The sequence below is a fragment of the Pogona vitticeps genome, chromosome 2 (genome assembly GCF_051106095.1).
Source record: "Pogona vitticeps strain Pit_001003342236 chromosome 2, PviZW2.1, whole genome shotgun sequence".
In the NCBI taxonomy this organism is placed as follows: Eukaryota; Metazoa; Chordata; class Lepidosauria; order Squamata; family Agamidae; genus Pogona; species Pogona vitticeps.
The window spans coordinates 283416324-283664151 of NC_135784.1; the positions used below are offsets into that span (position 1 = coordinate 283416324).

Genomic DNA, 247828 nt, shown 5'->3' on the forward strand with positions numbered 1-247828 from the left:
GTCAAAGGCATGTCATGTGTTCAAGAAAAGCCAGGTAGCCTCCTGGAAACTAAGCACCTCTCTCAAATTTTATATCTTATCTCATAGGAATACTGCACAACAATCCTATTAGTTCATCATGTTCGATAACAACAACAAAAATTGTACTGAGTGACTCTTGAGGCATTCTCTGAAACCATGGAATTTCTGATGTACTGCAGAGTATGAAAATGTCTCATGTAGAGCATTTGTTTTTAAATATCTAACAGCCCTCCCCTTTTTTGGAAAATGTGTAACTAATACTGTTATTTCAATTCAAAATAGTAAAACCTTTTCCTAAGAATGAACATCCTAAAATTCAAGCCGTAAAAAGCCATGTCATTTGCACCTCCCTATTGCCAGGATGGTGATATTATCAACACCTTGAGTGTTCACTCTCTGTGTTAACAATGTGATTGTCACCTTGGAATTTCATTACCAGGTGCTAATATGTAATTGTCCATCTACTTGTTAATATACTACTAGGTCCCATTCCCATGCTTAGTTCCACTTCTATCCCTATACAGCGGTGCCTCGACTTACGTACATCCCTACCTACAAACATTTTGACTTACAAACACCATTCCGGAATGGATTCAGTTCGTAAGACAAGGCACCACTGTACCATGCACAAGGTATATATTGTGCTCCTTGTGCCCAAAGAAGCAGCTTGTGAGCCACAAAAGCTCACACTGAAATAAATCTTCTAGTCATAATTCTGCTTCAATCAATTGAGAACTGAAGACAGTCCAGTCCCTCTCATAAATTCTGTTCACTTCCACCAGGCTACAGAACCTGGGAGGAGAAGCTCTCTTAAAACATCCTCCGAGTCTCCAGAAACTACACTTTTATCTCTAATCACCAATTGGAAATAATGGCTAGTATCCTATTAGGCAGTTCTGCCTCCACAATGGGAATGATATCATAAGTGACAAATTGCTTCTGATTAAAGATTTCTTTTGAATTCCTGAGTAGGTGTGATTTGTACATAATAAGATGAACTCGTACACATTCCCAAACTGAAAAAGGAAGCCTTTTTCAACTTACTGCTGAAATAATGCCATTCTTATTATGCAGGCAGAACTGCACAATATGATCTGGCCAATGGTAGCCTTTCCATGCCATCCAGTATCCCACCTGAGATGTTCTTTCACAGGGTAGGACCTGAAATAATGGATTGAAGTTACACGCAAATAGATTCTAGGTAAGCATTAAGAAACTCATAATGGTAAGGGGTTGTTCAGCAGTATAATGGACTGCTTCAGAAAGTGGTGGGCCCTCTTTCAGTGGATTTTTTTAACAGAGATTGGATGGGCATCTGTTTGGGATGCTTTAACTGTGTATTCCTGGCATTGGCAGGGAATGGGCTAGAAGACTCTTGGGCTAGAGTTCTTCTAAATCTAAGTTATCCGATTCCTTGATGGCACACAAAGGAGATGCCTAACTCAGGCTGTGATCACTGGGGAAAAGAGATCACATTTTGGAACACTTATGGGGCAGTCTAGTTGATTTAGTTCCCAAAGATAACATGACATATTGGGAAATACATTTCAACCCTACTCCAATCCATGCTCAAGCTGGACTGTTTTGGGTCAGCTGTAGAGCCACTACTTTGGGAGGCTAAGCTGGACAATTCCCTGTCAGATGAAAGGGTGACTTTACAAGAGATTGCTCCATGCAAAGCAACCCATTCCAGTGTGATCAAACACGTGCTTTTCCCATAATCTAATTGCACCCTAAGCCATCACTTAGACAAGCCCTTCTAGGTGAAGAGAAATGCCAAGGCCTCTTCTGGATGAAGAGACAGCTTTCTTGAAAGCATTTCATAATTCTCTCTTGTATGATAAAGCCAAAGCCCATATGATGGGATGAATCTTATTTCAGAAGAAAGCAATGAAGTAAGTCCAGAGGTTTTTCCACTCTAGCGAGATTCTAATAGGAATTAATTCTGGAAACCCTTCATTTTGTCACCATGAATGCAGGGGCTGACACCTGCCCTAAGTTACAGTCTTGGATAACACTACTTTTCCAATGTCATTTGCTCATTTCTGCTAGTTAGTCTGTTTCGGGTATGTACACCATTTTGAAAACTTTTCAAGCCGTATGCTTGAGAATGTGTCAACTCCACCAACAACAAATAGTCAGAGAAAAAAAGAAATAGTTCCAAAGAATCATGGAATTATTTGGTTAGATCCAGGATCAACTTTACACGGGTATCTAATTTTTGAGTCCAGCACACTCAGAATTGCCACTAGCTATCCTGATCAAGGAATTTCCTGTCTCTGGTCTGAAGATGTGTGTGTGTGTTAAATAAATCTATGGAAATATGTGAATAGATTTTAATATATGTGAATAATTTCCTTCTTTGAATCCCCAGACAAGCTCAGGGTGTATGGAAATGCTCAGGTAATAGTTCAGTTTATTATGTGACATAATAAATGGAATAACAGCCAAGAGTGATGATTTGGGAATAGCATCCCAGAAACCTTAATAAAGAAGATGAAATGCATTATGATCTAGACTATTTTTAAGATATCTGGAATACCACCAGAGGCAGAAGATCATTGTGTATATGTAATCTTGAGAGCATCAACAACATATGACACAAACATTAGCAATGAAAGCTGTTGCTGACATCTTGGGCCAGCTGGCTTATATGTTGAATGATGGCCTGACCAAGGATGCAACTACATTGACAAATAATGTGGGAAATGCTCCAGAACTGGGACAGTCTGATTAACATTATTTTCCATTGCCTACATCATGTAAAGGTCAATGTGAATTGGCTTGGAGTTCCCACACCCCAATCTATTTTTTTTCCTCTGCCACCAAGGCTTCTGCTTTTTTTTTGGAATCAAATGCATCCACATCAGTTCATCTTGTTTGGTCACTTGAGCTCACGCGGAGGGGTTTGCAGCCATTATATTTAAAACGATTCCAGCCAGCTACAGCAGCAGTGAGAGAGGCAGAGCAGTGGGAAAATGGGCTGCCATTTAAATCCTCTCCTCCCCACACCTGGAAATAGTTTGGAACATATAGCAGCGTTATTTAAATCAATTTTAAATCATGTGATATTTGAATCGCTGCACATGTTCCCTAGGGTAACTTTTAATCTGTTTTATTTAAAGGAGTCATCACTTGCTTACTCTAACTGACTTAACAGCCAATAAATGCTTAGCTAGCAGTAGTGGCAATAGTTGTACCAGCTTAGCTAGCACCAGTTCTGCCACTACCACTACCACCATTGTCATTGTCAGGACACCTCCTCCACACAAAATTGGCCTAAAGCCTCTGGTAAAAGCTGGGCTGAACCAGCCCTTCCAGTTCCTCTCCACTTGGCATTCAGAGCAATATGCAGATAGGTTGCTGAAGCTTGCCTTTTGGAAGTAAGACTGTTTTGCCAGAGCACTTCCTCCTGCTATTTGCAGGGTCTCCCAAGACAGCCTGTTTTCTGATGCGTGATTCTGAGGAGGAGGAAGAGAACTGCTATAGACAACTGGCAAATGGCCTGCATGCCAGATGAACAGCTGATCGGTGTGAGCTGAACAACTGAACAGCTAGCCCTCCCTATGGAGAGTAGAGCACAGCACTGTTTCAATATTCACTTTTTCAAAATTACTTCTATCTAGTATAGCACTATACCAGGTAGCAAGAGTTTTTAAACCATTAAAAATAACACCACAATAGCAGTGGCCGTGGCTGTGAGTGTTGGCCAGCAGCAGGGCTCCTTAAAAATTAACACAGACTGAGGTGTTCACATACAGTGAAGCAATTTAAATGAATTGATTCTACATCTGAGGTAAAATAAATAGTTCTCTGGAAGAATAGTTAAAAAAAACCTTGCTGCCACTCAAAAAAAAAACAATTTCCTGTCAAATTAATTCACATTTCCACATTTATTCTTCTGGCTGAACCCTCACCAAATTCACCTGGTAAAAACAGAAATAAATTGATTTGCTGAAAGAATGCAGGTGGAGAGCCAATAAAGAGAGAGCTTGGAAGATATAAAAAGGGAGAGGAGAAGAGGAAGAAAAGAGTGTTAACTTGTATAGTGAGAAGGGAAGTCATGTTTAAGAGTTGGCATTAACTAGAGGAAGAATTATTTTGTATGAGGGAGAAGGAGGTCAGATGTGTGATAGCTAGCATGTATGTCAATGCAGCGATAAGTTGAACTCGGTGTAGATTCACCAGTTGTTATGTTTCAATAAAGATCATATTTTTATGTTTCAAACTTAAAACCACTTGGGCTCTTCTATTTTGGGTTTAAGGCAAGCCCAAACGTAAGGGCAGTTCAAATGTGATTCACCAGGTAAAGGTAGTCACTCACAATTATGTATTCACTCTTTTTTACATTGATTTAAAACATGCTAAACCCTGTTTAAATTTGTTAGTAATGTAACCACGCACTCAGTTTTCTCTAGACAACCACCTCTTACTTTTTCAAAGGTTAAAAAAAAATTCAGACAACACAGGTTGCTAGTTTTACTTATCTAGTTGCCTCTATGTTCCATATGCAAAACAAACAAACAAACAAACAAATAAATAAACAAAAAGCAAAAAATCCAGAACTGTAACTTGGAAGTTAAAGCGTTGTTTATTTCATCTTATAAAAATCATTCTTACAGCTATGAAAAAAATCCTGTTGGTACAAACGCTTAAATCATGTAGAAGTCATCCAACTATGGAAATTTGCAAACAGAAGTACATTTAAAATATTTGAAACAAAACTCACTCAAGCTGCAGGCAAAAACGTAAATCAGGTGTCAATTCAGAAAACTGAAAAGCTCATCTTGTATGTGTCCTTTTAATCATCCCAATAAAGATGTTATCCAACCTTGAAATTTGTTGTTATGAATGCATACTTTTTCTTCAGGCAAGATAAGCTTCTTCTCTTGCTTTGTTGGGGAAAATGTATTTTTTTTTATTTATTTATTTATTTATTTATTTATTTATTTATTTATTTATTTATTTATTTATTTATTTATTAGATTTCTATACCACCCATCTAGAACGTGTTTACTCTGGGCAGTTTACATATAACATAAAAATAAACTAAGGTAAAATCCAGATTAATCACAGAGTCCAAGATGGGAAAGGAAGAAAAGAAGAAAAAGAAAAAGAGAGAGAGAGAAAAAGAAAAAGGGGAGATAGGCTAGGTAATGGCTGTAGGGAAGGCCTGCCTGTATAGCCATGTCTTCAAGTTAATCTTGAAGGCCTTCAGCAAGGGAGCCAGGCGGACCTCTACAGGTATGTTGTTCCAGAGGCGAGGGGCCACTGCCGAGAAGACCCGGTTTATAGGTTAGGCCCCTCAGCCACCCAACCTGACTAGAGTGGGTGATACAGGTAGAACTAGGTGGAAGAAGGCGCTCTGCCAGGTATTGAGGGCCTAAACCATTAAGGGCTTTGTATGTAATGGTTAGCACCTTGAAATCAATGCGGAAGCAGATAAGTAGCCAGTGTAAGGTGACCAAGGTGGGGAAAATATGGTGAAATCTTTTTTCCCCTGTTAATAGCCTGGCTGCCGTGTTCTGGACCATCTGGAGCTTCCGCATCAGTAGCAAAAGAAGCCCCAGGGTCTATTCTTGAGACTACGAGTGTGTGGATCTCATGGTGAGTGCCCGTGTCTAGATAGGGGTGCAGCTGGGTGATCCACTGAAGATGTAAATGGGCAGACCGAACCATGGACGCTACCTGTGTCTTTATGGTAAGCGCCAGGTCAAGGTGGACCCCCAGACTGCGAACCGAATTCTTTGTGGCTAGAGTCACCCACTCAAAAGAGAGGGAGTTCCCCAAACCACTGACATCGGGGCCACTCACCCACAGGACCACCATCTTGTCAGGTTCAACCTTAGTTCATTTGACTGCATCAATTGCAGAACGGCCTCCAGGCAGTGCCCAAGGGACAAAATGGCATCCACTGCATATATATGTTGGAATCCAATTGTAAACCCCAATTAGAATTGATCCATTGAATCAAATAACTCTCTCTTTCCCTCCGTTATTTCCCATTTCTTCCCATTGTCCATCTCACAGCCCCCTGCCATGCAATCCCAGTACTAAGGATCTGTTCACTCAAGAGTCTCCTCTATGAGGACAGAGGTGAAAAGGCAGAATTAGGCTGTAGATCTGCTATCCATGACATTGTGCAGGTGGTCACCTTTGATGAATCTGAGCTTCCTGTTCCATTCATAATTAATACCAGGGGAAATGGTCAGGGTATAATACAGGGAACTGCTTAGAGCACACTTTTCAACTGCTTGAAAAACCCAGATCACCAGGATTGTAGAAACGTTGAAATCCCTATTGGCTGAAATCCTGTTGCTTTGTGTAGTAAGTTGCACTAGAGAAGGCCCATTGAATCAGTGGGGATTTACTGAGTCAACTCCTCCATAAGTTTCATTGAGTCATATGAGCCTACTGTAATTGCAGCTTACTACACTAAATACAACAGGGCTTACTCCTAAAGCAACATTAAAAACTGGACAAACTATGATTAATTCACTCAGCTTTATCAAACTCAGTTTGGGCCCTTTAAAGGTTAATGCATTTTATTCTGCTTTTGATTGGAATGGAAACCTCAGGGGACAAAGCATCCTCAAAACCCTTGCAAGCCAGACAGCAATCACTTGAAGGCCAAATCAGGCCCATAGGCTAGAGGTTCTCTGACCTTGTTTTACAGAATACCATCCATAGCCTATGCAAAAGCCAGATCTGCTCCTAGGACCTTCCAGTCCAGAACATATGCTCTAGTTCCTGTATCTTACCTGCTCAACTTGAAAGTATCAGTATATCCACAAATGGTCAGTATACCTGGGAATGCATTACCAGACAGCATTTCTCCTTCTAAACTTAATTCTTGACAATGGCTAGTATCCTGTTCAACGTTCATGAATGCACACAGAGCTACATCTGTGAAACCTGCCATAACAATGTGACAAACCTGTCATCTTGTGCAACCAGGCACACAATCAGCATTTTGTCAGAGTGATGGGTTTCTGCAGTTGGAGTTCTGTGTATGTAAACACTGAACAGGACACCGGCCAATGTAAAAAACAAACAAACAGGTGGACAAAGCAGTTAGATCCCCCCCCCCTTCTGTGCAGATTGTGACCCCATGCTGGATTCACATTTAATCATGGTGTCAAGAGGACCAGAAGGAAAAAAATGAGGATCAGACATGGATCGAGTTTCTGGTATATCTCACACACCCTTGTTACCTGGACCCTTCAAAAAGCATTTTTCTAAACACACTGCAAAGGTTTGGGTTGTTTTTTTCAAAATCCCCTGATGATGATATGTTCAACAACAACCCTGCATTTGCAGGGAAGCAGCAGAAGGTTCCTACTTAAATGAACATATAAATACAACGATTCTTCTACTACGCCTTATTCCCCTTGAATTCAGTCCTTCAGTTGCATTCCTCCAGCCCCAGCAAACACATCAGAGCACCTGGCTGGTTTGCATAAGAAAATGGTGGTTGGAGGGAAAGTTTCTTAACTCCTCCTCCACCCCTTGGGACATCTGTGGTGACAACAGGAGTGGGCACCCCGAGTCTTCCACAGCTATGTTGAACTCCCCGAGTCACTCCATTTTACTCTCAAATGGACCATTACTTAATGATGCTGTAGCCTACACCTCCTAATTAGCTTTCTATTATTTCCCTTAAAAGTTAAGAGCCTACGTAACCTCATATTCCTCCTTGATAAAGTTTAACTGGAAAGCAAGAGCAATTAATATTTTTTTAAACCAACACACTAGAACTAAGCATTATTTATGTCCCTAATTATCTCATTCTAGTGGGTATTTTAGTCCCTGTCTGGTCAAGACATTAATTATTTTCGTAACTACAGCAAAAGTTAAATAATAAGCACTCAGGGCTACAGAAACACTGCAATGCTCCTGTTTAAACGAACATATAATTTTTATTAATGGATGCTTTGTACAACCCCATACATTATAAATCAAACAAGGAACCTATTTCCATCTTTTAAGGATGCTGTGAAAAAGCTGTAACATTATTGAGGATAATTTTTATTAAGTTTAAAATTCCTCTCCCTTTTTTTGCAGTAATGAGACTGTTATGAGGATAATTTAATCTGGTTTGTCATGAAGCACCTCAGCTTGTTAAATAAGTTAATAAATGACTATGCATTAATCAAAGTGACAAAGCTATGAAGAGCTGGGGATGGGAGACAATTCTGGTGATAGTATTAATTAGTATTTAATTAGAAACTTAGGGGCCATAAATAAAAAAATCACAGTATTAGACACTTATGCAAATTTGTCTGAAAGTGCAGCAGAGTTAAATTTGCTTTTAAAGAAACATCGCTCTCATTTTATAATGTGTGTTTTATGTAACAGAATGCAGCTGTACCATACAGGTCAGAGTAAGCTACTGTAGTTTTTTCCATTTCTTTATATATTTGAAATTCCAAGGACAAATTGTGCTTTCAAACATGCTGATCAGAACAGAGAGGTTTCAGGTTTGGTGTTCCCATACAGGACTTTGTAAAAAATTAGGAAGAATGTTGGATTTTGCTTTCTTAATTAAGATCCAACCTGTAATTATACCTCTTTCAAAGGATATACAGTCATGGCCAAAAATGTTGGCACCCTTGCAATTACCGGTATGTCAGAACATGCAACCCTTCTCTCAGAAAATCATTGTGGTTGCAAATGTTTTGGTACTCACATGTTCATTTCTTTGGTTTGCATTGGAACAACACACACAAAAAGAGAAGAAAAGTCAAATTGATACAATTCCATACAGAAACCAAAAAATGCACTGACCAAAATTTTTGGTACCCTCAACTTAATATTTGGTAGCACCCCCTTTGGGAAAAAAAATAACTGAAATCAGTCACTTCGTGTAACCATGAATGATTTTCTTACACCTCTCTACTGGAATTTTGGACCACTCTTCTTTTGCAAACTGCTCCAGGGCCTTCAGATTTGAAGGGTGCCTTCTCCCAACTGCTGTTTTGAGATCTCTCCACAGGTGATCTATGAGATTCAGATCTGGACTCATTGCTGGCCATTTCAGAACTCTCCAGTGCTTTGTTTGTAACCATTTCTGAGTGCTTTAAGTGTGTTTCACATCATTTTCCTGCTGGAAGACCCATGACCTCTGGTGGAGACGCAGCTTTCTGACACTGGCCACTACGCTGCGTCCCAAAATTCTTTGTTAATCATCAGATTTCATGATACCATTCACACAGTCAAGGCATCCAGTTCCAGAAGCAGCAACCCCAAAACATCTTTGAACTTCCACCATGTTTGACTGTAGGGACCGTGTTCTTTTCTTTGAATGCCTCATTTCTTTTTCTGTAAATAGTGCCATGATGTCCTTGACCAAAAAGCTCTACTTTTGTCTCATCTGTCCACAGTATGTCCTCCCAGAAGGTTTATGGTTTTGTCACAAACGTTTTGGCATACTCAGTCTTGCTTTTTTATGCCTTTGTGTCAGCAGTAGTGTCCTCTTGGGTCTCCTACCATAGCGTACTTTTTCATTCAGAAGTCGACGGATAGTGTGAGCTGACACTGTTGTATCCTGTGTCTGCAGATCAGCTTGTTTGGAAGTTAATCTGGGTTCTGTATCCACCGTTCAAACAACCCTTCATTGTAATTTTTCAGTAATTTTGCTCTTCCGTCCATGTCCAGGGAGGTTAGCTACAGTGCCATGGGCTGTAAACCTCTTGACAATATTGTGCACAGTAGACACAGGAACATTAAGATCTCTGAAGATGGACTTGTAGCCTTGAGATTGTTGATGTTTTTCCACAATTTTTTTCTCTTAAATCCACAAACAACTCTTTACACTTCATTCTTTTCTCCATGCTCAGTGTCACACACAACACAACGGTTGAGTCAACTTTTCTCCATCTTAACTGGTTGTAAGTGTGATTACTATATTGCCCACACCTCTTACTTGCGACAGGTGTGTCTAAATACAAATTAAAGGAGCATCACATGCTTGAAAAGCAATTATTTCTTACAATTTAGACAAGGTGCCAAAACATTTGCAACTGCAACAATTTTCTGAGAGAAGGGTTGCATTTTCCGACGGAATTGCAAGGGTGCCAATATTTTTGGCCATGGCTGTATTTGTCAAAGAATGAAGCATTTAAACTTCTTTACGCAGCAGTATCTTCAACTAGCTTGTTGAGTTTTACAGGATCCTAAATATTCTATAGGCAACAAAACAGTGAAATGTGTGTGGTGTGATCCATTTTTCTAATTATAATCCATTTTGCCTTTGCACTCAACAAGAGGCTCCTTCTTAACCAGGCAATTTTTGATAGCCAAAGAGATAATACATCATCCTGTTATATACTTCAGAGTGTTCTTTCTAAGGAACACAACCCATTTTCAGGCCTTATTATTGGCTGCGTTTAGCCAAGGAAAGGTTACCCATAGTAAAACTGCTTTTTCTATTCAACAGTCTATCTCTGTCACTGCTCATTTATGTGTGAACATGACAGACTGAAACTTGCATTATCCACAACTGACAAGTGTCAGGCCCACAGTTCAATCAGCCTCTTCCTTAAGATAATGCCAAGGGCCTAGTGTTTGAAGTAGATGGACAATAAAGCAAAGAGAGACAATCAGGGTCAAATTGATCCAATTCCCTATATAAAGAAGGGATTCTCCCCACTAAGGGGAGTTTTTTTTTATTGCTCTCCAAACACATTAGCCCATAAACAGGGACATGGCCCTCCAGAAAATCTGGGAGTGACACAAATATGTGGACATTTTAAGGTCATTTGTCTAGAAATTTCTTCCTTAGGCCTTTGTCTTCTTGTCTCTAAGCACGTAGCTGTATATTTTAAACCTGAGGTGTGGAGGAGAGAATGCTGCTTTTGACATCTAGTGATTTCTGTGAGTGTAATGAGAAAATAAAGGAATAAACTGCTTCCCCACAGAATATGCTCTTTTGCATCATAAAGAATTTGTTTCCACTGCATCTGAGGAATGAATCGGACTCATTCTCTAACAAGATGTCCATTTCTCAGTTCTAATATTGGAATGACAAACTTTCTTGTCCGTGCTAATAACCTGATCCACAATGCTGGCACAAGAAGACCTTGAACCAACACAAGGTCCTCACAAACCATGAGCCTAACATAGCAGATTTCTTTGGACAAGTATGCCTGAAGTGTTGCCGAGTTTTGAATTTCTGGTTAAAATTCTCCTTTTGATGCATAGCAGAAGTACAGAGGTCTACAGAGGAAAATAGCCTCAAGTTCCCTTAATAGTCCATCTTTTTCTCATTAACTGGCACTTACAGTCTCCATAGCTCAGAGAAAGAAATAATAGCAGAAACAATTTAAAAATTATTGCATTATTCACTGTTGTGAATAGATAAAAAGCAAACAAGCACTTCGCTTCCAATAGACTAAACAGATTTCAACAGACAAAGAGAGGGAAAAAGAACACTCAGCAGAAAGGCTGAGGAGGGCAAATGTTGTCCCTATATTCAAAAAAGGGAAAAAAAGAAGACCCAAATAATTATCACCCAGTCAGCCTGACATCAATTCCTGGAAAGTTTTTAGAGCAGATCATTAAACAGTTTGTTATTACTTAGAAAGCAATGCTGTCGTCACTAAAAGTCAACACGGGTTTCTCAAAAACCAGTCATGCCAAACTAATCTGACCTCTTTTTTTGATAGATGCTTGATAGATGAAGGGAATGCTGTGGATGTAGCATATCTTATTTTTAGTAAGGCCTTTGACAAAGTTCCCCATGATATTCTTGCAGGGAAGCTAGTAAACTGTGGCCTAGACAGTGCTACTGTTTGGTGGATTTGTAATTGGTTGACTGACCGAACCCAGAGGGTGCTCACCAATGGCTTCTCTTCATCCTGGAGAGAGGTAACTAACTAGTGGGGTGCCTCAGGGTTCTGTTCTGGGCCCTGTGCTATTCAACATCTTTATCAATGATTTGGATGAAGGAATAGAGAGTATGCTGATTAAATTTGCAGATGAAACCAAATTGGGCGGGGTTGCTAATTCCTCAGAGGCCAGGATTAAAATTCAAAATGACCTTGACAGAGTCATGGGCCAAAACTAACAAAATGAATTTCAACAGGGAGAAATGTAAGGTCCTACACCTCGGCAGAAAAAATGAACTGCACAGATATAGGATGGAAGACACCTAGCTAGACACCAGTACCTGTGAAAGGGATCTAGGAGTCTTGGTAGAACACAAGCTGAACATGAGTCTGCAGTGTGATGCGGCTGCCAAGAAAGCCAATGCAATTCTTGGTTGCGTCAATAGGAGTACAGTGTCTAGAAGGGAAGTGATAGTACCACTCTATTCTGTTTTGGTCAGACCTTAACTGGAGTATTGTGTCTAGTTCTGGGCACCTCCATTCAAGAAGGATATTGACAACCTGGAACGTGTCCAGAGGAGGGACATCATGACCTATGACGTCATGACCTATGAGGAGCAGCTTAGGGAGCTGGGAATGTTTAGCCTTAGAAAAAGAAGGTTAAGAGGGGACATGATAGTCATGTTTAAATATTTGAAGGGATGTCATGTCAAGGAAGGGACAAGTTTGTTTTCCACAGCTCCAGACACTAGGACAAGGAGCAATGGTTTCAAACTACAGGAAGAGAGATTCCACCTGAATCAAAGCTGGTCAGCAGTGGAATATGCTGCCTTGGAGTGTGGCGGAGTCTTCTCCTTTGGAGGTTTTTAAGCAGAGGCTTGATGGCCCTCTGTCAAGAGTGCTTTGATGGAGTTCCTGCATGGCAGGGGGTTGGACTCGATGGCCCCTGTGGTCTCTTCCAACTCTGTGATTCTATGATTCTATAAGGCAAGTTCTCATTGAATTCTGAGGCAGGAAGGAACAATTGGTCAATGCTGGATAGTCTGACAGTGTCTCCCAGCCAAACAAACTACAGTGGTGCCCTGCATAGCGACGTTAATCCGTTCCGGATTAATCGTCGCTATGAGGAAACATCGCTAAACGGATCAAAAAAACCCATAGGAACGCATTAAACTTGGTTTAATGAGTTTCTATGGGGCCCAAACTCACAGTTGAGCGAAGTTCCTCCATAGCACCGCCATTTTCGTGCCCTCGGTAAGCGAGGGCAGGGTGCAAAAACACTTGCGGTGGCCATTTTGGGTGTCCAGTGGCCATTTTGGAACTGCTGATCAGCTGTTCTAGGAACATCGCAATGCGAAGATCAGTAAGTGAAACGCTTACCGATCATCGCAATGCGATTTTCGCCCTATCTAACCATCACAATGCGGTCGCATTAGCGATCTAAAAAAATAGATCGCTATGCGAATTCGTCATTAAACGGTGCACCCGTTATGCAAGGCACCACTGTACAGGCAGCACACAAAGCTGTAAAAGCTCCAACACAAGGTAATCCACAACTACTTGAATAAAGGTTGCCACTTGCCGGACACTGGGGGGGGGAGATTACATTTCAATGGCAAATCTGCTTCCCAAGGCTTGTATCAAGGTCAAATTATGACAACTGAACAAAGTCTTTAGAGCACTATAAGATTTACAACTCTACTTGGTAGTTTGAGTCTGTGGTGGCCTATCAGAGCTGATCTTTTCCCCTTACAAAGTTAATTTCCCTGAGAGATCAGATAGCCATGTCAGTCATATCAAAGTTAAAATGGGTATCGAACTATGTTTCGTTGCTTCTATGCATCATTTCTCTTCAGAGCATGAGAATAGCCCATCGCTTCACTCAAGATGAATTAAGTCTTTTCTAGACTTGTTCATTCATATCCTCTTCATTTTTATTTCATCCTACTTTTCCAAATAGAAAATGATTCTAGGCAACATCGGTTTGAACATTTCTACAAGCTTTATTCATTTAATTACTTCTATGTTCCATGTTCATAAAATATATTCCAAATCTGAAAACATGTACACTTTTGAGAAGTTACATGCACATTCCTTCCACTTACAAAAATCAGTCTTACAGTTATGAAGGGAAAAACCCTGTAGGTGAAAACGCTTAAATCATGTAAAGGTCACCAAAATTCTAACAGCTATGGAGAGTTGCAAACAAGAAGTAGCCCAAAGGATTAAAAGGCAAATCTTAAGCTGCAGGTAAAATGCTTAAGTCATGTTTCCATTCAAAAACGCAGAAGTATAAAAGTGCTGTAGAAATACACTTTTAAGAATCAAAAAGAAGGAGACCATTTTAATTATACAGTATTCTAAAAATGCAGGAGCTTATGGTCTTTAAAGGCATAATCAACATGCAGAGAGTACATCTCTTCAAATGCCAGTTCTTAAAAGTAAAAAGTAGAGCCTTTAGCATGTTACATGGACACGCATGAGAAATGTGTTCACCCAATATCTTCTAGAAGCCCTGAGCTTTTGTGCCCTTCACTCTGCTAGCTCAGCATCTGTGCTGATGGTGTCTGCCATTGCTGACATGTTGCCTGTTTCAATGTGATGTAGTATACTACCTAGGTAAAGGTAAAGGTTCCCCTTGACAATTTTTGTCCAGTCATGTTTGACTCTAGGGGGCGGTGCTCATCCCCCTTTCCAAGCCATAGAGCGTTTTGTCCGAAGACAATCTTCCGTGGTCACATGGCCAGTGCGACTTAGACACGGAACACTGTTACCTTCCCACCGAGGTGGTTCCTATGTATCTACTTGCATTTGCATGCTTTCGAACCGCTCGGTTGGCGGGAGCTGGGACAAAGCAATGGGAGCTCACTCCATCGCGTGGATTCGATCTTACGACTGCTGGCCTTCTGACCCTGCAGCACAGGCTTCTGCAGTTTAGCCCGCAGCGCCACCACGTCCCTTAGTATACTATCTACCTGACATTTATTAAAGTCTCTGGTTTGTTTTGCTTCATTTAGGCGAACACGCAGTTATCCACACACTCAGCTGACAGCCACAGCACTAGTTAAAATGGAAATTCCAGGGGAACCGGTTGGTACTGCAGAAAATGTTGATAGGGTTGTTTTGTAAACAAGAAGACTAGTTTTGCCATTGAAGGTGGGATACAGTTCTTTTCTATAGGTGTATGCTCTTTATAATGGGTTGCAAGCCCCTATTAAATTACAATGTGCTTTGCTAGTCTTGTGGAGCCAATATTTTATTAAGCTGGTGAAACAAGCTGCATTCAGTAAAAACAGCAACCACACACAAACATGTGGATTTCATTTTATTCTACTTTTCAGACTGGTTGTGTGTACAACACCCTCACCTTTCTTTCTACAGAATCTTCAATATTCATTGAGTTCCTTTCCTCTTTTCATATCACACAAGTATGGCTATTATAGTGGTTGGGAATTTATATTTTTCTGCTGTAATCAACATCCAATCTCACAGTAAAACATTAAGAGCACACAATATCACTAGAATAATAAAGAAATTTCTCTCAAATATGCATCTATTCCCTTCTCTGTTCACTCCTCTTTTGATAAAAGCAAGGCCAACCCTGGCGATAGAGGGTCCTTCATAGATTTGACTGTATTTTTACCTTAAAGTAAATGTCCGAGATTAATACTCATTGGATGTATTAAACCAATTCATCACTCACTCACAAAGCAGATTTTTGAAAAAAGAAAGATACATACTGTAGATGGTATCTGAGGTTGGAGTGAAGGGGTAAGAAGAACTCAAACTTCCTCTGCCACCAAGTGGCTAACCCTCCACCTGCCCACTCAGTGCTGGATGTCTGTAGAAATAATAATTAAAACCTATTTGTAATTAAAGTTAGGCAGCTGCAATCTTAGGCATCCTTATTTAAAATGTAACCATTAAAACCAATAGGGCTTCAAATAGGGCTGCAATGTATTTAGTTATTTCTCCTTCAAAACCCTAACTTGTGGGGCAAAATTCATTCAGCTATAACACATATTGCCCTTACTGTGTCCAGTGGGGTTTTTTAAATTTAATTTTATTTTATTACAGGTACAGCCACTGCCCAGATTGAAGACTGAATAACAGGGGCACCCTGGGCAAAAGGGACTTAAATCCATTTATCATGTGTCATTTTATGAAGAAAGCAGACTACTGAATCTGTCCAAACAGTATTGCGGAGCAATGTGGTGCTTTAGATACCACACCTCACACGGCCATGGGAAACATCTGTAGACTTTGGGACAATGACAATGTGCCTTTAGACTAATTACTGGTTGCACAGGCTGCTTTGCTTTCCTTTCCAGCCATGCATACCCATACCCACACACACACACACACACACACACACACACACAGAGACTCTTATTTACTCAGATAATCTCTCCCCACACAATAGCCCTCCTTCAGTTCCATTATAAAGTAACTGGGTCTGTAGCATGTAGGAATGAGAAGAATAAAAAGAGCCATGCTAGATCACACCAAGAACTTATCTAATGCAACATTATGTTTACAGAGCAGCCAATCACTTCCCTGTGGGAGTCTAGGAAACGAGCGCAACCTCACTCTCTACATTCTCCATTAGCTGGCATACAAAGGTGATACATGAGGTGATATATACCCATCTTGACTACTAGCCATTGATGGCTGTCCATGAATTCATCTAATTTCCCTTTAAAACCTCCCAATCTGGAAGAAATTATCACATCACAAGATCTTTATAGTAAATGTAGCAGTAAATTCTGTAGTTTAACAATGTGCTGTGCGAAGACCCTACATATCACTTTCCATGGTCCATGTGGAGTCATCATGGCCCACAAAGTTAGTGCTTTGATATGTGATACTAAGCTGCATTTGACCCCCTCCCTGTTCCCCTTAGATGAAAGTATGAGCAGTCTTAAAATGGAACAATAAAGTAGAGGAGAGGCTTGATGGTCTCAACATGCGTTGTGTCTGATACAAGCCCAGCAACCAAACTGGAGCATCAGCTGAGATAGACCTCCCAGCCAGGGCCAGCTCTATCACTTGCCAGAGTGAGGCAAGCACCTACTGTGTGGCAGATGCTGGGGAACCCATTGTTCCTCCTGGCCTTTCTCATCTGTTGGAAAACAGAGTGGTGCTGCATGCCACACAGCCTGTCCTGCATCATCTAAACTGGCCTGCTGCCTGCAGATGTGGCACACCATCCTATTCCATTGCCAGTGAAGAAGATTCAGCTACCACTCTAGGCGGCTTCCGTACACACCATGGAGAGAGATGCAGCCTTATCTTTTGCTTCAGGAAGCAAAACATTTTGGCTCGCCCTGTCCATAACTCAGGGGCTGTGCACTTGCTCTGCATACTGAAAGTGTTGCTGGTATTGATCCTTAGCATTTCCATGTACGACCAGGAATGTTTCCCACCTGAGACCTTGCCTGGTGAAGTTTGTAATGGAGCCATGAACTCTTTAGCTCTATCTTACAAATTCTGTGAGGCAACTTTCTCCGAAAGCAAGAACTGCTGAAAGGGTCAAATATGAAAAGCCTTTAAGATAACCACTAGACTTATCAGGAAACAGCCCTGTTACCAAAAAGGTATGCAACAAGTTTGCATCCTCCCACACACATGTTTTGAGCAACAGAAATGCCACCACAAACAGGATCTCACAAAACAACACCAGTGAACAGACCTTGTTATTTATCACCTATCAAGGACAGAAACGATCATGTAGCCATGAGAAACAACGAAGGTCAGACTGGAAACTGACAAATGGTAAGGCCTGGGTCCAAGGCAGGAAGGACTCCTGAGTTATTTCAGAAGCTGCAATTCAATACGCAAGTCAATACAGCCTGTAAATCCTGTACCACATCCAGGAGATCAATGTCTTGCCTACCTTCTTACCCAGCAGTTGGAATCTACTAACTCGTCAAGTCGTGTTTATCCAGTGATGCCCTTGAGATGAAATACTCCATAACCGCAGAACATGCCTGGGTGACCTACAGACACAACTTGTGGCTAGTATATTTCAAATTGCTTTTGCACTAAATATTAGGCACAAAAGAGGTACTTCTAAATCCTGACTTTTTGGGACTTAAGTCCACAAAAAGGGCCGTTGGAGCATCTTCTTGTTTTTCTCATCCACATAGAAAAGTATTTACTGATCGTTGGGGTGTACATTCTCTGAGTAGTGACAAAACCAAACACAAGATTATTGGCCTTGTGTATGCTTGGCACGCAAAAGGTTTATTCCCTGGTGTCCCCAGTTCAAAGAATCAGGATCCATGTAACAGGAAAGACTTGTCAGAGCCCCTAGAGACCTGCTACTATTGAACAAGACTGTCTTGAAACAGCCTGTCCTAGTACAAGGTCCCTTCCTGTGTCCCCCACTCCCTCCCATGGAAGCATTTGGTAGACTTGCTTACTAAAATGTCCACTTGATAAATTTGTACTGACCACATATTCAGATCCTTAATCCCTATGACAAAAAGAAGACCACTTCACAAGTGACTGAGCTGCTGAAGTTTATGGAAATTGGATAAAAATCCTCCCCCACATCAGGCCTTAAAATAGTCAAAAACAGATTATGTACTAATAAAGGGGAAAGGTTGAATACCATTCAAGGATCAATACAGTTCTGCAAGAGGTAGGGGACTCTGAACAGGGGAAAATTGATTATATTTGTATCTCTAAATGTTCCTGGTGGGGGAGCACATTATCCAGCATTATCCACATTGAGCTGCTGGATAGCTCCGTGGTTTAGGGGAAGTTCAATTCCCCACTGTGCCTCCTTGACGGGCTGGACTCAGTGATCCATAGGGTCTCTTCCAGCTCTTCAGTTCTTAGATTATATTACATATTGTTTTATAATGTATGTTATATATGTTATGTTGTTAGTGAATAATTCTTTTAAAGTTTTGTTTGTTGTATATTTTTGGTTGTTATTTGTCTGTGTGTGTGTTTTATTTTTTAATTTTTAAAATGTAATTAAACATTGCCAAAAATAACTAATGTTATGTTCATGTTGTTGCTAGTGTCCAAAAAGCATTCTGTTGCCGGGAATATGTCATTATCCATCACCACCAGGATGGGTTCAACCATTAGACAAAGCAAGGGACCCATCTCAAGGAGCAGAACACATTTCCGTGGCCTGTCTTGCACCTTCTAAGTCATCCTGTTGCTCACAGGAGCAGTGGAAGATGCTGGCACATTGCTAGTGTCAGAATAAGAGTCAACTGCTATTTCAGTTGTCTTTTGTACTTATAACAGGAGGTACAGCATCTTGTCCTTTACCTTAAGCAGATACATGTCAGCCCTGATCATTTTCATTTGCCTCTTGCCATAGGGATACCAGGGAGAGGAGTGAGTGGCAGGACAACGGAAATCAAGGGGTTCAACTTGCACAAGAATAATGTTGTGCAGAATGGACTCTGGTACAAAAATGATCATGTTCTGTATATGATTTGAACCACTCAAAACATGTTCCAGGTCAAACTATCCTTTTTCAGAGCTTCAAAGTTATTATACAAAACAAACAAATAAACAGTGGACAGTTTCTTTGAGAGATGTGCCAAACTCAGTGAATTCAGTTTTCAAACTCAGTTCATACTTAGTAAACTCACTTCCTACAGCCCACTTTGTTTCTGTTACTGAGAACACAAGTTTCTCATTAGGAAACCTCAGGAAGTCATGTCACAATATGTGCCCTGCCCTCAATGGATGGGGCAAAGCTAGCCGAAAAAATTCATTCAGTTCTATCCCACTCACTGCCCTTGGATTTTTACTTTAAGCAATTATAAGGGGGCTTACATTGTTGCAGGTTTTTGAGTTTCTGGTGAAATTCCTTTTTGCTATGCAGTAAAAGTACAGAGGAAAATGGCTACAAATTTCCCAGAACTGACCCCTTTCTCATTGACTGGCACTTAAAGTCTTAATAACTCACTCTGACACATTTTGGTAGAACGGATAAAAAGCATTTCTTTCCTTCACTTGCTTGATATTAAAGACATGGGCATGCTACTTTCCTTACTGTACCTATACAGTACTTAGCAACCAACTGAACAGTTCAACAGCAAACAACTGCCTGCAACAGATGAAAGACAGGAAAAGAGCACTCAGCAGAGAGGCATAATTCTCTTTGAATTCAAAGGCTAGAAGAAACTATTGGTTAGTGCTGGATACATAGGCACTCACCTCAGCCCAGAAAAATCACTTCCAGTCACATAAACTACAGACAGCATGTGAGGCTGCAAACAAAATTCCAACATATATAGACTTCATTATCTCAAACACGGGCATGTGTCTATTACCTTTAGAATGACAATATCCAGTCACCTAAGACATAGCAACGCAACAACTATAAATCTATTTGTCTATTGTACTCTATGGGACTCATGTGAAATACAGCATGCCAGCACAACAGGATAACGTTTTGGAATGGGATTCCTGAAATCTAGAATTATGTTGAACTTAACTTAGTGCATATTCATTGCCTATTGAAATAATGTTCTTGGAAAAGACAGATCGCAGCATATTTTAGAAGAGTATTTCAAAATCCACATATGCACTTATGCACAATAGCAAGAGCACCTACCTGTGTTCAGGTCTCAAAGAGATATGCTGCATATTCTGTAGAGCTCTGTGTTCCACCGTGCAAACATTTACTTCTCAATACACAGAATTGCAGACCTTGGAAAATGACTGCTGAGAAGGTCTATAACGACATGCTTATGCTATTCATAATTTGTTTGTTTTATAAGCTACCTTTCTCCCAATAAGAGGATACACGGCAGCTCACAATATCCAAGAGTACTGAAGAAACTGGCTAAAGAACTCTCAGAACCACTGTCCATTATTTTCTTGAAATCACGGGAAATGGGTGAGGTGCCAGATAATTGGAAGAAGGCTAATGTTGTCCCCATCTACAAAAAGGGGCAAAAAAGGAGGAACCTGGGAGCTACAAACCAGTCAGCCTGACATAAATTCCAGTGAAAATTCTGAAACAGATTTGCAAAGAAGGAGTAATAACTAGAAGCCAACACAGATTTGTCAAGAACAAATCCTGCCAAACTAATCTGATCTCATTTCTGATCAGATAATCTTCCTGATAGACAGAAGGAATGCTGTAAACATAGTATATCTTGATTTCAGCAAAGCTTTTGACAAAGTGCCCCATGATATTCTGATTAGCAAATTAACTAGGTATGAGCTGGATAGAACATCTGTCAGGTGGATACATGGTCAGCTACAGAATCGTAATCAGAGGGTGATGATTAATGGCTGCTTCTCAAACTCGGAGGAGGTAACAAGTGGGGTACTCTAGGGCTCAGTTCTGGGCCCTGTGCTCTTCAACCTTTTTCTTAATGATCTGAATCAGGGGCTGCAGAGAATACTAATCAAAACTGCAGATTACTCAAAATTGGGTGGAATACGTAACTAACATCCTGGAAGACAGAAACAAAATTCAAAATGATCTGGATAGGCTTGAGCACTGGGCTGAAAATAACAGAATTAAATTCAACAAGGATAAGTGCAAAGTACTGCAATTAGGAAAAAGAAAAGAAAACCACAGTTACAAGATGATGGATGCTTGACACAGCATTACTACAAGCAAAAAGGATATTGGAGTCATTGTAGATCAGAATCTGAATATGAGCCAACAGTGTGATGTGGCTGCAAAATAGGCAAATGCTATTTTAGGCTGCATTAAGAGAAGTATAGTCTCTAAATCTCATGAAGTAATAGTTCCCTTCTATTCAGCACTTGTTAGGCCTCATCTTGAGTATTATATTCTGGACATCGCACTTCAAGAAGGACACCAACATATTTGAAAAAGTTTAGAAGAGGGCAACAAGGATGATCAGAGGGCTGGAAACCAAGCCCTCTAAGGAAAGATTGAAAGAACTGGGCATGTTTAGCCTTGAAAAAAGAAGACTGAAGGAAGAAATGGGGGCACTTTTCAAATATTTGAAAGGCTGTCATACAAAGGAGGGGCAGGATCTGATCTCAGTCATTGTAGACTGCAGGACACACAACTACAGGAAGCCAGACTTTGGTTGAATATCAGGGAAAATGTCCTAACTTTTAGAGCAGTACAGAATGGAACCAATTACCTCAAGTGGTGGTGAGTGCTCCTACACTGGAGGCATTCAAGAGAAATTTAGACAACCACCTGGCAGATATCCTTTGATTTGTATTCCAGCACTGAGCAGGGAGTTGGGCTTGATGGCCTTATAGGCCCTTTCCAACTTCTTTATTCTATCCAACTTCTTTATTCTATGATTCTGGACTAAATAGTTAATATTTTATACAAAATCTTTTAAACCTGAGAAGAACCAGATCGAGTCTACTGAGATTGACCTTTATAGCCACTTGCCAGGTGTGTCAACACCATAAAGTGCAGACATCTGGCTTTCAGGCCAACCTGTGAAAAAGATTTCATTTACATTTGCCATTAAATGTGCATCTCTCTCTTCCGCAGCTGACTTGAAATGTTCATCGTATGAGTCCTGCTCTCATCTTCTGTTCCAGGCAAAGATGAACATATAGGAAGACAGTACAATTGCATGAACTATGCATGCCATCAAACTCCGTGCATCAGCTGGTCTCACCTTTCAATCCTCCTTGTGTCCAGTGAAAGGCGAAAATATGTCTATGCATATACGGTAGAATGCATAGAGACTAGGGATGTGCAAAGCATCCCTGAATGCCTTCTGTGCCTGGATAAGGGCACACAGATTGCCCAACCCACCCACTGCCCTTTTCACGACACTCTGATCCTTATTTGGGTCCTTTAAAATATTCCTCTGTTTCCATATCTGGGTGGAAAACTCTTATCACCACAAATGGAAAAATGCAAACAACTCTGACCTGTTCTGGATGTGCTACCTCCTCATCAGCTTTGGGAACACAATAGGCCTTAAATATAGGATTCAGTCTGTTCCATTGCAGACATACACTTTTTCAGGTGTAGGTTCCAGCCACCTCTAAAGCAATGTCTGTGCTTGGACCAAGAAAGGAGTAATTTGTTAGTGTCATTTAAGGCAAAAGGGCGACAGAGCTCAGCAGAGATGGGATGGCTGTATGATTGTCTTTTTCAGTCTCCTGTGGATCCCATGCCAGCAAATCTGCAGATAAGGCCACTTCCTCTCCACCCCTTGAGAACTGTGCCTTCGGTTCCTGGGACCAGCAAAAGTAAAGCTCTAACCTCTTACTAACAAAACCATTCACCTCTCGGCAGTTGAGCAACATTCCCAAGCTGTCATCTTGTACACGGCTGTTGTGCAATTAAAACTATTGCCAAGGCCATTTCCTGCCTCCCATGAGCCAGGCTGCTTGCTGTTGCCCTGCTGCCACATAGACCAATAGATCCTCTGAAAGGAATGCTGCAGTCAACTTCCCTTCTCCTCACCACCACCACCTCCCACTCACCCCATGCCACCATAGGCAGGGTGCTGTTGATGAACTCCTATGATTTCATGGATCTTAGGGGTAAACCAAGTTGTCTTATTGGCAGGTCCCTTCCCTCTCCCACATCATCCAGGCACACTTTGCCCTCCTACCAGCTCCCTGAGTTGAGCACCACTGCCTCGCTCCCTTACTTCGTGGAATAAGCTGGCCACACTTCGGCCAGCTGCCACCCATCACTGGATCGTCCGAAAGAAAGTTGCTGCCGTAGTTAACTAACTACACCACTTCCTGCACCGTTCTGAGTAGGAGCCAGGCGACATTGCCCAGCTCTCACTAGTTCATGCTCTGAAAGAAAAGCAACTTCCTCCTGATGTAGCCACTGTTTCTTTACACTTCTCCAGGGAGCCATGCCTGTATTGCCTGGCAATCATCTTTCTCTGGTCATACAATCTCCTATGAGTATGGTCACTCAACATCTCCCTCCATGACACCCATGCCTCCTGCACACAGAGGAGGCCACTGCAGACCAACAAGAGAGACAGGCTGAGTGTTTCTCCTGTCCCTCCAACCCCCAATGAACCAGAATGGGCACCAGAGCTCCACTGGGGTGCAAGGGACACACGTTTTGCACACCAGGTTTTAATCCCCATTTGAAAGCATGGCATCTCCTGATGAGATCCCATCTCCCAGTTCATTGGAAGTTCATCTTCCACCAGCACACAGTCCACACAGGCCACAGCAGGCCTTCCCATCTGTGCTTGCGGAGACTATACCTGGGGACTGGATTGCTGAGGAGCTTACCTGATCTTCCCTGATGTAGCCAGGAATGTACTTTGCACATTGCACAAACCGGCTGAACAAGGAATGAAGGGAGGAGATAAGCCAGGAAAGGGGGCTGGGGAAGGAACTCCACAATGCACTGAAGTCTCATCTTGCCTCATGTCAGGCACAGGAAGGTTGTACTAATCCAGCCTATGCTACATGAGGTCCAAGAAAGCATACAAAGCCTGTATTAAAGTTAAATGCCTGCAGATTAGAGGCAGCAGCATCATACAGACAAAATTAACTCAGAGATAGAAAACAATCTTAGTCGCAAGAATACAGAAAAGGCAGCACATGGTCTGGGAGTTTTGATTTAGGACAGGATCCCAGAAAAACAGGCAGGAAATGAGCAGGGATACACTGCAAGGGAACAGCTTATCAACATTTCCAAATTTAAAAAAAAGCTTCTTGCAGATCTGTCATTCTTCCCCCACCCGCCCCTGAAGTTGTGAAAAGCCATGACCATGCAAAATCTGAGAAGATGAAAGTAATGAAGATGAAATGGAAGGCTTGACACCCAGAGGAGGGCACTCAGGCCAGGAGCCAAGGTTTTCCCTATCAACATTTCCAAGGTCAAGATCTTTCTATCATCACTGCCGTTTGTCTGTCATCATTTCCCCTTCTTCATAACATGTGGCAGAGTGCCTCACCAACATGGCCTACGCAACATAGAAGGACATTGTAGAGAGAAACCGTGTAAGCCATTTCTTAGGAACCATCAGAAGGAGGAGGCGATACCTTATTTTTGGCCTGCAAAAAATAATAATAATAATCACTGCAAGCTTTTGGAATTCAAATCCACTTCTTCAGGTATGCACCAATATCTTGTGAGCAGTACAGAAAAATTATAAATGAGTATTCTAAAAAATCATGTCTGAAGAAATCCATCAGAAATAAATAATCAGAAGTAGATAACCAGTAAATAATCAGAGGGAAGATGTGCTTTTAACTTAATGTCTGCGCTAAACTTCCTCATAGCATTCTGGCTCACCCCTGCAGGAACACAGCAGTCTTCTATTATGATGCAGCATTGCAGATTGGTTCTTCTCATCCTATGTGTCCTTTGCACGATGTGATCCTATTCCTAACTTTGCAGGGGACTTAATGCCTAACCCTGTAAAGGTTAAGGGGCTCAGTTACTACTAAGAAACAAAAGCACAATGGCCAGGACAGACACATGCAGAAGCAGATAGTTGGGCAGACAGGTGGGCAAAGATTCAGGTAGACAGGGAGGTGAGCAGGCAGGCTGACTCATTAGCTCCAAAGATAGCATGCAAACACGCCTTCTTCTGGATTCTATCATCTAGTTTCACAGTGGGATGGGGTGTTGCATTGGCAAGGATATGCCAATAAAATGGGTAGCAGGGCAAGAGGCTAAAGCTAGCAGACAAGTTGCAGACAGACACATAGGAGAAGAAGCTGGCTCGCAGGCAAACAGGCTCATAGGCACAGAAAATGGCACCCAGACATTGTTCCAGCTTTTGTCCTTTACCTTCGTAGTGGCCTGGTATAGCAGGCATTAAAAAATGTGTTGACAGCAGAAGTGCACTGGTTAAAGGAGAGGCAAGGCAGGAGAAGCTTGCCTTGCCAATCTCCTTCCCTGGGGTGGGACGAGTGGTCCAACTCCAGGAAACCACTGAAGCTGGAAAGTGGACAGCAAGCTGGTATTGAACAAGCTTTCCTCAGAGCATCAGCCAAGGCTGGTGGGTGTTGAGGCAGTGTTAATCTCGAGTTATGCAAGCAAAGGGGGACTGAGTTTCAGGACAACCAACTGTTCCACCAAATCAAGTTCCTGACAGGATGGGTGGGGTGTCATTATACCACATGCCATGAGGGAGATACACTTGCTGGGATCACTAGCATTTTGTTTGCTTCCTGAGCCAGATCCGGGAAGATGTGGCTGCATGCCTGGATGTCTCTATGGTCAGTGCAGGTGCCTTCTACTGAATCAGACAGGTGCCACGTAACCCTCCATGACACAGTCATCCTGGCTATTGTATTGGCCCTGGACAGCCCACTGTTTCTGCCAAACAATGCTGTCACTCTGAGGAATCCCCCGAACCATTGTGAGATGATAAAGCAGCCGTTGGTTGGTTGCTGGTTGTTTGGTGACTGGGAGGCCTTACTGGAGGGACGGGAGGGAGCAGGGCCATTTGGCCTAAGTCTCATCCCATAGAGGGCTTTATCTCAGCCAAGGGTGCTTGGCTGCTATGCATTCTATGAATTTAAAAACATACATGCCATTTTTTTTACATTGAATTTTTTTTAACCCCTCTTCCTAAACAACAAGTGGGCTTAGCAATGTGAAATAGCCTGAGCCTCAACTGAGCTCTCAGAGAGCCCGGTGAATGTTGATGGTTGACCTCACCTGACCTGGTTAATACCTGGCCTGCCTGGCCTGCTCACGTTTTTCCCTCCCACTTTTGTTAATGTCTTTTTCAACCTCGCATGCTGCCTTTAGCAGGTGTAGCTGAGAAGTACCTTTCTGGGCTGGGGCAGGGAAGGAGCAATGGTTCCTTTGCTGCCACAGAATTCAAAGAAAGCCCAACCTCTCAGCTAAGGACTTTTTTCCTTCTCTGGAATCTGTTAAGGTCAGTTGCTGAAAAGCAGTCATGCTTTCCAGTTTGCTGTTTGATCTGTTAAATGGTAAAAAAATGAAACCTTTTTTCCCCCTTTCTCTTATTTAAAAAGCAAAGTGTGCTCCTTATATACTGCCCCATAGTGCTTAAAGCACTCTCCGAGTGGTTTACAGTAAAATTAGGCAAGCTGCACATGTCCCCCACCCACCCAGGAAGCTGGAAACTCAATTTACCAACCTCAGAAGGATGGAAGTGAACCTTGAAATGACTACAGTGGGGTCTTGACTTGAGAACTTACCGTAATCCGTATTGGAAGGCGGTTCTCAAGTCAAAAAGTTCTCAGGTCAAATCTGCATTTCCCATAGGAATGCATTGAGAACCATTTGATCCGTATCTGCTCTTTTCCGTCCATAGAAACTAATAGGAAGCTGCTATTCCGCCTTCGACCACTAGAGGGGGATATTTTGTTTCTTTTTTTCTTAGGTCAAGAAAGGTTCAGGGAAGGCAGGGAAAACACAGTCCAGGCAGTACCAGGCAGTCTGAAGACTCCCAATCCACTCTCTAAACGCTGGGAGGAGTGAGGAAGCAGACAGGCACCCTTTTCACTGGCCAACAGTTAACTGAAAGTTCAAATTTTGCACTTTCCCTGCCTCCCACGTGGTTTTTTTTCAGTTCTTAACTCAAATCTAAGTATGTAAGTCAAGTCAATATTTTCCTATAAGAGTGGTTCTTAAGTCAAAAAGTTCTTAACTCAAGCCGTTCTTAAGTCAAGACCCCCACTGTATCTGGAATTAAACCCAGCTCATGAGCAAGGGTTTGGCTGCAGTACTGCAGTTTAACCACTGTGCCTCAAGGCTCCTGTTAATGTCTCAGACTGAGTTACTGAGACTGCAAGTGTTGGTTAATAAGGAAAGGGTAGACTACACTGGTGAACTTGAAGCTGTTCTGCTCTGTGGATCCCTGCACTTCTGTTGCACTGCTAGAGGAATGTAACAAAAAATCTAGAACACGGCAACGATTTTTCCACTCATAATCCCCTCCCTCCATGGGGAAAAAAATGGGGCCATGTGAACTAAGAAAGTACTTAATAGCACTTCCTATTCTTATGTTTCCTCTATAACTCATAATCACACACACAAACAAACAGGCTTTCCATTTTTAAGGAGAGGAAAGGAGAGGGAAACATGTTAGGAGGCAATTACAACTGCATCTGCCATAGAATGACGAGGTTGGCCTTGAGTCATTATCTACTGTTTATTCAATAGCAGCAGTTAATTTCTTTGCTCTCCCTGCTTTTCTTTCTCAGACTACTTGTTTTGCTTTCTTAAAAGGTCACTGTGTAGATGTATGAACTTTGAGAAATGTACTTAAAATGTGATTAGGCGAAAAGTGTTTGATAACAGATGGTTTAAAAAAGAAATAAGCACCATTAGCACATCTCTTGTTGGTGTACATCCTAAAAGTAATTGCAAGTACATGTTGTAACCTGGCACTTTGCTGAGCCAAGACACCAGCAGATCTCTTATGAAACGTAAGTTAGCAAATTTACACTGCATTTTTATATATTTTTTATATTTAAAGAAGAAGCCTTTAAGATGCGAAGCTGGCTGGTTTTAGGGAAGTGTGATGGATTTTTTTAAAATAGTAAGAGTAGGAAAAAGGAAGTCATAAGGTCTATGCTGCTATATATGATTCAGACTAAGATTTAAGCAGGAATGGCCCCACCATTAGGCAAGGTACGTAATGGATAAAGGGTGCCCCATTGGCAGGTTTTTCAGCCTAGCACATTTTTCAAGCTAGATCGTATTGAACTCGGGTGACATGAAAAATCTCCACCCAATTTATATGTTGGCCTATGATTGAGCAGACCTGATCCACAGGGGAAAAAAACACACTACACACACTAACGTGGAAGAAAGAGGCCACAACTTGATTGACTGCAGCAGCAACTTCACTGGCTCAGCTTTGGGGGTGCATCCAGTTCATCGGCCTTGACCCTGGGTCCTTCAAGAGGATTCTGCTTCCATACAGGACATGCAGGTCGCTGCCTGCTGGCCCCACAACCACTTGGATCCACCTGAATGCTCCAAAGCACCAACAAAATGATGTCAGATAAAAATCAATACAATAAGAAAACCAGAAGATTTGCAATATTGCCCACCACCAGATGCAATTAACAACTACTAGAACAAGAGAGCAGGTTGGGGAGAGTAAAGGTGCCACGAGCAATAGATACCAGACCGGAGCAAATTCTTCTCCCTCTCAGGTCCACCAGCCTGACGTCCATGAATCATGCTGCGTATTAGTTTTGCACCAACACAATCAGTGCCTGGACTCCCCCTCCCCAGCCTCTGCGCTGCCACACAGAAGCCATCAAGCATGGAGGCTGTCATGCCACAGCTGATGGACCAGGGCACTGCTCCAGCCACAAACTGGGGTCTGCCCATACTATGGATTGCATGTGTGTGCAATCCATGGTATGGATCAACACTGCTGATCACATGCTTCTGCAACACCGCTGCTGTTACATACTCACAAATCTCTAGATGCCAAGACTGCTTGTATAGGAAGGAAAGTCCTTGCATGAACTCCAAAGGAGCACCACGAGTGCCGCTGCTAGATTCTGGCCGTAGTTGTTTCATTCATCATAATGGTATCTTTACTGCTAGAAAAGAGGAGGGACTTGTGACAGTTTCTGCTTCCAGTGGCCAAATTACTTGGTTAATAATGAACCTTAACTTGGGGAAGGGGCAGCATTTGTTGTTATGTCCTTGGCAGCAAGGTATCTTGGGCTTTCAATACCGAAGGATCTGCTATACGTTTTTCATAGAATCATAGAATAAAGGAGCTGGAAGGGGCCTATAAGGCCATTAAGTCTAAACCCCTGCTCAGCGGAGGAATCCAATTCAAAGCAGATGTGACAGATGGTTGTTTGTATTTATAAGCAACCATTTATCATAAATATGGGGCTCAATCCAGTTCTTAAAATAGTTAATTCCAACTAGAGTAGACCCACCAAATGAAGGGTATTCATGGACACTTTTTAAAGCCCCATTCATTCAGTAGGTCAGCTATAGCTGGGACTAAGAATTGGGTTTAGATCACCGTTTACATTTTAATTGCATATTTCGTACCTGCTATTCAAGAGAGCACGCAGGAACATGTTTGTCCATTTTACCCTGAAAATATTTCTGCCTGGTAAGTTTACAGTCCAGAGATTCTTTCTCCAAGGTTACTTTGACAACTTCGTGAGGGAGGCAAAATTTAATGTACAGTGTCTCAGTTTGACACTCTATATACACTGACCTTGCCTACAACCTTTCAGAAACATGAATACTGCACCAGATGAACCTACAAAGTGTTAAATGCTAGGGTGTTTTTGTTTTTTGTTTTTTGAGAGAGAGAGAGAGATGAGATAACAAATAATGGCTAAAACCCACATAGGGTTAAGTGCATTGATTTCAATTACCTTTCACATGCTTAACTTTGTGTAGGATTGTGGTCAATCTGTTTTCACTGCTATGATAGGGAGAAAAATATCACATTTTGTACAGAAAGATATGTACCTGTGAAAAGGTAGTGAAGCTAATCCTGTCATGATTGCCTGCAGGTAATAAACCTCGAAGTTGGTGGAAAATTTCAAATTGAGTTTGAAGGTTCATTCCCACCCAGGACTTAAATGTACACAGCCTAAAGGGAGTGTTGCTTGAAATTTCAAATCATACCAAACCTAATGAAGGGCTACACATGATCCATGGGAAAAGGTCAGAAAAGCTGTAAATGTTTATTTCAATGAGATCAAGAGAAAGCTCTCAATGCCTGTTTTACAGTACCATGTATATATCCTATTTCACGCAAGGCACTGGGAACCTTTCTAATTCGGTTATGTTCCAGAAAGAACAGCAACTGTATACAGATAATTGAACAAAAGGGTACACAGCAAAGTGGGCTATAAGGAGGCCTAGATGGGAGTGAACGTCCAAGGCAACACAGAATAAACTGTTAACTCTTTCACATCTATGCCATAATGGTTAGTCAGTAGCTTTTTAAAGTAATGGAGTAGTGCCATGGATGTTTACTTAGAAATATGCTACATCCATGCTTGCAAGAAAATTGTCTCCTGATGAGTGTTAGCTATGTTGAACCTAAGAGACTGCTAGGAGAGCCTCATGTCCTGTCTTGAGTTCTTTGGAGGAAGGAATGATATGGATATATATAGGAATATAGGAAGCTGACTAACACTAGAAGAGATTGTGGGTCCAGCAAGCCCTGTATTGCCGCCGGTTCCAACTAACAATCTCATTTGATTGTTACAACAACACCACTATGAGACAGGTTAAGTTACAAGATAGCAGTATATCAGGATCATGATGGCTGGGGATGAACTTCAACTCAGGTCACTGTGATCAAAGCCTGATGGTCTAAACACCGTGAGTAATAGGGAAAAACTGTGTGGGAAAGGTCTAAGAGGACAGTTTGGAGGTCTGATTAAATTGTAATCAGGAATATGCAAAAGGAAAGGAAAGGAAAGGAAAAGGAAAAATAAACCCTTGTTCAATCTATATTTCATATTGTGAACCAATACACATATTGTACTTAGTTTATAAGCGAACTTATAAATTATAAATATAATTTATAAATTTAGAAATATTTATAAATTCCATCTGGAACGAGCTGGAATGTTTAGCATGTATACATTACTGAAACAGTGACGTCTGCATTGGCTAGGGCATGTCGTGAGAATGTCTGGCGGTTGGATTCCAAAAGATCTCCTGTATGGAGAATTAGTGCAGGGAAAGCACCCCAGAGGGAGGCCACAGTTGCGATACAAGGATATCTGCAAGTGGGACCTGAAGGCCTTAGGAATGGACCTCAACAGATGGCCTTAGGGATGGACCTCAACAACCTTGACATCTGAGCATTCAGCCTGGAGGCAGGCAGTGCATCATGGCCTCTCCCATTTTGAAGAGACCCTTGTCCAGCAGGCCAAGGCAAAGAGGCAGTCCCAAAACCAGCAAAATCAGGGAGCTGGACAGGGGACAGACTGTATTTGTCTTCAGTGAGGAAGGGATTGTCACTTTCGAATTGGCCTTATCAGCCACACAAAATGCTGTTCCAAGATCTCTATTCAGAGCATGTTACCATAGTCTCTTGAGACTAAAGGATGCCTACAACTTAGTTTATATTTTGATATCTGCACTTTTTCAGGTTTTTTCTACTCTTTAAAAAAGTGATCAGAAATGCATATACTAAGCTATGCACATAAATGTTTATGAGTGAAATGCACATATATACAAACATCTATTTACATTAGGGGACATGGCCTACAAAAATGTGTATATTGGCAGAAATGTGCTAAAATGCATACACTGTCTCATATTAGCTATCTGGATTCTATATTAGACTTCTCAAAACATGCATCTCTGAACTAGGTTTTGAGTGTCGACGATTGAGATGAGAAAGAGTGAGATTTGCCTCAGTCTAACAAGGAGTTCACTCCATTAGCTGTAATGGAACAGAGGGCTATTCCAGAAGGGACACTCATTCTCCTTAAAGCACCAGGTCCTGCTCTGATGATAATGGTGTTTCTCATGCCATCTACATGATGTTCTTCTTATCTCTCTTCTGTACTTTTTTCTGTGACTTTGCACTCCTTTTTTCTTCCTGAAATCATAGTTAATTTTAGCTTCAATTTGCAACAGAGGGAGCGTTAACACTTACTGTTTGCAGCTGATGTCAGCAGTGAGAATTTCCCCTCACTTAGCACTCACACACACACTCAAAGGTCCAGCAAAGGTCTAGCAGAGAGATGAAATTCTTAAACAAAAATCTGCCTTTGAAATTTATCCCTGAATGCTGTTAATATTAATTTTCTTTCTTTCTTGCATTGATTTTAGATCTGGATCAGTGAACCCCCCTATTAATAGTACCGTTTTATGGCCCACGTGGGATTCTGAGTTTTATTTGTAAACCACCCAGAGTAGTGTGTTCGCTAAAGAGGCAGTATAAAAATCTAATAAATAAATGAATATTTTCAATATTTCTTTAAGAGAAGTGGATTTCTCAGAGAATAGATTTTTTAAAAATAAGTTTTGACACAAATCTCAGCAAACCACATGCTCTTTCAGCACTAAGTGAGACGGAAGACAATGGAATAAATGCTTTCTAGAATAGTCCTTGGACATGTATAACTGTGAACTGGATGTGGGCCATAAAATGTTCTCATAAAATACTGCAACTATGATGAGAAATTTTAATTAAACCTTTGTAGTCAGTTAAACAATATGCGTTTGTGAAGGGTAAGCCAGTGAAATTTGAAGAATATTCCTCATTATTCCCACTCCCAAACTCTTTCACTTAAAACCATAGTGATGATCTTTTCAGCTCTCTGTTTTAAGCTTCTGTAAACTTTTCTACTCAATTTTTTTTTTAAATGGAGGCATGTTTTCTATACTTGAGAACAGAACATGATTATGGTCTCTTGACGCCAAACAACAAAGAATACCATTTTTCAAAAAATATAAATAAAAATCCGGGCTCAACATTTGCCTCTCTGGGTGTTTTATCTAAGTCCAACTGTTTGCAGAGAGAAGAATAAGCCTTCCTTCGGGGATTATGTTGCTATTTGGCTTTGTATTTCTCTCAGTGCTTCCAATAAATCATGAGCTTCTTGGGAGATGTCAGAGGGCATCCCTTTTCTTCAACTGCAAATGACACACTATCAATAATAAACACTGCCAGTCTCTCTCCCTCACCTGCTTCCCCCCACCCCAAAAGAAACATAACAAATCAAGTTCATGTTCAACACCTCATGCTGTATTTTAGATCCCTTCTTTGGCAAGATATCAACCCGGTTTCTCCTCACCACCACCATCTCTCAGGACTAAAGGTTTTCAATTCAGAATGACAGGAGTTACAAGGGCTCACTTCCTAAATAAAAGAACTTGTTCTTTGGAAGTAACCTGGACCTCTGAGATGTCACCACCAGAAGGCCAGACAGAAGGTTGTGGCAGTCAATTTGGGAGATGATGAGGGTGTGAACCAGAGGTTTTAGATGAGAACAGGAAGAGCAGATTTTCACAACACAATACAGCCCCCCACCTAAAAAGAAAAAAGAAAAAAAACTTTGTGGCAAATTAAATATGGGGAACAAAAAAGGGGTGTGTGAAAATTGTTGTGGCGTTCGCCCTCGTGGCCCCTGTTTGTCTCCCCAAACTCAGAGCTCACAAAGGCAAACCAAAACCTCTGGACACGCTGCCACCAGGTGATCTCCTTATCAACGTACTTTACTCAGAAAAGATGAAAGTCCATTCAGTACTGACTTTTTAACAGAACAGGTTTATTGATTACAGATGGTTTCTAGGATAATTCATAAGCATATTCTTTCAGTTTCACCAAGCATCAATACTAATGTTCTATATTAAATATCCCAGGTTACTAATCACACCTCAGACTAATCACTCTTCAGATCTCCCTCTCTCTCTCTGATTCCAAACTCTGACCCAACTCAACGTAACTGACTGACTCCTCTCTCAGGCTCCGCCTTTTTAACATCTCTATCGGCTCTGCCTCTCAACCACATTAGCATAGAACATGAATAATACATGACTTATTACCTAACAGGGTGAACGCTACAATTGTGTAGTTGGAAATGTGGGATTTGCTGAATTTTACATTCAAAAGAAGAGAACAGTGTGGGGGGAGGTCTGTGAGAAGAAAATTGGAGGTAGCATCTAAGGAAAAAGAGAAAGATGCCTCTCTCAGTAAAATAGCTGCAATCTCTCTCTCTCTCTCTCTCTCTAAATTGCACTTGAAGAACTGAAAGATTAGAAGAGTTAGTTTTCGAACTACAAGCCCCAGTTCGGGGGCAGATTCCAGACCTTGAAGTCTAAAAAGTAACTTTTCCAAGCAATGGTAGAGCAGTTCCATTTGAGAAGCACAAATGGTTTACCAGAGTTATGGCTTGCTTCAGCATCTGTTATGAGCTTTTCTCAGGCTGTGTTGCGCTTTTTCCTGGGATGTGAACAAGGCTATGAGGGTATATTTTGCAAAGGGAAGGTTTCAGTCAATACCTACATTTGAAGAATCATGGATGGCACAAACTGTATTTAGAAGATGAGAAACATATGCTTATACTGGCGAAGATTGGACGGCTCCTTGAAGATCAGTGTGTCTTGTATGGTGGTAGAACTCAGAAGACTTATGTTTCCTTACCAAGCTCTGGACGAAGAAAGCAAGTTTCGTTGCAAGGACAGACCACAGCCATTGAAATCAAAGGTTGTAAGGAAGAATTGGCTACTGCTGGATAAAGAGACAACAACCCCAGCCCAGAAAAGGTCCTCCGAGTCAAATTGCAGGCAGCATGAGAAGTTGCAAACAAAACTCCAGGAGTTTTTATATTTACAGAAGGGGAAAGTCTCTCTCTCTCTCTCTCTCTCTCTCTCTCTCTCTCTCTCTCTCTCTCTCTCTCTCTCTCTGTGTGTGTGTGTGTGTGTGTGTGTGTGTGTGTGTGTGTGTGCGTGCGTGCGTGTGTGTGTGTGCGTGTGCGTGTGAGAACTGAATTTTTCTCACTGTAAGAAAAATACTCAAATGCAGTGAGATAAAGCAGAGAAATCTGCCCATCAGTGCAGTTACAGTATTGATAGGGTTGTGCTGTATCTTGTGTAGGTTGATGGAGATTGGATGGTATTAAAAAGATAGTCCAAACTGGCTGTGACCTACAGATTACTGCAGTCACGCAGTAAAAGATGTATTCTGGGCAGCTGCAACTGGAAAAGGAGGCCGGGAGGTGCTCATTTGAGCTATAATTCTCCTGTGTTTTCATGCTACAGAATGGGGTTGGGGGGGTTGGTTAAGTTGGGGTTTTGTCAAGGAGCTGTTTTAAGATTTAATCTCCCTCCCTCCCTCTCATTCTCTCTGTGTGTGTGCGTGTGTGCGCGCACACACACACACACACACAAATGCACATGCACACACATGCATGTGTGTGCGCCTCTGCTTCCAAGAGTCTTTTCTGGAGAGACACAATGGAAGTGACAGGCATTTTGAACTCTTAGAGGAAATATTTTGACAGAAATTCAATAGAGAAAACCTCAAGAGCTTCATCCAAAGTCATGACGTTGCTCTAGCTGAGCTTAGATGACTGGGTATTCATTCAGTCCACACATTAAAAAAAAAACCCTCAGAACACAGTCATGTTGGCCATGGATTGTTTAAAACAGAACCTTCAGCAAAACTTGTCAGCTTACCCGTCCTATGTTTTCCAATCTGTCAAGAGTTCTTCATGGATCTGTTCCTTAAGAGTCTGTTGGAGATTCTTACCACTGCCACTACATAAATCTCTCTCTCTCTCTCTCTCTCTCTCTCTCTCACACACACACACACACACACACACACACACACACACACACACACACACACATACACACACACACACACACACAAATAAAACTATAAAACAAGTAAGGCATTCAGTCTATGGGTCCCATATGGCATTTCCAAGCCCATCTTTGTCCCTTCCCATCTTACTCTACAGCAGGCCCCAAGGGCAGAATCAAGGTGACCAAGCCACAGACCAAGTATTTTTCCAGGTAAAAGCAGAATCACAAGCTAGACCAGTACTCTGTTTATACATTCCCAGAACCCTATCCTGGCATAAGCTGCAGACTTGTTGGCATAAATCTCCTGAAGAAAGGGCCTTGCTTGCAATGAAGACTTTGCTTATGGGAGATGAGCACTCCGTTGAGCAGGATGTTTCTCCATGCCATCTGGCCCAGGGAGGACTAGTTCTTATTCACAAGTGTGAGTCAGCCACTCGCATTTAGCACTAGCAACACAAGAACAGCCACCATTGAAAGGACTGGGAAGCCAAATATCATCTTCCTTTGCGAAGCAGAACAAGCATGCAACAAACACACAACAACTGACTTGTGGTTTTTAAAAAGCACCCCCCTCTGTGTTCTAAATCCTTAAAAATCCAAACAACAAAGGAGAAGTCACTTTTTTCTGCATTGTGTGTTATTTGTGCTAACACATTATTTACACAAAGAAGGTTTTATTCTATTTTATCTTTAGTGAAATGGGCAGAATGACGCAATTCTGTTTTTCTTTTTTTCTTTTTTTTTGCATATGAGGATGAAACAAGCTGATATATATACAGTATCCCTAACTAAAATACATTTGCTTCAGAATGGGGTAAATTAATACAAATAAGTGCACTTGCAGAGGCTGAGAGGATATTCATTCATTCATTCATTCATTCATTCATTCATTCATTCATTCATTCATTCATTCATTCATACCACGCCCATCTAGACCAATATAATAAAATATTAAGATCCAAGCTGTAATTGGAAGATGTGAGTTAGGCTACAGAGGATAAAATTCAGATTTTAGGAGGCGCCAGGCGTTGACAAGTCCGAAATGAACAAAATGATTTCCATTAGGAATAAATGTAAAGTTCTGCATTAAGATGGTGAGAAAACAGATGCCAGAATGAGTGGCAAAATGGTTTGGGAGTTGGATACACTTGGCCTGGAGAAGAGAAGGCAGATATGTGAGGTGCTAATAACCATCTTCAAATATTGGAAATACCTGACACATGGAAGATGGGGCAAGCTTGTTTTCTGCAGCTTAAGAGGGCAGAACTGAAACCAAGGGATTGAAATTACAAGAAAGGAGACTAATGATTAAACATTAATAAGAATTTCCTCACATTCAGAGTAGATCAACAATGGAATGGCCTACCTCAGAATATGATGGACTCTCCTTTGTTGGAGGTTTTTCAACATGGGCCATTAAACTGTGATGTTTTAACTGTCAACCTCCTGCTTTGGCAATGGATTGGAGTTGGTGGCTCTTGGGATTCTTTCCATCTATATAATTCTGATATTCTAATTCAGAGAAGAGAGAAATAACAAGGTTCCAGAAAAGTCAGTAGTAACAGTTTTTGTCTTAGAAAGAACACAAGCCAAAGAAAAGGGGGAGGGGAGAGTGTATATGAGAAGGGGGTTCACCAATTTTTTAGAGAAATACCCTCCAAAGATGAATCATGGATTACCTCCTCCTGGTCCAGTTGATCCTTCATGAAAAGATACTGGAGAGCCTGTAATTCTAGTTGCAAATGAAGACAGATATTTCAGCAGAAAGGACCAGTTATGGATACCCTTGGAACCAGAAGCAAATCTTAGAAAAGATAATAGGCTGACAAGGTCCTCTTGCCAAAACCCTGGGTTCAGTGGGCTCAGACTGTGACTTCAAGTTGACCACATTGAAAAGAGGCTTCAAGGTGTAAGATTTCAGCAAAGCAAAAAGAAGCAGAGCTTTTTCAGTACAGAAACAGCAGGCAGACAGTACAGTAAATCAGAATAGGAACAGTAAATTAGAATTTTGAGTCACATGAATTATGGGTGGAAAATCTGCACTACACTCTTAAGAGAACTGCTGCTCCCATCTCTCTCCTCCAATAAGCAACAAAAGAAGGACTGAGGGGTCAGAGTCATGGAACTTGGCTAACAAAAGGCTAACTGATGTAGGGACCTAAGGTGATTCTCTTATCCGTAGGGCATTCTCCTTGGTTCCACTATGAATCATCAACTTTTATACAGGAAGCTATAAATAAAATAAAAGTATCCGGAATGGGGATTTATTGTAGGATTTCTTGGATAAACAAAAAGGCCAACAAGGAAGTGATAAAGAAAATGAATAAAGACCAAGAAATGGGAAACAAAAAGTACCTATTGTTACAGGTAATCGTTTTATGTGAAACAAACAGGAAAAGAGAAGGTCTTATTGGCTGAAGAACTTTGTAGGTTGGTTTTGATGAAACATCATTGTTTAGACCGGTCATGTCCAAAGTCAGGACAGCCAGAATCTCATCCAGCCTCCAAGAGGGGAAGCAGAAGGATGAGAAGGTGAACAAGAAGGGCAGCGTTTCTTGGGTACAGGATACCTGGCTACAGATCAGGCTCTATGTCTGAGGGTCTTAATGGCTAATATCACATCGATTGTTCCCTGTATCTTGAGATCACTTTGTAAAATAGAGATTATTTGGAAGTGATATTTATTATTTCCTTCCCATCAGTGCTCACTATGCAATAGGGACAGGATTTGGCAAACCTCCGTCGGCCCTTAGAGACTCTCTCATTTCCGGATGGATTCCAGTTCAGCTAGCATTATTATGTAACATTTTCACACACACATACAAGTCTTTGGAGAGAGGTTGTAAAAATACACTTGCAGAAGGTGCCGAATCTGACCTATGTTTCTGGGCCACAGGCCAACTGATAAGGCCCGGACTAACACAGATAGCTAACACATGATTATGCTGAGGAGAGGAAATAATCTTGCTTTCTACCAGTAATATATACCCCACAGTTGTATACACAATCCTAAAACAGCACCAAAATCACAGCTCCCTCATCCATTGCTGAATTCAGCACTTTTGGAACTGCAGGAAAAAAAAAGTCTTAAAGGAGACTCTAATCTCCCATTAGACAAAGGAATAAGAGAAAGGGAAGAAGATAAGAGTGATTGAAAATACTAACATTGTGAACAAAATCTAGCGGTAAGATTACAGTATCAGAGAGCAAGAGGAAAGAAGCTTTATGACAAGGTAGAGCTAAATGGCGTGATTGGAAAGACAAGAGGAAAGTGAAACAACTAAGTGTTCTGGGAGAGAGCTGCAATTATAAAAATTGCACCAGGGGAGAATAGGTGAAGTTGCTGAAGGCAATATTAGAGTTGGAAGTGAATTAAAGTTGATTGAGTTAAGGGAGTGGAGACAAAGATAGCAAGAAAAAAGGTGGCAGCATATTACTTAAATTTCCAGTCCACTCTGTCCTAGAAGCAAAAGGCAAGTAACTGACATTTGAAACAGTTACATAGTCCAGTTGAGGCAAGAGGCGGTAATGGTCTCTGAAACCAAAAGGAAGAATGAAGGAAAATGTGACAACAGACTATAAAGCTGCATTCCCACTAAAAGTCCCTTTAGAATTTATTTATTTATTTATTTATTTATTTATTTATTTATTTATTTATTTATTTATTTATTTATTTATTTATTTATTTATTTATTTATTTATTTATTTAATCTAGTCTTATTTATAGGCTGCCTTTCTCTCAATAAGGGGACTCAATCTTTTAATAATGATGATGATGCCAGTAAAAGTCGCTCAGATGGCTTAGGAGGTGGTTCAGAGCCAAGACAACGCCTGCAAGAAAAGACAGTAAATTGCTCATCAACATTTACACTGAGAGATCCTTGCTGCAGTGTTGGCCCATACTAGACCCTGGTATTATGTTTCAATTTTATCCTACCTTATCTCGAAGGGACTGATGGAGATGTACACAGTCATCCTCCATCCTGACAACTACTCCTGAGGGAAGCTGGACTGAGAGATTGCAACACCTCAAAGATCTATAGTTGACTTTTCCTGTACTCATTGACATCCTCTGGTAGCTCTGCAGGATCCCCTAGATAACCTGAGATACTGATAGCAGATCGGCAGGATTAAGAGTCCATGGAGGGTGGTTCTGCACCCTAGACAGTATGGGCTCAGAGCTAAGTCTGCTGGACCGGCAGTCTACAGAGGTGCTCATGCAAGGGTTAAGTTCCAGACTCCAACTAAGAATGTCTGCTCTCCAGAATCCAATCATGGAAGATGTCCAGAGATATATCCTGTTTTCTTGGCCCTTGTATAGCAATCTTTGAACAATTTTATTTATTTATGTCTATTATTTATATTCACCTTTGAATTGGTATGCTCAAGCTGGATAACAAAATTAAAATTTCATAAAGCAATTACAACAAATCAAGCAGAAATCTCTCCATCAGGAAATTCACAACAGCCTCCATCTATGTTGCACAGCACTGTTTTACCATTTAAATTTTAATCAAATGTTAACTACAATATCAAGTAGTTTCCTCCATCACCTCTCCTTCAGCATCCTCTCAACAATAAGGTATTTTAAAAAGAACTGATGTTATCACCACATACATGTGTATATACAGAGGAATATGCAGCTCCATTCTACCTGCTGTCCTTCTGCTTTACCCACACTATGTGCCCTTTCACATACATTATCTATCTATCTATCTATCTATCTATCTATCTATCTATCTATCTATCTATCTATCTATCTATCTATCTATCTATCTATCTATCTATCTATCTATCTATCTATCTATCTATCTATCTATCTATCTATCTATCTATCTATCTATCTATCTATCTATCTATCTATCTATCTATCTGTCTGTCTATCTATCTGTCTGTCTATCTATCTATCTATCTATCTATCACACCTTTCTCCTTGAAAAGGACTCAAGGCAGCTTATAACATCAAAAGACAATATTTAAGTATACTAACGTGGTTAACCTCATTTAAGGCTAAAAACAATGAGTACAAAGAGGCATCCTATATCATTAAAAGGCAATATTAAAAGTAAGAACAATAAGTATTCTTTTTTTTCAAAATGCCACTCTGAGAAATGGAAAACACACAAATGGAAAACACAAGTAGTACTTATTCAATCAAAGCAGGAACGCATAGCAATTCCTCCAGAAATCACACCCAAGTAGCTGGTTACTGAGGGGAGGCTTGCCTGAAGAGAAAGGTCTTTGCCTGCTTACAGAAGGACAGCAAAGATGGGGCCAGCCTGGCCTCCTGTGGTAGGGAGTTCCAGAGTCTGGGAACAGCAACAGAAAAGTCCCTCTCCTGATAATCTTAACACCTGAGAGATGCGGTCTTTGAGATAGCTTGGACCCAGGCCATGTAGGGCTTTATAGAATAAAACCAGCATTCTGAATTATATCTGGAAATTGATTGGCAGCCAGTGGAGCTGCTGTAACAGAGGATCCCTGTAACCCACCCAGTGAGCAATCTGGCTGCTGCTTTTGGGCCCATGGAAGATTCCTGACACTTTCCATCAGCAGCTCCACATAGATCATGTCACAGTAATCCAACCAAGAAGTAACCAGGGCATGTGGCCAGATCAGATCTCTCAAGAAACAATGTAGTTGGCGCACCAGTTTTAATTGTGAAAATGCACTCTTGGCCACTGCTGAGATCTTGACTACTTCTCCCTTACCTTCCCCCCACCCACCCAAGGTAAACTGACCCAAATAGTGTATACTTGCCAGTGGAGGAATTGCTCCAGCTCCTTTGATCATTTGGGTTGTCTTTTCCTTTTTCCAGTTCTACAGTCCTTCTCACTTTAAGCAAGCTATTAGCAGGTAAACTGAATATTGGCTGAAGTCCTGTTGTCCACTGATGTGATTTGTAGGTGTGAATTGTCAGAAGTTAATAAATCTCCGTAGGCGATGTCTGTTGCATGCCAAGTAAGCGACTCGGTACACAACAGTTACTGTCTACAGAGGCTTCCTAACATACAGCAATTTGCCTCCAAAAGTTACTCCATTTGAATAACTGTTCAACAGGTTTTTAGCCATTATCATTTTTGTGATTTTTAAAAAGTGCTTTAAAATTATTTTAATTTACCAGTATTTTTAATTTGAGAATATGTTTGATCTTTTGATTTATTTATTGTCTGTCTATTTGCACATGTTTACAATCCATTTGTAAGCTGCTTTGGGAGCCTACTGTGGCATAAAAATAAAGGAAAATTACGGTACCTTTTTCTTAGATGCTATGACCAGAAGAGTATTCCAGGTATACTTGCATGACAGATTTCTATAAGGGCAGTATGACATTGAAAGTTTTATTTTCTGTTTCTTTCATGGGAATGTGTACGAGTTTTTAAAAACTATCCACTGCAGTCTCAGGTTTTCAATCAATGACTGCCAGATTTTACGCACCACCTTAATTTAGTCTTTTAGTGTTATCAGCAGTAATTTAGTGTAGTCAGCAGCTCACCCAAAACATCTGAACCAATTTATGATCAAGTGTAAAAAAACCTCTAGTCTCAATACAGATCCTCAAGGAACTCTGCTGATTATTATTAAATATATATTTACTAAAAGATTTGTAATTAGTTATGTAATGTCAAGTCAGAATGAATTTACAGTGACCCTAACAGGACTTTCAAGATAATATGCTTAAGGAATGGTTTTACCAGTTCTGCTCCTCCAGTGAGGAGGCTAAGTGGGGATTCAGACCCAGGTCTGCAGAGGCCGAGTTGGTCACCCTATCCACTACACTGCACTGAGTTCATGAAATATTTCTAACGCACCCTATAGAAACAAATCTCCTTTTTCTTTTAGGTGAACTGTTCATGCCTATGCTTTGCTTCCAATTTAACCACTTATAAGTTACACATTTTCTTATTTGTTCCAGAGAGTAGGCACACACTTGCACACATACACTGAAATTACTTGTAAGTGCCCTTCACGATTAAAGTAATCTGTTACTGCAACATGCTTGCACTGTATGCCCTATTCTAGTACATATCTTGACTTCTTGATCCTTGCGTTTTCCAAGAATGAAGGCACATAGACTCTCTGTGCTTATTAATTTTAATGGCACATTGAGACAAATTAATAATAAAATCCAAGTCAGTTGGGGGACAATTTGCATAGCTGAGAAGCCAAGTGTTACTAGCAGAATCTCTCAGGCAGAAAGCAACACTTGCTCAGCTGTGACAAAATAAATGTTACCAAGTCTTCGTTCACCTTCTTTGGAATATGATTCTAATGCATGGGGGAGAAACAAGGAAAGGTTCATGGTAAGCTTAATCATCAGGGAGAGAAAAACAAACAATAACAACAACAATGAACTTATTATCATATATACCATATTTTTCCATGTATAAGACGCCCCACACTTTTCTAATCCAAAATTAAGAAATCTAAGTGGGGCTTAGCAAGTGTAGGGGGAAAGGGATAAAAGTGCTGCAGAATCGCTTTGATCCCTGATTTTCCCTCCACTTGTTTTTGTTTCTCTCTGCAGCTTACTTCCATGTATAAGACGACCCTCAATTTTAGTCTAAAGATTTTAGACAAAAGTATAGTCCTATACATGGAAAAATATGGTACCTGAGACTATACAAGCAGTCACAAAACTATCATTACCAAAGCATGGGAGATGGATACATGAAGTTGCTTATAGGACCCATAGCTGGATAGTTGGGAAAACAAACTAAGACTGAAGTAAGATGTGTGGTAGAAAGAGCTTGCCTTTAAATCTGAACAGTCAAGTTGACCCAGGTGGGCTGGGTAAGAATATACAGTAATTTCAGTTTGTTTAGTACAAGAATTTACGAAAGTTTGCATCCTTGGGATGGAGCTTGATATTTACAAAGTCTGATCACTGGAAAATTGAAACTAGCAGATTTATACACCAGGCTCAAAGTTTATTTCCTTTCCTTTCTGAGCATTTAATTCTTAATAGTTTGGAATAGAGATGGGCACAAACCAATTCGGTGGTTCATGCCAGTTTGTTTACCCGCCAAACAGATGTTCAGGCATTTCCTGCCATGCCCCTGCTGGCCAGAGCCCACTCAGAGGTACTGGCTTGGTTTCCCTGCCCCACCTCTTCTGGGTGCTGCCTCTAAAGCGGGGCAGGAAACTGCCAAACACTTGCTTGGCCAGTAAATGAATCAGCACAAACTCTACTCTGGAATTAAAATCACATGTATTCAGTTATGTTATTGTACTTGATCAGGATTGCTACCTGTTTTTCTCTCTGAAAAATTCCTCATCTTTAATATCTGCATAGCAGGTAAATACTATGTTATCTTTTTTACACAATGAACAGGCTGAATTTGAACAGTACAGGTGGAAGATAATTTCATTATAATTCATTTGTCATATTCATAATCAAGATGGAAAGAACTTGGGGTTTACAAAAGATAAATGCAGGAGAACCAGATTAATCTCCCTTCTTCCTAATGTCAGCAAATAAAATTCTATCTAGTTCTATTACTTCTTTTTGCTGATGCCACCTTTTGGCTGTATGCACGTTGTTGTCTTTTCCAAGTCAGATGAAGAAGAGTCAACAGGGAGTTTTTGACGGAGGTATTAGTAGTGTAGAGGCATCCTATTTTGTACCTTTGTTGTACCAGTGCATTCCTTACTGGGATTACCTGTGTGCATGACCTTTCCTGCTTCTTTTCATTATCAAAGCCAGGTGGCCGCCTTTACTGCAGCACACTTTAAAAAATCATGTTGGATACATCGATACATTGGCAGAAGTATGCTATGGGGGGTAGCCTCCACCATTACGTTACTGCTGAGTAATATTTTTAAAAAATTCTATGGGAAGATACATTGAAACGTGGATATGCCAATGTCATCAGGTGAGTGGGTGATCGCCAGTATTGCTGCTCATATATCTCAAGTCTATTGTGTGCAATGCATTTCTGCAGGAGCAGCCCGTGCAACTAAGAACATTTCCCTAAACAGAACCCCTTTCCCAATCAATGTTTCCTCTAATTTCCACCCCCACCCCCCCATATGTTAGTCCCCACACACACATGGGGTTCCATTGCAAGCAGAACAAAAGAAGTGGAAACGATTGCTGTGGGTGCACAGGGAAGGAGGAAAGTCATCTGGAGGTGGGGTGGAGTCAAGAGCACTTGCACAGTCATGCACCTTAGAGGGAGCTGTGTTTCTGATATATTGATGTGTTGATAAATATTATGTTAAAGAAAAATAAATCAAGGGGCTGAATTGCCCCTTGAAGCTAGAGAGAAAATAAGCTGGAACCATGGTGTAGCTATGATTCAATAATGATTCAAATAGGCAGAAATAAATCGTTACTGATAAACGTTCTTGGGAAGTTTGTCCAGGGATATAAACCATGTGACCACAATTCAGTATAACAAAAGTATGGAGAGTATTGGAAGAACGAGAAAATATTTCCCTCGTGTGACCAGGGTCTGAGTTAATGCTTTCTCAGATCTGCAGCTTGGATGCACTCCTGGATTTCACCCTGAGCCTGGTTGCCCAGCTTCCATTGGATGGGAGTGTATTTTCACAGTTAAATTTCATGTGCAAGCTGTGTCCATTCCTTGAAGATGTCTGATCCGGTAATGGTGACACCTACCATAGTCAAAAACATCTGCAGAAATAATTCAGAGATGGGTAAAGTCTGCTAGTGGCATGGATTGTTGAACTGACTGTAGTTTTGGATCACTTGGGTCACTTTAATGTGCTTTACTTGAAAAACATCCAGAAAGTTCAGCAGGTCCAAGATGCTGTGATTAGACAGTAGACCACAGCTAGTTACAGGGAGAACAGAAATATATTTTGCAACCACTTCCCTGGCTACTGATTCATTCCCAGCCATAAATCAAAGCGGTTGCAGCCTATAAAACTGAAACCGTTTGGGCCCAGGCTAGCTGAAATCCATACATCCCTCTTTCATCCCACCTGGCCCTTAAGATCTCAGAGAGAGACCATTCTTTTCCATCCCACCAACCTAATAGAAATATTTCATGAAGACGCAAGAAAGACCCTTTCACAGACTGTTTCTGGGCCATGGATTTCCCCTTCCAGGGGGGATGAGATCAGCACCTCTCCTGTTCTTTCCCCAGCAGGCAAAGACATTTCAGTTTAGGGAGGCCTTACACCTCTGGTTGATTATTCAGGATGGGTCTGCAGTGCTCCCCAACCTTGGGCCTCCAGATGTTCTTGGACTTCAACTCCCAGAAATCCTGGCCAGCAGAGGTGGTGGTGAAGGCTTCTAGGAACTGTAGTCCAAGAACATGTGGAGGCCCAAGTTTGGGGACCACTGTTTTAATGGCAAGAGTTGCACTTTTTCTTTTGTGCCTTTAATCATTTTTAAATTGGGTTGATTCAGTGAGTTTGTTTAAAATATGAAAACTCACTGTATTCTGTTTAAATACTGTAATATACTGTGTTTAGCTATGTATGCTTTCAATATGTCTTGTGGACTGCTCTGAGTCACTGGGAGTAAGCTAAATTTAAAATAAAATAAAATGGCAGGCAGATACAAAACTATTTTCTTTATATATGGGGAAGTCAATCCAGCCAGCAGAGATGAGTAAAAAGTTTGCTTCCATTTTAGCAATTTAGCAAAATTTCCAAATCTCAAAGTTGAGATAGGAATGAGATTTTAAAAAATGAGAGTGGAGGAAATTCTGAGGTAGTGAACTGATATTTACCTACACATTGTAATTTGAACATGAGAGTGAGAGCCAAAATTTCAAAAGCAGTAGTGAAACCTGAAGTTAGAATTGTTCACACTAAATAATTTATCTAGAAAAAAAAATCTGGTCCTTTTTAATGAATTAGCCCATTAAGTTCCAAGTAGATTGCCAGTCCTCCATAACTTGACCTGGGGGCATCATTATACCTACGGTTGCCTCAAGACAGGACTCCCCTGAGGCTGAATTTGTCTTGAAAAATTGGATCCTATCTGCTGAGGCTTGGGACTTCCAGCAAGAGCCTATGGGAATGGGGCTGGGAGGCCAATGAGGTGAGTATCCTAAGGCCAGACCAATCAAAATCTACATGCTGATTATTTCCAGGACAGTATGAACTGGCATACTGATTTATTCATGATAGCTTGTTCTCTATCCTCTCTTATTACTGGCTAGTCTTCACAAGTTCATGGCCTTTTATTTCCAGACCCCAAAGTTTCATGCTTTGGGTATATATCCAGCCAAATTAATTTGGATCTTTGGTGTGGTTAAAGCTGTGGACATTTACAGTGAGGATGTTCACGTGAGGGGTAAGCCCAGCTGCACACACTTAAATTTATGACAGAGTATGGCAACTGCACAATAGTTCAAATCATTCTGAACTATATGGATGCTTCTTCGGAGAAATTTTCCTATATGGAAAAGTAATACTAAAAAAATTCAGTGGACTAGGAAAAATGAACAAGCTGGGCTGTAAACAAACAACCAAACAAAGTTAAAATGTCAAGAAAATAAAAAGAGGGTTGCTCAACATCAAAAGCACATCAGAGTCATTACCTAGTGGGTCCCTCTGAGGACAGCATTCCATAGATGGGAATTTACAGCTAAGGATAACTTTCCTTTCATTTTCTCCTAGCCTCACCTCTGATCAAGAGTGCCAGTATGCCCTACTGTACAAAGGACACTCTTCTGTTTGAAGGCTTCCTTTCTTTTGAAGGCTGTTCAGTCCGACTTTAAATGTAAAGCATAAGAAAGGATGTTGTAAATGTGGGACATTGTCCTTTGTATCCAAGATTCAGAACAACAGGAAATGGCCCAACCGTTCACAAAAAGAGACCAAAGGAAAATCCCAGAAGCTCATCTTTCATCAGTAAGCCACTTCTCACTCAAATGCAAAACATTTGTCAGGAGATTTCGGTAAGTGTGAATGGTAATGGTGGTATCCTGTAGACCATATTGACTGCTGCCATTGATGTTGTCAACATCAGTTCCCAGAAGCCTTCACCACTTGCTGTGCTGGCCAGGATTTCTGGGAGTCACAGTCTAAGAGGACCCAAGGTTGAGAGCCACTAGTGTAGTGCAGTGGTCCCCAACCTTGGGCCTCCAGATGTTCTTGGACTACAGTTCCCAGAAGCCTTCACCCCCACCTCAGCTGGCCAGGATTTCTGGGAGTTGAAGTTCAGGAACCTCTGGAGGCCCAAGGTTGGGGACCAATGGTGTAGTGGATAGAATGACAGACTAGGACTCTGGAGAGTTCAAATCCCACTTTGGCGATGGAAACTCACTGGGGGAGTAGATCTGGTAAAACCACTTCTTAAATATCTCACTTACCTTGAAAGCTCTATTAGGGTGGTTATAAGCCAGATCCTTGTGCACACACACAAGGATCCCAGAAGATAAGCATATGCTCTGTTCTATGGTTGCTAGAAGAGGCAAGAAGCGAAAACAGTTGGGATATGGCTGTAGTCCCTCTGTGCCAAAATATTTTGAAGGGCTGTTTTGGACTTAATGAAATGGTGAAGCAAAGGAGTGAGTAAGTGCAACACATACTATAGAGAAACATACATACCTGTTAACCTCTCAAGTAAACTAACGTTGCCATGCCTACTCTGCAGTCTTCCACTTTTCAAATCCTTTCTTTGGTATAGGCAAGCTGCAGAAGAAAAACTATATAGGACAAAAAGTTCTATTTACAAGTTGTGTGCATGTTTTCCAAAAAAAAGTCCCCTTGCCTTTTGATACTAAAAAAAAGAGTGGGAGAGAGTTTGAAGTTAGCAAAGATTGTCACTGAAAACCAAAAATATCCATACTATATGAAAGAAAATGAAGACAGAATAAATAATCAACTCATTTGAAATGTGGCAGTGGAAGAGAACCTTACATATACCAGAGACAACTAGAAAGGCAGAAAAGTGTATTATCAGTCAAGTCAATCTGAACTCTCACTAGAGCAAAAAATGAGTAAACTGAGATTATCTTTGCATACATATATAATGAGAATACAGAAGTGACATAAAAAACAATATTGCTGAGAAAGGGGGGAGCAATAGGAAGAGAGGAACACCTAACATGAAACAGACTGTTTCAATAAAGGAAGCCACTGGTGTTAGTTTGCGAGACCTGAGCACAACTTACTGGAAAAGACAATATTGCTAAGAAGGGGAGGCAGTAAAGAAGAGAGAGAAAAATATGTTGGAGGCCATTAAGTCATATCATCATCATACACCAGGAGTGATTTGGTGGTTCATTACATCTTTGGAGGGTTTTTTTATTACCAAAAAATTATATAGTGACAGTACGGGTGGAACAAATGAATCTTTGAAAGAATATAGGCACCAAAGCTCTGTTAACATGAAGACCATTTCCAGCCACAAAACAAAAAAAAAGTAATTTCATAGTTGAAATGAGTGAGCTTCTGAATTCTCTATTCTTTTTCTCTATTATTTTTAAAAGATCTCTAAAAATATTTTTACAACCAGACACAGAATACTTTTGCAAGCACAAATACCTGTTTGGCCAGAAAGGAGTTAAAATTTCAGTTGAATCCTGATTGACAGGTTCTAAAATCCATTTTGTCTCAGACCTGGAGCTGATGGCCCCTTTGAAAACCTATTTCATAAATCTGTCCCCAAAGGCCTAGGAGAATGTCTACTGAAAGCTCTCAAGGCTGGGACAAACATAACTGCTCTGTAGTTTTGTATTGAAGAAATGCTTTGAATATTCCTTACAAAATAGTATGCTAATTCCCTGGAGATACATGGAAAACTCTCCCCCTTTCTGGAGGATGGTCACTCCATTACTTCCTTTAAAGCAAGCTTGTTTTCTCGACTCTTCAAAGAAAACCTGCCTTTTGACTCTTTTTTCTGTGGCCTTTAATAGCCCTAAGCTCTCCAAATCTCTCCCTTCCCTGCCCATGAAGCTGCAAAAATGTATCTACTTTACAAAATTCTTCCTGCTCCATACATGCTCAGTGTGATAAGAATTCAGTCTTTCTTCCTTTTGAAAGGCTTTTTTGAGGACCAATATTTCAGGCCATACAGCCTGGTTTCTTTCCAAATAAAAAAAAGCAGATGCAGCATTCTAATAATAACATTGCACGGCACTGCTTCAAGAAATAGGGTATCCAGCTGTGTAGGTGTGCAGGTCTGTTTGGAACAGCATTCCACAGACTGGTGTGAGAACAGTCTTGTCCTTTTCTTCTTCACAATGAAGAAGAATTTTTTTCTGATGCATAAACAGCTATCCTAACTTAAGTATACAAATACTGTAAACTCATGTCAAAGCTATGAGGGACCCCCATATCATCATGCTAGTGTTTAATGGTAATCAAAGCAGAGCAGTAGAATAGAAATCTGTGGAGTTCAGCTCCCATAAGCCCTAGCTCACAGAACACAAGATCAGGATTGAAGGAAGCTGCAATCCTGTAAACAAAGTTGCGGCCTAGGTCACAAATTTCTTTGCCACCATACTTTAAAGTGTGCCCAGGAATGTCCTGGGAAACGGTATAGTTGTTTTAACATTGTTTTAAGAATTGGCAAGATATGTTCCTTTCACTTCAGAGACAGTTAAGAGTTCCAGTTGCTTAGATTATAAATTTATATCTGTCATTTCATACCTCCATGCTTTCCCCCCTCTTTCTGGTACCAATTTCTCTTTGGAAGTTACTGACTCCTACTATTCAACAGATTCATTCCTTTCCATTCTTTATAAAGCATGTTTCCCCCATAACCTTACTATGTTTTTTTAACCTTCCGAAGAAATGGTTTAGCTTATTCCAGAGTTCATTCTGTGGGGTATGGTTTAGCGCTATGGCACTTGCTATGAAATTCATTTCCACGTAAGAACCTCATGCCTATTTAAAAGCTCAACATGAGAATCTTTAGCAGGGAAATTGATTTCAAACATACATTTGAAGGATTTCAAAGCTATCCTGAAGAGGAATGTTTTTCAGAGATATGGGTTTTTACAGTCCAGTTTGGATGGAAATTCAAGTAAGCCCTGTGCTCCATCATGACCAGCTAGAATAAAACCAGGATCAAGGGGAACTGAATGTTTGCCTTGTTTAAAAGAGTTCTCTCTTTCCCCCTTCGTTATGTTTCTCTAGACCTCTTCCTTTCTTTTCCCTCTTTAAGTATCAGCTTATTTACATTTTAAGTCTGTAGGCAGGGTTGTGTTATAGTGCCTTATTTTTAGGTGCCTGAGAAGCACTGTTGATCATTAGAGGTGCTAAGGCCAAGCACTTGCCTCAGACAAAACCACATGGATTATAATATCTATGCTTTTTTTTTCCTGACACTCTCCTCCATTTCTAAATCTCTCCTCCATTTCCAAATGTACAATGTGCACTGAGGAACTGGGCTTACCAAATGCCTGTCAGAGCCTTCTCTCTAAAGTCTAGTCATTTCTCGTTGACATCATTGGGTATGGGTGTGAAGACCCAGAAAGAACATGAGCTAAGATTTTTTTCCCCCATTCCAACAAGAACCCTCCCAAGTTCTTGCTGCATCAAGTTCCATGATATCCAAACTGGAGGTGATGTTTTGAGGTTGAGATTTGTCGTTTGAAACTTTCGCCAGAGCTCCGGTGATCTCAAGCCAGTGATTTCTTTCTCTGTCTTTGATCTCAGAAATGATATCTCATTCACTCATTCCTTTAACCCATACAATTATCTTGTGAACCAAGTTAGATATACAACAGAGATGTGAAACCTTCACCCATGTTTTCGGAACAACACAACACAACACACAGTCCCATCACTTTCACAGGCTCATTTGGTGAGGGTGCGAGAGAGTTTCTTCTCAGTACCGGTTCCTAGGCAGTGGAATGTGTTGCCTTAAAATGACACTTTTGCCCCTTCCTTCTTGTTCTTCCATCATCAGTCATGGAAGGCCAGCTTTTAAGCAATAAATGAGGCTTTTGGGAATGCTGCCTCTCTTTTTAAAATGTCTTAAAGATGTTTTTAAAATTGCTTCTGTGCCAAGTTCTGGTACGTTGGGTCCATCCTCACCAGAGGACTCCTCCAACAGACACATGACATCTACTTTCAAACAGGGGTGCTGGCAGAATATGAATGTTCTAACTTCCATTGTAAAATGACTTACTCTATAACTCATGGAAGATTGTGCATATTGGATTTTAGGCATTCTAGTATGCACATTTAATATGTATATTTCAAGGGGGAGTACATTTGGAAATATATACAGCAGTTAAATTTTGATTTTCATGTAGATATAAAAATATTTTTGCAGAAAAATGCAGAACAGGAACTAGTAGACTTATGGACAGCAGCCTCATGGCACTGTGGTTAAACCACAATACTGCAGTGAAGACTCTACTCATGACACAGGGCTCATGTAGCCGGCTCAAGGCTAACTCAGCCATCCGTCCTTCTGAGATTGGTAAATTGAGTATCCAGGTTATTGCATGGAGCAGAGCAATGTGTAGCTTGCATAATTAAAATTGCAAACCATTCAGAGAGTGTTTTAAGCACTATGGGGTGGTATACAAGCAGGATACTTTGCTTTTTGCTTTGTGGACAGCACATGCAAAAATAGCCCAATCCAGAAGTGAGTCAGTTCTTCCATCCGGGCCTGTGAGTTTGCAAACAAGCATATATTACTCTAAGACTCTATCATTGTCTCCTGACCCTGTAAAAGTTCGAACTATGCATATTGTTTTTGCTTCTGAACGGCTACTTACTATACGTTGGCGTTTTCAACAATGTATCAGTCTATCAAGAAAGACACTTATGAGTCACCAAAGACTAAAATGGCATGAAGAACTGAAGTGACACACTTCACTAGAGGCACTAGCCAATATATCTATCTACCAAAGTAACACATACGTCTTTTAAAGCCTCAGTGAGATTTATTATTGTTGTGCCCCATTTGCATCAATATATTTAGAAGATGTGTCATCCTCTATATTTATAGGCCTGTATTTCTTAAATACAGTAGTTGCCAACACGAGCTGTAAAGATACAGCATCAACATGCAGAGGTTATACATTGTTATTGTCATGGCTGTTGTTGAGTTTCTAGAACAGCACATAGAAGAACAATGTGCTGTTATAGTTCTTATGTGCCAGTTCTCAGCCATGATTCAAAACAAACAAAACAGATATGAACCTCTCTGCCCACCCTCCCCTGTAAGCCTAGGTTCAGTAATCATCTGAACTGAGAATATTTCAAAGAGCAAAGGAAAACATTGCTAGGACAATTGCTAGGATAATTAGGCACTGTTATTTTAGAATGGGCTGGCCACATGATCTTTCAGATGTTGTGGATTTCCAGTCCCATGTTGTTGTTTAGTCGTTAAGTTGTGTCCAACTCTTCATGACCCCCATGTGCCAGAGCATGCCAGGCCCTCCTGTCTTCCACTGCCTAACGGAGTTTGGTCAAATTCATGTTGGTAGCTTTGATGACACTGTCCAACTGTCTCGTTCTCTGTCGTCCCCTTCTCCTCTTGCCTTCACACTTTCCCAACATTATGGTCTTTTCCAGGGAGTCTTCTCTTCTCGTGAGATGGCCAAAGTATTGGAGCCTCAGCTTCAGGATCTGCCCTTCCAGTGAGCACTCAGGGTTGATTTCCTTCAAAATTGATAGGTTTCTTCTCCTTGCAGTCCAGGGGACTCTCAAGAGTCTCCTCCAGCACCACAACTCCCATGAGTTTTGGCTATCTTTCCTAACAGCAATAGATCATGGGAGTTGCAGTCCAACAGCATGAAAAGAACTATAAGTTGCACATTTGTAAACTAGTCTAGAATTTGGAAAAGTTTGGGAGATTACCATGATCAGTAACAGACCAACATTCTATTAAAAACATGGCACATATAATGTCGGAAATCAACTTAAAACCAACCCTACTAACACTCAAATACTGTATGTGCTTTCCATTTGAGAAGTAAGCAGGCATCTTGGAAACATCAGGCTACCTGGAAGGGCATCAAGATGGATATCTAGTTTTGCCCCCAGATACCCAAGTGTTTCTTTGGATTGAACACTTTTCTGTCAAAAACATTACCAAAATACAAAACACAACCATCAGGAAGCAATATTCCTTGAAACTACCAAAAAGACTAGGAAGTACAGTCTTGGCCCTATGCTACTCCACAGGTGAAAATGGCAGCCTGGTGTATAGTTCAACCCATGCTGTCAACTCAGGTAGTCATACAGAGGAGGGGCAAGATCTGATCATCCCAGAGTGAGGACACAAAAATAATAGGCTCAAGTTATAGGAAACCAGATTTAGACTGAATATCAGGAAAACATCTTAACTGTTAGAGCAGAACGACAACTAAACTAATTCCCATGTGAGGTGGTGACACTCCAATGCTGTAGGCATTCAAGAGAAAATTGGACAACCATCTGTCAGTTCTGCTTTGATTTGGATCCTGCATTGTGCAGGGGGTTGGACTCAATGGCCCCTTCCAACTCAATTATTGTATGATTCTTTGAACTCATTTGAAACAGATAGTCGTGTGACTGAATTAAAGTTGTAGAATTATCACTGGATGCCTGAAGCCGATCCCAATTGGTAAAATAAGTTACCTAACTAGAACTGCACATAGTGACATATGGGGAGAGATAGCTGCTAAATAATGAAGACTCAACACATCCATCTCATATGTGCATCCACTCTCCCGTTACCATTCCACACCTCCCAGTTTAAGATCAAAGAAAAGTTTTTTCAGATTATTTGTGAATCTTGAAGTGGTAGTAGAGAATGACTGAACTCTAATGTAGAACAAAAGAACTGCCTATCTCTTAAAATCAATGGAACCCCAGGAAAATTGGGACCTAGTCAATTTTGTTACTAGAAGTCACTTAATAAGTTATGGGCTGGGGTTGGCACTTCAGTCAGATAATAATTACAAATTAATTCCTAATAATAAATAATGTAGAACATATAATACATAAACCCCTTCCCAAAAAAAGAAAAGAACCAGTAAGCCTGCCTATCTAAATTTCAGGAAATGCTTGTTCATTGTTGCTGCTTTGATTCATTTATTAGAACTGATGGCTGCAACATAAATATTTCATATCGCTCTGACTAGATTTCACAAATACCTGTAGAGACTCCTACATAAAACTAAAGCACAAATATTACAAATGCTTTAGAAGAGGATTTGTTTGACAGCCTAACAATTCATGGGGAAAAAACAACAACAATAGGATTCTTTCAACATGTTCTGCAAACTGTTTTTGTAAGGAGTGTTGATTGCCATATACTGTGAAGCAGCAGGAACTCTGTTTTGCAGTCTGGAAAGGTTTTACATTGAAAGGGAGCTCTACTTTCCAACTCAGGAAAGTTTTCATGGAACTCAGCTTTACTTTGCAGCCCAGGAAATATTGGCTTGGCCAACTCATGGGGAGAAAAACGTGCATAGAACTGATATGTGCTCTAGTATCCTTTGTCCAAATTGATAAGGTAGGTGGCCCCATCTACCTCAATTTCAGCTCCCCCTTAATGCCCTTAGTCCCACCCATTAGAGGAATGCGGACACACACACACACTGAGACCTTTCTATAGTTGTATTTGGCCCCATGGACTGAAAACACATCCTTATCCCTGTCATATAGAAACATGAAGGCAGAACATGAACACATATATAACTCAAGAAACAATCTGGCAGACGTCTGCCACAAATTCTGGAACATTCATTTATTTTATTTTATTTTATTACATACTCCACAAGATATTGCAGTATGCCTCAGGAAGTGATTTTTAATCATGAAAGCTCACACTGAATGTTTGATTTTTTTTTGTGGGGGCTAAAATGAGGTATCAATAAAGGTAATTTCATATTATGTTTAATTCAGTCCATGATTTACTTTGGGGGATGAGCAAAGGAATATCTCAGTGTGACACCACCCAAAATACAAGATTATTATTAGCCAGGTTATATAAAGCTTGCCTGCACTTTGAAAGAGGGAAATCCTATGCCAAGGCTAATAATTCTGTATCATCTTCTTGTTTGTCTCCTACATGAGAATTAATGTCATTATAGCTATGCTGAGTCTGGATGCATCAATTGTAAATGGGGGTGATGTGTCGTATCTGAACAGGTCTTCCAGATTTGTCAGACAAGACGTTTTTCTTCTTTCTTTGCTTTTTTGGACCAAGTATAATTCATCTGAATCTGTTGCATGTGGATATAATGTGATTTTTATACACATAAGTGTTCATTTGATAGCTGTATGTGGAGCAAAGAATGACAGTAATACAAGAATAAAAGAGCTACAGATTCACATCTTAATTTTTTCTTACATGTTTTGAGATTTCAGTAGACATTAATCCATATACCCATCTATGTATCTGGTAAATAACAGAAACATTATTTTAAAAACACACCCACTACAAAGTTCTGAGGGAGCTGGATTCCTTAGTCCTGCATCTAGTCAGTGGGTTTCTGCACTCTGGCAAAATCACAAAGTTAATACACCCTGCTTGTGAGCAACACCGCTGGGAGTTGTTGAGGGTTTCCAAATCTGCAATCCTTGGTGAGTCACCATGATCAATTTCACCAACTTCCTTTTTACAAGGGTTGCTCACAAAGTTAAAACAGACATTGAGCAAATGCTTGGTGTTCTACTGCCAGTTGCTATATTCTCACAGGGTGGGGGAAGGCAGACAAGCAATTTTGTGCTGACAAATTAAGATTTCTGAAACTTTCCTCACTTGGTGTGACAATCAAAGTTCCTGGTTCATCCATCAAGCAGGCTGTGCAGATATATGATACAATATTCTGGTTAAATGTCTGGATGTTAGTCGGACTACTGATCCTATTTGCCCTGACCATTGACCATCGGACAGGAATCGGATATCAAACAAAATCGAAGACCACAAGTCCTCACCTCTGGTGCAATGGGACTCAACAGAAGATGACACAATTATCTTCTGGTAGATGAAGCTGATAGCTTCATCGTGTAACTGGGCTTTATGGATCAGGTGCATATGCACTAAATTGAGCGATGGTGATAATGAATCTTAAAATGTTATAACTATAATGTACAAACTGGAGAAATCAGTCAACATTTTAAATGTTAAAAAAAATTATCTGTGTGACCTATAAGTAATGTGGTCTAGAACAGGGCTAGGGAGCATGTGTCTCGTATTTTCATTAGAACTACTAAAATGTTAAGGAATTGCACGAAAGCAGCATGAACTTTGCCAGAGCAGGAGTTGCTTGGAGAACAAGGAAGAATACAAATGTCTCTTGGAAGGAAATAAGAACAAAGTTCCAAATATATCTATTGGCCGAGGTAAGAGATCCACAGCATAAAGTGAACAGCTCCAAATATAGAGTCTTTAAACCCCTAAAATAAAAGACAAATTCAGATGCAAATGCAGAATCTCACAATGCGTATGCACCCTTCCAGTGCTCCTCCTGCACGAATATATTGAGATTCTATTACCTAAACCCAGCTGGCAAAGGCCTTGTTCTGCTGCTTCAACTCTCCCTCTCTTTCCAAACTGGAATTGAACTGCAGGCCTTTCCTGAGATATTCCTATCCATTGGGTTGAACCAACAGTCCACTTAACAGCTTTCTTAGATGCACAGTTAATGGTTCATCTCCATTCCATACTGAGCAGAAGGCCGGCTAAGATTCAGATTACTGTCCAATGTCTTATTTGAAGTCAATAAGCAGTGCTTGATTTTATTTAGACCAGAGACACATTGAAGCATGAAATGTTATTCTGTTGTCAATAGAAATGGGCATGAACCAAACCACGAACCAAAACACACCACTGCAAGGAGCCCAGGCATTGCCACTGCACATGCACCTGACCCTCAGCTGATCACCCTGATTAGCTGGGAGGCCGGCACATGTGCAGAGGCAGCAACCAGATTCCTGCACTCGGGCACCTGGGGAGGTGTTGTCAGCATCATGATGGTGCCATGGCAGGAGCAAGTAGATCTGCCCCACCGCATATGAAGTGAAAACCAAATGCTGGCTGGGGAATCCTGGTTGTTCAAAAAATGAACTTTCCAAATCCTAGGGCCTATTCAGAGCAGTTTCTAAATTTTAAAAAATATGAATTCCCTGCACATGGGAAACAAGTCCCCAGTGTGACCTGTGTGGGTTCCTAGGTGCTAACCATGTTTTCCGCCACAGACTTACAGTGCTGAGTTTGAACTATAAAGCTATAACGGAGGCCCTGCTTATTGTGTTACTTTTTACCTTTGTTGTAGCAGTGCATTCCTTACTGGGATTGCCTGTGTTCATGCCCTGCTCTGCTTCTTTTCAAAATTGAAGCCAGGAAGATGGCTGCTATTATTGCAGCACACACATTTTTTAAAAAATAATGGGCCCAATATATTGGTACATTGGTAAAAGCATGTCACGGGGGGGGGGGGGGCTTCTGCCGTTACATTACTGGCAAGTAATAACTTTTTTTATTCTGTGAGAAGATACATTGAAACGTTGGCATGCCAATGTCACCGGGAGGGGGGCTGATTGCCAGTACTGTTGCATGGATATCCCAAGTCCGTTCTATGCAATGTTTTGTATAGGTGTGTCGTATTAATGATTTTTATATGCTTATAATTCCACTTGCTCCAGCAAGAATTAAAGATAATTATTATTAAATACCAGACAGTCAATCAAAATTATAAAATTATGAAAACATCGACTGATATGCTATTGTGTTAAGAGGTATTATACAACAGATATAAGTTTTAACCCAAAATTTGTATCTGTTAAGTACAAATGTAGTATACATGCTGTTCCTAATAGAGTTAATTTTAGTAGCTCTTTTGATGTTACTTCTGGAATCTGCAACTGCTTATAATACTGTGTGAGATTTCTTGATATTGTTCCCAAACCCCAATGAGGATGGGGACACTGAGGTATGTTTCATCCACAAGCAAGATGTTTTGATTGCCAGATCTCTGTATTTTCTTAATTTTTCCAATTCTTTGTTTTCAACTCTGTCATCCACTGGCATCACAATGTCAATGATCCAGATATTTCTTCTTTGTATTACTACTGTGTCTGGTGTGTTAAGTTCAAGATGTCTATCAGTTTGGATCCAGAAATTCCACAATTTTTTGACTTCCTCATTTTCTGACCCCTTTTCTACCTGATGTTCCCATGGGTTTTTGTAGGCCGGCAAGTTGTATTTTTTGCATAATGACCAATACACCAATTTTGGCACTCTATCATATCTAATTTTGTAATCTGTTTATGCAATCTTTGGCAGATGAGGTGTGACAGTTTCATCGTTTTCTTGGCAAAGTCAACAGTTGCTGCTACCACTAATTCCGAACCAATGTGTTTCATCACATTGGTTTGGAATGCTTGCTCTTGTGCAGCAAAAATTAAGACTTCAGTTTATTATTCTAAATTTGTATGGAATCATTCCAATAAAAATATTATAATAGGAGCGTGTGCATTATCAAATTAATTTATTTCTCCCGTCTCTCCAATTTGAAGATGCCTCATGAGAAACTTTAAATATTTGATGCACTTTGACTTTAGGGTTTTAAATTGTAAGCTAAGTCATGGATCTATAGAAATCATCTAGGGGTGCCCTGGAGGGGGAAAACATGCATTAGGAGGAGTTTATAGTTTTTTAAAAAGTTGCAAGCAACAAAACGTTTACAGAATCATATTGAAGTTAATGGGATGATAAATATTAAAATATTTGCTACTTTACCTGATACGAAGTATTTCATCAGATGAAAAGTGAAGTTGCTTTTCAATTTATTTTTTCCCAGCAGCTGTCCACATACCAAGCAGAAATATCTTCTGCATTTTTGATATGCTACCCCCCCAACTTTCAGATGCCCTATTTGTCACTTTGGGAAACACATTGTCATCATGAGCTCATAATGAACCATGAGCAACATGGCAACACTCTATTCCCAATTTTGCCTTGGTGATTTGCAAGAAATCAATTTTTAAAAATTCTTTTCATAGAGAAACAATCTTATATTTCCATGTATAGAAGTATTTTGGTGAATAAGAAGTGTACCAGTTCTTTGCTGAATCTTTCATGTTGGTAGATTCCTAACAGCTGTTGAGGGGGGAAAAAAACCTGGTCAGACTGTGTGTGAAAATACTGTCACTAATTTTGGAGTGACAGGTGATGGTAGGATTGACATTTTCCTTTTCTTATGAATGCCATCTGATATCCCTTTCTCATGCCAACATACACAGGAATCCAGGACAATTTAATTCAGTTTGCATTTTGATACAAACTTATCAAAATTACCTTTCCCAGTCAATGCACAGACTAGAAGAGCATTAACCGGTAATATTTGTGATTCTATGAATTTAGCCATGCAGCTGTCTGAACAATGAAAGCTTTCAGGCACAGAAAAAAGGTACAACTTTCAATTTAAAGAAAAGTATATTTTTGGGAAGTGCCCACAAAAATTAGCATATTAGTCCAAAAACTGCTGACTATAATACACATATTCGCAAAAAATTTAAAGCAATGCATATCAGAAGTCATGAACATTGAAGGCATATAAATTTTATGCATCTCTTCAAAAGGAAGTCATTGTTACACAGAAATGGAATGGAATAAAGTATGGATTAAAAAAATTAGAAACAGACCTGTTTTTCTATCTCACATATAAAACACAAAGTCCATCAAGATCAAATTTAATGCCAGATCAAATAACCCACAAAGTCCATTACGAGAGACAACAATCTCATTTGGCATTATTTCCAACTTTTGCTTATATCTATATATGTCACTGTCATGAGTATCACAGGTATGTACTTTGTGGTATTGTCACAACTACTTTCCACTTCTAGAAGGTTAACACGTTAAGATCATTATTTTTAAAATCACTGGTATGGTGCAAACATCAGTTAACGTAAATCTCATGCTTCTGGCATTTTCTATATAGACTGTTAGGCTGGCTATGTAATGACAAGAAATGCTGCAATTGTATTGCATTTTAATAAGAATACAGATGAGTAAAGTCATGTGTCTATGCACTGTACTTAAGGCAATATCAGAAAGCCCAGGAGCCAACTTTCTGTGTCTGGTCCATCATGAGCTATCTAACTTTCTTCTTCTGAAACTTGGACATGACTGGAAGTCTTCTATTTAATTTTTTAAAAAACACACACAGACATATAAACAAATTATTTTACAAACCTTTTTCCAATTTAAAGAATTGCACTCCCTGGAAAACTCTCTATGTTTAACAATTCCTTTTTCAAGGGAAGCCTTGGGAATTCCATGGACCTAAAAAATGATGAGGGACTGCAGGTAGCCGATGTGCCATATCCCAGCAAGCTCTGACTTGGAGGGACATGATTCTTATACAGTACTTGAAATGTAATTTTTAACTAGGCAGCCAATAAAAACAAACATAACCACATGGAACAGCATATGTTTGGGTGAGTTGATACTCATGATGGACAACTTATGCATCCAAGGAGAATTCAAGAACAGGGTTGTCCTCATGTTAAGGTCTGGTTGACCTAATAATGGCTACACACTAGAACTCTGGAAATGGTCAACTGTGGTGCCTCAATGTGAGGATTGTACACTCGGCTAGAAACTGAACCATCCTAACATTACTCTTTATCATTTCTAGAACATCCTGGGACATTTTCAATCTTGGATCTTGATCCAGCCACAGCTTTAAGTGAATCCCGTGGTAACACTGCACTAACGCAAGTGCTGTTGCATTAGGAGATATGGATGTAAAATTAGACCATGATTTTTATTACCCATGCTAGGGATTTGGCAAGTACTCTGTTCTTGATGATTTTCTGAGTGTTGCCATGCTGAGACCTCGCACGAATTTTTCCCCTGCCATCAAAAAGTCTTCCTGGCTTCCTGAAAAAAGGAGACCTGTTCTTTCCCCCCCACCCACCCATTTTTTGCTTGCACAGGAAACTACCGAGTTCTAATGCCATTTCTAATTAATCCTGCGCAGGAGTGGTGCCATTCTACAGAGGAATTATACCACTCTTGTGGAGCATAGTGTTTCTTCCACTTTCTTTTATTGGTAAACTCTGAAATACAACAATGCCATTTGGCATAAGAATTAAAACAATCCTGCATCTTGGTGTTTCTTTGGCCTTTCCAGATGAGTCTTGTGCAGTAAAGATTCAATTTTGTGCAAGAATTATAATAATCCTGTGTAGCTTTTCATTTATGTCAGGGAAAAAAAGACCACTAAGCTTCCACGATACCCAGCAAAATTTCCAGTGAGTCTTTTTGGACAAAGACATTTCACATATAGAAGTACTTTTGTGACATGAGAATAGTGTTCCCCCACCCCACCCTCAGTTGCTCTCTGAGATTAAGAGACTGTGAGATTCATACTGACAGCAAGAACAATTGTGAAGTCTGTCATTTCTCTGTAGTGCCACTTGTGCTACTGCTAGTGCAAGGGATTTTCAGTCCAGTTGCCCCAGTTCAACAGTTCTTGGGTAAACCAAGATTATTCAACACTGAAATGTTTCATTACAGTCATTAAGAATGTTTCAGTTTGAAGAAGCATTTTTACTGCCCATTCAGGTGACAGATATCATAAAGGAGTTCAAAATCAACTTTCAAAAAACTAATTTTAATTGAAACAAAAAAAATTGTTGATCATTAACAAGTTTATAAAACAGTGATTTAGTTACATAAATAAATTGATATCAGTGTATCAAATCTTAATTACTTTCAACTTCATGAGCATGTTTACATGAGTGATGAAGTACAACCTTTTTCCCTAGTATAATAAATAAAATGGAGAGCATGGAACAAGTTTTTTTTCCTCTAAACAAATAAAAAGAAGTCTACAAACATACCTCTAGCATGTTTTCTAACAAAAGGAACAAGAGACACAGGACGACTTTTGCACCAAAATGTTAAAAAAAAAGCTTTAAAAAGCACAAGGGTACAGAACCATCAGCTAAAGTAAAAGACACTACACTGTAACCAAAGTTGGTAATAATAATTATAACAACAATAATAATAATGAACAGTTTGGTAGTTAGATCTCCAGTTTGGTTATTTTAAAGCATTAAGACAAGGCAAGATAGAAGGCTGCTTTCTTTTGAAGTCATTCTAAAGGAAATAAAAATATTTTAAAAACAAACAAACTGAGAAGTAGAACAGTCATACCTACACAACTTTCTGTCCTGCACAAAGTCAAATACCTATGCAGAATATATTTATATATATAATATATATATATATGTTATTTGTGCACAGAGGTTAGCTTATTATTAGCTCACTGCAAAGGCATAATGCATTTATGTCAATTGTTTTGGAAAACATTGCAGGTACAGACAGAACAGCAACTACCCCATGGTCACCACTTGTGAGCTAAGTGCAATGCACATGAACAGCAGAGCAAACAGGTTGCTTGCAGTGACTGGCCGCACGGCAAGGTGTTTTCTACCAAATTGCTGTTTCTGCAATTTGGTTGCTGCTAGACCAGTGGTTACAACAAAACAAAATAAAGCAAGGGAAAAAAATTCACCTCCTCAAATGGCCGGGAGCGACAGGCGATCAGGATGCAATATAGTTTGAATGCATCCCAACACAGTTACAAGTGGTGACAATGTGGTACATTATTATCTGTAGCCACCCTGTGAGTGTGTGTGTGGGGAAAAAAAAGAGAGAGGATATTTTAAGTTTTCTAGGCTAGGAGGCACAAACCCCAAATCTGGCATACTGTATTCTTAATGCTAAGGCTTGCTGCTCTGGCTGTGTTGTCCCCTCTTTACTAGAGTGCCTGTTTCAAGCGCATGAGTGTGTATACATATATATATATGCATACACTCATCCGTATAAATATATATATATATGTATAATTTTCCCCATATGTCCATCCAATAACGCAATCCAAAAGGTGGCTCTGCATAGATGCCCAGCATATTAAGTTCATCACCTGAGCCAGCCCTGAAGCTAGGAGCACTTGCGTCTTTTCAGTATGTTTTCTTTTCGTTTGTTTGTTTCAAACCAAGCTACTGCAGCTTCAAGTATTTCGCATTATAGATTTTTTTTTATAAATTAGCTAATGTTATATTTTTCTCAATATTCCGACATAGACTATAATATATATATACAGTACAATAAATGCTCTCATTCGTTATTTTTTTTTTCAGATAAATCCCTGAGAATGTATGTTGACAGTCGCTAAGTTTCCACATGCACAAGCATCGTGTGCCATGCTTCTGGATGAACAAGCACTGCAAAGCCACATGGGTCAGCCTTTGAAACTATTTCTTCTTGGTGTGGTTGGTTCATTTAAATAAGCTGAAATGTCGGGATGAGTTACAAAAGAGTAAAGCTGGAGCCATTCGAGGTACTTAATCAGAGGATGGAGGTGTTTTTGTTTGGTTTTTTTTTTAAAGCCATTGCAATATATTTCTCTTTTTTTCTTTTCATTTTTTTTTTCTTGAGGCTGTGAACATATACAGAAAGAAGAGGAGAGCTGTGTGGACTTTTGCCACCTGACAACATATACTCAGTGTAAACCAATCATTTTTTTAAAGCCTCTCAATCTCTCATACATAACAGAAAAGGAAAGGGAAGAGAAAAAAACCCCGCACACACAAACTTTCACAACGTGACATTTTAGTCTTGCAAACTCAGTATATAACTATACACATATAATACCGGCGTGGCTCTGTTTAAGTTAAAAAGGATAGAAAGGCAGGCTCAAGTAAAAACATATCACCCTCCCACTCTTCCTCCCCACCCCCACCCCATTCACACATATTTGTGTCAACCAAACCGTTCGCGAACCAACATCATCAGTTTCTTTTTGCCTTTGTAGATTTGTTTTAGGTTGTCAATGAACTGTGTAAACTGAATGTGTCCATCGTGAGCCATTAAGAAAGTCTCCCGGGCCTTACTCAGAAACTCTATAAACTCGCTGTAATGTCTTGGACTGATGTGCGTGAGTCGCGAGTGCGTGGTATTAATATATGCTCCAATTGTGGCATCCAGCAGTTGCCTTAGCGGGGCTTTGTCCAATGACATGAGCTTCCCCGAGTTCCTCCTTCCATGCAGTCCCACCATTCCAGGAGTGGTCAAAGTACATCTGCGTAAGATGTCCGACAGTACTGTTGCACATTTGACACTTTTGACCACCAGAGGTATTATAGCCGCTAGTTCATTTTTGCCAAGGGAGTGACTAAGTGCGCATGCCCATAAAACATCATTAATGGCAGGGTGCGTGTCCTGATTGTAACTCAGGTTGAGATGTGTCATGGCCAAGGTTGCCAGTTTGTAGGCCCGCATAGGGTAACCACGATGTTCCATGTATCGTGCTATCGTGAAAAGCTGCGTGTAACTCATGCCGGTTGCAGCAGCATCGAGAACAATTTGGTAAGCAGTCTCAAAAGCTATATGATCCTTTTCACATAAGGTAAGTGCAGAGAGGGCACAGTTTTGAGGATCCTTCATGGCACACTGTAGAGCAAGCGTCCTAGCACTGCTGGCCAGCTTCTCCTGCTGATGGCAGTCCAGGTGCAAGCGGACGATAGTGCTGTTGGACATCACCGTGGTGGCAACAATACTAGTGGCTTCCGTTGGAGTGAAAAGTGTAAACCAGCTGTGCATGATGCTATCCAGTGCATAAACACCTGTGAGGCACATAAAAATGTTCGTAAGCAAACATTGTCAGTTTGTTCTCTGGATCTAGAGAAAGAACTCAGTCCTGAAGGCAACTGAACATAACAGTTTGCAAAAATCCTCATCAGTGCCCACACATTCCACATGTGTGGCAACGAAAGTGGTTAATTCACTGTCCAGATAACTCAGCTGCTTAAAATAAATAAATAAGGGGCTAGTCCCTATGTTCATAAAGATACATTTGAAAGTGTGCTGACAACACCTGTTAAGATTTTGAGTTAACAGAATTTCTAGTTTTTCTAAATGATTGCCTCAAGCCGTGACACACTGTTCTCCAGAATGTGTAAGAGTAGGATCCATGAAAATTAAACAAGCCAATACAAAGGTGAAAGGCTGAACACTTGATTCCCCACTGTGCCTTCTGGGGGAAGAGCCAGCCTGTGTGGCCTTGGGCCTGTTGCACAGCACCAGAGCATCCCCAGAAGACGAGAATGGTAGACCACTTCTAAATATAACTAGAAAACCATGGAAGGGATTTCCATACTTCAGAACTGACATCAGCACAAAGTTACTGTTATATAATGGGGCAGATAACGTGTAGCCTGTATCCCACCCAGATTACCCCCAATAAAAAGAAAACTGATGTGAAAATGGTCAGTCACACTCTTAAAAGTATGTGGAGACACAACTCATAAATTAACTGATATATCAGCATCCCACCCCCCAGCTTTTAAAAGGCTTAAAATAACCATTTTTGGTCAATCTCTCTTTTAAAGAAAAGGTTATTTGAGGAACAAAAAAGAGTCTAGAATGATGAAATAGCCTTTAAGTGGCTAAAACACAGCATATCCCACAAGACTCTGGCAGCACGAACAGCCACTGTCACAATGAAATAAATGATTCCTGCCTGGAGCAATGTGTAGGTCGCAGTATGGCAGTAGTTTGCTGTGAACTGAGGAAAGGCAGAATTGGCCCCTAGACCTCTGCTACTGATAGTTATGTTAGTCATGCAGGTCAAACAATTTGGGTTGCCTTGAAGAAGAGCAATGCACACATCCCTGCTTCAAATAAATGGATCCATGGTGGGGCAAGCACAGCAATGTCTTCTGGAAAGGATGAAATTTCGAGAAAGTAATGGGGAGGCCAATCATTCTGTGGCAGACTCATCCTGCTGTTGCCCCCCATGTTGTTGCCTTTCCATTGCAAACAACAACCTAGACCTTCTGAAAGAATGTTGGAATATCTTTGAAATATCAGTTAGGCCCAGTCTCATCAAGGGTAGAGTGTTTCAGATGCACAATCTGTGGCATGTTTCAATTAAAGGTTACAGTCAAGGATCTCAGGCTTATTCCCTACCTCTATGGAGTGTAACCAAAGTTATTTGTGACAGACTGAATTTAGCAAGGTAGTCCACTTTTCCCTGCCCACCAAACAGCCTCAAGGGGATTTAACTTGAAGCCACTTTTTCAGTTCACACCTCAATTGAAGTTTTCTGCAAGCTTCTCATGGGTATCATGAATGATGTGGGGGGGGGAACCTTGCAATAACTGCCAACATTATTATTATTATTATTATTATTATTTATTTTATTTATATCCCGCCTATCTAGTCAATAGACCACTCTAGGCGGCTCACAACAGGGGTACAACAATGACTAAAAACGAATTTACAAAGAAGAAAACTTTCAACCATAAAATTATAAACTAAGAAAAAGAAAAAAGGAAAATCAGGATTAGCTAAGGGGGGGTGGTATTTTTTAAAAATACATTTATTATATGTACACTCGTTTTCCCACTACTAAGTAGTGCTCAAGGGGACTTACATTCTTCATAAAAGAATAAAAAGTAAAATCTGCAAAAATCTCTTGCATATTTTATACTGGCAGAGGGGAAATGACATAATCACATTAGTAGGATGTCCTTAATTCGAGTCTTAACTGCAATTCCTCATTGTGTACAAGTTAGGTTGCTTAGTATGTAACCCAGAAACTGAGTGGGGACTCTTTCATTAGGGCAGCCACTAATTAAAGATTCCCCACGTGGATTCCAAGTCATGTGCAAATCCACCCAATTTATGCACAGTGAGGAATCATACTGCTGTTTCCATTTACTGATGATCTGCCACTGTGGTATGTGTATTTGCCCTACACCATTATCAATTATGCTCAAGAATTTTGGCCATATGCTTGCATATCAGCACAAAACATCCGGTGATGTTTACGTGAACTACCCTGCTCCACAAATTTGAGTGGCTCAAACAAGGGAGATTGCCCATCCCAAACAAACCACTAAAGCAAACACAGTGCTTTTCAAGAGCTAACATCCTTTCAGAAAAGACATCTACACTGCATTGGATATAACCCCATTTCTATCCTTAAGGAAACATACTCATCTATAGTCACTACCAGCTTTCCTATTGGAAATATGCTGGTTTCTTTAGTACCCTTTTGTTGCTCATGCGAGGGTGAACAATGACTGATCGACTCCATAAATTGATGCTTAGAGGCATCTTGAGTGTCTTATTATTGCTTAAAGTAATCTGCACACATCTGTGCACTCATCTAACCACACCCAGAGGTCCTTCTTTTGCTCAGTTGAGCCCTGCTGTACAATGCATGCATGCATATACATATGCCCCTTTACCCTGAATGAGTTACTAAGGCCAGCCACTCAATGCCTGGTATTCATTTACATAAACAAACATATCCCCCATTTAAAACCTTGCTTGAGTCTCCGAGGTGATTTTTGCATGACATTACAGCTTCCTTATGGAAGCTATACATATATATGCAAATATACTGCTGAATAAATCTCCTTGCCAATAATCAACTGAGCAGAACAACATACTTGCCCTCTAATATCTAGAATACAATTTGGTTTAAATTAGCAAGGGAAGTGTTTTGAAAAAGAGGGTGAGAATGTGTTGGTGACAGTTAGTTGATGAAAACGTATGGAACAATGCTCCTATTAAATATTAATGAAAACACAAATACAGTTTTTGTAGGGCAAACTGATCTATAAGATCTGTTCTAACAATAGCATTCATCTTAACAGAAGAAAAAAAGAAACAAAATATAAAGAACATTATTTTCAAACACTGCCCTCCAAAAAATTAACAACAGACTATACTTCATAGTTATGATAGTGAGCAAATTTGAAAGCTACAAACAAAAGCAACTTGAAGTAATAACGTCTTGATATTATGGACCAAGATCCTAATGAATAATCAATTTAGGGTGGTTTAGGAGACATACAAAAAGGTCCTTGCAGAAACTATGCAAAGACTGCATTTTTATTACAAAAAGGTATACATGATTCAACCAGCATGTAAGGGAACACATAGTTTCTCATAACAGAGCTATTCTGACTGACCTAGCAGAAGACATACCTAAACTGTCAATAAAGATAACACTGCAGATATTTACTGAGTTCTTCTACAATGGCAGATACCCCCAGTTCCTTGTGATAATCTGTGGAAGGTAGCTTTTCGCAACTCAGAATATGTTGTTACCCACCCAGAGTAGTCTGCATGACTAGATGGGCGGGCTATAAATGTAATAAATAAATAAATATATATATATATATATTCCAGAGGGTTGAACTAGAACTTTCATTGTTACGATAATGATGGCCAGTGGTGACAGACATTGTGGGCGAACATATACAGAGGGTATCAAGTTGGAGAAGGGGGATGTTTTCGACTAAAGAAATGTTTTAATCTGTTGAACATTTACAGATTATTGCAATGTGCAATTTGTACTTGCTATGTCAAAGTTACATTCTCTGTATTGCTGCACTCATGGGACTGAAATGAATCACCTACATGGAGCATGGGCTCCTTCACAATAGACGCTGCCCATTTCCTAAAACTGAAATTCAAAATAGCAACACAAGTATTTAATATGGATGTGTTCCACTTGTGTCTGGGAAAGCAACATGGTAAGAGATCTAGTAAATATTATGTGAAATGTTACACCTAAAGTGATAGGTTATTGTCCACAGCCAGTTATTAAAATGTTTTTCTGAGACCAAGCGACACACTTACCTACTTCTGTTGCACATGTTACCAACCACCTCACCATTTCCCGTCGCCGCCAATTCAGTGTTGATAAAGTCATGCGCATCACCTATAAAGAAAAAGGAGCATTTATTGTTACCTAAAGTATTTAATGTAACCTAAAGCACTTCAAGGGACGTAGTGGCGCTGCGGGCTAAACAGCCGAAGCCTCTGTGCTGCAGGGTCAGAAGACCAGCAGTCGTAAGATTGAATCGACGTGACGGAGTGAGCTCCCGTCGCTTGTCCCAGCTCCTGCCAACCTAGCAGTTCGAAAGCACATAAAAATGCAAGTAGATAAATAGGTACCACCTCGGTGGGAAGGTAACAGCATTCTGTGCCTAAGTTGCGCTGGTCGCGTGACCACACAAGATTGTCTTCGGACAAAACGCTGGCTCTATGGCTTGGGAACGGGGATGAGCACTGCCCCCTAGAGTCGGACACGACTGACTAAATGTCAAGGGGAATCTTTACCTTTACCTAAAGCACTTCAAGTACAGTGGTGCCTCGCATAGCGAACGCTTCGCTATGCGATGAATCCGCACAACGATGGGTCCCGGGCCATCGCTGGAGCGTTCGCTCAGCGATGGCCCCTATGGGCTTTTTTCGCTATGCAATGATCGCGCGGACGCGATCAAAGCATAGCGAACAGCTGATCGGCGGTTCCAAAATGGCCGCCGCTAAAACAAAATGGCGACCGCTGTTTTGCCTCGCTAACAAGGCATCCAAAATGGCCACCGCAATGGAGAAAACTCACAGAACGGTGAGTTTTAAGTCCATAGGAACGTATTAAATCAGTTTTAATACGTTCCTATGGACTTTTTTGTTTCACTTAACGATGGATTCGCTGAGCGAGGGTTAATCCGGAACGGATTAACCTCGCTAAGCGAGGCACCACTGTAGCCAAGAACTTATAGTTTCTAAAACTTTTAATCAGGATTTTAAAGAAATGGTTAGAAACATTTATACGCATACCAATATGTCCCAAACAAGTAACAAGTAAAGTGTGCTGCTTATATACCGCCCCATAGTGCTTCAAGCACTCTCTGGGCGGTTTACAAGTTAAATATGCAGGCTACACATTGCCCCCCCCCAGCAAGCTGGGTACTCATTTTGCCAACCTCGGAAGGATAGAAGGCTGAGTCAACCTTGAGCCGGCTACCTGGGATTGAATCCCAGGTCGTGAGCACAGTTTTGGCTGCAGTACAGCGATTTAACCACTGTGCCACGAGGTTCCTCAGTATTTATGGTAACAGTAACAGTATTTATGGCAAGTAACAACATTACAATGGAATATAGAATTAATCTTTTAAACTATATCTCTTCAATTTATTTCAGTTCCGTTGCTTTGAGTTCTTCTTTACACTCCCCTCATTACTTTCCCCAGATGTTTCTCTAGCTTGACCTTAATAATTTCAGCCTATGCTAATACCCTTATAATTTCCACCATTCAAATCAGGAGAAAAACAAACACTATGATTGAACTGCTGGGTAAAAAATGTGGATATTGAACTAGTAGTACTACATGATACAACTACTGCCACAGCAGCCATGATAACTAGCCAGCATGAATTGTTTAGATAGTAGTTCCCAACCTTGAGTCCCCAAATGTTCTTGTCTCAGAAGCCTTCACCACTAGCTATGCTGGCCAGGATTTCTGGAAGTTGCAGTCCAATAACATCTGGGGACCCAAGGTTGGGAACCACTGGTTTAGATATTTGCATGCTGGGAAGATGGATGAAATGTTTCTCTAATAGTCAGACCACAACACTGCCAGCTGAAATGCCCACAAAGCCAGCCAACCGTAATGAGTACCAACCTACCCCAACGTGTTGAGATGCAACACATCCAAAAGGCCAAAACTATAGAGAGCAGTGGCAACATTCCATATTTGTTACACTCCAGTTTCAGATTATGCCTTTAAAAAAACAACACACACAACACACACACACACACACACACATTTCCCTTAATGAACCCAAGCTAACTAAATGTGGAAAATAGGGCATTCCAGAAGACAAGCTCTGGACGTGGGCATGTAAAGCAACACTCTTCCTACACCGATGTTTTACAATAAACCTCTGACATCCTTCTCCATGAGCACCTGTCAAACTTCACAAGTACTTTGTGAGACCATGCACTCATTCATCTGCTGTGGCCCACCAACATAATAACAACACCATGACAATACCTCGTTTAGACCGGGAAAACTAAGTCTTCAAACTATCTGTGTCATGAAAAGTATGTTTGAAACTGGTTCACAAATATGTTGTCTCTTACTGGAACCTTAGCACTGGATTAAATAAAAACATACCTGAAGACCCAGCTCCAGAGAGACTTTCAAAAGAGTGATATCTGGCAGAGTATCCATAAGTGTAGCTATTTTAAATGCATCTTGGGCAAGCTTGAAGATGTGCGATGAGGAGTGAATGTTCTTCTGGATAGATTCTAACACTGTTTCAAGCCTTCGAACATCACCTAAAATATGAAACCAACCCTCCCGTTAATTCCACCACTAGTGCCAAGAGCTATGTGTTCTGCCATTATTAGGGCCAGCCAAAATTACATAAATGCACATGTAAGCAAGAGAAAGATTAACAACAGAATTCTTTAGAAGGACCCTGTTTACAAACACACATTACTAATGCACCAAAATAAACTTTCCACACGTGTGAAATGGAAAAAAAACCCTGCAGATATTCTGTTACAGTCACATCGCTAGCAAGTGATTACTTTGTACAGTGGTGCCCCGCATAACAAGCGATTCGTTTAATGAATCCGCTTAGCGATGTGTTTTTTGCGATCCTTTTTTCGATCGCATAGCGATGTTTCTAATGGGAAAACATCGCTTTGCGATGATCGGTAAGCGTTTCGCTTACCAATTTTCGCATAGCGATGTTTTGGGAACTGCTGATCGGTGGTTCCAAAATGGCCGCCGGGTAATTAAAATGGCCGCCCGCAGCATTTTCGCGCCCTTTCCTCACTTACCGGGCAGCGAAAATGGCGGCCGCATGGAGGATTTCCGCATAGCGGTGAGTTTACAGCCCATAGGAACGCATTAAACGTGTTTTAATGCGTTCCTATGGGCTTTTTTGCCCCGCATAGCGACGAATCCACATAGCGACGATTTTTTGGGAATGGATTATCCTTGCTATGTGGGGCACCACTGTACTTCTTCAACGAGTTATGTCAAAAGCCTAACTGTCAGAACAGTCATTAATCTAAACATGCAGCTGTCTGGATCGGGTAGAATACTAGAGTTCAATTTACTTACATGGTTGCAAAACAACCTTTTGCTTCTTCACAGTTTAGCACAATTTCCAACAGGAAACACAACCTAATCTAACCTCAGTTGTCACCCTCTTCCAATGAGTGGTGGTCTTCCAAATGGTTTGAACTCCCATCAGCCCCTGCTAACATGGCCATGAGTAAAAGGATCACAAGAGTCAAGGCCCAAAACACCCAGGGATGGCTAGTTTAGGGAAACAAGGCAAGATTTATAAACATGCTTTAAAAATCACACAGAAAGCATAGTTTAAAGAAGATGCCGGCCACAGAGACTGGCGAAACGTTAGGAAGAACAACCTTCGGAACACAGCCAAAGAGCCCAAATAACTCACAACAACCAGCGTAGTTTAAAAATTTGGTTTATTTCCCTAAATGACACTTAATAACCACCAACCTAGACTAGGTTCAGATGCAGCTACAACATGCAGTTAATTAATGACACTTTTGATCTCATAAGAGTGTTCAGAAGGAGAAGAAAAAGAGAACTGAAAAATCCAAGGAGTATTCATACAACATTAAACCACAATTTAGCATTATAGCTGAAAGAAACCAGTATCAACTCATGTATTCAATGAATCAAATATGAATATTTTACCTTTGGCTGCAGTTAGCATAGTTGATGCTAATTCACACTGCTGAGATTCAATGTGACTTAGAGTGAACCAACGGGGATACCGATTTGGAACAACTGATGCAATATGATGTGGACGAATATCTCCTGATGGAGCTGTAGATTCCAAGACTAGTAACCTGAAAAAAGGACACACAGACTCGAATTGATTGTCTAATTGGAACCAAGAAAAAAAGGTCTGCCTTCTACGATACTCTGAAGTAGACTGGTTGGCTTGCCTGGATATTGAACCCCTTCTCTCCCTCATGTACAGGAGGAGCCCAAAATGTTCCATTTTTGAAGGAAGTACAGATCTTAGTCATGTCAGAGGAAGCCAACATTTCTAAAATTACATCTGCATGCTGGTTACAATAAACAAGGACCAAGCTATAATTTTATAAAGCTGGTCTGTCTCAAATCTACACAGCTAAAGCAAAACTACATTTTAAAATCTCCCCCTCCACTCCATCCCTAAATATGTCTCAAGTAATTGCAGTTTGTTCACAGCAAAATGCTAATTAAATCCTGCTGTTTCTCATGGGAACAAGAATGCCAAGTCCAGGGTTTATTCATAATAGCACATTCATATGCCTTTGAAGATGATAGGCTTTGGAAAAATGTATTTCTTTTATGGGATAAGAGCTTTCTTCAGTTCCTGGCAGATGAAACCCTTTAACATAATCAGGAAAACTGGAAGTACTATAAGACCAATTTTTCCATGGTATGATTTTGAGCAACTGTTTTAAAGGTGTGAACAAAAGAATTAAAGCACAAAAAGTATGAAAAACATTCTTCTATAGTAGAGCTTTTGTGGGCAACTTTTCTAATGGAAAAATATGGGAAAACCTGGACTTTTTATATATTTTCCCTCAAAGAAATGCAAAAACTCTTCAGCAATATTTTTTTTTTCAGAAGGAGGAACACGATTTTTTTTTTAAAAAAAGCACTTTATAATACTGTCACAGCCAACGTAGTAATGGTAATGTTTGTAACTATACTATTGCTAATGAAGATGTTACTTGGCATTTGACAAGACTATCACACCCAACACATGGTGGCTACGTCTCTGGACAACACAACCTTTCAACACTTTTTCTTCTCACCTGCCCCATTTATCTACCATATTGAAAAACAGAGGAATATTTGAGAACAGACAACACATACATACAGAAATGGAGAGAAACACAAAGACAGACATGCATATAGACAGGTGTATGATACATAAACAACAAGCTCACCCATGCACAACACAGAGTAATGCAAGAGATGAGAAATGTACTTCAGTTCTTGAAAACCTTCCATTTTCTAAATCTACGAAACTCAAGGTTAAAGTTTTTTTAAAACCCCAAACTATCATAAGTTATGTCATTATTTCCGGATGGTATATTTGAAATGTAACTTTTTAAAAGTGGTTAACTGGCATTTCCCCTCACATCTACCATACTAGCAAATCATCCAAGAGGAACTCGCTCCAAATTAGGTTTGCTTAAGTCTTGCCTATATAGTTTCCCTGAGACAACTGACTGCTAATATGCAAGTTGACTACCACTCAATATTATTTTAAGAATTCTAAAATGTAAGTTTTCCTTCTTGTATTTACAACATAATACTTATGTTTACACAGTGCTCCCAAGTTCAGATAAAACTGTTTACTGTAACAACAGTTTCTGCCTTCAGCTCAAGTTTTATTTCTTTTCTTGTTTTCCCTACAAACAGAAACAAATATAAATGTTTGGTACCACAGAATTCACAGCTTTGAGATTTGGCTCTGAACATTTGTAGCCAATGTTTGATCAAATAACGGCATTTGTGCATGGAGTTGCACGAGGAACTGTGGACTGCTGATTCTAATGGAAGCAGCAGGATCCAGCACACGTGCGCCACTGCATCCTTGCCCATATTCCTCATTCTTAAATGGAGAAAAGGTAATATATGTAGTATTTTTAAATTGCACCCATTCATTTACTGAAAATCCAGGTATCCTCATATATGTGCAATAAATAAATGCTTTGGTAGCAGCATACAGCTCCATCAAATTGCTCTTGAACTGTTTTGGACACTGTCTGGAGCAGTGGTTCCCAACCTTGCGTAACCCAGGTGTTCTTGGACTGCACTTTCAAGAAGCCTTCACCACCAGTGACTGAAAAGGGTTTCTGGGGTCTGCAATCCAAGAATACCTGGTTATCCAAGGTTGTTAACAACTGGTCTGGAGGATTTCCAAATTCTCAAGTAACGTTAGAGGCTAAAGAAAGAAATAATATAACTGAAACAGCAGATCAGTGTGAATTTTGCTTCAGTTCATTATGGATAAGAAACTTCCAAAATTCACAAATGTATATTTATTCTAGGCAGAAAGAATTTTAGGTTAAATATATCAGAATCTGGGGGAAAAAAAGAAATGGGTACATTCATCCATCCAGACCCAGTGGTGTGTGTTTGTGTGTGTTTGTGTGTGTGTGCGTGCGTGCGTGCGTGCGTGCATGTTCTCATGTGAAACAGCCTGGATGCAAAGTTTAATTATCAGACATATCAATGAGAAATGGGAAAGAATTTGTTTTCAGTTTGTTTTCTGTGAGAATTCACAAAAATGCATGGGATGACACGTAAAAGATCTGCAAAATTTGAACATGGAAAAATGCATTTTCTCAATCAGGATCAAAGGTTTTGGGATTTTTTTTAATGACAACAACGCTTAGAAACCGAGATGCTGAATCACTTTTTAAAAAAATTACTTTGATTTGTCTAAAGGACCGGTCAAGAAATTGCAGCTTCTTGACTGATCCTTTAAAAGAAACCAAAGAAAATATTCCTTTTTCCATATTAAGTGATGCAGCAATATTCTACCAGAGATTTTTTTTTACTTCCTCTGCCCCTCCACCAAGGAGCAGAGGAAGTGTTTAATTTATCCTGCTTCAGGATATCACTTATTAAGCAACTTAATAGCATCACAAATCCCAATGGAAGGAACTTGACAGCTGGGTCCATTCCAAGTGATCACACATGGTGGAAACAGACCAAAGCATAGCAACCCAACCTGTACCAAAAAAAAAATTGAAGCCCCTGACAGGGGCTCAAAAAGGTGTTGGTAGGACTGTGTTGGGATGGTTTGGTGTATTCCAGTGATAGTATCAGATGACTGCAGAAGAAAAGAGGGAAGCGAACCATCCTGGAAGCAGACCAAGCAGCAGCACAAATTCCCATTTGACTGAGCCCTAAGTTCCCCTGTATTTAACCATATTAAGTACAGGGACAGACCTGCCATTTCCCACCACTTGTCCTCTTCAGTAACTAAATGAGAGGCAGGTACAATCTGGTGATGAAAATAGGAGAGATTTTCATTCCAGTATGTTTTTGAGGGGTTTGCCAAAATTGACCCACTTCATATAATGTTTGGAAAAAAGGAATCTGAATGTAAAATAAAGGAAAAGTGATAGATTTTCCTGTCCTTATTTTAACCCCTGGAACATCCCACTGTGCACTCTTGTAAAATAAAAGCTCTTTATGTCAGGGTAACATTACTTATCCCTATGAGATGAGACCAAGTTTGTCTTTGTCCTCTCCCATGATAACTCAGGGATAACTGTTTGGTGATTTGGAGATGGTGGTGGAGAGAAGCCAGAAAAAGTATACCAAATAAAAGAATCCCTTTATAACTTGTTGTGGAGGCAAATTTTATGTCTTCCCTTCAGTGGCAAAGCATCTGTCTAAAATACTCTGCAAATGGAAAGTGACTATGAAAATGCACAGCAGTTGGAAAGGTTACAAAAGCTATAATAGGAATAGTTTACCCTCCACTGATAAGTTACGAAGTTATTTTTCCCGCCTACTACAAACCTATTATTAGAGAGGACTATACTGTAATCTGCTTGAATGAAAATAGGAGGGTGTATTTTTATTTTCGTGCATGAACTCCCTACCATGATGATTCAGGTCAACCTCAGCATCTGAAAGGTCAATGTACTACTGAAGGACAGTTAGAAATGGAATGCTAACAAGCAGAATCCTGTGCAGGGGACATTTTGGTCCCATCATTATATTCCACACAGGCCTGTGAATCTGGCATGAGAAATGTCATGCTCTACCATAAAGCTTTGACAGATATTCAGCCAAAAACAAGTGGAAAGAAAGAGCTAGAACATTTGCAATAGGTTGGTCAACTTCACGTCACGGAAGAGGGTAAATCATGACTGAAAACGGGAAGCAAACGACAGGCAAAGTTTGAAGGTGCCTTGTCTCAAAATTTTTAAGTTAGGACAGCTTCAACCAAAGAACGCCTGTACAGCCTCCCCAACTGTCAGCTGAGATGGTCAGAGAAGCCTTCAAATGGGAAAAGGAATCATCTGGCCCACAGGTACCTGACAGTCCCTCCCAGGTCACTTTTATGGTCCCCAGTCTCTTCCTTGCTCCGTTTTTTGGTCAAAGAAGATAAACTGTGGGGATTTATTTTACTTTTATTGTTGCTGCTGTTGGTACATGAAGGACAACATGGAAAGCCAAATTTAACCATAGAATTATTAAAATCAGGCAAACATGACCATAAAAACCCAATACAACCATATGAATTCACAGTTTAAATTATCACAATACTTTAGGCACTATCAAAGATGTGCCTTCACGCTACTCCTGAAAACAGTGAGAGTGGAAACTGGGGCTCTTGAGAGAAGCACCTTCCGTAGCCACACATGAGAAATTCCTCTCACGTGCCTGAAAAGCGGTTCTCTGCAGCCCCTGCTCTTCTCAAGATTCTCACTCCTGGAGATCTTAATATCCAGACAGGATCATAAAGAGACAGGTAATCCCTTAGATCAATGGTCCCCAACCTTGGGCCTCCAGATGTTCTTGGACTACAACTCCCAGAAGCCTTCACCACCACCTCGTCTGGCCAGGATTTCTGGGATTTGAAGTCCAAGAACATCTGGAGGCCCAAGGTTGGGGACCACTGCCTTAGATAATCAGGCCCCAAACATTTTAAACACATAGCAGGCACCAATGTTTACCATTGTTTTATTTTCAGGTTTCCAGTTTAGCCTTTTGGGTTTGGTGCAACCCCCAAAGGGGATCTGATGAAGGATCGGCCTCTGGGCTCTCTGAAAGTGCCTGGCTCTCCTTCTGTTTTAAAAAGAACAATTTTAGATCTACTCAATTATGTCAATATTTTTTTACATTTAAAGAATAAAAACAGTTTGATTCTCTTTGTCAAGTGGATACGAGCAACATGTCAGTTGGGCTGAAGCTGGCTCTTTCCATCAGGACTACTGGCCCGTGGGTTGTTTGTTTGTATCATCAAACAAATTGAGTTGGAAGGGGCCTATCAGGCCATCGAGTCCAACCCCCTGCTCAATGCAGGATCCAGAAAAAGCAAATCTGACAAATGATTGTCCAGTTTTCTCCTGAATGCATCCAGCATTGGAGTGCTCACCACCTCCTGAGGTAATTGGTTCAATGGCTGTACTGCTCTAACAGTTAAGACTTTTTCCTGATATTCAGCCTAAATCTGGCTTCCTATAGCTTGAACCCATTGGTACGTGTCCTGCACTCTGGGATGACTGAGAACAGATCTTGCCCCTCTGCTGTCTGGCAACCTTTCAAGTATTTGAAAAGTGCTATCATATCTCCCCTAAGTCTTCTTTTCTCAAGGCTAAACATGTCCAGTTCTTCCAGTCTTTCTTCATATGCCTTGGTTTCTAATCTCTTGATCATCCTTGTTGCCCTTACTACTCACTTGCTTACTTAGTTACAATTACTATGACATACGCTGCTTTACTATCAATTGCGGCCACTGACATTTCAGAAATGACCCAAGGAGATTCCAGGTGGAGTTACCAATGAAACAGCATACTGTCCAAGAATGTGAGCTCCGAGATCCTTTAAGTGCTAGGGCCAGGATCGAAGTCTTGAATTGCAGGTAGCCATGCATTATCTGGAAGCTGCATCCCAGAATTCTCTGTGAATTCTATACTACTGTGATTATCTGGACATCAAGATAAACCTGGGCTGGCCAAGGATACTCTTCAACCCAAATCTTATTTCATCAATCTTATCTAATTGTATCAGAATAATCATGAGAAACAACTTCAAGATGTCTCATATGTAGTTCATACAGTTCATATGTATGAACTGTTATGTGCATGACTGAGATTATAATGTATTATTACTAAGTGACTACATGTGAAAGCTTTGCATTGTCCTTTCAGGTTAGTAGGAGTCTTATGTGTGACTTGCACAATAGGGAAGAGGGGCTGAGGTCTCAACTAAATCTTTAGTTCTATCAAGTTTAAAAGAGGGTCTCTGAGCAGTTGTATTATCGGAGATGCACAGAGACAATGAAGTAAATTAAACTATCCCCAAGGCTGCATACATGGTTCAATTCTAAAGCACAGAGGAACACAGGAAGTGGTTTTGGACAGAGTATCTTTATTCCTGAAAATCTCAAGTTTGTTTTTGTTTTTTGTTTTTAAAGGCATGTTTATAGTTTATATGGTTGTGAGGTTTTGGAAAAACTGAGTAGGCATTGCTTCTTGAAGATATCCAGCTTCTACATAAATATCAGAGTGGAGGAGAACTCCAGTCTACCAGATAGCTGATTAAATACATGCATAAGTACAAGTTCGCATATGAAATACTTTTTAAGATATCAGATCATATAATGCAAAATAAAGAGAAATTATACAACATTTGGTTAAGTTCCATAATGTATCAGGTCTGCAAAGCCTCTTGCTTTTCTTGGCACAGAACATGGGTGGCCTGATCAAGTACTCAGCCCTAAGCATTCCAATGCATATGTTCTTGAATTCTTAGAGCACTGATCCATAATGAAGATGACATTCTGATTGCCAGGTGCCCCAGGTCTGGTAGATAATTCTCTAAACCACAGAGAAGGGCACAGCTGAGGTGAACCAGATGGAGCCTTTCCTCCCCCCTCTCCCCAGCTTTTGGTATGTTGGCTATGTTCCTAGGGAGCTTCTTTTGTGATATGTAAGTTGCGCTGGTTGAATTCGCATCTGCCCAAAGGAGCAAGCTCAGTTTAGACTCAATACTCCCTTGGGGGCAGGCCTAGCTTCTTAGCACTGAAAACACAGGGTGACAATCAGCTATTTTTATGCCATGACACACCTCATTTATTTCCAATTTTCTATACTGGCATGCTCAAGGATGGCTGGTAGTGAGGCAGACAAAAGAACTAGACTGGTCCAGGTGGCCATTTAGATCCAACATGAAGCTTACCCCCTCCCCCACACCGCATAAAGAGAAACACAGCTAGGAAAAGACAAAAAGGGCTTCAGGATTAAACAGCCCTACAAAACAGACCAAACAGATTACAGTTCTGGGATTTACTACCAACAACATTAAACACAACAGAGGACTTCAGAGGCCTTAGCACAGAATGCGTAGAGCTGCAGGGACGAGAAAGTTGTCATTGTTTTCCAGACATTTCTGAGTTTCAAGACTGCAGCACAGACTTGAAAAGGAGACCAATCTACAAAGGCAATACTCTTGAAGTGTTATTTATTACTGCATCACAAATCCAGATCTGGCCATTGCTGTCAAGCACATCAAATATTCTTCTTAGAAGGATAGAAGTCAGAGTTGCCTCTGAATTTCACTGTGTATACTGGAGGGTAGGGGAAGATTAAAGTTACAACAGTGAACTGTTTGTGTCAGAAGGTTTAAATATGAATATATACATACCTATGTTAAGTACTGACTCAATTCAGAGGCTTTCTAGTAGTAATCAGAAGAGTTAGGGAAGAACACTTTAACGTGAACTCATCCTATGCATGTATACTCATATGAAAACACTACGGTATTAATCTGATGTCAACTTCTGTTCCAGTTAAACAATAAAGAACACCTTTTTTCTTGAAGCGGTTTTGTTACTTGTTCATTCCTTTATTCAAATTATATCCTACCCAATGGCCAGTTTCCCAGTTTTGCAATTTAAACATAAATATTTCCAATTAAAATATAAATTTCCAAACACACAGATAAACAAAAGTATAATATACATCTTCTATCAGGATCATACCCCACAGAGATCTTCCTAAAAGTAGAAGACATCTGCTGGTCTTCTAAAAGTCTACGGAGCTTACCCGGCAAGCCCCTTTAGAAATGGGAGTTCCACAAAAGAGGGTGTCACCACACACACAAAACAAGGCCTTGCCCCCTGTTCCCATCCTTTTTGCCTCAGAAGGACTACATGTACAGAAAAAGGCCTCATGCACGCCGTTGCCTCGGTTTAGTGCTTTCTTTCTACATGAGTTTTAACAACACATACCGCATAGCTCTCAGTGCAGTTTTGTATGCTAGTTCAGCATCATGAGGTAGGAGAGAGGTGAAAAGATACTTGGCAAATGTGTGCATTGGAACACTCTCTCGATGGATGATTTCACCTAGACCGCTATAGGGCCCAGCTGTGAGGGAAAGGGAATGGAGAAAAAAAGGAAAAAGAAACACAGAAAGCTTTATAAATAGTACTTCAGTTTTAATATACATGAAATCAAAATGTACTAAAAGTTGTCTAGAAATATTGTAATAATCCTTGCAAAAGAAAGCACTCACAGTGAAGAGAAATAAGCTCTCTGGTGAAGGGTCCTCTAAGTAATGTGCAGTACTAAAAGAAAATGGTGGTGATAAATATATCTTATTGGCGCAAATGAGATGGCTTGGCTACAGCTTTTCTTGCTGGATTCAAAAGAAACACCCCAGAGTTAAAGTAACATTTGTTAAATTTTATAAAGTATCTAAAAGCAAGCCGTTTTAAAATGTCAAAACTTTAGGAGCCTTCAATAGTTGGATTATTAGAAAGTGAAGTTTTTCCACACAGGGGTACTGAAGAAATGCCTAGCTCAGAGGTGAACTCCTGGTGGTCCTCTAGATGTTGGACAGCAGCTCCTATGGTATCTTACCCTTCGTTCTGCTGGCTAGGGCTGATGGAAGCTGAAGTAATGACATTGGCAAAGCCACAAGTGTCCACCACCGGGACAGCAGATTTACAATAGAGACCCCATGCAATATTAGGGCTGTAATACTGAAGGAGCACTGCTGTACTGAACATACCCCCACCCCCATTTTTAAAGAAGTTTATTTTGTTTTACTATTTAAATATGACATCTGGGAAAGATGTCAGAAAACATGTTTTGTACACAGCAATGTTTTGTGCAGAGGAGACCTCAAAGACATATGTCTGAAACCTTAGAGAGTCACTGCTAGTCAGTGTGGACTGAGTTAAATGGGGCCCCAGTCTGATTCAGTATAAGGCACCTTCCTATATACCTGATCTTTATTTATTTTTATTTTTTTATGTGGGGATCATGAGCTTCCAAAGTGAATTTTACACAAAAATGGATTTTAGGCAAATGCTAAATGTTCTGTAAGATTTTATAACTGTTAATCTCACTAATGCCATTATTGTTAATCAGATTTTGGAGAATCTGAAAAGCCACTCAACAATAATTGGAACTAGACTAAGGCAGTCTTAAAAAGCAGGTCTAGGGGAGGGAGTGACCCTTCTGAAATCTGGTGGGATGGCAGTTGGGATGAGCATAGCTGAAGGTGAGGGAGGGATCACAGAAGCTGCCTGGACTGTAAAACCATATGTTTCCCATCACCTTTTTAGTGCAAGAAAGCTGATGAGATGGAGCATAGCTGTAAAACTACACTACAGAAAATGAAAGCAGTTGTTCTTTAATGATCCCCTGATGCTAAAAAGAAGCATCATCTTGATGTCAAAAGAAAACCTATTTTTAACACTCTAAGAAAAGCCACGTTTTTCATTAACAGTGACATTTCAAATACCTCTACTCTTAAATAGACTCACATGTACATATTTTGCATTTGGATGATTTCATGGAATTACGGTTTAGCAAATATTTATCTGCTGCTGTTATTTTATAGGTATTTTAATGCAGATTTTGCAGATAATTTACCATAATTTTAATAATTTGGAATGTGTTATTTTAATCATTAATATATTGCAATTAATAATTTGCAACCAATTCTTTCAAATTATTATAATTACAATCTACCAGAAAAATTAAACTTAAAACAGCTATACAAGCAGCAGGTACATATTTGCTAAAACACAGTTTCATAAAAACATCAAAATGTGGGCCAGTATTTAGCTGTTAGCTGGCAATAACTCTATGAGTTGAAGTAACAAGGGGCCAAGAATTTGAATCACCAGCATGCTCCTAGAAGAGGGCCCAGCTGAAATCACCCAGAGCACATGTGGCCAACAGGGTTACATGCTCTGCCAACAATGTGCCCTTAGGCAAGTTGCATGGCTCCAACAGAAACAAGAACTAGCAATCCACTTCTGACTACTGTTTCCAAAATCTAGGAAGGCTCACTATAAGTTGGAAATATTTAGATTGATTATTTGAGTACAATCACCAAAGAATAACTCTCAAAGACATGAATCTGGGACTCGAGGCAAAAGATTGCTAAAGAAGATGATTGGGCCACGTTGGTCTACTTAAGTTAGTAAAGGTAAAGGTAAAGGTTCCCGTTGACAATTTTTGCCCAGTCGTGTTCGACTCTAGGGGGCGGTGCTCATCCCCGTTTCCAAGCCATAGAGCCAGCGTTTTGTCCGAAGACAATCTTCCGTGGTCACATGGCCAGTGCGACTTAGACACAGAACGCTGTTACCTTCCCACCAAAGTTAGCCTCTGCAAAATCAGTACAAACCAGCTCCAATTCTGGATATAGTTTTGAAAAGGTCACAAAAACCTTGGCTGCTAGCATCTCTGTCTAAAAAAAAATCCTACTCTCTAGAGGTTAATAAATGTGCATACTTTTGCATTTGTTTTGTTTGAGTACTTATGATTTACAATTCTAGCCATGATGTGATGATGCACTTCAGATTTCCTCTTGCAAAGGTTCAGGCACAAGTATCAGTACACAGTTTCCAGCTTAGGCAAAAATGACAGTATTGCACATGCAAGTTTATGAATAAAGCCACTTTTGCATCACCCTATACAGGTATGTACAATTCTGTAATAAGTCATGTTAATTAGGTCAGGGTCACAAGAAAGTTTAATTTCTGGGGCCTCAGAAGTTTCACTGGAAAGTGGGAGTAGTGGCAGCAAATTGTATACAGTATTTATAAACATGCAATTCAGCATTCAATGTCTGTGTAGGTTAGCCTGAACTGACCAGAGTACAGTAGGAAATCCCAAATATTTGAAATCACATGTGAGAAGATGCTGCATTTCTAAAGCAATGCAATACTGAAGTATGGTAGACTAGGAGATGATCAACCTATACAGGTATGTAAAACAGAAGTGTTAAGATTCCTAAGAATCTGATAATTATCAACTCTTATGGAAACATCTGTCTTTTCACCTCCCCACCCCTAATTAGAAATTGTTTGTAAAAAGAGGTTACTGTCAATAGGCAACTACCTTCTAATAGGAAGACTGCTTGTTTTTGGAAAATCTTCACCAGTGTGTCATCCAGTTCTATTTCCTGAAGCTTGGAAATTAGCTGTTCCTCATTCCGACAGACTTTCTCCTGTGCGTACAAGCCATCGGGCATTATCCGTTGCTGCCCCAGTCCTATCAATGCCACTTCCACAGCTAGAGTTAAGTAAGATTCCCCTTCTTCGAAGAACTTGTGAGCTGGCAGGTGATAGTACTCCAGAGATTTGCACTGGCCCATGTTCTCTGGAACATTACAAAAGGAACACTTTCAAGCCACTCCAGGTAGTCTACCTATTGCTCCACACCTTATTTGTGCATTTTCTCCTGTGTCATTTGTACGTTTCCCACAAAGTTTCACAATAATAACAGCAGAACATTTTTGATAGCATTAACTGTATGCCAAGTAACAGGACATAAAAAACTGCCCAATCCAAAAGAGGAAATAAGGGTTATCAACAGTATTTCCAGTTGCACTCCTGATGGTATCTATGGAGAGCTGATACAGAATAACGGTGAAGAGATTACGCTAAAATACTGCCTCTGCCATGATTTTATAAGGTAGCTGTAGGAAAATTGCTCTCTTAGCTTCAGCCATCTCCTAAAATCTGCAATATATTCATACTGAACTACCTTTTTTATGGTTGTGGTTAAGTATTATAACTGGATTACTGTTTCAAACTCTTGAAACAGTACAAATGCTGAGCATGACTTAATATGACTAATATCACCAACATTTGAACATACCTCTGCTTGCACATACACAAAAACACACGGCATTTTCAGCTTCTTTATTTCAATGAATATTTAACATGAAAATATTTTAGTTCCACCATGACTTAGTTCTCCAAGTTAAAATTCAACATGCTTTAAAATGATCACACAAACACAGAGAGACACTTGACTTATGATCAAATTTTACCTGAGAGGTCAGAGAACACGTGGAAGCTCTCATCATCTACCCTACAGGCTTCCATAAGGCTACTAAAAAGGGTACCAATTGGATCCAGTGGGTGGCCAACCCAGCCTTCCAAGTTAGTTATAGAAGTGACTCCTTTGTGGAGAAGTTCTTTAACAGGAAAGAAGAAAACAAAACATTACTAACCACACACTGCTCTTAAAATGCAATGTGTATTTCCATTTTTGCACTGTTAAAAATTCATCTTAAACACTCTGATTTTTTAGGTAAATAAACCGAGGCTGGCAGTTTCTACTTCATTTGAATCCAGACTTCCAAGGCAAAAGTAATTCCAAGATTACCCACAGGTTCTGAACCAGGTTCTCACGCAGTAAGAGTTAATAATGCCAACAGCAGAAGCATCTTGATTGAACACTACTTTGTTGAGCAGAGAATATGAACTGTAATCAGTTTTCCCCCTTTCAGAAATGAAGAGGAACACTGAGTCAACTGAACTTTGAGCATCTTTAAGAATAAAGCAGCTTCTCACTGCCTACCCTGCTAAGACATGGATCAAAGCTGCCTGTCCTACTCACTCATAATAAGCTATCTAACTGCCTTTTAGTCAGAGCAGAAGAGTTAATAAAAGGAAGTAAGTTTGTGGCATGCACAGAAAAAAACCTACTTAGCTTCCTCTTCAAGAAAAACAAGAAGCAGTATTTTAACTAAGCTAATCCTGTGAAACTAGAAACAGACAGACAAAAAGACAGACAGCAGAACACGAAAAGCAAAGTAATCAATCTTTAAAGGAGCAGGTTGTTGTGATTACGGATGAAGTTTGTTGTTCATGTTTGCTAAAAGAGAACCTGCTGTGGCGCACAGGACAGAAGGGGGTCCACTACCAACTGAAGTGTCCAGTAAGGCCAAGCCTACTGCCGTGCTCCCCAAATTAAGGCACAGAAGATCCTTCAAAGTATCTTTTCAATTGAAAAATGGGAGGGGACTTCCAAGGCCTGCTTGTCAGCAAAAGGCTCTTTGGCTGAACTGGAATGCAAAACTTTATGCATTTTGTGTCTGCCAGTACCAACTAAAAGGTCTTCTTCTATCACTGCTCCAGAAGGCCTTTTAATCTCTACTCTCCCAGCAGAAGAGCATCATATATGGCATCCCAGGGAAGGCAGCAGAATGCAGAAGTGCAGTAGTGTTAGTGCAACAAAGACAAGGGGCTCTGCAGGTGAAGCTCCTTGGAGCAAGCAGCTCTTCTAGGTTTCTTGCCTACAGAAAAATCTGTGGACAGACTTACTTTCCCATGCTGTATTTTACTTGCCAATAATCATCAACTAAGCACAATTTCTGCAGAGCACAGACGAGTGAAGTACAACTGTATAAACTGCCAGACACAAAGTATTTTCAGATGACAGCATTATCCCCAAAGAATATTTTCTCTTTGTTTATCTCTTAAAGGTTTGGAGTAAAGAAAAGTCTGATTTATTTTTTGTAAATTACTTTGGCAAGAAGTTTAGAGTCAATGTAAGTAAACCTGTCAAACGTCACTGCATATACAGTGGACCCTCGACTTACAGACGGCTCAACTTACAGACTTTTTGAGTTACAGACTTCTCTGGCCACAAAATTTAGATTCGACTTGCAGCCAGAGAATCGACCTACAGACCAGAAAAAAACCAAAATGGAACAAAAATAGAACAAAAACAGCCGGTTATGGGATTAATCAGTTTTCAATGCATTGTAGGTCAATGGAGACTCGACCTACAGACTTTTCGACCTGCAGCCACCATTCCAATACGGATTTATTCCACTGTATCACAAATGCAGAGCACTCTCAAGGTCTTCATCAAGGTTATGTAGTCAAAATCAGTCAAAACATTGGTACAGAAAATAGCAAAATAAGGCAGAAACAACCCCAAAGCAAATTGGAAGAATCATCCCGTGCAGAATTTCTTCACTTACAACATTTTATTTACAGAGAAAAATTAATTCCAGCTGTTTCTGGAAGAAATTTAGCAGCTGGAAGTGAAAAACCTTTAATGCAGAGTATTACAACACAGAAGCTCTCTAACCTCAGATTTGACAGAAATGCCAGAAGCAGCCGATCTCTGCATTAAGGTGCTAGATGCCTTATCTGTTGATTTTTTTAAAATTAGGAAAAAGCTTGAAAAGCTTTATTAAATAGACATTAATGTTCTGTAGAATCAACACTAGTCCAGGTTAGTATCAGTTTGTCTACAGAATGAATAAAGCACAGAAAAGGAGCAGGACTCCAAGCACTGAGTCTACCACTGGATACTTCCCTACTAGCTTCATCCCCTGTCTGCACTGGGAAACTTTAGAATTTTGAATATGCAAGATTTCTAATCATGGGGACAAACTGTACACATTTAGCAGCATTTATGTCTGCAGGCATGTTATCAACAAACATACAACATAGGGCTAGGGTCAGTAGGGGATGGAATAGACAGGAAAGAGCCTTCTCTGTTGCTTCCCCCAGACTTTGGGACTCCCTCCCACAGGAGGCCAGATTGGCCCCATCTTTGCTGAGGGAAGGCTTGCCCAAAGAGAAAGGTCTTGCCTGCTCGCTGCCTGTCTGTGATTTTTAGATAGACTGCTATGTGTTACTGCTTTGATTGGATTTTTGGTACTACTTGTGTTTTCAATTTTTGTACTTTCCATTTCTCAGAGTGACATTTTCTTTAAAAAAATCTATACTTATTGATCTTTGCCTTAATATTGCCTGTTAATGATGTAAGATGTCTCTTTATTAATTGTTTGCAGTTGTAATTTTGTCTTTTAATGATGTTAACCACTGTTGCAAAATCATTGTTTTCAACTTTAAATATTGTTTTTAATTGTTCTAAGCCACCTTGGGTCCCTTTCAAGGTGAAAGACAGGGTAAAATATTTTAAATAAATAAAAATAAATACTAAAACAATTTTTTTTTGCTTTTGTAGGTTTTGCTTCTTAAAAGTGGAAAACCTATAAGGATTTTTTTTCATTCAGCATTGAATGGGAAGCTTGTGGCACAATGCTTAAACTGCAGTACTTCAGTGAAGACTGCTTATTTATTTATATTTATTTATTTATTGGACTTATATACCGCCCCATAGCGCTACAAGCACTCTCCGGGCGGTTTACAATTTAAATTATACAGGCTACACATTGCCCCCCCAGCAAGCTGGGTACTCATTTTACCGACCTCGGAAGGATGGAAGGCTGAGTCAACCTTGAGCCGGCTACCTGGGATTTGAACCTTGAGTTATGACCTTGAGTTAGATCTTGGGCTCAGATTACTGGCTAGAGGTTAACTCAACCTTCTATCCTTCCAAGGTTGGTAAATTGAGTACCCAGCTCATGGGGAGGGGCAATGTGTAGCTTGTATAATTAAACTGCAAATCGCCCAAAGAATGCTTTGAGTTCTTTGGGGTGGTATTCAAACAGCACACTTTGCTTTTTGCTTTGCTTTTAAGAAGGGGGGAGATGACTGCATCTGAAGCACATGTAAAATGTGTAGAGGCCATAGTTGCAAACAAATGCATTGAAGCTTAGTAGTTCCTAACTTTATTTTGGTATTTTCCATCTGTACTTCTAACTCCATTTTTATTTTGTATTAGCACTTCAATTTTTCTACACAGAACATGTATTTTCTACATAGAATACATAGAAACTGTATTTTTGTTTTTATTTTGGCATATTCCACCACTTAAAAAAGGAGAAACACATGAAGAAAATTAGTAATACATAAAAACTTGCTTTTGTACAACAGCAATTTTTTAGTTTCTTTCAACTAAATAACTTCCATTCCACACTACATTAGAAATTTGACCACAGCATTCATTACACAGTTTATACAATATACCTAGATTGAACACTAAGATACACTCAACAGGGACACTCGACCCATCCCACATTTGTGATAAGGATCTAAAGATACATTTGTTTCCAATGCAAAAATTGGTGATACCTTTATAGACTACTAAAAAAAATCATCATGCAATATACAAGGCTTTGGGGATAAAAACACAACTTTATCTACAAAAGCTCATGTACTGTATGATGATTTTTAGTGGTCTTGCCACATTTGTCAAATGATTTTATATTTGGAGCAGCTTACAAATTCCTAAATAATTTCTTGCTTTGAATATAGATGGGCGAAAGAGGGAGGGAAGGAGGGAGAGGGAAAGAGAAGAAACAAAGAGATATAAGAACTCTAAATCAACATGATTTTTTGTTTTGAGTTACCTTGCTTACTGGTAAAGACAAACTGTTTCATTCCAATGCAGAGCTTGGCAACAAACCACTTTTAAATGCCAGCTAGAATCAGTCATGGTGCACCACATCTGCAGTGCTACATTTTCAAATAGCATTTGCTTAATCATCCTCTTAGAACTGCAGAGCTGGAAGGAGCTGTACGGATCATCAAGTCCAGCCCCTGTCAAGGAGGCACAATAGGGGAATTGAACTCTCAACCTGTGGCTCCACAGCCAGATACCTAAACCACTGAGCTATCCAACAGTTCCTAACTTGACACCATTCCAACCTTCCTCTGTTATGCCCATTGCCTCCATTCACCTTTCTTCTGGAACCGGAACATTTCCTGCTGCTTCTGTTGCTGCCTCCTTAGAGTATTGACAATAGCTATTGCTAGCCGCAGCGCTTCTCGTGGGTAGCCATGAGATCTTAGTGCATCCACCCTTGCACAAGCTGTAGGTACATGTTCTAACAGAGAAAAGGGAAAAGGCATTATGGAAGAGTCTATCCACTGTAGTTTCGTTTAAGAATCTATTAACACAAGAAAGAGATTATTTGTTGTCATTGCCAGACCTTTTATTCCTTTCCCTGACACCTAAAAAAAAAAAATAGTGCCACAGGAACAGATGGAAGCTTTGAGTGTATGGAAACGACGTTCCAGTTGAGCCACTTACCATGCCAGAGGGGCCACCCGTGAGAGTCAAACAGCGAATTTTCAGCATCATCATGGTAACAGTAGTTGGTATATAGGTCACTGCTGATAATATGCTGTAAGTGGCTGTCCTGCCAGTGGAGATCGCATGCCTCAATGGCTCGAGTGAACACCGTCCGGTGAGACCTATTTGATGAATCTGTCCAGTCCACAAGTTCAAACAGTTTCACTTTTTATTCCATTACATGACAACACACAACTCCCTCAGCCACCTCCACTTTAATGTCTCTTGATAACCCCATTAGTACATAAATTCTAATGAAGTGAGACTTTCTCTTACACAATTTATTAATTTCTCTATAAAAATACATCAGTCTCCACTACACTAAGTTAAAAGAAGGCTGGTATTGATAAACATTTCATGGGCTCAAATCTAGTGGATAAGTTGCAACTGGAGTAGACACAATGAGTCAGTGCAGATTTGATGAATCAATAACTATGTAAAAAGTTCCACTGATTCAACAGACCTACTCTGGTTGAAACTTATTTTGTGATATTGACACAGACTCAAACAATGGCAATCAAATAAAAGCATAAGAAATTTAGATTTTGGTGGTTGGCGAGAACAGCCAAGGAATCAAAGATTTTTGCCAACAAAAAGTCTGAAATGAAGAGATTTGATGCCTGATTACATGGCTTTGTAAAATTAAACACTGAATTAAACAGTGTTCAACTTGCATCTCAAGAAGTGGGCTGCAGTCCAGGAAAGCTTATGCCAAATAAAATCCTGAAATGTCCCACCTAAGTCTTTGTAGTTCCTGCTGTGACAGACTAACACTGCTACCTCCTTTAAAGGAACTGAACGCTAAAAATCCAAAGACGAGAGTGGGTGATACCTTCATTAAACCATTAATATATCATAGAAAGCAGCTTTTGGCAGCAGGAATGAAAATCTCCTGTTTGCAATATTTTAGTGGTCCAGTAAAAGACCTTATTTGGGTGGGTTTTTTTTTCTTTGCTAGACAACTGCAGAAACTTCCAGTGTATTTCTGAACAGAAGGAAAAGACCTCCTCTTTAGTAGCAAGTTTAACTTTCTAGGGCTCAGCAGAAGGAGTGTTGACATCATGGGGCAGTGGCTGCTAGGTGCCATGAAGTGTCACACAGATGGAAAAATTGGCAAGCAATGAAGCTTTCCATGAGATCTGAGAATAACATGCAGCAGGGAATTATGTACTGAAAGTTCTCATATAACTTGGCTCCTGGTAGAATGACAAAGCATGTTGATCTGAGGAGTTCCATGTTCAAAGAAGTGGACAAGGAGTCCCGATCAGCTAAGTATTCCTTGATAAAGCAAATCCTACTCCATTATTTTCTAAGGTGTGTCTATTAAGAAACAGGCTCACATAAAAATTAGTAATATTTTGGAGAGTAATTTTGGGGTTTTCCGGGGAGGATTTCCAACACAGATATCTGAAGATTATCACATGGATTTTTCCCTATAACATGGTAAAGAAGGTGGCTGATATAGAAGAACATAATAGGTTGTGGCTCATTACCACAAAATGTGTTAAGACACATTCAGCAGCCATGCATGCAAGCAACCAAGTGTAGCTTTAGTGCCTTCTGACTATGTGTTGCACCATCATGAAAAATCAGAGGCAATAAAAAATTAGTCCAAAACAAACAAAGATGATAATGCCTATGTTATTATGATCTCTATCAAAGGGAGCAAATTAAATGAGGACTCACCTTGGATTGCATTTGCACCCTGAGGCAAAGCATTGGTTAGACTGGGCAGGTCATTTCCATGGTTCCCATCTTCCCAGGGGCAAACATCAACACTGTTCCATTTCTTCAGTTGTTTCAGCCAACTGGCCTTTTGTTCTGCTTTGCAATGGGGATTTAAGACTATACACATCCAAAGAGCACCTATTGGGGACACAAAAGCACAGCAGAAAAAGTCACCTTAAATTGTATGAAAAGCACAGGAAATATAAGTTTATAAACTGGTGCTAATGTACGGCAAAACCTCGTTACCTAATCTGCAATCTGTATGAGAAGGCTCTGTAACTGCTGTACGTACATGCATAATGCTGTTTCATAGTCTTGACAGGAGTTAACCAAAATATTCATTTGTCCCTCCCCCCCAAAAAAAGTAGGTATCTTGGTGGGAATAAATTATCACAACAAACCCACAACTGTACAACCAAGCAAAGATTTGCCAAGAAGCAGACATTCTTGCTATGCTAACTGAAACATGTGCTCCCCCTGATTTCAAATGTGAAACTTGCAATAAATCTGATTCCAAGTGATTCAGACAACATATAGGTGTAAATAATCACTGAATTTTAAATGCTTAATAGAATATGAATACTTAACAAAATGTACCACCTACAGTGGTACCTCAACTTACGAATGTCTCCACTTGCAAATGTTTCGAGTTACAAACAGCTCCGGTTGCAAAATGTTGCTTCGACTTGCGAACGGAGCCTCGACATACGAAAGAAAAACCTTTTCTGTCCTTTTTTTTTAACCTAAGTTCATCTTAGGTCAAAAGAAGAACAAATTAAAAATTTTCCCCCCTAGTGGTAGAGTACGGATTAATCAGCACTGCATTAGTTCCTATGGAAACTAATGCCTCTACTTACAAACAGCACCTCGACATATAAACAAAAAACAGCCTGGAAGGATTAAATGGTTTTCAATGCACTCCTATGGGAAATCTTGCCTCAACTTAGTGAACTTTTCAATGTACGAACGCCGTTCCAATAAGAATTAAGTTCGTAAACTGAAGTATCACTGTATTTGCTTTTGTAACTAAATGAATACACTGTACAAAAGATGTGTGACAAAACTACAATGTCTCCTTAAAGGTTAGTTTTGGGGAGATCTCAGAAAGGTGCAAAGAGTAATTGAAAAGCAAAGAAATAGAGTTTATGGAAGTATAGACAATTCCAAGACTCAGAAAATTATCAACAAAAAGCACAAAATTTAATCTACCTTGGTCTTTTCTCTACAAAATGGAAGTTATCCAGCATGTACAAATTAGGTTACTTTCCTGTGCCACATAAAGAGAGAATCTCAAATCTAAATTCCCACCCTGCTGTAATGCTTGCTTTTTTTCTCTGCAGAACAGAAATATGCTTCTTAATTATCCCTGCAATTATATGTGAGATACCCTTTGTGAAAATTTACAGATCTAATTTTCTGCTGACATTTAACTCTGAACCAATGCACGAACTACATCACTGGCACTGCATGCTGGGGTAGGCATGAATAAATCAGGGGCAGACAGAACATTTTTAAACATAAAGATATCACTTTTAAAATCAGCTGTCTCATTGCTGTTGCAGACTCTTGACAAGCACAGTGAAGACATCCACAAGTACTATTTAGCAACACTTCATTTGTTCATCAAGGAAGAGTTTTTACACACTTCAGAGAACTGCAGATTCTGCTAAAAATGAATGACAGCCTTTCGGAGAGGAAGATGCAGCAGTCAAACGTGACTAACAAAGAATGCAAATGTGACTCCACAACAAAAGGTTGCCATATTATGTTGATCCTCCCAGAAGCAATTCAGCCCCCAAAGCAGGTAGTATTTTCTCAACTGTTTAGAAGTGCCTCTTGTTAGGAGATAGTCTGAGCAAAACAAGACAAGCTGGCCAGTTGAAATAGCCTTCCTTATATGCTTTAGTTTGCAAAATGTATACCGTGTGCTTTTCTACAACACAACAATTAACACATTAGAGGTTTAATACTTAAGAGGGACATGGTGGCGCTGTGGGCTAAACCGCAGAAGCCTCTGGGCTGCAATGTCAGAAAACCAGCAGTCCTACGATCGAATCCACGCAACCGAGTGAGCTCCTGTCGTTTGTCCCAGCTCCTGCCAACCTAGATGTTCGAACGCATGTCAAAATGTGAGTAGATAAATAGGTACCACCTTGGTGGGAAGGTAACAGCATTCCGTGTCTAGTCGCGCTGGCCACGTGACCACGGAAACTGTCTTTGGACAAACGCTGGCTCTATGGCTTGGAGACGGAGATGAGCACCAAGCCCTAGAGTTGGACACGACTGGACTAAATGCCAGGGGGAACCTTTACCTTTACCTTACTTAAGATCACCTGCTATCAGAGAACCAGAGTAGCCTTGGATAATGTCCTTGCCTCAAGACATGATGCATTAAACCACCTGAATTTCTAGATACACATTATGGTTACAAGAAGCTTTTCAACAATCATTGCGATGCCAGTTTGAGAATTGCTGAGGCACAAGTCATGGAGATAAAATGCTCAACAAAGCAATTCAACAATGTCTAAATTACTGAATATCTCAAGAGATATACTGAGCCTAAAGTAGTGTCTTTGAAATCTGCCAATAATATAGTCCTCTCCAGTTCTTCCTCATTTGATCTGAAAAAAAATGAGTTTTTTACTGGGGAGCACCTAGTGACAGTAATTGCCACAGTTGGGTACCACACAAAGCCAAATGAATCCATCTCCCTTTCACCTAAGATAGGAGCTGGCAATATTTTGCCCCTAGACTAGTAGTGCCAGCATTTCTTGCCATTCACTGCAATGGCTAAGGTACAAGCTACCAAAAACTGGAGGGCTGCTATCTGTCCCTTTCTGATCAAAGAAATAACAAAGAGTGTTGAACTCCAATGTCTCTGCAGTCTTCTCTAATGATAGGGTGTAGGAGCTGGAATCACACCCTGTCAAGATCTTAAAAGTCTCAACTTTTCTCTCTCTCAACAGAGGAAGAGAATGAGCAGCTGAGTTTGGTAGGATCTGAGCTCAGATTCTAGCTCTTCCTTTTTGTCTCCTGTAGCAGTCGCTGAACTGGGAATATACCAGTGGCTCTGAAGCACAACAATCACCTGAACAAAAAAAAGTACACAGCTCTCTTGAGTGTTTTTGCAGCTTGCATTCAGATGGTTAGCTGGCTGGATAGCTCAGTGATTTAGGTATCTGGCTGGGGAGCCAGATGTTGGTAGTGCCTCCCAGGAGAAGAGCCAACCTGTGTGGCCTTGGGCAAGCTGCACATTCCTACGGTGCCTCCAGAAGAAGGGAAGGGGAAACCACAGTATTCTCTACTTGGAAAACCCTGAAAAAGGTCTTAGTCAGAATTAACTTGACAGCACATCATCATCGTCATCATCATTTTTATTCCGATGGTCAGAACCAAATGATTAATTTTATCTTGAAGCTATCTTCCATTTTAATATAGTCACCCATTCATTATACCAAAAGTAGAATCACAGACATATGACCCAGACTGGAATTTGGAAACAAAAGCTTTCTGCAGGTACACTTCTAGATCCCACACCATCTCACACCACTATGAAATGTTCTGAATGCTGAAGCAAACACACCTCATAAACTAATATGCGAATTTTGTATTTCCCTGAAGATAATTGGAGGACGCATCATGCTGCGACTGCAATTTGGTATTAATTTCACACAAGGGAAAGAATATTAAAAGTGTCACATCTTTGTGAGCTATTGTCAGTTCCACTTGCACAATCATTCGCTTGCCCTCAATAAGAGGTGGCATAGCCAGATAAAACCTCAAGTGCCAATGCAGGCATCGCAAAGACCAGTCAGATGGCAGTGTTTTATCATCCACCGGGCAAAAAGAATGAGACTGAAGATCAGAGACTGAATTTGCCTCTTGTGTCAGCACTGAAACGAATAAATATAAGGTGGCTTTATTAAAATCCTAAGTTACACTAATAGTTCTTCCTTATGCTTCTCTTCTCAGTATGTATCAATCGCATAAGCCACAGAGGAGTAACACTTGCAATTGCTCCTCTGAGGTTAATACATGTTTCCTACATATCTGATGAAATTGATGAAACTTCATTTACAGTGAAAGAAGAGACTATTTTAGTCAATTTATACCCTGCCTTTCTATCCAAGAACTCCCAAGGCAGCGAGCAAGGTTGGATTAAAATGGCACTCAAAAAATAAACAGAGCACTAATAAAAAACAAAGCAAGATCAGAAATTAAAAAAATAATACATATACAATTAAGAAAAAAATAATATTTTGTTACTATCCTACACAAGATGGTAACAAATTGAGGAAGAAAGCGACTAGACAGGTTTGTTAGGATAACGGGTTCTGCAGCCTGGGCACAGCCACCATAACCTCTATGTATCAAGAGGTTAGTTTACCTTGCAGGAATTCAGGGTAGAGAGAGAAAAGAGAAGGGATGCAGGAAAATAAATACAAAACACAATTTTCAGAACAGATTTCATTTTTCCTGTGCACCAAGGAACAGGTCTATTGCCCTTGTATTTGTATAAATATGCTTGCTTGAATGCGAAGAAGAGAAATCTCAGAAGCAGCAGAGGGATATTCAACAAATGTTGCAGGGGCTGCTCATTAACTTCCTGCCCTGCTTCTTGATACTAAAGGCTAAGAAAACCATTCATAGTTCTACAAATCTATTTAGGTTCTACACTCAGATTCAGCGTTTCTTGAAGCATAAAGCATAAAATTGTATACAGAACCTTCTCTATGGAAAGCATTTTTATCCCATTTGCAAATCTTGGGCTTCTACATTTTTAGCTGAAGGGAATCAAAACTGCTTTGCTTCAACTGTACGCCTCATCTACCAACTTCCTTTCATGATACATAACAACAAAAGCCTCCCCACAACCCAACAACAACAAAAAATCATCCAAAAACTAAAGTGCTGTGGCAACTTTAGTGACGTAACATTAATTTCAGTGTGAGGTTTCGTGGATTAAAACTCCTTTCGTTGGACGCGTGTTTACTTTTATTTTTCTTATACATACTGAAAACAGATTAACATGGTTATCTCTCTGAAAAGAGCTACAACTCCATTTTATGTTCCTGACAAAACCAGCCTTTGCCAATAAAAGTCTGGACCACAAAATATTTTTTGGTTGTCACAGGATGTCTATCTCTTTGATAGCAAATTTCAGTCCTTGTAAAATTTAGCTAATATTCCCTGAGAAAAAACAGGTCTGAACAATTTATGACCTGCCATTCCATCAAGGTTCTCACAAAAAATTAGTACTGCATAGTAGGAACTCAAACAACGTATATTAAGTTACACATTAATTCCAAGAAGCATATATTGAGAAAATGTTATTAATTCCTGGTTATGTTAATAGGACATTTTATGCCACTATGTCAGGGGAATTATCAGTTCTTTTCTCCAGCCAGTCTTAAAACTATAGTTCAGTATTAGGTTTGTAGTAAAGTTCATTAAGATTAACTATGATGAGGATTGGCAAACCAGCTGTAAACCAGTTGACAAGAGTGTTACATTTGTAATGAAACCAATATGATAATAATGTACTATGGTTCAATTTAAACAAACAAATGGAGAGGGAGTATCCAATTTGAGATCTCTTAACCATGGTTACGGCACTGGCAGTGCTGCATCTGCAGTGTTCCAAAATCTGATTTTTTAGAAGTCAGCAAATTATTATTTTTTAAATGGCTAGAATGTCGAGTATAATGTGCATTTTATTATCATACTTTAAATTAAAGTTAAGGTAGAAAGTTCAATTAACACAACAGACCCAGACCTCTAATCTTTCTTTCCCACCAAGGAATCCTCCCAGTTCCAAAAACAAGTTCTACTAGACTTCCACACAGTGAGAGGTCTAATAGACCTAAAGGTAAATATGAAGTCCCACTGGAAAATAATCTGATTAAACCAGGGCCCTCATGTAGAGTGAAACATTCTGTACTCAAAGAACTAAAGACCACACTGCAGATTCCTTCTTGCACAAACTAGCTGGAAATTTTCAAAAACAAATTTCACTAAGAGAGCTTGTTTGTATTCCCATATGCAGCCACCACACCTCAACAATACATGCTCCTATCCCTGGGATTCTTATTGTGGTTTGTGCAGCACAGGAGTGCTTACTATGTATTTTGCTCCAATTCATTCTATTACAGAATTAAACTTTGATGTATTGGTCTTGACAAGTGCTTCATGCTGATTGTATTGTGTATGATAGTATAATCACTCCCCATGTTTTTCACACTAGCTGTCTGATTAATGCAATAGATTACCTGCAGCACTGATGGCAAGGGGAATTACAGTCCTTCCACAAGCTACAGTCTGTGCATGGTGGTAGGGGATGGAAGTAACAAAGGGACATGGCCCAAAATGTATCTTTAAGCTTTCCTTCCATAGAGGGAATTATATTTTAAACTTGTCCTCAATGTTGAGGGAGAAAAGGGACTCTGGTCTAGGTCATAGAAACATGTCCCTGATTTTAGACTCAGCTTTGCCAATAGTTCTATTCAGCAATATGAAATGACAATCAGAATGAATATTCAATCTATGCTCTCAACCTCTAAGTGAAGAATGAAGGCATTTATATTTCTGTCTCAGTTGCTCTAATTGCCAACCAATGGTGCTTCAAAATCACAGCTGTGTCAAGATGCACAATAAAAACTATTTCTCAAACCAAGCAGATATTTGGTATTTCAATCTTACCAAATCAATCGTGGTATTTCAATCTTATGAGAGTCCCTCTCATAATACTACTGGCACTAGATAGAGACCTGAAGGCTACAGCAAAAACGTCTTCGAATTACCGTGTTTCTCCGATAATAAGACCTATCCCGAAAGTAAGCCCTCCCCTTAATTTGTAGGATTCCTCTAAAGTAAGCCCTCCCCCGAAAATAAGCCCTGTTGCCCTACTCGCGCCCTGGGTAAGCTTACCGAGGGCGCGAAAAAACATCCCTTCAGCAGAGCAGAATGCAGTAGGGAGAAAGCAGAGCTTCGCCCTTCATGGCAGTGCTTTCGTCTCAGGGCGCGCCGAACGGGATCCCGGGAGCCAACAGCCGCGCAAGCTCCTCCTCCGCCTGGAACTCCCCTGCCCGGCGCGCGAGGGAGGGAGAGAGAGGCACGAGCCCCGCGGGCGCCCCGCGGGCGCTCCTGCCCCCGGACCAGAGAGGAGGAGAACAAAAGCTTCAAGGCGGAGGGGAGGAGGCGACCAAGGCAGCATAGCGAGGAGCATCACCTGCAAGCCGAGCAGGCACGCTCGCTCGCTGTGTTTTCCCCCTTCCCGGCAAAGCCCGCCTTTTTGGCTCCCCTTCCTCCTCGTTTCGCTTCCACAGTGGTGAGGGCTTCGCAGAGAGCCAGAAAGCGAGAGGAGCCAAGCAGGAAAGCAGGAAGGAGAAGCCCAGTTCTTCTCAGCCGCTGCCTTTCCCCAGCCTCCGTCTCCTCCCTGGCCGAGCCCAAGTAGCCGCCGCCGCCGCCGCCGCTGCTGGTGCGGCTGTCGCCAGCTTTCGGGGGGAAAATGCTCTGGTTTCTCTTCAGATCGCATTTTTGGGGGAGGGCTTATTTTAATGACGGGTCATTAAAATAAGCCCTCCCCCAAAAATAAGCCCTCTGCCCTTTTCTTTCCCCCAAAAGATAATAAGACAGTGTCTTATTATCGGAGAAACACAGTATTTATCCTGTATCGCATTGTGTCTATGCAACCTTTTAAAAATACTTACAACATATTTCAATAGTGACAGCGATACCCTGGCAAAGAGGAAATGGGTTTCTGACTTTTTAATCTAGTCAGCAAGGAGTAGGTTCTGTGCACTTCTGGGAGTACTTCAGTTTTGTAAAAAAATCATACACAGACAGGAAATACTTACGGCAACAAGTTCAGACAAGCCAGGAATAGACATCTGCAAATATTTATACGGGGAAAAGGTAATATGAAAAAAAAAACCATCCATGGTGGATCAGAAAAGGTCCATAGCACCCAACTGTCAGAGAAACATCTTTACTAACCCATACTACTGCTGGAACAGATTATTTGTGAGCATCATAAATACTCATTATATTTGTATCCTGCTTTTCAGGATATAATGAATTTATGAAATTCAAGGGTGATGAACACAGGATTCTTAGACAGACCCTGAATCAAGCACAGACCAGATACAGGGTTGCTTAGCTTCAACAATGTTCTGGCCTCATATGCTTTCAAACAATGCCTCAGGCTCTTTTTCATTCAGGAATTTTCACCATTACGAAGCTCAAGCTACTTTCTGAGACCACCGTTTTCAGATAGTTGCTTGTCTGAAAAGCCACTTAAATGGTATTTCAAACATTATATTTTTTTAACAATATAAATCTCTAGGTATAATCTGGTAAGAGCTCTGTTTGTCTTACTAAATAATGTAGACACTGGAACACCAATGTTAACTAAACACTGTGTCTCATGCTACAGCTGTATTAGACAATCATGTTCCTACCATGCATACAACTTTAAATAACTGCACTATGGAAATTCTAAGTCTTAAGAGAGTTATTACAACCTGTAATAAAAAACCAAGGAAAAACCTGTTTAAAAGCTAAGAAGCCACCAAAGAAGGATGTCATAAGGAAATGAGAAAGGCAAAGGATCAAATCTGGCTTAAGGGTCTCAGATTTCCAAACCCTAGAATAAGTATAGCCTTCTCAAGACAGATATGGGTACAAAAAAAGTTCTAAGATTCTCAGTAACAGCTTATTTCTCAAAAGCAGACATTTGCTGAGTTCAGAAGGCCATAACAATATGTTTTCCATTCGTGCGAAGTCTCCTCACGTTTCACCTTTCATGTTGTTTCTATCCTGCTCTTCTATCAATTTAAGAGCCCAAGGTGGCTCACAAAAGGATTTATTTAAAGGTTATACTAAAAACATAATGAATTGTAATAGTACAATACAATTAGACATGCACTTGCCAAAAACCTATTAGTTACAGCTGCTGGCGTAACACAATTGATACAAATCTCATTGAATTGATAAAGTTTGAGAAGTTGATTGTAGGCATTTGCGGTTTTATGCCAAGTTACACAGACTTGACACACAATAGCAAATCCCTACACTTATGTTTAACTAGCATCAATTCTTCAACAAGACTTACACCGGTTACATTACCTGAGTGTAAAAACACAATAGGACTTTGTTCAATAGTGCTAAAGACTACTGCCTTAAACACAATTTAAAACACATAAGAGAGTAAGAGAGAAGTGTAGTGCCCACACGCCCTTGTCTCCTTTCTCTGCAACTGCTTCAGTTGATAAAACTGTTCCTGAAAAGAAAAGAAGGGCAGCAAGGAAGGAGTCAGCATGACATGGAAGTGAATATCAAAACTAGAGATGTGGTTATTCGCAGAAAATGAGATGAGGGTATTCGCAGAAATTGCAGCCTCACGATTTCCGCCACTGCCGCGAGCTCCACAGTGTCTTCCTATCACTCCATTGCTTGTGATGGATTACTCAGTCCTGGCAGAAGGCAGGATGACAAGCCTCTCTGCCAGGTCACAGAGTGGTTAATCCATCGACAGCAACCAAGCTATAGGAAGGCACCGCGGAGCTCGAGGCAGCGGCAGAATTGTGAGCGGAATTATGAGACCCTTGTTTTCTGCACCTGTGGGGGGGGGATATTTATATTCATATACAAATACCCCCATCTCTAGTCAAAACATGAAAGTGTCCTGCAAGAACTTGAAAGAGAAATCAGTGCCCAGTTGTAATCAATTAGCAGTCACTGATGATTTCTAATTTGGGAACACCACTATGGATTATATATCTATCTCAAGAAATCAGTAAACAGGACTCCTTACGAAACTTGAGAAAAGTATGGTAATTTTGGACGATGGAAAGTTAAAATCTTAGTCAAGTCTATGAGGGCAAACAAAACCTACAAATCTTAAGCAGGCTAGTTTCCAGTCTAATGCTGGCCTCAGTTAAGTAGGACCATCATTGTGACGAACCTCCATTTTTGCTTAGATAGCAACGTAATGCCAAATCTACACCTGACTTTTGTTAACGTTCCCTTGTTTATATGTATGTCCAATGCATCAATACATGTATGTTTTGGGACACATATGTTTTGAAATACAAGACTTGTGTAATGTTTCCCCATTCCTAAAGCAAGAATAAGACTAGGAAGAGATAATGAAAACTGGAAATCAGGAAAAAAAACCCACCACATATCTGATCCTGTAATCTACGTGTTGACAAGTTGTTGGGCTCCATCACTCCAGCAAGCACAGATACTCGTCTCACAGATTTTTCTGCTTGACTGCCCTCATCAGATAAAGCATCAGAGATTTAATTTAACAGTTTCAGCTTTATTAAGCTGTCACAAGAGCAGCCCCACTTTGATAACAGTAGCTGTGCCAATTATGGCTTGGTTTAGGGTTGACAAGGATAATGATTTATTCTTGGCACATGAGAAGCAATAAAAGGTTGTTTTGCATTACAGGGCTTTTTTTTTTTAAGTGGACTTTTTCCCATTTAATTTGTCACTTAGCTTTTGCTAAGAGGACATTTAAATTGCAGTTAAAAAGCAAATGGGGCTTTTAGTTTAAAACCATAATCCCCATATTTAAATGATCGGTAATAGCGCAGCATTCGAGCAGGGAGTGCTATTGTCTCTCCCTGGGTCCCGATGGTGTCATGTGACATTTGTATTCAGGCTCTGTATATTATCCATGCGGCTAAAGGGCTTCCAATTTCATATCACAGCCAGGAGCCTGTAGAAAACACCAGTTAACTTGAAGATCCCATTTGCAGACAAAATGCAGCCTCTTCTCTAATTCTGGCAATGGGTAGTGCTCAGCATTTAATTCTGAAGCACAGCCTTGCAGCCATGAGATTCTCTACGCAGGACAACAAAGTCATACTCCCTTCCCCCACGCCACCCCTAACAACACAAAAATGCTTTCTTTTTGCCAGCCTAAAAACTACTTAGATCTAAATTTTCTACACATGGCTGTTATGGAGACATGGCCCATTTCAAGTGCCAGGGATTGACTGAGCTGCAGAGGACATGTACTCCAAAGAAGGGGGAAAACAGCCTGACCTTTTCATGAAATCAGATAACAGCTTGCAGTAGGCACCAGCACACATACTGCTCCCAATTTGCCCCGTTTCATGGAAAGCAAAATTTGGAACAAACCAAATACAGTACATGAAGGATCATCACTTTGGCTCTTCTGCTTTTTACCAGCTGATGGGCGCCCTTGAACAAAATCTGTTTATATTCAATATTTTAAGGGCTGTTTGTACCATGAAGTACTTCTTAAAAGTATATTCAGTCCTAAAATGGTCTTAATCATTTTTAAATCAGTGCAGCTACAACAAAATCTGGGCATATCCTGGGATCATGCATGTGCATAGGGGAGATACTGTTACTAAATTCATTGTCAAAGTAAGAACCAGTTTTAACTGAGACTAGAGTAAGGGGGAGGCAATCAAGGTATTTGAGATTCCAGGTGTTTCTCCAACATACTCCCAACACAAACACTGCCACAATTACACATAAATGAGATTGCTGCAAGGTGCTTTACATGGGGCTGCCTCTCAAAAGATCGGAAGATTCAGATGCTTGTTGTTTAAGGAACCAAAAAAACATATGGCACCAATTTTGCACTGCCTACATTGCTTGCTACGAAACATCTGAGTCCAATTTAATGTGTTCAAAGTAACTGGTAAGTCCCTAAATGATTTGGGATGGCTTGTGCATCTGAAACACCCACACAAGCCTGCTCAATCATTAGTATGAGCCTCTGAGTCACATATAGTGTTGCCCCGCTAGACGCTTACCCAGGTAAACGACAAAATCGTTTGATGATGACTTTTTTGCGATTGCTATCGCAAAACGATGGTTCCTAGGGGGGAAATCCGCTTTATGTTGATTAGGTCCTTGCTTCGCGAACCGTTTGTTTGCAAAACGATGTTTTTTTCAGCTCCGCAAAATGGCTTCCCTTCGCAAAATGGCTGTTTTCCGGACAGAAGTTTTGGAAGACAGCAATTTTAAACAGATGATTGGCGGTTCTCTATGGGAGATCTTTGCTGGACGATGAGGTATTTCCCCATTGGAACGCATTAACCAGTTTTCAATGCATTCCAATGGTTTTTTTTTTCCGCATGAGAACGATTTCGCTGTACAGCGATTTTAACAGAACGGATTATCGTTGTCATGCGGGGCACCACTGTACCATGACACAGGACTGCCAGTAAGTTCTTTCAAAATGACAGGCATTAAGACACAGGCTCTTCTTTGTGGTGGTGCCCCTGAGATTGGCCTAAGCTTTTCACTGGATTGTTACTGTTGCCTTTTGATGTTATAGGCGATTCTATACTGTCCCGTTAAGTGAAATACACTATTCTGGGGGTGGTTTACAATGAAATAAAAACACAACCACCATATATTAAATAAAACAGATAAATAATGTTAATATTTATTTGATTTTAAAAATCACTGTTTAATTGTAAAAATAGATTGATATTATATGATATGATGGCTCAAATCCAATACTATAAAATTATGCCATGCATGCTGGATGAATCAACAGACAAAGCAATATTTTATTAATAAGAAATTCCACAGGTTCCTGGGCTCCATTAGAATCCCTTTGGTCCTATGGAAGCCTTTAGGGACAGTGGGACAGGGGTGGGGGAGCCTTAAATGTTTGAAAATCGCCATCACTGGTGCCAGCAGCTGTGATTTTCAGTCATTTAAGGCTCCCCCCCTCTCTCCAAAGTCTTTCCTTTATTACTGGATTTATTACATTATTCGATTTTACTCACTATTATATAAAGTAAACCTCTTCTTCATCCACTAGACATCTGAGGGATTTTAAATATAGTGCACACAAATTTTAACAAAAACAGAACAATAGCAGCAACAAATATTTAGAGGATGAATAATTATTCAACCATCAAACAATAATTATATCAACCAATTTAGTTCAGTAACGACTGAAGTGAAATAGAATATTTTAAATGCTTGAGCTAAAGAAATGATTTGCTTTGGCATCAAAGAGTATAAGGGTGCCCGTAAAATGAAAGAATAAGGTACTGTCAAACTAAGTTTTTAAGAAGAAAGGAGTATCTCACCATTTCTATCAAAAGGTATTCAAGACAGCTTTGATGGAAAAGGCAGCTTTGATGGTCATTTTTGATAATTCAGTCATCTATAACCTCAGTTTGTATTCCTAGATATTTCTGTGGTCAAGCTGATCAAATTACATTCACAAAGTCTGTTGTGTAGTTGTGCCCTGTGAGTACTAGGAAATGCATTTTTTTTTAAAAAAAAAAGTAACCTTCCCTTTTCTTTTGGTCTGAATATCATTTTTTTTTGTGTGTCTTTCTAACATGCCGTATTTTTCCATGTATAAGATGCCCCCATGTATAAGACAACCCCCACTTTTCTAACCTCAAATTAAGAAATCTAAGTGGGGCTTAGCAAGGGTAGGGTGAAGGGGATCAAAGCACTGCAGGACCGCTTTGATGCCTGCTTTCTCCTTTCGTGCTAAGCCCCATGGGGCTTAGCGCAAAAGGAGGGGCAAAGGATCAAAGCAATCCCACGACTGCATGATCGTTTTGATCCCTTTCCCCCTTATACAGCCATGGGATTGCTTTGATCCTTTCTCCCTACACTTGCTAAGCTCCATGGGACTTGGTAAGCAGAGGGGAATGCAAGGATCAATGCCATGGTTGTTGTGGGGTTTTGGGGCTCTTTGGCCGTGTTCTGAAGGTTGTTCTTCCTAACGTTTCGCCAGTCTCTGTGGCCAGCATCTTCAGAGGACAGCACTCTGTACTCTGGTGTAGTTGGCTTTGGGAGTGCAGTATTTATGGCTGTGAGATATGCTTTTGTCCCAAAGCCAACTACACCAGAGCACAGAGTGCTGTCCTCTGAAGATGCTGGCCACAGAGACTGGTGAAACGTTAGGAAGAACAACCTTCAGAACACAGCCAAAGAGCCCGAAAAACCCACAACAACCATTAGATCCCGGCCGTGAAAGCCTTCACAAATAGATCAAAGCCATCCTGCAGCACTTTGATCCCTGCTTTCCTTTTGCTAAGGCTTAGCAAGTGGAGAGGAAAGTAGGGATCAAAGCCCTGCAGAATCACTTTGATCCCTGCTTTCCCCTCCACTTGTTTTTCTCTCTCCCCAGCTTACTTCTGTGTATAAGACAACCTTCAATTTTTAGTCTAAAGATTTTAGACAAAAGTATAGTCTTATACATGGAAAAATACGGTAATTAAAATAGCTACTTTCTTATCTTGGCTCACACCCATAAGCAAGATATTTTAATCTTATAAAGGAACCTATTTGTGAGTATAAAGGATTCTCAAACTTCACATATTAAGTGAACTGCAGTTTCAAAAATTGCCTACATGATTGTGGGAATCCTGCTAGTACTGGCCAAACTTCAACTAACTTCTTATGTTAGCACAGAAAGCCTTCTTTTTTTAATAAGATAGCTTCTCCCCTTTGGGGAAAAAGGTAGCCAAACCTGTCTGAAGCAAGAGAATTTCTAAGACATGCATAGGAAAGCCTGATGTTTACTTGACTCTAGGGGCAACTAGTGAACAGGTGTCAACCTGTAGATAGAAGTTAGCTTTATTTTAACTTCTGATGTTTGCTGAAATTGCCTATGGTCTTTGGTGGTTTCATTACCTGCAAAAAATACCTTGGTTTTCTGCAGACTGACAGGTACTAGAAGCGTAAAGACTAGCCTAAACTTCTGAGAAGGTACAGCAAATGTCAAGAGGACCCTAGTGTCACAGGTACAGAGGACCAGAGACCTCATAGCAGACAAATACTCCCCAGGTATCTTCTGAAAACAGCTCCTACTTGACACAGAATCATCTTAGTATCAGGAAACTAACACCAGCAAAACTATCTGAAGAGCAGCCTAGGAGGAGTAACTTTCAATCAAGCACTTAGATGAGCTTCTTCACAGCACTGGCTCCTCATTTACCAAAATGCTACTGGATTTCTGTTTTTACATTTAGGATTTGGGTTGTTCCAAGTCCTCCATACAGAGCACATTACCATACATCAACCACCTGGCCTAGGGGGAGAGAGAGCTTTCAGGCCGGAGCTGCTCCTGGGACCGCACCAGACCAGCGTGCCTACACCCAGAAGGAGCCAAAGACCATCTGCCGGCCATAGCTCACTGTGTGAGAGGCAGTGAGTCTGTGGTTGGGCCCCTGCTGGATCTCCCTCTGTGGTTACAGGCCTTGCGGCCTGCTGCTCCTGGCTGCCTCACCCCCTCTCAACATCAACCACCTGGCCTAGGGGGAGAGAGAGCTTTCAGGCCGGAGCTGCCCCTGGGACCGCACCAGACCAGCGTGCCTACACCCAGAAGGAGCCAAAGACCATCTGCCGGCCATTAAGAGCCTCGTGGCGCAGTGGTTAAAATGCTGTATTGCAGCTAAAACTGTGCTCACGACCTGGGGTTCAAATCCCAGGTAGCCGGCTCAAGGTTGACTCAGCCTTCCATCCTTCCGAGGTCGGTAAAATGAGTACCCAGCTTGCTGGGGGGGCAATGTGTAGCCTGTATAATTAAAATTGTAAACCGCCTGGAGAGTGCTTGTAGCGCTATGGGGCGGTATATAAGTCCAATAAATAAATAAATAAATAAATAAATAGTCTCTCGAGACTGAAGGATGCCTATGAGGTTGTGACTATGGCAGCAAATAAGTTCCAGCAAATACGTTTGAGGACCAATGATCAATCCACAAATAACAGCATCATTTGGCAAGCAAACTGGCAAGTGGAATAAAACAAGTTAAGAGTAACTCTTGTCATCAAAATGAGAGGTGGGGACATCACTAAGGTAGGAGACTCAGATGAAAGCTCTGAGAAAAGATACCATATGTAAAAATACGAGAGATATGGCTGCCAACCAATGTTTGTACATCAGTTGTGGAGAAATCCACGTAACCTTTGTATGCAGTATATTCTTTTTGTGTGTGTTAGACTTATCCCTATCCTTGTTCACAGTATTTAATTTTGTATTATAGCAGCCAAAATCCTATTGCTTACTGTAGTAAATGGCACTAGAGTAGGCCCACTGAATCAACAGGGAGTCAGGGAGTCAATTCCGCCATCAGTTCCACTGATTCAAATGGACCTACTCTAACTGTGACTTACTATACAAATCAACAGGATTTCCGCTAACATATAGACTGACATATTACTGTATTTATCTATGGTTATAATTCTATTGCTGTACTTCAACAGATAATTGCTGTTCATCTGATATGCTTTGTGCCACTTTTGGCACAATTATGTAGAATACAAAAATCAACAGATCATGAAAATTATTAAGTACTGATCTGCAGGTAATCTACAAGCTTCCCAGTGAACTTAAGCCAAGTTTCTGCTAGAATCTAAATGAGCAAAATGTGCCCCAATCTGAGTCGCTTCCAAAATGTGCCATTAAAAAATTTGTCAATCTTGGGCTGGCATTTGTCACTTATTCATCTTCTTCCTGGAACCCCAAAGCATGCTCGGCTCAGCTCTTTAATTTTTTTTTATTAATTACATGTTGTCAAGTCAATTCTGACTCATGACATCTCTTTCCAGAATTTTTAGTTTATAGAGCGCTACAAGCAATTTCCTTCTTCTGGAGGTGTCCTGGTACTAGATAGCTTGCCAAAGACTACACCAGCTATCTCTTCTCCTGGGATGCTCACTGAGGAATCAAAATCCAAACCACAAGTGGTGCCCCGCATAGCGATGATAATCCGTTCCAAAAAAATCGTCGCTATGTGGATTTGTTGCTATGTGGGGCAAAAAAGCCCATAGGAACGCATTAAAACACGCTTAATGCATTCCTATGGGCTGTAAACTCACCGATACACGGAAATCCTCCATGTGGCCGCCATTTTTGCTGCTCGGTAAATGAGGAAAGGGCGTGAAAATGCTGCAGGCGGCCATTTTAATTACCCGGCAGCCATTTTGGAACCGCCGATCAAATGTTCCCAAAACATCGCTATGCGAAAATCGGTAAGTGAAACGTTTACCAATCATCGCAAAGTGATGTTTTCCCATTAGAAACATCGCTATGCAATCGCAAAAAGGATCCCAAAAACACATCGCTAAGCAGATTCGTCGTTAAATGAATCGCTCATTATGCGAGGCACCACCGTACTGGCTCCACAGGCAGATATCCAACTCACTCAGCTATTTAGCCAGCCCATTTAGCTCTTGAGGTGGGTGGAACTGGTGCACTACTGTAGCCCAAGAAATGCAGTACCATTTCTCTTCTTCCAGTACTGCATCTGGGAGCCCATGAAGCTCTCACTAATGGCAGCCCTCGTTTAGGATTCAGGAACAGAAAATAATATATGAAAAAAAATACCCCTGTACCCAACAATTATTACTGAACAGGAAATTTAATGTTGTGTGAGTTTCTTTGCATGATGACGATGTCTATTCCTCCCGGTTGCACTCTAGAAAAATCTGCAATGGAGGGTTCCTAAACTTCCAGAACACGTGTTGAGTGGAGGCAATGGGAAGGAAAAATCATCCATTTCTCTTTTGCTGTCAGAAGCACTACTACCAGCAGAGGAAATTGGCTAATACTCTGAGACTATCTAGGCTTTAAGTTGTGGTGACCCACTCACCTGAGCAACTACTGTACTATAACAGCTTAATATATCAATTATGAGTTTAGTGTCCCTGCACCAAGAGCTGCCTTCGGTCACATACCTCAATACTTAAGCTCAGTACAGTAGGATATTATAGGCTTGAGGTCAAAATAGGATGGCACTCTGAGAACATATTTAAAATGGGTCCTTCTCAAATAGTGAAGGGTGCTTGTCACAGGACACAACGTTGCTCATTTATGTATCTTGCATCTAGAGCGCTCTGTTTTGTGATTCAATATCAGAAGATAAATGTGTTTAATTTACAGAATTGATTAATCAAGGCACAACAACCTAAAAATATCCAGCCAGAGGAGAAATGGACTAATAAAGATGAAATATGTATTCTCCTTAATATCAAGTTTGCCTCTTACTTCATCTGGTACCGATCCCTAAAATATTCCTGAATATGGCCCAAAGTGTTACAAGGATTTTGTTAATGATTCTGAAAATAGTTGACACATGTTTAGACACTTAAATGACTTCAACTGGATGTTTCAGGTAGATTTTTAACAAAACTAGAAATTAGATGAACGGCCTCTAAACACTAGCTGTCTGTCTGTCTGTCTGTCTGTCTGTCTGTCTGTCTGTCTGTCTGTCTGTCTGTCTGTCTGTCTGTCTGTCTGTCTGTCTGTCTGTCTGTCAAACCTATATACCACCCATCTAAAATGTGTCTACTCTGGGTGGTTTACATAAACATAAAAAATAAACTAAAGGTAAATATCTGAACTATGTTTTGCCTGGTTGTAATGGAAACACCGCATTCTCCCTGTTTCCACTGGAGCAAGCTACTCAAAATGATAATTTAGTCTAATTCCTTCAAAATCAAATCAAACAATAACAAGTACGGTATGTCAGCAACACAAGAGGAAGAGAAAAAGGAGGAAACAGACAGAAAGAAGAGGAAGAACTTTTAACTCCACCACTACCACCCAGAACCATGCCTTAGAAGAAAAGAGTTATAGCCACTTCTCCCTATATATCTATACAGTATATGCATTCCAGACACCTTTATACAAGTTAAAATTCAGCATTTCTCAATAAAGAATATGTTCATTTGCTGCAAAAGGAGTTAACTCTTCTGATTGTTGAGGGATCAATGAAGCAATCAAAAGGGTTTGTATCGTCCATCTAGAATGTGATTATGATTGATGGTACTGAAAGCCACCATAACTGGATAATCCAATGGATCTGCTCTCTACATCTCTCTCAGTACAGCCCATTCAATGTGAGCAAGGTCATTTCTATCCTGAACGCTATCCAAAATCAGGAATGAAATGGATCCTGGATAACTGTTTTTATCCAAAAGCACTTGGAACATCACTCCAGCCCCACTTGCTAAGAACAGCATGTTTGTGATTAGAACAAAAGAGCTAAGAGAAGACTTCTTTAATAGAAGCTTCATTGCTATCTCCTTCAGAGCAATAACGAAAGGCTAACATTAATATGTCATGGCCTCCCCTGCATTAGGAAGGACAACTGGAATGTAGGGGAGCCAACAACTCCAAATACTTACACCACATATTCAGATATCAACAACTGAAACTCAAATAACACAACAAGCAGCAGCACTGGACATTTCTGCTACAGCTCCTGTTACTAAATCAGAACCCAAGTCAGAACTATAAATTGAATCTTTCCCCCTCCCCATGAAGTACTCTGCAAAGCTGTCTCAGCCTCAATTAAGAATTCTTGTTGTCTCAGAGGGATGGCAGTTAAATGGCAGCAAACTTTTCATCACTGCTGGAAATTGCACAGATAAGTCCATGGCAAAAAGGGACCTTTTGTTACTCCCAGAAGCATGAAACAGGCATCCAAATGGGCCCCAACCCACGCTCAGTTAGTTGACAACTTGTGAGTCTATTTGCATTCTGCAGATTAGTCTTACTGCTTCTTGTCCTTAGTTCCCATGGATGCTTAGTCTGCCAAGACAGAGATTGCATCTAGGAGCTACTGTGGAGCTTCTTAGTCTCGCAGCAAAACAATGTGCACAGACTACCAACTCTGAAGAAGCTACAGGGGCCTGTAATTCTAACCTTAACTGGGGAGTTGTTCTTAAAAAATGAGTCAAAGGCTTCCTGGCCTATTGATCTTGTACATGTTATTTCATACAAAACAGTATATCCACATATTTAATACACACAGCAGATCCTAAATCTAATACACACAAGAACAGAGTCATGATCATTATGGAAACTGTACATCTATTAAGAAGTTCTCAGACAGCGGGGCCCCAAACACTCTTAACCTGGGTCTCTGTAATATCCTACCTGGAATCCATCAGCATAGCCAGGAAGACACTTAAGTAGACAGTTGGACACCAACAAAATCTCTTTTCTGCCCAAACCATTCAGTTTCAAGCACAGAGATTCAAAATGGATTGTATTGGGCACCTGGTAAGGGAGATTAAACCTTTACTACCAAATACCCCCGAGTTCCTCTTGTACAAAATACTCAGCTGGCAGCCACTGGGCCCAAACATACCATTTCTTTTATCCAGCCAGATCCCCGTAGCACACACAAGGTCATTATTAAATATAGTTCATCCAGGAGAATGTTGATGGAATGTGCTGCAAGCATTCCCTTACTGATTGCTTGTCTACATGGAAGATAAACCAAAATGGCTACAGCACCTCTGTAATTTGCACCTCTGGATCTTTCTGAGTTATATTCATTTCATACTGAGCCATGTAAAAATAATTATATTCCAAAATAAATGATACACTAAAAACATTAGGTGTGAATTACACCTGTGGCAGTTATTTCAGTTCTAGTTTCCATTAAGGTGGATTAACATACTTGTAACACACAAGCCCTTCCAAGAAAAAAAAAAATTCAGGCCAGGTCACAGCCTGTAGTTTTCCCCCACATTCTCCCATTTTTCAAGCAAACACTCATATTTGTTCCAGGAAATATTTCAATATGAAGTTCAGCTGCTCCTATCAGCTGAAGCCAAAAATATATTACCATATTCTTCATCTCAAAGATCCTTAAAGTCGTAAGGCTGTGAACTCTTGACTATCAAGCATTTTGTGGTTGATTTTGCAAAAGGACCCACCACGAGTCTGAATCAACAATAGCATTTTCATCTTCCTGTCTTTACCACCCAGAAGCCCAAGTATGGTGCAGACCCATGTGAGTGTGTGCACACAATTATATCATATTCAAACCCATGTAAACATATCTACTTCACTAAAATATGAACTAAGGGGCTCAGGTCAACACTATACCATGTGTGAAGTTTAAATAGAAGGCCACACAATTTTCCACACCAAATGAAAACTGATTACCGAAGCTGTATGTCCTTTCATAGACATTTTTGGAATCAAAAGATAGACAGACCTAAGCACAAAGGTAAACATTTACTATTAATAGCTGCAGACCTCGGTCCTGTTAATACAATGGATTACTTATTACCTAGGAAGTGTTTATATTCCCGCTCTTACTATTAAACATTTCACGTAGTAGTTATTTTTGGCTGCATGTCCTTGGCTTTAGCAAAAATGCACCATTTTTGCCCATGAAAACAAAGTGCCCAGACAACCATATTTCCCCGATGCTGGCAACAGTTTCAGGCTCTGCTGACAAGAGCCAATGCTTCTCTCAAAATGCTTAGTGTTTCCGACATTTCAAAATCTGCACCGAACTACTTTGCATTTACCTAGTTCATCCCAGAGCTGCCTATATTTATCTGTCATTGCAGTTCCTTGTTGTCTCCAAAGAGACAGCCGAGGGTCAGCCATGAACTGCTCTGTTATCAAAGTCAGCATTCGAGCACCGTTGGAATCTCTCATCTTTAACATCTCTCGCACCTAGGATACAAAACAATAGTGCAACAGAAACAAGAGAGTGTTACAAGCAATGTAATCTGCAAACACTGAATATATACACTGAATATATAACAAACACCCCTGTCCTAGGGTGCTTGTTATAAATAATTGTTCATTGTTTAATTTATTTTAATTGTTTAATTTATATACCACTTTCCTCCCAAAACAATTATTTTTAACAAACAGCCTAGAATAGGGTTAGCAAACCTTTGGGACTCCCAATGTTTTGGATTTCAACTTCCACAATTCATAGACTGTACAGATAATGATAAAAACCTGTGGGAGTTGTAGTCTAAAACATCTGGCATGCCAAAGGTTTGCCACTCCTGGGGTAAGAGAACCCTTGAGGATTAATAAGTTTTATTTGACATAGGTTTTGGGGACTTTAGCCCACTACATCAGAAGCATATGTTGTAGTGAGCTGCAAACGATAGGTTATTAATATAAATACAAATTAGTTTCTATTTGTTTGTCCATTTATTATTGCATTAAGTGAAAATGACTCCACAGATCTGCACCAAATTTGGAGGGTGGGTGGGATGGTTTACTTGAGACACAGGCACTATGCAGTACATGCAAATCGTTTTGGGTGCCTCGAGGCCACACCAATTAGCTTCTCATAAATGGGTAGTTCGATTTTTATCTAATTTGGAATGCATGTTTGGGATGGTCTAACTCAAAATAAAAGGTATGTGCTCAAATCAAAAATCAATTTTAGGTAGCCCTTCAGGGGCACCTCAATTATTTTTGTTGCCTATAGATGTTGTCTATGATACATTCTTTTAAAAAGTTTGATAAGGAAAGATCAGAAATTTACGTTTCAAATTATGCCATAGTTTTAATAAGCAGGCTGGATAGTGGTTTAGGACTCAAACCAGAGATTGGGAGTTTGATTCCCCACTGTGTCTCCTGCAAGTAGAATCATCCTGTGTGGCCTTGGGCAAGCTGTACTGTCCCAAGGTACCCACAGAAGAAAGGAATTGTAAACACCTTCTGAGTATTCTTTACCCAGAAAACCCTGAAAAGAGTTGCTGTAAGTCAGAAGTGTCTTGACAGCACACAATTATTGTTACTATTCATAAGCAGCAGGGTTGAAAAGTTCATTGATTGGGAACTAAGCTGGCTGAGGAACCTCATGCATTTTCATACTGCATCAGAAGAAACATGTATTGCAAGTATCATTATTTGCAATTTATAATTTGCAGTTTGCCCTCTTACTGCAGAAGGGGTTCTGTCCACATCAGTTTAGGCATACTGGCAAAGACGTATGTGCACACACTTATACTTAAGAAAGTACCCTTCAAAATGATTATTATTCTCCCTCCATCATTCCATAGGCTCTGGAAATTTTACGGGTAGTTTTGAAAAATAGATTGAAGAAATGTAAGAGCCAAAAAGCAAAGGATTCTGCTTACATATCGTCTCAAGAGCAATGTCATAACTGTCTGAAAATTGCTCGTCAGGTGCACAAAACAATCTCATCCAACATGTGTTACATCACTTTAGTACTAAAGCACTGGATTTTTGCAAGGTCATCAGCTACAGCTATTCGAAGCCTTAGCAGATTGGTTGCTGCTAGTGTGTTCAACGTGACAAGTGCCCTGATTTGGGTTGAAAGGCATTCAACAATCTGCCATACTGTATGTCTTGTCTGACATTACATAATTCTGACACAGCCAACCAGCAGCATAAACGTTGCAACAAAATGGCTCTGAATTCAGATTTTTACTTTGTTACTGATTGCTGTTCTCAACATTCCAGTTTGGTTCACATCAAATAAGACAATACAGTATTACTTCTGATTATAAACATGGGGGCTTCATATTCATATACGAATACGTGGCTGATTCGATTACCCCCGCCCCCACCCCAGAACATGCTGGACTGCTAACTGTGCGGCATGTGCCCGGTGTCATCTCCTGCGACGCAATAGCGGCAGTAGCATGGCTGCTGCAACCCTGCCTCCCTGCTGACTTTGCCACTCTGGCAAGGACAAGTCTCCCTGATCAACCGTGGAGTGGCCAAGTAAGCAGAGAGGTGGGGCTGTGACAACCGAGCTACTGCTGTGATTGGGGTGCAGGAGATGACGCTGGCCATGTGTACCATGTGGTAAGTGGTCCAGTGGGTTCTGGGGGTGGGTGGTAACTGGGCTGGCCACCTCTGCCGGCAGGCTTTGTATTCAAATACGAAGCCCCTATGTCTATCTGACTACAAATATTCCTATTTTTTACTTGAGATTTCTACTTCATTGAGTCTAAATACCATTCTTGTATAAAGCTTATAGCATGGAATTGCATGATCAGATTCACCAGGGGGAATTAATTTCATGCCAAGATTATCACATTATAAACCAATAGTTCCCCATCTTCCAGAAACCTTCACCACTAGTTGTGCTGGCACGGATTTCTGGGAGTTATAGTACAAGAACATCTGGGGAACCAAGGTTGGAAATCACTGCTATAGACTTTTCCCCACAGCTATTGTGTAAACAATAGACACCTTATTTATTTAATTTATATCACACTCTTCTCCCAAGAATGGGACAAATGTCAGCTTATAATAAAATTAAATAAAACAGATAAAAGAGAAACTGAATACAAAAGGTAAAATAGAGTTGAAAAACAAAGCTGCCAAAAGAAAATACAGCATTCATCAGGGCTAAAAGCCCCTATTGCAGCAAGCAAAGTCTGTTACCCAACACCTACTTGAACAGCAAAGTATCTGTCAGAGGATGGAAAGACAATATAGAGCAAGCCAGCATTGCCTCCCTCTGTAAGGTGTTCTGAGGTCTGGGAGCAGCCACAGAGAAAGCAAAGTAATGATCTGGGGAAACTACTTCATCTCATTCTGCTCAAACTTTCCCTTGATGGGACGGATTTAACTCTCAGACGAGCATTGCTTTGACTAAGCCACCACTTTCCAAATGTCCAGAGCAAAAAGCCCAAGCCTAGAGCCATCTCAACAAATTATTCCTTTTTCACACTAGATTTTTTGTCTGAAGAAATATTCCCTTGAATGTACTGGTTTTCTACTGCCAGTTCAAAACATGTGGAAAGTCATGAGTCAGGCTTCAAAGTTGCAAGTTTTTTTTTTTTAAAAAAATGTTTATGGGGTACACTGCATGCCTTTGTTTGAGTCATTAAGGGACGTCACAGCCACACTTTCCATGAAACAAAGGGAACTGGATTTATTTTGGAAAAGCCTTTTAGCTTCCATTTAGCAGATCTGCAGGCTTCCAAGATAACTCACAACAAAATGGTGGCAGACTGAAAAACAACTTAAAGTGACTCTGATGTTATTCTTCTGAGCAAACACCATTTTCTAATAATGCCAAATTGCATTCTAATGACCAGACAGTAACATCATACGGAAGAAGGCGAGCAGTCTGTGGAGACTTTGGAATAAAGGGGAATATTCGTAACAACCACACACATATATATATCTTTCAACCTACCTTTGCAAAAAGCAAGTTGAGCTGCTTCCCTGAACCATGGTATCCGCCCTGGGAGAGAAAGAGTTTAACCTGTTCCTGGACTTGTTCTTCATCTAGATGCCAGCAATTTTCATCATCTATGCTAGCACCAGCTGTTGGATCAGGAGCTCCTACAACAAGGGTAAAAAATAATAATAAGACTGGCTTAGTGGACACATTGGGATAATATTGCTTCTGCCGGAAATATAGTACAGTTATGGATTATTCTTGAAACAACCTACACTGTGGCTGCAGCTACGCAGGCCGAATTCTGAGTGCTGATATTAAGACTGCTACACACAGGCTGAGGGAACATGAAGAATTCAATATGCACTGCTTTTAGAACAGCAAGTGACTTGAAAAATTATGTATGCATTCACAGAATGTCAGAACATAGCATCAGCACCTGAAACTCAATATGAGCAGCAGTCCAATAAGAAGTGACTGGGAGAACCACTGCTCACTATTACAGCACACATTTATCACACAGGAGATACCAGGTTCAGTCCTTGGCACTGCAGTCAGAAGGTTCTTACATGTGAGAAAGACCTCTGTCTGAGACCACAGCTGGCTCCTGTGTGAGTCATGTCGCCAAACACTATGCATGTTAAGCATTATATTCCCAAGGCCAAGTAGATGTACATGGGATGACAGCAAGCAGGACATGAATCTGTGCGAGTGGTATTTAGAAGAATGCTACGACCATCCTTAGAAAGAGTCAGTGATCACTAGGGAAGGAAAAAACAATTGCTGAATTCCTTGTTCTCATTGACTTAGAACGGTGCTTCCCACCCTTGGGTCGCCAGATGTTCTTGGACTGCAACTCCCAGAAATCCTGACCAGCACAGCTAGTGATGAAGGCTTCTGGGAGCTTAGTCCAAGAACATCTGGGGATCCAAGGTTAGGAACCACTGACTTAGAGTCTGTCTCAAAATCATGAGATTTTTTGCTTCTAACATAATGCAAGACAAAATGTTCTTTTCCCACATCTCTGTAATTTGCACATAATTTCTATAGTGCCCTTCCCCTTTGAAAAGCAGAGTAAATAGGCAAACACAGAAGGATTAACTGTTTTAAAACATGCAAAAACCCACACAATGTTTCAAATTCCTGAATCCAGTAATCCTAGTTTGGGACAACTTGCAAAATTATGCAATTTTCCACACAAATGGGCGTATTTTTGCAAAAAAACAAAAACAAAACATTATTCCCACCCATGTGAGAATTGTACAGTACCAAGATACCTGAAAACTGCACACTATCATTGCCAGTAAAGAAAAATGTTGTAATTCTTGTAAACCCCAAGTGAGTGCGAATGCAAACCCCAAATGAGGGTTTACGTCGCCACTCATTACCTTATTGGCAGTCACTTCTACATCTTGTGGCAATGAGCCCATAGCTTAATTATACACAAAGTACTTCCTTTTATCTGTACTGAAACTGTCATCATCCAGCTTAATTTGATGAATCTAGATTCTAGTATTAAAATGAAAAAAAACTTCCCCAATCCATGTCTGCTACACATAATTTTACATGGGAGGCTTCTGTCATATACTCTACTTTCATTTTACTGCTCTTTCTTCTAATGCAAACCACACCATATAATGTAATCTGTCCTCACAAAGATTTATCCTAGTTTCTTGCTTATGTTCTTCACCAGTTTTTGACCTTTTCCAGTTCCTATGAAATACTTTTTTAGAAATGTAGAAACCAGAACTAAACACAGTAATCCAAGTGTGGTTGTACCACAGATTTTGTAGATGCATTATTTTTGCAGCTTTGTTATACATTAGGGCAATTGGGATACTGAAAGAATGTGCAAAAGCCAAATGACATATTTTCTGGCGCTTTTTTTCTTACAGATGTACGTTCAATAATGCTTTATCAGACACATTTATTCTCCAAGGATTTTAAGGAACCCGACACAGCTCTTCCTTTCTCCTCAGAATCACCCTTGAAGTAGAAAAGGCACTACGAACTGGCCAGCAGTCACCCAATAAGCTTTACCACCAGGAAGTAATTTGAATCTGATTTTCCTTGGTTTTTGCCCAATACCCTACAATGGTGAAAAACTGCTTCCAAATATAAACTCCTTATTACCATAGTTTGAAAGAAGATTTAGAAAAAAAACTGAAGTTCTGTATCGTTGTTTCCAACCCAGCACCAAGCAGGTGTGTTAGACTACAACTCAAACCACTCCCGGACAACATGCCCAGACGACAATGGGAGATGTAGTCCAAAATTGGGGAGAGAGGTGGGCTACAGAAGGCTGTTTGAGCAACATATTCCATCTACCTTTCCAGAAAAGCACTTTCTGCTGCAAATCTGTACTCTGGAATGTGGCAAAGATGAACTATCACAAGCCCCATCGGAAAGGACCAAACACTTACGTATTTACAAATATTTATAAACTACTTCTCTCTAAATATTTCAAAGTGGTATTCAACAATAATAAAATATACATTACAGACAATACACATATACATAAAAAAATACAATCAAACCACATGAGACTTTGTTAGGTTCCTGAATTCTTTCATGAATGACACATGGCTAGATATGCTCCAAAACCATAATTTTCTAGATATAGTACTGTGAATTACAACTCCCAGAATCTCTGATCATTTTGTAATTGTGTCTGATATTCTGAGAACTGTAGTTCTAGATCATATAAGAAACCATATAGGGAACTACTTCTCCAACAGATCGTTGCCAAAAACCTGGATTTAGTGTTGTGTGTGGGTCTGTATAAAATATTCTGTGTCTGCTTCCCCCATAATCATGTAAACATGCCTGAAAAACAAGAAGGGTTAATTTTTCCAGCATTAGCACTGGTATAACTGTAAGTCACGCCAATGCAGAATATCAGTATCTACTTGCTATAGTATTCTAGTGCTCCGTTGCCAAAACAAGATTAAGGAAAGTCACTGGAACAAGAACTGAAAGAGAAGACCGCCTGAAAATAACCTGAAAAAAGAGAGTCCAATGGAAGTGAAGATACAGACCAGTGAAAGTATATAACAGCAATCCTAATACGTCTAGAATTATCACAAAATGCTTAGATGGCACTGATCATACTTGGTATAATACAAAAGAAATCTAATTACTTCATTATTATCATTTCTGGTACTTCCATCTAAAGAGCTCTGATTGGTTTACAGAGAAGCCCTCACCCAGCCAAGACGTGCTCAGCTTTTTGACATGGGAATTCATGAAATATCTTCAGAATGCAGTCTAATTATATATACTGCAATAATGCACACAAATTTAAAGAAACAACATTAAAAATAGCATATGAAAATGCTGTGGGATTAAGACAATTGCTGCACTGGGAACTTCATATTAGAAACTGAATGTAACATATACAGGAGAACACTCCCAATTCCTTTTTTTTTTTTTTTTTTTTTATAATCCCCGTACCAGCTGAGAGATTCTGAAAATGATAATCGGAAAACCTAACTTCTCTCTGTTTGGATTGAGTGTGACAAAATGATTTGAACCATACCAGAGTGGCTGCAACGACCAGATAGGTGGGATACAAATAGAATGAATGAATGAATGAATGAATGAATGAATGAATGAATGAATGAATGAATGAATGAATGAATACTGTGTGAAGGAGGCCAGACTGACACAAAGAGACTTCAATTGAAGAACCTGGATAGCGTATAAAAAGGATCCAGCTAGCCAAGCCTTCTGTTCTCAACTGTGGCCACCCAAATGTTTCCAGTAAGCCCAAAGACAGCAGAGAAGCAGTCAGCATTCCTGAAGGTTTCATCTACACACCTCTTTATTTCCCTCCGCTTCTCTAAGCTAGCAATTTTAACCTCAAGGGAGCAAATACTGTACATGTTCTGTAACATCTAGGAACTCACTGTAGTAAGCAGACAACCATGGTTTCTGTCCTGGAGACAGTCAGACTCGCAATGTATTATGGAAAACACTAGCTATGCCCCACACCCTTGCTGGCTTTGGAGTCTGCAGCCCAGTAACACCTTTAAGGTTTTTACATTTTAAGAAGCAGAGCAATGCCCTAAGACATTTCAAGATGCCTATGATGCCTAAAGCTACCTGGTGACTTCACAGCACATTATGTTTTTTTAACTGTGGGGCAAGGGACTTCCAAGTTCATCATGTGTTACTGTAGCTCCAGATGCCATTCCATGATACTCCAGTATTCTTTTTAACGAGGAATATACATATCCTATCACTTTTCTTGGAGGTTCCTAGCCAAGAAATTAGGAAATTAATTTGTGCTTGTTATTTTATGCCAGTTGGTAATTTCTGAAGATCCTATTTCAGTTTCCATAAGAGATTTCAATTTATTTGTTTGGTATGTTCTGCAGAAGCCTTCCTTTCCACCTAAGGCTACCTCATGACTGAATCCAGAGCTGTTCCAGAATCTTTTCTTAGAGCTGTGATTCTCCCTCTGTTCTCCCAAAAGGAAAGTCCAACTTCTGAGGAATTATGTTTAATTTTGGCTGAACAAGAAACACTACATCATGCTAATATGTCTGACAATGATACCCAATCATCAAAAGGTTGGGTTCATTTTCTAGCTGGAAATCCAAGCTAGGAAACTTGGGCAACTCTCAGGGATTCTTTACCTCTGAATTACCCACTTTGGTCTAGAGGAATTACAAGGTCCCCTCTGGCTCTGTACACGCTGAATGCTTAGCACCCACACACAGAGAATTGTAGAATCATAAAATAATGGAGTTGATAGAGGTTTATAAGGCCATCAAATTCAACTTTCTGTTCAATGCAGGAATCCAAATAAAAGTATATCTGACAGATGATTCTCTAATTTTTCTTGAATGCCTCCACTGTTGGATCACTCACCACCTCCTGAGGTAACTGGTTCCATTGTCATAATGCTCTAACAGTTTCAAAGGTTCTTCTGATATTGAATTGAAATCTCTCTTCTTTTAACTTAAACCAATTATTATATGTCCTGTACACTGGGATGACTGAAAACAGAGCCTACCTCTTCTCTATATGACTATCCTTCAAGCATATGAAGAGTGGTACCATATCTATCCTTAGTCTCCTTTACTCAAGGCCAACGATGCCCAGTTCTTTCAGTCTGGCAATTATTCAAGTTGGAATTATCACATGCCTCTTCGTGAAGGATGAGTGAACAATTGTCATGTGTGTCTAGTCAATGTTTTAAAAATTTTTAAGGTTGTGTAGCTTAGGTCTTCTTGGCATGCCAAACTATACATGGCAACTTTATTAAAATAACTAAACAATTATATTTCAAAACTGAAGGCTGAAATGAATAACGCCTTCAATTCATTGATTATGACTCCATGTTTCTGTAAGATACATTAAGGTTGGGAAGCCACCTGGAATACCTTAACTCACCAATGGAAATTCAATGTGGGTCACAATTAAAATTTAACTGATACAAGATACGTTTTAAGTGACAGAATTTATAGTGGATTAGCCTATTAAAAGCATTGCAATGGCATTCTAAAGACAGAAGTATGAGGACTCCTAATGTAAAACACATGCAACATTTTACACTTTCCAGGGCCAGTCAGTGCTATCTTCCCCATAAATGCTACAACATGAGACAATTATCTGACAGAATCTACTCGCCTGACATAGCCAAATTGTGTTTTAAATCCAGATACACAGGTAGCTCTTCATTTTAACTGTCTACTGAAGAGAAGTTCATGCATAGAATTGGAACAGCCATGTCAGACATGTCAGTGTAGCTGCCTCATTGGCTACATAACTGACATTCAAAAGCAACTGTTGTTACTCCTTATACCGTTTTAGGTGGGAAATCTCCTAATATGCTACTGCTACACATCAAACATTACAGCATTCCCTAAAAAGAACTTGCAATTTACAGTACACTTTACAAAATCAAAAACTGAAATATCTATCTCCTTCAGTCTGATTGGCCAAGAAATTAGAGCATCAACATTCCTAGTCACATGATCTATTCAAGTATTGTTGCTTTTTTAAGTAAAATCATAACCTCTACATCTTATATGATTATATGAAAGTCATCTTAATATATATAAAGGCTGCTTCAAATGTTTGCAATTGGCAGCAACCTGTGCACTACTACATCATGTGACTGCACATCATGAACGTGACAACATGGTATCTCATCTTGCAGAATGTAATCATCTCTACAGGATATAACAAGTGCATAGGAGTCTGGTCAGTTCTTTACCTCCATGGTGCTGAAAAAGAGTTGTGGCTCAGTGACAGGGCACATTCTCTGCATGAAGAAGGTTCCAGGATCATTCCCCTATCTTCCAGTAAGGGCTGGAAAAATTCCTACCAGAAAATGGTGGAGTTCTGCCTCCACTCAGTGTCAATAATACTGAACTAGTATTTTTGAGTCAGTATAAGGCAGCTTCCTAATCCAAATGATTTCAAAAGCCAAGTTTGCCATGTATCAAACACCCGAGGGTACAAAACGTTTTCACTAAAACTTACTTGTTTTTATGGCATCAATACTGTTTCTAAATCATGCCTCATCATCCTTTCCCAATGTAAGATCCCACCTATGCAAAAATCCCTCATTTCCTTTGCCAGCTCTACTGTAGCACCAAATGTTTAGTTCCCCATTTCCTGGGCCACAGGATTCCCCTGCCATTCACTGACCAAAGTCTACAGTGTTATTCCTGCATATCACTGTTTAACCCCACCTCACCTCCCAAAATCCTGCACAAATCTGAACATATACATCTTCAGTTTGGAAGAGTCATTTTGTGGAATGAGGCACTTGAATGACATTATTCCAAAAAGTAAACAGTCCAACTTTCCTTACAGTGAGGACCTCACTAAGGGCACATTTTTTGGACAATGTTAATTTAAAGAGATCAGAGACTTGTCAAAAAATCCAGAGGTTTTATTTCTCTGCCATACTGGAGGAATGTAAATTCTTGCTAAATTCCTCATTTTTGTTGATGTAGGGTTCATTGACATGAGACACCTATATGAGAAATGTTCAAACTCTGCAAGATTTCTTACTGCCATTGTGACAGCCAGGCATTACTCATGAAGGTTTCTGAAATTTATGTAACATTGTTCCACAGTAGTTTGCACAAAACAAATGCACACAGATATACAGACAAAGCAAGCAAAAAGGATTAGCTGATTATTAAAAAAATAGGAAAGCAGCCCACCTGATTCTTCAGATTTTTTTAAAGTCCATGAAATAAACTATAGTTTTCATAATTTCTCTGAGATTACTCAGCTTGTTCAAACTGTGCAATTTGTGTAAAATAACTGAGTTGCTATAACCAGAAAATGTTTCACTTTCTTGTCAGTTGATAAGAAAAAATGACTGTAAGGACTGGACAAGCAAGGATTCCTCCTGTATTGTTTACGGTTATGGCATTCTTAACTAAAATTCAAATAGATTTAGGTTCAACTGCTGCTTCTTAAAGTATAAGTATAAGATGTGTCTGGAAGAAACAACTCTTCTCTTCCTTGACAAAATTCTTGATATTCCTAAAAAGTGTTCAACGTGTTTCAGTTTCCGAGAAGGCTTAACAATCTTCAGCACAATAACTAAATGCACCCTATTAAGTCTCATTTTCAGCCATGTCATGCAACTGAAGAATGCTCTGATTACTCATAAATACTCTGAGAACCCTGATTGAGAAAGGCAAAAAAGCCCAATGGGATTTACTGTATATCTTGCTTTCTTCTTTCACTCATCTTACACCTATCAGTTACTCACTAAACATTGCTCTCTCGTTGGCCAATGCTACATATTTCCTTCTTACAGACATAACTAATATAAGAACTCACAGAGAGCCATACTAGACTGCACCAAAAGCCTTCCCAGTCTAACATTCTGCTCATACAGTGCCCAAGCAGTTGCCTCTGGGAAGTCTACCACAAGGATCTAAATGCAACTGCATTTCCCATCTCACATATTTGCTGGCAAATGACCCACAAAGGCATGCTAACTCTGATAACTGAGCCGACATATAACCATCCTGACTAGCAGCCAATGACATGGGCTATAACCCCCATGAATTAATTTAATCCGCTTTTTAAACTATCCAACTTGGCAGCTATCACTACATGCCATGGCAGAGAATTCCACAGTTTAATTATGTGCTATATGAAGAACTACTTCCTTTTATCTATCTGGAATCTCCCACCGTTCAGTTTCAGCATATGACCCCAAGTTCTACTATTGCATGAGACAATTCCACTCTTCTTCTTAAGCTAAACAGTCCTAAACATTCTAACTTTTCTTCATACATACTGCATGTCAAGTTCCCTTGGAGCACATGTCCTGTGTTGTCACTGGAGATCCAAGTGGTCTCCATAACAAGGCACACCTTGTACAAACTATGGCTGGTTCAACCAGCTGATGCCATTTTTGGATTGTGTCTGATGGCTATGAACCATGCTCTAACTACGTCGTCATCGTCATTTAGTCGTGTCCGACTCTTCGTGACCCCATGAACCAGAGCACGCCAGGCCTGGTTCTAACTACATAGTTTACCCAAATACTGTTCTCCATGAAGCATGCCACAGTGATGGCATCAGGCATATCATTGTGGATTTCAAAGTATTGCCTTCCTGCCCCCTAAATATTTAAGTACACTGAATCTACCCTTTTCAATCCTGCTTCTGTCCACTTCAGCTCTGCCAACTCCGCATGCAATCCAATACTTATTTTCTTCCACTATCAGCCTGATCTAACTGTTATCCTTCTTGAAAAGATGAGCATTTTCAACTAGCATTCACCATATAAGAAATTCAAGTATATCTCTGCAGGGAACATCTCAGTAAGCCTGAACTCGAATGCATTCTTGAAAGAAAATGGAAGCTGCAAGACTTCAGGAGGAAACTAACTCACCGTGAACTTGATTGATCTCTGAATTCTGAGAAAGGATTTCATCTGCTAATTTCTGAGCAGTTGGCAAAACTTCTGTATGGTGCACTGTGATCAAATACTGTACAAACTTTTGTAGTTGGTCTCTGTTCATTTGAAAGAGAGTCTCTGAAATGGGAAGATGCAGTTTGACCTGATCTGGCTTGCGGATCCGGTATAAAGAAAGTGCCACGACATGGGCACAATAAAATATGTCTTTGTTTCCACAGCTACAGGTCACTGAGGTAATCTTGCACCGATCAAAGCTGATAGCTACATTGCAAACAGTTTCTGGCTCCAATTGCGTTGCAGGCTCGGTCACTGTGCCACTTAGGTGGAAACCTGTTCATTAAAAAAAGAAGAAAAGGACAGTTCAGTGATGCTTTTACAGCTTCCATTTTAAGTGAGCAAAGCAGCTAAGTTTAACAAGTTGAACGTAGTTTTAAGCAGAGACTGCCATCACAGGCAGCAACTGTGGTCTTCAGCAACAGCCACTAAAAATCACCCAAGACACATTGTGTATATAAATAGTTTCACACACACAAAGTGGTAATTGTGGTAGACGATGACTACAGAAAAAAACAGGAAACAGACTGAACACACCAAGCCTCCACTACTTTAAGACATGCACAGCAGTACATTTTCCAGCTCCGCAGACAGAAAACACTATTTGGAACCTCCCATCAGTGGAATCTGGCAAGATTTTACAGCTGTAAATAAATAAAGATGGAATCCCAAGGTTGTGTTCTCATGAACAAAGTGAACTTTTTGTCTGGGGTAATCAGGAAAACTTTTTGACTGGGGTAATCAGGAAAAAAAAGAGCAGGCCTTAACTTCTATGCTGTACTGTTCATTTATACTGATATACTGTATACTTAACCATTGAGATAACCCTCAACAGGTCATACTCATTTCTAGATGAGCATAAACCTGTATGGTGCATACAGATTTAGATGTATCAAGTGCATACATGTTTTTAAAAGATATTTATGCATGTGAAGTGGTCAGGTTGTAAATATGGATCATTTCCTTGTTATATGCATATGTATCCAAAATTAATAGGTTCCAGCCAGCAGAGCATCTTTTTGCCAAAAAACATATTTATTTCTCACAGGCCTGAATGTGCTTTTTACTGATTTTTATGTACACATACTTGGCCACTGTATTTTTAAATAAAACACCCCTCTCCAGCATCAGAAACACATGGTACACATTTTGCATGGCCATTATTACCACACAGCATATACACCTGTCTCATGTTTGAATGCCCCCATAATTTCACAATAGTGTAGATGTACTCGGAGGCAGACTGTGTATTTGTCATAGGTGGGTAGACAAATATTAAAAGGTGTTTCAGCAAAAAACAAAACAAGCACAGTACCAACAAGACTCCTGCCTGAAAGATAACATTTTATCAATTTTGCGTGCTTAAAGCACTGTACAACACAACAGCAACATGAGTGATTTAGGGTGTGTCCTGATATGAAATATATGCTAACACTATTGCAAGGCAAGGCAAGTTAATATGCAAAGAAAGCAATGAAGAGAAACAGAGCACTTCAATTTGATTCATGAGGCAACGACTCATTTTGGAGTGAAATTAGTTCTCTGGTTGCTGATAAGAGCCCAATCCATTTCCAAAGAGCCAGGAAGTAATTGCCTCCAGACCATAATAGACATTCAATAAAATCAAGACTCTGCAGAAAAAGCATAGACTTTACTGGTCACCATTTGAAATTCATTTTACTACTAAAGTCTACTTCGCACCAAGGAACCATTTGGTACAGTTTTGGTATGACAACAGTGACCAGCACCTTCAATTCCCATTCTACAACAGGAAGGGGGTTGAGAAGTTGTGTAGTGAAAGTGCATATATGTGCAGGGAAACCAGAGGGAGGAGATTTCCCCTTCTCCCTGCAACTTAATGCCACCCGCTGAACGTTATTTCAGAGAACACCATGCCCTGCAGCAGATCTGGGGAGGCTGTGTGGGAGAGGGAACAGTAACTATTGCCTTTTGCCTTCCATCAATAGCATGTCCTGTGAGGAGAGTTTCACTCATGGGGTCACAGGATCCAAGTGAACATCTACTAAAAGACAATTCCAAATCATGATGAATTCCGTTAAGCAGCAAGGCAGACAGGAAGTCCCTGATAACACTAGTTACACATTGGTAATCTTAAGGATTGACTATTGCAAAGTTCTGCAGCTAAAACTGTGTTCACGACCTGGGGTTCAAATCCCAGGTAGCCGGCTCAAGGTTGACTCAGCCTTCTATCCTTCCAAGATCGGTAAAATGAGTACCCAGCTCGCTGGGGGGTGGGCAACGTGTAGCCTGCATAATTAAATTGTAAACCACCCAGAGAATGCTTGAAGCGCTATGGGGCGATATATAAGCAGCACGCTTTGCTTTGCTTTGCTTTGCTTTGCTTCTCTATGTGGTGCTGCCCTTAAGGGCAAAAGCCACAGCAAGCATAAAATGTGGTGGCCAAGCTGATCTCCTGGCTCACCTGCATTGGCTGCCAGTTAGCTTTCCAAGCCAAAGTCAAGGTACTAATACTGACCTACAAAGCCCTGAACGGCTTGGAACCTCACTACGTATCAGAATGCCTAAGATCAATTTCCCATGTCACTTGCACCTCCCAGGCTTTAAGGTTGCAGGTGGCAACCCCGAGGGAGGCCAGAAGTCTATGATTAGGAGCTACTTGGTAGTAGCCACCTTTTTGTGGAATGCTCTGCCTGTGCAGGTATGTCAGGACCCTTTCCTCCTAATATTCATAAGGAACATTAAAACGTTGCTTTTCAGGGAGGCATTTCATGATGACCAAATATTTATATATTTATTTATTTATTTATTTATTTGTTTATTTGTTTGATTGATTTATTTATTTATTTGATTGGTTGGTTGGTTGGTTGATTGATTGATTTATATCCCACCCATCTGGTATAAAAATGAGGGAGGATATTATATTTGTAGTTTGTATCTTATTCATTGCCAGCCATGCTGTTTTTCTCTAATGTATATATTTTTATATTTGTGGGTTGGGTGGTGTCCTTATGTACACACACACACACACACACACACACACACACACACACACACACACACACAGAGACACAGACACACACACACACACAGAGACAGGGGGAGTCAAGGATGCTCAGAAAATATTTGGAGGAGCTTGATGGAGTCTGGTGGGTATATCACCTATTGAGCAGTTCCTGAACCAAAATGTCTGAAGCAGAAAGAAATACAGAGAAATACAAAGAAGCTGTGCGAGAAGAAGGACAAATGCAAAGTGGAGAAGACATCGGCCAGCTTGCTATACATTATGTAAGTGATTTCATATATAGATTTTTACTTCTGGTCATTATTGTCTTTAATTCGGTAAAACTTATCATTTACAGTAATCTCAGGTAATAAGTACATTAGCTTCCAGTCAAGACAGCAGTAAAATGCCCCAGAAAACCACAGCGGAGAACAGCTGCAGGACAGGGAGCTGGGATGGTCACACAACACCAACTCCAACCTCAAGATTCCAACTGTCTGGAAATACAGACATACCCGGCTGCTTGGCTAGCACTGTGGTTAAGCAACTCTTGAACATGATTGAAGGAGCACAAGCAATGGCAATTCTACCACAAACTAGGAGCATCATGATAATGGCTAGACAGCCAGGCATAAAGGAAACAAGTGAAAATGTCTGAGATTGAAATGTGATTTGTTTGAGATGGAATTTTCTGTTCCCATTATAACCAGATGCATCTCTAATCGGGATAAAGAGCCAAGTGGTGATAATGTTTTTGCCAGAACTCCCATAATGTTTTGCTAGTACCCTGTATCCATCTGTTATTCTCTACTTCAACCTGCTAAAATTTCACATCATCAAACTAGCATTATATGTTACTAGGACATCCTGCACACTTGGCTGTCATCTGAAAAAAGCTGCTTAAAACCAGAATGTGCACCGAGGATTTGTCTCTTACCCCTCCAAATCTGAAATTCTCTGAATTTTAAAATTATAATTTTTAAAAGATGGTCCTTTTTAAGACCTTGTACTGACATCCAAATGCATGTGCCAGGCAAGACTACTAAGCATTTCTATTAACAAACAGACAAATAACAAATAAAATATTCACTTTAAACTAAGATGACGTTTTTTAAAAGCAGGACTATCTTCAGCACAATCCAACCTATAGCGATTCTAACAGTTTTCTAGGTATGTGAGAAACATAAGTAGTGGTTTTATGATTGCTACTGAGAAGTATTGGGTGGGGATTTGAACCTAGGTCTCCTGAGTCCTAGTCCATCACTCTATCCACTACACTGCACTGGGTCTCAATTCCATTCTTAAAAGTTTGAAAATATTCACACCAAGCATGCAAATCCCAGTTCAATTTATTGCACATCTGCTGATAAGCAAGACCTCATGCACCAGTTTTAAGGCATGCAAAGCACAGCTCTGTTCTCTGAAAGCATCTATAGCAGTGGTCCTCAACCTTTTTGGGACTGCGAACTGGCTGAGCCTCCGAGGAAGACACCCCCCCCGCAGGTGCCCGCAGGTGCGCACACTCTCACGAGCACATGCTTACAGCGGTGGGGGAGCATCCGCCTGCCCGCTGGCGTGAGCACTCCCCCACCCCTTCGTGCATGTGCAGGGGCGCCTGCATGCCCGCCCGTGCACCCGTCCAACCCTTCACCTCGTGGCACAGCGGTTAAATCGCTGTACTGCAGCCAAAACTGTGCTCACGACCTGGGGTTCAATCCCAGGTAGCGGCTCAAGGTTGACTCAGCCTTCTATCCTTCCGAGGTTGGTAAAATGAGTACCCAGCTTGCTGGGGGGGGCAATGTGTAACCTGCATATTTAATTTGTAAACCACCCAGAGAGTGCTTGAAGCACTATGGGGCGGTATATAAGCAGCCCGCTTTGCTTTGCTTTCACATGGGTATTCAGGCACTTGGGCGCATGCGCGCAACAGTGGGGGAACGCACGCCCGCGCTGGTGTGAGTGCTTCCCCCACCCTTTCGCTTCATGTGAGCGCTCGGGCACTTGGGCGCATGCATGAAGGGGTGGGGGAGCACCGGCACTGGCACATGTACAAAGCAGCTATGGGGAGGGGAGTGTGTGCGGGGGGGCGGGAGGTCTGTCTTGTGGCCTGGTCTGGCCCAGGCCACGGATCGGCACCAGGCCGCAGACTGGCGGTTGATGACCTCTGATCTACAGGACTTAGGCTGTGGAACAACTTTCAAGGCTCAGTTCTATGAATGTATACTCAGAAGGCTAACAGTGGTGCCACAACGCTACTCAAATCAACCCTTGAAAATAAGTGCATATTTTTGCTCACAAAAGGCAACATGAAATACTTTACTAGCCAAACCCTTTCAAATGCTAAGGATAGAGTTAGTTTCTCCATCCAAAAACGAAGAATCTCTGCTCTAATTTTTCTGAAAATGCTGGCAGATGCCTGGAAGTCCATTACAAGAGTTAGATAGCATTCTGGCAGAAAGCAACCAACAGTAATAACAATTTCACCTCATTCTCAGAAGTCATGACAAAATCTCCTCAGTAAGAGAAGACATGAACTGAATGAAATCAAACTTCCAATGGACATACTTCCAAAATACAGTGGTGCCTCGCTTAACGAGCGCCTCGTTTAATGACAAATCTGCATAGCGACTGATTTTTTGCGATTGTTTTTGTGATCGTATAACGATGTTTCTAATGGTAAAAAATCGCTTTGCGATGATCGGTAAGCTTTTTCGCTTACCGATTTTTGCATAGCGATGTTTTAAAAACAGCTGATCAGCAGTTCCAAAATTGCCGCCGGAAAAAATGGCCACCCGCTGTGTTTTTGCCCAGATTCCTCGCTTACCAGGCAGCAAAAATGACCACCGTATGGAGGATTTTCGCATTAAGGTGAGTTTTTTGCCCATAGGAACGCATTAAACGGGTTTTAATGTATTCCTACGTGCTTTTTTATTTCACATAGCGACGAATCCATATAGCGACGATTTTGGCTGCACGAATTATCGTTGCTATGCGGGGCACCAGTGTATGCATATGAGCTGTCAAGGCAAGAGTAAGCCACAAGTTACACCTCTGCACAAAATGGCAAGCTAAATTGTACCTTAAACCAGACAAGGAGGGAGTAAGTCACTGTGCCCCAAACTGATGTCATGCCAAAACTTTATCCTATTCCAGTGGAATACTGAAGGTCTACCGAGGAAAGCAGAACAGAACAATTTCCACTATCACCCAATAATACCAGGCTAGAGGTAGAAAGACAGGGGAGTAGGGTATGCAGACCTATTTACCTATCTCACAAACATTAAATTAAATTAAACTAAAAAAATATCAATCATATGTTAGACAAACCTAAAAGCCACTTAAACCCAGATTTTGAAAATGTTATTTATTTGGCCTACAGTCATGTTGATGGGAGATTCTGGGAGTTGTAGGCCCCCCCCCCAAAAAAGCAGTATGTTTTGCTTCTGGTGTATCCATAAAATCGAAAACTGTTTGCTTTTTGGAGTTTTAGATTTGATAAAGGTAAAGGTTAAGGTTCCCCTTGACAATTTTTGTCCAGTCGTGTTCGATTCTAGGGGGTGGTGCTCATCCCTGTTTCCAAGCCATAGAGCCAGCATCTGTCCGAAGACAATCTTCAGTGGTCACATGGCCAGTGCGACTTAGACACAGAGCGCTGTTACCTTCCCACTGAGGTGGTCCCTATTTATCTACTTGCATTTGCATGCTTTCGAACCGCTAGGTTGGTGGGAGCTGGGACAAGCGACGGGCACTCACTCCGTTGCGTGGATTCGATCTTATGAATGCTGGTCTTCTGACCCTGCAGCACAGGCTTCTGCGGTTTAGCCCACAGCACCACCATGTCCCATTTAGATTAGCTACCCGTATGCTAAAAGTTCTGAAGATTTACATACATACATAGAACAATCCGTTTCTCTCCCCATACATTTATTACTACAAGCACCTTCATCTATTGAAAGGTGCATCAGTCACAAGCAAGGGCATACCTAGCACCTGAAGAACTTCTCTTTGATTGACTACGTTCCAATATGTAGGAAAACTATATGAAGGAGCACTGAGTCTTCTGAATTTCTTACATCATATAGTTCTAAACCAAGTATCTGCAACGCAGTACATTACCTACTACTTACCACTGTTTTAATATAGACAAGTAAACTGAATTATCTTATTTTTTAAAAGGGGGGGGGAGTAGTTAGGGAAGAACACAGAGCCCACTACATTTTCCGGTGCAGGCTTTACCCCCTTGCTGTTTTCTACAGTGCAGTTTCCCTCCCCATTACCCTGCAAAAGCAAATGAAGGATTTTCTCCATTCACTTGCATGGGGTGGCTGATATATGTGGAAGTATGGGACAACATATGTTTTGTGACTGGCCATGTCATCACAACAGTGATCTTCCAGTCATACCTACAACATTTAGAAAGATACCAAAGGTGCAGAAAGTTTCTAAATAAAACTTTTTAAAGTTTAGGTCACCACAATACTTTATCAGGCCTTTCCTGTTTATACAATAGAAGAATGCTGTCTTTGCTGATAAGAATAGGGGCAAGACATTCAAGAGCCTTCAACATTTCCTTTGTTTTCTTCTTCAGACTCACCATTTAGCTGTGAAACTACAACAGATACCTATGTAAAGATTATCTTCAGAAGAATAGGAAATTACTGCCATCAAGTCCATTCTGAATTATAGTGACTTTTCTAGGTAGTGAGCACTCAGAAGTGGTTTATCATTCCCTTCTTCTGGGGCTACCCTGGGATTGTGCAGCTTGCTTGCCCAAGGTCACACAGGGTGGCTCTTCTGGGACGCACAGCGTGAAACTGAGCTGCCAACTTCTGGTTCTGCAGCAAGATACATAACTCACTGAGCTATCCAGCTTTTACTTTTCAAGAAACAGAAAAGAATGTGTGTGAAAGGCTTGTTTGTAACTACAATTTTTTTTCAATTTAATGTTTGTTTTTTAACTGTGATCACATATCAAGTTAGCCTGTCCCCCTGCTCTAGTTACACATATGAACCAAGAAAGAGAATCCAGTTTTTGTGTGTGTTTTTTTAAAAAAAACTTTCACTTTGAAGACATAGAGGAGCAGAAGTCTCCCTCAACAGATGGTTATTCATCTGTGATGAGACAAGTCGTTTGCAATAGCCACTGGCCAGGAAGACAGAAAAGTTGGTTGATTTTCCAACATTAAGTTCCCTTACAGATTTTCTTTTCGCAAAACAGACGGTTCATAACCACCAATGCCTGCCAGCTTCTCTTTCTGCAACATGTACAAATGCCTGTCTGCCCACTTGCAATCATAATCCGAATTTAATAGGAAGTAAAAGATGAGCAATCCTCTTTATAAATCAATTCTGGGGGACCCTGCAAAAGCCGGAAAGAGTTCTTAAATGTGCTTCCATTAAAAGCACATCTTAGTACATCCTGCTGGCTTTGGTTGCCAAAACGCTCCCTCTACTCCACATCTCCCTTCAGTCTCTTGTGGACGATAGAGCATAAATTAGCTATTCATTACATGTGAAGGAGTCAAAGATAACGCTGCACCCTGCTGAGGAAGACTGCTACTTTATATGTCAATTCCAGAATGAAAGCATCTGCTACCGTACTAATATGTATGTTTAAAGCTGCTGCAGATTATATGCTGTTCATTGCCTGTTTGTTCAGATATTATGAACTCCTAAGCAGCACTGCTGAAAATCATTCCTGCAGAGGCCTCAATTTCCTGTTACTTTTTGTAAAACACCCACTTCAACCCCCAAAAGGAATAGCTTCTGCACTTTTAGGATGGCGCATATATATATGGATAAGCAGAAATGCATGACTTGGTCAGCTGATCTAAATATATATACAAAACAATACTTTTTGTAAAAAACCCACTTCAACCCCCAAAAGGAATAGCTTCTACACACACACACACACACACACACACACACACACACACACGTGTGTGTGTGTGTATGTGTGCAGAAGCTTGTACAGTATATATATTTAGATGAGCTGACCAAGTCAGGCATTTCTGCTTATCCACTTCAGTAATAATAACTAAAATATTAACTAAATCTCCTCTAGAATGTAAGAAAAAAAAAAAACACCAGACACTACCTACAACAGCACCTCAGTTTACGAACACCTCATTTTATGTAATTTTAGAAAATAATGCCCTGGTTTACGTTTTTTTCCTCCCCCCCCCCCCACTATACGAAAGGGTTTCCTGAGGATGCAACACGTCTGGAGGTGTCTAGTGCCGCTCCCATTCCTAGTGCAATCTGCATTTTGGTTTATGAAATTTCCACATTATGTAACATCCCGGAGGACGCATTAATTTTGTAAACCGAGGTACGCCTATGTTTCAAATATATATGAGAATGAACAAAAAAATTTCATAAAAATCAAGATAGAAAGATAAGCAATCGCCTGATCACAAGGCAAAAGAAATCGTCATTGTCACCAAATGACTGAGAACACTAAACATTTTAGTGTTAAATTTACTCTAGAATTAAAAATGTGAAGAAACCATCCTTCACATTCTTGGTTTTAGTTTTACTAGCAAAATGTTGCATTATATTGTATGAAAACTGAATAGAAAGGATAGACTCTTAGACATTATGATAAATTGGATAAATAGCTAGCAGAGGCATTGGATTGCTTCAAAAAGTGGTGGGCTTCCTTTTGCTGGAACTATTTTTTAAAACAGAAGTTTGACATCCATCTGTAAAGAATGAACAAACTAGGAAACAATAAACTGGATAGTTTATATTTTGTTGCTTCTAAATTTGTTGGGATAAAATATTTTAAACAGAATAATAAAACAAAGTATGTAATTAGCACCATACAACCTTGAATCCATCAATTCTGTTCAATTTCAGAAGTTAAGTAGGGTTCGGCTTGGTAAATACTTCAATGGGGACTACTTAGTAATACAAGGGTCTTACTCTATAAGACTAGGAAAAAATTCAGCCTGAAACCCTGCAAAACAACGGCCAATCAGACTATTCTATTCAGGCAGATTTTCTTTTAGTGACTGGCTGTCTAAGTTCGATTCTTAACAGGACTGATATATTTTGTTGAGTTTAATGTGTTTTTAGTACTGCTTTTATCTATGATTTTCAAACTATATTTGTTTAATTTTTTAAAAAATATAATAATCTATTGTTTGTAGCTTTTATACTGTTCATTATTAAATAGTGCAAGCCACCTTGGGTCCTTCTTAGGAGAAAGGCATGATAAAAATGTTTTAAATAAATAAATACATTTTTTAAGTTGATGTATTCTCAAAGGCTTTCACGGCCGGGATCCAATGTTTGTTGTAGGTTTTTCAGGCTGTTTGGCCATATTCCGAAGCTTTTTCTTCCTAATGTTTCACCAGTCTCTGTGGCTGGCATCTTCAGAGGACAGGAGTTACGTGTGTATTGTTGTGATAAGGGGGGGGGGGGGAGATGATCTGTCATTGTGAGTATTTAAAAGAAGACTTGGAGATTTGGTGCACTGGATTTAATTTTGGTCAGCAAAAATATGTCACAATTAGTATTATTACCCTTCAACATAACAGAGATGCGAAAAACTTTCAGAGTACTGAAAGTTTGTTGCTGCTCAGTCGTTAAGTCATGTTCGGCTCTTCGTGACCCCATGGATCAGAGCACGCCAGGCCCTCCTGTCTTCCACTGCTTCCTGGAGTTGGGTCAAATTCATGTTGGTAGCTTTGATGACACTGTCCAACCATCTCGTCCTCTGCTGTCCCCTTCTCCTCTTGCCTTCACACTTTCCCAACATCAGGGTCTTTTCCAGGGAGTCTTCTCTTCTCGTGAGATGGCCAAAGTATTGGAGCCTCATCTTCAGGATCTGTCCTTCCAGTGAGCACTCAGGGTAGATTTCCTTTATAATGGATAGGGTTGTTCTCTTTGCAGTCCAGGGGACTCTCAAGAGTCTCCTCCAGCACCACAATTCAAAAGCATCAATTCTTTGGCGGTCATCCTTCTTTATGGTCCAGCTCTCACTTACATAAATACCGTATTTTTCGCTCCATAAGACGCAGCTCTGCATAAGACGCACCTAATTTTTAGGGGAGCAAAACAGGACAAAAATATATTCTGGCGATTTCAGCCTGCTAAGCCCGTGGGGGGCTGGAAGATGGCTGGGAAGGGAAGGGAAGGGAAGGTGGCAATTTCGGCCTGCTAGCCCCGTGGGGGGGCTGGAAGATGGCTGGGAAGGGAAGGGAAGGGAATGTGGCGATTTCGGCCTGCTAGCCCCGTGGTGGGTGGAACATGGCTGGGAAAGGAAGGTGGTGATTTCGGCCTGCTAGGCCCATGAGGGGTGGAAAATGGCTGGGAAGGGTGAAAACTGCCACCTTCCCTTCCCTTCCCAGCCAACCTCCACCCCCACAGGCCTAGCAGGCTGAAATTGCCCCCTTCCCTTTCCTTCCCAGACCCTTCCCAGCCATCTTCCACTACCACCTCCACGGGCCTAGCAGGCCGAAATCGCCACCCCACCCCCACGCAGACCCCCGGGAGCTTACCTGGCCTTCCTCCGCAGCTTTTTCCTAACTGTTGGGGCAAAAGAGCTACCAAGAAGCAGCCTCTTACGCCACCTACAGTTAGAATTTAAATTGCACCCTTTTTTACCGTATTCACTCCATGAGGCGCACACACTTCCCCCCCCACACTTTCTTTGGAGGAAAAAGTGCATCTTATACTCCAAAAAATTACGGTAACTACTGGAAAAACCACAGCTTTGACGATGCAGACCTTTGTCGGCAAGGTGATGTCTCTGCTTTTTAAGATGCTGTCAAGGTTTGTAATCCCAAGAATCAAGCGTCTTTTAATTTTGTGGCTGCTGTCACCATCTGAAGTGATCATGGAGCCCAAAAAAGTAAAATCTGTCACTGCCTCCATATCTTCCCCTTCTATTTGCCAGGAGGTGATGGGACCAGAGGCCATGATCTTAGGGTTTTTTTTTTAAATGTTGAGCTTCAGACCATTTTTGTGCTCTCCTCTTTCACACTCATTAAGAGGTTCTTTAATTCCTCCTCACTTTCTGCCATCAGAGTGGTATCATATGCATATCTGAGGTTGTTGATATTTCTTCCGGCAATCTTAATTTTGGTTTGGGATTCATCCAGTCCAGCTTTTCACATGATGTATTCTGCATATAAGTTAAATAAGCAGGGAGACAATATACAGCCTTGCCGTACTCCTTTCCCAATTTTGAACCAATCAGTTGTTCCATATCCAGTTCTAACTGTTGCTTCCTGTCCCACATACAGATTTCTCAGGAGGCCAAACTTATCTGTTGTTCTTTTTATCTCTTGACTCCCTACTTTAGCATTCCAGTTTCCTATAATGACAAGAACATCTTTCTTTGGTGTCAGTTCTAGAAGGTGTTGTAAGTCTTCATTGAATTGGTCAATTTCAGCCTCTTCAGCATCGGTGGTTGGTGCATAAACTTCGGATTACTGTGATGTTGAAAGGTCTGCCTTGGGTTCATACTGAAATCATTCTATCATTTTTGAGATTGTATCCCAGTACAGCTTTACCCACTCTTTTATTGACTATGAGGGCTACTTCATTTCTTTTATGGGATTCTTGCCCACAATCATAGATATGGTAACTGTCTGAATTGAATTCGCCCATTCCCATCCATTTTAGTTTACTGACGCCCAGGATGTCATTGTTTATTCTTGCCATCTGCTGTTTGACCACATCCAGCTTACCAAGGTTCATAGACCTTACATTCCAGGTTCCTATGCAGTATTTTTCTTGCAGCATCAGACTTTCCTTTCACTTCCAGGCATGTTCGCAGCTGAGCACCCTTTCGGCTTTAGCCCAACCACTTTATTAGTTCTGGAGCTACTTGTACTTGTCCTTCACTCTTCCTCAGTAGCATGTTGGCTGCCTTCTGACCTGAGGGACTCATCTTCCAGTGTCATATTTTTTAGCCTTTTGTTTCTGTCCATGGAGTTTTCTTGGCAAAGATATTGGAGTGGCTTGCCAGTTCCTGCTCCAGGTGGATCGTGTTTAGTCAGAACTCTCCACTATGACCTGCCCGTCTTGGGTGTCCCTGCACGGCATAGCCCAGAGCTTCTCTGAATTACTCAAGCCCCTTTGCCACGACAAGGCAGCAATCCTTGAAGGGGATTAAGTAACTGGAAGTTATTTAACTGTAATGGAGTATCAGTTATCTCAGGCACCTGACACACAAATTACTTGTGTTTACAAATGGCAATGAAGAATTCACTGCATGATTAGCAACCCTTGACCCACCTCTTGTCTACAGAGGTGGAAGAGAACTGAATCTACAGCCCCTGAGGTGAAACCAGATACTGTAATAGTTCAAGGGAGTTTTCAAGTTTGAAGTCTCTGCTTTGGAATTCTGCTTTCTGAACTTTTCTCTGTTTCTCTCTCCACCCTTTGTTATGCAATGGCTAGCCCTTAATGACATTTTAGTAATCCAATAAAAATTATAACCCAACCCTGATTCTGCATGTGGACAAAATGACCATGTTGGCTTTTGTATTATATTTACACAGCGAGCAACTGTAGCGAATTTAGCTACAGAACAAAATTAAGTGACAATAAGAAACTTCTGACAGTGGAAGTTCGAATCCACTCCTGTAGACAAAGGCAGGTCAAGTGAAAAAAAAACCATATGCCTCATATTCACACATTATTAGTGAAAAAGCAGCTGTTCAAAGAGACCTGATACACAGGCACTTACACTTTAGATATGCAATCTGCATATGAGAGAAAATAATTATTAAGAATGGTGGGACACCTTCATTCTTTTTCTTTTTTGATTACTTTTATGGGAACTGTCCTCTCCGGTTTACTTCTATTTGTCAGAATAGGCTACTCTGGCAAAAGATGAAACCCTCAGGGAAGAGCATTTGAGCATCTAATTGAAATACTCAGTGATAACAGTGCATATGGATAGCAAAGTCCCTTCTCTCCCCCCACAAATGTCAATCATATCTGAAAGCTCTTCTTTCATATAGAAATGACATCATATATACAAACAGCATATGATGCTTTAAGGGCTTTCACACAAAAGAGGAACAGGGTGAGAGATGATCTGCTGACAGAGGCAAAGTAGTATCTCATGAAATTGTAAGGAAATGCAACTGCCTTTAATATTGATGAAAGCTGCCATTATTTTGAGAATTGCCCTTGACTCAGGTGGAGGCAATGCTGATGTCCAAGCAAGTGTATGAATACATAATCACTACTCGGCCACATTCATGAGTTGCACTAGACCAGTGATGGTGAACCTTTTGAGCCCAAGTATGTGTGTATGTATATGTGAAGGACAGGAGGACATGAGTGTGCCGTCTCCTCCAGAAAGCAAGGATGTTAAAGGGGAAAAAGAGGAGAGGGAAGCATCAAAGGGGGAGAAAGACCAGGAAGGAGTTAAAATAGAAGTGTGCCTGTCAGAAGAGGGGAAAGGGAAAGAGGAGGAGCAATGGATAGATGTATGGGCGGAGGATATAGAAGCCAGAACGGGAGCGCGGAGTTTTCGAATAGAGGCGGGAAAAAGAGAGAAAGAGGAGAAGCAGCAGGAAGATGTCGGTGACCTGCTGAAGGACTTTCCCAACTTGAAGGTTGGTGTTTTATTGCCAGATACTGTACCGGCCAAAGGAGGAATTACTATAAAAGAGACTACAGAATGGACGGTAGTAGTGTACACGAGGGGACGCAGTCCCTGGAAGAAGGTGGTGAGACCGGACTCCACCTTCAACAAGCCACCCCCAGAGAGGGATTGGGCCCGCCATCCGTGCTGTGGCACTATATGTGTGGTAAGGCATGCACCTCTGAGAAGACCCAACAACAGGGAGAGATTTGGACCGGCACCCCAGTTTTAAAGAGGGACTATGGTTATGATAAACATGCTAGAATAGATGGACAGTTAAATTGTTGGGACTCATTCATTCTCACCGAAGTTATTATTGGCACACCGTTGTTAAATATGAATAAAAATTGTTATGGTTTGAACAACTCAACTCCGCCTGTTTCTGCACCAAATTCAGGGCCGCCTAAGACTCCTACAAATCTTTTGACAATATATTAAAAAACCCCAAACTAGTGGGCGGCAGTGGAAGTGGTGGCGTAAGCGAAAATCCTGGGCACGGAGGTACCTCCAGACTCCACTCTGGATCCAGCGACTTATGGCTCGTGTGCCCATGGAGAGGGCTCTGCGTACCAGCTGTGGCACATGTGCCATAGGTTCGCCACTGCTGCATTAGACCAACCATTCTCAATTTTGTTTGGCCACAGCCATAAACACAATAGCAAATAAATATAGGCCAAATCAGGATTGTATATGTTGCACAACAAATCTTATAAGATGGTGTGTGAAGAACTGTTTCCACTCTGTGGCCCCCTTCCAAAGTCGCCATGGCCCCCATTTAGAATGGCTGCACTAGACATTTTCAATCAACTACTGACTGTGAGTTGTGATTACTTGGGCATATCAATGATCATGGTGTCAAGAATTTATACATCATGTTTCCAGAGTATGTTATGCCAATTCTTTCATTTATCCTTCAGCATTCTATAAAGTAGACTGACACCAGCCCCAGTCTCTTTGTTTGCAAATATATTTATTTTATTTATTTATTTATTTCATTTCTATCCCGCCTATCTGGTCTTATTCGACCACTTTAGGCGGCTTACAAATCAACAGCAGTAAATTCTAAAAGCATTATAAATTAACAAAGATAAAGGTCAAAATAATATAGAAAGAAAGCCAACCTACCATCCTAGGTTGAGTCAAATCTAGTCTTCTAAGCTGATAACTCAGAATTTCAGACTAAATTAGTTTTTACATGGAACCTGTATAACAAATGAAAAGGCCTTCTTCTCACAGGTACAAATGAGTTTGGGAGTAGGGAAGAAATAGCTATTGAGAAGTGACAGAATAGGTGTACTGCATCAGCTGCAATGCTCAGCTAAATAAGTACATGGTGGGAGCACAGAAAGCCTCTCTGAACATGCTACATGTGTGTGATTGCATGCAGTGTTTAGTTGGACCTTAACTCTCATAATAGTTCATGCATCTCCCAAAATGAGTTCATGGAATTGAGTCTTGGTAAAGCAAATTATAGACAAAGAATGTTCTTAAACAACTATGATTTGCAGGTTACTCATTGGGAAAAAACACACCTTGCCACATAAACGTTTATGGGCTCCAGACTACTTCGTCAGATACAGCTCACTCTGTGTGCAAAGAAGTGGACTGCAGTTTACAGAAGCCAAATAAAACATGTTAGTCTTTCAGATGCCACAAAACTCTATGCTTTTGCTATTACAGGCTAACACAGATATTCTTCCACATATAATGGAATGACTACTTCACAAACTGTACCTGTTTTTCATGCTAGCCAACCACAAACCTGCCTACCTTGTGGAAAAAGGCCAATGTGTAAGTTTGTCCATTAAGCCATAGTGATATGAGCATTGTCTTCTGACAGTTTCCTAATCTATACATACATGACCAGGTCGACACTGATTATCTTGATGTTGACTGAAATGACATCTGTTTGTGCATAAACAGATACAGCTTGACAGCAATTTGTTTCCCCTATCATCACAAATCAGCAGCAAGCTTAGTAGGCATTATTTGCATTCTGTAGTATATTATAACAGCCCACTGTAATAATTCAAACACATGTGCCGTGTACTAAAATCAAGGTGTTCAGAGTCTCAAGCACTCCATATTTTATTTGGATAATCCTACATCCAGATCATGTCATGTTATACATTAGTGCACCTAGTCACAGAGCCATTTAGAGTGCATACTTTTCTGTAGCTTTAGTTAAAATCTATAAATGGTTTAATTTGATTAATCTAACACAGTTCAAGGGAAATAAATTTGTTTCACTACCTGAATAGTTTTCAGTTTATGTCAGAATCCTAAGAGAAGTTTTATTATTTTTTTGTTGCATAAGTATTGTGTCGTCCTCATCTGCTTATTACAGAAGAGGTATATGAATTACTATAAGCACTAAGGCACATATCACTGTCTTGCTTTCACTGGAAATTTAACAAACCTATAAGCACTATTTTATTTGTAGCAAATATTCCCAGTAACTTATCCTTACAATGGATCAAAATAAGATCCTGAAATGAAAGACAAGATTTTAAAAAAGAAAAATATTTTAAAATGTCATTGCTAACAAGGTGAGCAATTGTGACCGAATACACCCAAGGATTAGGCACATCTTAGACATTTTACTGAGATTCATTTTAGTATTTGATTTGCAGAAATTTCCAAAATAGTTAAGAGACACACAATATTAATATTTTCCTACAACTAGAATGCTGTTTGTTATCCATGTTAAATATAAAACAAATTCCATGAATGAATGAATGAATGAATGAATGAATGAATGAATGAATGAATGAATGAATGAATGAATAGGATTTTCTGTACAGAGGATTCAGTGTCTGGGAACAGAGTATTTTTTAAAAAGCAACCATGTATTGACAACCTGGCCTAACTACTATTAGTATTATTAAAATGAGTAACAACAACACATTACAAAGCATCTACTAGCCATGCCAACCATCATGCAGGAGACCCAGTGAGATGCTACACTTCCTGTCTTTCCAGAGGAACATCATGGCAAAGGGTTTGTAAACTGATCTGATAAAAGAGCCCCCGCTTCTGGCTTTTCTTCTTGATCTTCTTTCTTTTGATCTCTCTTTGTTCATGTCAGTATAATAAATATTTCAGAATTCTTCCCCCCCCCATAACAGATAACATCAGGAGCATAACATCAGGCCTTCCACAGTATATATCAAGAGGGTCATACAGGGTACACTGACACAGGTGTGAGGACATCTGATCTTCTCTGCCTTGTTGGCACATTATTCTTAGATTCACTTTGGTTCTCCCAACTCAGATCTATTGCCTATTAAGTAACTTCCAAGTAAAACAGTTCTCCATGTGAATGGGGGCTAGACTTTCATAGGGTTCCAACTATTTTCAAAGACAGGTAGATCTTTCTTTCCTACTATATGCATGACATTCCTTGCTGTTCCTTCAACATTCACACGTTCTGAAAAACCGTGTCCTTGATTTTAATCTGAGAGGAATGGAGCAGTGGCCAAACAATACTTTATGTAGATATTTTAAGTCATTTGCCATTAGTTGTTACATTTCTCCATACATCACCGGATGCAATGTCTTCTAGGTAACTTATTTTATCCAATAATGATCCCATATCTTTCTGTCAGTGTTACAGCTACTGGATTGGCATAGGCTGAAAAATACTATACTGGGCTGATTTTATTCTGCCTGTAGAATAGCATAGATCCAGAGCAGTAATTCTTAGTTTTTGTGATTGTATGAGCTGACTGGCTCGCAATAACTTTCAAAGGATATTGTTTTTGTGTTTTGGCAGTATTTCTTATAGGGGTGGGGAGACAGTGACTGTAGTTCAATGTCCTTTAAGTTTCCAAGATGTCTGCTTGTTTCTTAGTTTGAAGGCACATATCTAAGTTTTAGTAGAGTTGAATTTAAGTTGATTTTTATAATAGTATGTGTCAATATCTTTGGAATATATCTGTTAGAAGATGTCCTACCATCTGAAAGCTGTTCTACTTAGCAGCAAGTGTGAGATCATCAGCGTAAATGAAATTTTTGATACTTTCAAGGTAGTATTGTTTGCTGGTATAGAAGTTAAATAAAATAGGAGGCAATATACTGCCCTGGAGTAGATCATTCTTTTGAGTCCTCCATCAACTGTGTTGCCCTTGAATGTTAACAAAAAATCTGCTGGTTTGCAGAAAGTATTATTTTGGTTACATTATAATCCTGCATTAGAGTAGAGAATATCTGCAGTATTACTTCATAATAAACAGGGTCAGGTTGTTGAGAGGTCAACAAAGGTTATCCCTGATCTTCCTAGTTTTGTTCTTCATATGTTGCATTAAATTAAGGATTTGTGTTGTGCTATTTTTCCCAGGCTTAGAACAAACCTGTTGTGGGGTTTGAATCTACTACTACCATTACACGGTTAAGAATCATTCTTTCCAGGAATTTATAAAGATGACAAAATAGTGGAATCAGTCTGAAGGTCTCTGGATCTGTGGATTATTTATCAGATTTCAAAATAGCAATCTCGTGCACTTTTCTCCAAATTTTCAAAATTCTGAGTCAAGGCAATTATTAAAGAAATCAAGAATCCACTTTGTTACTCTGTCAAAATGTTTTATCTGTTCTCTGCAGATGTCATCCAGACCTACTGCCTTGCCATTTTTGCAGCTACAAATAGCTTTTTCCTGTTCAGTTAAGCTGAGTCGTTTTGTAAGGTCATTGGTCTCCAGTTGCTTGTTTTTTCCCCTCCAGATTTAAGTTCTTATTTCCTGCTGTGATGTTCAGATCTGCCATTAATGAAGAAATTATTTATTTGATTTACATACTGTTCCATTACTGCACACGCTACTCTCCGCAGTTTATAGGTTAAAAGTTATGACTCTTGAATACACCATGTGACAATAAATAGAACAATATGGCAATTAAAGAAAAAAGGGAAAAGAGAAAACAAGAAAAGAAAATATTAATACTAACAGCATCTGGAAGACTCAGTTGTTAAAGGAAGCTTTGAACAGTTCTGTTTTTACCAGTTTCCTGAACACATGGAAGGAAGGAGCCTGCTACATCTCTGATGGAAGCCTGTTCCAAAAAATAGGGGACAACACCAAGAAATCTCAATTCCTAGTTTTCTCCTTTCTGGATTCCCTTGGTGGGGCCACATTTAGCATCATGGACTGAGAAGAAATGAGTGAAATGGGCAGCTGATTTCTGGGAGACAGCTGATATGCCGTTTGATTTGCTGAAAAGTATGCATGAATTGGGCCTTTACTGGGGCCATTCTTAAGCCACTTTAATACTGTACTCTCCAGGGCTTTTGACTGTTTCTTGACATTTTTATTTCTTCAATGGATTTCATCCAATTATCTCTTTTAAGTTTCTTAGACTGAAGAATTTTGTGGACATGGAAAGAGCTTCCCTAAAGAATGTGAACACATCTGAGTGCCCTCTGGGCAATAACAGCACCTATCCAATGATCCTTCCATTCCATAAGTACCAAAGTGAGGTGGCACAAACACCATCAGATGAGTTCAATTACCGTATTTTTCGCTCCATAAGACGCACTTTTCCATAAGACGCACCAATTTTTTAGGAGAAGAAAACAGGAAAATATGTTTTCTTCGCTCCATAAGACGCACAGACTTTCCACCCCACTGTTTTGTGGGGAAAAAGTGCATCTTATGGTGTGAAAAATACGGTCTATGACTTTCCTTTGACACAATGCCTGTTATATTGTAGGTCTGGAGGCAGTTACTCTCTTACCTTACAGTATTCCTCAAGTACAGAGAGTGCATGATTCTCCAGATTCTATTGGACTACAACTCCTATCTTCCCTCAATACTGGTCATACTCCCTAGGTATGCTACAGTTATTAGTCCAGCTTCATCTGGAGGACCACATGTTCCCCATCAAATATCCTCCACCAAATTTAGAACAAGGGAAGGGGGTGATAATGAGCAAATTTTAATGGTAAACTTTATGGTAAATTCATCTTGTATAATCCTCATCTTAATTTTTAGAAAGCAATGATATAATTAAAAAGAGAGACCACATAGTAACTAGTCTGCAACAGCATGACACTGCATGTAAATTAACACACTAAGGAACTTTCAACAAAGCCATGCACTGTAACTAAAAAGCATCTTATGTATTACATACATTCTAAGTTCATTTGATAGAGTCACATCCATTATCAGGTTTTCAATCTTTCTAAATTGCAAAATATATGATGCAGTCAGTGAAATACTGGCTGGTACCCACAATGGCAAGCCTTTTTAATGTGCAATAAGGCTACTGAAAATATCTCAAACAGAATTTTTATGGAAACAGGAATTTTTATATTAATGTGAAAAATGCCTGAACCACCAAACAGAGGCTTGTTTTTAGCTCTTCTAAAAGGTCCTGGGAACTAAAAATGCAAGCAGATCAAATAGCGAAAGTATTCCTGTACCCTCTCAGCTCAAACTGCAAGTGGATGAACTGACTTACTTGAATGCTTCCCATTCTCTTAATACTTAATACAATAATATTCTGAAAAAGAGTTCTAACTCTAGCCTTCACCTGCATTTGGCTTTCTTCATACATAATTATTTTTATCCAAACATAAGAAAAAAATGTCCTATTCAGTCTCTGGTTTATATAAACTGCTCTGTACATAAGAGATCTACATCTTATGTTACTAACCTATCCTTTATAGGTTTTCAGGTTGAAGAAATGTCAAGACAGCCTGTTACATGTCTTGCTAGAGATGAATAGACGCAATATTAAACAAAAATAGAAAATAATCTTTTAAAAGTGAGGGTGCCTGGGAGTGCTCACGTGGGTGCATGCGCAAAAGGGCAGGGGGCACTGACAGGAGAGGGAGATCTGTCTCCGTGGCCCAGTCTGGCCCAGGCCATGGACCAGTACCGGGCTGCGGACCGGGGGTTGGGGACCCCTGCTCTAATCAACATACAAATACATTTCATGATTGTGTCACTAAAAGCAAACATTATCTCCAGCCCATCTAAGCAATACCTTTTTGATAAGTTCTTCAGCTGTATACGCGTATCTTGCTACTGAACTTTGATGTTCACAATCTGGGCTTTGGTTGTGTTCTTGAAGATGATGCTATCCTTTAAGTATTTTATTGAGAAGGCAGGAAATAATCAATATTGCCTCAAGGCAGCACATCAACACATCTTTTCAAGAGAGGTTTCTGCTGTGGTCAACTTCTTCAGTTGCTACCTCCGACTTATAATACACATTTTATTTGCCACCTACCTGACCAAACTGACTCTGCAGATTACTTTACCTGTGGAGAGGAGAAAACATCTACTCTGAGCTGCTACTTACAGTGTGATTATGTACCAGGTTGAAGGGGTAGAGGTTCTTCCTTAACATAGCTTTGATACACCTCATTTTGTTATCCATTTGAAACATCAATTCATACCACCCCAAATAACATCAGCTTGGGTGGGCACACGTTGATGCACTATTCAAGACTTCAGGATTGATTAACTTGGATCTTTTGGTTGAATCTGCCCAGCTAATTGGCATTTCATCACCACCTACGAAGCAGTAGTGCATAAACAGCAATCATTTCTGCTCTCAGACTCTAAGAACAGCACAGGCCAAAGTTTCATTTAATGTTGGGAGGGGGGGAGGCAACATTGCCCTGAAATTCTCTCAGAGAAGCAGGCTGTTGTTGCAGAACAAACAGCAGCTTGTTTCTATTGCTCCTTTGTTTGACAAGTTTGAGCCGGCTAGAAAGGTCATTTATGCCTCAAAGCATCAAATTAACATTTGGAGGACATGAATTTTAAAAATGGCTATTTGGTACTGCTTTCTGAATTCCTAATGCAGATTTTAAAAGAAACTACGTTTAGCCACAGCCAAAAAGGAAAAGGGTAGTCTTTCCTCAAGCAAACTACACATTGATTTTATGTCTATGTCAGCATACACTGACTATCACACTGACTGTATCTTAATTACACTTTGTTTTTAAACACAAGATTTAAGTCAGGAAGCTGAAGTGGCATCAAACCTATGGAACTGTGTGGAAGGAAAATTACTGTTTAATTACTGCAGGAGGGGTTCTTTGGTATCTCATAGAGAACATTACTGAAAATTCTCTTATTCTTTCTTTTTACACAGGTACTGTCATTCATGATGGGAAATTGCCATACAGTCAGCTCCTGAGCAATTCAGATTAAAAACTATTTATGTTAGAATATAATTGAACTGGTATCAAAGACGAAGTCAGATCAGTCTACCTGCTCAGATATTGAGTATTAAACAAGGAAATTCTCTTAACGTAAGATCTAAACAATAACTTATTAAGAAGGGCATTTGAAAAAGTTTTATCACTATTCTGGTATATGTGCATTACATGAAACTTATGCTTTTCACATGAAAGACAAACATAATGAAACCTAAAAATCTAAAAGTGACTATTTGTCATGCTACACAAAAGAGCCAAATTAAAATACAGAGATCAATCTGCTGATAGCACTTTTAACAAATGCCAAAATGCTATTGGATTTCCTGTTTGAAACTTAGGACTTGGCATTGGCTATCATGATAACATGATTGCCAATGTTATCCAATGTCACCTTGCTGACAGAGGTCCGCATAGTCAAAGCTATGGTTTTTCCTGAAGTGATGTATGGAACTGAGAGCTGGACCAAAAAGAAGGCTGACCACCAAAGAATTGATGCTTTTGAATTGTGGTGCTGGAGGAGACTCTTGAGAGTCCCCTGGACTGCAAGGAGAACAAATCTATCAATTCTGAAGGAAATCAACCCTGAGTGCTCACTGGAAGGACAGATCCTGAAGCTGAGGCTCCATTATTTTGGCCATCTCACGAGAAGGGAAGACTCCCTGGAAAAGACCCTGATGTTGAGAAAGTGTGAGGGCAAGAGGAGAAGGGGACGACAGAGGACGAGATGGTTGGACAGTGTCATCAAAGTGACCAACATGAATTTGACTCAACTGCAGGAGACAGTGGAAGACAGGAGGGCCTGGTGTGCTCTGGTCCATGGGGTCATGAAGAGTCGGACATGACTTAACGACTAAACAACAAAATCATGATAACAACTGTGAAGGACAAAACTGTCATCTAGCCAACACACTGGCTAATGAACTTTTTAAAAAAATAACAACAGATTAACCCCTCCAAATAACAAAATAAATATAAGCCACACAGGGAAGCAGATAGCCAAATTAACTGGATCCCAATGTTCTTTATTCAGCACCTAGTTTTCACCTAGAAGTTCTGTGTGTTAGAGCAGACACATCATATTTGGGAGTCAGGGTGTTCCATAAAGTTGTCAATACAAATGAAAAGACCGAGTACCTACTATACTAAATAATTCAGGAACAGGTTCAAAATAATTACACCAAAGTTCCAACATTAGTACTCCATGTTTTTTATATTTGTGAAATGTTAGACACATTAGAAAGGAAAGTGTCTCTCTATCAACCAATTCACCAAATCATTACTTGCAGCATGAAAGAATGTGACTATTTAAGCCTGTGAAAGAGAGCTCTCTCTTACTCAAAACTCACTACATTTTCATATTGATAACACTATAACACTCAAAATTTCTAAAATAATAGTCTTTTCCTGCTATATGAGCAGAAAAAGAAGATTATTTTAGGAATTTCCTGCTCGTAAAATACATTCCATATTACCTAACTTAAATCCATCCCAGTTTTGAAAAGAACAGTATTTAGGAGCTTAAGTACATTTGGAACCACATACTACTAATAAAGTAATGAAGTCTCAAACAAGGTAGGCTATGGCAAACAAATATTTGATATCTCTCTAGAGACACAACTCCTCCTGGAAAAGACCACCATTACAATTCAAGAATCTCAGCTCCTCTAAATGAGATCATGTACGAGCATTCGTATGAGCATTCCATGGCGATATAAACAATGAAGTTGTGTGCCAATGCTAGCTTAATTAGTAATATGTGCAGAACTATTTGTACGGGCAAAGAACAAGGTGCACAGACATTTGCTTTTCATTTAATTCTTTTAAATTGCCAGAATTAGCAACTATTTCCTTGAAAGGGAAAAAGTTGTTCAAATACATCCATCTTCGCCTGCTGGTATAGAAAAATGACCACCAGTTTATTGTGGTATACTGTAGTTAAACTGACTGGAAACTACTACAAAGATTCTTCCTTTCATGTACGTGAACAAATAGCTATATTTTACCCACAAGTTTGAGGAACAAAAAGATATTGTTCTTCACTAGCAAGGATTTGAAGAAGGAAACCATCCCTCTAGGCATCCTAATTTGCTGGTGGGCCTCTATTGGGACAATGACACTGCACATTTTATATATCCTCTGTAAGCCACACTTGGGTGCAAAGGCTGTGCCCTTAACATGCTGCTTGGATAGAAAACTTCTAAATTAGCATGCATTTCTGTTCACTCTATTTTAAAGCACATTACTCTATCATTTCTTTCGGAGGCAAAAGAAATGATTGAGAAAAGTGGGGTACGAGGGGGGAAAACGAATGTACATTTCATTTCATTCTGCCTCTTAAAATCTGACACAGTGGACATGTCCATGAAAACTTATATTAAAATATAATGTTTAGTATTTAAGATGTCACATGTTTTTGTCTTTGGTTTGTTTGTTTGGATTTTGCCTGATACGCATTTTGTAAAGTTAAGCATAAACCATACATAATCCACTCAGCAAAGAATTACCATATTTTCACATTCACACTTGAAAGAAAGATGCTCTTAAGAGATAACAGCAATCTAGCAACAGCAGCAGCAGCCCTGGTTGGACAAACTGTTTCATTTACAAAGTTACTTTCTATTTTTTGAAGTTATGAGCAGGTAACTCTGGCAATATAACTACAACATAGTCCTTCCAAACAGCTGTAAAAGGGTATAAGACAATTCAACATGAATGAACTCAAGAGTTTCTTATAATGTACCATTGCATGAAAACCTTTATTAAGATACTTGCTAGCCTAAGCAATTTTTAGTTACACTCTGAAATTTGGGGGCCCATTTAGAAATCTTTGAAACTGTCCAAGCCTATAAAACCATTAACTGCCAACTTACTGGGGCCAGTGCATCTTACCCTTAAATCAAAAAGATGCCCAGTAGGTTCCCACCGTCTCTTCTTTGCATGGGCTACCATAACATCTAACTTATCAAAACCATAGAACAAGCCAGAGAGAATTCTCCCTCTCTTCCATGTATGTCCTCTGCACCTGTCAAGTGAGAAACAGCTTTACTTGTACGTACTTTGGTTCAATACACAAACTCTTGATGTCTCTTCTTTATGCATCTCTGGCAAACAGAGAGGGTTCTCATGCTCAGATTCTGAAAAGGCAAATACTCTTGCAATTTGTTATTATCTCTATACCAACTTTTTTCACAGCACAAATGAGAGAAACCTCTGTCTTCCCACATCTACTACATCCCTTAAAATGGAGAGGAGACATGTTTACAGTAAAGATAGAGGCCTGGCTAGTATGCCAAACCACAATTTTGGGTACTCACTATCCTGTTTTTCTTCATGCCTACTACTGTTCATGTCTAAAAGTAATACATGTTTTCTAGATGTCTTGGATAAACTGTAGCCACATTACTTCTCTTCCTCAGATTCTCAGTCGTTCCTTGTTCTGTAACAGGGATGAATATAAGCAATCTGAAATGTGGAAAGAATGTGCATTCTCCAGATAGAGAGATCATTATGTCAAAGACCAACCTGTCACCACTGCTCAGTTGTCAGAATAGCTTAAGGTACTAGATCTCCTTGGTTTCACTTTACACCAAATTCACCACTTTGCAACCAACCATCTTGTCATTCAGCAAGCAACACAAGCTTTAACTAATTTTGTGTGGCTATGTGTTGCTGCGACACCCGAAACCAGAGACCTAATTTCTTCTATTTATAACACGTGTGTCTGTGATACATGGATCCTCTAAGATTTGAAAACTTAATGGAAGGGAGAGCATCCAAACTCTCTCCCTACTCAACAGTGATCACTGTCTTGGAATAAACAACCGCCAATTCATCTGAGCTAACTTTATGGAAACCTTTCAGATGAAAACACACTGATACTTATATCATTCCAATTCTACCAAACTTGTGGATCAGTCACGCCTACACACTAAGAATGCAGTAACAACCCCAACTTTATGACTGATGTAGCTGTTGAACTATGGGTATCATTTTGAGCAGAGCTAAAACTGAGGCTGTACTACCGTGGGTGCATCACGAGAAGACAAGCTTCTCTGGAAAAGACAATAATGCCAGGAAACGTTGAAGGCAGAGGAAGAAGAAAAAAGGAAGACCAAATATGGGACAGATTGGCTCCCTAAAGGAAGCCACAGTCTTGAGTTTACAAGAGCTGAGCTGTTCAAGACAGGACATTTTGGAGGTCTGTCATTTGTAGGGTTTCCATAAGTCAAAGGTGACTTGACAGCAAAACAGCAAAGATATTTAAGTACTCTTATTCAGGCACATAAGGCAGTAACCCCCATAAACATCTCTCCTTTCCTGACAGCAAGCACATTATAAATTAATAACTAATAATTTCTGGGCTTTTCATGACTCCAAAATATCTGCTGCCTAAAGCAGCCACTTCACCCTCCCAAATGGTCAGGCCTATCCGGTTTCCGACTGTAATCGTTCCAAGGAAATTCCAGGATTATTTTTCCTTACAGCAAGACCTTAAGTAAGCTCTATTAATTACAAAGGTGAAGAACATAGAGCAGTTGTACATGGAAAATGGATTGGTTTATTAGCTATAGTTCACACAGAAATCAAACACTGAATGACTCTGGATACTTGCTGCCTATAAAACTGGTTCTGCCAGGTTTGATGAAATTAAACCACAGAACTTGGGGCATTATCATATTTTATCTTTTAGTGCACAGTTTCCATGTATTTCCTACTGTCATCTAATTTATGTGTATGTGTTTTTCAAAGATGGCTTTATTTAATACATACTGTTGCATAATTTTTAAATTTTGATCTATGGTTGATCCTCTGTCTCTCAAACTATGGGTTGGAACACCTCCAGATTTTCTCCAGTTCTTCTCAAAATGGAGACAGATATTTTCCTCATCATGCCACCCCAAAATACAGACTGCTTCAAGGAGACCATGAGTGCTATTAAATTGTTTTTAATAACTACCTTCACTGGGCTTCAAGCCAGGGTTCCAAGGTTTCAGCACTACATAATAACCTGTGTACCCTACTCACCGTATGTACGAGTTCCACCTCTTCAATTTTCTGCCCTTAAGCTAAATAGTGCAGACAGTGCTGGCTGAACAATGCCATTTTGTCTTACTTTCAGAAAATTTGATTACCTTGCCTGGGGCAGTTTCACTGTGCAAAGATTCAGAGCTTCCCCATATTGGAAAAAAGACTTCGCTATCACTAAGCTCAGCTCAAAATGTTCTGATTGTGTTTCTACAGGCACAGCTGTGATCCTCATTTACCAACATACGAACATTTGTTAAGATCAGTAATCAGTTCCCATTCCCTCCACACATTTTAATGGCCTTAAAAGAGATGTTTTGTTGTGCAGGATTCCCGTGCAAGATTTTATTGGTGCAATGTGCTTTCCCCAGCTTAAAGAAAAAATGAGGCACCTGTTTCCTCAACAGCCTGAAAGATCATCGAGTTTGACTCACTGTGACAAAGAGACTTTGTGTTGCAAGGAAAAGATACTTGACACCACAAGAAATGACTCCCCTCCACATACAAATAACTTTGAAAACTGAGGAATGGAATCTCAAGTCTGCCATCTTATTAACAGCTGGGGAAATATACATCCCAATATTAATTGCTACTGATGGAGACATAAAGGGGAGGGAAGAATGTGACAAAAGTTAGAGATGCTTTACTATAAGCAAAATTAAAACTGAGTTTCATTAAGCAATTCCAAAACATGTCATTTAAAATTTTATTTCTTTGATTTATATACTGCCCCGTTAGTATGATGCACCATTCTGGGCAGATTTTAAAAAGACCTTAGACAACGCAAGAAAGTCTTAATTAAACAATCTCCCCAATGTATGGCTATTCCTCTAAGGTGGGCTATAATTAAATTCTTGAATTTGAAATTCTTAACTTCTGGAAGCCAGTGTGGGCTTGGATGTGTTATGCAAAACAGGTGGATGGTGGATGATGTGTTATGCAAAACAGAAGACTCAGGTTACTCTCAGGGTAGGCTACCAAAAAAGAAATCCTACTTGACCCCCTCAAGACTGAGACCCTGTTTTTTCCTGCAAACACCTTGGGAAATGTGAAGATGTTACTTTTGCTGAGACTGTTGAATCCAACAAAGTACCTCTCCATCTCAAAGATGAGCAGCTAATAGAAGAATTTTCATTAGCAGAGAGATCTAGATTCCTTTTAAGTTGAACTTGAATGCAAAGGGGCAGGGCATGCACTATTATTGTATCTCTGGTGTGGCTATGCAAAACCAAACCATTTCAACTTTTATATTTTTTACACAGATTAAAAAGCCCATTGTTTCTCATGTATTGTGACTGCAATGTGCTTCTATATTCAACTGCCATTCCCAAAGCAGCTTATGGAAAGAATTCAGAGACTAGAGATTTCCTTCACCTCCTGCCTCTACCACAGACTGTAATACTTCTTGACAATGTATTTCCCATGTTCTCCTCCATCTGGGACTATCAGTCCCACAGTCCATGGCCAACTTGTCAAAAGCCAGAGCTTTGTACAAATATCAAATTTTGAGATGTGGTTTAAGACAGTTTCAAAGGATAAAGCTGAAGCACACATATACAGTATGTATTTTTACTGTTGCTCACACAGACTGCCCAAAGAAAAACTTGAACAAGGCTTTTACAAGCTTTCCAAATGATGAAGACACTTTCTTTCTTTGAAGGAGGAAGACTGTTTTTTAATATTATAGTTAGAAGTCCCTGGAAGATATGCATAAATATAACTAACTTGGCATTGGTTATCCAAGGTGAAAATTTCACACAAAACGCAGTTTCTAAACATAGTTGTTCAACATTACAAGCAGACATTCACTAGTCTATGTGTATTCCAATTGGTTACCGTCACTGCTTATAGATATTATTATTATTTGGGTTGATAGGCTGATGGGCATGTTGGCTGGGCAAAACACTGATCCTTGGACTCACTCATTCTGTCTGCATTCCACACTGTAATGCAATGTACCAAGCCCCAAACAGCTCATCAAACACATACTATGCCAGATGCTTTGCAACCCTTCCCTGTTCATATTTTCAGTGCCAGGCAAACCTGTCAAATTTCAAATAGGTAATTATTAGTGATGAAAAAACAGTGCCCCTCAAGCTTGAATACATTTCAGAAAAGTGATTTTCAAAAAGATTAAAATCTATGTAATTTAATTTCTGAGCCCATACCAAATTTTGGGAAGATACCTTGTATTATATATGTCACTGGGAATATGACTAGTTCCAGGCTGGCTCCTTTCAACTCAACTAAGTTTCTGAATTCACCCACCCACCAAAAAACCTTATCTGGTGATAACAGGAGACCCAAGAATCTGGTCTATACTACAGAAAAATGAACTTGAATTGTCTGGGTAAACAACTCCTGGATATTTATCAGAACTCAAAATCACTAGCTCACTACTTACCAGCAAATTAGTTTGATGAGAAAGAGAACTGAACAGTGGGATAGTAAAGGCCTATGACTGTGTGAACCCCTGCAAACTAAAGTAATTTTTTTCAGAATTAGGGACATGATTTTAAAATGGATTCTAGGATTCCAAACTGTGAGAAGTCAGTCTGACCTACCAATTCTGAACTTAGTGACATCACTACCACCAAAAATGATCTGTAGGCCAATTTCAACTCAATGGGCAGCAAACTCAGCTTTTCACTCTATATGTAACTTTCAAGACTACAGTACAGTGAAACATTTTTATAAGCAAACTACATTTCAGGAGACAGGAGCTAGTGAATGCTCACAATGCCTTCAGTCACGTGAATGAGACAGCTGCGCAATCAAACCATGATTCTTTCCATCTAACTTCTAAAAATGTATGTTGCCACCATGCAGAGGTAGCAATGTAGATCACATTGGTCTGATGAGATGACCGATCATTTGATCTGACAATTACTCTTAGAGGGACTCTCCCCTAGTTTACCACATGTGCTTATTTCTTTGTTTGCAGAGGAAGTCTATTTCCTCCTGTCCCTATTCCTTTGATCATTGCATAGTTAAAACCACAGAATATACACAGGTTTTGATTGGCAAGAGTAAATAAAATATGGTTTCAAAAATGTATTTGTCAGGCAGGCTTAGCGAATAAAAACAAAAGTCACAGTAAATCTTGATCATATGAAGAGAGTGAACCCTGATCATATGAAGCACTTATCTTTATTTTTCATCAACTGTCCTTTCCTTCTGAAATTCATGCAATAGAACATGTACACAAATCTGGGTCACAAAGATGAAAGGACCTTGATTAACTATTCATGTTTGCAATTGGCAAACAGAACAGGCGTTGCCTAAACAGTGAAACCAATGCTGATTTTAAAGCTTGCTGTTTTATACAAGTGTCTTGTTTGTACCACCGACTTTCACAATATAATATTCTTCTAATCAAACTGGAAAGGAAGAAGGGAGATCAAACCGTGACAACACAAAAGTCTCTGTTCTTAAGTCTGGCATTCATTTTGTAAGACACATTTCAGAGTTCTGCTCCCCCAAAAAGCTCAACCAACCCTGATCTGGCCCACTGCCTGTCATAAACAATTGCAGGCATCATACTGGGGGTGGGGGTGGAAATGCAAGAAGCCATAGTATCTTTGAAGAAATAAATGACCTCTCAAAACTCATGGAACAAATTATTCCTCCACCACCTTGCACACACGTATCAGAAATAGCCCTTGTCGCCACAGCTCAAGAGCTATGAAGAAATTTCTACTGCTTTCCCAAATAGCTCATCATCCAGCCTCGGTAAAGGGTGGAATAGCTGAAGTCAGGGTTCTAATGTTCTCATTTTCCAAAGTTATTTCAAGAAAACCATGACAGTATGCACACTGATTAAGCTCGTCAGTCTATGTTGCTTCAGCAAGAGAAAATTAAGGTGCATGATACCACAAAAAGCCCGTCTGCAGAAAAGCTTTAGAGAAACTGAAACGCTAACATTTTGTTCAGAAGAAACTGCCATCCTACTCCTCTGCCAGACCTTATTTCTCTCTCTCTCTCTCTCTGTGTGTGTGTGTGTGTGTGTGTGTGTGTGTGTGTGTGTGTGTGTGTGTGTGTGTGTGTGTGTGTGTGTGTGTGTGTGTGTGTGTGTGTGCCGCGCACTGCACAGCACACATACAGCCAGGGAGCCAGCCTACGCAATGCCCCTCCCATCCACACTGTCTGGCTTGGCCCTCAGCTGAACTGCCTGTGCTGACGTCAGCTGGCGACTGAGGCAGCATTCCTAAACAGTTCAGATAAACCCACTGGTGGGAAGCTTAGAAAGCCCTCAGCTGTAGTGAAGAAAGCAAGGTTTGGCTGGAAGCCAGCCTACTGAGCTCAGCATTTTGTAATGCACTTCCTTTTTCTTAACAGCTTGCATAATGCCTCAGCCAATTCCACCTTTAACCCTCTCCTCACCTAATCTAAAATACTAAGTGTAATAAAGAGTTTTTACTGACGTCAGAGAATAATAAACAGTGCCCTAGAGGGGCACAATCCAGAGAGAACTAAGGAACTTCAAAGTCTTCCTGACTTTAAGAGGGAGGCAAGGAGTCCAGCACCTGCCAAACTCATCACTGAAGTAAATGAGATTTTTTTAAAGTTCCTAGGATCCGAACCTTAAAAGATGTGTAAGCAATTCAACTTTTAAGAAAGAAAAGGAATCCACAAGGACAGTTAATTTTACATACAGAAAGTTCTACTCCATAGTTCCTTGTGAAACAAGACACTAGCTACAATCAAAATTACTACTGTCAGGAAAACAACTATACATTAAGGCATAGTCATTCTATTATAAGTCAAAGGATGAGAACTGCAAAGTAAACTCACTACCAAAACCCAACTAATATAGCAAGGTACTGAACCACATCAAGGTTTGTTTACTTCATCCTTCCAAGAAGTTTCCAAGTATCCATCAGCAAAGAAATACAGTTGTCTGTCAAATTCTCAGCTCCTTTCCCTCCCTACAACCTTTGGTCCCAAATGTTGACTGCGCATTCTTCCAGGTACTGCTGAGGACCACGATATGCCTGCTGCTTTCCTTATCTGCTTTCCATCTTACAGCTGTTTATAGATTAGGAACCATTCTTTTAAAATTGCCTAGTCCTAGACTTCCTTATCATATAAACCAGTGGAAGCAAACCTTTTTCAGCATGAGTGCCCAAAATGAGGGGGTGGGGAAGAAACCAGTGGCTGTCGTGCCACTCAGAGGACCAGAACCGGAACAGGAAGTGGCAGTTTCAGGGGGAATCATGGGGAAGGACAGGAAGTTAAAGGGGGAATCATGGGGAAGGACAGGGAGTTAAAGGGAGGGGGGAATCATGGGGACAGACAGGAAGTTAAAGGACCCAGAACAGGAAAAGAAAGGGGGAATCCCAGCTGCAGCCACTTCAAAAGGTTTGTTTCCACAAAGGTGGGTTGGAGGGCTACTCACTTGCATGCCAGAAGAAAGGGCTTCACGTGCCAGCTGTGGCACGCATGCCATAGGTTCATCATCATTGATATAAACCCTATTAGGATTATTATAAGTCAGTTCCAAGTTGATGGCACATAACATAATAAGACTTCATAAAGCAGTGGCCCCCAGCCTTGGGCCTCCAGATGTTCTTGGACTTCAGCTCCCAGAAATCCTGGCCAGCAGAGGTGGTGGTGAAGGCTTCTGGGAGTTGCAGTCCAAGAACATCTGGAGGCCCAAGGTTGGAGACCACTATCATAAAGAACCTATGCTAACTGCATGGAAGCTAGCCTGTTTTCAACTGGAATTAAACTAAGGCTTGGGAAGGAATGTCCCTCCAATGACCATCAGCCTTGGCAAGCCTGGGCAAGGGTGAATAGCAGCGAGTCATTAAAATTTGAAAGGCCAAAGTTCCCCTGCCCTAATCTAAACTTGTATATTTTAAATCATGACATATTTTATAAAGTTGTTTTAAGAATTACAACTAGATAAAACGTGAAGTGTTCTGAATACTTAAAAGTATTATACAAAGTTAAAGAGTTACTGTCTTGTTTATCTGATTATTTTCTTCCTTTATAATTTTTTACTTCCTATTTTTAGCCTGGAGGAAGTCTTTATTCTGAAGGAGTGGGAAGTTTATTGACCTTTATTCCATCCATTCCAAGACAAACGCTCCCAGCATATCACTTACAGATCAACAAATAACAAGAGAGCCCTAGCACACAAGCCTTGGAATATTTTTTAAAAGCCATAACACAAGCAAAAGGAGACAGTAAAAGAAAAGCAAAACAAAAACACTCAGGCATCAGTTCTTAAATCTTATGGGGTTGGACACTGTTGGTATCCTAATTGTGGCCAGCTGGAATGGAAACAGTTCAAAGAACAGAGGAACCAAAGACTGCTCCATTCTCAGCTGAGACAATGAATGGTTGCCATTTCTTGTTCGCCTAGAGCCAACTTTTCAAATTTTACTATTTTAATTGTATTTTAAATCATATATTGTTTAATTTATCTTTTAATATTTAACTTACTGTATTGTGTTTTTTTATTGTGTGAATTTTAATGTTGTGAGATACTTTGCATCCCTTGTTGGAAGGAACATGGCATATGCAGCAGTGCCTTGACTTACGTACATCTCGATTTACGACCATTTCAACTTAAGACCAGCTCCGGCCACAAAATTTTGCTTCGACTTGCGGCCGGAGCTTCCACTTACGTACACAAAAAGGTAGGGGGGAAAGGCAGGAAATTCAAATTGCTAACTGTAGGCGGTGAAGAGACTGCTTCTTGTATAGTAGCTCTTTCGCCCCAATGGTTAGAGCAGGAGTCAGGGAACTTTTTTAGGACTGACATTACCCCCTTGATTTGAAAGAAAGGGAGCGGCCAACACAGCCCGGGGTCAGGCTCAGGCTCTTCTTCTTCTTCTTCTTCTTGCAGCCCCAGTGCATTTCTATGAGTCTTGCAGTGTTTTATTTTTATTTTATTTTTTGTTGTTGTTGATGATGATGATGATGATGATGATGATATTTATTTTTGGGGCTTTAAAGACTAATCGCGTTCCCATGCATTCCTATGGGAAATGGTGCTTCGACTTACAAACATTTCAAGTTACATCCATCTTCTGGAATGGATTATGGTCGTAAGTCAAGGCACCACTGTTAATAATAATAATAATAATAATAATAATAATAATAATAATAATAATAATAATAATAATAATAATAATAATAATAATAATAATAATAATAATAATAATAGTAGTAGTAGTAGTAGTAGTAGTAGTAGTAGTAGTAGTAGTAGTAGTAGTAGTAGTTATTGTTGTTTAGTCGTTAAAGTCGTGTCTGACTCTTCATCACCCCATGGACCAGGGCACGCCAGGCCCTCCTGTCTTCCACTGCCTCCTGGATTTTGGTCAATTTCATGTTGGTAGCTTCGGTGACACTGTCCAACCATCTCGTCCTCTGTCTGCCCCTTCTCCTCTTGCCTTCACACTTTCCCAACATCAGGGTCTTTTCCAGGGAGTCTTCTCTTCTCATCAGATGGCCAAAGGATTGGAGCCTCAGCTTCAGGATCTGTCCTTCCAGTGAGCACTCAGGGCTGATTTCCTTCAAAATGGATAGGGTTGTTCTCCTTGCAGTCCAGGAGACTCTCAAGAGTCTCTTCCTGCACTACAATTCAAAAGCATCAATTCTTTGGCGGTCAGCTTTCTTTATGTTCCAGCTCTCACTTCCATACATCGCTACTGGAAAAGTAATAATTATTATTATAATAATAGTAACTGTCATTCCCGAGCTGGAAGTCAACCCAAACCTCTTGAAATGCTTCTACCCAGAGTATTGTAAACTGAAGTAGCAATTTAACTGAACTTGGAGGACTGAGAAATGTACTGTATCCTTGAGCCAAGCTTCCCCCTTGCCTCAAGCCTAGTCTTCCCCAATCCTCATCAGAAACTAACCACACACCACAGTCAATATAATAATGGCTAAGAATTTGGTGTGTGTGTGTGGGGGGGGAAATCAGGATCTCTTGGATATCTAAACAGCTAATGATCCAAATCCTAGGTGATGAAAATTTTAATTACCATTATACAGTTTTACAAAAAAAAAAGTTTACTACAAAGGTTATATTATATACCATCCAGTCACAGCCAACTTACAAGTGATCCTATTAGGGGTTTTCAAGGTATGTGTGAAATTTAAGAAGTGGTTTGATCTCCAGAGAGCTTCCTCAGACAAACAATGATTGGAACCCAGGTCTTCCAAGTCCTAGTGAACTCTATTCACTTCAGTACTCTGGTTCTTAATATCTCAAAATGGATTTGCTCAATTAGCTCTTCTGAGTACAAAAGAGCAAGTTCCCTAAATATCTGGAAGCCATTTGAATCATTATGACACAAAATCTCAAGGCAAAACTAAGTCAAATCAAGTAATCTACTGAATCCCCTAGGAAGTTTACTTAGCCTACTATAAAGTGTCTTTGAGAAATTGAAGTTATATAGCATTTGTGAAGAATTGGAACAGTTTAATGCTTCCAACTGCTCAGAGCCATTTATCTGAATGTGTTTTCCCCACAGATACTATAGCTATAACAATATACATCTACTATTCCCTGAGATTCAGTATATTCAACATATAATGCATATCAGGCAGAGTTACAGTACCCACAGTAGACATACATTTTGGACTTTGACTTATGGTTCCAACTTACAGTTAGGCAATTCTTTTACATACAAGGAGGCGGAATAGCAACAGTTTTGTGGCTCATTGGCTTCTTCAATACATCACAGCCCAATGAATTAAACCTCAGCTGTCACATAAATCCTATCAGTGAAGGAGGGGAGAGAAGACATTCTCAGACATTTTCCAGCCTTCAGCTACCTGGGCAGCCATTCTTATCCTAGACTTATCATGCAAAGTAAACTGACTGTGGTTCAATAGCATGTCATAATTCTGGTGCTCTTTAGTATTTTAGCTGATTTCTAATGTTGAACTGTATATTCCATTTTCTTAGCTGGCTGGAATTTTGGAAGGGTGGGAAATAAATATTTTAAAGTAAAAGCATCCTGTGGAGAATATATTTAAAACGTGGATCGGTGGAATCCTTCAGCAGCACCAGTTCAAGAGGTCAAGCAAAGAGCACAAACAAACTTAACCCACAGACCTATCAACAAATATTGGGCTGCATTGGGCTCTCTGAGACAGAGAGAAGGAATGGAAGGACACATTCTTCAAACGGTGTGGTTAGGCCTGACCAATTTCACTTAGATACATAGCAATACTAATCCTAGAGCAATCCTACTTTAGGTAATCAAAAAGCAATCAGTAATGTTAGACACACAAAAAAGAAAAGAAAAGAAATCAATAGGAACCATTAGCTGGCAATTTGATATGACTGGTCCACCATACTCCTCTCCATTTTTCTCTTCTTATTGTTATCATAGGTAAAACACTTGACCTCGTGTCTGGTACCTATATTTCTTATAAAAAGCTGATTAATAACAAACGGCTTCTTGTGTCTTAAAAACATTTTTAAATGTTTCAAGGATTTGAAAAACTTATATTTTCTTGTAAAAAAAAAGCACTTATGGTGGTTGAATAATTTAATTGGACAAAACTGAAGAATAGATTTATTCACATTTCTATCTCAATATGGTTTGGGGCAGCAGATAATATTACTGTCAGCAACAATATTAAAATTTGTTTCCAGTTCTTTATCTGCAAAGAACCTCAGAAGAGCACTCCGACAGAAAACTGTATGACTTAAATTTATATGTTGCTGCATGTAAATATCCAACAGAATGTAGATCTCCAACAAACTCAGACATACATGAAGCTATACACCTCATATATAAATATGCATATAAACACATATGGTTCTCCATATTCAAGTCTGATGACCCAAGGAAATTGAGAAAGGAACTCCACAGTAATCTCTGAGACAAGAACAAGTGATACATCCACATGTCGAAGACAATACCTTTTCTCTGTTCAACAAAAATGAGCCTCATATGCTCCAAAGCTTTCTGTTTGTTTGAGGAATACTTATAAATTGCTTAGAAATAGTATATGTGATGTTCCACCCAGTGTTCCCTGTTTGTTTCCCCCAAATCAAGGTTAACTCTGGCGACGTTTTCTCTTTCATTCGCTGCCACCAGTGGATATCCCTTATCCACACTTGCCCAATATTTGAATCAGACACTTGCTGCCAACATAACTTGTTTATTTAGATTGAACTTGAATCACAGATGTTCTATTTAATCATTGTATAGAATCACTCATTAAAACTTCTTATTGTTGGTTACACGTTCAATTCTTCATTTGTTTTATTGATTTATTCACTTTGACCAACTTATTCATAATATGAGTTCTCTAGTTCTCTGACTATCTAACTAACTTGGCTATTCAATCTCTCTCCTCCACACTCACGTTCTCTCTTTCACCTTCACTCTCTCCTAACTCTCTCTCTCTAACTGTCTAACTATCTGTCTAACCGATCCCGCTCCTCCAATCCTCTCATAGGCTCATGCAAATGAGGTTCTACTATGAGTGACAGGAGTGACGTAAGGCATTCGTCACAGTATACAATAAGAAAATTTAATATATACAATAAACAAACAAATAAATATACACAATATGCACATCAATTTATACAGTCCATGAAACAGATGTTAGGTTAACTTAAGGAGGAATAAACAACAATAAATAACAAGTACTTAAACTAAAAACATCCTCATGGTACATAGTTTTGCCATATTTGGCAAGATACAGGACAACTGGCAGTGCTCTGTATATAAAGAAAGCTACTGGCAGGGAGGGACTCACAGGTGCACCCACACCTTCCTAGATGTCTTAGTGCGCCTTAGGAATGTTTCAAATGTTACTCTGGAGTTCACAGTTCCCATTCCTTACTTGTAATTATCTGGTGTTATCATCCACAAATATCTATTGTGCAAAAATGCCAATCCTGATTAAGGAGGACTAACAATTAACAAGAAGAGAGGCATTTGCCAATTCTGGAATTATATATCCTGGGCTTATATGGGGGTATATGAACTATAGAATCTTGTTTAGTTTTGTTTTGTAGAAAAAGGAACTAGGGACTAATTTCAATATTATGAGTTAAACTGGGATGGAGAAAGTGTCCAGCAAAACTGGAACTATCAACCCTCTTCTTTTCTTCACCAAATGATCCTCCAAGAAAAGCAACATGGCAGTACACATGAGAAACAAAGACTGGGGAGTTAAATTAAGGTGGAGGAATGAATCTGCATTGGAGGATGAAAGAGTGGACAGAAATGGGTGAAAAATATACAGCAGATCAGCAGATCAAGTAGATCGTTAAATGACAAGAAATGTTGAAAAACCAGTGAAGGTAGTGTGGGTCTTTGACATTCATGCCATTACATCTGGGTATCTTGCTTCAACTCTATCAATGGGAGAAACCTCAGTCTCCATATAATAACCCACACTTCGGTATTACTAGCTCCTGCTATTCAATACATGAACTTTCCTATTCCTGAGGCTTCAAAATAACCAAAATGGAAACTGTCTTTTAAGAGTTTCTACACAGCAGCAACGTGTTTTTCATGTGATACAGTTTAGAAACTCTGAATACATCTCTTGCAATCTCATACAAATGGCAATCTATACTATGAGGTGTATTAAGTATATTCGCGAAGGCTTTCACAACCTTCAGAACACGGCCAAAGAGCCTGAAAAACCCACAACAACCATGTATTAAGTATGTTAACACAATGTAACAATGGATAAAATGCATGCTTATGCAATTAAGCAACTGAAAATTATCCTGCAGATTTGGCAGGTGTCAACATCTTACATGAAAAAAAAGAGTACCGTACATTATGAAATCATCACTTGTCTGTGTCCTGAATGACCTTACAAAGTTCTCTTTCAAAAATGTATCACTTTACACTTATTTACCTCTGCTGACCTACATGTGCATGGAAACCAAGTTTAGTCATGTTTATAATCTAAAACCTGAAGAAATTCAATCAGAGTTCAGTCAGCTCCACTAGATTCTTCTGCTTGTGAAATAATCCCTTTCCAGGTCAAAGATCTGATGTAAAGGTGGAAAGAGAACTTCCTACTCAGTGATCAGAGTGACCAGCTGCTCTTCTATTCCTGCACTGAGCAGGGGGTTGGAGGCCTCTTCACTTTTCTATGATTCTAGAATGACTTTCTTGTCAGAACTGACCTTGACTTTCCCTAGTATAAACTAAAATTTGCTAGAACAAAACATGGCCACTATAAATGTATAGTTCCTTAGTTTACTTCCTGTGGCAACCACGCTAGGATGAACAATAATTCAAACTTGGCCAAATTTCACCAGCTAAGATACAGTATAAGGCTGGGAGTTCACCTTATGAAAATGATTTCTCAACCTCCAGGGGCTATGGTGATAAGTAGTGAGAACTGCACAATAAACCTTATTTCTCTAAAGACTGTTGCTGTTGAGTTGGATCTAGAGACTCCATAACTTAATCCAACATATTTCAGTAGGCAAAATATAAAGTTAAAGGAGCTGTTTTTTCTAATGCAAAAGTGCTTTTGTTCGTCTTCTTTTCTTCACTATAATTTCCCACACCCACAAAAATATGGAAATTATTAACTGAACTTTTAAAAATAAATTAAAAGTGAACTCCTACATACCATGATGGGGAGCATGTGGCCTTACAGATGTTACTGGATTGCTCCTCTCTTCATTCATCACCATAGCCTGGGCTGGCTAGAGCTGACAGGAGTTGGAAAGGCCTGCTGTTAGAAGCAGTGTTCCATTTTGGTTTACTATTACTTCCATCTGTCTGCTCAAGATTAAATATCTGTATCCTGTTCCACATTCAGAAAGGTGTTATGTCTATTATTATTCAAAAATTATATTCCACCTTTTTATCATCCAGCAACCAAGGAATTTTAAGAAGATAAGTAAAGTGCTTTTCTTGCCTCATTTTCTACAATGGAACCTAATATGATTAAATCCTCACATACCAATTACTAGCTGTCACTGACACATTTTAACAGCTTTGCAAGCAATATTAAAGATAACCTCTTCCACAAATTCAGTGGTCTGTTCGTCCACAAAAACACACCAGCTGCTATCCAGTCATCTGAAACTTTAGTCTTGCCACTTGCTTCAATACAGCTGCTTCATGTATTTTTCCTCCATCTATCTGAGACCTGCTCTCGCTTGTACAAAACTGATGTCCAACTGGCACATCCAACTTGTTGCCTTGAGGTCAAACCTTGCTCTCTGAATTTCAACAACTTAAAAAAATTCTTGTCTCCATAAAAATACAAGCTGTCACCTTCGAGATTCATATTAAAGTAAAAAATTTCAACCTTCCAAATGCTTCCCCCTTCCCGCCTTTTAGAAACTATAAATTCTACCTTAGAACTAGAGATTTGATCTTTTTTTATATATATTCAATTTCCCTTCCCCAAAGAAAACAGTGGCAGATGGAGCAAAAAACAGATCACCCACCTCAAAATCTAATGTACTTAGGCAATACATTTAAACAACTGTCCTGACCAGAGCCAAAATTTACAACATTTAACATTCAGAAAATGACTTTAGAGATTTTACAATACTTATTCAGCATCTTATAAGATGGAGGTAGAGGGAAAAACTGTTCTGGTTTTGGAATGTCTTGAAGTTAGAGGGATAAAAGCTGTGGCAAATTGCCCAACCGGTAAACACCCAAATGTTTTTTTAAAAAACAAAAACTAAACAAAAAAAACTGTTTTGTTGAGATCTTTGGAAGTAGGGAAGAAATGAGAAGGAACCAGGAATGTATTCCTACAAGAGCATTTTTATACTTGTAAGAAAATACAGAGGGGAAAAGAACTGGCATTTCACTTTTCCCTTGAAACTGTTGAATAGAAAAACATGTGAACTAGGAATCATTGCCTGGCTTTTCAGGGGTCTTTTATACATCCTGGCTCTTGCCACAGTGAATAATCAGGGTAAGCCAATGATAAGTGAAACTAAAAAGCTCAATGCCAAACTACAAACTTTCACTTTTTAATCATTCTATAGGGGACAAATAAAACAATTATTGAATATTTGCTATATTCATTTGGACACCCATTTTGCTGACCTGGTATTACAGAATAATGCCAGTTAACAACCTGACCCATAATAATTAGATGTAAACATCAATCAAATGTTAGCTTTCATCTCACTTAGAAAATGACAAGTAAGGAAAGCTATTCACAAAACAGCACATAACTTAACACAAGGTGCTCCCCCACCCATGGGAAATCATCCAACATATCCAAGGTTTTAATTCCTATTCCCTATATCAACAATCACAAGCACATCGACAAAGATTGTGCAGCTGTCCAAGAAGATTCTTGGGTCCTGGAAAGTTGTAATGGTGAATTAAGCAACAATACAAGCCCTATCTGAGCATTCAACAGAGCACCAAAGCAAGCACCTGGCTTGGGCCTCACCTTTGCAGACTACCTTGCTCTATGTCAGATACCAGCTGGAGGTATGACAATCCAGACATTAAGGAAAGGACATCCTCAGTTTTATGCTGCATAAGGTACAGAACAGAATTTCAACCACTATTTATATAATATTTTGTGTTCTTCTGAATCTAGCTCCATTTTGGGTTACAAAGCTAAATTTCTTACAATAACATGAGTAATTTTATAATAATTATTTGAATAGCACATTTCTTTAATTTTTCCTTTACTGTTAACTGATATAAGTATTCTTGACAAACAGCCACAACTTAGAAGACCTAAAGATTAAGCACTGCATTACTATGCTTGGGCCCTGGCTTTACAATATACAACATTATAGAAAGAACATGCAACATCTCTGTACTCAAAAATTCTGTAACGCCTAAAACCAGTAAATTCAAAATGACAATTGATTGGCTCGATTTAAAGAGATAATGGACAACTCCCCTGCCAAGTACTGACATCAGAACTTGCTACTTAGTAATGATGAGCTGAAATCTTAGAAAGTCACTAAGATCAATTAATGGATGTCATCAGCTATTCTAAAAAAAGGACCAAGAAAATTAAATAGAAAATGATTTTATCGAACAGTGGCAACCAAGAACTTGTTTATGTATCTTTCAGATCTTCAGTATAGATGCCCAAGCCACATAACCTTCCCACTATCACTTTACTGCACCTACATAAGCCCATCACACACTTTTGTATATTGGGAGGAGCACCATTTTTAACACAGAAGTGCCCTTGCCCTGCAATGTCCTCCCTACGAAGATTATACTGTCATGTTTGTTGAGCAGATAAAGAATGACTATTATGAGGAAGACTATATATGATGTAGGACAACAATATTCCTCCTCTCCAGACATCCATGAATATAGGTGGGGATAGTGGAGCCTTTAGTCTTATTCTTGTACTGACTCCTAAGAAGCTACTATTGGAGATATAAGATTTTTTCTAGGGAGATTTTGAGGTTGAACGCAATATTTGAGAGACAAAGGATAAAAGTGAAATGGCAGGAAAACATTAAAGATAACAGGGAGCGAAGTACCATATTTTTCTTTGTATGAGACTATATTTTTGTCTAAAATCTTTAGACTAAAAATTGAGGGTAGTCTTATACATGGAAATAAGCTGAGAGAGAAAAACAAGTGGAAGGGAAAGCAGGGATCAAAGTGATCATGCAGGGCTTTGATCCCTGCTTTCCCCTCCACTTGCTAAGCCTTAGCAAAAGGAAAGCAGCGATCAAAGTGCTGCAGGATCGCTTTGATCCCTGCTTTCCTCTCTGCTTGCTAAGTCCCATGGGGCTTAGCAAAAGGAAGGGGAAGGATCAAAGCAATCCCATGGCTGTATAAGAGGGAAAGGGATCAAAATGATTGTGCAGTCGTGGAATTGCTTTGAGCCCTTTCCCCCACCTTTTGCTAAGCCACACGGGGCTTAGCACAAAGGGAGAAAGAAGGGATCAAAGCCATCCTGCAGCACTTTGACCCTTTTTACCCTACATTGCTAAGCACCACTTAGGATTTCTTAATTTTGGGTTAGAAAAGTGGGGGGCTTCTTATACATGGGGTGTCTTATATGGCAAAAGCATTGAGTAGAAAAGATACTAGAAGAGGTAACTGCAGCACCACATAATGTTAGCATAATCACAATGTATTGATTTAGGAATGGTTTCGAGTTAAAGAGGGACAGACTAAGGCCTGCAGCTTCACTCCAACTTAGGTGTGTGTAGCAGCAGACAGGTTTGATTACTAAAGCTTATACACCAGCCTAACCGGCGAAGATGGTCAAAGATCAACTGATCCTTGTCAATGGGCCACCTAAAGGTGTACTGAGACCAAACCCTTCCCAGTCTAGACATGCTGGAAACTTCTTAAATTTCTGGCACAATTGTGACGTTTTCCTTAGGCTGTAGGAATTCTGGTTCTGGTCTAACATGGTCTAGTTTAACCAGACTCCACACAAAACAAAGAAAAACTTCTTCTGTCATTTTTCATTACTAGCAGTATTGTCAATTACATTGCTGCTACAAAACATGGCTGCCAGCATCACCACCCCATCTCGCCCATTGCATGAACCTCCTCATCTTCCACTGCTAAAACCGTTCTACCAGATATAATCAAGGATGAACTCATAGGAGGATTTGTCCAATAATACAATAAAGCTTACACACTTCAGAACATAACATCAAACTGTTACAACAATGGGTGCATTTATTTATTTATTTATTTATTTATTTTATTTCTATCCCGCCTATCTGGACATATTAGCCCACTCTAGGCGGCTTACAATAAAAGAAACAATATAATTTTAAAACATTGCACCTAGACTAAGATAGAAATCAAAGAAAGATATAAGAAAGGAAAAATCGTCAGGAGTTTTCTGTTGGGAAAGCCTGCCTATACATCAATGTTTTTAGTTGTTGCTTAAAAATGTCCAGCGAGGGAGCCGCGCGAATCTCAGGAGGTAAGTTGTTCCAGAGATGAGGAGCCACCGCCGAGAAGGCCCGATTTCTGGTCTTCTCCTTCCGGGCCTCTCTCGGCGTTAGGCTCCTCAGCCTCACCTCCTGGCTCGCACGAGTGACACGGGTAGATCTTGGTGGGAGAAGGCGTTCCACCAAGTATCGAGGTCCTAAACCGTTTAGGGCTTTATAGGTAAGCATCAACACTTTGAAGTCGATGCGGAATCGGATGGGCAGCCAATGCAGTGCGGCCAGAGTGGGCGAGATATGTTGGAATCTTCTCACTCCACTAAGTAATCTGGCCGCAGCATTCTGCACCACCTGTAGTTTCCGCAGCAACCTCAAAGGTAGCCCCACGTAGAGCGCATTACAGTGGTCTAATCTTGAGATTACGAGCGCATGCACCAAGGTAGTAAGCGCCCCCACATCAAGGTAGGGTCGCAGCTGGGCTATCCGCCTAAGATGGAAAAAAGCGGTACGGACCACAGACGCCACCTGAGATTCCATAGTGAGCGCCGGGTCCAGATGGATCCCCAAGCTGCGGACCCCATCCCTGGCGGGCAGAGTCACACCCCCAAAAGTGAGGGAGTTTCCCAAGTCCCCAACTGTGGGAGCGCCCACCCTTAGTACCTCTGTCTTGTCCGGGTTCAGCCTCAGCCCGTTCTCCTGCATCCATTCCAATACGGTCCCCAGGCAACGCTGAAGGGACAGAACGGCATCTCCTGCAGTTGGAAAAAAGGAGATGTAGAGCTGCGTGTCATCCGCATATTGATGGCACATCGCTCCACACCCCCTGATGACCCGCCCCAGCGGCCTCATATAGATGTTAAACAGCATTGGGGAGATGATCGACCCCTGTGGGACCCCACCATTGAGGCTCCACGGGGCCGAGACATTCTCCCCAAGCTGTACTCTCTGGGGGCGGTCCTCCAAGAAGGAACGGAGCCAGGCGAAAGCCTGGCCACCTATTCCCAACTCGGTGAGCCTCCCCAGGAGGATACCGTGGTCAATGGTATCAAAGGCCGCTGAGATATCGAGGAGGACCAGCAGAGACATTTTGCCCCTGTCGGCCTCCCTCAATAGGTCATCACACAGGGCGACCAATGCCGTTTCTGTTCCGTGGCGCGGCCTGAAGTCCGACTGGAATGGATCCAGGGCATCTGTTTCATCCAGGAACGCCTGAAGCTGATCGGCCACCACCCTCTCGACTACCTTGCTTAAGAAAGAAACATTGGCGACGGGCCTATAATTGCCAATTTCGTCCGCCGCCAAACTAGGTTTCTTTCTAATGGGCCTAATGAGTGTTTCCTTGAGGGCAGAGGGAAATCTGCCCTCAAGGAAAGACCGATTAATTATTACAGTAGCCCATTCCGTTGTTGAAGGCCTGGCTGCTTTGATTAGCCAGGCCGGGCAAGGATCCAAGGAGGAGGTGGTGGCATGACAGCGGTCAAGCGTCCTGGCGACAGTATCGGACGAAACAGGCTGAAAGGTATCAAAAATCACCGGACAAGACGGAGCGCTGGACATCTCAACTCGACTCACTGTATTCAAAAAAGGAGCGAGGTCCCGGCGGATGGCCTCCACTTTAGATTTAAAAAATGCTGCAAATTGGTCCGGTGTAAAACTAGGGGGAGGCCTATCACCCGGGCCAATTCCAGATAGGTCACGTACTATACGGAATAATTCCGCCTGCTGGTTAGACGCCTCGCTTATCCGGTTAGCGAGGTAAGTTCGACTGGCAGCCTTTACCTTAGCCTGGTAAAGGTTAGTAGCGACCTTAACAGCTATACGATTGAAACCCGTCGGGTCCTTTCTCCATTTGCGCTCTAGCCGTCTCCTGACCCGCTTCGACGCCCGGAGATCCTGGTTAAACCAGGGCGCCGGGCGATCTCTGCGGCGGAGAGGGTGTTTAGGCGCGATCGTGTCTACGGCACTAGCCGCGGCGGTGAACCAGCCGTCAACCAGTGCCTCGACAGGAGCGCCAGCCAGGTCAGCCGTAACTCCTCTCATGGCATCCTGGAATCCAATCGGATCCAGTAGCCTTCGAGGGCGGACCATGACAATAGGTCCCTGCTCCCTGCGAGGGGGGAGAGCCATCTTGGTGACACATTTTATTAGGTGGTGATCCGACCATGACAAGGGAACCGACTCGAGGTCAGTCACCATCGGACCACTCTCACTCCCGTTGGTGGAAAAAACCAGGTCACGTGTGTAGGGCCGTTGACATGCTGGGACATGTTCAAGAAGGCCATGGTCTCCAGGAACTCAAGAGCTGGTCCAGAAGCCTCTGCCCCCGCATGCATGTTGAAGTCCCCCAGGACCAATAGTCTCGGGGAACCCAGCAATGCCGCGGAGACAAAGTCCACCAGCTCCGGAAGGGAAATGGCTGGGTCGCGGGGAGCACGGTAACCCAGCAAGATCCCAATTCCGTCCCTAGCCCCAATCCACACGTGGAGGGCCTCAAGACCCGGCTTTACCACCGAGGAGCGCCTAACTACCTCTAGGGTAGACTTGTAAACGATAGCTACTCCCCCCCCCCGTCCCTCTAGTCTACCCTGGTGTTGGACAGCATAACCGGGCGGGCAAATGAGGGCTAGGGGGGGACCCCCCTCTCCGCCAATCCATGTTTCGGTTATGCAAGCCAGGTCTGCATCTTCCTCCAGAATAAGATCGTAGATTAGCTGGGTTTTATTAGATACAGACCTGGCATTCAACAACACCAGGCGTAGAGTAGAGGGCTGGCTGGTCTGGCTACCTCGGTACTGGGGGTTGGTCTCCGTCTCAGAACAAGGAACAGCCTTTAAACATCTGTTCATAGTTCTTCTAACACGAGTAGGGACGGAGCCAAAGATTAGTTCTTTCTCCTAATCTCGGGTTGAAATACAAAAGAGTATGGCTATACGGTGGGGATAACTTTTACTCCAGTACAATTTTGGACATTGGACAACATTGTTACTGGTGATGGAGCATGTCTTAATTAAATCTTAGCTTGGTGCAATTTAAATGAACATAAACTTAACTCTGTTTTTAAACCAACTACATTAGCATTTTATTTATCTTTGTATTTGTAAAGCTGAATTCATAAAAAAATTATATTTGCACTATTCAAAAGTAACACTGCACAGGGAAAGAAAAGATTCAAAGAAAGGGCTGGTGTCTGTGGACCTCATTTCCCATACGTTTCAGACAGCATGATTAACAGTGAGAAATGTAGGCTTGTAGATAGTTAAAACTTGCCTGTTCCCAATCTGCAATTTTTCCCATTTTGCTACATTTATTCCCAGTCCCTCCATCAAATGGAAGAAATAAAAAGCCCTGCTGCCCCAAGGCTCAGAATCGGTGAGAGAAACAACGGCTAAAATCCTGTTGCTTAGCACAGTAAGTTGCAACTAGACAGGCCCACTGAGGCAAGTGGAACTTACAAAGAAGTTGACTCGCCAAATGCGGAGTTATTCAACAGACCTCTTCAAGTCACAATGTGGAAGTAACACAATTTCAGCCATTGGGTTTGGTCCAGAATTTGCATCTTGTGACCAGATAATAGGATTTATGGAAGTTTTGTGAAGCCAGAGACTTTCCACTGACAGAATGTGGAAGATAAGACAGTTCCTTCTTCCCAAAGCAGTTGTCTGAAAAAAAAAATCTGCTTCTGTACAAACACTGAATCTGCATGGGGGGGGGCAGTAAGAAAACAGAAGAGCAAGGGGATTTTGAAAAAGTGACAACAGTACCATCTAGCCTCTGTTTAAAAGCAGGTGTAAGTGAGTGAAGGAGGCAGTATAACTTGGTGATTTGCTGGTGGCAAAGCAAGTCACTGAGGAAATTTAACCTGTTCAAGCTCAGTCACTGGAGAATGAGGGGATTATGGTTATATGAAGAACTCATATGGAAAGGTGCACCAGATGTGCTATGGAGTAAGTTGTAAAAATTCCTTGTTTAGTCAGTCATAAATACATAATTACTGCTACCATAATTTATATTGACTTGCCAGTCTATTTAGTCAACCAACTCTATTTTAAGAGTTACCAAGATTTTAATACTACTAACTTGTTTCAGCATATCTGTTTTCCAGTATAACTCATTTATAATAATAGAGCAACTCACCACTACACTCCTTCCAGAGCAGACCTTTGGTCTACTCAAGAGACATGGTTGGGGGGAGGGAAGGCTAAGATGGAGGGAAGGAAAGAAAATTACTTCCAGTCCCTAGGCACCAGACTCAAGTTTCTAGAAGCCTGGAATTTATCCAACCCAGCCCGAAGGACTATATCATTTTACCCTTTGAGCCCGAAACTAGGAAATTTTGTCAGCTGCTCTCAAGTAAACAGCTGACTGGTTTAACAGAAAATCCTTTCATGCTGACTCAAGTGGGAAACACATTTTGTTCAAGCAAATCCGCTGATATCATAGGGAAGTGCAACAATTTAACATATTCTATAAAATGAGTCAGACCTGAAATGATCCACAGTGCAGCAGCCAGCAACATTTGCAACAGTTAAACACTGAGAAGCAGAATTCTGGAGGCCTGAAATGTTCAGAAAAATTAACAGACATCAAGCATGTATTAGTATTCTGTGGGAACCTTGAAAAGGTATTCAAGTATATGCATCTGAACCTTCATTATCAATATTCCCCCATGGTGGCAATAGTCCTGGGTATACGAACTGTCTGTATTAGTCTTTAAAGGTCTGAGCCCACACCACCAGCATTTTGAGTATGTGGTCGGCTCCTCTGTCAGAAACACCTTCTCCAATGACTTCAACACTGCCAATCGCCCCATGTGTAAACACAGAGCTGTCCTCTGTTTGCATTCAGGTCAATCGTCTGATCATCAGTCAACATCAGAACTTGCAAAGGAGTTATGGCCTAACTTTTAATCCAGTCGCTGCTGTCTGCTTTTGCTTTGCTTCAGTCTTCTCTTTCAGGATTTACTTGCTTCACCTAGTCCAGTATAATATAAATCCATCACCTTCAGAGTGCATTTGCTTTGGGGATTTTTTTTAACCAAAGGAAAAAAAGCAGGTTAGAAACCAGGACAGCATTTGAGGGGCTACAGGTTGCAACCATTCCTTGCAAGACAAGTTCTAGAACTGGTTTCAAGACTCAGGCCACCATAGGCAGGTGCTATGAGCTTATGTGTGCTTGCATCCCCATACACAGATACAATCATGCAAAGATGCCAGGTACTGAGAACTAGGAACTTGTCTCTTCTAGCCCCACATAATCAGCAGCAAGAAATCACAGCAATATGCACAATTGCTGATTTCAGGTCTCAAATATGTCATAGAATTGTTAAATACCACCTATTACAGAAAGTGAAAGTGAGAGGAACACCCATGTGGCAGATTTGAATACATTTATACACCCACTCAACCATATGGGGCAGAGTTCTCTAAGTACCACCCCGCCAAAGTTAAGCTTATATTGAAAGAGAATGGTTGGTCCCACTCCTTCAGCATTCTCTTTCAATTTGATGTGCATAATCAAATGCAAGAGTGTGTACTTTTGAGTTCCTAAATTAGGCTATTTTTCTACATAACAATACTCTATTCAGAAACATATTCCAAACGATTCAGAACTATCTTGTTTCAGGATTCCGAACTTTCCAGCACCATGGAAAGGTCGGAATTTTACATCATTTTGCCATGGTATACAACTACTCTGAATAAACTGTGACAGCATCCATTCTAAACTGAAAAGAAAAGCAATCAGATTTATCTTAACTCTTATAAAGGGACCCAGATTAACAACCTTAGATGTACTGGACATGCTTGGAACATCTTTCCTTCTTGAGCTAACATTATTACTATTTTTAAATGACACCAACTAAAAAACAAATAGCAACTCCTATGTGTCTGCATGTATAGCTCTCTTTATCCAGGCATAAATTTGCTGTTTTGATGTTTTGCCCTCCCTCTCTCACCACTGTCCCAAAAATCTGTCCATTCCAGTATTCTGAGAACTCATCTTGCTTTTAAAACAAGCTGAAACATGCTTAACATCTAGAAAGGCATAAAATAGGAAGCCACCAAATATTTAATATGCAAGATTACAAAACTTCTAGTATGACATTTGACTGCGGTATTAACTGCAAAAACAAAAGTCTTGTAAAATTAAAATAAACTTCAAGCCATAAAATTTTATTGCTTTTGACGATAAACAGGATGAAAACCTTTTTCTTGGAGGAAAACCAGAACAATCCTTAACTGGAATCTGTACAACTAATGAAGTACACAGCTTCTGTCTGAAAAAAGCAGACAGAATTACATTAGTGAGAAAAGCCACTAGATGATTTGACATTAAACATGATATCACTGTTTGTTTCTATATTTATCATGTAACAAATACCTATTAAAACAACCCCCGTCCTTTATCAACTAGATACATATTCAATTTTTTTTAAAAAAAACCCTCTGTTTTACAAACAATTCAAATTGCCAGGAAATATCACAATATTGCTGCATAATGTCATGCTTATGTTGCCAGGAGGAAAAAGCCAAGCTTTACATAGCAAAGGGTAGCCTAAATGATGACAACACCAATGGCAGCAATCAAGATTGTCTATAGGATATCCTCTTGTGCTTACTACCATTCACAAAGAGACATCAACATCCCAGAAGCTGACTCCTTTTTTCATCACTTCTCCTCCAAACATAAAGCAATTGTCAAGGCTGTTTTTTTTTTACAAGTGTGAATGATGATGGGGTGGGACCAACCATTCTCTTTCAATATCAGCAAGATTGGTCTTTTTAAGTTATACAAGCTATTTTATATCTGGGAACACTTCAGGTTGCCTATTTTATATCTGGGAACACTTCAGGTTGCCTATTTCTGCAGGGGGGGCAGTTTTACTTTTTAAAAAACCAGAATTCAAAGCTCCTTAGACCAAACTACTCCAAATGTAGCATAAGCAAGAGCAGACTATTTGCTACATCTGTGCCAAATCTGGTGCTGATCTGAAGTCCAGTTTCAAAGTTATAACATTTTGTTTAGGCTGCCTCCATTTTTAGGTTTGCTTTGTAGAATGCTGATTTACTCTGCCATGCAGTAACATCACTGCACAGTTATAGGACAATTCTACACACTTCTACTTGCATGTAAATTTAGTGAAACTTACTGCCTGGCAAATAGGCATAAAGCTGCAGTCTAAATGTTGCTTCCCATTTCTAGTTAATTTCTTGCAAAAGTGGCACATTGATTAGTGGTATAATAAATATACCATATAATAAATATACATACATACATACACACACACACACACATATATATACTGTGTATATATATATATATACATACACATACACACACACACACACACATATATACTGTGTGTGTGTATATATATATATATATATATATACACACACACACACTGTATATATACTGTATATATACATACTCTGTGTGTGTGTGTGTGTGTGTGTGTGTGTGTGTGTGTGTATTCAGACTGTATGAGATCTACTAAAAGGTACAGGAAATCAGTCACAGGAGAACTATGTGATAACAGCAGTACAGGAACTGCTATAAATAGGATTTCTACATTGATTGCTGCAGTTGCATACTCGTACAATATCACAGCATTAGGATGGATGCTCCCCCATTTGCTGCATCACGTCACTGACTTCTTGAATTTTGTTTTTATAAGACAAGGAGATAACATGGACCTTGTCATCAGCCATAACTATTACCATGGATAGAACCATAGGAAAAATTTAAAGTGTTAGAGTTCTACAATGACGTTATTGACTAGAGATCAGCTGGTATTTTGTCATTCAATGTCTCCATACATTCTTTAAGATATTGGATACTGTAGTTCACGGGTTTAGGCATCTGGCAGTGAAGACAGACGTTGGGAGTTCAATTCCTCACTGTGGTCCTTGATAAGGATTGGACTTGATGATACATAGGTTCCCTTCCAGTTCTGAAGTTCTAAGATTCTAAAACTGTGATTGTTTCCCAATTTTTGTTAGGTATCTAGCTCTTCCAAGACTGCATTTATAACCCCCCTCCATCCAGTAAGCAAGCACCTGGAATAGCAAGTGTCTTGTCTGAGAGCTATTGCAATTTGTATATCTTTACAAGGTTGCTCTCAGAGATAATTTTTTTAACAAAAGAAAAAGTAAAAAGGTTCATTTAAAATGACCCCCCAAGGGGTAAATATAGTGACATCTGCTCAAAAGTTTTCCAGCTAGATGTACAAAACAGAGATTTGTCCAAATACCGGCAGTTTCAACCCATGCCTGCTCAGACTGTCCACTAAAGTGCTAATACTGTACATGGAAATCAAGAGCACCTATTTATTAGGAATTATACAAAACGAGAACAGAATGGTCAGTTGGATGAGCAAGAAGCTGCCAGTATGCTTCCAGGCCAAATTCATAGTATGCTATGAATTCATGTACTTCCCAGTCTTTAAGGTTGAGGGTGGCCACTCCAAAAGAGGCTCGTAAGGCATTAGCCAGCAATTGGGCCTTTTCAGTAGTGGCCGCTCTGCTCTGGAACTCTCTTCCTGTGGAGGTGCTACTGGCCCCCCGCCCTCCTGAGCTTCCGCAAGCAAATTAAAACCCGGCTTTTGTAAAATTATCCTGGCCTGTTGTGTGCCATCCTATGCCCCAGACTGGTGATTTTAGGGGGGGGTAGGACTTTGTTTGTTTTCTTTTAATATGTTTTATATGTTTTTAATATTTTTATTTTTCACTAAATGGGTGGGGTAGAAAGAAAGAAAGAAAGAAAGAAAGAAAGAAAGAAAGAAAGAAAGAAAGAAAGAAAGAAAGAAAGAAAGAAAGAAAGAAAGAAAGAAAGAAAGAAAGAAAGAAAGAAAGAAAGAAAGAAAGAAAGAAAGAAAGAAAGAAAGAAAGAAGGTGGGTAAAAGGAGCTTGCTGATTAGACTATTAGTCATCCTTACACCAGTACTGTACTTTTCAAGGGTTATGACCACTGTTGACTGGGGGTGATGAGATCTGTAGTTCCATACAATGTCACAGCTATACTTAGAGAGGATTACAAGTAAAACCACTCCACTATCTCACAGCCCAGATTCGTTTGAGTGACATAATTTTAATAGTCAATCTTTAAAAAATTAAGTATTTAAGAATCCAATCATTTCATAGCAGAATCCCACACTATAACCTATCTTTATGGCACAACAGCCAATATGGCTTCACAACTACTCTATCAGAAAGTAAAGAAGAAGAGAAGGATCCTGAGTCTTTCAAATGCTGAAATTTTCTGCTTCCAGTAGCACTGCAACAAAAAGAGACCTTGGTGAAAGAAGGAAGGACAAAAGATTTTTTTCAGTCCAGGTCCATGTGCAATTCCTCGCTTCCTTCCTCCTTATCCAGCCTTCCATGAAATCCTTTATTAACATCAGTAGATCTGACACCAATTAACAAAAGAAGTAGACTTACAAAAAAAGACAGGCTGCTAAAGCAAGGCAAGAGGTAAATCACCTAGATTTTCAACACATTAATTCAGTAAATGAGCTTCCAATGCATCCGATCAGCTAACTCCAGCAGCGAGAATTTAAACTTCCTGACAGGTTCTACAGCATCTTCCCAATTAACGTCAGACCTCCTCAGCCACTGCCCATGCACAACTTCCACCTATTTCAAAGACTGTCAAACGCACTCACTTGCAACAAGAAAGCAATACATTTTTTTTAAAAAAAATCTCTTTTTACAGGTGTGGTGGTGCAGATCATTTCACAGCATTCCAATGTAGTTTGTAGATTTAAATAACTAGTGCTCTTCATTTTGAGGAAGAAACCTGAACATTAAGAGGCAAGATGTACAATCTTAACAATTACTCTAGAAATGTAGTTCTGAGGCCCATCTCAAAAGACCAGTAAGATCCAGGGAGTGAGGTAAAACTCATTGGATTTAAAAATCCAATCCCTCAACAGACACTGCAGCTGGACAGTGCAGCAGTATTTGCATCATTTTTTTAAAAATTCTCTATGCAATTACAGCTTTATTATCAGGACTGTTCAAACACCTTTCTCTGTCTTACTCACGAATACACATACTCCTACTATCTGGACAAGAGGTATGTATGTCTTTGGTAGGTACACATAACACATAAGCCCAAACAGTTATAAAACACAAACATCCTAATAAACAACTGATACCTAAGCATTTAACTATTTTATTAATCAATTACTGTATTACATTTATGTGCCACACTGAACAATAAATGCCCTAGAGCCAGTTTACTGTTATACAAGTCTCCAACGTTCGATATAGTAAAAAAGAATAGGTAGTAAAATAATTTTCTCCTTGTGCTCTGTAAAATAATGGCCCTGTACATGCTTATAATATAGCTCAGTGAGTTGGTTGTGGAGCTGGAGATATGAATTCAAATCACCACTATGCCTTCTGGGAGATAGTCCCATTCCACCAAGGAACACGTGTGGTAGATAGAATTATGTGCTTGCTTTCTGTGTGGCCTTAGGCAAGCTGCAGCGTCATAAAGAGGAACCAAGGAACTACCTCTGAGCAGAGTATTTGGCTGTGAACCCAGGGATCAGGAGTTTAATTTTCTACTACGCCTCCCAGGAGAAGTTCTATCCTATGTGGTCTTGGACAAGCCATATCAGAAGGAGTGAATGATAACCCACTTCTGAGTACTTTATATTTAGGAAACCCTGGCAAAGGTCATCATAACCCGAATTGATTTGATAACAGAACATTATTGTTGTTGTTATTGATAATAAAATAAATTGTAAATTAGCATTGTGCATCAACAGACTAAAAGTAGATGAGAAACTGAACTTACTGATGCGTATCACAAAAAGGAAGGAAGGAAGGAAGGAAGGAAGGAAGGAAGGAAGGAAGGAAGGAAGGAAGGAAGGCAGGAAGGCAGGAAGGCAGGAAGGCAGGAAAGAAAGAAAGAAAGAAAGAAAGAAAGAAAGAAAGAAAGAAAGAAAGAAAGAAAGAAAGAAAGAAAGAAAGAAAGAAAGAAAGAAAGAAAGAAAGAAAGAAAGAAACCCTTCAGACCCAAATCCCCAGGAGGGGACTAAAGGTTTCAAAAACTCCCCAGGTGTCAAGACCAGAGCATGCAATATACAGTACAGTATCTTGAACACAGAATAGTGGGAGATTCAGCTAACAGACTGCAATCAAATCCTGCCTGATAGCAGGAACCAGCCACGATAAAGAAGAAAGCCAGTAGGCTATGGCAAGTCACATGGTAAACCCTGACCCCATATAAAAGCATGAAGAAATATTTAATGTTGATTTGAGAAAAACAGACTGTGGTACTGTTGAATAGCAATTTTGCCTTCATTTCACAGTATACAATCTCCTCTTGCTTTCAAGATCCTCTCCCTCCCACTCGACTTTGCAGGAGCTGCACTGACAGCAACATGTTGCAATTAAAGAGTCCTTGGTTATTTGCATGTCAATTGTATTTTGTCAAAATCTGCTACCACATTACTGTATTGGAACCTATCACTATTCCAAAATTCAATGGGATGAGGAATCCTAGCTACTGAATGTACCTCAGTGTCACAAATTGTTCAACAAAAGTTTCAGAAAAAAGGGTCGGAGCATGGGCTGAGGATGGGAGCAGGTTCCCTCAGTTATGTCTGAACAAGGCACCCAAGTGTCTTATTGCATTAATGCTCAAGGTTGTCCTGGCATCAAAACTGGATTAACAAGTAGATAGAATTCTAACCAGCCTATCCCCCAGAAGCATTTTAAATTGTGCAACATAAATATTTCACCCATTACCTACAATGTGTTTTACTTTTATTTCATACATATTCAGGGTGGGGTTTACTGAGGTACTGCTCTATGCCAGAAATGTACACAATGTGCATCCAGTCATCATATGGACAGGATGAAACCACAGCAAATGTTACATCAAAATTAATAAATAGTCAAAGTTAAACTTCAATCAACACATCATACAGTGTTTTATTTTAAATAACTGCTCATTTATAGATCTTTAGCAGATGGGAACATCAAGTCAATTGTGTTCACCACAAATGGACCATCTATAGTTCCCAAATCATTGCATAGCACAAAACAATTGTGTTTCAAGACCACATGAGCTTCTGGCTAAAACTGACAGTTACTAAAGCCACAGAGACCTTTTTCAGCCCTCTGTGACTGCATCCTCTGTGGATGCATTCCAGCATCCTGTGACTGCTGCTTGTCTGCTTCTCTTCCCTGAAGATGCCATGCATTTCCAGGCAACAGAGTGGCAACAAACAGTTCTTTTACAAGATGAGGGCCTTCCAGAGAAATGCAACAGCTTACAGAATTCACAAGTGTGAAAACCAAAATTGTGTACATACAAGTACACACTCAAGTTACAATGAGTTGCAAAGAAAAAAAGTTAACCCACTAACAAAGTGTATAGTAATATGCATATGCAGATCAACGCTGGAAAAAGTATAATCTCTCAGATATTTATTGAAATGTTGATACCATCAGTCTTAGCCAGCACAACCAATGACAAAGAATGTCAGGAGTTGTAATATGACAAAATCTGGATGACTACATTTCATCCTGGCTGTAATAGTACCATGTCATTTTGACGGTTTTTCAGAAATAAATGGAATTTAACCAATCTTCTGGCATCAACTACAGTGCAACCATATCACAGCTCTGCAAAGTGTAGCCACCACTGGAGCTACCACAGTATTGGCTATAGCTCTGTAGATGCAAGAAAACTACTTGAAATGTATATAAGTACCAAGGAGCAAAGCCGAAACTCATAACTAAAATAGCAACAATAGCAGGCATGAAATAAAACAGGAAAAGTGAATAGTGACAGTCTCTAAAGCACATGTAAATGGGTAAAAGACAAACTCCCCAAAATGTTATTATAAAATACATAACTAGAACTACCAAGATCCAAATTGGTGGTAAAGTTGATCAGTGCAGGTGAGCTCTTTATGTCAATAAAGGCAAATTTATTAACACTTTTCATCAAGCCTTTCTTCAGAGGAAATAAATAATCTGAAAGTGAACATACACTTGTACCATTTGCAAAGCAGTGGGTGTGTTCCAAACATACTGGATCTTTACAAAGGAATGACAAATTACCTATTACTAAATTTCACTAGCAAAATAGCCAATTTTTCAAACAATACCATCTAAATATTGTGTGTGCAAATCATAAAAATCTCGGTTTCATACCTGCATTGTAGTCTTCAAGACCACTGAACACCTCCTCTGAAAATTAACAAAAACCTTGACTAGTGAAGTCTCAATTTAATCTAAGCGAGACTTCCAGCAGCAAAAAAGATTGCTTAGTTCATTACACCTTTCAGAAAAAGCCTTCAAAAGGAATTTGCTTGTTTGTGTGCATGCATGTGTGTTTGTTAATAAATAATCTTTCTTCTGATTTTTCTTCAAAATTCATACAAAACAGAAAAATCCCAGTGATTCTTTTCAGATAAACATACAATGTGTAATCATACATTTAAAAATTTATCATTCAGTAAGTGGCAGTAATATAAATGCACTCGAGAAATACTTTTATGTGGTCATGGCTCAATGTCCTACAGTACCTCTGAGATGTTAAGCAAGAAAGAATTTTATAGTATCTGTACCTTTATTGTCTGCAGTGACAGTTTAAAACTATTGACCTCAGTGCTCATAAGGATTTGAGAATGATAAGCTTGACATGTTTTACCTTGTCTGACAAAGGTATCAGAATTCTCCATCAAAGGCAAGGGTGGTCCCTGATGTCTTAATTACTATGAAGTTGCATTTGTTGGAGATACTTCTAGAAACTAGAGGAAGACATATTAAAATATTTTTATCAGAATCTGTGGCTTCCTTCAGTACACAAAGGCTTTCCCAAACAGAAACTGAGTAGATTGGTTTAAAATGGCATTTATAATAATACTGTATACAATTGTCTGACAAGACAGTCTCAAGTAAGAGAGGGGATGGAGCTGAGCAATGCAACAGAAGGTGTTGATCAAAAAGGTTTGAATAAATGTAAGAGAGCCTTTTCCTGTATCTATAGTCATGCCTTTGCAAATTTTAGATGAAGGTACAGCATATAATGATTGCATGGCTCATGCACAGCATCACTCTGGCAAGTTCATTGCTACTGGTAAAACACGAAGCAGTTTTAAAGAACATCTGCCTTGTAACCAGACCATTCTGCAGCACATCTGCAGAAATTAACACTATCCAAATTACATTGTGCAGACAGAGAGATACTATAGACACTAAGGATGAATGTTACTAAAAGCTAACAGCTTGTGCTAGCAGGACCACTCATGGCTCAACCATTTTACAACCCACCTATCAGCTGATCAGAGCCCCTCACACTCCCAAAGCTGCTTACAACAGAAAAAGAGAACAAGCATAAAAATCAACACAGTGCAATTTTATTACAAATCCAGCCTGCAAAACCAACGTCTAAAATCCAACGATAAAATGGTAGGTAGTTCACAAACACAGAAGGTCTGTTTACACTGTTCCTTTTTTTTTTTTTTTTTTTTGCAGTTTTCACTCCATGTAAAACCTTCAAAATGCTTAATGAGGCCAGCATTAACCAGGAAAATATTTGTTATTTGGAAAGCTTCAGCATCTGTTACACTCTTCTCTCACCACACCCCAAATAAAGTCACATTTTAACATGACTGTGAAATGCAAAAGTTTCCATACATTAACAGCTTGGAGGGTTTCCAAAAGGATAGAGTAAGGAAAAAAATTAAAATATACTGTTCTTGTGTAGCACTGACTGCATGTTGATTTAAAATTTTCCAGAAGAAGCAAGGGGGGGACGGGTTCTATTTACGCATTATTTTCCTCTATTCATACTGACCTTTGCTGACAGCACTCAAGGCCCCTCCCCTTTTCCAGGCTGCACAACTCTTCCCCCTCCTATCCTTTCAAGAGTTCTCAATGAGGCCCCTTCTAAGTGCTGAAAGCAAGCAAGACTAAGCCCACGCTGAGTGTCTGTCTCCTGGAGAAGATTGCATCTTTTATTTATCACCCCTTGGCTTTATTTTCACAGTGAATTCCTAGCTTAAATGTAATCAGCCAAGAATCCCTCCCTATGTGCACTCCTGTCATTCCTCATCCCTTGCAAGTGGAGTCAAGCAGAGGAAAGGGGGAGAAAATGAAGGGAGAGGAGGATGACAAGAAGCCCTTGGCAATGCCAGCCAAACCAGAAAACATTCAATTCTGCTGGTGCCGCCACAAACAGGAGAGATGCCTCAAACCCTTGCTATAAAGGGGCAGATCTAGAAGTCTTGTGGAATGTTAATTAGAACTTAGAGGAGTGCCCAAAGCTAAATCATTTGCAGGCAGAAGAGGAAAGGCATCATGATGGGAATAAAGTCTACCTCACAATTCAGCAACTCCATTCTAATTCAAGCTGGCTGTGACCCTCAACTTCCTTTTAGTAAGTGAAGAGAGACAGTGATCCCACGCCCACAAAAAGCAAAGGTACAACCACATTAACATTTAAACTGTTATATGTGTCCACATTTTTAAATACTGTACTAAGAAAGCCTAGCACTAGGCTACATCCAGAGAGGGAGCTGCAATATTCAGTTTCGTGGGTTTAAGCTGACTTTTTTTTAAAAAAAAGCCGCTTCATCCATGCTTAAATTTTGACAGATGGGGAAAAGGGGGAGAAAAAAATGAAAGAAAAGCAGCCCACTAAAAACCTGGATTGCATTTGTAGTACATGGCAGAGAGAAACGGGCAAATCTGAGCAGAGGTTAAATGATGTTGTTCAGCTTCAGAATCTCCAGACTGCCTTTCCTTTTGTCAGATCCTTGCTGTTTTGTAGGCAGTGAAAAGCATGGAAAGAGGCTCTTTTGTCTGATGCCTTCTTTTCATGGAGCAACACACCCCATACAACACACACACAAACCTGGAAAGGACACAAACAAATACGACAATGAGAGATGGTGCCAGGTTTTCCTCCAAAGGAAATTTCCTGCAGGCCACTGAGGAATGTGCTGCCGCCAAGACATGACCCTCTTGAAAATGCAACAACAACAAAAAAGAGAGATCCAGCTCCGCTGAGAACCTCACCCTAAGCAGGAAGTTTTAAATAGGAAATAACCACCCATCAGCACATTTTCCCCAAGCAGAGTCTTGAGCAAAAGGGAAACAAGGCAGGCAATCCTCACCTCACACCCCCTTCATTGGCAGCAGCAATCCCTCCCCACCTTTGCCAGGGCTGTTTGGTTTAAAAGGGAGGAGTTGGACAGAATAGGAGTTCCTGCCCCCAGAGAGAATGAGGAGCAGCATAAACATGAAAGGAAAGTATGATTTCATTGAAAAAGCAGCACTTCTCCCTGCTTGCTGTTATTAAGAAAGAGAAAGAGAAAGAGAGAGATCTGCTATGTCCTAAAGCGATTTGGCAGCATTTGTGGCTGGCTCTGCCTTCCTGCACACCAATCCCCTTGGGCAGCCAACTTCCCCCGCCCCATTTCAGACAGACCGCCTTTCAGCCCCCATTTCATAAGCAATCTGACAGCTTTACGACCCAGTGACCTACCCCGGGTGCCACCAATAACAAAACCCAGGATGACAGGGAGATGCTGACTGGACGTGAGAGCACCTAAGGTGTCTCTGCAAAGCCAATGCAAGATTTCACCCCCTGCTCAAGCGCTGCTGTCCTAGAAATGTCTTTGTTTGGAGATTCCAGTCTCTCCTGGCAAATCCTAGAGATGCTTGCTTCCCCCCCCCATCTCCTTCCCTGAAGGGATCCTGCTACTGATTCACTTCCATTTAAACTCTCCGATGTGAAGGGAGGGGGTGAAACAGATACGAGCATCTATTACCGCGGTGAGTGTTTTGATAATAAAAACAGGGAAAGCAGGATAGAAGGCGAGCTGGAAGAGGAAACAAAAACAAGCTACTGGAGTGGGATTAAAATGTTTTGGGATTATCTGGGCTACTAGTCTTGGATTATTATTTTTAAAAAAAAAAAAAGGTGTAAAGGGAGTCAGACAGAATGCAACGGCCTGCATGCATTGTCTGGATGCAAAAGATTATCCTGGGCAATTTAACAGCAGAAGATTTAAAGGAGAAGAGAGACCTAGCTAAGGTTAACTGTGTGTGCCTGCGTTTGCGTCTTGACCTGCCTGAATGGTCTGATTCTGAGAATACTAGTCCGACAAGAGAGAGGAACAAAAATACAGATAAAATTATGTATATAGAAGGGGAGGGCTTTCATCGAGTGGAGTCATAGGTTAGAGCTGGGGGGGGGAGGAGAGAAAATGAGAGAGAAAGAGAGAAAGGTAGACTGTGCAGGTGGATGATGAGACCAGGAGTCAGGTTTGGAGAATGTGGGAGGAGAAGAGACCGCGACCCGTAGCACAGTGACAGGAAAGGGGGGGGGGGTGGAGAGAGAAAAACCAGCCATCAACCTTTCCGCTGTTTCCACCCCACCCACCCCACCCGTATCCCCACCAGGACCGAGTGACTCACCGACTTGCAGGACGTTGTCGACGCAGCCGCCGTCCAGCAAAGCGATGCCCCTCCGGAAGGGCAAGCGGTTCTCGTCGGCCGCGGCGTCCACCGTCCCTCCGCCGCCGGGCACGGCGCTGCCGCCGCCTCCGCCGCTGTTACTCGCTACGGCGCTGGCGGCCGAGGCGATGCCGACGGCGGTGCCCGTCGAGGCGACGGCGTTAGATCCCCCGCCGGGAGCGGCGGCCGAGGCGTTGCTGGCGGCGGCATCCTCGGCGGCGGCGCCGGTGTTGAAGGAAGAGTACATGCAGATCTCCCTTTCGCTCCGGGGAAAGGACCAGTAGACGATACGACGCTGCACCGGCTCCGGGATGCGCTCGAACCTCTCCTCCACCCGCTGGAAGGGCCACTTCTCCGCCACCCGCCGAGCCGCGATGTCCAGCAGCGACTCGGGGCTCTGCGTCTTGCCCAACGGCAACACCCCCAACGCAGCATAGGCGGCGGCGAGGGCAGGGGGGAAAGCGACGGCACCGGAGGAGGCAGCGACGGCCGAGGAAGGTCCCGCCACGCAGAGCGCCCCGCTGCCGCCGCCGCCCAGGCCGCCTCCCTCGCCGCCACCGCTGCCGGCAACGCCGCCGCCGCCGCCCGAACCCGCCCGCTGGCCCGGCCTGCACCCGGCACCGTAGCCAGGTCTGCAGCAGAGGCGCTTGGCGGGGGGAGGGAGCTGTCCGCGCTCCGCCATGATCGCGCCGCTTCTAAGCAGACGGCGGAAGTGCCTGTACTCTATAAACGGCACCAGGAAGCCTGCGAACGCCTGCCGGAGCGGGAGGACACGCCCACCAGGGCCATATTCGGGCAAAAGGGGCGGGGCCCCATCCGCCTAGCGCACAGAGGGAGGGGAGGGGCTGGGCGGGGATATGCAAAAATGAGAGCACAAACATAAATAGAACGGGCCCCGCGATCGTGTGCTCTGCGCGTCAACCGTGACGGGCCGACGGCGGCGTTCTTCAAACGTTGGAGGCGGAGGCGCTGGAGGCCTGGGGTGGGCGGGTCAGAGTCCAGGTAGGGACGGGGCCATACACACACCCTCCATTTGTCTGTTTGTTCTCCTTGTACTCCGCCCTATGCCGCCGCCCCCCCCGCTTTGGTGTCTGGCGTGCGCGCGCATACATATGGCATTCTCAACGACGAGCCTCCGTGGGACGCGCCTGAGGCGAGTTGTTCTCGGGGGGGGCAAAGTGGGCGGAGCCCGGCGGCTCCCTCTGTAGCTCCATATAGGGAATGGAACTTGGAAGGCGGAGGCGGGGCGTGGTCTCTCGCTCGCCCGCTAGCAACCCTCGGTCACCCCGCTCTCTTTCAGGCTCGACAGGAAAGTCGTGGGGAGGGGAACAAAACAAAACAAAAAAAAGGAGGCCGGGCCAAAACGTCACGCTCGCGCGGCTGGGAAATACGGTAGAAGGCAGGCGAGCCGCCGGGTGGGGGGGGGGGGAAGAGAGCGTTGGATCGCCTCGCGCGGCCGCGCGCGCCAGGTCCCACGCTCGCCCGGCCGGCTCCGTTGCCCGTTAGACAGCGCTCCGGGTTCGGCTCTTTCCTGAGGCGAGGCTTCCCCGTCGCCGCCGCCGCCACAAAAGCCGAGCACGCTGCTGAGACTCGTTGCCGGCCCTGAGTCTTGGGGAGGAAAAGAGCAGCAGGCGTTTAATTTTTCTTTTTTCCCCCCCCTGCTCCTCCCGACCCTTGAAAAATGCGTCCGCCGCAGGTTTGACATCCAAACCTACCCTGAAAAAGGGCCAAACGGGAGAAGCTGTCATTCTGACGAGACGTTGTGGTTTGTGCTCGTGAGCGCCTCTCTCAGTTGGGTGAGGGGCGAGCTCGAGTCCCCTGGCGTTGGGGGGGCTCCGGTGAGGTTTGGGGGGTGGGCTGGACAGGATCCCCTTGCAATCCCCGAGTCCAACCTGGGGGCAAGGGACGAAGGGGCTCCCAGGAAGGACAGCTCCGTCCTCTTGCCGGCTCTGCGGCTTCACCATAGCGTAGCTTTGAGGCTAAAGGCTGAAAGGTATCAGACGCGTCTCCTCTCAAGGAAGTGTTGCTCATTTCAGTGGGGTTACTCCTAAGGTAAGTGTAGCGCAACGTCTAGAGGAGGACGGCATACCTAGCGCCTCGCTGCTGCTTTCACACTTACAAAGGAGGGAAGGATAGGGCTTCTCTCACAGAATTCAAGTGAGGAACAAGAGCACCAGCCGGAAATATGGAGGAAAAAAAACCTCCCCCAATTTCCACTCTAAAAGCTGAGTTATTATTCCTCTCTTCTTCTTCCTTTCCTTCCCGGCCCTATTTGCCTGTGCTTAGACTGCAAACGCCTGTGGTGAGTTAGGTATGCTTAGCAGAGCGATTCCATTGAATTCAGCGGGGTTTTCCCCAGAGTAGAGGATTGTGGTCTTCACCCTTCATTATCATCTTAACCCGTCATTGATCACTACTTTGAAAAAGTAGCAAGAATCCAGGCTTGTTTTAAATACTAGTTTGTAATAGTAGGTGACCAGGAATTAACAGGCAAGCAAGCATGTGGCATTTCATGCAGATGAGTTAATGAGAAGGCAAAGGAATGAAAGATTGCTCTATCCCTCCTCTGCACCAAGCATAAAAATATGTCCATTGTCTGCCTTTGGTAGTAGCGAGGCAGGATACTTTTCTCACAAACACTTACTGGCTGTTGATAAGAAGGTTATGTTCAGGATTATGATGGTAGTGGGATGATAGAAAGATTTTTAAAAAGGTCTCTGTAGCGGAATAAACACTTACTTCAAGTATGCCATTAGTCTGGGAGTATGCAATTATCTACAGTATCTTCCTAAGTTAGCATTTTAAAAATGTTTAGCTAACAGGCTCAAGAAGATAAGAACTATGTGATTTTTTTTAAACTTTGCTTCAAGGGCTAAGTAAATTTTCCTCTTTTGCCTAGAGAAAAATTTTGCTCACACATAATCAGAAGCAAGTGTGAGATATTTTAACACCATAGATGATGTCTAACAACATTTCTTACTGGTTTTGCAAGTAAACAGTAGGTAAGTATGGAGGTGATGGGGTTCTGAAAGTCATTCTTTGCAGCACATCTCTGTGTGACTTTCCTGATAAACCAAATACAATGGTGCCTCGCTTAGCGATTGCCTCATTTAACAATGTATTTGCTTAGCGATGAGGTTTTTGAGTGATCTTGCGCTCCGTTTAGCGATGTTTCCAATGGGGAAATTTTGCATAGTGATGTTCAGGACCTTGCTTCGCTTAGCGATGACAGTTTAGGTCCCCTTGTTTCGCTTAGCGATGTCCATTTTCACTATTTTAAGTGTGTCTTAAAATGTTCAAAAACTGTTTAAAATGCTTGGAATTGTTAGTGCACCCTGTAAAACCTTTGCAAACTTAATTTGGCTTTGTTCTGAGTCTTCGTTAATTTTTGGTGAATTCCCCCCCCCCCATTGGAATGCATTGAACTGTAGGTTTGATAGCTGTCAGAAGTCATGATTCAAAACAGTGTCTCGCCTCGTTGCCAGTACTGTATTCTTCTCAACTACCATCATACTCTATCACCAAGTTAAGGTGTGCATCCAAAGGGGGGGGGGGGAAATAATGCTAGAGGATGGCACTTTCAGGTGGGAAAACACACTGCTGAGGAGAGCCAAGTGTAAGTACAAATAGCACTGTTGGTAATGAAGAAGCTGGATTAAAGGTGAAAAGACATCTAATTCTTGGTGTTTGCAGAGACAAAAGGAAAATCAAAGACTGTGAGGAATATAACTGGAATGTGAGAAGGATGATCTTAACAGTACAAAACAAGAAATTGACTGTTTAAACACTGCAATGCTAGGACTTAGTGAACTGAAGTTGGCTGTAAGTCATTTTCTATCAGATAAAGACAAAATGCTGTACTCAGGAAATGACAAACTAAGAAGAATGAATATGACTCTAATAGTGAGATAAGACATCACAAGCAGTTAGGGGCTATAATTCAACAACCAGCTGAACATGAATAATTTGAAAATTATTCAAGACTGTACTCCAACTAGAGATACTGAAAGAGAAATTGAAAATGTTTATGCAGGTGTCCAGGAGGAAAACCAAAACAGGAACAGCTGATAATCATGGATGACTTGAATGCAAAAGTGGGAAATAAAAAAGAACCAAATGTCTTTGGAGAATTTGGAGAAACAAAACAAATGACTCACAGAATTCTTTTCAATCAGTATTTTTATTGTGAATACATGCTTCAGGCAATCTAATAATACACATGGATATTAATGGATGGCCAATATAGAAATCAAATCATCTGTATAGTTGTACAGAATCTCTGGAACTAACCGTGATACAGACTATGTAAGTTAATCTCCAAAAATGAGAGCAAACCCGAAGAACACTGCATAATTTTAGTACCAAAATATAATTCAAATAATATTCCTAAAGAACCCAAAGACCATATAAATAATAGCCTTTTATTACTACACTCAATTGACCATGAAACAGAAGAATTGTGAACTGGAACCGGAGATATTGTCAGAAAAGAAACCAAAACCACTATTCCTGCAGTCAGAAAAAAGTTGTTCCTAAATAATTAAGTTTTGAAAATTGTTAATGACAAAAAGACAGCAGATATAGAATCAATCCTAAATGCAACATTTCAACACCTTGCATAACAGGACAAAGAGAACCATCATAGTAATCATTGAAAATAAATAGAAAAACAATAAAAGAAAAATGTTACATCCATAAAACTCAAAATAAAAATTTTTAAATCCAGATTACCATGAGAATTAGGTACTATCAATCTAATTCCACTTTCAATGTACAGTATTCAAAAGCGCCACTCTAAGACTATACCGCTTGCCTCAGACTGCACATATAGAAAGGCACATTCCCCATTATTCAGATGTGGATGATTTCACCTGCCCCTTCACTTTTCCCCACTTCATACTAGCCTCCCCAACACAGGCCTTCAACTGCCCTTTCTCCACCATTTGACCACATCTTCCATCAGCCCATTATAGTTGATGCACAGCTTGCACAGCTGCAGAGCTTATTTTATTCACATTAGTGACTTCTCATTTTTGCATAAGTCTGCCCTTTCCATCCCCTATGCATAGAATTAAACCAATTTTCTAGAACTGTTTACAGAAAGTTTTTCCAGTTAGAGGTATGCCCCCTTTCCTTTCCTTTAACTGGAAAAGCCTGCTGTGAATAATTTGGGAAAATACAATGACAGTTGCTATCATTCTATGTATATTTAGTCAAAAGCATTTCAAATAGTTCATGGGCTACAGTCTTAACATCATAATCCCTTGCCTGAAGTCAGTTCCACTGTGCTCAGTGAGACTGATTCCACTGTAAGCCTAAAGCTGGGACACACCCCTCTGTTTGGGGGAAATGGGATGGTTCTGTCTTTTGGGAAATGTAAGGAGGAATAAAGGAAGAAATGCTATATTTGTACTCTATTTTCAGAACAGATGCTTGTCATCTTTAAGGATATGGGCTTAAAGGGTTTATTTTATAAGTACATTTAAAAAAATACTCAGGGGGTGTCAACAGACCAGTAAAAATATAAGTTGGTCATGCTTATGCAGCTATGTTGTGTTTTTGTAAGAGATTTCATTATGCATACCTGTTAGTATTGTAGTTCAACTGTTTTGTCTGAATCTGGCAGTGAGATGTTTTCATAGTACAGTACTGTATATAAAATCACAATATTGGAACCCGGGTGACTTTTCTTGTTAAAGCAGTTCCAGAAGGAGAATGATTAAGACAAGAAAACTTCAAGAGGTGCTTAGTCTTTTACAACTCTGTCCAGATCTCATCACTACCTCCAGCTCTATGGCTTTCCATCTAGTTACCCAAAGGCACGGTTATCCTAATATAAACTTACATCACTTTGAGGGTAAAATGTATTGGCAGAAAATATAGAGTGCTAAAGTGGTAAGCAGGGAACCCTTCACTCCTGACTTTCCTTGCTTTTCATAGTCTTTCTCTGAGGTGGCTTCTTTTGAACATTTAAAAAAATTATATTGGATTCTAAAGTATATCTATTGTATACAAGCTTTACCTACAATAAACTAAGAGAACTTTATAGTTTCTGGACCTTGTTTTGATTGACAGCTTTGTAACCTAGGGATAGCTCAGTTCAAGTGTCCCATGCTTTTCTTCTGGCAAATAGACCTTAACATGTTAGAGGTAGTATACTAGTAACTAGAGTGAACATTTAGGGCACAGGTTCCCAATCTGGGGCCCATGACCCTCAAGGGAGTTGTGAAGTGTTTTCAGGAGGGTCACCACAACTATTTTTAGTTGCAATTATTTTTATATTTATTATATTAAATATGGCATACACAATCCTATTTTATTTTAATCCTCTTGGCCCACAGATAAATTTAATCTGAAACAGAATTTCAGGCAATTTAGAGTTCTTAGTTATTTCTGTACCCCTTTGGGCAGATTTTCCTTTTATGCCCATCACTCCTACCCCCTCTAAAAGAGCTGCTCTCACTCGTTTCACTCTGCTCCACCACATCAACCTTTGGAGGACTGATGTCAGCCCTTCAGACCCGAGCATTAGCCCATCTCAAAGAGGCCTAAATGAGGCAAGAATATGGTGCCTTGCAGGAATACTGATGCCCAAGATGGCAGCAGGATTGAAAAGTTGTTGCTGTCCTGGCAATGGCACCTCTTGCTGTGTCTGGCAGCATAGTGGAGAGGGGACCTGGGGCGGGCAATACCTCCAGGTCCTGCCTGAGTCATGGAGGAGGAAGGCAAGAGGGACAAAAAGATGAGGGAGGAAAATCAGGGAGAGCATGTGTGGGGGCTGTGGGTGAGATAGTCATTTGGGCTTGAGGGGGAGGGGCTCTTCACTGAGGGGGCTTTTTTTGGAGTGAAGAGATAGAAACTCAAAGTTTATTGAAAAAAGTTTTCCTTCTCAGATTTTATCTGGTAGAAGCAGATTTACAGGCCCATTAATACAGTACATTAACATTAATAGATTAGAAATAAATTATAGGAACAAAATCTGTTTATTTACCATATTAAAATTCCTTTTTATACAAGTTGGAAGGGGTTCACAGGTTACATGACTATTATAAAAGGGGTATGCAAATTGAAAAGGGTTGGAAAACAGATTTAGGATAACTTGATAGTAAAAGCAAGCACTTTTGTAGATAACTAAAGACTGACAGTGTAACTTTATTTCTGAAATCTGATATAACTGACATTCATGTGAAGGGTACAGTATCAGCTTTGTTAACATATGGTCCAACATAAACAAACACAGGCACCCAAAGGGAAAAGCTCTATCTTTATGATAGTGTGTTGTGAACAAATTCTATGCAATTAAAACCTTTAGTATTTGAAGGGATGTATACAGATAGTTGTATTAACCATCTGCTCTAGTTAATTATTAGCAAGCAGTTTAATGTGTAATGTTGTATTTATTGTAGTCAATAATGAGCAGGATCTAGGGAGCCCCATGTGTGAAGAGAAGATACTTCAGCTCATGAAAGAGAAGGGCCCATGTTGCTGATAATTCCCTGTCTCTGTAGCAGCAGGGAGGGAGTTTCCCTCTTTTGCTGAAAAGGGATACTGTGTAGACCCAGTCTGAACTATTACTATAGTAAATTATGACTACTGTATTATATTCTTTATCAGATTTGAAATCCATGTACCACCACCTCTGCTTGAGAAACTGTAGATCAGAAATAACAAAGAGAAGTGAGGTATAATAGGTGTTTTACATATTAATCTGAATTAACGGCAAATTTTAAGTTTGCAGTCTTCCAATATTCATTAACAGAAAAGTGATATGTTTGTGTCCCCCCTCAATTTATACTTTGATAGCTTTGATTTTGCACAGAGCTACTGAGCAACATATGCAGTTACTTAACAATATTTATATTCATATAATACTTCAGCATTCTCAAACTACTACTTCACAATAATACATGCATTCTCAAACTACTTCTTCACAATAATACAATCAGATGTATAGCTAGATCATACTGACCTCATAATGATAGACGTGAAAAAACTAAGTGCTGTTTAGAATGATGCCACATTTCTCTTAATATACTGTGCCCAAAATCTTGGTGGCTTACTGTGAGGATTCGTTGTTTGGGGTTTCCCGCTCTTCCCAAGAAGGAGTCGACACTGCTTTTTCTGCTGTTAACTTTTCTTTATTAACTGGAATAAACGGAACGTCATTCTTAACTGGCAATTCTGGTTTGTTCTCTTGCCCCGCAACCGGCTCAGGCAAGGGTATCCATGAGGTATCAAAAACAGATTTAACAGGTTCAGAGTCCCAAGATCCAACAGGGACCTCCCCCAACAACTTGTCCTTTTCTTCTCGGTCAAACGGACTCAACAATGGGAGGGTTTCTTCATCTCCAGTCCACCCCCATGAGAGGTCTCCTTCTCTTGGCGAGGCACTCCAGGGACCAGGTAGCAGCCCATCTTCCTCAGTTCTTCTATATGCCATGCCTGCCTGGCCGCCCTCTCCCTCTCCCTCGCCTCCTTCGCCTCGGCCAGCTTCTTACACCAGAGCTTGGCCTCAGTCTCCCCCCAGTAAGGGGGGAGACCCCTTGCATCAGACCCCTCTTACGTCTCCTTTCGGCCTCCTCCCGAGGCACACGCACCTGCTCCCAACGCTTGGTCCACGGATCCTCTATCCAGACCATCTCCCAACCACCCGGGATATCATCCTGCTTCACCGTTATATATCCTCCCTGTTTAACCCCTCCTCCTTCCTTCCCTCCAATTCTTCCTTATACGGACCGGGTGTCATTAACCCCTTGAGTGCTTCCTCCAAGTCACTGGTATCCACCGCACATGACACCTTCCCTTCTGGTGGTGCTCCTCCTGACTCCTGTCCGACGTCCCCTTGTTCTTTCTTACTACCAGGGGAGGTGGGAGGGCTAGTCTGGGTCATTTTGGAAGTCTTTAAGAGAGTCGGCTCTACCAGAAAGACCCGGAGCTTCTGGTCTTTCCCTTCACACTTACCTGTGCGTAGATTAAATTATGTAAGACCCTGCAGCTAGTTGCTGCTGACATAATGCCAGTCTCATTATGAACATGCACTTGGTGGCACCAAATTATACAATGTAATTTATGTACATGTAAATCACCAACAAGATTCTGGTCTATGAACATATGTAGTGTTAGTGGGGGAGGAAGAGTTTCAGGTTCTTTACATTTTTTGTATATGTACTGTACATCATATAAATGGAATTGCTCCGTCTATTTGCAGAAGGAATTGGGATCCAACAGCAACTCCCTAGTGGAAAGAGATAGGGTAGCAATTTTACCAGGTTTATCTTATCCCATGATGCAAGAGAAGATAATCTCAGCCCTCTCAAATAGATCAAACATCAGTACAGAGAGGAATAAGCAGGAAACATGCCACTTAATCCCCTTCGTGACAAAAGTTATCCAATCAAAAGACTGTATTACTATATTCTGTTGTTGACACTATGTAGCTAAATTTACATTGTTCAGGTTGCAGTTTTGCTCATAAGACATTTTAAGCACATCCTCCTGAACTTACCTTCTTTGGGTCCTAATGAAAACTGACAATCACTGATGCAGTTGTTTGATGTGTCAGGCAGTAAGGGCTAGAGCTGCATCATCTTAAGCCAGTCCTTATTCACAAAAAGGAGGTCAGTACTGTCTAAGTGACAAGCCATCAGTTCAATCCAAATAGATCAATCACCTTCACAAAAGGAACAGGCATAGGCAAGGTTGTCAGCAGTTCATTTGTCAAAGGTTCTGTGAATCTGGGCAGGCAGCACAGAGTAGAAGATGAAAGGTGACTTCCATGTTGTTCATACAAAAGGTCTGATGGGAGCACACACAAAATTTGTACCTTCCCAGTGCCAACGCCCCTCCCCCCCACAGTGTCCAGCTGATTCCAGTCAGCACTCAGAAGACCTTGAAATGCTGGATATGCTTTTGCTCTCATCTTTTTCAACCTATGTCTCTCCTTAGAACAAATGAGCCTGACATCTGCTGGACCTTTTCCCTGTTCTGATACTTCTCTACTGATAGTGCAGCTTTCAGAACAATAATTGATTGCTGGAGCATTGAATTCCCCTTCCATACCACCCTACCCCAACTACATGAAGTCCAGCTAATTTTCTGAAGCTGACTCAGCAAGATGAGGCATGACAGAGAGAAAGTTTATTGTATCGGTGGGACAGGGATGGAATCACACAAATGCTCTTTTATGCTCAGGGAGTCCTTCTGAGTTCAACTGAGTGGAGTTCATGAGGCTAGGTGGTGCAGCCCTTCCTCTAGTAGCGCAGGAGTTGCAATCTGACCTGACAACCAAAGGGATCTTTAGCTTAGTCTTCCTAAATTGAAACTGGCAGGGATAAATTGCAGGTAGTTCTCCTCCAAGAGGAGAAGCTGCTGTGTGCTGAGTGGCACACTCCTTTAGTAGCCAGGTCAGCATGTTGTCACTTTGGTAAGATAAGCCACTCCTAAAAGAATAAGTAAGTTCAAGATGCTGCATATGTTTTCTTTCTGTGCTCATGGTTCCTACTATACTGGTGCCATGACATTCAGGAAATAGTGTATGTTTTCTTCAGCAGATTCCCCATGTGATGCAGCAGTTGCTTTTATTTTCATTGTTTTCAGTGTTCATTCAAGATGCCCAGAAATTTCAAAAGTAATTTGATAATTTAAAGTGTTAAATGGTCCTGTATGTATAAGGTGTTACCTGAACTAAAACATGATCGAACCATTTAAATGATTCAGTAAAATAATCTGGCTGATTTTTCTTTTAGGCAGCAGAGTTCAATATTCTTAGGTCTCTAAGTTTCACACATTTCATGTTTTATGCATAATCGCTGCATAAAATACCAAAAGGTGTCAGTCATTAAGAAGAGGTGCTGTTCTGAGCTGAAATGAGGGGAACATTTCATAAATATCTCCTCTTTTCCTACTCACACCAGTAAAATACAAACTGTTTATGGCAGTCCTGACAGAAGATCCGATCCAATTTTTCTATAGGATAGCACTGCAGAGAGATATCACCTGACACACAACTGTTTCTCCTGATTGTCATTCCAGTTAAAGCAGCAGCACTCCATTGTTTACTGTCATGAATACCTACAATTTGAGTATCTTTTCTTTTCCCTTTGGTTCATAATAGCCCCTCTTTCTGCAACAGATTTACTCAGCTAATCACATTCATATATTATGATTATATTATTGTGAGCTATATTATGATTATATTATTGTGAGCAGACACAGGTAGATAGAATAAGTAAAGTGCTTTTAAGTCTGGCCCAGTTTTGTTTGCCTTCAGTGAAGAGCCTTCTGGCACAATGGTTAAACTGTAGCCAAAACTCTACTCATAAGCTGGGCTCAAACTCTGGTAGCCTTCCATCCTTCCAAGGTCAGTAAATTGAGTATCCAGCTCACTTAGAGCCAGATGATCATAAATTCTAGCATTATGAGAAAGGGACAAAATCTGCTTATCCACTATCACCACACTATGCATTATTTATATATTTCTATTGTGGCTCACTTGTTCACTTGTTTATAGCTTCATCAGCTCCCAAAGCTGGCATCATTTTACCCACGGGAATTGCTTCTAGACCTTTAATAATTTCAGTTGCCCTTTTCCGCAGCTATTCCATTCTACAATACTGTATATTTTTTGAGGACTTTTGTAAGGGTAGTATGATTTGGATAATTCTTAAAGTTTCTTTTCGAATTGTGTCAAACATGGAATTTTCTTTTTTTTACAGCAGCCATAGAGCAGTTCAACGTTTCATCCAGCTATCAGAATGCCAGCTCTGGTCTCATCAAAGTATATGTACCTTGTTTTCCCCAAAATAAGGCCTAAACTGAAAATAAGCCCTAGTATGATTTTTTCAGGATGCTTGTAATATAAGCCCTACCCCAAAAATAAGCCCTAGTTAAGTGAAACCCCACCCTCCACCACTGTGCAGCAACCGGAAGATGACATGACTATAAAATAAACATCCCCTGAAAATAAGCCCTAATGCATTTTTGGGGGCAAAAATTAATATAAGGCTCTGTCTTATTTTTGGAGAAACACGGTATTGGGATAATTTTAACTGTAGAGTTATTTATTTTAATGTTTTCATACTCATGTTTTGTTTGATTTTAAGAATTGTATGTTTTAATTGATTGATTGATTCATTTTATATCCCATCATTTTTCCAGAGGGATCCAAGCAACTGTTTGTGGTTGTTTTTATTTCATTTTATGATTTCAAGCTGCTTTGAACACTATCTAGTAATGGAACAGTGGGATGTGAATGTTACAACAACTATATGTGATGTAGTGATTTTTTGCTTCAATATATATCACCTCAGTTTGGCACTGGCAGCAAACTTGGCCCACGGCACTATTCATCCCTAACAATAGATCATTATTTATGAGCACATTTAAAAGGCTGCAGCTCCCCAAAAGTAATATTTGCAGCATAATATCTATACCAGAATTGGAGTTTCTTATTGTTGGAAATAAAAAAGTAACAGAACTTTGAAAAAAGTAGTCCTCCTTATTTTAAAATGTACTATGTAGTACTCAGAAGATGTTATTTCTAAACTGTGATCTGTTTAAATTTCCTTTGTGCAAGCTTGTATTCTTTTTTAAAATTCTTATTTGGATAAGGCTTCCAGTTTCTGAAGAAAATTGTCTTTTCTCTAAAAGCTTCCTTGACACTGCTTGTTATCTAGAGGCAGCTCATCAGAGACATCAATTGTGAGTGTTACATATGTTTGAGACACTCTTAAGTGGAAGTGTAGCATATTCTTCTGTTCATCATGGGAAAATTCTGGTTTCTACCAAGACTTTTCTGAAAGCACAGCTGTATAAACCTATAGTTGAAAGTAATCTACAATTCAGTGTAATATGTTAAAGGAATCTTAACAGATACCTTCATAATAGTGAGAAGGAGGGTGGACCATGGAAAGTAACTGAACTACAGCACTGACTCTGTGCATTTTCCAAACATAGATAAATGGAGGTGTGAAGTATTAACACATTCTTCTGGGAGAAATAAGCAGCTTGGGATGTAAACAAATGAGAGTACAGAGAGGAGGAAAATATCCATGAAACAATTACTAGGGCCTAGGGAATGACTTCTCTCCTGATAACTCTTATGGGTTTTCTGACTTTGAGAAAAGAAGTGGCTCAAAAATAAGCCAATTTGTAAGCAGTATTATATAAATACCAATACTGTATATATGATGGTTGTTCTCTATGTGCTGTACAAACACTAAGATAGCTAGAGGCAGTATGTCTAGTATAATGATTTTTTCAGATTTAAGAATTACTTCTTAATGATGAAGCCATAAGCCAGGTGGAACTAATCTAGTACTGCAGTTAATTGAGGATTTTGCCTTGTCAACATGTAAATAGATGTAGTTCTGTTTGCTTCAGTACATGCATGCACATACATATACTTTATAATGCTTTTATATCATTTGTTATAAAAATGATCATAATTTGTCATCTGTGTTGCATGGAGAAACAGAGAGTGAAATCCCAATTTTTAGCTAACAGAAGGAAATTGCACCATGTCTTTGATACTGGAAACACAGGAAAGGTGTTGATTGATTAATTTTATATAGTGAGAAGATTAGGTGTTCTCTGAAATGAACATTTTTTCTTGAAAGAAAAGGATTTTTGCAGAATGATTGAAAAGTCACATTTTTGTAGAAAGCTGACTTTAAAACTTTTAGAATATTGAAACAGAAAGGGTTGCATCAGACACCAAGATTGCCTCTGTACATCTACCTGCCTATGAACCAGGAAGTGGAATGTATCATTTTGTCTATTTTAGGCTTAATTTTTGTATGTTAAGCATTTTTGAAGTCTGTCTTTGGCTTCCCATGTTGCTAAGTAAACTACTTCAGAGTTAACGAGCTTGAATAGAAATAGTAAAAATCACTCTACAAAACAACATTTTATTCAGTATGTTTCTGCCTTTTTTCATTTTGTGGATAGAATGGAGCGCAATGGAGGAACAGATGTTAAGAATGCATGGACAATTACAAGCATGCCATTTTAGTTAGCTATGCTTGCATCTGCAATCTAAGATTGTTATAAATTATTTAGTGTGTGAAACATCTAGTTTCTTCTGCTCTGTTTATCTCTAGACCAAACTTCACTGCTTCTTTACTTTCTACCTGCTATAATAACATCTTTTCTGAAAGTTAGCTGGAAATAGATTAGCACTGGACTCACATCTGGAAATCTGAAATCTAAACACTTAACTAAAAACCTCTTGTATTACTCTGAGTAACTTGCTGTATCTTTAGATTCCCATCTGCAAAATGGAAACCATGGTGAGCTACATCATCAGATCTCTTTATAATCCATGGTATTGAATACTTCCTATCTCACAAAATGTAGTTTTTAACTAGTTTTTAAACCAAACCCAGCATTTCTACTGTAACTATTCCAGCGTAGGATCCCTATCCTCTCTCACCCCATAATTAACTGTATAAAAAATGGTGTGCTGGCTTCCAAAAAATAATATCAATTACAAAGCTATTTTGTGTGCTATTCATCTATGATAAAATATGTGGAAACATTCATAATTTGTATGGTCCATCTACAGCTGGAGTTATTAAAACACAGATTTTAACTCCTCTGCTATACTAATTTATAGGGCTAGCTAGTGGATAGATTTTTACTGCCCCTTTTTATGTTGGGATGTGGGTGGCACTGTGGGTTAAACTGCCCCTGAGGGACGTGGTGGCGCTGTGGGTTAAACCGCAGAAGCCTCTGTGCTTCAAGGTCAGAAGACAAGCAGTCGTAAGATTGAATCCACGCAACGGAGTGAGCTCCCATTGCTTGTCCCAGCTCCTGCCAACCTAGCAGCTTGAAAGCATGCAAATACAAGTAGATAAATAGGTACCACCTTGGTGGGAAGGTAGCAGCATTCCGTGTCTAGTCGCGCTGGCCACATGACCACAGAAACTGTCTTTATACAAATGCTGGCTTTATGGCTTGGAGATGTGGATGAGCACCGCTCCCTAGAGTCAGACACGACTGGACTAAATGTCAAGGGAAACCTTTGCCTTTATGTTTATCTTAATTAAAATTGAACAGCTATAGATAAGCAGGCAAAGTTCATAGAAAATTATTCAGCACAATAAAATTTGAAAGAAAAAAGTCATTCTATTTAGAGTCTAACTTCATTGTTAAACATATCAGCCTAAAAATCCCCATTAAAATTGTATGGAAAATAAGATTGAACTTAACTTCGAGTTCGGGGAAGAGGTTAATGTGTAAGTTACCTGCACTTCGGCACAGGATCATCTTGTGAACTGAGAAAAGAAAAGTGTATCAGTTTGATGTATCAGGCCAGGGCATCCTCCATGATACTCTTGTTTTGTTTTTTCTGTCTTCTCCCCCTGAGAAGTTGTATTCCAAAGCCAACTACATATTGAGCACGATTGCTCATCATTGGGCTGTTCCTAGCTATTTCCTGTTTTAGGAATCTTCCCCCCCCCCCTAGTTTGTACTTATGCAAATCAGAGCTCCTCACAAACTTGTTCTTTTTTTTTCCTTATTGCATACAAGTACTGCTGTTTTGGTTACATTAGCAATGGCACTCTCTTCTTGAATTTTGGAAATGGAGGAAATTATGACACATGGCAGATTTCTAGAGAGCTATGTGTGGATACTCCTTGCATAAAATGGAGGCTAAGCATCCTGTGAGGTGAGTTCCATCATATTATCTGGCATGTCTCCTGACAGTTCAGATCATTGTTTTCAACATTGCATAAAGGAAGTGATTGTTATGTTTGGCTAACTAAAATGTTGCAAAACTGTGCTCCTTTGCACCTAAGAGCCTTCTGAAAACCATCTCCAAAGAGTTTTCCAGCCCTCTGGAGTAGGCTTTTTCAGTACAGAGATTTGCACTGGAAAGGGGAGAGCCCTTTCCCCCTCCATTTTGCTGCATTATGCTTTTGTGTTTGCATTAGATCCTAAACTAGAATTCAAATTTCATGTAAGACAAGATAAATAATTTCTATCTAAATCTCCTCTGCCTTCCCACCTAGGAATCAACCAAGAATAAGAAGCAGGAAGAGTTCATTGCATAGGAGGATCTTTCAATATTTTTAAGAGGAGCAAGCAGCAGTTGAGACAAGTTAATGAGGAGTCTGATTTCAATCATGACTTCTTGAATCTCCAAACAAACCAACAAAGGCAGCTCATGGACCAAGTGGGTACAATCTCATTCTAATACTTCAAGAGCATATATATCTGCTTTTCTGGTCATGACCTGGCTATGCATGTGAAGCAGAAATCTATAGTCTGGCAGCAGTTGTGCTCCACAAGAGGTCAGAACTAGTGAGGCAGAGACTCTAAAAGCATTTGGCTGCTTTTTGTTTCGAGTGTGCCAGAAGATAATTAATTGTAGCCACTGCTGCTGGGGTTATCCAACAGCCTCCACCTCTTCCTCAAGGAAAGTTCTGCCAGATGAAAAAGATGATAGTATAATTCCACTTTTAAAAGTTGCTGATAAGAGAATTTCAGTAGCAGTTTCAAATGCATCTTTAGAAAAAAAATGTAAGATTAACATCCTTTGTTATTTCAGTTCTGCACTAAATAATTTGGAAGTCATCAAGTTTGGTTCCTGGGACTAGAGACGGTGATTGGGAAAGCTACAATGAAATGTAATGAAACAAGGAAGTGGGTTCAACAGAGCTGCACAATTTCCTGCCCAAATACAAAATTAGTCTGGAGAAGTTGGGTATACTTGTCATTGGCTAGAATGTGCTGTTATCTTTTGATCAAAAGATGGTCTGACTTCTAGATTCCAGAAAGAGAAAACATGTTACAACGTAACTATGCATCTGCCTAAATTGTGTTATTATTATCTAGTGTATTTTCTTCACATTGTTTACTAAACAGAGATTATTACCATGGTAATTCTGTCATTACATGGCACATGTATAGCTGCAAGCTACAAGAACACCAGTTGTTTGCAGTTTTTTGCCTTTGGCTTAAGAATTTAAAATCATTTACAACAGTCTTTCAGGAGAGAATAGAGTTATTGTGAATAAATATTTAGAACTGGTAGTAGAAAATGTCGGTCTCTTCTCAAAATATTTGCATTGTATCTGTAGTGACAGAAGAACATCATGTCATCTAGCTTCTCTGTGTCTCCAATGCTGTGCTTTGCTAGTGGTTAAAATCCTTAATTCCTACTTGGGAGGAGATGGAATAAATAACATAGTATTTTGTCAAAGGCAAATATATGCAGCATATTTATCTTCCACAAATGGTAAAGCTGCCAGATCCTTGGAACTTCTGCCCAGGACTACTCTTCTAGCATGCAAATGCTTAATATGGCTTGCTGATCTCATGACATCAATCAATTCTGATCTTGTTTTCCTGCTTGCAGTTATATATTATTAATGAGATTCTGCATACAATTTTTTTCTATAAAACATATGATAATGTCTTTAATTGCTGTTATCACAGTGGTCTACAGTGCCACTGTAACTGTGCTTTGTGTTTATCTTAGGGTATGGCTACACTAGAACCAGGGAGAAGCTAGTGTGTGCTGCCTATGAATGGTCAGACTTGACTAGAAGAATCTAATCAAGCCTAACTGTTCATATGGAAATGACTCCTGCCAATATTGTGAAGCGGCTTAATTGGTGAGCTACTTCAGGATATTGGCAAATTAATCACTTTCACTACTTAGCAGAAAAAATTAAAAATCTTTCCCTTGCCTTCTCTTAAACGGCCAGTTGAGAAACTGCCTGCAGCCAAAGGCACTGCCATAGATTCGACTGTGGGTGGTTTTTCAACTAGCCCTCTGAGGCAATTAAAAAAAATTAGCTGATATTTTAAAAAAAATCAGGGAAAGGTATTTTAGGAGAAATGTTTAATTTTTCAATATCCTGAAAGGGCTTGCTTATTAAGCCACTTCAAGATACTGACAAATGGAAAGAGGAAGGCTTGCTTTGGATCAATTCCAGTGATGACACATGCTGGAACCAATGCAAACCAGAACAATCCTACCTTCATTTTAAAAGTAGAAACTCTTTGACAGGGACCACAAAAGTCAGGGTAGGAACACTCTGGGGGCAAGCTGGTGTGCTCTAGGAAATACATCATCTGGTCACCATCTTTAAGAGTGCTCCAGCCTGTTCTTGCAGCATCCAAATAGCAGAATAGACAGTCCATGTAGTCAGACTTTCAGTGTATGTGATATAGCACTTAAATTCTCTACTAAATCATAGCATTAAATGTTGGATCTTGTCTTTGGACCAAACTATGTAAAGCTATGCCATTTCCTAACTTAAAGTAAATTTAACTAATGAGCCCCTGCAGTAAATTGTTACACTAATGAAACTGTATTTATGCGGCTGATGCAACTAGTCTGATCAAGCTAAAAATATTAACAACTAAGAAGCAGAGATGTTATTTTCCATGATCGTGTCTTACGCATAGATTAAGACACCGATGTTAAAGAGACTGTGAATGGAATGCAGGGAAGGTTTTCTGCTGACAAATATGATTCCTTCCACAATACAAGGGAGAAGATGACTCCCACTCTTCCATTGCATGACCTTGTTGGGTTGGCAGACTCAGATTTGAGGGCACATGGTATACACTAGATTTAGGATCACAGGGCTGCAGTGGGAAGAGCAAAGGAGAAAATTTTGTTGTACAAGTGGACTTCTATTTGTGTGACATTGACTTTTCTCCCATTTTCAGATTGTGGTAGGTATGAATTTAAGTGATTGTGAGATTCACATTCTTACTATAATGTACTCATTTAGTTCATAGGTTACATTCCTTTTGAAACCACCTTAGTACAACTTTCCTTAGTCTTGTGCCTTTCACATGTGTCAGATTACAGGTCTTATGCCCCGTCTTGCTGACTCTCTAGGACTCTCCTTACTTATTTGGTAAATGATAACTCCCTACTTCCAGCTTTTTAATTATTAGAGTCTGCAGGTCTACTGCAAGATAAGTGTAATCAAGCTTAACTTTTTAGGATCAAATAAAACTTGTGGCTTCCAATAACAGCAATATAGATTTTTCACCCAAAAATGAGAGGATCACAATCTGCCAATGAGAGTATGCCAACAGGATTTTAAATGCAGTGTATTTGTGTGTTTAATCCTCATTTGGCAAATGGTACAAGAAAATAGAGGAAAGATACAGAAGAAGAATTCATTCTTTTAATTCCTTAGGCAGTGTTCTGAAAATCCCTGTTTTTTCCACAACAAGCAGGGCAGGTATCAGAAATTATTCAAGTGAGAAACTATAAAATGTAGGTACATATACAAGTTTTGTACTTGGGCTCTTTAGAAAACCAAATTGTGAAGGCAGCCAGAATTGTTTCGGAATCTATCCATATGGCAACTTGTTCAGCATACGCATGTATATGAACTCCATCCTAAAATTCCCCCTTTTGCCCAGGAGTATCATAGATGTCCAGTGTGAAAGATTAGAGGGGTGAATGTAGTTTCAGATTTCCCACGGTAAGGAACTCTGATAAGGCTGGGTTCATGACCATGGAATCTCTTTAGGTCTATTCAGCTGAATGCAGTTACAGAGTCCTTTTAATACCTATGCGCTCAGTTCATGAAGATGCTATCATGTATGTAAGGACTCTAGGGACAGGGTGTGCCCTCACACCCAAACCCTAATTATTTAGTCCTACACATGTTCAGATGAACAAATAACTGAACAGAGCTTGGCTTACAAATCTATCTACAGACAATTACATAGTTTTGTAAGTGTTACAACAATTTTTTAAAAAGTCTGGTGTGTTGTACATCTTTCATTCATTTGTAATATATTAAAGATATGAGTAATACTTGCTAAATTTCTCATTCTCATTGATTTAGGCTGTTATTCCTCCCCTGCAATGTGAGTTAGAGAAGGATTTCTTTGTTATGTAAATTAAACGACAATATGTTGTCATGTCATAGGTGAGAAAATAAATGTTGAGGGTTTTCTTTATAGTACATAAGACTGAGAAAAGTGATTATTTACATCCCTATAATAGATGTGTGTGTGTGTTTATTTCTAATAAAGTTAGCTTGATGCAAAGGAGGCATATTTCATATTTGCAATCTTCTCAATCTGCATGCACAACTTTGCTGATATGGCCAGGATCCTTTTAGTTATATCCACTGGCATAATTATTTTGGCATGAGTTTCAACAGCAAATTGCTGCAAGTTAAAGTTAAAAGTGAATGTAGGTATTTGCAATCTTTTTTTTTACACTACAGTCATGTGATTCAGTGTATTAGAGCAAATGCCTATACCAAGTTCTCAACTTCTAGCAATTAGTTTGTGAAATTCATGACAATGGAGTTGTGGTAGGATAAATATGTAATATGATTCTGGGCACTGAATTTTTATGTTTTGCTTGCTTCTCTTACAAGTATTTCATATCATAACTTTATCAGAAATGTCCAAAATTGGATAACTTGCTCTACCAGTTTGTGGATGATGTATCTGCCATATCTCAACATACAGATCTGTCACTGTCCACCAAAGTTAGAGAAGCTGGTAGCTGAGCGGCAGGTAAAAACAATACTTTTGTTTCCAATCAGTTATTCATGCTTTTTTTCAGTCAGTTATCTAAATTAAGGTATGAGCCAAACAGCCAGATCACCTATTAGCTCAGTAGAGGAATCAAAAGCAAAGTAAATCAAACATTACAGTAATAATGAATAATGGAGGTAGTCTTATGAAAGATAATTATTGTTTTATAAAAACTTGGATGCAGTTATGTTAAAATAATTCATTTTGTTCATTTGATCATATTAGTCCTTATCTGCATCAGAAAGTAATTAACATTCTGACCACTGGCTCAAAAGGTGTTAGACAGCAAAAGTTTTACTGTACTTTCAAAGTTGAAGGCTAGGGATGATGACTTCTTTTCCTGCCTTTGTATGTTTTTTATTATCAAACCCTTTGGGCCAAGGTAAATTCTTTTGAAAAAATTTAAAATTGTTCTTGTGGCTGGATAAAAATTTCCCAAGATAAGAATTATGTTTGGCTTCATTAACCAAGATACTGGGACTTTATGCAATTTTTTTTAAAAAAAGTAAATATTTCACACATTAAAACAACTGAACAAGATAACAAAGTTTAAAAGCACATTTTAAAAAGTAAGAGTACATCTGTCCATTAAAACCTCCTCCTTGGCAGCCAGTTACTTGCCAAAAGTCAGATTGAATAGAAAAGCCTTTGTCTGCCAACATAATTACAAAAAGGAGAAGCCCCTCCTGGCTTTCCTTGGGAAGATATACCAAATCTAGGGGCAACCACTGAAAAAAACAATGTTGTTGATACCTCCACAGTAAAAGAATACTTTTTTTTTCAGTTCAAGCTTACTGTATTAGCTAAAGGATGTCACAATTGTTTAAAATACAGATATGGTAAAATAAAATCATGATAAAATTACAAACATATAAAATAATAAGAGACCCTTCATATCTGGGAATCTCCCACACAATTGATCGCAATGGCTTTCAGAAAATTAGCTTGAATATTTCTGGCCACTTTTGCGAATAGGACTGTTCTATATGTAACATAAGGGTCACAGTCCAAGAGTAACCTGACCACCTTTTCCTGAGAGCTTTCCTCCTGCAGAGCAGCCAAAATGTTACCCAGGAGCTTTTCTCGGGGGGGTTGATATAGCTGACAGTAGAGTAAATACTGGAGAACATCCTCTATCTCACCTGCTCCGCAGATACATAGCCTTAGATGTTTAGGGACATTCATATACCTGCCATCTAAGACAGTGGTTGGCATGGTTTGGAAGTGGAGTTCTGTGAATGCAGTACTCAAGGAGGCAAAAGCCGCCTAGAGTGGTCCGGTGGGCCAGATAGGCGGGGTATAAATCAAATAAATAAATAAATAAAAGTAAGTGTATGTAGGTATTGTGCCATTGAGTGGTTTGTTTTCAGCAGATGGTACCACTGAGAGAAATTTGAAGAGTGAATTAAGGCCAGGTCCTGGTCATTATCCAATTTTTAGAACCAGTCTCAACATTCTTTTAACCCCAGAAAAAACAAAAATATATGTGGAGTGGGATTTATATTTTAGTGGGGTTGGAACTAAAGTTGCCCAGCCGCCACTCTTCCATTGCTCTGCCATACAACGTTTGGGTAGGCAGTGGTCAGGCATGTAGTAAGAGAGTATAGCTAGAGTTGCCCTGGCTTTGATGGATACTATGCCTGTCTCTGTTCTAAAATAAGCTGCTGGAGTCCCCTGGGGTACCACAAGGATGTGTCTCAGAAATTTATTCTGTCGTATTCAGGATGGTGTAGGTTGTTCTGATTCATACCCCAGATCTCAATTCCATAAAGCATTTGGGAGATGACCCTCCCTGAAAATACGTTTAAAGCTGGGATTACTAGTTTGCCGCCTTTAGAATGAAAAAATTTGACCAGAGCATGGCTAGATTTCTGAACCAATATTTTCATGCTCTGTATCTGGGATTTCCAGCAGTTTTTCACATCGAAATGCACTCCCAGGTATTTGAAGGTCTGTACTTGTTCTATTTTGTTTTCACCTATAGTCCAGCTAAACTTGGGGGGGGGGTGCTTTCCAAAAATCATCACTTTAGATTTTGTGTAATTTATTTTTAGTTGCTCTACGTGGCTAAACATTTGGAGTTTATTTAAGCTTCGTTTCAGTCCCTTTTTGTTCATGGATAATAGAACAATGTCATCAGCATATATGAGACTTGCAATCTTATAGTTCCCAAAGCTGTTAAAATATTATTAATATAAAAGTTAAAAAGTAAGGGTGTGACTAAGCATCCTTGTTTTACCCCTTTGTTAGCCTGGTGAATTTCCTCTGTCAGCTTTCCCTCTGTGCTAATCCTTACTCTCAACGTCGTGTTGGAGTACAGTTCTTGTGTTAGAGTTAGGAGTCTCTTATCGATGTTGGTCTCTGTGAGCTTATCCCACAGGCAGTTTCTAGTGATTGTGTTGAATGCAGAGGAGAAGTCAATAAAAGCCATGAACAGCCATTTGGTGGTATATTTGCATACAAGATGATATAGCACATAGATTTGATCCACTGTGCTATGTCCTTTCCTAAATCCTGCTTGCTCCTGGGAAAGAAGGCGGGTATAAAGCTTGGAGCTGATATCCAGCAAGCTAATTGGGTGGTAATTCTAGGGGATGGATTTATCACTTTTTTTCTAAATTGTGAAAATTATGCTCTGCCTCCACCCATCGGGAAAAAATCCTGTAGCATTAATGTGAGAGAAGAGCTGTGCTAGGACTGGGGCTCACCATTCCGGGTTGTTCTTATAAACCTCTGGCGGGATCATGTCCTTGCCAGGTGCTTTATCTGTTGCTAGGGCATCAATAAGTTTATCCACTTCCCATTCTGAAACTGGGGGCCATTCGGGTGTAGGGTTTAGTAGAGTCTGGGGGGTTCTCACTTTTTGTGGCCCAGTGTCTGCATCACTATTGAAAATAGTTTGAAAATAGTGGCACTATTTGGTGCAAGATTGAGATCTACATCAATAACTGAGACCCTAAAAAAAAAAGAATACTTTTGTCTTTGCAGCCAACCAGCCATAGAAAAATAGCTGAAAAATAGATGAAGCTTCAGATTTTGCAGGAAAGGCCTTTCTGGAGCTAAGAAGAAAAGAAAGTGAATTGCACAGATGCTCGTGCCGCAGCTGACTAAACCTGGCAAGGACTAGCATGTTCAGAAGTCTAATTCCACGTATAGCTGAGGAAACACAATGAGCAAAGATACAGCCCTTTTGTGACAAGGAACAGAAACAAAAGCAGAATGTTGTCAACTCAGTTCACCATTGAGTTTTTTAATGCTGCTGTCAGTTACTTTCCTGTCCCTTCTCCCCTGTCTCATTGTTTATATCTTATATTAGTGTTCTGTGTTGTGTTTTTCTTGAAAGCTTTAGGATTTTTATTTCCATTTTATTTTATCTTATTCCCTTTTGAACTTAGCAGTATTTAACTGGTTGTTCCTGTGGCTGAGACTTTGCCTTTTTGAATATATTGTTTACCTTGTTAGTGTGCTGGCATTTAATTTACATAACAAAGATAAATTTAAGGATAAAGCAATACAATAGTGGGGAGAAATTGATGTCATCCCTATTAAAATTTTACAGCTGACTACATTGAAAAACAATTCTCTACTGGTGACTGTAATGAATATCTAGCAGTACTGCTAGTCTTTTTCTGTGTATGGAACAAATATTTGTATACACAAAAGTGTGTGGACTTCACTGTTTTTGAGAATGCTTAAATTTAGCAGGATGTGCATATTTTTAAACCAATATAATTGGACAAGTTTTGTTTTCTTTTTAGAAAGATTTAAATATTTTCGCTTGAAAAATGTCTTCTTATATTGCAGAGTTTTATCAGTCTAACAATGAAGGATAGCATGCTGATGAATTATGTATGTTAGCTGATTTTTGACAGGTATCATGCTTCTTTCAACAAATTTCTTCTAATTATGGATCACATATCAAGTATAATATGCAGTGCCTTTCCCAATACATGAACATTTCCCACAAATGATTTCATGTTTTATTTAAAGTTCAACAGCTTCCTTCTAGTCCCAAGTTGGTTTACCACTTTGAATTAGTAAAACTATCCTAATAATGCCTTAATATGGCTGGTATTCTTACATTCTTCAAGTAATTTGAGGAATAAATTATTCTTGTACCTTTTAGTTGCAGTTGTTCAAAAGAGCATTTTTTAATACAGTGAACTGACTGGGAATTTAAATATCTTTATTAAATGTAAGATGATTTACAGGTTAGGAAGCTAATGTCTATAAGGTGTCTGTCTGTCAGGCAGAACTCCCAGATAGAGAATTATGGGATTTATAGTCTAAGAAATGCCAAAATCCCATCTGTAGCACTAATATTTATTTAAAGTAAGCTTTGCCTGCTTCCATTAATTAGTTTCATCTGGAAAGGTGATGCCTATTCTTTCTGGTCCTCTTCAGACTTGGAGGAATTGTGTATATGCTGAATCAGTACCTGGAATGAGTAATGTTCTCAAAAAGATTTCTGTTATAGTTTAGCTGAGTGCACTAGCGCACTTGGCAGGGTTGGGAGTTCAAATCATTACTGTGACTCCCAGGAGAAGGGGCAACTGAAGAACACAGAACATGTGTGGCTGATGTTAAGTGCTCTGCAACCTGTGCAGCCTTGGGCAATCTGCAGAGTCCCAGAATGTCAGCAGAAGGAGGAAACGATAAACCATCTCTGAGTATTGTACACCAAGAAAAGCTGGGAATGGTTACTATAATGTTGCTTATTAGGTGCTTATTTTATGGTTCATTGATTACAATATTCATATGATTTAAATACTTCTGAGAAATGCTCATGATTTGTTTTGGATCAGAATGGAATAGTAACTTGCAGAAGTTTGTTAATTTTAGGTACATATTTAAAGGAAAAGCCTTCTATAAGTACTTTGACCACTGCATATTATGTAGAGAGGAGGATGACAGTAAACCATAGAGGATTTATATTGCAACAAATCCTTTAGTAATGTATGTCTTCTATAGTCATAGTTTTGGGCCGCTTACTACTCAGCAGAAGAATTAGCCAAAGCTATGTTTTTTTCCAGTAGCAAAGTATGGAAGTGAGATCTGGACCATAAAGAAGGCTGACCACCGAAGAAAATCAACTCGGAGTGCTCACTGGAAGGACAGATCCTGAAGCTGAGGATCCAATACTTTGGCCACCTCATGAGAAGAGAAGACTCCCTGGAAAAGACCCTGATGTTGGGAAAGTGTGAAGGCAAGAGGAGAAGGGGACAACAGAGAACAAGACAGTTGGACATTGTCATTGAAGATACCAACATGAATTTGACCCAACTCCGGGAGGCAGTGGAAGATAGGAGGGCCTGGCGTGCTCTGATCCATGGGGTCACGAATAGTCGGATACGACTTAACAACTAAACAATGTTAACGAAGGAGGAATTGAAATTGCTCAAGATTTTCTCTGTCTTAGTCCAAATAGAGGCTGCACCCAAGAGATCAGAAGACTGAGACTTGGTGGGGCAGCTATGATTTCCACTATGGTGCAGTGGAAACAGTGAAAGACTAGGACTCCAGAGAACAAGGCTTGAATCTCCACTTAGCTGTGGAAACTAACTGGGAGAGTGGAGCTGGTAAAACCAATCTTTAAATATCTCACCTTGCAACCCCTATTATATACAAGGATGGGCATCTGTGGCTCCTGGAACTCTGATGATTACTCAGCCTGTGTTAGCTCTTTCGTCATTCTAACAGCTAGAGGAGGGCAGGAACTGCTGGAGGAGGCAAGTGCCCAATTGCAGGCCAGCTGTTCCGCTGGGAAACAAACTGGACAGAACCACCAAACTGGGGGTTCATGCCCATCTCTACTAACAATGTAGTGACATAACAACCATTAAATTTCATGAGGTGATGGTCTTGTGTGCTACAATAAAACCAAGGAGATCTATTGTGAAAAAGGAAAGAAGGTTGTATAGCAGGATTTTGTACGTTTGCATCTCAGTGACAAAGGTGCAGGGCAACAGTGGGCAGGTTTTTATGACCAAGCAGAGTATGTCCCTTCATTCTATGGTGGTTGGATTTGCCTTTCAGTATTTGTACTTGGGTTTTCTAGTGCCCACTGTAGCTCCAAGGGAAGTAGAGGAAAGGTGTGTAGATCTGTTTGGAAGCAAAATGCAAGAAGAGACAACATGCAACTTGGTAAGGCAAAGACCAATGAAATTCATCACACTACAATGGGATGAAAAGCACAGTCTAGATTCCCTCAGGAACAGAGAGACTGCTACATTTACCCTACTATTTTTCTGTCATAGTTATCTTCTCACACTAATTTTTAAGCAAGAACAGTAAGCATGTTGTTCAGACTTTTGAAAAAAAAAAGAGAAAGCAAGGGTTAATAAAAAACCACTGTTCTCAGTGTGACAAACCCAGACCTACTGGGATCTGCCACACAGTTACACTAAGCTGCCACCAACCATTCCCTTTAAGAAGTCACACAGACCAGGGATGGATTTTTAAACAATAAAAAGAATAAGGTTTATTTAAATACACACAGGGAAAAATAAACAATCAGGTGAATAAATAAAGTAACGTGGCTTATTCTCACTCATACAAGCATACGGTTTGGTTCACCCAGAACCCTTAACTTGAAGCACAGACCCTGAACCTATCAGTTCTGGCTAACCAACAGACACCTGAACCTATCAGGTTGGTACTCTGACACACAGTAGTACCCTGTCTGACACACAGACTCCCACAACAGCTTCTTCTTCCCAGCTGCTGCTTCGTCACAACCCAGTGTCTCTCAGCATCTCAGCATCTCCTAAACTCTCCACACACGCTTCACATATTTATACAGTACAGCCCCTCCTCCTGATGTCCCGCCTTCCACTCCCCATAGGATGGAACTTTCCCTCCAAACCCATGACAGACAGGTAACATCAGTGCTGTATGTAACACCTCCCCTCTTTATAAGTTGTTTTGTAGGGGGAAAGCTAACGTGCTTTTCACCAAAAAACAACCTGAATAAAATACACAAAAACAGTTATACATACCATATAATACTTACTCATACTTACATCCTAAGTTAAACATTTACCATATACAATACATCCATTTACCTTTATTCATACAAACCAAATTCAAAACCAGGTACATTTTACTTTTTCATCATTATATACACATAGTCCATGTTCTTTCGCCGTCTTCATTCTTCAGGTCTTCTTGATAAGGCGTCAGCAACACAGTTCACTGACCCTCTGACCACCTTCACTTCAAAGTCATAGTCCTGTAGGTTTAAAGCCCACCTCATAAGTTTGCTATTGTGGGTTTTCATTGTCTTTAACCATTGCAATGGTGAATGGTCAGTACACAGAATAAAATGTCTTCCCCAGATGTAAGGCTTGGCCTTCTGGATCGCGTAGACTATGGCCAAACACTCCTTCTCCACGGTTGCCAAATGTCTCTCACCTTTTTGAAGTTTCCTACTCAGGTAGGACACCGGATGCTGGTCACCATTCTCATCCTCCTGGCACAGAACTGCTCCTACCCCGCTGTTAGACGCATCGGTGTAGATTATGAACTCCCGGTCGAAGTCTGGAGCCCGCAGGACTGGATAGTTGATTAACGCCTCCTTCAACCTCTGGAACGCCGCCTCACAGTCGCTGGTCCACGGGATGCTGTCATCAGCCTTCTTCCTCGTCAGATCGGTCAGCGGAGCCGCCATCTCGCTAAACCTCGGGATGAACTTTCTGTAGTAGCCCACCAACCCAAGAAATGATTTGACCTTTTTCTTGGTGTTGGGTCTAGGCCAATCACGAACTGCTTCTATTTTGGCCTCCAGGGGTTTTATCACTCCTCCCCCTACCATGTGACCCAAGTATTTTATTTCTGGGCTACCCAGTTGACACTTGCTGGCCTTTACTGTTAGCCCTGCTGCACTTAACCTCTGCAGCACTAACTCCAGGTGTAACAGGTGATCTTCCCAGGTATTACTGAAGATCCCTATGTCGTCAATGTAGGCCACTGTAAAGTCACTGAGCCCTGCCAAGGTCTGGTCCATCAGCCTTTGGAATGTGGCTGGTGCATTTCTGAGACCAAAGCTCAGGACTCGAAACTCATAGAGACCAAAAGGGCTGCAAAAGGCAGTCTTTTCTTGATCCCTGGGATCAATTCTTAATTGCCAATATCCCTTTACCAGGTCCAATGATGAGATGAACCGACAACCCCCTATGGTTTCAATCAGGTTGTCTAGCCTGGGCATTGGGTAGGCATCAGGAGTGGTTACACGGTTTAATTTCCTGTAATCGACACAAAACCTAATGCTCCCATCAGGCTTGTCCACAAGGACTATCGGAGAGGACCAAGGACTAGAAGAGGGGACGATTATGTTCTCCCTAAGCATCTCGTCCAGCTCCTTCCGCACCTTGTCCCTATAGGGTCCCGTTACTCGGTATGGGGATACTGCCTGCGGGGGTGCATCCCCTGTGTGGATCCGATGCATCACTCCCTTTACTATCCCCGGCTTGTTGGAAAACACCTGTTGATATTTACTAAGCAGCATCTTTAGTTCTTGCTGCTGGTCTTGGGTGAGTGCAGGACTGATCTTTACCTCCTCTGGGTTGTATTTTACTTCCCCTCTACCCTCCCAGAAGGGTAATTCCGCTTCCTCACTCTCAGCTGCTTTTATCGCGAATAAAACCCTCTGTTCCCCTCTGTAGTAGGGTTTTAGGGCATTCACATGAACCACCCTCCTTGCTTGGTTCTCCTCCTGCTCTATTAGGTAGTTCAGGTCTGACATTTTGGAAATGACCCTATATGGTCCTGCCCATTTGAGCTGCAGCTTATTCTCTCTGCAGGGCCTAAGCCAAAGCACTTCCTCCCCTGGGTCAAAGTGCCTCTCTCTAGCTTTGTGGTCATACCATGTTTTCTGTCTGACCTTCTGAGCTTGCAGGTTTTCTGCTGCCAGCTCTAGATTTCTCCTTAGGTCATTCATCGAGGTGTCTATGTAAGTCACAACGTCTTGTGGGTCATCCTGGGTGATCTGCTCCCAATTTTGTTTGATCAAATCAAGGGGCCCTTTCACCCCTAAGTGTGCAGCAAACATGTCAGAGTGACCCCTTTGTAAGATCATGGGGCGATACTTTTCAGGTACCACCAGCTGACTTCTGATCCCATCTCCCCCTTTTGAGATATTCCTCAGGGTTTCTCTATATAAAATCCCCTTTTTCTCCAGAAATCTCACTGGGGTTTCAGGTGTTAGCTGGGCGTCAGTCACCTGTTCAAAACACTTTTGGAGAGTGGCGTCTGCCTTTTGCTCCTGTCCAAATCTGCTGTCTGTGGTTAAGGTTTCCACCACAGCTTCTGAACTCCCCTCTGCTTCCGTCTCTGGCTCATCATTACCCCCCTGAACTGTCCCTGTGGTGGCTTGTGAGCGTGTAATCACTAGCACCCGTTTCACATGTTCAGCCAGGTCATTTCCCACGAGCACGGCTGCTGGCAGAGTCGATAAAATCGCTAGGCGCCAATCTCCCCTCCAGCCTTGAAAGTTGACAGGTACCTCTGCTACTGGCAGAGAGATTACCTGCCCCTCAATCCCTGCCACCTTTATGCTCTCATTTGGGATTATAAACTCCCGAGGAATAATATCTGGATGGCACAGGGTTACCTGGGAACAAGTGTCCCGCAGCCCCCTATACTGACGGTCAAGTATTCCTACGTCCACCCCAGCTGTCTCAAACAACGGAGAATCTGTTTTCACCAGCAAGCAGCGCTTTACCTCCACAAGAGGACCATTTTCCTCAGCCTGATCAGCAGAGGTAGCTGTTCCAGACTGAGTAGTCATGGCAACCGGCTCCCTCAGTGACAATGAGCCTTGCTCTTTCTGGACACAGAACACAGCTTTTGGCTTGGTCCCACTAGCATTCTGAGGCACCATTCCTTTTAGCTGCTTTAATTTCTCACACTCTGAGATTAGATGACCCTTTCCCTGACAGAAATAACATTTTCTGGTGTATTTTGATTCTCTCTCATCTTGTTTTGGTTTTCCCTCCAAAATCTGAGGTCTTAGTTTCATGTCTGAGGGCTTCCCTTCACCATGGGCCCCTCCCCCTTGCTGGCTTTTCCCTGGTCCCTGAGAGTACTTGCTGTAGGTTTCTTTGGGTTTACCTACAGATTTCCCCTCACCCAAGGGCTTTCTTATTTGGGAAATAAAATCTGCGATCTCTGCGGCTGCTGCCACAGTTTTTGGTTTCCTTTCCCTCACCTGGAATTTCAATTCCCCATGCAGGACTGAATAGAACTGTTCCAGTGCTATCAAATCTTTAAGCTGCTCATAGGTCTCTGTCCCTTCCTGCGATAGCCATTTCTCAAGCAGCCTCACCAATTGGGCCCCCACTTGGGTAAAAGTCTGTTCTGGTTTTTTTGTGAGGGACCTGAATCTTTGTCTCAGCTGCTCTGCATTTATCCCATGTCTTGCAAACACCAGTTTTTTAAACTCTGCAAAATCTTTCATCAGTTCCTCAGGCATCTCGGCATAAACCTCAGCCAGGCTACCACTGATTAAAGATCGCATGATGGTCATCTTCTCAGTTTCCCTCACTGAGAAGTCCACAAACGCTCTTTCCACTAAGGAAAAGAATACCTCAGGACAATCTCCCTTGTGGTACACAGGGAATTTCTTCAGGTCAGCTTTAGACAGTTGGCCTCCCTCAGAATCCCTATTGTTATTATTGTTCTGGTTCATCAGTTCCAGTTTTCTTAATTCAAACGCCATTCTCTCTCTCTCCAATCTTTCCTCCCTCTCCATTCTCTCTCTCTCTAATTCAAATTGCCGCTGTTTCTCTCTTTCCCTTTCCTCCATTTCAATTTGCCTTTCCCTTTCCCTTTCCTCCACTTCAAATTGCCTCATCCTCAGTTCATGCTGTTGGGCTATGAGCAATTTTCTGAGTTCTGGGTTCTGCTCTCCTGTGCTGTCACCTTGCACTGAGCCAAATTCATCCTCAGAACCTTGGTCAATCTGGGGGTTTTTCACTTCACTCATATCTGCTATCTGGCTTCGAGTCAAGGGCATAATCCCCCCTCAGAACAGGCTGCTTTAAAAGTCAAGCCTCAAAATAAAACGACCACTTTTTTCCTTCTTGCCTCAGAACCAGCTTTCCCTAGAGATTGCTGCTGTTCTTCAGCACTACTTGCAACAGTATCGAGTCAGAGCCTACCCCCCTCTGCTGGGCCTCTCAGCTGGCAAGCTAGCTCGCTGTTGCTACGCAGTTTTGCCTCAGCTTTTTTCCCGCCAAAACTAGGCTGCCTCAGAGCACCTTAATCTAAGTCTCCCCAGTTGGCACGTTCTTCTACTAGCGCACCTCCCCGTGAGGTACACCTAGAAGATTACCTACGCGCCTCAGACTGTCCCTGACTAGACCCCCCTTGCTCTGGGCACACTTGCCAAGACTTTGCTGGACCACTGGACAACTGGACCAGTCGTATCCCACACGCTGGACACCAATCAATGTGACAAACCCAGACCTACTGGGATCTGCCACACAGTTACACTAAGCTGCCACCAACCATTCCCTTTAAGAAGTCACACAGACCAGGGATGGATTTTTAAACAATAAAAAGAATAAGGTTTATTTAAATACACACAGGGAAAAATAAACAATCAGGTGAATAAATAAAGTAACGTGGCTTATTCTCACTCATACAAGCATACGGTTTGGTTCACCCAGAACCCTTAACTTGAAGCACAGACCCTGAACCTATCAGTTCTGGCTAACCAACAGACACCTGAACCTATCAGGTTGGTACTCTGACACACAGTAGTACCCTGTCTGACACACAGACTCCCACAACAGCTTCTTCTTCCCAGCTGCTGCTTCGTCACAACCCAGTGTCTCTCAGCATCTCAGCATCTCCTAAACTCTCCACACACGCTTCACATATTTATACAGTACAGCCCCTCCTCCTGATGTCCCGCCTTCCACTCCCCATAGGATGGAACTTTCCCTCCAAACCCATGACAGACAGGTAACATCAGTGCTGTATGTAACACTCAGCTTTTCTCTTTAGAAATGGTTTTAATCTCTAGTAGTAATATCATATGTCCCTAATGTTTTTGGCCCAGCTTATTTTCTATCTGCTCCCAATCTACCTGTGCCCTGAAGCAGCAGTGATATGTTCCCAAAGGTTATCAGCTTCAATGGCAGAAGCACTTGACCTTAGGAATACAGTGGTGCCTTGGCTTACGTATGCCTTGACCTACGAATGTTTTGAGTTATGAATAGCTCCATTCACAAAATCTTGCTTTGACTTGCGAACGGAGCTTTGACTTACGAACAGAAAACAGGCTGGGGAAAAGGGAGGGAAATTCAAATAGCTAACTGTAGGTAGCGACAAGTCTGCTGCTTTGTAGCTCTTTCGCCCAGGCAGTTCGAGTGTGTGTGATCTGAGGAGGCTGCCTGCTAAGGTAAGGTGCTGCTTTATGCTTTTAAAAAACTGTTCTGGGTATTTTTGGAGCATGATTTTCAGCTTGGGGGTTATGTTGCCATGCTGTTATGGGTCTTGGGGGGCTGTTTGTTTTTTTGTTCCCCCCCATTTCTGATGGAGGGGTTGGTTCCTTTTTGGAGTGTTTTTTCCTATTTCTGCTAGGTCTTGGGGAATGTGGTTTTTTTTGTCCCCCCCGATTTTGGATGGGTTTTGGGGGGGTTGGTTGCTTTGGGGGGGGTTTCTCCCATTTTTGATGTGTCTTGCATGCTTTTTGCTTTGTTCTCTATGCATTCCTGATCTGCTTCGTTTGTTTTTGCAATGGTTCGGGCATGCTTCCCTTGCTTTTTTGCTTTGTTCTCTTTGCATTTCTAATCTTCTCCCTTTGTTTTTGCAATAGTTCCTGTATGCTTCTCTTGCAAATCAGAATTTTGCAATGGTCTGTGCTGGCTTGGTTTAAAATGTGTTGGTGTAAAATGTGTGAATTTAAAATGTGTTGGTTTAGCATGTGTTTTAGACTCGAAACTCTCTCCCTCCCTCGTTGTCTTCTCTCTGTCTCCCTCCTTTCCTGCCCTTTTTTAAAAACCTAAGTCATCTTATGTTAAAAAAAGAAAAACTCTCCCCCTAGTGGTAGAGGACATATTAACCGGTTTTGCATTCGTTCCTATGGGAACAAATGCTTTGACTTACAAACCATGCCTTGACATAAGAACAAAAACAGCCGAAACGGATTAATCAGGTTTCAGTGCATTCCTATGGGAAATGCTGCTTTGACTTAAGAATGTTTTGACTTAAGAACACCATTGCAATACGGATTAAGTTCGTAAGTCAAGGCACCATTGTACTAAGGTCTTCACACTAGTGAAAAAAACAAACAAGGCCAGATGTCTTAGAAGTCGAAATCAGACCTGGCTCTTCAAGGATACTAAGGGTTTTTATTTTGATTTGGAGGAGCCTTGCTTATAGGGGTGATATCAGAAAAGAAGTGGCAAAATATTTTCATATTATATCAACTAATGACAAATGGCTTCATTTCCTACATTATATTTTGAAAGAAAAATAATTGTTATAACAGAAGTTTAAAGTTGTCTTAGGACAGAATTGTTTCTATAAAAGAATTTGCCCTTTTCTTTAATCCTGCTATCTGATTCTATAATAATTTTATACTTCTTAGGTATGTGACCCTACAAACCAGCAGATTTGCAAAACAAGGGGATGACAGAACAGCACAGAATTCAGTAAGGCTTACTCCCAAGTAGGTGCATGAGTTTGTAGTCCTCCTGAGTTTAGAGATGAGTGGAACAGCCCAGAAAGGAAACAAGTTGTCCTAAAATCCATACAAAAGAATACAGGGTGATCAGATGTTTTAGGCCAGCCTTCCTCAGCTTGGTGCCTTCCAGATGTGTTGAACTACATGGTGGGAATGATAGGCATTATTATCTGAAACATGGGAGGGGAGGCTGTTCCATGGATTTAGGAGCAAGGTCCATTGTAAAACAGTAGTGAGGGAGAATCTTTGGGTATCATTTTCTGGATAAATGCTAGCAGGTGACGGTGACTGACATATAGGTCAAAAATGGGTTTCTGTAGCCTGTTCAGCATAGAACACATATGTTTGGTAAGCCATAGTGTTCTTTAAATCACTCCAACATGGAGGTAAGGGATGTGGTGGCACTGCGGGTTAAGCCGCAGAAGCCTCTGTTCTGTAAGGTCTGTAGATCTTCAGCTGTAAGATCGAATCCACATGACGGAGCGAGCACCCGTCGCTTGTCCCAGCTCCCGCCAACCTAGTGGTTCAAAAGCATGCAAATGCGAGTAGATAAATAGGGACCACCTTGGTGGGAAGGTAACAGCGTTCCGTGTCTAAGTCGCACTGGCCATGTGACCACAGAAGATTGTCTTCGGACAAACGCTGGCTCTATGGCTTGGAAATGGGGATGAGCACCATCCCCTAGAGTCGAACACGACTGGACAAAAATTGTCAAGGGGAACCTTTACCTTTACCTAACATGGAGGTGGACAAAGCCTCCTCTTCTTGCTTTGTCTTATGAAAGACAGAGCAGCTATTTCATTTTACTCTAAGACTTTGCTTTAGGGAGTGGAGAGGATGAAGATCTGTCCTGCATTGTTGCTTTAGCCTTGAGGCAGAACAGGTGCAGAGGTTTCCAGGGTTTGGCCAAGGCATGAAGGTGCCACCCATGCTGTAGGCCTTGTACTCTAGTGATTCACTTGGGTGGAGATGACAAGCAAGAGATTTTTTTGGTTTTGGTTTTTTGTAATGGGAGAACACTTTATTAAATGTGAACACAACTGAAAGAAATGAAGATACAGAATCTAAGAAAGGTGATATTATATATACCAAAGACAAAAGTAGATTTTTCTTTCCAGGTACATCACAGAACCTCTTCAAATGGCACAGAGGTCACTACTAGATCAGCAGATCCTTTACTGTCTGATGTGCCCCTGAAAATAATGTTATTACAAAGAGCTAATAATAAGGTCATACATATACTTGGAAGAAATTAAGGGTTCAACTTGCAAATTTTATATTAAATGAAAAGCAGTGATGAACTTTTACTGGGTGCAGTTCTGCAAATAAACTAAAACAGCTTTATGAGAACTTACCAGCTTTTCAGACTAGGACAAAGATATAGTTAATATGTTAATATTTACATGTTTTATACCTTACAGTTTGTGATGTTTTATATTAAAAAAGTAATTCTGTTAAAATTGCTATATTTTTGTCAAAATTGCTGTATTTTTACAAAACTGTGAAGTGCTAAAGAAACAGTTGCATTTTAAATTCTGTTGTGTTTAAAATATGCCTTTGTTGTTGGCAAAGTCCATGTGTTCTTGACAGTGCATCACTCACAACGTTATATGAATAAGCCTTCAAAGGAGGTTTGGAAAACACATTGGCCTATGCTTGCCCTTAGTGCATAAGCGTATTGCTGCTTCTGGGATTTTTTGGGCATCTGACTTATCTGCAAAAGTGTCTCATTATGGCAAACTAGGCAGACTTGAATAACATAGTTGCAAAGCTTGTTTTGTGATTCATACTGAATCCAGAACTAAGGCTTTACTCAAAATATAAAAATTACAACATGATTTAGCAAGACATCAAGTATGTCGTAAAGCACAAAGATGTGCCCCCCCTTTTTACAGCTAGAACATCTTTGCAGCACATTATTCTAAAAATCATATTTGGTCCGCTATGAAAGCAGCTGTACTTCATTTAGCAGCCATACTTCTCTAAAGAGAGGAAAGAACACTAACAGACCGTTGTGTTATGGTAATAGGACCATTCTTAATTCTTACTGTTTTGCATTTGAGAGCCTCAGAGCTGGAGATGCTTCAGTCAGATCAATGAAAGGTTCACCAGCTTTTGTCCTTTATTTTTAACAAAACACTCAGGTTTTTCCTTGAAACTTCTTACTGCACTTTGTTTAACTTTGTTTTTGTAAGTATAACATATTGCTAAATATAGCTGTTGCTATGAAGCGTTCATCATTCAAATCATGACAAAATTGCTATATCAGTCTTATAAAATGTTGAATCTAATGTTTTTTAGTACTGTGAGTCAACTTATTATTTTAGTGTAATGAGGATGAGAATGGTTTGTTAAAACCAGGCACCTTACTGTTCCTCCTTTACCTATTCTGGATGAGGAAGGGAAATTGGGACGGGTATGAATCCATATCCTGATTTCCCTTCCCCAATCAAAGTTCGCTTTCTTCTGGGGAAAAGACAGAAGTGCCTGTGTTGGTCATAAAACATTTGAAATCTATCTTGTGATTTTCTGTGTATTATGTTTGTTCTGTGCTGTCAAGTTTGAACTGACCTATAGGGACCCTAATAGGGTTTTCAAGGTAAGTGAGATATTTAAAGAATGGTTTTACCAGTTCCATTCCCCCAGTAAGTTTCCATGGCTAAGCAGGGATTTGAACTCTGATCTCCTGATTCCTAGTCTGTCACTCTGTCCATACTGGGAATTGTATTAGTCAACCATAAAAGCACTAAAAGTTTTTCAGACCATCAAATCTGTTTATAATGTTATCAAAAAAGAAGGCAGCAAGAGGAGGAAAGAGGTACTTGAGTTTAAAAGTTGTATTATCTACTTATTGTTCTGAAACATAATGGTAAGTAAGTGTATGCAGTTCCTAAGGAAAAGAAATGATCAGGTTTGGTGGGTGAATGGGCATTTGGGTTCACAGCTCACAACAAACAGGGCTTTTCATGATCTAGGAATTTGTGTGCTATTTATATCATGGCATATACTTCAAAATGGGGTTATTTGGAGTGATTTGATCATTTTAATATGTAAATTTAAACATGAAGGATTTAAAGGCAGCCAATCTAACACCATGGTGAATGGGATGTGTGTGCATGAATTTGAAAGCTAGGAAATTACAAGTCAGTATTATTTAACCTCACTAGCTAGAGTTAGGAGTGAACAATGTATTAAATTTGCAAATGGTACAAAATTACTATAGCTACAATGATGGAATTACTATAGCTACAATGATGGAAACCCAAGTGAGGAGCAACAAAATATAGTCCTGGGCAATGGCAACAAAATACCAAAGGAGGCTTAATACAAGTTGAAAGTAATGCTAATTTGCATTGGGGGAAAACCAATAAAGCCCAACTTCCCTTATACTTCATATTATTTGATGAGATCTGATCTGGCAGTGTCTCTCTAGAACTTACAGGACCCAGGAGAACCATAAGCAGGATCTATATTTTTTTAAAAGTTAAAAGGCATGAAGTCAGTTAAAAGGCATGTAGGCTGTGGTCCTGTGAGTGGTAGTGCAATAACTCTTTCTCCACATTGTTTACCTGATATAATCTTGCTTAGGAAACTTAGAAAATTCAGGATAGACAAAAAAGGACTTTTCTGTGAATTGAATTGTACTTGTGATTTGTGATCTGCTGCTGAAGAAGTCTTTCCCTACCCTCCAAGTACCTACTTCATATTTAACAGACACTGATAGGGCATTCATGTGGGATTTAGCAAACCTTCTGTACCATTTTTAAAGCTATGAAAACAAAGGAAGCAAAAAGGTATCCTGGAACATCTTTTTCCATTTCTTCTGAAGATTTCAAGCTTCATAGGCCACTCCCTCTGGTGGCATAGAAAAGTATTTGGTCTCGAGAGTACAAAGATTTGGTCCCAGACCTAAAGGAATTCAGTAATAGAAAATGAACAAGAATATGAGCTGTATGTTGCAAGAAATTCAGTGTGACATTTTCTTTATTCTGTCATGATTAACTTGTGAACTTAAGAACATTTTCATTCCTTTAACTATACATTGGTAGTTGTGGGTTTTTCAGGCTCTTTGGCGGTGTTCTGAAGGTTGTTCTTCCTAATGTTTCACCAGTCTCTGTGGCCGGCATCTTCAGAGGACAGCATGCTCCTACATGGAGGGCAAGTCAGGGCAAGTTTTTCGAAATGCTCCTACACTTCTACATGGAGCATTTTGAAAAACTTGCCCTGGCTTCGGCACCCCTCACAGTCTGGTTCCAATATGTGGATGACACCTTTGCAATTTGGAGCCACGGTGAAGAAAAATTGGAAGAATTTCTCAACCATCTCAACAGCATCCACCGAAATATACAATTCACCATGGAAAAAGAAATAGAAGGCCAACTCCCATTCTTAGATGTCATGGTCCTATGCAAAACTGACCTCCAACTGGGACACAAGGTCTACAGAAAACCCACCCACACAGACCGGTACCTACACAAAAACTCCAACCACCACCCACAGAAAAAAAGAGGCATAATCAAAACACTGGTAGACCGTGCAAATCGGAACTGTGAAGCTCAGTTTCTCAGCACTGAACTCAACCATCTGAATTGGGCCCTACAGGCAAATGGCTACCCCAAAAATGAAATCACAAGAGCCATCAAACCAAGCAAACAACACCAAACTGAAGAAGAAAAACAGCCACCCACAAATAAAGTATTTCTGCCATACATCAAAGAGGGCACGGACCGCATGGGGAAACTTTTGAAAAAACACAACCTACAAACAGTATTCAAGCCCACCACAAAAATATAATAAATATTACGGTCAGCAAAGGACAGAAGGGACCCCATCACCACTGCAGGAGTATACCGGATACCTTGCAGTTGTGGCCAGGTATATATTGGAACCACAAAATGAAGCATCCACACCAGAATCAAAGAACATGAGAGACACTGCAGACTAAAACAACCAGAAAAATCTGCAGTAGCTGAACATGCCCTAAAACAAAGTGGACATGAAATTCTATTTCAAAATACTGAAATACTGGACAACACCAGCAATCATTATGTCAGACTGCACAGGAAGCCATTGAAATCCACAAGCACCAGCAGAACTTCAACAAAAAAAGAGGAAAGTTTGAAACTCAACAAAACTTGGCTCCCAGCTCTCAAAAATACAGCATGCAAAATGTCAACGAACTCTACCCAGCCACAAGAACCAGGGATCACTGCACACAGAAGACTAGCTAATGACACCCATCAACCAGTGACAGATAATCTCTCCTTCTTATCACAACAATACACCCACAACAATACACACTAATCACCCATCTACAGAAAAAGACAAAAGCCCAAATAGTCCACTCCCAAGCCAACTACACCAAAGCACAGAGTGCTGTCCTCTGAAGATGCTGGCCACAGAGACTGGTGAAACGTTAGGAAGAACAACCTTCAGAGAGCCCGAAAAACCCTCAACAACTATTAGATCCCAGCTGTGAAAGCCTTCGCGAATACATTAACTGTACATATGTAGTCTCATTTATTGGTTGAGAAGAAATATCATGCAGTTCCAATTCTAGGGTCATATGCCTTTGCTTATGCTGCTGTCTCATGACTTACTCTGCCTGTTGAGGTGATGATAACGTAGACAGGAGAAAAGTCTATTTTTGCCACAGGAAGCAGCTGGGAAAACTCGGTTATTTTTAAGTGACCAAAACTTAATTCCAAATAATGGGAAAACAGAGTGTTGCTTTTTGCAAAGTTATAACTAAAATAGAAATGAACTACATGGTGGTGTAGAGGTCTTGGATCTATAACTATTTTTTTTTTTCAAAGTCATTTTCCAAGCTCTGGGTCTTATGCTTTTGTACCTGAAATCAATGCCCATTGAAATGACTGAAACTTCATTTTTGTCTGAGAATGCATACTATTGAATCTGGCTGTTTTGTTTTAGAATGACAAATGCATGTGTGATTGTGCATGTGTATTGCACTGTTTAACAAACGTGCACCAGATGCTTTAGAATAGCATTGATGGGGAGATATTTTTTAAAAAAGGTTTTAGGTGCAAGCTTCCTTGTACTCTCTGATAGCAAATTAGACAGCAGATCTGTTCTCTCCTTTAGCATTTGGCTATACTGTTTTCAAGACTTTATTTTATTAAGAGCATTTTTTCACCACTGGAAGTGTGTGTCAAAGTATTTTGATCATCCTCGAGAAAGTTACTTCACAGTGAAGGGAAAATTGGCCTGATTAATTTAAATGGAACACTGATGCACAGTGTATTAGTGAATACTTTGGTTACACTTTAATTTACATGTACTTCTACAATATACATCTCTATACCAGCTGTCTCATATTATTTGAGAAAATGAGGAATTTCATGTGATGTTTACCGAGAAACTCGTTCTGTAATGATGATGATGAAGATGATGATGTGTGATCATTTCTGACTTATGGTGATCTTCCTGATGTTCCCTAGGTATAAAGTATTCATAAGTGATTTACCAGTCCCTCTTTCTGGTGATGGTTTTGAGCTGTGCAACAGCTGTACATACTCAGGTGATTTCAGCTGGTCTGTTAGGAGGCACACTGGATTTTAAATTCCTGGCCCCTGGTCCTCCAACCCACCACACTATAACAGCTCCTGATAACACTTTAAATCCCTGTTAAATGCAGCTGTTTAAAGTGTACAAAAGTAATCTGATCTAAAAGGCACTAATTGTCATCTAAAGGAGCCTCTAGTTCTGGGCATTTTTAAAAATACTTTTCCGGACTTCTGAGAGAGGAGGCCATGTCTAGTAGCCTACACTAGTAGCCTACTCTGATACTGTGCATATTCTGGTATCTCTTTCCCTAATATAGATAGATATAGTGCAGACATCTATATGGAAGGAGACTTCCCTACATATAACTGTATACATGGAGGCATCCAAGTGAGCTAACATTTTAATACTGGGGGTCCGACTCAGAAGAAACATTTAAAAGACACAAAAGTTTTAAATGACAAGTCTATTGAGCAGATATAGCTACTATGTGATTATTTATCAGATTTCTGTTGTCTTAATCTTTGAAGATAAATTTGGGTCTGGCAATGCTATCCCCAATGCTGTTCTGTCAGGCTGCATTTTAGCCAGAGATTGGAAGGAGAGCTGCTCCTGAGATATCAGCTCTAACTGGATTATCTTTTCCTGAACTGTTTTTTTATTCATGACTTGTTAAAAAATATGAGCAAAAGATGCCCCTCCAAAAGTTGTCAAATAGCAATTCCTAGAATTCCTTATGGTTAGCTATGCTGGCTAAAGTTGGTGTGAGTTCCTTCCATGTGTCAGGAGTGGCTTAAGGTTTCATGTCCTCCATGACAACCATGGATCTATCCCAAGAACTATAGGTCTGCCCCAGATTGTATTTGCATAGGGCTCCTTTAAGAATTTATTCTAAATAAGTTTGTGTAAGATTTCTCATGTAAGTCAGCTTCGAAGGGGTTTGTATCATAAAAGGCAGAATGTAGACATCATTAAGTAAATTCATTTATCTGCCAAACAGTCCAATGGTTTGTGCAAGCTGGCTGAGGTGAACTTGAGACTGAGAATGAGTATCTCCATTCCTATGAAAAGGAAAAGTGGAAAAACATGAAATGGATTTTCAGCTGTTGAGACCAAGAAAAAGGACAAGATGGGAAGTGCAACTCTTACATCTGTTATCTTTGGCTTTGAAGGGATGGAAAGGATTTATTATTTCAGTATCAAACCCAGGCCTCTGTTCCTCTCCATTCTACCAAGCTGCTTCCCAAGATTTGCCAGGGAAAAACCTGACAACCTTTTGTCTAAGAATAGCTCTTCAGGCATAGAATGAAGTGGATTGCAGCCTATATGAGAGTTGTTTGGCATCTTTAAAAAAATATATGAATAATCTCAGTCTGACATGATGTAGTACCATTTTGCCAGATGAGATGTTATATTTAAAATTCATATCAGCACTTTTGTTTCTTACACATGATTTGCTGTTCATGGTAAAAAGTCTCCTAGTGGTTTCTTTTAATCAAGAGCAATATTCCTTGAGCGCCTACCAAATGAATGTATTTTCCACTGTGAATAACTGTTATGAAGTATCTGGCATGACTCCTGATGCATGCTATGATGGTCAGAATTGTCAAATGGATCTAGAATTCAAGTCCTGTTGCTCCTATTCATATATCAGATTTTTAATTTGAGATTTATACAAATATTTTTTTTAAAAAAATAATCCTAGGTATATAGAGATAGTATCAAATTCAATTACCGTATTCTTTTGTCTTTTGATTGCATTTATCTAAAGAATATTTTAAAAAATTTCAATATGTCACAGCATTTGTTTCCTTCTGGATTATTAGGAAATAGCAATGTTTCTGTTATTGGGCCCACAAGTTATTCCAACACATCAATCTCTCTCCCTGTCCCTCTTTCCTCTTCTGCTAATTTGTGCATGCGAGTTAACTTGCAGCCATGTTGCTTATAAGAATATACATCTTGCCAGATAAGCTAGTTCGTATGTACATCTTTGCAGAATCTCAGCTCCTTATCTAACTCTGCTTCACCTAACTGAGAGGAGTTTTAATTATTCCATAGTCTCAAGTGCAGGGGGTCAGGCCAATATGAGGAGTAAGGGCAAGATAGCTGGAGGGAATTGGAATACATATTACCTAAGGGAGTGGTATCCTCAGTCTTCATCTGCTTTAATTCCCCCACCAGACACATCAAACAATAATGCTGTAGGGCTTGAAAAAATTGAAGCAAGACAGCAGGGGCACTGGGTGGCAAATGATGACAGCCTGTCTACATATCTGAGTGGCAAGTAACTGCGTGGAAACATCTTTACAGCAGGGCTAGTGCAAGTAAATGTACATATGGCTTATTTATTTTGGGGTGTGTTTGTTTTTTGTTGTTTTTTTTAGCAAAAAAGAACAAAGTTTGATATGGGGACAACATTCTTGATCCATTAATGGTTGAATATAATTGCTCCCATATAACAATGAGTGCAGTGTGCTAAAATTAGGGATGTGCAAAATAAGTGCAATCCTGTGCATGTGTAATTAAAAGTTTTCCCCAGGCAAATGTGTGTAAGAGTGTAGCCGTAAGAAATGGGATTGGTGGAAGTGACGTGATATATCTATGCCGCATTTAACTGCCACTGGTTTGGAGGGTAGTGTAGGATGGGGTGGTGATTGACAGCATAATTACGCTAGGGGGAAAAAATATTTGAATCAGGTTTAGCATGTTTTAAATTGATTTTTTTTAAAGGTGACTACACAATGCACCTAGAAGCATGGATAGTTTTGACAGAGAATTGTGTTTTTTAGTCTGTAAGTGAGATCTTTTCCTCTTTTGCTAGAGGGCTGTTTATTTTTACTTGGATGTCAAATAAATTTATTTTGAATTGTTTTGGCACGTGTGAACATCTCGGTGTAAATTGTGTCTGTTGGGTTTGCTACTCACTGGTCTGCCTTCTTTGCTCCTTCTCCTTCACCTGTGCATATGTGTATATTCTTCCTTCACAAGCCTAGAAGTACTGATCTAGTCAAAATGTGCTGATCCAGTGACAATCTACTCAAAATGGCTCATCAGTTTCAAATCTCCCCCCCCCCAGTTTATCCATTCCAGTCAGTTTCAGCCCCATCTTCCTCTCCTTTTCCACCTCCCCATCTGTCTGTTTGTCTCCATACTCATATGCTGGCCTGCAGGGAAACCTCTGGATTTTTCCCCCCATCTGTCATTCTGTTCTAGTGCTATGCCAAATTACAGTATTTTTTAAAAAAATTAAAAATAACACCACAGCAGCCTATGAATGAGAAATCTCCTGCTCAATTCTTGAAAACTCAAGTCTGTGCTTCCTTTAGGGAGTTGATCCATCTCATGTTTGGTCTTCCTTTTTCCATGTTCCCTTCAACTTTTCCTGCTGCCTTCAACTTTTCCCAGCATTATTGCTTTTACCAGACATGATGTGCCCAATTACGACAGCCTCTATTTCATCATTTTTACCTTGAGATATAGTTCAGGCTTGATCTGATCCAGGACCCACTTGTTTGTCTTTCTGGCAGTCCAGAGTCTCCTCCAGGACTAGATTTCAAATGAATCAATTTTTTTTTTCTTGTTTTCTTAACTGTTCAGCTTTCACACATGTGCATAGTGATCTGGAATACAATATTACAGATTATTTTAGCCTTAGTCTCCAATGACACATCTTTAAGTCTCAGGTTTTTCTAATTTCTTGGCTGCAGTCTCTGGTGACCGAGGCTTGCAAAATCTTTAATAATTTCAAGTTCGTCATTTTCATAATTAAAGTTGTGTAGTTTTTCTGTAGTTACAATTTTTGTTGTTGTTCTTTACGTTCAACTGCAGCCGTGATTTGGCACTTTCTTCTTTAACTTTCAGCACAAGTTATTCCAATTTATTGATACTTTCTGCAAGTGAGATGGTATCATCTGCATATCTTAAATTATTGATGTTTTGATTGTTGTGGGTTTTTCAGGCTCTTTGGCCGTGTTCTGAAGGTTATTCTTTCTAATGTTTTGCTGGCATCTTCAGCGGACAGGAGTAGACCAGAGCACAGAGTGCTACGCCTGTCCTCTGAAGATGCCGGCCACAGAGACTGGCAAAACGTTAGGAAGAACAACCTTCAGAACACTGCCAAAGAGCCCGAAAAACCCACAACAACCATTAGTTCCCGGCCGTGAAAGCCTTCACAAATATATTGATGTTTTGTTCACAAATTTTCACTTCTTTGGCATCTAGTCCAGCTTTCTGTATATGTCCTGCTTACAGATTGAAGAGATAAGGGGACAAAATGCACTGTTGTTTGATACCTTTGCCTATGAAAAAAACATTCTGTGCCTCAATAATCCATCCTAATGGTAGCTGCTTGTCCACAATACAGGTTACGCATCAGGACAATTGTAATTTGTAAAATATTTCAGATATGATTTGAAAATAATCTGCTCAAACACAAGTTCAGTCAAATGATTAGCATCCCAATATAGATTGTACTCAAGCAGAAATATGTGCAGTTGTAGTCCTGTCTCCCAATGCCCCCTTTAAAGTACAGCAAGCTATTCTTAGGCCCTGGTCACACAAGGGAAATGTCTTCTAGTTCTTCCAATACTTTCCATACCTCTATTGTACTGAATCATGGTCTTGTTGTTTATATCCCGGGATGAACATCGCAAGAACTTTTAGCAGCACCAATTTATTTCCTCGTATTTGAATCATTATGGCCAGTTATACGATGGTACCGGTTTATTTTCTGGATTTTGCATATATATAAAAATCAAGGGACTAAATTGCCCCTTGAAGCAAGACAGAAAAATGTTATATATATAAATATACACATTACACACATACACACACACACACACACATATACATACATAAGGTTTATGACTGCAGAAGCACGCTTGACTCCGCTCCTTCCACACAGCTTTCCTCCTCCCCCATGCACCCACAGCTATCTTTTCCAGCCCCTTTAGTTCCTGTCGCAACTGAACCCTACTTGGGTTCAGCCCTCCACACGGGGGGGGGGGGATTAGAGGGGAAATTGATTGGGAAAGGGGTTTCTGTTTAGTAAAGTGTTCCTCTGTTGCACTGTCTGCTCCAGCAGAAATGCATTGCACACAACTGGACTTGGGATATCCATGTCGCAGTACTGTACTGTCAATCAACCCTCCTCCCGGTGACATTGACATGCCAATGTTTCAATGTATCTTCCCACAGGAAAGAAAAATTACTACTTGCCACAAATGTAATGGTGGCGCCCCACTCCCCAGTAACATACATTTACCAACATATTGACATATTGGGAACAATTTTGTTAAAAAATGTGTGTGCGTGGTAGTAATGGTGCCGCCCTCCTGGCTTCAGTTCTGAAGAGAAGCAGGGCAGATCATGCACACAAGCAATCCCTGTAAGGAATGCCCCAGTACAACAATGGTACAAAATAACACAACCCTCCTGGCGATGGGGAAATAGTCTGCAGTTACACTGCTAGCTGGGAAAACGTCTCGGTCTTGATTCTACATTGTGTGACTAGGAAAAAAACCCCACAACTGGTGGATAACTACATAACATTTCCCTCATGTAACCAGGGCCTTAGACTAACCAAAAAGGCAAGCACATATGGACTAGGTAAAACCAAAACGGAACAGGTTGGAAGGGGCACTTGATAATCAAAACTGATACTGACACTATTGGGAAGTGAAGGGCACACATCAGAATACTATTTCAGGAATTGAATATTGCCCCAAACTCAAAAGCATCTGAAGTAGGCCACACTCTACAAAAGGTTATGCCACATAAAATTCGTTAGCTTTAAAATGCCACAAGATTCTTTGTTATTTTAGAAAAATACTGGATTCCCTGTCATTTGTCTTACTCCTCTTAAGTTGTGTGTGTGTGTGTGTGTGTGTGTGTGTGTTACTTTCTTTACCCATCCAATGGTATCTTCTGTTATTCTGATGAGAGGTGTCACTTGGCATTAAGTCTTCATGATCAAGGACACACCTTAGTCTCAGAGTGTTATTAGCATTTTTCCTGCAATCTTGAGCCCTTATCAGTAGGTTGTTAATCGTTTAGGGTTCACTGGTACACTTTTCTGTCATAAAAGTTTATAATTAGCTAAGGTGTGAAGAACTCTCCTTCTTACATTAACATATAAGCCTTGCAGTGTAACTCAACTGTGTTATAAAAGGAATACTTGTTATGAGGAGGATTTACATATCCACATAAATGTGCGTTTTTGTTTTACCTCAACACAAAGCAACATTCTAGGACCAGAATCTACATCTCCTTCTTCAGTTCAGTTTCTGCCAAAGAACCCAGGGCAACTGACAACCCACATACATATCTAAAGGGGAGGATTGCTGAATATTTAAAGAGTGTTTATGCACTGCTCTGGGTTGTCCCTTTTCTTTTATTGAAAGTTTACCAAGGTATTTCAGAGAACCCCCACATGCTGACATTCAAACAAGCACAATGCAAGCTATGATGAGTCATCCAACAAAACACTAAAATGAAATGAAATATCTCTTGCAAAATGAGGCCTTAGGTGAGCATAAAGCATTCTGGACACTTTGATATAAACATATCTTTTGTTTGCTCTAGATGTCAGACAATAGGCCTGACTAACTGTGAAAGAGAAATAAAGAGAGAGAATGATGAGACTGAGCCATCCCCTCCAATAGAAGTCTGTTTAGTGGAGGAAGGAAGACGAAAAAAGGAGGAGGAGTTAATTCTACCAATGTGGGAGGAGGATATAAAAGATCAGAGAAGAGGGGGAGAGAGAAGCAAAAAGGAAAAAAAAGTAGAGAGAAAACGGTGAACAGAGATATGAAAGAGTGTGCGGGTTATTAGATTTTCCTAATTTGAAGGTAGGAGGATTACTACCTAACACCAACTTGTCAAAGGGAAAGTGAATATCGACAGCGCTGCTAGAATGGACAGTTGTGGTCTTTCTGCGGGGACCAGGTCCCTTGAGGAAGGTAATTTGACCAGACCAGTCTTTCAGCCAACCACCACCAGAAGGAGATTGGGCCAGACACCCTTGTTATGGGACAATTTGTGAGGTTCGGGGTGCTCCAATGAGGAAACCCACTAACCGGGAATTTTCTGGACCAGCCCCTCAGTGAACCTTGCCACTTTACATACAGAGTCCTTGTCTTCATACTTACAGTTGCCAGATCTCACTTATTATGAACCTATAAAATTTGTTGTTGAACCACCAAATGTTAAACCAAATAAATCTCAATATTTTAAGAGACTCAGTCATTTCCTGCCAAAAGAGGAGCTGCTTCAAATTTCTAACGAACCCAATCACACTAGCTGTTTTCTGCAAGTCACAGTAATTTTTAGTCCTGGGGTACATACACTAAACTAAGAAAAAAGTTGGTACTGTATTTCAAACATTGTGGTAATTGATTCAGCTATCATAGTGAAGTGGTTTGTTTTTCTGTGTTCCCCTCCCCCTTAAAATTCACCTATGTCTTTCCAATGCAGCAATTTAAAGATAGGAAAGGGGGAGTCTTCTGAGATGTGTGCTGAGGAACTTTCTACATGCATCAAAAGTCCAATACCTTCAGATTTCAGTATTGGAGAAACTGTCCTCAGCCAGAAGATCTTTCCTGTTTCTTTCAATGGACAGCATAAGTTTATGCATTCATCTTTCTTTTAAGGTCATACAATTGTCCTCTCTATCCAAAATCTGTGGGAAAACCTTACCCTGTAAAGCTATAATATGTGCAAATCACAATAAACAGCCCTCTGATGAGGGTAGATTTTTTAAATATGCTTGTTGGAGGAGCATAATTTTATTACAATTGTAAGTCGTCTTAAATTTTAGGGACTATAAAATCATTTCTAAAATAATTACAGTTATCAAGTGCTCAAGTGAATGGAAAGTCTACATGATCTACAAGTGAGCCATAGCTTCTGGCCCATGCACCCCACATCCTGACCTCAGTTATAGACAAACATTATATATATATATATATCTATCTGAAAAGAATCCTGAGGCGAGCCTTTTCCTCCATTAAGTCAGAAATGAATCTTGCCACTTTCATTTCTCTCGAACACTAACAACATGTTTGTGGTTGTTAAAAACAGATAAGCAAATCTAAAATCAACCCTAATGCTCCTCCTTAAAGAACAAAGTATCCACATAAATGTATGTTTTTGTGTTGTTCTGTTGTTGAGGCCCAAAGCCTGTAATAATTTTTTCTTGCTTGTGATTTACAAAGCTTCTTTTCCTGTTTGATTAAGGACAGTCCTTTATAATTTAACAGAAGAGACAAATTGGAGATACATTTTGCACATCTGAAAAACAACAGTTGCTCAACTGCCTTAACAGATTTGTACCGATGCTTTGTAACTACCAGCGCTGGGCTCATTCAAATGAACTTACAGAACTCAAGGCAGTACTGTCTCTGGGAATCTACATGTGGAATGATAGTCTTCTAGTGACACTGGACATATTCTGATGCCAGGTAGTAAGGAAGCATACATGTTTTAGCCCACCATAAATGTGTAGACTGGTGATGAGATGACAAAATCCTGAAGCTGATTGTTGCAGTGCCTTTCTGAAAGGGCATCATATACCAGCATGGGCTGCCCATGCTACCACTGAGGACATCAAGTACTATTATTGACATGGTGTTAGAGCACAGCTGTCTTTGTTATAAAACCCATGAGAGCAGAAATAAACCGTGTGGCTCTTGCTGGCTGATAGTTTTCCTAAAACTGCTGACAGGCTGAAAGCAAATGACATAATCAGAACCAGAATTTAGAAATTACTAGTTAACAAATAACTGCTTAGATGTAATTGATTTATGTCCCCATGACTAAGGTATTATTTTTTTAACATTGCAATTATAATATTTATTTATTTATTGGTTACGCTGTTCATGAAAAATATTTATTTTGAAATGTAGTCTTTTACTTATTTTAAGTGTAACAATTTTGGTAAATATGTGGAAATGAAAAAGCAGAAAATAGGTTTAAAAAAAGGAACAATATAACTACTTTATGGGTCTTCAAACTATAATTATTTGTTGAACATAAATTTCCATGCTCTGCTTTTCTCTTATATGGGCATTTGTAACTTGTAAGAAACCTAACTGCAGACAGATTGTGGGAGAGTAATTCCTTCCACATGGCTGAGAGGCCACGGTGTTGTTTTCTGAGACTGCGGACCTCTTGTTTTATGCAGATCAGGGAGTCCATCTCATCTCTTTACATGTTATGCCAGTAAGGTCAGTGGTCCAAAGTGCATTTTCTCTGTCCCATTCTAAAGGTGGTTGAGAAAAGTGCAGTAGTGAAGCTGAAGGAGTTTCTTGACACCCACTTCTGCACAGTGAGTTCAAACAGGGAAGGCAGATAAAATACTATTTTCTAGAATTGTTCTCCTCCAGCAAAATTGTCACAATATTTTTGAAAGAGCACACAACTTACCTGCTTTGTTATCCAAAATTAAATACTCTTAAACATGCTGGTTAGAATTAACTGTAATAATTGTATTATATATGTTTATTTTAATGTGTTTTAACCTATGTAAGCCACCCTGAGTAGACGTAGTCTAGAGGGGCTGGGTAAAAATCCAAATAAATAAATAAATAAATAAATAAATAAATAAATAAATAAATAAATAAAAAAATAAAAAAATAAAAAAAAGTAATGTGCATGTGTATGTGTATATGTACCTGTTTGATAAGCAGGAACAAGCTCTAGGTCCCTTTATGTTTCTATTCTCTCACACTCTTCAGCACAAACAGTAATTCAGATGTAACAGCAAGCTCTAAAAACAAAGTAACTCAAGTGAAATGCATGAAGAGAGGATGCCATGGGAGCAGAAAGGGCTTGTTTGGTTTGACAGTCCATCTAAAATTAATTCTTATGTTATCTGCCATGAGCTTCTTGTGATATAATGACTTCTAAATGCAATAGAAGAAATCAAAATATCAGAACAAGAAACGTGCAAACAGTTGCGAGTTTTCCTATGAAGAACACATTACTGCACAACTGGCTTGGTCATTGTTCTCAAAAATTCCTGGTAAATCTTGTTATTAAATAGAATTGGGGGGAGTACTTTAATGGGTAAAACAGATTTTATTCCAGCAATGAAACAAGTGCATCATATCCTCATCAGCTAACATTATATAGAAATACAAAATTTATGATAATGTTACTAATATGCTCAAACATGCAGTAAGTTGTCAATCAGTACATATTTACATTCACAGTGTTCCTAAAGTCACTGATATATAGGCCACTGAAATATGTGTGTGGTGGGCTACCGTTTACCAATTCACTAATTACAAATAACACATTATATCAAATGCCAGTTAGATTATGAATGATTTCAAATATGGCCGGGGTGGTGGCATGGCATGATCAAGAAAAAATGGCTAGTATCTTATTAATGAGTTATGCCAGTGGAAGTACAATATTGTAAATTGCAGTGGCAAATTGCTGCTAGTTAACAAGTTCCTGCTTGCATCCTTTGCGCTCTGCCAGTCATGTGAGAAGGTGCACACAAATACATGTGGCAATTCATTAACTTGGAGTAATTTTCTCCTACAGTTTTCTCCAGTGCATTTTAAACATCACTAAACAACAGGATTCTGGCTAATATATATTTTTGTTCAAGCTGAGATTGACTTCTATATCACAATTCTGTAGTTAGTTTTATTAGTTTACCAATAAGATTCAATACAAGACATAGTTATCAACATGATTGCACCCTTGAGAACTTTTGAGGCATGAACTATTACCTTTTGGTAACAACACACAAGGGAATGGCTGCAATTTGATTGAGACCATTTAATGGTGATGGGTGGGAGGCATTTCTGCTAGAAAAAAATGAAGCTAGACATTTAAAATTAGCAGCCATTTCTATTGAGCTGATAGATTAACTTCCCCTTGTAGATCACTCAAAGTCAATCGGAAGGCATTCTCCTTTCTCAACAATGACAGACAGGGAACCATTTATCTATGGCATGACTGAAAGTCACATTTAGCTTAATATGTGTGCCTTGAGGACAATTAAATGGAAAATATGAAGAGAATATAGCAGCAACAAGATAACTAAAAAGGAAAGAGGTGCGCACCAGTGCATTTTTCCCAAATACAGCTGCACTTTCATGTCCCACTATTTATGTCAAATGTGAAATACACAGAACATTCATACCTGCTCATTTTAGTTTACAGCTTATGGTTTTAAACATTTTAAAGATTTAACTCTTACTTCTCTGATATTATGTAAACTACACAGTAGAGATGAGCACAAATTAAAAAATGAATCACCAACTTTTTTCAAATATTCCTAATTCAGTCCCCAACAAATATGAATCAATGATTTTTAGTAGTTTTTGGTTTGTTTGGCTATAAAGGCACATGGAGACACTAAAATCTTTGGTGTCGATTGGGTGTCAGATGTCTGAGTTATACACCCACAAAGAGTGGCCCCTCAGGAAAGTTTCCCCCAGGCATGTAGAGACATCAAAATCACAGAGAAGCTTCCCCTGACTCTCCTCTACAATCCCTGCAAGTTTGATGAAGATTGGGTTTCCCCAAACCAGCTGCTGAAACAAAAACAACGACAACAATCTGAGACATGGATCCTCATGGACCCATATGATTTTTATGGAGGATCATCCCCAACCACTCTTCATTCGTAGGCACCATCTCTGCTCACAGATTGGACAGTGGCTTGGGGATGATCCTCTGTAAAAATCATGTGGTTCCATGAGAATCCATGCCTTGGATCAGTGTTTTTGCTCCACTGCAAAGCCATGCAACCATGATTTCTGCGGTGTAGTGTGCGAGTACAAATGGGACTCTTGACAGTGGTTTAGGGTAGATCAAGTCCATCCTGGGTTGCTGTTCTTTGGATCTGAAAAGGGGACAGAATATTTTCAGGACCTATGTACTGGCTTCTAGTCTCCTTCTAATCCTTAGCAGCTCTCTTTCTCTGTGTGCCTGTTTCCTTAATGTTGCTTCTCTCTGCCTGCCAGGGAACAGAATGGGCATTCTTAAAGGGCCAGAAGAAGCCAGCCTTCTAAACAGACAAGGAGCTTTTACTTCCTTCTCCCTAACCACAGCAGCAGGGGTGAGTGGGCAGTGTGAAGATGGGTGGGTGCAGGACAAAGCCTCAATTGCAATTATTTTCAAAGCCCATGTAGCCCCTCAACTGATGTACAACACAGCTTAAAATTGGATTAAAAGTTTTCCGAAGAGAAAACGCACACCAGTCCAAATACCCTGTGACTGACATAGGCATAGGCATCCTTCAGTCTCAAGAGACTATGGTAACATGCTCTGAATCGAGGAGTGTCCTCTCCAGAGCATGAAGCCCGGGTAAGGTAATATGGAGGATAGGCTGTTACCCAAGCAGCAGATCCCCCCTCTCCGCAGTGCTGAAATGATCCAATGGAAAGGCAAGAGCCAATACAACTGGTTCCAGCAATGTCGCAGGAGTTGGCAGAACGACACATGCTGCCTTCGGGACTCCAGCTCCGGATTTTGCCCCGAGGTTAACTCCTGAAGCCTTTTCCATGAATGGATATAGCCACAAGGCAGTGGAGGTTTGAAATCGGAGTTTTCCTTCTCCTAGATGGGCTGCCTTCCATGGCTGACGAGCCCCACCTACCCGGCCTGCTCTTTAATAGTGCAAAAGTATGATCTGATCCTTAAAACTTTCCTGACACGCCGGCTTATGCAAATCTAATTGGCTTTCCTATTTACCATATTAAGGCCAGATACGCTCTTATAAAGCAGGAAGTCCCACCCCTAGGCCCCACCCCCAGGCCATGTGCTCAGGAGACAAAAGGAAATCCCAGGAAAAAAAAAACTCAGCATGGCATCCATGCAAACAGACCTGGCCTTCGCCCTCAGCCCAGCTTCCTAGGGAAAAGGGTCCTGGGTCCTGGGAAACGCTCCTATAAAGCAGGAAGTCCCACCCCTAGGCCCCACCCCCAGGCCATGTGCTCAGGAGACAAAAGGAAATCCCAGGAAAAAAAAAAACTCAGCATGGCATCCATGCAAGCAGACCTGGCCTTTGCCCTCAGCCCAGCTTCCTAGGGAAAAGGGTCCTGGGAAACGCTCTTGTGACTATCATGTGACTTTAACCCGATTTCAAAAACTCTGATCCAGCCATTAATATATTTTGATCATATAATCACAACCTTAGTTGTCTTAATCTGCTTGCAGCTGTTTGTTACATGCCCATTCAATAGTAAATTTTTGTAAAGGATTTTTTTATAAATCTAAACTTAGTCATAACAAAAAAGAGTCTCATGGTGCGGTGATTAAATTTCAGTACTGCAGTTTGATCCCGATGGATTCAGATAACCAGCTCATGGTTGACAGGCTTCTATCCTTCCAAGGTTGGTAAAATGAGTACTTAGCTTGCTAGAAGGCAAGGTGTTCCATGCATCATTATATTGTAAAATGCCCCAAGAGTGCTTCAACAGTATAGGATGGAATATAAGCTAAATAACATATCTATGTGACCAATAATAGGTTTAACATAGTTTGAGTCTACAGTATATCAGATACACAGCATCTGAAATTAGGGAACATAAATACAGTGGTGCCTCGCTTAACGATTGCTTCGTACAACGAAAAATTCACTTAACGATGGCTTTTTCAGAGGGATCTTGTGCTTCACTTAACGATTTTCCCTATGGGCGATTTTCGCTTAACGATTTCGGGACCATGCTTCACTTAACGCTGACAGATTTAGGTCCCCTTGTTTTGCTTAACGTTTTTTTTTACAGCCCCGTTTTTGCTATTTTTAAAATATTCTAACATATTTAAAAATGTTTTAAATGATTGGAATCGTTAGTGCACCTAATAAAACCTTCGTTAACTTAATTTGGCTTTGTTCTGAGTCTTTTTGATTTTTTTGTGAATTTTTTCCCCCATTGAAATAGGCTTCAATGCATTTCAATGGGTTTCGCTTAAAGTTTTTTCCTATGGGGATTTTTGCTTAAGGATGGTAATCCGTTCCAATTGGAACGGATTATTCGGTTTTCAGTGCATCTCTATGAGAAATGGTGTTTCGCTTAACGATGTTTTCACATAGCGATGTTTTTTTTGGAACCAATTAAAATCGTTAAGCGAGGCACCACTGTATTTAGTAACTATGTTCTTACATGTGAGAATAATAATTACATGTTGCCAGATCAATTTTGACTAATGAGTCCCCTTTCCAGGATTTTCTAGGTATAGAGTACTCAAAAGAGGTTTACCATTCTCTTCTTCTGGGGCATTTTTGGACAGTGCAGCTTGCCCAAAGGTACACAGAATGGCTGTTCTCCCGAAAAGAACAGTGGCAAATTGAAGTTCCATCCTCTGGATAGCCAGCTCACTGACCAAGTTAACAAGACATCTTACTCATGTGTTACATTGTCCTCAAATACGGCTTTTCTGTAGTGGTCGCAAGATTACTCTGTCTAGGATCAATCAGATTTATCTGTCTCACTTGTCTTCTTTCAGAGACCATTAAATAGTTTTAAAATATATATATATTGTTCACTGGGGCTTACCAGTACTCCTCAATAAATGTGCTTGTAATTGCTGCCACTGCTTTGGATTTGTTTCATGCTTTTTAGTATTTATCACTTAAAACAAAAAGACACAGAGAAGATTTAACATTATTTGAAAGCACTTCTATTGAAAAGCAGTATAAAAAGATAAACTGATGTGACCTCCATTGAGCAACTGCAGAAAGGCAAGGTGTGAATATTTTAAATCGAGAACAGCAATATTGTTAAGCACTTCAGTTACTAAATTTAGTAGACTACATAGCATTTCATGAAAAGGACAGGTTCATTTATGCACTTTGTCACTACTAACTATTCACCTTCAATATAAAATGAATTCTGGTTCCTATGCTGTCTCATCAGATCATTATCCCTTACCTTTTTTTTAACTAACTCATGTGCATGATCTGCTTACTTCTGTAGCTGCCACTTGTTTTCACTTATATTATTATTCTTAGCCTTAGACTATATGTAGGTATTTTCATTAAGTTAATTTTTAGAGCTGTTTTGCTGGGAAAAAGGCAAAATCATTATGAACATCTATTCAAAACACTGCCTATATCACAATAGCTGAATGATGTTATTGTTTCAGCAGGAAGGGAAAAACAGCATCTTAGCAAACACACAGCAGTTATGCCTGCTTTGAATCTTAATATTCTTGTACAACTTGAAATCCTATATCGTGGCTCAGTGCCTAAATATAATTGTATCTCGTTCCGTATTAAAGATAAAATCTGCACCACAGATTTTAGGATTGGGGTAAAACTTTTCTTCAAGCAATTTTGTATTTTCTGCATTTAACATTTAATAGCCAAGGAATGTCAACAAGATTTCAACAGAATTGTGGTTTTCACACTTACTATAATGGGGTATTTTATACTGTGCTTCTCAGCAGGGTTTACCTCTGATGCAAAGCTAGGCTTTTGGCTGTTTTCAAGTAAAGTACAGTATGTGAATTTCCCCTCGCAGGGAGCATGGACCTATTTCTATGGTCCGCCCTCGAAGGCTATTTCTATGGTCCACCCCCAGAGGTGCAGTAACAAATCAACGGTGTATAACCCATTTAGAATATTATAGAATCTTGTACATTTAAAGTCTCAAGAAAAGACAACACCAAAGGACAACTTCCATCCTTGTGATATTGGGTCATTCATTTTTCCAAAACACTCCAAGCTTAAAATGCTGGGGGAAAAAATCACATCCTATTTAGATAATGTCCAAAGCTTGTAACTGAGAGGGTCAACCTCTGGGCTTGTGAACTGCTCAGAGCAACCATTGGTCAGTTGGATGGATCGATGGATGGATGGTAGGTAGGTAAGTAGTTAGGTGTGTATCAGCTGTTTGCTTGTCATTAACTTTCAGAATATTTCTAAACTCTAAAAGAGTTACCCCTGGCTAAATGTATCAATTAAAGCAAACGCACTCAAGCAGAATCATTATATGTGAGTTAAATTAATGGGGGGGGGAAGGGATAATACCCCTGCTTTCCTTAAATGGCATGCCCAGATATTGAAGCTCTGTTAGAAGCCATCTTGAGAGGATAATCTACAAAGACATTTCACTTAAATGATCTATCTACTAAACCTAAGCATTTGTGTACAGACAATGCAGGTTCCAAACTCTTTCTTCCTCTGTGTACGTGTGTACAGGCATGTTCTTGCTTCTGAGACAAAAACAAGCTTTCCACCTCCTGTTCTAAGATCTTGGTTGAAACAGGAGGAAGAGGAAAAACATTGATGATGATTTTACCATTTGCTCTGGTTACTTCCTTTGCTCCCTCACCACCACCTCCCTATCTGTTTTTCTCACAGGTCACTACTTGTTCTTTTCTATTATTCAGTTTGCAATTATTTTTCTGTCACTCACTCAAACAGTAACATGAATTTCCCCCCACGATTACATAGAAAGAGGTTATTATTCCTCTGGCTAAATTTTTTGAAGAGCTAATTTTCTAATTCAAGGGCCATTTTTTCCACATTAAAAATGCCGCTCTTTGGACAAGACAGAATGTGTTCCACATTAATTGAATTCACCTTAGAGTTATTCAGAGTAAAACAGGATTTGATGTAAATGCAACACAAAGTGCCTGCTCACTTGGGGGGGGGGTATCTGTTGAAGAAGTGACAGAAGAGCAAAGCCATCAACCAAGGAAACCAACTGTATCCATTGTTTTGTAATGAGCTCCAGAAAATTACTATAATGTAATTCCTTCTTGAATGTACATGTTCCAAAGGTAACAGAAACAAGGGAGGTGGCATATTATATATTCTTGATCTAAGCTTCAAGGAAAGATGTAAATTAAGTTTTGTTCAGCATCAGCAGGTCACACCTTTTGTTCTCAACAGATCTGCCATAACAGCATCTGTATGCTGTATGCTGTTTTAAAAAAAACCCAGAGTAGACGATGTTAACCTTCTCAAGAAAATAAGTGTTTTAAATTGCATGAACCTACTGTTGCATTAAGCTGTGGTGATGTGTTTATAGGATTTACAAGTATCTATGATCAACATGGTGTTCTTTTTCATAGAGAGTGCAAGCTGATTGCGACATTCCACTCAAAGAGTTTTCCTTCAGTTGTTAAGCTACCTCAAGGATCATTAGATCCATATAGATATATATATATATATATATATATATATATATATATATATATATATCACACACAAAGAAAATTGGGATTTTATAATCTTGCTGTTGTGGGACTGCACAGCATAGGACAGCCTTTTCAAGCATGTTGTTTTCTAGATATGTTGGATTACAGCTCTGGTAATCCTAGAAGGCTGAGAAGTTATGACATTTGCAGTCCAAGACATTTGGAGGGCGTCAGGTTAAGGAAGGCTGATCTATCATTCTTCTGACTGTGTTTTACATGCACAAGAAATCTACAAGGTGTTCACTTTATTAAAGTCCTGAATTTCATAATTTGAATCTAGACATTATCCCATCAAATTGTTTATATATTTATTGTATATAAGTATATTGTATATACTGTATTTTCCATCTATAACACACTATTTTTTCCTAAAATCATTACTCTAAAAATTGAGGGGTGTCTTTTACACAGAAGTAAGCTGAGATAGCTGAGGAGAGAACAAAACGGCACATACCTTGCCTCTGTAAACAGGCTTCCTTCAGCCATGAGGCTTAGTTTCCTGCAGTCAGGAGACTTAGCTTTCTCCAATCATGAGCCTTATGGAACTGACATCATCTGATCCTGAACAAACCAATTGGAACATACCTCCTTGGAGGTGTAGCCTCTAGGCTGAAGATTCAACAGAGACAAAAAGTCCAATGTTCTGAGCCCAGAGGCTGAATCCTCAAAGCTACATTTTCTTAATTTGGGAGTTAAAAAATTGGGGGGAGGTGTCTTATAAATGGGGGCATATTATAAACGGAAAAATACAGTACTTATTGTTCATTCATCTTTCATGGAACTCATACTGGGATACATGAGGCTAAACTAGTTCATACACTCTATAATTCAGACAGACAGACAGAAACCTTTACTGGCATACTGTACAAAATTAAAACACACTAAGATGCAAATAAAACATTCGGCAACTAACATGTGGCAGGGTACAGCCAAATAACATAGTTAGGGCTTGGCATTCTGCGACAGCACGATGTGTCACCTCTGCATGATGGAGTAGATGTATCTGGCTGTTGTCAGGGTAAGTTCCTTAATAGTGCCACCTAAGAGGTGTCGAATTTTTCTCGGGTCATCCCATCCAGAATTAAAGGAAAGGAATGTGCTCAGATAAGACAGGCTATACAAGATACTGTAAGACAACATATGCTGCAAAGATTCAACCACTCCCTGACCACAGCGTAACACTTGTCTGTTTGCAGCTTTCTTAGACCTAAAGGGGGCCTTTGATTCCATAGACAGATATATCTTATGGCTAAGCTCTCTATGCTGGGCATTGGTAGGGGGCTCCTCTTTCTGATTCAAAAACTATATGTGAGCTCTACCGCATAAAAATGTTGACACAGGGGGCTCTTTCCACTTACATTTTCTCCAATGGAGGAGTG

The 247828-nt window shown here is 40.3% G+C and overlaps 1 protein-coding gene and 1 long non-coding RNA gene across 7 annotated transcripts; one reads left to right on the forward strand and one right to left on the reverse strand.

The window, feature by feature from the left end:
- Nucleotides 1–62528: 62528 nt before the first annotated feature.
- ZSWIM6 (zinc finger SWIM-type containing 6) lies at nucleotides 62529–189221 on the reverse strand. The gene is made up of 14 exons (XM_072992716.2): nucleotides 188486–189221; nucleotides 126329–126685; nucleotides 117460–117608; nucleotides 113837–113987; nucleotides 92489–92668; nucleotides 90761–90937; nucleotides 90408–90554; nucleotides 85848–85994; nucleotides 84911–85171; nucleotides 81784–81919; nucleotides 73494–73648; nucleotides 71925–72088; nucleotides 69602–69683; nucleotides 62529–65568 (listed from the first exon to the last, which is right to left on the reverse strand). The coding sequence occupies exons 1-14, from the start codon at nucleotides 189204–189206 to the stop codon at nucleotides 64706–64708; spliced, it is 3690 nt and encodes a 1229-aa protein (XP_072848817.2). The 5' UTR covers nucleotides 189207–189221; the 3' UTR covers nucleotides 62529–64705.
- A 117-nt stretch (nucleotides 189222–189338) lies between these two features.
- On the forward strand, nucleotides 189339–232151 carry LOC110073966 (uncharacterized). 6 transcript variants are annotated; one of them, XR_013541193.1, is made up of 7 exons: nucleotides 189551–190576; nucleotides 201173–201223; nucleotides 204056–204194; nucleotides 204538–204701; nucleotides 212048–213758; nucleotides 214093–215349; nucleotides 222657–232151. It is a non-coding gene; the product is annotated as an uncharacterized LOC110073966 (long non-coding RNA). The 6 variants fall into 6 exon arrangements; XR_013541192.1 differs by lacking the exons at nucleotides 189551–190576; nucleotides 222657–232151 and adding an exon at nucleotides 189339–189526 and having other exon boundaries at nucleotides 214093–215416; XR_013541191.1 differs by lacking the exon at nucleotides 222657–232151 and having other exon boundaries at nucleotides 189550–190576; nucleotides 214093–215416.
- Nucleotides 232152–247828: the final 15677 nt, after the last annotated feature.

Excerpts from the sequence above, each read along its gene's own strand:
- ZSWIM6 (XM_072992716.2), bottom strand. The coding sequence starts at position 189,206 with ATGGCGGAGCGCGGACAGCTCCCTCCCCCCGCCAAGCGCCTCTGCTGC. Across the intron at positions 85,172-85,847 it reads CGTGTTCTCTGACCTCTCAG|AGAACATGGGCCAGTGCAAA; the intron begins GTAAAATTTGAT and ends GTAATGTTCCAG. Across the intron at positions 81,920-84,910 it reads AGCAGTCTTCCTATTAGAAG|CTGGGCCCTATAGCGGTCTA; the intron begins GTAGTTGCCTAT and ends TTTCCCTCACAG.